The following is a 288,358-nucleotide window of genomic DNA, read 5'->3' on the forward strand; positions in this document are numbered from 1 at the left end:
GCCGCCATTATTAAATGTTACTAAGGTAGCAATAGGAGATAAAGCAAGCTACTTGGGATATAATTTTTCACAGGCAGTTCACACGGAAACCAAGTCCACTGACTTTACACAGCAGTTGTACGACCGATTAGGACTTACGATATATGGTCAATAACGGAAAAGAAATACGCAATAAGACATATGGAAAGCATACAAAGAGCAGCAAGTATTTTCATCAGTGGAGCCCTCAGAACAACGCCAAGCCAGTCACTTAAAGTAATTTTACACGTAATACCAACAGATTTGTTTTGTAAGCCAACTACTCTTAGACTGAGGAAATCCTCTCTTTTAGTCGTCAGTACTTCTATAATACTTAAAAAGTTCCCGTCTGACAAGGGATGTGCTCACAATAAGGAATTTATTTATATATTCAGATAGTATGGCGGCTTTGAGACACAATTAAATACATACCTTCTATGCGATTGTAAGGCCTTTTAAGTTGCTCAGAAAAAACTTTTCGTACTGACAAACCCATAGAGTGAGGGAACTTTAAGGTCTCCAAAGGTCTACGTGCATCGTTAGACAGCCACTCAACTTACCTAAGTTCTAAAGAACGGTTTCACTGATTGTATATATAGTGTGACATATTATGAATGCAGTCTCGATAGCCTCGAAAAATAGCTCTTGCCGACAGGGGCTACTTCGGACTGAGAAGTAAAGTCCTCTCTCGACGAACAAAGACCAAATTATACAAGTCACTCATCATCCCCGTCCTGCTATATGGTGTAAAAGCATGGAGGATGACATCTGATGAGCCGTTCTTAGGACTGTTGGAGAGAAAAGTCATTTGCTCATTGGCAACAGCGAGTACCGCAATCGATGGGACGATGAGGTGGACGAAATATACGACATTGACACAGTTCAGCTGAGAGACAATGACTATGCGTGTCATGTCGTCCGAATAAATGAAAACACTCCAGCTCTGAGAGTATGGAAGGAGTGTCCGTCGGGGGAAGCAGAGAAAGAGGAAGACCAGGTGGAGAAGGACCTGGTTACATTTGGAATCTCTTATTGGCGCGAAAGAGTGAAAAGCAAGAACTGTTGTAAACTCGGCTATAACCTACACGGTGTCTACGCCAATAAAAAAGAAGTCACGACAAAACTGTAATATTAGTTATTAAATTTGTTACGACAAGCTTTAAATACTCATATTATATGCACATTCTTTTACATAAAGCGGTATGCACTTTGCATAAGATTTTATTGGAAGACAAGAAAATAAATCCATAGGAACCATTTATAACGTTATTACGTTGCATTAATATATATACATGTACACACTTTTAATGTATAGACAAATTTTGCTACATGATCCATAATTTATACTTTGATATGACTTTTATAATATTATATTTCAATAGTACATAATAATTAATTATGTTCTAATACAGTAATCTAATAGAAAATTATTTAATAAGGAAACGGTAACTTTTAATACTTCAAGTTTCCCATGCAAATATATTTAATTTCGACGTATTCGTCAATACCATGATGACTACCTTCGCGGCCAATACCCGATTCTTTAACACCACCAAACGGTGCTTCAGCGGCAGAAATTAATCCCTCATTAACGCCAACCATACCAACTTCCAAAAGTCTAGCAACTCGAAATACTTGCTGAATATTTTCACTGAAAAAGTATCCAGCAAGACCCCGCCTGGAATTGTTTGCCGCAAGTATAACCTCTTCTTCGGTTTTAAATTTGACTATTGAGACAACGGGACCAAAAACTTCCTCCGTATACAATTTAGCATTAGATGGTACATTTGATATTATTGTCGGCGAGTAAAAAAGCTTTCCCAACTTTTCTAATTGATTACCACCAAATAATATTTCAGCACCTTTTGAACGAGCGTCTTCAACGTAACCGCTAACCTAAATTGGGAAAAGTAAATATAAGTAATTCTTTTGCAATAACTTTACCTTCCTACCTTATTAAATTGCATGTTATTTATAAGCGGTCCGATTTGAACATCTGGCTTTGAGCCATCGCCAACTTTTAGTGATTCAACCCGTTGTTTTAGTAAATCAATAAATTTATCGTGTATTTCATGTTGCAAAAAGAAGCGATTAGCTGATACGCAAGTTTGTCCACAGTTTCGAAATTTCGAAGCAATGGCAGCATCCACAGCCTTTTCTAAGTTGGCAGTGTTGAACACAATAAATGGAGCATTTCCACCTAATTCCAATGATATACGTTTAATTCCATCTGAGGAGTTTCGGAATAACCATTTCCCAACTTCTGTAGATCCAGTGAAAGATATACCCTTAACGTCGGGACTCTTACAAAACAATTCACCAATGGGCGCAGCATTATTCGTCGTTACAATGTTAATCACTCCATCAGGAAAACCAGCCTCCTCCGCCAGTTTAACAAGGGCTAGAGCTGTAAGTGGCGTGTCCTCAGCCGGTTTGATCACAATAGTACAGCCTATTTGAAAATTAAAACTTAAGTTTAATTTACATATAGGAAATAATGTGCATAAATAATACACTTTAGAATAATTTGGATTTTAAGGGAACCCTTGGATTGACTTCTTGAAAATATGTTGTTTTCTGAACCACCAATGATAGCTTCTATATCCCATAATAGTCTTAATGCTGTTCCACCTATCGTTTTACTGTTAGTGAAAGAAGCTTTAATGCAAATTTCAACTTAACTTCGTTTCTATCGCATTATCCGACAAATACTTTTCGCAAGGAGCTTCGGTTAACAGCATCAACATAAACAGCCATTACTTTTAGAATTTTTAATTTAATTTTAATTTATATCAAGTTGAAATCTTTTTTAACGATGCTGTTTTTACTTTTATTAAATAAAAAATGTACCGGAAAAAAAGTTGAAACTAACTTTAACTAATTGGAATATTGAAGTGCTCGAATAGTAAAGAGAAAGTTTATATGTTGTTGATATATTCAATGTTGTGAAAAAATTTGTTTTCTTCAAATGTATTTTTTTTTTAATTTTGCATCAATTAAAATAAAACTAAAGATGATGATGACTTGCAGTAATTCATATTCTCAACAATTTTTCTTATATTACAGATACAAAATCTAATGTTGATATCAGCAACTGAATACACCTACAGATGACAACGAACCTGAACCTTACCTCCTAAGCGGGGTTTATATAACCGTTACAACAACAAAAGCAACCCAAAGAAATCAAAAAAATTAGGCATTTATTCGGGATGAGGAACATTCATATAACTTAATATTCTGTCCACTTAAACTATAAGAATATGAAAACACTAACAAATTTGTCACCATTGTTCAACGGTGTTTTGTAACCCCTAACAGCAATCGAGATACGATATAAAAATGAGTTTTTTGGTTGTTAATTTTTTTTCTTTATTGCTTTTCAAGGCATCACCTTCTCTACGAGCTCTATCTCTCAGTACAAGAGAACAATTACGAGAGAGACTTTTGGGATTATGTAGTCGATATACTCCTGATAACCTGGCTGAGTAACCACTTCAAAATTACTAGAATATTCTGGTACTTTTAAATTTCTTTGTTGTCCGGCCACATCTGTTCGAGCTTCAATCAATCAAACTTTTACACGCTTTGAAAAAACATAAAATCGGTTATAACAGGCATGAATGTGAAAAAACGGTTTTATTCTTTAGCAGATTAATATTTTTTTATTTCGGAGTAATTTTGGTGTAGGTGTAGGGGTGTTTGGAACTCTCTCTGAAAACAACTTCAACATACTAAAATGCTTTTATATAATGTTTATGGAAGATTCATAATTTATTTTTGTTCAAATAAGGAATCATTTTCTTTTTTTTTTAATTAATAAAAGGAACATTTCCTGAAACTGGCGTATTTACTATATTCAAAGATGCGCAACTCACATACATATATTTCCTTGCTGACAGTAGAATTGAATTTAACGTTGTTTTGCACAACATAACATATATATTGTTGTTAAAGAGGTGTTAATTACTAAGCAATACTATAATTGTCCACAGTGGATTTAAACTCCAGTGTAAAGAGGAGCGAAACGCTGTACACATCTACTCAAAACAATTTTACTCAAACAGAACATACCTAGGAATAGCGTACTGTATCGAATTTTGATCGCACCATTTCTTACATCCCCACTCTTTTTTTGTATAAATAAATTTTCCCATTTACATGTACATATTATATAGATTATACATACATAGTCTTAATCTGGAAAGCCTTCTTTATCCGCCCATTCCAAGTTTAACCGGAATTCGGCGGATTCTACTCTAAATTAACCTGAAGTTTAACTACATAACAAAATCGTTGGCAGCACTAAACTGTACAGTTGCATGTTAATAATTAATAACAATATAAGACCAAGCAATGGTATGTTGATTTTTATCTTGGTTTTAGATTTTGAAAATTAGCCTTCTTTACAAGAAAGGTATGGGCATACTTAATACAAAGCAATCATAGTTGCTTATCTCCAAAAACAGTTCTGTAAAAACTACAGTTTATAATGATAGAAAGTATAAATGGGTCGTTCAACTAATTAACAACGCTTTACGAGTTTTTAAATGAGACAATTATTTTAAAAAACTCAATATTTTTATGCAAAATCATTAAAGCTTATTACCGCTTGACATTCCAAAATATTTACAGGGCCTTGTCGATGTTAATTATTTGCACGCAAATATATATTATTATTCGATAGAATCCCGTTTTTAACACCGTATTTACCTTCTTCGGGTTGATTTTATTTGCTCATAAACATTTACTTTTAGGTATTTGTTGATTTCCGTTCCTTTCATTGTTATGAAAAAATAAAGAATGTACTATTGGTATGCATTATTTCAAACCTGCTGCTAATGCCGCACCAGCTTTTCGAGTTATCATAGCCAAAGGAAAATTCCAGGGAGTAATAAGAGCTGCGACTCCCAAAGGCTGTTTCATTACAATTATTTCACGATCCTTAGCCGGACTTGGTATTATGTCCCCATATATTCGGCGCGCTTCTTCTGCAAACCATTCGATAAATGCATTGCCATAGGCAACTTCTCCACGAGCTTCATTAATTGGTTTTCCAGATTCCGCACTCATAATAGAAGATATTTCATTTACATTTTTATCAATCAAAGAAAACCATTTCTGCAATATACATAAAGTTTGAGTAATTTTATTTCTCCAAAAAAATTCAGTACCTTTAACAAACTCGAACGTTCTTTGGCTGTAAATTTAGACCACTCAGATTGTTCAAAAGCTTTCTTAGCCGCTTGTACTGCGAGAGCAGCATCATTAACATCCATATTAGGTACTGATCCGACCACACTTCCATTAGCAGGATTGATGACATCAAAGGTTTTATTACTGCTTGCATTAATCCAATTCCCATTTATAAAAGCTTTTGACTGCACCAAAGATGAAAATGTCCTGGTACCCCGTAAAACAAGTTTCTGTCGCAAATTATTACAAAACAACATTATGATTTTAAATCAAACAGGAATGGTCGCGAACAATCAATTCCGAGGTAATCAACGATGAAGCATTATCAGTTTTGTAACGATTTTTTATATAAACCCAGTAAGAAAACTATCGGTTAATTATCAATTCCAAGGTAATCAACGATGAAGCATTATCAATTTTGTAGCGATTTTTTACTTTAACCCGGTAAGAAAACGTTCGGTTATTACCCTAAAGGTTGCTATGCACGGATAACATGAGCCGAAACTACCCTTTTTTCTTATTAAGAGAGCCTACAATCTCGAGGTTTAATGCGGCAGCCTGTCTACAAGGGCAAAACAATCATAGACTGCAAAAAAAAGTTCTTGCTAAAAATATATAAAAAAATCAATTCGTGTTCATGAGTAAAACATGAGCATTCCGAAGTTGTTACTTCTCTTTCATTGGACGTGGCAGGTCGCAAACACCTCAATAGCGAGTAGTATGAAGTTTATATGTATTTCTGCAGCAAACCGAAAATTTCAGAGTGGCTTCGCTGAAGCTTCTTCAAGTCGTGACCCCACGCTTCAAAGGTGTTGGCCACTACATCTTACAAAAAGGCTACTCATGTTTCCAGAGTGCGCTGAGAGGACGCAAGATTAAGAATCTATCGCAATCAGTTACAGCCCTACGACTGTAACTGCTTAGCCAGAAGAATGACTATACTCCATTACACTCAATCATCTGATGAGTCGGCTTTAGGAATGTTAAAGAGAAAGGTTTTGCGGAACATTCATGGTCCTTTGCTAATTGAAAACGACTTTAGTCGATGGAACGATGATTCAATACTCGCCGATGGAAGCTGAGGAAGAGGAAAATCTCAACTCCGTATTGAGAGATTACCAGTTTTGACGTAGACTTTAACCACAATTTATACTCAGTAAGGACTAGATGTACCCTGAGTTTTATTAAGTGCGACCGGCCTGAGACCTCTCAACAGCAATTCAATTTCATAAATTTTTCTTCAATACACGACATTAAAATAAAAGCTTACATTCGTCTTTCAATGGGCAAACATGTTTCAGAATAAATTAATTGTGATTTTTTTTTAAATCTGGTAGAAATTTCTTATAAAAGCATATTTATGTAAATGCCTTTATGTAGACCCATAATTAAAATAAAAATCGGTTTTTTCTCCTTAATTGAATATGTATACACACAAGCCCATACATGAGTAAATTTCACTTGCACACATACCGGTTGAACGAACATGTATATCGTTTGTGACCACCTTCATATATAGATATAAAAATTGAATTATATTATTCAGATGCTATTTCGATTATTGTTATCGATTTTTTTATTATCGCTAAGTATTTATGTTTTACTTTGGAAAATGTTTAAGTGTGTGGGATAGGCGCTACGTTTGTTATCTGTTTTTAATAAATTAGTAAATCGTGTTTTCTAATAATGTTGTCATTATTACAAGAAAAACGACCTTTAAAGAGAGCTCGGTTGGGGCCTCCAGATGTATATCCTCAAGAAGCTAAGCAGAGAGAAGATGAATTAACGCCGACGAATGTGAAACACGGTTTTGCAACTACGCCTCCATTGGCAGATGAATTTGGAACTGCTCATAACTCAAATATGAATGCAAGTAAAGTGGGTTCTTTTATTAATTCTATTTTGTCAAAAAAGGAAGAGCTTATGACTTTACAAGATACTATGAGGAAAAAACAACAAATTAATTGTAAAGATAATTTTTGGCCAGTATCGCCGCGTACAAAAACGGCATTAGATGCGTGGTTCAAAGATCTTGCAGGCAACAAACCTCTATTGAGTTTAGCTAAAAAAGCACCGTCATTTAATAAAAAGGAAGAAATTTTAATAGTCCTCTGTGATAATCAAGTAAATATGCAACGAGCCGCATGGTTTATTAAATTAAGTGCAGCATACACATTGAGTTTCACCGAATCAAAAAATAAAAAACGTAGTATTTATGATCCTGCTGTAGAATGGACTGGAAACATAATAAAATTTATGAGAGAACTTTTACCAAAACTTCACGAGTATTTTCAACGTAAGAATAGGTGATAAATAAATTTTAAAAATTCTTAAAAAATATTATTTTCAGTTGGAGCTGATAAAAACATTCAGGGTTCTAGCAATTTCTCTTCGGGAATAAATTTAGGTCATATGATGTCAGCTCCCTCTGTCAGTAGTCCTGCAACTGCTCATAGTCCATTAACCGCGAACACGTTGACCTCTACAAGTTGCCCCTCATATTCAACAAATCCATCATCAAACCCATCTGGAAGTATACTGTGTTCTGGATCAGGATCTCCTATATCTGGTATTGGCAGTAACTTCGAGGATTGCCGAAATGCATTGAAATATTGGAAATATTGCACACGTCTTTGCAAGTATATGCACGAAGAATCACTCCTTGATCGACAAGAATTCCTCAATTGGATATTGGAATTAATAGAAAAAATGCGTTCTCAAATATCATTTGATATGTCTTTAAAAAAGTTAATTCTTGTATTTGCTTTGCAATACATGCCTGACTTCGTTCAATCTGAGCGCTTAAGTAGAAAATTGGCAGTGCTGGCTGCAAAAAATTTGTCTATACTTTTGGAACTTGGTTCAGGAACTGTTGCACCAGCAAAACATCATGAGGCAAACGCAGTAACCATGGAAGCTTCCAATTCAGAGGAAAAAAATGCCACACATAGTTTAGAATTACCTTTAAGTGATTGCAACCATTGCCCTCATCACCGAGATATGGTAATATATTTAAGTACAATACTTCAAACCATAACTTTAGAATGCCCCACCGCTTTAATATGGAATGGAATCAATGAAAGTCGAGCCCTATCTTCATTGTGTGGTAGCCCACTTGATTTTATTTCTGTCGTTCCTTCTCAACTACCAATGCCATTTAAGTGCGAAAACTCGAATGAAAATATTAGGCGGCAATTGCAAATCGCAGAAGCTGAAATTGCATTGAGGTCTAAACATGCTGAAAATCGTTGGTTTGCGGAGAAATGGCGTAGTTCCAAAGTAAATTGTTTTACTCACGTACTAGATATTCTTGACAGTTTGGACACCCACTGTTTTGATCGCAGAGATAAGGATAACAACATAGACTCGCTTTACTCCAAAATATTTCCTAACTATGATTTAAAATATGATGACGCTGAGCATAAACGTAAAAAATACACTTACAATTCTGATAAAGACGCTGCCACTGTAAAAATATTATGTGAATGGGCGGTTTCTAATCAAAGGTAAATTACTTACATACGTATTGCTAACATATATTAAATCAAATTTAATTTTAGATGGGGTGAACATCGTGCAATAGCTGTTGCTATATTGCTGGATAAACGACAAATTGAAGTTACTTCAGTTGTAGATATCGATCCTCAACAAAATTCAAATGCACCGGATGAGAAAGATTCTATTAATTCTGGAGTTGGATTGATTGGTGGACTTCCAGTATTTCAATCCGTTTTAATGGATTTTCTTGATCGCGATGCTCCCGTCCTGGATGAAAATGGTACAACACAAAATCGTACACAATTTATAAATCTTGTGCATCTTTTCAGTTCATTAATTCGTTACGATGTATTTTCTCATAATGCCTATATGCACACTTTGATTTCACGAGGTGATCTTTTAAGAGAAAACTGCATTCCAGAATTAGAGCACGTAAACAGAAATGAAGCTTCTTCGGTATGTGGTTTAGAGTCGGTAGATAACAAACCTTCTCCCTCCCATAATTTTGATGATGAATTCAGTTCTGCCATTGATTTTAAACATAGTGAATTTGATGATTCCAATGTTGATGATGATTTGGGGAAATTGTTACAAAACATTAAAGAGAAAGGACAGAGTGCATTAGAAACGCCAGATAGTCCGAAAATAGCTGACAACTCGCATATGACTTTGAGTGGATACCTTATTTCACGCCACTACATATATACCAAACATTTTCCCATACCTCAGGAGGAGGCATGTGTATCTTATAGCAATGAATGTAATCAGAGATATATTTTATTATTTGGCGTCGGAAAGGAACGTGATGAAAAAAAGCACGCCGTTAAGAAAATGTCTAAGGAAATTTGTAAACTCTTCTCTAAAAAGTTCAGTATTGACATCGCCGAAGGTGGCAAAGTTAAGAAGCATTCTCGAAATGAATTCAATTTCGAGGCTACCACTAGCAAATGCAAGAGCATGTCGTATTTCGAACAGCATGTGGTTACATCCCAGTGTGCAATTATTGTTTTAGAACAACTCAATGGCTTTGCAACGGGCAGTAATAACTATTTGCCAGTTCAAGAACACGTTGCGTTTTTGTTTGATCTGATGGAAATGGCTTTGAATATACATAGCTTGCTAGATTTTTGTGACCACATTTTAAAGGAATTGCCCGAAATTGAAAATCAGTTACAAGCTAAGAAGTCCATTTTGGTTCGAATGTATACAACTTCTTTAGCTCTTTATATCGTTGGCATACTACGTAGATACCATTCATGCCTTTTGTTGAGCACAGAAGAAACTTTATCAGTATTCGAAGGGTTGTGCAAAACAATTAAACACGTAAACAATCCAAAGGAATGCAGCTCAGCAGAACGTTGTATACTCGCGTATCTTTCCGATTTATATGAAATGTGTGATTTACTTAAATCTGAAGAAAATGAGACAGAGTATTTTCCGATAATTGGAACAATGAAGGCGTTTAAAGAAATCTACAATTCACCGGAACAATTAAGGTAAACCACAATAATTATATTTTTGAAGAAAATCTAATTTTAAATGTATTTTCAGTGCCGCACCGCAGTCTTATAATCCGCATTTTTTGCAAGAATTGTTTATTTCTCCAAAACGTGGCGGTAGAATAGAATATCATTGCATTCGTCAATTGCAGGAGTCCACAGCCAATGTTTATAGTTTTGTATCGAACGCTATTTTGGCTGTTTGTCAAGCAACTGATAACGATCATTTAAATGAAATCGCAATTTTATGTGCAGAGTTAACAGCTTCGTGTAACAGTCTTTCCGAAGAATGGATAGCTGCGTTGCAAAGTATTTGCAATGCTTCGAAAAAACTTCGATATCCTCATCTCTTTGAACAAGTGGACATACATGATAACAAAATTCACAACTCATTAGCTGTTTTCATTTGCATTTTGGTAGCAAGACACTGTTTCTCGTTGGCTGATTTTGTCCTTAAGTTCGCATTACCAACATTAGCATATGCATATCCCGTAGGCGGTGAATTCACCACCGATGCTGAAGCTGGCGCACGTCTTACCTGCCATTTGGTCTTGAAATTATTTAAAACAATTGAAATACCGCAACCAAGAATGTACTCTGTGAGCACTTCTCCGAATCCCGTTAACGTTATTGAAGATTCTTTCAACATAAAGTTGAGCTGCGATCGTCACCTCTTAGTCGGCGCACACAAAAACATACCAATACAAGCAGTATTAGCTGTCATAAAGGCAATATTAATTGTTGTTGATCTGAAAACACCAACTATATCAAGCAATAACTCTGTTGCTATAAGTAGTGGCAAGCGTAGTGGCGTTAACACACCTGTGCATCCGGGGAGTACTCCAAAAAATACCGACAGGCCCGCGGACTTAAGCCAAATACTTGGTACTAGTGATTTGTCAAATGTTAGTAATGGCAATGACCAAGATGTCAATAAACCGAATACTGGAAATAGTAGTGCAAAATCTTTGGAGCAGGTGTCTTTACTTGAATTTGCGAATCATGTCTTGAAGCAAATATGTTCACAAGAGCATGTATTAGAACGCTGTTTGAAACATGCTGATAATTTATGTGAAATGATTATAGACGATATGCTAACTACAAAACAAGTTCAGCGAGTATTATATATGATTTGTTATCCGGAAGCTGAGTATAATATAATATCCGAAATGGATCAGAGATCAATGATTATTCGAATTTTGGAAAATCTAGAACAGTGGACTCTTCGAATATCGTGGTTAGATTTAGAATTAATGCACCGTCAAATTATGAACAACCAAACTGAACTTAATAATTGGTTAGACACTGTTGCCAAAGCTGCAATTGCCGTTTTTCAGAAAGATGCCTTATCTGCTGAAGGAAAAGAAGTATATAGTGAAAACCAATCTACGTGGTTAATTGTTCCCTTAATTTCAAAACTCACACCAGCAGTTAAAGGGCGAATTCTACGCGTTGCGGGGCGAGCACTTGAGAGTATGAATTTTTGTGCAAAAATACCCAAATCTGATAATTGCAATAACAGTGGAGAAGAAAGAGAACGAAGCAGTACCACTATGAATTACTCTCTAAGCGGATTCAATATTTCTACTGGTTTCAAAAAGTTCTCTTTAAACTATCAACCTTTCTTAGGATTAATTCTTTCCTGTTTAAATGGTCAGGACGAATATAAAGAGAGTCTTTTGAGTTCATTATACTCTCAACTTTCTCATTGCTTGCAGTCATTTACTGAGGTAAATATGCAATATATACATATATTATATTCCATATGGTTATGTATATAATTCTTACGTTACATAAACTTATAAGATATGAATGTTTAAAACATAATTTAGTGTAATTGCCGCCTTACTTAGGGTTGCACTTGGCATGCGATTTAATAACCTGTGGTATATTTCGTGAAGATACCTCAATGAAAGAAAAAGTTTCCGATGATTCCGGTATTTCAGTTTGTATGGCAGCTATATGCTATAGTAGTCCGATATGAACAATTTTATTAGTCATGTCAAATTTAAAGAAGATACCTCGTCTAGGACTTGATTCCGATCGTTCAATTTGTAAGGCAGCTATGTGCTATGGTGTTCCCATATACACGGTTACGATGAATGAACAGGTTCTTGGGGTGAAAACGACGGGTGCAAAATTTCAAGTCGATATTTCAAAAACTGAGGGATCAGTTCATGGCTAAATATTTTCCTATATATATATACATATATACATATATACTTTATAGGGTCTCCTACATTTCCTTCTGGGTGTTACAAACTTTGTGATAAACTTAATATACCATGACCAGGATATACAAATATTCATAACTTCCTCAATTTTGCTGCAATCAACTTTAGACACAACATTCTAAAAATATTATGCATCCTTTTAAGACAAAAAATCCCCAAAAAGGCCAGCATAACAAGGTGAGTCATGTCCGTATGTCTGTCTGTGTATAGACGAACTAGCCATACGAACACAACGAACAAATATATGCCTTTCTATGGAAAACTATTTGTAAAGATATCTTGACGAAACTTTTCACGAAAAAGCGACGGTACAATATCCGAAGTTTTTTTCAGATTGCATTACTATAGCTTAGCTGCAACCGAAATTAAATATTTTTCTTGTTTAAGCTAATGTACTTTTCCATAGAATTATAGTGCGATCCATAACACATAACGATGTTTAAAACGTGTTACAAAATTTCTACATATATAATATTTTAAAGTAAATTTAAATACAAAATCATTGATTAGGCATACTGATTAAATTTAATAGCAATTTTGTTTTTTTTCATAATTTTAGTATGATTCTTCGAATGGAATTAATGATCTACTAGACCGAGAAGAAATTTTAGATGCGCTTCAATTACGTTTTTCCCTGGTAGGGGGAATGTTTGAAACAATTCAAAAAAATGGAAATTCTACAACGGAATGGGCCATATTACTGGCGCAGCTGGTCTGTCAAGGAGTAATTGATGCAAGTTCGAATCGGTGAGTAAATGGTACATAATATAAAAAGCATTTGTAACCTTTTGCCTCGGTAAAAATTTCAAACGCGAATGTTAATACTGATTTGCATAAAATCTATTAATACACTATTACGGTTTGAAACATGACTCAATTGTAATGAAGTTAAAGCAATTGAACTTGATATCAACCAAAGTTTTTGTATATCTACAACTAAGTTCAGTCGTAGTGATCATTGATCTTGCCAACCTAAAAAGTGAAGTTTTGACAAATAACAGCTATTGGATTTGGTATAAAGTAATCATTATGGTGAGATGAATTTTGCTAAGGGCAAGTAATTCAATGAACGTCGTACACTCCACTTTGGGCTAAAAAGATACGCTGTTATTGTTGTTGTAGCGGCAGAAATCTAGAAAGATATCGCAGGAGCTGGTCAATTGATCCATGCTTACTGAATAATCTGTTTATGCGCAATGTATCTCATTTCAGTTGATTGGGTTGATTTTATTATCGTATTCATAGATTGTAAACAATTTATGGGTTCGTCGAACACTGAATGTTGAATTCTTACGCACATTTTTATACTCTTGCAACATATTGCTACAAATTATAAATTTGTGTACCCCTTAAGGTTGGCTGTACGACTTAAAAAGGCGGTGTAAACGTATGGGATTGGAACCTTTTCTGGGAAGAGATCGGGGCAATTCAAGAATAATAGAAGTAATAGGTCACCGCATGCGTTAAAGCGCAATGCTAACGTAAATCTCAATTACAGAAGACGCTGTAAGACCAATTTTTTTGATCAATACCTATAAGTGCTTAAAAGTATATTTTTCTTTGAATTGATGTTTCAGTTCAAGAATTCAACGTAAATAAGCTCCATATTTTCAATTTAAACCGTGCCAACATCATATTACTTTGCCCACATATACTTGTATAACAAAGGAATTTTTGATATTTTACATTGAACAAGTAAATCGACAACTTAAAAAAAAGTATTATTCTAATACAAAATATCTATTTAAAATTATAGTCCGCAGTGCAGTGTTCTGAAACGTTTAAAGCTTTTTCTGTGTCTGTGTTTCACGGCATCCAGGCGACCACATCGGTGCGGCGTAGTTTAAGACCGGCCGACCGATTGCCTTATATGTTTCCAATAACGTTTCGTTGCCTTTTCCGCAGTTATCACGGTCGTATTAATAGCGAAGAGCACAGGCTGTCAAATTGTAGATTAAAAATTTTAAGATTATTAACAATGTTAAGGTCAATTCGTGAATATGGTCGCTGTGGATTCAGTGGGGGAGAGTGTTGGTTCCTTGCAGAAAAGACGTGGATTGTTCGATGTAGGATCACAGGAACCGGCGTGGCGAAAGCTGCGTCGCTTGTTATTTAAAATAGCTGCTTTGGCTGAGAAATTGGGGTGGAGTTCCGCGATTCTTCGAGTTTGTCGCGGGTGTCTGGGTGACCCTGGCAGAGAGGGAGTGTTGATCTATACAACCCGCAGGGGCGGTTGTCACACTGTGATCAGATTGAGAGTCATGCTGCGGGGATAGTAGAGGTCTATATTGGTAGCAGTACAACTCTCATCTTAAAGGGTTAAGAGTAGTCAGAATTTTCAATAAATAATTTTTTTTTTCGCATTTTCGTTAAGTGTAATATCTTAAAAATATTCCCTGAAAATTTCACGTTGATCCGATAATTAAGCGCTCGAGTAAAACTTTAAACGCGTTTTTCTCAAAACTATGTTTTTGAACTGGTGACAACTGTAACTCGAAAACCGTTCAGTAGATTTTAATGAAATTTATACAGCTTTTAGATTGCATAATAAACTCGGGACTGATCGAAGGGTTTTTTTTTCAAAAATTTCGATTTTTTAATTGGTCTTAAAAAACTGTTGATTTTTTCCCAAAAATTTAGAAAAAATTTTCCGGAGGCAGGATTTTTTTTTCAAAAATTTCGATTTTTTAAGACCAATTAACTGTTGATTTTTTCCCAAAAATTTAGAGAAAATTTTCCTGAGGCCACCATTTTGTTAGTTTTTGAAAAAAAAAATCCTTTGATCAGCCCCAGGATTATCTATTTATAAAACTATTTTTTTTGTCCGATTGATTTTAGATGAATCTCCAAGGACTTATGGTTGTCACTGCAAGTACTTTTTTTTGGAACTGGGTTAACACAAACAACTATATCTTTGGAAATTATTTTTTTTTTTTTTAAATTATCGTGACTTCAAGTCAACACATTCTATAAAATAACACGATTTAATAGCAAAAAAAAACTGAAAATTTTAATTTTTTCGTGCCTCTGACTACCCCTAACCCCTTAATACACTCCTATTTGTATATTTCTTGAAACTTATACTATCTCTTTCAGCTTGTATCGTTACCATATATTCTAAAAGCACTATTTTAGGGAACCAGGAAAATATAATTCTTCTTTCAACAAATTTTGTAAATGAATTAAATTAATTATAATCTTTACTATTCTTATTATTCCAAATAAAAAATTTTAAATAAAATAAAAATTTCATATCAAAATATTTCTGTTTATCATTTTAGAGAACTCTTTACTACTGTAGTGGATATGTTAGTTACACTGGTTCACTCGACATTATTAACAGAGAACCATTCTGAACGAGATGAGAATAAAAAACTGTACCTTAACCTGATGAAAAAGTTGAAAAAAGAAATTGGTGAAAAAAATAATGCTTCAATAAAAGTTATTCGTCAGTTACTGCCACTTTACAAGCAAACAACCGAGGTATGTTAATATTGTTATTTAATTACCTATTGTAAATAAGATGATATTTTTGATTTATTGAGAAAAAATAATAATACTGATTGAACACATTTAAGAGAACAAACGCATGTAAAAGCAACAACATCGAATACCGCTTTAAAATGGCCTCTTTAAAGTGGTAGAATCGCTATTTTCAATGCTACCAAGTTTTGTTTTGCATATGTCCAGTTTTACTATTGTAAATGTTGGAATAGTTGGAATACATTGAATATCTTTAAATAAAGTATATACATTTTATTTTTTTATCAAGGACAGAAAATAACAGTTATTGCATAATTTTTGACTAAAAAACATTATGAAGGAATGGTCTGATATATGTATATGTATGTATGATGTAGTAGTAGAAAATTTTTGTTTTTGGTGAGGAGTACACAAATATGTATGTGAAAAACTTTTAAATTTTGATTTTTATTTGTTTCCTCACAAAACAATCGTTTTATTTTGATTTTTTTTCGCTTAAAAAATAAGAGTTATTTCATAACTTTTGTATATTGCGACGCAGAATTATAGCTATGCGCTAAGTTTTAATAGACTCTTAATTAATAAATAAAAGTTATGATATATTCTAATTCTTGATGTACATTGCAGGTTATATCATGTGAGCCGGCCGGTATCGATATGAAAGGAAATAAAATATGTGATATGGACAAGAAACAACTTCGTATTTCAGACAAGCAACGCATAAGTGTTTGGGACATATTGGAAGGTCATAAGAATCCAGCACCCTTATCATGGGTCTGGTTTGGTGCAGTCAAATCTGAAAGAAAAAGCTTAGCATATGAAGAAACACATCGCAGTCTTAAATATCACGCGCATAGTTTAGTTAAACCCATTAGTTATTTTTATGAATCCTTACCGCTGCCTCCAGAAGACATAGAGCCTGTGCCGGAAAAGATCTGCATTGTAACGAAAGCAGAATTCTTTAGTTGTTTAGTTTTTGTTAAATTTTTCTATACATCCTAGAAAGACGAGATGAAACCAGATACTCCCTCATCAATTGATCAATCACCTAGTGCAGTTACCACTGGGAGAACACGAGGAAAAGGAACCACACGTAAGCGTAAGCCGAAAGTTTCGAAAACTTCTCCCACAAATATCCCAACGCATGCCCAGGTGACGCCGCAATCGCAGCAACCTCAAGTTCAATCACAGACACCGCAACAGATGAACCCACAAGGTCAAATTAATCACCTTCAAATGAATGCACAGGTATGATTTCTTTTTTCATGTATAAATATTTTATTATTACTTCTAGTAGAAGTCTCCTGAATTGTCAATTCAAGAAACTTTTGCCAATATTATAAGAAAGATTCTGAATGTGGAACTTACACATCATAACACTGAAGTCTTACTTTTGGAAACTTAGTAAATAGCATATAATTATTATTCTAGCGTTGGTTAGGACGTTATTTATTTATTATATATTATAAAACGTCAATTCATAGCACAATTGCGTAAACTATGGTATGTTTTTCGCATCCATCGTTTAACATTTTATACTCTAGCAAAGGTAAAATCCGGGAAAATACCTTCAGGTATAGGCCAACGTTGTTTGATTTTAGTAAAATTGAGCACACTGTGTCCAGTTCGAACCAACTCAGAAGATAGGATAGTTAAAACATTTCATAAATAATGAATACAGTGAAAGCTCTTTTAAATGAACGACCTATTAAGCGGACATATCCATTAACCGTGCACATTATTGATGTTTATTAAGTACAATCTATTAAGCGAACAACTCTACATATTAACTGGACAGAAAAGCTGGTAACCAGACATTGAGAAAGCAGCCCTAAAATTATTCGTAAATAAAATTTTCACCGCATTGAACAGTTTATTATATGAATAATAGTATAAAATGTATATCACAGCAAGGCGTGGCCGGATCCTCTAGTTGAATTATAAAAATCATAAGAAAGAAAATTATTTTCCTAGTAGTTAGAGGCGCGATTTGAAAGTTTCTATCTCTTATTAAGGGATTACATGGGTTTCTTCTTGGGGATAACATCATTTGTTCAACAATTTTTTTCTCATATTAAAAATGAATTATTTTACTATAATTTTTTTATTAGTTACAAACATACACTATTAACAAAGAAATTCTGAAATTTTTGGAAGAAAATATTTTAAACTCCTTTGCGACGCCATTATTAAAGTGAAAAAATACGTGCTCTTGTTAAAACCTTAACTTAGAACTTGGATGGAAAAAAACTGAAAACTGGATTTTTGGCAGACTACTAACTAATAAATAACTGTTTGCAATATGAAATTATGATATACATTCGTAAACTTTGCCAACTGAGCGCGACGAAGTCTCAATCAAAATAATTTATTTGTTTATAATAAATTTCGTTGTAAAATGTAAAATATGTTCCTAATAGTATTTAAAAAATGAAATTTTTCCATATGCATTTTAGGCTACTGTTCCACAATTTAATTCTAATCAACTCCTTCAACAAAATTCTGCGATGATGATGCAACAACAAATGCAAGGTAATTTACAGCAGCTTGGCAATGCTCAAAATACACAAATTGGTTTTATGGGAAACGTGCCCCAGGGAGTAACACAATTAACTGGTCAAAATCAACAACAATGGATAGGACAAAATCAATACCACCAGATGCAGCAACAACCACAATTTTATCCACATCAAGGTGTGCAAGTATTTTTTAACTTATATAGTTATTATACAGTGCCTAAATGGAACATAGGGACCAAAGATGTATACTTCTCATTAATTCTCTATTAATTCTCATTGAATAGCAAATCGTTTTGAGCGCCCACAACATAATCAATCTAAGCAGGCTTTATGCAATATGCTTCGGCAGCGTCAACCTAATTTTAATCAAAATAATTCATCATCATTTAACGCTCTTCAGCAGCATCAACAAATACGACAGACACAGGGACTACAACCGCAAGGTGCTGTTAACTCCGTCCAACAACAATTCGTTAGAGGAGGGATGCGAGGAATAACATCAAATCAGAACCAGCTAACAAGTAATATTGGTAATATGCCTCAGGGATTAAATGCAAACGGAATCCTGGCTGCGCAGCAGGGCGCCCAGAATGTAAACTCACAAGCTGGTAATCAAACAATGCCAATGACCCCAAATACAGGTATCATAAATACGTCATCAAATAATCAAAACAACTTGATGAATGTTCAATCTGCATCTGGATTGGTAGGGTCAGGAAATGTTTTACAGCAAAATGTTAACATAGGAGGTGGAAATTCGAATCAGAACATCATTAATCAACCAACGAATCCATTTCATAATTTTAATCAGTATCAACAATCTGGAATTATGAATAATGGCGGAAATAGCCAGGTTCCACCCTCCAACATGGTAGGCTCCTACAATCAAATGAACCAGAGGAGCGGTTCTGCAGATTATCTCCAACAACGCGGAACTAATCCTGTAACTAATAATCGTGGTCAGTTTGTCAATCCGACTCCCAATGTAACCATGGGAAATATTATAGGACAGAATACTATACAGCCTTATTCAAGGCAACAATGTACAGGTGGAAAACCGAGTGTAGTTTCCACACAGCAACAATTTCAACAGCAGCGATTACATCACCAAATGATGCAAATTCAAGGTAAGCAAAACTATCTATTGTTTAATTTTTTAAATAATTTTTCATTTATACATATATAAATATTCGATATTATACATCCGATACCAAAGGGCGGAGGGTGTTTTATATTATAATTTTTAGTATTGAATATTATTGCCTATGTTCTGATGTACCTCTGTATAGCGGTAGACAACCCAGAGTTAAAAATTAGAAAGCAGCATAGGTAGTTGCTAAGCGTTTGCTTAGTAAAATAATGAATGTGGTAACTTCAGAATAGTGCTTTTTTCCTCTTAGTTGTCTTTAGTAAATTTCTGTGGTACTGCAACATCAACCATAGTACGAACGGCATTTAACGTTTTTGTATTAAAATTATGCCTTCTATTTTTGATATGCACTACACGTTTATGGACTTTATGCTCGTGACAACATATTAAATTGGTGCTGACCTCTTTCATCGTCCAGAATCGGATGAAACTTACATAATTCTTATAGATAATTTTAGTCTTAGTACTTTTACGTTTCGCAAAAAGGTATTTTAATACAAATTCTTAGTAACGGTCTCAATAAAAAATTGGGGTTGTATTAGTTAGAAACATGTTAGAAGAACCGAAAAAAACCCGAGCTAAAGAAATAAACATTTATATAATGTTAGCAATTTAAAAGTGTGTGAGATAATAATTTTTCATTATATGTTTAGGCCAAGACTAGCCAGTGGATTTCAGAATTTCATAACCATTTGATGAAAACTTTCTTCTTTTAGGTGGAATGGTGCAATCTCAAAATCAAACTATAAACCAGCAACAAACTCCAAATTTAGTCGCTCAACTTCAAAGACAATTACCGAATCAACAAAATATGAATGTTCAACAATATCAACATCACCAAGCTCCATATTAAGATGATAAAAAATTAAATATCGAAATATACTGTGTAACATACATATATATTTATGTAACTTAATTTGTCGATATCATTAAACATCGTAATTTTTGCACAACTCACTTCATTGTAAGCTAAAAAAATGTGTGCTATTTTAATACACAAATACTTGTATTGAAAACGTATTACTTCAAATGGAAAACTTATTACATCAAGGTAGGTATCAGACCTCCAAGTCTTTTAATGAAATCAAAAAAGTATTTTATTTTATAAAACTAAAAAAAATTGCACCTTTAAAAAAGTTTTTGGCAGGACTTGAAAGAAACAAAAAGTAAATTATTTAAAAAGTAATTGTTAAATGTATTTATGTTAAATGTATTTATCTAGTTCCTTCGGTGACCTTCACTAATCCTCGGAGATTCATCTAAAGTCGAGCAGCCAAAAAAATTGTTTTATTATCAAGTGCCTGATCGAAGCTGTCTTTTTTTTTATAACAAAACGGGGCCTCAGGATATTTGTTCCAGATTTTCGGAAAAAAAAAACAAAAGTTAATTCAACTTCTGTTCAACCCAACTTTTTTTGATATTTCGAACTTCAACTATTTTCAGTCAAAGATTCATTGATGCTGCCAACCTAAAAATTTAACAACTGAAAATTGTTCAATTCAGTTAATGCTCATTGGACATTAGTTTCGATTTATACTGCGATGACAGAAATGTTGGACCAAAACTGATGTACTGCCCAACACCAAGAAAGCCAAAAATTTATAGTTAATGTTTGTATAAATAAGAAAGCATTCTATTTTTTACTAAAATGAGACGATAGAACATTTTCATAAACAAATCGTGGTTCCTGCTTGGAAATTAAGTGCAACTCTCCGTTTGCTCTTGATGGAATTGGGAGAATGTTAATCAATAGAGAAAATGTTGCCTGGCTAAAATGTAAAATATTATAAGAGAAAATTGAAAAAGCAGAAGTTTGTAAATGAAAGTACACCACGTCATAAAATAACATTCCTCGCTTTATAAGAGAACTCAACAAAATATTCCACTATATAAGGGAATTCATCAAACTTCACAACTCGTAGAAGGAACCAAGAAAATTTTCACCACCCTATAAGGGAGTCTGGCAACTGGAAGATGTATGTATTAAGGAAAATTGCAACATATTTTGTTAATATTTCAAAAAACAACCATAACAATCACGCCCATGCTATAAAGTCAAATGCATTCGTTCATAACTCTCCTCTGCTATTTTTTTTTTCTGTGCGCCTGGTCAACCACAATTCGTTTTTATATGAAATTCCTTCTTGCAAGGACATTTCAGCTATCCAAAAGGCGACGACCGATATTGTCAAAAGCATTCCGAAAATGACCTTAAACACTCATTTGAAATGCTAATTGACCGGGCTAAATGCTGTATCGAAGCACAAGGAAACTACTTTGAATGAAAAAATATAACTTTTGAAAAATATTAATTTTTTTGTTGTTTTTTTTTAGCAGTCCTGTTTCTTTTGCGACAGACCTTGTATATAGTAATTTCCAAAATTTCACAGATTACACCGTTTCTGTTGGTCAATATGAGATATTTTTAATGAAATGAAGTGAACAAGTTGAATATGGATGAAATTGGTCTAGACCTTCGTCTAAACTTTGTTTCCTTAAGACAATAGAATGATTTTCGACCACCCAAAATAAAAGCAAAGACAAAATATATGCTTAGAATTATTTATCTAACTTCTTTTGTTTTCATTATCAATAATTTTTCTAATTGAAATTTTATTATGCACAACATCCTTTTTATTATTTTGGTTTCACACTTTTAGAATTTTTTTCGACTTTGTCGAAAGATAAATTGTACCATATACATATGTACATATACTAGAAATTACTATTAAAAATTTAGTATTATCATATTAAGAACTGATGTTACTGATTGCCAAATACAAATTAAATTATTTTGAAGCATAACCATTAGGGTTATTACTCTGCCAACGCCAAGTATCTGCACACATTTCAATAATGCCGCGTTTAGCTTTCCAACCGAGAGAAGTTTCAGCCAGCGAAGCATTGGCGAAACAAGTCGCCACATCACCAGATCGCCGATCAGTTATTTCATAGTTAATTTTTCGATTACTAGCCTCTTCAAAGGCATGTACCATTTCCAGAACAGAATATCCAACACCAGTGCCAAGATTATATGCAAAAAATCCAGTCTCAGCTACATTTCTTAATTTTTCCAGAGCTCTCAAATGTCCTTCTGCGAGATCTACAATATGAATATAATCGCGTACTCCGGTTCCATCTTTTGTCGGAAAATCAGAACCATAAATTTTCAAAACATCCCGACGTCCGACGGCCACTTGAGCAATAAAAGGCATCAAGTTATTAGGCTCTCCGTTGGGGTCTTCGCCAATACATCCACTCGGATGTGCTCCAACTGGATTAAAGTAACGCAATGACATAACTGCCCAACGCTAAAAATTTTATAAATTAGTAAAAACAATTGAAAATAAAAGCTTCACTCACCTTATCGGATTTACATAGATCCTTTAAAATTTCTTCGGTAAAATACTTTGTTTTGCCATAGGGACTTGTACAATTGCCGGTTGGATGTTCTTCAGTTACAGGCAAGAATTTGGGTTCACCATAAACAGTGGCACTGGAGCTATACACAAATTTAAACACATTGTTATCAGCCATAGCTTCCAGGAGAACATTTGTTCCCGTCATATTATTATGATAGTATTGTAGCGGTATACGGCAAGATTCTCCAACTGCTTTAAGCGCAGCAAAATGAGCCACCATATCGATTTTGTGCTGAAAGTCAGTATACAATACGAATTAATAGCAGAAAACAAAAAAGTTAAAGTCTATCGGTTGAAATTAATAAAAAAATAAAAGTGCTTTTTAAATAAAATGGTTAATAAGTCAAATATATTAAAAAAATATGAAGCTATGCTACACTTAAGGGAGGAATAAGGTTAATTCATGCAAAAACGTGCACAATTAACATATCTTTATTAAAACTAATGGTGAAGTATAGCATTCGAAGAATATTTCGTAAATTGTTTACATTATTTTGGGATTAAAAATTTAAATTTCAGTTTAACTGTTGAATAAAAAATTAAAAGTTAACTTTTTAATGCGAAATATCTTGCTTATAAATTTGATTTTTATAAAAAATAAATTTAACTACAAATCTAATATTTTATCCAAAATGTTGAGCTTAAAAATCTAAATTCTTATTTATCAATAATATACTTTAATGAAGACACTTTTAATTCTCATACATTGTAGAGTCAAACTAATTATAAAATAATAAACAACTTACCTCTTGAAAAACAGAACGAACTTGATCTCTATCAGTAATGTCTATGCAATAGTAAATTAATGTTTTCCCAGTCAATTTTTGGACTCTATTTAATGACTCCGGTAGTTTAGACGACCCTGAGCTATACGCATTACTCAAGTTATCTATACAAATTACGTTGTAACCTGCATTCAACATCTCCAATACTGTATGGGAGCCTATATATCCCGCACCTCCGGTTACTAAAACATTTGGAGGACTCATTCTAGATCCTGTAAAGGGAAAATATACAAATGTGTTAATAAAGTGAGAAGTAAGTAAATATTCAGTTTATAAAAGTTAAACTATAATACATTTTTTAATAAAGTTAAATACCAGGAATATTGTTTTTAAACTACTGCTTGGAGGTTTATGCCTAGTGTACAGGAGCACAATCTTACTGAAAGATCCAATGCTTTTCACCTGCTGGTACACTTTTCCGCCGTTTTAACTTCTTTTTCACAGAAATGAAGAGGTGTAACACCTTTACAGGAACGCCTAATAAGAAATACAATATTTGCTAAAAATTTCTCATTTTAGCTAAAAGTGATAGCCTGTACTACCCGATTTGGACATTTAAAGTAAACCACCGGAACTGTTCTCACAGAACAAGCCCTGTAAGTGTAACGAAATAGAATTGCTCCTAACTAAACCAAAAAATTTATTATCCCAACGTTTATTCCTTTGGAAGATGTTTTTAGTGTTCATACTTGATTTAGTATTTCTGAAACGGCTGCATCGCTTTGGCTGTGGGCCACTGTTTTTTCTTTATAGCAGTTGTCTATAATCAGTTATACTACAAATGTATTTGTAATATATGAGTATGACTTTTTCCACACTGTTTACAAATCTGGGCAAGCAATCCAACTTGAACTTATTTCAAAGCACAAAATATTCCGATTTCAGCGCTTTGAAATATATCTGTTTGAATTTGGTACTATGTATAGTATATATTTATATACAACACTCTCGCATTAATAATCTGGCGAATATAATAGTTTTGTTCGGCTAACGTTTGTTTGTAATGCCTAAAACCAATCGAAATAGAGATAGAGTTATATATAACAAGTAAGGAAAGGCTAAGTTCGGTTGTAACCAAACATCTCATGCTCTTGTAACATGTAAGGATCAAAGACAGAGGAATACCCCCAGGCATGGCAAAACTTTATATTAACAAGAAAAAACGTTAACTTCGGTTGCACCGAAGCTAAATACCCTTCACAGGTGCATTTCTGTTAGTAACTATGTGTTCAGTTTGTATGGAAGCTATATGCTATAGTAATCCGTTCTAAGCAAATTTTTTAGAGATTACATTGTTGCCTTAAAAAATAACATACACCAAATTTCGTGAATATATCTTGTCAAATGTGAAAGTTGTCCATACAAGAACTTGATTCCGATCGTTCAGTTTGTATGGCAGCTATATGCTATAGTTAACCGATCTGAACAATTTCTTCGGAGATTAGATTGTTGCCTTAGAAAATAACATATATCAAATTTCGTGAATATATCTTGTCAAATGTGAAAGTTGTCCATACAAGAACTTGATTCCGATCGTTCAGTTTGTATGGCAGCTATATGCTATAGTTAACCGATCTGAACAATTTCTTCGGAGATTAGATTGTTGCCTTAGAAAATAACATATATCAAATTTCGTGAATATATCTTGTCAAATGTGAAAGTTGTCCATACAAGAACTTGATTCCGATCGTTCAGTTTGTATGGCAGCTATATGCTATAGTTAACCGATCTGAACAATTTCTTCGGAGATTAGATTGTTGCCTTAGAAAATAACATATATCAAATTTCGTGAATATATCTTGTCAAATGTGAAAGTTTTCCATATAAGAACTTGTTTCCGATCGTTCAGTTTGTATGGCAGCTATATGCTATAGTTAACCGATCTGAAAAATTTCTTCGGAGATTAGATTGTTGCCTTAGAAAATAACATATATCAAATTTCGTGAATATATCTTGTAAAATGTGAAAGTTTTCCATACAAGAACTTGTTTCCGATCGTTCAGTTTGTATGGCAGCTATATGCTATAGTTAACCGATCTGAAAAATTTCTTCGGAGATTAGATTGTTGCCTTAGAAAATAACATATATCAAATTTCGTGAATATATCTTGTCAAATGTGAAAGTTTTCCATACAAAAACTTGTTTCCGATCGTTCAGTTTGTATGGCAGCTATATGCTATAGTTAACCGATCTGAACAATTTCTTCGGAGATTACATTGTCGCCTTAGAAAATAACATATATCAAATTTCGTGAATATGTCTTGTAAAATGTGAAAGTTTTCCATACAAGAACTTGTTTCCGATCGTTCAGTTTGTATGGCAGCTATATGCTATAGTTAACCGATCTGAACAATTTCTTCGGAGATTATATTGTTGCCTTAGAAAATAACATATACCAAATTTCGTGAATATATCTTCTCAAATGTGAAAGTTTTCCATACAAGGATTTGATTCCGATCGTTCAGTTTGTATGGCAGCTATATGTTATAGTGGCCCGATATCGGCCGTTCCGACAAATGAGCACCTTCTTGAAGAGAAAATGACGTTTGCAAAATTTCAAAAAGATATCTTAAAAACTGAGAGACTAGTTCGTATATATACAGACAGACAGACGGACATGGCTAAATCGACTCAGCTCGACATACTGATCATTTATATATATAGGTACTTTATTGGGTCTCCGACGATTCCTTCTGGGTGGTACAAACTTAGTGACAAACTCAATATACCCTGTTCAGGGTATAAAAATTGTTGCGAAACCGTGAATGAATTACGATCAAATTTTATTTAGCTACATTATATGTCATATTCAATTAGTTTTATAGCTATATTTTACTTGCCGTCAGCGAAAATTATATTAAAATCATCCTCAAATGAGATATACTATATGTGACCTAAACTTAACGGAAAAGGCTAAATTTAATATATACTCAATGTGCAAAATGTCAACCAGAAGATCGAAATTGGTGATATTAGGGATATGAGATTACGACCAAGGTCTACACCAGATCCATTCATCTTCAGCCCTAAGCCAATAATATAATAACGGAAATTATTATAAGTTATTATACTACTAAAATCACATATTTTTGGCATTAAAGTATAGTATATTCAATATTATTCGTTCAGTTATTTTGCTAAGTTATCTTACATCTTATTAAAAGGTAATAAGATAGGGTATTATTAAGCCGATTTTATTATTTTTGGAATTAATGCATGTTATTATAAAGTTGGTTAATTGTATAAAGGCTACGCTTACTCAATTTAATGAAGATAATTTACATATTGATCTATATATGGGGTATAAAGTGAGACGGAAATTCGAAAATCGTTTTATTAGGTATATGTTGGCTAAGAGAAATATTCATCTGATTGAACACATTTTTGGTATACAGATATACTATTATCAGGAAAAGACTATTAATATTTTCAAAAATATATATCACAGATTGACCCTCTTGGGCAATCCATGATGTTAAACTTAATGTCTCTGGCTCATTTAGTTAATGAGCGGTGGCTCGCCCACTTTTTAAAAATATTCAAACCATATACTTATACTCCTCGTTATTGTGATTCATTATACCAAACCACAGTTTTGGTCGTGCCAGTAGTCATTCTACGCCCATCTTCCAACTCGTCCTCCTTCCAAGGAACCAAAGTATTAAGTTTCGTCAAGATATCTCAATTTTTAGTCAAGTTATCGCTTGCACAGACGGGCGGACAGGCAGTCACTCAAAATACAACTCGTTTTATCATCATTTATATCTGTATATTTAAACCTTTTCTATGTAAATTAGTTTTGGGTGATATAAACAACCGTTAGGTGAACAAAACTATTATACTCTGTAGCAACATGTTGCAAGAGTTTAAAAATTATCAGAATGGTGAGGAGATTTGAGAAAATCGCACTAGGGAAAAGCACCTGTGGTTTGAAAACTTTTAAAAAGTGGCCGTGGTCCCGCCTCTTAAGAAGTTTATATTAGAAATTTCAATAAATATCACATCCTATACATATGAGACAGAAAACCTTCCTAGGAGCCGGTGAAAGAACAATAGACGTAGCGCCATCAACATTGGATGAAAACTTATATCTGAGTAACTGCTCCACCAAATTCCTAAATTTAATGCAATGCATTAGCCTGACGTTCTTAGATTACTATGTAATAATTAGCGAAATCGGACCACAACCATACCTACTATCCATGTATAACATTTTTCAATTGTATTCGAAAGCTTTTACGCCTACAAATCGAAAGTCAACGATGTTGGAGAAAAATCATTTTGGGTAAATAGTGCTTTTATTTACCCATAGAATATTTCATCAATGAAAAGGATACCGTCCCATCTATGACTAAAGCGGAAAATATTGTTATTTGTTGGCGAAACAGATCAACGAAAATTTTCTTTTTCTTAGGTGGAAGGCTAATACTGTAATTGTATACCTATATTCTTCTTTTAGACTGTAATTCTTCCCATATTTTCAGTGAAGAGCCTGAGAATAAGGATCACATGACGTTTTTATGCGCGCAAAAGGTGCGCAGAACCCCAGGAATGACTAGAAAACTAAATTTGTATTACTAAAAAGCCTACACCCGCGGCCAAGCGTAACTTACCTCTTGATTTTTTTCACTATTTTAAATTTTTTCGTTCTTTGGGTAACTTTTTATGGATTTAATAGAATACGGGGAATGTATAGATGGCTCGAATATATTTGGTTAACTGTTGACTTTAATCTGGCCCATTTGTAAAATTAAATTGAGACAACTTTTTTTTTATTTGCACACAAGTCTTTGATTTCATTATTACTAATTCTTGTAATAACTTAACAAAATTTTTTGTTTCAATTGAAGATGGAATTACAACATATTCAAAAAGAATAACCGGAAATCTAATATGGCGTCGGTCCACCTCTAGCGGATATTACAGCTTGGATACGAGCAGGCATTGACCCAACAAGTTTCTCCAAAACACTGCTTAAAATTTCGTCCTCCCAAACACTTTCTAACATTTTTTTTAGTTCTGGTTTACTTTTACTTTTTTGACACAACTTATTTTTTTTTAATATTTTATATTTGTGTAAGACAAAGATCACTTCGTTAAAACTTAACGGAAAAATTCCATTACCGCAACAAGCACCGTTACAATGAGTGATAGAACGTGTTCGCTAGAAATTTCTTAATGGTAAGTTACGCTTGGCCGCGGGTGCATATTTATCAAAACATTAGATATGTAATTGTCTTATAAACATGAGCATATCCAAAAATGTCATCAATAAGGTCGTAATCAGAACAATTGAAAACAACAAAAAAGTGTGTTCTTATAGAGCTGTGTAATTTATTGTTTTTCAAATTCCTCCCACTGTTAGTGTGAAGATGTTGGTTTAATGACGTCAAGGTTGCCATAACCTTGTATTCTGTGAGCGTTGGGGGTATGTCATTTCATTCAAGATTTCCCACAAATGTCAAACACAAATAGTCGTTCACTAGAAAAAGGTTTCACTCAAATGAGGTGGTCAAGATGGAGACCAATACCTACGGCTCCGATTCTCCACGGTTTGATAAACCGCGTACTACTGCAAATGTAGATTATATAGAATAATAAATGTATATTTTCATTAAAAAAAACACATTGTTCATTGTTAGGTCAAGGGCTTTTCAATGTAGTACCTTTCCCCGGTATGTCCCGGCATTTGAAAAAAATATAACCAAGTGTTTACAAAACTTTATAAATTAAAATTAATTAAAACGTTATCAAAAATATTCTCACCTAATTTCATTAAGATACCTTACCCACTGACCGATATTTTCTGCATAAAGCCAACTATAAGCACTGAGGTCCTCATATTCGTAATATGAGTTTTGAAAAATTTAGATGAGAGGTGCTACACTTCAATGCAGAATTTGCGTATATTTTAATTCTGAGATCATAATAATAACAATAATACCAACGATTACCTCCCTGCCGCCCAACCGACGCGAGGGGCGCAATCAACAAGAATTAGGTTAAAGTAAGTTTATTATTTTTAAATGTTACTTTGTTAAAAGTAGATAAAAGTCCGTTAGATCAAATGTGATTGAATGAAAAAATGGAAAAATTTATTCTAGAAAATTTTAAAAGTAAAGGCCGACGGCGACGTTAAAATTAATATCACACAACTGACCCATTCATAAGTTTTACAAGAAATATTATAGAATACTTTCTGATATAATTTAACACATTAGTCTGCTAATCTGCCCACTGTAGCGTTCTTAGAACTACTCCACGCTAGACAGTAAGCGAGGGAATAGTCTGCGTCAGCATTTTCCCAACATCAACTGGCAAACTCTTCGCTACAACAACATCTGCGCGGTAACAGCGATTCACCTGTTGTCTAAACAACAAAAACAGGTGCAGTTAAACAACAACAACAGCATCAGGTGCAGTAGCAGCAGTAACGCCAAAATTGTGCCAAGTGTAGGGAAATTAGGCAGGGTTCCTAAGTTCAGTAGTAATTCAGAACAACAGCACATAGTGCTGAATAAATAATTCATACTATAAAAATTCGGAGTTTATCAACAGCACATAGTGCTGAATAAAAAAATTATATTACAAAAGTTTAACTTGGTTTTAATAATAAACAAAACTTGAACAACAGCACATAGTGCTGAAGACTAATTTATATGGAATTTCCCCAAATGTTCAATTTTAACATTGAATCGTATTCAAAAATGATGTTTTATCCTTACAGTAAGAAATAATTATTCTTCTGATGTGTGAGAGTTGTCGCACTTTTGGTAACTTTGGTAACTTCGGGTGGATAAACGTTTAATTGTTTGGGAGATATGAAAATTAAACTTAATACCCACTTTTCGAAATTTTTTTAATCACTGCTGACCCAGCTGTGATACTCTGTACCAAATTTGTAACTTGAATTGGCAAATATTTTGAACACTTTGTTTTTCAATTAACGGCATTTTGTGGACATGGCAAGGGTTCGGTTTTGTCCACCTGCAGTATCAACCTCTTAGTAATTTAATAATACTATTTTTACATATTACTATTTTGTTGATGTTTTTGAAGCTTACGTCGCCTGTTAAAAATATTTAAAAATCAAATACATATTTTCTAAAAATTATTTTAATAATTTTTCATATACACATATGGTCAAAATAATAAGCACATTGCTTTAGGCTGCAGCCATAATTGAATTTTGAATGTTTAGTGAAGTACACGAATGCAACTACGGGTTGATTTTATTAAATTCGATATGGTAGTACCTTTTATAGTGAAAAGAAAATGCTGAATCCCCTCTTTGAAGTGGGCGTGGCAATTAATTGTTGATGTTCGTTTTCTAAGTTATCAAAATAATAAGTACATTGTTAATTATTTTAAGATTTTCAGCAAATTGGACGATTTATGGTATTGGTTTGCTCTTTCGGTTGTATAGCTCCATGTTTAAAACGCATTAATAACTAAAAAATTGTATAGATGGGGTGCGGAGAAAAAGGATATCGTCTTAAACCTCAGAAAAGAGGGCCAAAGTCTTACGACTATCGCTAAAACATCAGGACGTTCATTGTATTTCGTGCAGAATGCCCAAAGGATTAAAAAGAATGTTGAAACTCGCGGTCGACCAAAAAAGACATCAACAACAACGGACAACCGTATCGTCACTCTTAGTAAAAAGGACTCATTGATATCTTCAAGGATAATATCAGCCGATATTGGTAGCATAACGAAGGCTACATAGAGCTAATTTAGTTGGCAGAATAGCCAGAATAATACCATAATTACAAAAAAAAATTGAGATAAGATTACATTTTGCGAGATATCATTCAAATTGGTCCGGCCCAAGTGATGAGAAAAGGTGGGCGCAATATCTCGTGGAAACAAAAATTAATTTGTTCGGAAATGATGCCTGACGGAACGTTTGTCGCCCGAAAGGCAAAGAATTGCATCCACAGTATACAAAAAAGACCGTTAAACGTGGCGGCAACATAATGGTCTGGGGCTGCTTTTCGTGGTATGGTGTAGGACCAATACATCGTATTTCAGGCGCCATGAATAGGTTTCAAAACACGATGCTGCCATATGCTAAGGAAAGTATGCCACTAATATGGAAATTTCATCAGGATAATGATCCTAAGCATACTTCGAGGTTGGTATAAGATAGCATCCAGGACAATGATGTGGGTTCTCTTAAATGGCCATGTCAATATCCCGACTTGAATCCAATTGAAAACCATTTGGGGGAGCTAAAGCAACGGATTAGGAAGCAATCGTTCGAAAATAAGGACCAGTAGGGAATTTTGTTGAAAAAACTTGGTATGAGATTTCAATTGATACGTGCCGCAAACTTATTTCCAGTATACCAAAACGAATCTCAAAAGGAATTTAAAATAATGGTGGATATACTAGATACAGATGAAAGAAGTAAATAAAAATCAAATAGTGGACCGAAAACTCAAACTAATACATTTTTTCATTCACAGATACCTGATGTAGTTATTATTTTGTCCAGCAATTTTTTTAGTCTTTTTATTATTTGCTAGAAATTTAAGGCCCTATTTCAACTATTATTACAAATATCTTTATTTTTGTTATTTAAGTCATATATTATATTATTATTTTTCTTTAAACATGAATAAAAGAGAATTTATTAGTCATTGAATGATACACGGGCGTATGTACTTATTATTTTGACCAGGTGTGTACACTTTTAACATTATGTACATACTGCACACATTGCTTTATAGTTAGGCAATAAAAAACAATTTTTTAAACTGCATTGACTTTCCAGCACTGAAAGAGAGTATGTGAAGCTTGCATTATTGAGAGAAAAAAACAAATGATGTCTTTTGCCTTCGTTGCAATTCAAATAAACCACTTACATTGCTGTAAATGATATCAAACAATGTAAATGCAATAGGTCACTCGTTGCTTCGGTGATATCAGGTATGTACTTACATATGTAAAGCTATACACATGTATATACAAAAATAAATAAATAATGTGATGGCATTTACCGTTAGTAAATCGAATATGTAGTTTTACAATCTACAATGCATGTCAAAAGTTGCTTGTTGAAGAAACAGTAAATTTTGTTTTGATCACATCAACGTCTGCCGAATGTAAACAAACAGTCTCCAAAAACTATAAGATTTTTCAAAAATTAAATTAAGGCTAATTGATTGGCCGTGGATTTTATGTTTCTGGACGTATATACTTACATATAATGTAAATAGAAGAAAAACTTTACTTAAGGAAGAAAACGTGGATTTAGAAAACCACTTGGTTAGGATCAACGAGAAAGACACTGCCCAATTAATTGTCCCATTTTGAAAGCTAATGCATAGAATCTTTTTAGACAAATTTATCCGAATAGAACTCCAAAATATTAAGTCAGGTCTGTTCCGATAAAAACTACGTCACCCCTTGTGAAAAGACTAAGCCAGGCAGAAAAATGCGTAAGAAAAGAGTTACGTGTATGTTATGCACTACTTCTTAAGGGTTCGACAAACTTAAGCCACTTGTGATCGGGAAAGTTTCCAAGTCATGTCACAGAAACTTCAGCCAATAAAAATGACAAAACTTTCTTCACGCAATCAGTTATTGACATCTACTGTGGTTCAATAGGGATTATTGCAAAGACACGACTTTCGTCAAGTCATTTTGCTATTATAACTTGCATAGAATGAACATTACTAAACTGAGATAATCATCACCCCTCTGTGGGTGCTTTGTCCACCAGATCTTTCTTATAAACGCATATTCGAACAGACACAAAAGTTTTTGACAAAATTTACGCCTGATTGTATTCTATCAGCGGAAGAGATTACTGCATGGAATGCTGACATAGGCACGAATGAAGACCATTACGATGTTTCCGAGGCATTCCGTACAATGAAGCGTTTTACTTAAATGATATTACTTGAATAAGTACAATACAAAGTTCTCTAACAAATATACATATTTCACAACTATTCGTACTGCGATCGGACATAGTAAAATTGTATTCGGATTAAAGCCTTCATCAGAATAAGGTTACAGATAACACTTGAATACATATTAAAAATATATACATATCTATATATTGTTTAAATACACATGCATGTTTCATATTGCTGTGATCATTTTACGATTTGTTTTTAAAAACAACTGTCCCAAAACAACAAAAACTAATAAGAATTTATAAACTCACATATTTTTCAAAATTTTCTTGACACACATGTTATAAAATTTTATCAGTTTAACAAAGATAATATTCAACGAAATTTTACCTAAATACTCATGTCCGGTTATAGGAATTGGTTTCAGTTTGTATGGAAAAATGAGCAAAAACACTGATTTTTGGTCATTTTCAAAGGGCTCCCTACAGGTTTATAGGGGCTCTAGGGGGTCGAAGGTGGGTTTATTAAAAAGTTCGATCCTTCCTCTTTCCAACAAGGGGGCGTGAGGGGGTAGCCAAAAACGAAGTTACCTATACTGTTTTAAAATTACATAAAAATATTAACACATTTTCATTTTTAGTTGTTTTAAATGCAATTTAAATATCATTTTATCTAAAACAAGCTTTGTAATTAATTATTGACTATTTTATAATAAATAGAAAAAATTTAGAAGTAGTAACAAAATTGTGGGCTTTTAATACTTTCCAAAAAACTACGAAATTCCCTCATATTTTGCCTTAATAATATTAATTTTTCGAAATATTTCTTTGAAGCAATTAATAACGGCTATTATACATACATAGTTTTCTACAACATTCAGGGTAATTCCTCCTAAGCATTATATGAGGCCAACATAAAAATGAACTATGCATCACGCTGTAAGTGACGCGTAGCCGAAACGCACAAACATTTTCGAAAATTTTATGAAAAGGAAGACACTACAACTCAACTCGAGTTGCTGCACTCTTTTCCTTAGTGTGATCGCACAGAGTGGTACCAAAAGATAATTTGCCGATAATGAGTGACAAGAGTCCTCATGTAAACGCCATCTTAGCAAGCATTGTGACGTAGGTTTTTTAAGATAAAACAGCATTGATAAAAACGAAAAAAAGAGCAAAAATAAAATTAGGCGGCGCTTAGACGGATATGCGGCCCTGTATCAATAAGTACGCCAAAAAAGTAGAGTCAACGGTGTTGAGATTATGGCTCAGTATGTGAAATATGAAAATAAAGCTTTATATGAATATGAAAATATGAAAAGAAAGCTTTACTGAGCGAAAATCAACCTTGGATTATCATTTGATAATCATTGTTGGGATCTTATAGAATATTTCCAGAAAGATGCCCTGTTAAGAAACCAAAACTATTCAATAAAAAACGAATTATTTAATAATTCTGTAAAGGTTTGAAACCATTTTGATTTCAAATTTTCAGATTTGTTTGTACTATGTAGAAAACTCTTAATTTTTCTGGAACTATAATAGTTTTTCGGTTTATTTAATATAAAATGTTTTATAAAATTTGGTTTACTTTCAATAAAAAAGGACTGCAAAATATTAATACATCATTACTGATATGCTATGGAAAAATTTTTAAAACAAAAGGCATTCCTTATTGAAAATTGAAAGATTCATTTTATTCTTGTTGTAACTCTAGATTTCAATTTATTTTATTTTTTAAAGCGCAACTCACGTTTTTAATATATGTAAATGTAAACAAACAAATATCATACAATAAAAGTTATGTTTTCTGTATTTCAATACACATACTATTACTTCACAAATGTATATTATATAAAAATGTATGTGAATTGTGTCTAATATAAAAAAAAAATCTTGTACTCGTTGTTTTTGGCAATCTATAAAATCTATGTTAATTTTACAAAATAAAAACTTTTTTCGTTCAGAATTCATTACATAAATGTTTAATATTAATTGCTCACAAAAGTATTCCGAGCTAGTAATGACATATAAATTTATTTACGAATAATAATTGCTAGCTTCAGTCACACATTTCTTTTTAACGATTATCTAAAGATAATAAAAATAACCCAATCAGGTAATACTTCGGAATAGTGTCTTCCGCTATTTCTCAGTCACAAAAGGCATTATTTCACAAAACTCATATTATTAATTCAAAAGCCATTAAGTGTAAAGAACTTGTAAGTTTTTTGGCAAAAACTTCAGAAATTCAGGAAAATTATGAAACACCTAGTGACGATTCTCTTACGAAAATTTAATTTTTTTAAGGTTGGGGCTTAAAATTAGCTAGAGGCGGTTTTCACAATTGTATTCTCCAATCAAAATTTGTGATACAATTGAAAATTATTATTATTAAATTGTTTTGCTACTGATACTGACAACTCAGCAATTCTGGAAAAATTAAAATGTTAACTTTGTTTTCCACATACTCTTTCTTACAAAAATTACGTTCAAACTTTACACTGCGGTTCAAACAAAATTCGGCTATTATATTAAAAATTGTCATTTCGATATATCCCAGTAAAAATTAAATTTAAACATGAATGAAAAAAACATGTAATTATAATTTCAATGCATTACAGGAGGATAATGCTCATTTCCTGCAGTATCATACGAGCCTTATAAAGCAAATGTTATCACTTGCGAGTTCATTATTTGTAGAGTAACGTAAGAAGCACGAAACCTCCCACTTGACTGACCAACCCTAATTGATTACATTTCTAAACATTCTCCCGGACAAATGACAGCAGCAAATCTAACACATTTGCAACTTATTACATATTATAACAGGAAAAAAACTGAAAATGAATTGTAAGCACTCTTTAATTAAATGCAATGTTATTTCAAGGTTGTATAACAAGGCAAGATATTTACAAACATAAAATAACACAAATATTTTGTAACCTGAATAAAATTTTTCACCTGATTACACAAACCACGTAATTAAAAACTCCACGTACTTTACGCTGCCACGTTCTATCCTCTACTAAATTTGTACACAAAAAACGGAACAAATTGTTATCTTGCAAAGAGTTCAATCTGCCACGTTCTGTTTAATACTAAATAAAAATTATTAAAGTATCATCAATTACTATCAACTACCGCATTTGTTATCACTTAATTCCATATATACTACGTTATCGCATTTTCTGTTGCATTACACAAATACACATATGACATTCGCAAAGTAGAGCTAATTAAATGGCGACGTTAGTCCAACCCAACTTATTTTTTAAACGTCGAAAAGAACTTGAGGAAACTATAAATTCATACTTTAGTACAAGGGCATACATTTTAACTAACGAACAAAACATGGTATAACTATGCAATTTTATTGAATTTCTAACTGCTATAAATGTTAGCTATTGTCACCATGTAATTTTTTTAAATAATTCCCAAAACATAGTTTAGCATTTTATAATCAGCTGAACACACTAGACAACAATATGGTGCAGACTTTCGAATGTTACACCCCGTTCAAAGTAGGCAATTTTGAAGAAGCCTTAAAAGTTACTAAAGCTGTCTACGATTGGCAATATGTCTGCTTTCTTGTCAAAAAAATGTGATAGCAGAGAAATGTGAAATGTTAAAGCAACAACAAAGTTATGGAATTGTATGGGGATATCCCATTAAAGTGGTTTAACTTCTATCTTCAATCCTATTTGAAAACATGGATTCAAAGGCCTTAATCCTGCATCTACAGACTGCTGAATAGTCAATTAGCAGGTGTTCTGAAGTTACAGGCCCCATTTCGCAAAACCAGAAATTGTCTGAAGCTTGCTGTACATTTGTTTAACTCCACTTCATTCATTGCTCCTTGCAAATCTGAGTCTTCTTGCAAAGTCTCATCCGCTTCACCCATAACTTTATATACTCTGAACGACTATATAAGGGATTGTGCAGCAAGCACAGCTTTAGAGAGAATGCTGTCGTGTTAAGACCAATTGAGATATAATTAAGAAGTTATAATGATTATGATATAAAAGAGAATGTAAAAAATGGCACGACGCATGGTGTTTTGCACTTATCGCTAGTCGCTATCGCTAATCCAACAAAAAGCTTAAGAATGTATAGCATTCTGGACTTTCAATTGTGAATGTTTCACGAGTAAGTAGTTGCTTTCAAGTTGCAACACATTCTCACTTTTTTCTATCACATTTTCATTTTTTAAACTAGAAATTTTTGTCGATATAAATTTTCCCAATCAAATTGTGTGCTAACTTTAAACTACAGTCAAAGCAACTGATAGGGTACTTTTGCAAACAAAAGGCATTGTTACCGTGGACTAGTATCAAAATCTAACAATATCAGTCAATTTATGTGGAAATGCAAATGCGTATTTTTTTTGATTTTTTTTAGCACTCAGAAACACAGAAATAAAGAAAAGAATAATAAATATGAATATGTATATATATGCCTTCAAGTTTTTCGCGTCAATAAATACCTTTCTTCGCCCAAGTTTTGCAATAAATTCACGTTTTTTTCCTGGCCACGGCATCTTGAAGCTGTGGCAATCAGCCTGATAATCAACCTACTTATTTGCAGCATTCATTACGGTTTTCAGTTTAATTATATTCTGATCGTGAACTGGAACGTTAAATTGTCACATATGTGCACACAACCTAAGCCGGATACAATTTATCGATGGATCGTTGTATCGATATTGTTGTCAGCTTCGATGTTTTACATAATCGATATTATAAAAATGCTTTCCATAATTGAAACTAAAATCCGCGTGTCTTACGTTATTTACAATAATTTAATGCGGTTTTTTTGAATATTGTGATTAGAAAATGAGTGTGACAAAGTTTTTAAAATTTATTAATTTATCTAGGATTAATGATTCCAAAGATTTTCTTGGTATTTCTCCTGGTGGTAGTAATGGAAGTGTAATAATTACATTGAGTAGAAATATTGTTATTGTTGTTAAGGTAAGTACTAGGAAAAATTTATCTAAGCTTAGTGTGTTAAGCTGTGATTTTAATTTTAAGAAGATATGCGTATATGAAAAAAAACATGGAAATTTTAGAATAGCATTTCCAAAATTCGAATTATAAATGGATGATATAGATTCGCCAGCTTAGGAATATACACTTAGCAGAAAAGGATTCCTCACTTGCACTTTAAGAGATCTGTAAGCAAATCAAGGATATTTAATAAGTGTGAAATTTTCTAATATTATATCTACCCTGGTTAATAACTTGTGGTATAACAGTTATTCCTAATCCCCGCTTCACATCTGCGTGGCAAGCTCTCTATTAAAATTTATCATCTTTACAAAGGAAAAAGTTCTACGTTTCCTTTACACCTACCCAAAGCTTGTCGCAAGTTGTTAATTTTCTTTTCCCAACCATTCCTTCGAAAACATTCCACTAGTTCTCGATCGTTATTAGATAAATTTACTGGCGTAGTAGGAATATGGCTACAATGTAATCCTTAGAGCTCCTGGGAATAGGTTCTTTGTTGGTCACTAGGCTTGAGTGGCGGCGCAGAGCGCGAACTAGGTACATATTACACAGCCTTATAGACTAACGACGCAGTGGTGCGTTGGTACGTAACTTGTTCTCCACTTCCTATGTGTCTTAAAACCTGAACAGGTGTTACTATGGAACAATCCTTTGCATGTATTACTCCTGGTGGAGGTGAGGTTTGGATGGAGCCTTCCAGCTAAAACGCAGCAGGAAAATTCCTCCGGTCCGGGTTGGACTCTATGACACCCCTGATGCCGAGAATTACTCTAATGGTGACAATCTTAACCTAAAACAGGATAAGGTCGCCAAAATAACTAGACTGTAAATACTCAATAAATTCAGTAAATATATATATAAGTATCTAAATTTGCTTAGAACTACTACTATGATTAACTTTAAAAAATGTTCATGATGTTTAAAATGTATTGTTTTTCTTTCTAAGATATCCACGCAACAACAGATTTGTAGCTGGTCGACGCAAGAAAAATTGTCTTCAAAAGTTATCTTTGACAATTCAAGTAACAAATATGTAGGAATCTTCGGAAACCGATATATTCGTTGTTGGGACGCCTCTGTTACTGATATAAATTCGATAAAAAAATTTAAGGTACGTACTCAAGCACACTGCATCAACGAAAAATTACAACTTCTTCCAAAAACAGTTGCAGAAATATGTTGTGGATATCATACCAAGCATAGACGAACCAATAATTCTTTATAGTGACGGCTATTGGGATCGACTTTCAAAAGCTCTTTCATTACTAAGAGAATCACATTCTATTCCTGATTCATCGGAAACCGCACATCAAAAATGTGGTAACATTAAGGACGCAAATACAAATTTTTGTATTGATGGAGAACAAGTTCTAACCTATTTTGTACCATCTGGAGACAGTAAGGAAATTGAACTTGTAATTATGCCATTAAAAAGTGGTGGAAAAAGAAAGAGTTTAAAAATTGGGCGAAAGGACATTACAGCCAGTTTATCAGGTTATGCTATAGTTGAAGGAGAGAATAATTGTGTATTGCTAACAATTTGTAAGTACCTCTCATAATTACCAAAAAATATTATTTTAAATATATATATAATCACGTTTCAGGGTCAGACCGCAGACTATTTCTACTTAACCTAGATGAATGCATGGAATCGGAACATTCTCCGGGCAATTTCGTAGCCGTTATTTCAACACTTAACGTTGATTCTCCACTATCGATTTTAGGAATAGCTAAGAATTGCGTAGCAATTTATGGTGCAAATAATAATCAAGAAGGCGCTTCGTTATTATTATATAATACACAGTTCAAAGTAGTCAAAGCACAACAGTATTTTAAAGTGTTCTTCGATTCTTCTCGCATTTGGATAATTGACGACAATATTCTGTTAGCTATGGGTCAAAATTTATCTGTTGTAACATACCGCATGCCCCAAGAACTTTTGGTTGATTTACTTGGAACTTATCATTGTGAAAACCCCATTAGAATTGAAGGTGATCTTATAAATGAGGAGGATTATCTTCAATCTATTTGCTCATATAAAGAAAATGTATCCCCTGTGAACACAAGTAACTATGAGTCCCTTACGAATATTCAAGATTATAGAAATCATCTTCCAACATCCCATGACACTTCATACAATTACTATGATTTAAGAGAAAAAAGTAAGCCGTTTATAAAAGTTGATCAAGGGAAATGCTTTCTAAATAATACAATTACTGTGCAGGAATCGAAATTGGAAACAGATCTAATCAACAGAACACTATTTGAGTTTTTTATTCATCAATTAGAAAATTATGGAACTACTAAAGAAGAAGTTTCAGAAAAACTTCTTTTTTTGTTGGAAAAATGTGGGGCCACTTCTAAAATGACGAGCTTATTAAGTCGATTGTCAAGCGCGCCTTTATCTGTATTTGCTAAGGTTTTTTTCTCTATTCTTATGAAAAGGAGTTCCAACTCTACATACGAAAGTTTTACTGCGGCCATGTTAAGAGCGTGTTGTCTTGAAACCGGCATTCAACCATTACAAGCTGCTAAAATTAATAATTTTAGAAGTGATTTGAGTTCATTTGATTTGATATTCCTACTTGATTACTTTTATAATCAACTTAGCCAACTATCAACGTCATCCTCCGAAATCTGCAATATGAAATTAGAAATGAGAATCTTTTATTGGTTTGATATTTTGCTAAATGCATATTTTCAGCAGCTGCTATTGTCAAAGGATAATAAAGTATTTGAATTACTTTTGAAGTGGGCGGATTTAATTTCTTCATACCGAAATCAAATAAAAATGCTGGAAGACTTAGAAACACGACTTTATAACCTTGTCCAAAAAGAATACTTTGTAGAAAATTCAAACTCCTTTCTGTGGTACAGCATTGAAGATTTATGTTTTTGAAATAATTACCGAGTTAGAGAAATGTTTTAAATTTCTTTAATGTATGTTAAATGTTTTAAGTTTCTTTCAATTGCGTAATAAGACCAACTCTTCAGCAAACTATATTTTACAACAAGAGTTTACTATCGTCTTTTCGATATTTATTTAAAAAAATTTTCGTGAACGATAAAAATAATAAAATATACTGAATCTTTATACTGTTAGCTTTGTATTAAGATAATTGTATAAGTCAAACTGTTTTGAAAATAAACAAATTTGTAGTAATTTTGTACTAGTAAATGTTACATTAATTAATTAACAATAAAGAAGTTGTGCGATAAATTTGGTGGCCAGATTTTAAGTTTTAAATAATAACGGTTTAATAACTTTCAGCATCTGTGAAATAGGATATCATCGTTAAGCAAATATATATATTGGATAAGAAAAAAGTGCACAATGAATTCAAGGCTTAACGAATCAATTAGAGAAGATGTCAGATTTCTACGCCACCGGAATTGACACGGCCAAGAGCGGTTATTTCGGCGATCTAACCCTGTTTGGATCGGTGAGTTTTAGATCAATGCCCCTATTGCTGTTTTCAACCCAACTGCATTTCAGTCGAAGTTTAAAAATTCAGTATTGCCAATTTCAACTCAATCCGTCAAAAAAAATTGCGGTTGAAGTATGATCGAACTTCAACTTTTTTTGGTATTGCGGTTTTCAACTATGTACAAGTGGGATTGTCTAGTATATAAATAAACTTCAACTGCTTAATAGCAGCTGAAGTTCAACTTTCGTGCAGTGAAATACAAAAAAATATTAAAGAAAGATGGAGGATAATTTATGTTAAATTAATTTTAATTAATATTTTTTATAAATTTTTAGAAAAAATAAAGTTACAACAAAAAAACAATCCGAAAAATTGGTGGAGTTAATGGAGAAGTTTCCAGAAGTAGGAAGAGGAAAGCCACAATTTGGAAACAATAAATTCAAATTGAGGTGCAGCGCTTCAAAATTGCTAAATCAAAATCTTCGCAAAGATTTTATTTTTTTTTGGTTATTTAACACACAAAGTAATATATTTTTTTATTTTATTTTTAATTATTCTGGAATGAAGTGATATTTTATATTTTTGTACCATAGTTTAAGCTTACATTAAAAAATGAAGTGATGTTGTTATTTAATGAATTTGTTTAAATAAAATTTAAATATATGCCTGAATAAATAGCACATTAGAAATAATAAATGAAATTTAGTGTTTTAATTATTTATAGGGAAGTCATATTATTATTGCGAGTTATTCGAGCCGTATCCTCTTCTTCCCTTTCTATATCCAAAACGTCATTGGTCATTGTAGTATTTGAGTAGATAGGTAGTAGATGGTATTTCTTCCGGAGATTCCACTTGAAAGTGTTGGCAAATATTGTGCAATGCGCAACAAGCATTCACAATTTGCGTAGCCTTTTCGGGAGTGTAATGTAAACCTCGTGCAGATAAAAGACATTGAAATCTACTCTTGAGTACACCAATTGTCCGCTCTATTCCGGGCCTTTGAGTGTACTGTATTGTAGCGTGCTTGGGGTGAAGAAGCTTCCGCCAAGCGATAAGGCGTCATTAAAAATTTGTGCAGAGGATAGCCAGCGTCGCCTAAGAAATTACATTACTCCAATTATTTAGCAATAAATACGATAAAGTCTTACCCAAGATCCAAGTGTTATTCTGTATGTTGATCTGTAAATGCACTTTCAATTCGCTAACATTGAAAACAAAAGAGTCATGATTTGCGCCTGCATGCCTAGCATCCACATACCGAATAGACATTTTATAATCACAAAGCTAAAAATTTTAAGAAATTATACCATTTTGTTTCTAATATAATTCAGATTTTATACATACGTTTAAACTGAAGTAGCCCTTTCTGTTAAGATAAAGATGTTGCACTTCTTTTCTTGGTGAAATTATGCGAACATGAGTCCCGTCGATGCAACCAACTACTCCCGGGAAAGCACTTTTTGAATAAAATGAAACATTTGAAGCCTTTTGCTCCTCCTCAGTCATTTGAATTTTAATCCATTGAAATCATTTCCACTGCATTTTTGATACCCACCGTCAGCAAGGAAACGCAGAGTTGCGCATAATTTTAATATAGGAGGTATGGCCGTTCCTCGCACACGTTTATGGAAATGTTCCTTCATCTCATTCAGTAAAAAACAAAATGCTTCTTTATTTAATCGAGAATAACTTATGAATCTGCAACAAATATTATAAAAAGCCACTCAATTGTGAAAAAACTATGGCTTACTTTGCATTTGGAAGCTGCAATGGATTTGAGTGATCACGAAGACTTTTTCGTATACATATCACATCAATTTTGCCCAATATTTTCGTCATTGTAATATAAATCAAAACTTATATCCATTTTTTATTTATTTTAATGTTTATTTAGTTTTTCGCGAGCGACTACTGAATTCAATTGTTTAAATATGTCGTCTAAAAAATTTTAGCTGTTGAAGTGAAGTTGAGTTGCCTTAACTTCAGTTCGACCAAGTCGGGTTGAAAACCGCAATAGGGGCATAAGTTTGTTATCACTGGAACAACTTCTAACAGTAGGGCTGGCATGAAGTCCAACTCGGACCTGGAATTTTCTTGCTGCGTTTGCGCTAGAAGGCTCCATCCACTTCGGTTTGCTACAAGTCATAGAATGGATAGAGTCGCCTTAAAACCTGTCGGGCCTTAAGACATACCGAGAGTGGGCCAGAAGTTACGTGGTCCCCTACTGCCAACGTAGTACTGCGACCTTAGCCTCTACGGCTGTGCAATTAGCACCTAATTCGCCCACTACGCCGAAACTCCACCCGAGTGGTAGAGTGGACCCCTAGGGTCCATAGGAGCTTAAACAGGTAGCATGACTCCCATTCTAATCCCAACTTTCATTCCGATCGAATCCTCGTGTTAGCCCACCTCAGAAACTCCTGCTTCCTCGCACAGTCTTTTCCGTGTATACGACCGTCATACATCGGAACGCCTTATCCGTTAAGTGCAGTTTTTGTACTGGCTGATGTTATCCCCCCTGTTACATGTTGTCCAACAATAAATCATCCGGACATAGGTGCGCTAATTCGTCGTTTGTGAGATGGAACTGGGGGAACAGATAGACGATTCGACATTCTGCACAATGAATGACGAAGTCTCACCAGAAATATGGGCACCTTTAATAGCTCGCTGGATATTAACATGGCTTGCGGTGGTCTGATAAATAGCATAACATGCTGACCTATGCTAACTATCGCATGAGACAATCTGCCCAATTTATTTCCATTGGGAAACATGCCGACTATATTTCTGTGGATAACCATACCTTTGTTAACCGTAATCAAGCAAACTCGGTCGGCTTCACAAAATTTACCGAGAGCAGCTTCACCGCACTCGCCATTCTTACGGACGTAATCGTTGGCGAAGGTCAATTCTGCAATGTGATCGCAGCTGCTACCGGTCGCTTCATCCCGGCTGGAAAAATAGTGGAACTCCGCTTCAATTTTCTAGACGCAGTAGCTGTTTTAGCACGAAGGTGGTTACACTGCAAAAACCATTTTCAACGTAAATGAAACCGGTCTTTTTTGGAAAAAAATGCCTAAAAGAATTTTTATTGCACGTGAAGAGAAAACTTTTCCAGGTTTTAGAGCCGCTAACGATCGGTTCACCGTGATGGTTTTTGCTGGAGATTGTAAATTGAAACCTCACTTAGTTTATCGTTCAGAAATCCAAGGGTCTTAAAAAATAAATCCAAAACGGGTTTGCCTGTCATTTGGAGGTCTAGTGACAACTTCTAACTTTGAAAACTGGTTTGGCTATCATTTTATTTTTAAAGTCAAACGTTACTGCCAATAAAAGAAATCCCATTTAAAGTGATGCTACCATTGCAATACATGTTTAGTGAAAATTGCACTAATTTTACTTTTCCGTCGTTTGAAATTTTTAATACAAAAGGTGGAAAGCTGTCAACCGTTATCGCCCGATCTACAATTCGGTATGTCAATTTCAAAATATTTAACTATATCTTGAAAAGGTTCGCAATCTATCTATAACGTTTCAAATTATTATCGCGATACTGTATCACAATCAATAAAATTGAACGTGTAGGTGATGCCTTACTCGGAAAATAAAGAAGTTGCGAAATTACAGAAAACATACATGTTTTGTTTTTTTTTTGTTTTATAGTGTGAAACTACCAAAAAAATGTTCGGGATATTAAATCTTGTGGCAAATAGAAAGAAATATGCCGAGAATTTTAGAATTGGTAAATTTTTTAGCCAAGAGACCGGAAAGACTATTCATGGCCATACTCCCAACAACCTCGAGAAACGTTTTTTGGTATGGAGCGGGAAATATAAGTCCATTGAAGAAGTACCATCTTTCGTTAGGTAACAATACAGATAGCTGTAAAGAGTATCTTACTTATAATGTCGAAAGTCGTTGATAAATTTATGACAAATTGAAAACAGACCTATTAATAATAGTGTTATGATATCCTTATTGTATAAGTATACATGCCTTATGATTATTTAGTAATCAGTGAGATGAACACAAAAATCATAAACCCAAAATAAAGCAAGACGTAAGGGCAAACTTTAGAAAAGCATCGCATATAGACAATAAGGCTTGGATTTACAATAGCATCCCTCGATTTCGGGGTTAAAATGGGTATGTACGGGTAGAGGAGGTCGTGTAGATCAAGAAATGGGGATGCTTTTCTAAAATTTACCCACTAAATAATAATTGAAGGCCCAAAAATTACCACGCCCCAAGCAGAAAATAAAGTGTCTTGCAGTATCATAAACGGGTAAAATTTAGAATAGCATCCCCGAAATTCGGGGATAAAATGGGTATCAGTGGAAAGGTGACGCTCTCCAGATCACGAAAATATATATATATAGTTGCCGGTGACTTATAGTTTTAAAGATATTTGCATTTAAAGTTGAAAAATTGACAACTTTTACATTGATAATTTGTATATTATGAGTAACATTTTCACTTATATTATGCACTTTTCACTTACTAACACTTCACTATAACGTTTCTGTATATTAATTTTTTTAATATTTGTTGTAAATAAAGCTTTATTTTAATTTTTTTTATTTTAGTTACAATTCTCTGCATTTGCACAATAAGAAAAGGGTTGCCATGGTTATTTTTTTTGGAGCGCGGCGCCGCCCCCAAAATCAAAATCCTCCAAATAAAAAATCGCGGCGATTTTAAACCATATTTCAATGTATTTCACACAGAAAAAGGGAATTCTATACTCAATATAATATCTAAAGATGAAGTTCACGAGATATTTTATGTTTAATGGTTTCACGAATATTTAATAGGTAAATTAAAGAAAATGCAATACATGTTATATCAATCAGTTTAACAGTCCTGTACATTTCCTGGTTCGTTGGTATATGTACCCTTTCGAACTCGGCTTATTTTCATTTTTTGGGCTCGTTTCGATGGTAAGTACACCCGGCGGTCTGGTTGGCAATCTACAATTGCTTCCCAATAATTTGGGAAGGCGCCAGTGAAGATGATGTACTCAAATCCTTTACTTTGTTGTTCGCCTGTGCCACAGATACTTGATGGGCCTTTGGATCATGATTATGGGCAGTAGGAGCGCGTTGTATTACATGATCGCCACTATTTTCTTTTGTCACAACAACACTTTTACACATTAGGGATTTTCTTTGCGCACACGACCAGCGGAACTCTTTCTTCTTTTCATTTTTGGAATGAAAATGGTAATCAAAACCATCCAAAAATATTTTATTACTTCCTTTGTTTGACACAGTAACGACGGCTTCCATTTTCTTTAAATTTAAATATTATTTAACACGATATTTAATCAAAAATGTAACTACAATTTTAATCACAATTACACGTAATGTGATAAATAATATGAAAAAATGAATATGGTAAAATAATTGTAGAAAAGGTAACGGTACTATTTGTATTTTAAGTCATACATATGTACATATCGTCACCTGAAATGAAAAAAAACGTAACAACATTTTCGGAAAATTACAGTGGCATGAATGAAACACGACATAAAATGGAACATGAGTGAAAAAAATTTGTAATATTGGTTAAAACTGGGTTATATCTGAGCGCAGAACCTGAAAATGTTGGACATATGTAATATTATGTTTGTAATTTGAAGTAGTGAATCATAATCACTAAGACACTCAATTTCGAATTTTTTGATGATACGTTATTTTGCATTTCAGGTGACGATATATGTTATATTATGCTCTGATTTTCTATATTCTTTTGTTTTCTACTCGATAACAATGCTGCTGAAAACCAAAGTTTTCTTGTCTCTTGCATATATTGTTAATTTTGCCAACCTTTGTTGCATGCAGCAATAGCTCAGTGGTTAGAGTCTGCAGCTATAATGCAAGGGTTTTGGGTTTTTTAAATACTATTTTTTTTTTAGCTTTTTAGTCGCTAAATTGATGAAATAATTATTTTTTTCCCTCTAAATCCGTCATGCGTTCTCGTCTATATCTATATATTGTCATATATGGGTACATATATATGTAACTACGAATTAAAACTCAACTAAATAGCGGTTTTACTATTTTTTAGATGACCTCTAATAATATTTAATAAAAATAAAAAAACGGGGATTTAGTGTTTGGGGATTTTGTGACACTGCCTAAAAAAAGGTGGGGATTTCGTGTTAGGGGATTTTAATTTTGGGGATTATGTGTTTGGGTTTTTTTTTTTCAACTGGGGATTTTGTGTTTGGGGATTTTGTGGCACTCCCTTTTCCGTTCTTCCTTTTTGCTATTTTGCGCCAATTAGAGATTCCAAGTCCAAGTCCTCCTCCACCTGGTCTTTCCAACGGAGTGAAAGTTGTCCTCTGCTTTCCCCGGCGGGTACTGCATCGAACACTTTCAGAGCTTGAGTGTTTTCGTCCATTCGGGCGACCTAAAAGCAAAGCCGCTGTCCCTCGTATAGCTCATCGTTACATCGAATGCTATACTCGCCTCACTTGCGTGAACTTCTACACAAGATTCCATTTTCCACCGTTTGGTTAAGATTCGAGATTAAGTAACTGTTTGCGAAACTATTAATATATGTTGCACAAGTGCACTTGAAATCACCAAAACAACGAGTGATCTATTGCTTTTAACATTGTTGATACCATTTACGGCAATGAAAGTTTTGAACTTAAATAGCATCGTCACGACATAACGACGACCTTCTTCTTCTTTATTGGCGTAGACACCGCTTCCTCTGCTTCCCCCGGCGGGTACTGCGTCGAATACTTTCAGAGCTGGAGTGTTCCATTCGGACAACATGACCTAGTCAGCGTAGCCGCTGTCTTTAAATTCGCTGAACTATGTCAATGTGGTCGTATATCTCGTACAGCTTAACGTTCCATCGAATGCGATATTCGCCGTGACCAACGCGCAAAGGCCCATAAATCTTTCGCAGAACTTTTCTCTCGAAAACTCGCAACGTCGATTCATCAGTTGTTGTCATCGTCCAGACCTCTGCACCATATAGCAGGACGGGAATTATGAGTGAATTATAGAGTTTGGTTTTTGTTCGTCGAGAGAGGACTTTGCTTCTCAATTGCCTACTCAGTCCGAAGTAGCACCTGTTGGCATAAGTTTTCCTACTTGGGATTTCTAGGCTGACATTGTTGGTGGTGTTTACGCAGGTTCCAAAATAGACGAAGTTATCTACGACTTCAAAGTTGTGACTGTCAACAGTGACGTGAGAGCCAAGTCGCGAGTGCGACGACCGTTTGTTTGATGACAGGAGATATTTCCTCTTGCCCTCGTTCACTGCCAGACCCATTTGCATTGCTTCTTTGTCCAGTCTGGAGAAAGCAGTACTAACGGTTCGGAGAGGTCCTTCCCGATCCTGACGGAGCTTTTCGTGTTGCTCAACGTCAGTTTACACAGCCGTCACCATACGCTTACATAATTATAATTTTGTGATTAATAGAAATAAATATTTTAGCTTATATTATTAAGTACTTTGTACTTCTATGAATAATAAATGATATATTTATAACGAGTTAATGTATTAGCAAAAACTTAAATATATCTTTATACAAAATGTGTAAAATAGTAGAATCATTTTGTAAAATTTTATAAAATAGCATATCCTGAACGTAAATACAAAAAGAAAGCCAATAATAATTCATTACAATAGGCACAAATATATTACAGGAATATGGAACATTTTTGTTGCACTCATTGCCATATGACTTGGTTTTCATGCATTTGCCATTATTGTCTTCTCCTGCATTATTGTTTCAAATTTTACATTAGCTGCTCGCTGTGCTTATATGAATTGATTTTTTCGTTGAAACAAAACATTGCAGTGTGTTGCTTTTACCCAGAAGAAAATGTCGGAGACCCCATAAATTACGATCAATTTACAAATGATCAGCGTGACGAGCTGAGTTGGTTTAGCCATATCTGTCCGACAGTCTGTATATACGCGAACTAGTCCCTCAGCTTTTCAGATATCGATCTGAAATTTTAACCGTGGCAATTTCTGCCCAAGAAGCTGCTCATTTGTCGCTTCTTGTGAACTAAACTTTTTTATTTGACAAGATACCCTCGTGAAATCTGTCATGGATTATTTTCTAAGTTATCGGCACAACCTTCGAATAAATTTTTCGGATCGTACCACTATATTTGCCATGTTGACAGGTCGTCGATAAGCTTTTAACTTTCGCCCGAAATCAGAAACGCCAAGTACAGGGTTACCCACTCGAAGTGTTACCTATTCAAACGACTACATATAATTTTTTAGTTTGATAATATTTTTATTGATTTCAATGACAAAAATGTATGAAAATAATCAAAAATTTAGAATCCATTCACTTTAGCTCGATATGGCCACCTTTTGCCTTGACTATGACCCTCAAACGGTCAAAAAACGAGTTGCATGCTGCACGAATGTGAGCTTGTGGTATTTTGGCCCATTCACGTACAATCGCTTTCTTGAGCGCATCCATACTGGTGTATTTTTTAGTCCGCACCTTGCTCTCTAAAATGGACCAGATGGAAAAGTCCATCGGATTTGCGTCTGGTGAATTCGAAAGCCAAAGGACCATAAATCTTTCGCAGAATTTTTCTCTCGAAAACTCGTAACTTCGACTCATCGGTTGCTGTCATCGCCCAAGCCTCTGCACCATATAGCAGGACGGGAATTATGAGTGACTTATAGAGTTTGGTTTTTGTTTGTCGAGAGAGGACTTTGCTTCTCAATTGCCTACTCAGTCCGAAGTAGCACCTGTTGGCAAGAGTTACCCTGCGTTGGATTTCTAGGCTGACATTGTTGGTGGTGTTTACGCAGGTTCCAAAATAGACGAAGTTATCTACGACTTCAAAGTTATGACTGTCAACAGTGACGTGAGAGCCAAGTCGCGAGTGCGACGACTGTTTGTTTGATGACAGGATATATTTCGTTTTGCCCTCGTTCACTGCCAGACCCATTTTCTGTGCTTCCTTGTCCAGCCTGGAGAAAACAGAACTAACGGATATCAATATCATCGGCATACGCCAGCAGCTGTACACTCTTATAGAAGATGGTACATTCTCTATTTAGTTCTGCAGCTCGAACTATTTTCTCCAGAAGCAGGTTGAAAAAGTCGCACGATAGGGAGTCGCCTTGTCTGAAACCTCGTTTGGTATCGAACGGTTCGGAGAGGTCCTTCCCGATCCTGACGGAGCTTTTGGTGTTACTCAACGTCATTTTAAACAGCCGTATTAGTTTTGCGGGGATACCAATTTCAGACATCGCGGCACAAAGGCAGCTCCTTTTCGTGCTGTCGAAAGCAGCTTTGAAAACGACAAAGAGGTGGTGTGTGTCGATTCTTCTTTCACGGGTCTTTTCCATGATTTGGCGCATGGTGAATATCTGGTCGGTTGTTGATTTTCCAGGTCTGAAGCCACACTGATAAGGTCCAATCAGTTTGTTGACGGTGGGCTTTAATCTTTCACACAATACGCTCGATAGAACCTTATATGCGATGTTGAGGAGGCTAATCCCACGGTAGTTGGCGCAGATTGTGGGGTCTCCTTTTTTATGGATTGGGCATAGCACACTTAAATTCCAATCGTTGGGAATGCTTTCGTCCGACCATATTTTACAAAGAAGCTGATGCATGCTCCTTATCAGTTCTTCGCCGCCGTGTTTGAATAGCTCGGCCGGCAAGCCGTCGGCCCCTGCCGCTTTGGTGTTCTTGAGGCGGGCGATTGCTATTCGAACTTCTTCACGGTCGGGCAATGGAACGTCTGCTCCATCGTCATCGATTGGGGAATCGGGTTCGCCTTCTCCTGGCGTTATGCGTTTACTGCCGTTCAGCAGGCTGTAGAAGTGTTCCCTCCATAATTTAAGTATGCTCTGGGCATCGGTCACTAGATCACCTTTGGGGGTTCTACAAGAGTATGCTCCGGTCTTGAAATCTTCTGTAAGCCGCCGCATTTTTTCGTAGAATTTTCGAGCATTACCCCTGTCGGCCAGCTTATCAAACTCTTCGTACTCACGCATTTCAGCCTCTTTCTTTTTCTGTCTACAAACGCGTCTCGCTTCTCTCTTCAACTCTCGGTATCTATCCCATCCCGCACGTGTTGTGGTCGATCGTAACCTTGCGAGGTAGGTAGTCTGTTTTCTCTCCGCTGCGACACGGCACTCCTCGTCGTACCAGCTGTTCTTTTGCACTTTTCGAAAACCAATGGTTTCGGTTACAGCTGAACGTAAGGAATTTGAAATGCCATCCCACAGTTCCCTTATACCGAGTTGTTGATGAGTGCTCTCAGAGAGCAGGAGTGCAAGCCGAGTAGAAAATCGTTCGGCTGTCTGTTGTGATGGCAGCTTTTCGACGTCGAACCTTCTTTGTGTTTGTTGGCGTGTGTTTTTTGCTGCACAGAGGCGGGTGCGAATCTTGGCTGCAACAAGATAGTGATCCGAGTCGATGTTAGGACCTCGGAGCGCACGCACATCTAAAACACTGGAGACGTGTCTTCCGCCTATCACAACATGATCGATCTGGTTGGCAGTTTTTGATCTGGAGACAGCCAGGTAGCTTGATGAATTTTTTTATGCTGGAATCTAGTACTACAGATTTGGGGATGTTTCGTCGTGGAGGCTGAATTTACCGACCGTAGTGCCAAAGATACCTTCTTTACCCACCCTGGCGTTAAAGTCGCCAAGCACGATTTTGACATCGTGGCGGGGGCAGCTCTCATAAGTGCGCTCCAAGCACTCATAAAAGACATCTTTGGTCACATCGTCCTTCTCTTCCGTCGGGGCGTGGGCGCAAATCAGCGATATGTTGAAGAACCTCGCTTTGATGCGGATTGTGGCTAGACGTTCATTCACCGGAGTGAATGATAGTACTCGGCGACAGAGTCTCTCTCCCACCACGAATCCAACACCAAACTTGCGATCCTTTATATGGCCACTGTAGTAAATGTCACAAGGACCTACTCGTATCTGTCCTTGTCCCGTCCATCGCATTTCATGGACGGCGGTGATGTCAGCCTTTATTTTTGCGAGAACATCAACCAGCTGGGCAGCGGCACCTTCCCAATTAAGGGTCCGGACATTCCAGGTGCATGCCCTCAAATCGTAGTCCTTATTTCGTTTGCCATGGTCGTCATCAAAAGGGGGGTCGTCCTCCGAGGCTGTGGTTTCTTTGTCATTGGTACTGATTTTTACGTGGCGGGTCCCAAACCCAGCGCACAACCCTATGTAGGGGATGTTTCGCCTTCTCACATTAGCTCGCCCTCGAACGGATGTTCTTAGGCTACCCAGAGGATACTTGGTCAAAGACCGGAAGTAGTGAACTGCTTGAGCCATGTGTAAAAGAATCGTTTCTAGCCACTCCCAAGTGAATGGCAATCAGATAACTTTCCTCACTTGCGTGAACTTCTATACATGACTCCATGCTCCAATCATTGGCTCCTAATGTATATGTTATACAGAGAAGGCATCAGATGAAATTCAAAATAGCGTTATATTGGAAGAAGGCGTGGTTGTGAACCGATTGCACCCATATTTCGTACATGTCATCAGGGTGTTAAGAAAATATTATATACCGAATTTCATTGCCATTGGTCAAGTAGTTCCTGAGATATGGTTTTTGGTCCTATTTCCAATTTAAAAAAAAACCTGGGTGCAGCTTCCTTCTGCCTTTTCTTCTGTAAAATTTAGTGTTTCTGACGTTTTTTTTAGTCGGTTAACGCACTTTTAGTGATTTTCAACATAACCTTTGTATGGGAGGTGGGCGTGGTTATTATCCGATTTCTTCCATTTTTGAACTGTATATGGAAATGCCTGAAGGAGGTTGACATAGCTATAGTAGTTTCCGAGATATGTACAAAAAACTTAGTAGGGGGCGGGGCCACACCCACTTTTCCAAAAAAATTACGTCCAAATATGCCCCTTCTTAATGCGATCCTTTGTGCCAAATTTCACTTTAATATCTTTATTTATGGCTTAGTTATGACACTTTATAGGTTTTCGGTTTTCGCCATTTTGTGGGCGTGGTAGTGGGCCGATTTTGCCCATCTTCTGAACTTAACTTTCTTATGGAGCCAAGAAATACGTATATCAAGTTTCATCATGATATCTCAAATTTTTCCTCAAGTTACAGCTTGCACGGACGGACGGAGAGACAGACATGCGGATTTCAACTCTACTCGTCACCCTGATTACTTTGGTATATATAACCCTATATCTGACTCTTTTAGGTTTAGGACTTACAAACAACCGTTATGTGAACAAAACTATAATACTCTCCTTAGCAACTTCGTTGCGAGAGTATAAAAACCCTGAAATGTGGGAAATAACACCATTTTAGTATTAGAGTTTAGTTATACTATTAATGTATAATGCATGTAAATAATTTTTTATATATTTGCGATATTAATGAATTAATGAATTTTCATAGTTTATATTTTAATACATACTTTAAATTTTATTTGTAGTAATGATGTAATGGAGCGTTCCCGTAATAAGGTCCGAATTCGGGTGGCAAATATCATGATGGCGCTTACGGTATTGGGTTGCTGCCTTATGGTTTACAGTGGTAAACAAGCTGCAAAAAGTGGCGATTCTGTAGTCAAACAAAATCTCGATTGGCACACAAAATATAATGAAGAATCAAAAAAAGCTTAGGTTTTCAGTAATCATGTTTGGTTTTATGTAATGAAATATAATAAATAATCAATTGTAAATGTTTTAAAATACATATTTACATAAAGTAGTTAATTATTCTCTATACATTTTATGTTGTTTCTTTTTTATGTACTTTGTACGAAGTGTTTGCTTTACTGGTATCTTATTAAAACTTTATCATTATTTCTGCATAAATTGAACTTACGCCTGCTAATTGGTTGGTAAAATCTTAAAAACATGAGATATTAATTTATGTTTTTATTATTATTATTTTTTTTTTTTGAAAGTTCAATTTTTATCATGCTTTCGGTTGTAGACATTAATATCATTGACTGACGGTAGCGTTAAACCGGATTAACTGCGTTATTGGGAATTTGAAAAACAGCTATCAGTGTTGCTTGATTTTCTTTCACAATAGATTAGAATTTTCCATTTTAACAATGTTGCCAACGAAAATACGGTTAATTCTCTAAAATTTCGAGGATTAAATGGGAGTTAGCAACAGAGTTATCTTCACTAACTCCCGAATTAATTCGAAGTAATGCAGTCAATGCTATATTGATGCAGTTTTAAAAATAACGTGTTGATATGTTTTTGTAATAAAAAAATTGTTTCCTCCGCGTACAACCGCAACGTTATCTAGCTATCCATTTTCATTGAAAATATTATCAAAATGGTAATCAGCTGTTTACGAGAATTTTAAACTCAGCTGCTGTCTGTCACCTACAAATTTGGATCTGATTAAGTGCGCAGTTAATCCGGATTACGCTGCCGTCTGTCAAGGCTAGACAAAACTAGTTGTGAGATCGCATACCTTAACGTCACTATTTGTGCAAGGTCTCCTATCGAGATCTTAATTGGTGCTTGCTTTACATACTGTAAAATGAAAGATTCAGAGGAAAATCAAAATTGAAAAACGAGGTAATGTTATACACCAAGTTTGGTTGAAATTGGTCAAGAAGTACCTAAGATGCAGGATTTCACTAGAAATTGTGCTTTTTAAACTATTGCATTCTCAAAAGTTGCTAATTTCCAAAACGAAATGGGAAAATCTGCAGTACAACTTTTCACTAAAGGGTCAATAAATGTATAGCTTACTTTTTATTAGTTAGTACGAGTATTCTTCTTATAAGAATTGGAATTATTGTTGTCTACGCAAACATTAAAAGGGCTTTTATTGTGATGCAGTAAATAGTGGTTACGCTGTACAGTTTGCACTGCTGATTGTATGCTCACTGACGAGTTTGATAGCAAAATTATTGATTTCTATTAGAAATCTTTAAAAAAAGAATGCTAGGTGTAAAAATAAGAAATTTATTAATTGCGAACAACTTTAAAGTCGAACGGATTATTCTAAAAGTAATCTATTCTTCGTCTATGTTATAAAATTAATAAAATCCCAAAATGTAATAAAACAAAAATATTAAATTTATATTTAAATACAATATACTTATATTTAATTATAATGACATGTTCTGACCGACACTTAACCACGTGATGTAGACTGTTGAGTAGATTCTTCATTTCACATACAATGGAAAAGTCAAAGATATTCTCCGTTGGATTTCGAGGCTGACATTTTTGTTGTTGTTATTACTGGTTCCATGATAAATGAAATAATTTACTACTTCGAAAATATGACTGTCAACAGTGACGTGGGAGCCAAGTCGAGACTGCGACTACTCTTTGTTTGAAGACAGGAGATATTTCGTCCTGTTCGTTCTTTCGTTCACTACCAGACCCATTTGCTTTGCTTCCGTACCCATTCTGGAGAAAGCAGAATTAACCGCACGGTTGTTCAGGCCAATGATAGCAATATCATCGGCGTACGCCAGCAGCTGTGCACTCTTACAGAAGATGGTAACTTCTCTATTGAGTTCTGCAGCTCGAATTATTTTATTTTCTCTAAGAATAAATTGAAGAAGACGCACCAAATCGAGTCACCTTGTCTGAAACTTCGTATCGTACGACTCATAGAGTTCCTTTCCGATCCAGCCGCTTCGAACGCTTCTTTAACTCAAAAACAGAAAATTGCGGGTGCAACTGAGGCATCATTATAAATTCTTGGAAACGATGCTGTCTTAGTGTCAACTGCGCATTGTAATTGTTTTCTTTGCATTGATGCCTTCAGATAAAAGTGCCAATGCGAAATAGACAATTGAAAAAAATAATATTGAAACGGATTTCTCTATAAATCGTCTTATGGCTAATTAGTTCTTAATACGGAAGCACTCTAACTAGCAGTGTGTTTGCTGTACAATCCGAGCCTAGATCATATATACTAGATCATTAACAAAACTTTGCCATTAGAACATTCTGGCAATTACCAATTTCGTTGCCTAGTTAATACTATCAATTTATCATCAATTCTATTAAATTCTCGGTGGTCGTCACAATATATTAAAAAATATAAAACAGAAAACTACAAAAGGGCAGCAAACAGCTGTATGTGATGTTGGCGGAAAACCAAAATTGGAAACAGTGCTAAATTTAGATCAGCTTTTTTATATGGTTGTGGTTATAACACCTATAACTGAATTTTTACTGGCGTATGTGAACATAGTATAAAAAGAGAAGTAGATATTTATTGGCTGTGGAGACGCGGAATAATATCTCTGATAATAGCTCAGGACTCTTAAAAAGTGGCGCCAATATAACTAATTCCCGTAAATTTATTAATAATAAAATGGATATATCCGGTATGTCTTATTTGTGTTTTTATTTGTATGTCGTTTATATGTTGCTGTTTCTATCATGTAGTTGGTTCATCAACAACTCAAAATGGTGCAAGCGGAGGTGGCGCTGCGGCTGAAGTAATAAAGAAAGTATTTAAATAAATAAATTCAACGATTATTTGTTTATATATGTTTTAGGGTATAGCTCCTGTTTTTATTAAACAAATCTTATATTCGCCTGAGGGGAATTTTAGCCTGTATGGGATAACTTTTGGAATGGTATCATGTGTATGCATCGTTCGTTCTATTGATGTGTCTTCTACAAAAATTACATATTCCTTGGAGGACCATTCAGGTCAGATAGAAGCACATTACTGGCTAGAAGAAGGTGACTCAACCAAAGCTCCTGACATTATGCTCAATCATTATGTCAAGCTGTTTGGTAGTGTAAGGACACAAGGCTCACAGAAAATGTTAATGATTTTTAAAATGATTGCAATAATGAATTCTAACGAAGTTTGTACTCATGTATTGGAAGTGCTGAATGCTAGGTATAAGTCTGAAGAATTCGCTAGTAAAGCAAGTGATACGTACGCTACAAATGTTGATTCGATGAACTTTAACTCCAAGACTAGTGGAGATGATTCTCTTGGTTTGGAAGGAAAACAGCTGGCAGTTTTACAAGCCGTTAAGAACAATATAAGTACGGAAGGTATCAGCCGCAAAGAATTGCAACAAAAATTTAATCATATCAGTGGAAATGAACTAAAGTAAGTTTTCGATCAATAGTATATGTAATGATATTAATTATACATTTTTCAGCTCCCTTATCGAGTTTTTGATATCAGAAGGTCATATATATTCCAGTTTCGATGCAGACCATTTTGTTAGTTCGGAGTAATTTTGTAAATACTTACAATTTAATAAATTTAAAAATATTTAATTTAAAATACCATTTAGTAGTGTGATGTGAGATAATACTATTACGATGAACCAAAGAAATTGGTTAGGGTGCCTGAAAAGGGACACCCAAAGCCGAGCCAAACACTGATTTAAAAACAGCGCTGTTTATTCTTAGGTGGATGAGAAATTCCACGCTGAATTTCGCTCGTATTTACTAATATACTGTTTCGTTCTGTTTCTTGATCGTAACAGTTTCTTTTAACTTCAATGGATTTAGTTCGAATATAAGTTCTGATGGATTAGGGAATTCCAGTCATAAGTTTTCCTTTAAAAATATTAAAACCGGGTATTCTAAATATTGTTCTACCAATTCCTTGTAAGAAAAATATGAAACTTGGCTTTTCTTTGGTCATTATGGAAATTATTTAGGAAAAATATTAATAGGAAATGTAAAAAAGGACTATCAAATTATTTTAATATGTTATATAAGTAAGGTGCACAAAATTATTAAGGTCGTTTACAATTTGGGAGTATTAAAATAATCTACTATTCTACAGCTCTTGAGAAATATCATCTCAAGTTTAAAACATGTCAAATTCAGATCATAACTGCTCTAGCTCTCAGTTACCGAAAAAGGGGACTTTTTACCGGAAATAACAGCCAATCTCAGATATATTATTGCAATTCGGCGAAAGTCAATAACAATAAACACACATATACGTGACATAATTACATTTAACAAGGACATATCTAAATTATTTTAAGAACTTTGCTTATTGATTACGAAATAAAACCAGTTTTACTAAATTTGTTGATGGCTTACGAAATAAAACGGGTTTTTGTATAAAAAATAAACACTTTAATAATGTAAACATTTGCATTATTTAATATTTATTATAGTATTCTTTATGAAGTTTGATGTGTAGCTTAAATGCTAACTAGCAAGCAGGCAATAAATAGACACTCAACAGGGAACACGGTTAATATCATCTGCCTGGTTTAATAGGAATAAAAGGAAACGAAAAGGCTACCCTAGACCATTCAGTACCTTCAAGAGTTGTTTGTAGAAGAGGAACATCTCATGTCTTGGAACTCTAGCCACACCGAGCTTGCCACTAAGTAACTTTGGGGTAGTGTTGATGGTAGATAGACCAAAAAGCGTCTACTTTTAAGCAAAAGGGAACTTAGTAATACTGTAGGGCGATAATGTCGACCGAATAGTGATTGCAGCGCGATACGTCGCGTGAACTGAACCATTATTTGTCGAATAACCGTCCATAGTAATCAGTTGTTATGGATTTTTTCTTAACCATTGTTACCAATTAAAGTTACAGTAAAGTAGCAAATTTGAAAACACCCAACTTTTCAGTGTTAACCTAGTAATAGTACTAACTCAAGAAATCTTTGCAAAGACTGATGTCTGAACATAATATGTCTTTCGCCAAATTCCCTAAATGATGCTTTCTTTCGTACTATATGCAGTACAACGCGCTGATTTTATTTGATTTGAGTCTCAAACTGCATTGTGATTTGAACTTGAAAACACTTGTTTACTCTTTTTCATACCAGAATATACCGAAATCTTATATTCCTCTTCAGTTGAATTCACTTCCCGCAGTGCTCATTAAAATAACTACCACAATATTTCATTTATATAAGCTTTATTTTTATGAAAATATAAACTTAATTTTCAATCATTTTGTTTATTATTATTTTGGATGTACAGGGTAATTACTTTGTATTTTCAAATACAATCATTCGTAAAAACAAAATGACAAAATATACATTTAACTACTTCGTTTTCAGGGAAGAGTTGTTGTAGTAATGATAAGTCTTCCAGTACGTAATACTGACATCGAGGGCAGTAACGAGATGATATGATAGGCAGCTGGAAAAAAAGGATTTTTAAATGATTTTTTACTTAACAATATCATAGTACCATAGGTACATATGTTCGAATTAAACTAGGTTAGGTTTAAAGTGTAATTTTTTAATGCAATCAAATTAATTTGGAGTGCACTCACTTGAAGTCAGGGCAAAGAAAAATACTTTCCAAAAAGTTATTTAAGAATTTTGGAATAAATATAATTTTTGCTATGCTGTAATAAACTAAATATTTATTTTGAATCAGGAGTGCTCACACCGTGGCTCACTTTGGCTCCCAACAAACATTACTTACAACCAGGGTTCAATTTTAAAATCAGAATCAGAATTTGAAATTTTGTTTTTATATTAAATGTGTAAATTTATTTTTTTATTTTAATTGTAAAAATCCCGTATTGGGATTAGAAATTATTTTTATTTAAGATTTTAGGGGTTACAAAATAAAAAAAAAATTAATATAAATGTTAATTCAATTATTTTAACACGGTGACTCACTTAAAACTATTGGGGTAAAAATCTGTTTTCATTCATTCATTGCCAGATGACATTGTCTCGCATTTAAATTTAAATTTTTTGGTCACTCGTCTTTTAAAATAAGACTTATATTTAAATAAAATTATTAATGGTTCTGAAATGGTTTCCAAAAAATTAGTTGACACAGTTGTAATTTTGAAGAAATAATATATTTTCATATAAACTGTGAACAATAAGTTAATGCCAATCAGATAGCAGATTTTTTCATATTTTAATTAACTAAAGAAGGGATTATGTCTGACCACGACTAGGACCAACATGTTTTAAACGTTCTGTGGACAGAATCAGCAACATTTTTAAGGTAAATTAAATTGAACCGAAATATTATTTTAGCAAAGAAATATAGCCAAACCAAGTTAGAAATTAATTAAAACTAATATTTAAGTGCTCATTAAATCACTACGAATAAAATAGTTTGTCAATTTACCTGTCTGTATGATATATAACACCGTTTTACTTTATGAGTTTGGTCACACATCATAGTTTCGGGGTTATTTATGTTCTTGCAATATAAACACTTTTCTTTCCACTCAATATGCGTTTTACAGTTCTTAGTATTCACATCAAATTCTTTAGTTAAAAAATTCAAAAATCGTTCTTTTGTTTGCTCTACAAAATTTTGGTGCAATAACAGCTTTTTGAATTTTCTAATTAAAACAATATATATCTTTAAAAAAACATGAATGGATTCTTTTTGAAATTCACTCAAAGCTGAAGATTTTAATGAAAATAAGTACTTAAGCCGACATATTACGTGAGTTATTTGAATACTAAGTGACAGAAATTTTAGTGAAAATGCAGTGGAGTCCTGGTTTTTTTTCGCCATGAACCTAAAAAAGAGGAAATTAATAAAGTTTTGACATTTTTTAATTAAATGTCGTTAATATAATAATCTTCAGAATACAAACCAAGCACGGCTTTGATAAAGCAAGTATATATTTTACAGAGAAAAAATAAGATAATAACAATTTTTAAACACTCAGAAACAAGCAATGTTTTTACTTATTATTCGAAAAACATTGTACAGCATTTGAATTGATTAATAGTATTGTCGCTAGCACAATAAATAGTACGTACAGCGAAAATTGTTGAAATTTAAGGGGTCAGTAGGGTAATCTGGCCTGTTTTTTTTTTTTACTTTTTTTTCATAGAAATTTTTATTCTACAATAGAACTTTTTTCACATATCAACAGGTATGTACAGTACTTGTCCAATAAATTACGAACGAAAACAAAAATTTAATATTTTTAATATAATTTAATAATATTGAATATGATTCAATACAAAAATATGATAATTTAAGTTTAATGTATATAGCATATAAAAAATAATTTTTTTTTTAAATACGCCAAATATTTATGTTTTTATTAATGATTAAAGTTAGAACTCCGGATAATTTTTTTGTTCGTTCGTAATTTATTGGACAGGTACTGTATATCGTGGAGTGTATAAACAATTTTTTTCGGAATTTTTTGATGACATCTGTCTGAGAAATGGCTGGGCGAATGAGATGCGCATTTCACTGGCGGATATGATTTCTCATGTTTGGATCATCTGAAACACAAAAACCCAATTTATTCTTAAAAAGTACGTGAATGGTTATCGTCCCTACTAGAAACACGAAAAAATGTTGATAATTAAAAAAGTAATTAACATTTTTCTTTTTTAATGTTTCCCCATATTTTTTTACATAAATTTTTTTGTAAAATTGTCAATAAATTATAAAAAATATAGGGACGATAGCCAGGGTTTTGTGAACACTCCGAGCGCTCCGAACGTCGAGCGGTATTATTATTTTTGGGCCTTTTTCAAAACCTTCCAATGGTAAAGTAGGTTTCTACATTAATTCTAAGGGTATAAGGGAACAGAAAATGCAAGCAAAAAAAATTTTTTTTTTAAAGATTACCCTACTGACCCCTCTATAATACTTTTGGTTTTTTTTTTTAATTATTTTTTTTTATATAATAATATATGTAGTATGTATGTATGTATGTATATCTATATTACGCAGCTCTGTTGGTATAGAGTGCGTATTTCGAATGTTTGTAGGTGACTCAAGCAGGAACTCTGCGAAAAGAAGGGTGAATTTACAGACTTCTAGGAGATTAATTGTTTAGGACACTTGTAGTGACAACAACTTTTTTTTACCTGTAAAATTCGTATGTAAGAGAATAGTGATAGTGTACAAAGAAAATTATGATTTACAATAAGGAAGTTGTGCATAATTGTAATGTTAGTGATATTTAATTAACAAATCTGACGGAACATAAAGGATTTGGGGAAAACATAATGTTGACATTTAAACACTTAACTAAGTATTCAAATATAATTTTGAATAATAAATAATAATAATCAACAAATAAGGAAAGGCTAAGAAAACTTGCAAAAAAGGTAGCCAGGGAAATACTTATTTATGTTGCGAAAGCATTCAACTTTTATTATTCGACGAAATCTTGAAAGGATTATAATCAAATTTGGCATCTTATTACCTTACATTGGGGGTCATTGACTCACTTAGTTTAATTATGTTACTTCGCGTCAGCAAAAATTATATGAAAATCTTCTTCAAATGACATTTATGCGATATAAATTTAACAGAAGAGGTTAAATATTATAATTGAGTTGATGTGGAAAATGTCAGCCAAAGTATCGGTATTCACTATATTAGGAAGATGAGGCTTAGACTAGGGCCTAAAACTAATTACATTCATATTAAGCGTTACATCAAATAATTTTTAAGAAATCATGTCATCTAACTACTAAGCTTAGAAGTAAATATTCATGTTGATTTTAATTATGCAAAATGTTAATAATGAAACAAGTAAGGAAAGGCTAAGTTCGGGTGTCACCGAACATTTCATACTCTCGCATGATAAAGTGATAATCGAGATTTCATTATCCGTCATTTAAATATTTTTCAAATACCGTATTTGTGTAAAGTTTTATTCCGCTATCATCATTGGTTCTTAATGCATAAATTATACAGAGAAGGCATCAGATGGAATTCAAAATCGCGTTATATTGGAAGAAGGCGTGGTTGTGAACCGATTTCACCCATATTTCGTACATGCCATCAGGGTGTTAAGAAAATATTATGTACCGAATTTCATTGAAATCGGTCTAGTAGTTCCTGAGATATGGTTTTGGGTCCATAAGTGGGCGACGCCACGCCCATTTTCAATTTTTAAAAAAGCCTGGGTGCAGCTTCCTTCTGCCATTTCTTCTGTAAAATGTAGTGTTTCTGACGTTTTTTGTTAGTCCGTTAACGCACTTTTAGTGATTTTCAACATAACCTTTGTATGGGAGGTGGGCGTGGTTATTATCCGATTTCTTTCTTTTTTGAACTGTATGTGGAAATGCCTGAAGTAAACGACTCTTTCGAGTTTGGTTGACATAGCTATAGTAGTTTCCGAGATATGTACAAAAAACTTAGTAGGGGGCGGGGCCACGCCCACTTTTCCAAAAAAATTACGTACACATATGAATCTCCCTAATGCGATCCTTTGTGCCAAATTTCACTTTAATATCTTTATTTATGGCTTAGTTATGACACTTTATAGGTTTTCGGTTTCCGCCATTTTGTGGGCGTGGCAGTTGGCCGATTTTGCCCATCTTCGAACTTAACCTTCTTATGGAGCCAAGAAATACGTGTACCAAGTTTCATCATGATATCTCAATTTTTACTCAAGTTACAGCTTGCACGGACGGACGGACAGACAGACATCCGGATTTCAACTCTACTCGTCACCCTGATCACTTTGGTATATATAATCCTATATCTGACTCTTTTAGTTTTAGGACTTACAAATAACCGTTATGTGAACAAAACTATAATACTCTCCTTAGCAACTTTGTTGCGAGAGTATAAAAAATATTTTCAGTTGAAATACTCTTGGAGTCTAATATATGTACATATGTACTGAAAGTGGAAATCTAATACATAATATCTTTGACAAAAATTACTAATAATTGCCATAACCAAACTTTTAAGCTTTTTCAAGGGTAAAATAACACAAACATATGGCAGCCAATCATTTTGAACTAAGTTCGGCATCAAATATATGATCGTAAGCTTTATTCTATCAACCTTGAGTTGGTACGACACAGAATACATAAAATAACAATTTTTTATTTAGTACTGAGTACAAAAGAAAAATACTAAATTATATTTAAGCGAACTCATCTAAACTTCACTTTACTGATATATCTTACCTTTGATAACTTAGGAAATTCGAAACAAACACAAATTTTGTTTGAAGTTGAAGTAAAAAGGAGTCATTCAAAACGGCAGGTAACTGAGTATTTATGATATCCGAAAGAGGGCAGTAATTGTCATATTCCATATTATTAAATATATCCATTCCCAAGATAGTTGCATTATCGTTACATGGATTAATTACATGTTTGCTAGGCATTGCTAATAGCTTTCGGTCGCCGAGTCTTTGCAATTTTACAATATTTATAAATATACTATTATGCATATATTTACATTGTTGTGTATATTCTCCGTTACGAAATAATATAAAGGTCAATATATTTGTATTTAGTGATGGAATTGTACCCAGAATTCCTACGTTCGAGGTCTTCAAATTGGTCTCAATACTATGTTCAATTATTTCAAATTCCCTTTGATCCACAAAGTTTATTTGAAAATAACTCACATCATTCGTGATGGTAGTGACGATAAAATCAGAGGAAGATATGAATTGGATTCCTATTCAACGGAAGATAAAAAAATTATTTTGCTACATACATATTAGAAATTTGTTTACCTGTTACTTTTATCCCACCAATATACAGCTCTTTACAGTGCATAACTTCACCTTTAGTATTGAACGAATACAGGATTATATTAGGACCTTTATTAAAAACGACCAGATATATACTGGCAGAAAACTTATTTACAAGTACTTTGCTGCAAACTATATTATCTTTTTTACTCCATAAATCTTCCAATGGAGTTATAATAGGCATATCATTAATTAGATTTACTGAAAATAATTTCAAAATACCATCTCTAGTACTAATAAGCAAAAAATGATCAAATAGATGTATATCATATATTTTTTTAAGTGTTGTTCTTGTTATACAAATATCTTTTACATTAGCACTTTTTGTATCTTGGAAAAAAATAATTGCTATATATCCATTCTCGAAAGATACTAATAATATCGGTTCCTTTTTATGCCAAGCAGCTGCAGTTATGTAGCAGTCAATAGCATGACTTTCTGTGAAGCCCTTGATTTTTGAGGCTAATTTTTCATCAAAAAATAAATCATTAACATTGCATATTTCATTCCAATGACGACTAGGAGCAGCCATCTTTATTAATATTCGACACAGTCCACTATTAGTTACAATAACGGCAAGTGAATCTCCGATCGCTGTATTCCGTGGTGCTCGTTTAAATTGCAAAGCATTTACTTTTGGAGGTTCACAAGAAAAATGTGCCATATATGTCGGCTCTAATACTCGTCGATGCTGTTCCAATAAAGTCGAGTCATTATAAGCTTGTTTCAAATCGTTTTTCTTTAATGATTCCAAGTTATAAGTTTGTGGAATTTTAACGTAATATAAATTATATGGCAAATCAGTTAACTCTGTTGATAAATCTAAAAGATCCAATATTATAAGCTGATTACTGGAACATTGTAATGCTATCAGGTTTTCACCGGATATTAAGTCAAAGTCCACAATTATGTCTTGTTTCACCTCCGACAAATGTAATTGGGTAAGTATCAAGGACGTCATGGCCTTTTCATATATCTAAAAAAATACAAAGATCGTGATTATGAGAAATATTCACAAATTCAAAATTTATAGCACAACTCTGAAAAGTTAAATAAATATGATCCAATATTAGGTAATATTACGATTGTCCTGTAAAAAATATAGTATATAGCCACCGACCTTTTTAATATCTATCGACATTATCAAATTTGTAAAAATTAGACACAACTGTTTTATTGCTAAGAGTTTGTGCTAGTACACTTTCAATTGATAATCTTGCCATTCCTGTCAGCGGAGATAAAGAAATGCCCAACACATCACTCGTTGGGAGTGATAGAACAATTGCTAAACGTCATAACCACTGAATTCTGTGAACAGTCAAAGTTCAGGAGGTTTTGACTTTTAGCAATTGTAAACGAGGGATATTCAGATAGCAATATTACCAAATAAATATGTAATTGGACTGATCTGTTTGTACAGTACCACTAACAAAAAATATAAAACGATGAAAATTAAAGAAAAATGTGAAATTTAAATGTATTTGATGAAACGCTTTGTAATGTCATGCATCATAGTATTTCAATGGAAAACAAGAAAAAACGTTAACTTCAGTTGCACCGAAGCTAAACACCCTTCACAGGTGCATTTCTGTTAGTAACTATGTGTTCAGTTAGTATGGAAGCTATATGCTATAGTCAACCGATCTGATCAATTTCTTCGGAGATTACATTGTTGCTTTAGGAAATAATATATACCAAATTTCGTGAATATATTTGGTCAAATGTGAAAGTTGTCCATACAAGAACTTGATTCCGATCGTTCAGTTTGTATGGCAGCTATATGCTATAGTTAACCGATCTGATCAATTTCTTTGGAGATTACATTTTTGCCTTAGAAAATAATATATACCAAATTTGGTGAAGATACGTTGTCAAATGTGAAAGTTTTTCATATAAGAACTTGATTCCGATCGTTCAGTTTGTATGGCAGCTATATGTTATAGTGGTCCGATATCGGCCGTTCCGACAAATGAGAAGCTTCTTGAAGAGAAAATGACGTTTGCAAAATTTCAAAACGATATCTTAAAAACTGAGGGACTGGTTCGTATTATACAGACAGACAGACGGACATGGCTAAATCGACTCAGCTCGACATACTGATCATTTATATATATATAGGGTCTCCGACGATTCCTTCTGGGTGTTACAAACTTCGTAACAAACTTAATATATCCTGTTCAGGGCATAATTATTAAAAACGGGATACACTTAAAATACCGAAGTTCAAAATGCCCACACATCAAAATGCCGACAAATAAAAAGTCCGACAAAATTTTAGCTTGGCGGCTTTTTTCTACCAAAGCACTGAAAGAGTATTCTACTAAGGGTTATGATCCTGAGCGTGTTCGTGGCCAGAGTCCGCAAGGCCTCAAACGAACAACTCCACCTTTTCTTGATTATTAAAAACGGGATACACTTAAAATACCGAAGTTCAAAATGCCCACACATCAGAATGCCGACGAATAAAAACTCCGACAAATATTTTATCTTGGCGGCTTTTTTCTACCAAAGCACTGAAAGAGTATTCTATTGCCCCACGCCAATATAGGTTATAGTAATTCCCTCTGGTGCCTGTTTGAGTTTCGAGATAGAGATGTTAAACAACAGCTTTGAACTTTTTCACTCAGATGGTTCTCTTCAGTCCTGGAGGGAGCGTAGTTTTCTCAATGTCCTGCAGTAGCGTTTTGTGACTGACTGCCACGAACTATCTGGGCGTTTATGATGCAAAGTGCTGTGGTGGTACCGTGCCCTTTTCGGAATCCATGCTGGTGGTTTGCTAGGCTGAGGTCGTGAGTGAAGGTTGGGAGTAGCAAGGCCTCAAGTGTCTTCACTACTGGGGAGAGGAGATTTATCGGACGATAGGACTCCTCTTTTTGGCGGGTTTCCTAGGTTTCAGTAGTGGGACCACCATTCTGACTTTCCACACATCGGGCATTTGTAGAGTGGTCAGCGACAGGTTGAGGATCAAGATGCTTTAGAATAAGCATGTTGCTTCCATCAGGGCCAATGGATTTGGATGGTTTTTCCTTGTTGATGACCTTCTGAACCTCCTCATCACTGAAAGTACGCGGTGAAATTTCTTTTGGCATTTTGTGCAGCCGTCGGGTAACACATCGTTTGGTTTTGTTTACCGAAGAGTGTACTATAAAATGCCGACTAAAATAAATTGAATTGAATTTCAACTCGGTCATCATGTCTCTGCAGACAACCGCTAGAAATGGCAATATCGGGCGAGCTATTACAGGTGCCCTTAATCCTGGAGGGGGCTTCGTCATTCATTGTGCAGAATGTCTATCTGTTTCGCCAGCTCCATCCTTATACGATCATTTGACAGGCAGCAATACCAAAGATCATGGTGCGCCTTAAAGTAGCCTCGTCCCAAGCGGTTTTCACCACGAAGTAGTTCACCTATATTCATCAGATGTCTTGTAGGACAACATGTAACTGGGGGGATGTATATATTAAATATTTAGAGCTCGTCATTGCTTGACAGTATAGCTATACCCTTACATTCTAGGGTAGAATCCCTGCGATCGAGTTCGTCGTCGATAAGATAATATTACACGGTGTTGTGCAGTATGAAGGCTTGGCCTCCACCATTATCTCGCTCGCGATCATTACGTAAAACGCTGAAACCTGCACAACTCAGAAGATCTGAACGGCTGTTTAGCTTAGTTTCTTGTACCGCAGCTATCGATACGTATTCCCGGTTAATGAGTGCAACTATCTCCTAGATCTTGATCTGGAATCCGTTACAGTTAAATTGTAAAATCCGAGTTTGTCGCGGGTGTCCGTAGGTGATCAGGGAGTGAGGGTGGTTGTTGTAGCTGTAGAACTCTCAGGTGCGGTTATCGCACTGTGGTGTTAGTTGGCGACGCTACTCTTGGGTGTTGCGAGGGCAGGCTGCAGCATGGGGCAATATACGACACACTCCACTCACGTGTGGGGCGCAGGCATAAACACGTCGGGAAGTGACACTAACCAGTACAAAAATTTCACTTGACTGATGTAACATTCCGACGTATGACGGTCTGACACACGGAGAAGACTGTGCGAGGAACCAGGAGCTGAATGAAGGTCGCGTAATACTCCTTTCCACGTTGGCTGCATTTAGAGCACGGCCGAATCTAAATGAATAACCACGGTCGATCCAACACCAGGATTTATAAGATAATAAAAATTTTGAAAGATCATCACACGATAATGAATTTTGTATTGATGGTACAATCTTTCTTTTTCACTTATTTTTATACTATTAGAAAATATGTTACCAATATTTTTTTGCTTGCTTGCAACCATTTTCTTATTGTTTGAATAAATGGATTTTATCGAAAGTTAAATATGAAATTATAGTTATTTTTTCACTATTTAATGCAAAACAAATGTTGAGAACCGAATTACAGAAGTGTTAGTGGATATAATTGTAAAATTCACTATAAACCGGAGAAACACGCATTTCAAATACTTCATTCTCGAACTTTAAATGCAAATATCTCAAAACAATAAGTCAGCGGCAACTATATCTAAAGGACCTTCTTTATCCGTACATACCCAAATAAAACTTCAAAAAACTTTGACTATCATAAAGTAAAATGCATTACAAATTTATGATAAATATAGTAAATGTAAATACACCAAAAACAAGTTTACAGCAACCAAATTATAATAAACTTACTTCGTGCTGGCAAGCCTTATATTTCACAATATAACATAAAATAAATTTAATACATGATCTAGCTCCTTGTTACAACTTAAATTTCTGTATAAAAATTCACTTTTTTATATTTTGTATTTGTTTACGGTAGGATAAGTTTCTAACACAAATTCTCAAGTGTTTAATTGTTATACCGACATGCAATAAACGTTCTTGTGACAACACTATTCTTATTGCTAACACTATTGCTAACACTATTGCATATGTGCGTAACACATATTGCTAATGTTAGGCAATTGTTAGCTAACAATTTTTAGAATAACAGTTGTTGGCGATAAATTAATCCCCCTTGCTGTTGCAAGAGTGTACGATGACACAAAATACAAAAATCCTAAACCGAAATATGCAAAGGACACGAGAGCACCCATTGCAGAATCTAGGGATATATGAACAGCGGATTCGGTCAATTTATTGTAAATGACTATTGTGCATGGCTATTGTGAATTGGCGCACCTTTTGCATTCATTCTTAATATAAAACTGTAAGACGTCTATATAATTTAAATATAAATTATATAAAATCCATTTAAATCTTCGGCAATTTCACGGCGAAATATGTTTTTATGTAAAATGCTAAAACAGGGTATAATTATAGTTTTGCGTCTCACTGCACGAAGATAAACATGGGTTTTGGTTTGATATTCTTTAATGACATTGTAAATAATTTTCTGTGTGTGTTTGTTGTTGTGCCGTTGCACCAAGTAGAAAATTCTGCAATTCGTGCACCGTTCAAGGGATTTGCAAGAGTAAGAGAATACCCCTAATATACGTGGTGTTTTGACAGCTTTATTAGATTTAAATAAGAAATTTAGAGCGGCAACCACGTCATCAAAGACAAAGTGCCAGCGGATAGTTATTTCCCTCGACAGCCGGTTCCACGTTACCGAAATTGACCCTGTTTTTATCCGTTCGGCGATTTATTCCCGTTTCCTGCTTTTCCGGAAGAAAAATTGTGAAAAATATTTTGTTTCCTTTTTATTAATTAATTTTTTAAGTCACTTTGACAGAATATTTCGAAGAGCTTTTGTGTAAAAGCTTTTAGCAAAGTTTGTTACCTTTTTTTTAACTGTGTTTATACAAATACCACAATGAAACATCATAGCATTGTTACCAGCAAAATACTATGTACATTGATCATATGGCGAAGTCCAAAACAGCAACCTCCTCGAGCAGAATTAACTGCACGGAGGCGGGCGGCTTCAAGAAGTCGAAAGGGTGAGGAAGCGGAGAGGGAAAATGCCCACCACACAAGCTGGAGGCCCTGGCGGCCATTAGCGGTGTTATCTGAGGCACCTTCGCATAGAAGTTACCCAGGTGAACCTACAACACGCGAGGGTATCCTCGGCTGTCATCGCGAGGCTTTGTCTAGAGGCGAGCCGGTGAAAGCATTATCCATGAAAAGACATGATGGGTCCCATACGACCAGCGCAGAGGACAGGGCAACGGCACTCTTGCTTGCCCACTTCCCGGTTCGGGATGAAGAAATTCCACCAAGGGGCGCACATAGGCCAGGTCGCTCTGATTAGACAGCTGCAAAGAAATTATTCACTGTAGACTGAATCAAATGGGCACTGATCTCCTTCTCGAACTATAACTTACCAAGGGCGAATGGCATTTCCCAGCACTTTTGCAACAACACATCACACACCTCGTTGGGCTGATGACGGATAGCCTAACGAAGGCTTCTATCTCAGAACAGTAGAGAATAGCGAAGGAGATCTTCATCCCCAAGGTAGAAATTATGTAAGTACTACTCGCTGGCCAAATAGTGTAGACAACTACAAAGGTTCGAAGACGCTGAAAATCGCATCCCTACACGCTAGTCAGCAGCATACAGAGTAGGTAGGTCCACTAACACTGTTGTTTACCAACTTACAGCTAAACACCAAAATTCGCTGGGAAATGGCTAGGTTGCGATATCTGCTTTTCTTCACATCAAAGCTCCTTTTGACAATGCGTCCCACGCAAGCACGAATGTCACGGCTCCAGTATGCAGATGAATAGAGGTTGTGGGGAAGAGAAAGGTTTTTCTTGGCACCACGAAAGGCTGTCCATGGGGTGGATTTTTATCTCTCCACTATGGAGCCTAGTAATAGATGAGCTCCTTGAGTTGTTCACAAACAATTTGAATCGGTGCCAGGGGTACGACGTAAATTTGAAAACACCCTCTGCGACATATTCCACAAGGGGCTTAAATTTAGCAAAGGGATAGTGTAATACAGTAAGGTTAAACATCTACGCATCAAAAACAACCGTCGTCCCTTTCACAAAGCGAATATCTCTTCCGAACTTTAGGCCCTTAACACTTGGTGGCAGAGAGTTGGAGGTGTCTAAAGAGGTCAAATTCCTAGACCTCGGATTAGACTCACCCTCACGATGCAATAGCCTTGTGAAACTAACTTTGTCCAGAGCCACTAAGGTACTCCTGATATGCAGTCGCCTAACCGAATGAGACGTTTTCCAAGCAGGAAGCTGGAAGCTGTCTAAAGGGGTCAAATTCCTAGACCTCGGATTAGACTCAACCTCACGATGCAATAGCCTTGTGAAACTAACTTTGTCCAGAGCCACTAAGGTACTCCTGATATGCAGTCGCCTAACCGAATGAGACGTTTTCCAAGCAGAAGTCTTTGCTATAGGTCAGTGTGGAGTTTCTAATTTCCGTCGTAATCATCGTACCTCCCTTCACCTATGAAATCAAATCGCCTATCAGTTCGCAACCGTGTACGACTGATCTGGTTGATGGGGCATTAAAGAGTAGCTGGCAATGAGGTGACCAATGAACTACGGTTGTTTCTAGAATGATTGGACCAAAACTATGCATTGCGATGGAACATAAAGGGGTTGTTCCTCAAGCAAAGGCAAGAGCCACTTGCGCCACGCCAAGTTACTATTGGGATGTTACAACCTAGCAGTTTAGAGATATGATCAATCTCCACAAGAGACCAATTCCGTCTCCTTGTCGCACACTTGTTCAACACAGGCATAGTCTATTGCGTAAACTGCAACTGGTTTTGTGACATGTAACTGGAAACTCCAGAACTAATTAATAAACTCAAGGCCCTTGATTCCATTCACGTAGACATAGATCACATCACCCCCGTTGCATTCAGCAAGCTCTTGGATTTGACCAGACCTTTGTGACCAGAAGACACAATAGAAGAAAGGTCGCAGTGTAAAATCTAAATCCCAGCCGAAGATAAAATAATAAACTTTTAACGTAATATGTACCAAAAAATTAAATTTTTATTCACTGGTTTACAATTGAATTAAAAAAAATTAAATTGCCTTAAATTCAACGCTGTTCATTTTTTCAATAATAGTTGCGCATTCAACTACAACAATTTGTTGAACAACTTCTTTAACTTTATCAATAACCAATTTACATTCTGCCGTTATCTCTTTTTTTAAAAAGTTTATATGATCAGCATTAAGAGTAGTAGGCAATCCGTCAATTAAGCACAAGTTAGTACGACACGGTCCATTTAAATCTTTAGGATAACGCCGTATATCCTGAGAAGTAATTGTGCTTTCGTTAGTAAAATCCAAATACACAACAGTATAACGTGAGTTTCCCATTATTTTCACGACTCTGGCTCTATACCACTCATTCTCGAACTTAGCCAAGCAATATTCATGAAGTTTTGGACTATAAAATTGTCCATTATCTTCGTAATTGTTCAAATACTCCTGTACAGTAACTAAATATTTCAAGTCCGTTTCTGCTATACAACCTATATACCCGTAACTCAAAGCTGAAGTATCCAGAACTACCACTTTGAAATTTGACAAATTAGTTTGAAATATATATATGTCAAATGGTGGTGATAAGATTGGTTTTTCCTTCTGACAAGGTTCATCGAGACAGAGATCAAGCAAAAGGTCCTCGTTATTATTTAAATTTTTAATTTCGATGTCTTCAGAATTTTGAACGTTTTCATACACCTTTCCAAAGTTAGTGTCGAAACATAATTTATTTATTTCTTCATTTAGGTTTACGTTTCCACATGTTAGAGAAACTTTTTCTCCGATTTTGTTACTGCTCGTCTCAATACATCGACGCAATTCGCACTGCATCCCTTCAAATTTTTCGAGCAAAGACATTACTTTTGAATCAGAACATTCCCCCACATTATGCAGTATTACAAGTGCCGACAATCGGGGAAATTTCAGGACATCATCTACCGCCATTCTGAGATCAACTTTAGCAACAGTTGCTATCCATCCGTAATCGCAATATAATAATGTAATGCGTTTGTCGTCCTGGATTGATAACACTTCAACTCGAGTATATGTACCCTTATATAATAAAAGAGCAACAGATCCCACAGAAGGGCACACAATTAATTCCGGAGCATTTTTTCCAAAAGCATTTATTTCCTTCTGAATATCTGTGAAGTTATCTGGCGGTTTATGCGCACGCACCAAACATTTATTTGATGAAAGGAATTTTACCAAAATAACATTTTCAGTAAAATTACGTGTTTTGTTGCTCAGTTTAGTATTCTTTTCAGTGTCATCATTTTTCAATAACTCTTCAACTGACGTGGAGCTGACTTGATTACCATTGGATTCCGAAATCAATTTCTTACGTAATAATATATCCTCTGCGTGACTAAGAGGCACCAAATGTGGCATCGGCAAACAAATATAACGGTGCCGTGGCCAATCCATGCGCTGGCATTCCATGGAACAATATAAATCAACGCAACGTTCACAAGACCACTCTGCCTTTTTATGACACAAAACGCATAATCCCCATGTAGGTGAAAGCTTGGGTAAATCAGATGCGAACATTTTTACCGAGTACTTAATGCCCAATTCGAACGACGCAATCAAACGTTTGATGAAAAATAATCCGTTACGAAGTGGAAATGACCCAATTTTATCGAAAAAATTATCGCAACTGGCTTACGGGGTATCCCGACAGGCAAATGTTTATGGTATACTAACTGCATTGCTAAACGTATTGCCTGTGGAGACTCCATATTGCTTCATTTGCATGTACATATACTGACTGCAGTTTCATTCCGTTTATTTTAAATTTAGTAACGCGATTCCTGAATCTACATTATAGGTGTACATAAATATATGAATTTTGAGAGTTTAGTTTCAATTTCCTACATTCCTTAAACCTTTTGCATTCTGCATAATATTTAAACTACCAATAGGAGAGTGCAGCAGCAAAACAAATGTATCTTTTTCGATCGACCTTTACAGGGCACCTACATCGTATGACGTTATTGGTTTTACAGTGTAAAACGACCTGGCTTTGGTGTAAGTGAACTGAGTCGCTAATATCTTAGTCCTCAGCATTCAGTTTCTGATACTTAGGTCCGTTAGCTTTTCCAGCGTGTTCAACAAAAACAAGGACCCAAATTGTTGTTAAAAACACTTAAACCTAAGAGCAATCTTGTAATTTCTCTTAAAGATCTTCCAGTGTACCCTAATAGGTTTGAAAGAAATCAGCGTTAATCCCGATTAACTGCGCACTTAACCAGATCCAAATTTGTAGGTGACAGACGGCAGCTATGCGAGTTTGAAGCTCTCGTAAACAGCTGATTGCCATTTCAAAAAAAATGGATACAAGATAAACATTGCGGTTGTTGGCCAATTTTTGCAATACCATTTCTTATTACAGAAACATATGAGCACTTTATTTTTAAAACTTCATTATAACATTACACCATTGAGGTATTCTCTTGCTCCTGCAAAACCCTTGCACGATGCACGAATTGCAGAATTTTCCACTTGTTGCAACGGCACAAACACACGCAGAAAATTATTCGCAATGGCTTTAAAATATGTCAAACCAAAGCCCATGTTTATTCTCGTCCAATGAAACCTAAAAATATAACTGCAACCCTGTTTTAGCTGTCATTTTATCACTATTGCGCTGATAATTGTTGCGTAAGGTAAGTTTTCAACAGATTTTATAATTTCTATTTAAATTAAAAATATTTGTTACAGTTTTTTTTTAAGAATGAATACAGAAGGTGCGCCAATTTACAAAAGTCATGCACAATAGTCTTTCACAATAAATTTACCGAATCAGCTGTTCTTATATCACTAGATTCTACAATGCATATTTAGGTATAGGATTTTTGCCTTTTGGGTCATCGCGTAATCTTGAAAGAGCAAGAGAATCCCCTCCTAAGATAAAACTTATTGTTTTATTATTGAAAATTTGCAAAACAACAACAGTGTTTCTTGTTTTTCATTCACAATAGATTAAAATTGGCCATTTTTAACAATGTTGCCAACGAAAGTGCAGCTAACTCTCTAAAATTTTGAGGATTAAATGGAAATTAACAACGGAGCTATCTTCACTAACCCCAGACTTAATCCAGATTAACGCTGCCGTCTGTCAATGCTATACCTCCTAAATGTGGGTGAGCTCCTCTTATTACAAATGACAAGAGTCGCTAGCAGTTATATTTATAGCCTTGAGTTTCCCCGAGCTTAGAATATTTGGGCAACTTTCTTATGCATTCACAAAGCATTTGAGATCTGAGACACAATGAAGCATACTGATACGTCAAAATTCCAGATTAAACATCAGAGATACACAAGGAAAAATTGGCATCTCGCAAAATAGTGATGTGAGATAAACGCTCTACGTAATTTTTACCATAGATATGCCATTCCGTTTTTCCATTTGGTCTATGTACTTTTCGATAAGCGTATCTATATTTTTATTCAGGTGAATTCAGATGGATTGCTTTCATTTGTTTGTTTAATTTTTTTTTTGATTTTTGTAGTGTTTAAATCAGCTGTGATATTTTGATAAGCTGCTCTACACATGCACAGGGAGATTTCGAGTAAATTAGCTTCAAATATTCTCGGTGACGAGATTAACAAGTGTCATTTTTGTATGGCAAAATCTACTACGCAGCATGTTGCAAAATACTTTATATTGTACATGTTGTAGTATACTTTTAAACCATATGTGTGTCATCAGTATTTTTAATTTTTTTCTAAACCAAATCAGTTTTGAACTGCAATAGTGGTCTAGAAACCATTAAAATTATGTGGTGTTGCGTAATGTTCTATGATAGATTGCACTGTACACACCAAAAGCTTTAAGCTGTTCTGCCGCAATCTTACGTTTTCTGTAATTTTGACCGCATTAAAAAAATATAAAGAAAAATGAAAAAGAAAATTAGGAAAAAAAAAACAAAAACAAAAAATGCATTGGAAATACAATTAACAAAAAAATTATTTATGTGTGGGTGCGGTTGAAGAAACATTTGAGAGGTATACATAAAGCCATATTTATGCAGAAATGCGTACGCAACTGTTTGTTATGGATTCGAAGGTAGCCACTATTGATTAAAAAATAAATGTCTTCATTCCTTTTCTCAACAGCGAGAGTTTTAAAATCATTATATATGCACTGAAAAGATTCGACCGATTGAGTTCAAAATTTTAGGTACAAGATCTTTAGAATAAACTAAACTTTTGAGATAAGTGAAACCCTGCGAAGAAATAGTGGCTGAAATCTAAAAAGATTAGGTTACTAGAGTCGAATGATTTGCTGAAGAAATTAAAGGTAAAATCGAAAAAAATATTTGGCCTGTGATAACTCATAAATTTTAGGCATTGCTGATATTTTTGCATTTCCACTATAGTTTTCAAAGGATTGCCCACTTTTTAAGGAGGGAGAGATAAATTAAATACCTTTGTCCAAGACAAATTCTTCTACATATATTCATTGAAGAATTCTGTAAACATGTTGGATATAATGTAGTTCTCACATGACATGTTATATTTATATTTACAGTAGCTTTTCTATAACACTTTCGAGAACTTGGGTTAAATGTGCGCTCCATGCAATATTGCACTAAGTCAGCTATTCTTCAATTATCCGAGATCGTTTTTTCTATAAATATTCTATTAACTCACTTTGAAAAAATTAATTAATTTAATTTTATGTTTAAATGTAGTTTCGTTTTTTATTTTACAGCGAAGAAGTCAAAACGCGAGTAAAGAGTAAACAGCTGATTTTTATTTGCGACAAAATGTTATGAATGCCGCTGAAAATAATCTTGCATTGTTGCAATTTTGTCGCAAAATCTATTGCATATAAACATGCGACATTGCCATTTTGAGAAGTTTGCAATAAAAGCCACAAGTTTGGGAAACACAGCAATAAAAAAGGGGCAAAATTGAATATAAACAGAGAAAATAAACAAATAAAAACAATGTGTGCTCGCACTAACAAATTGGAAAGTTTATAACAGTAGCAATAATATGAAATATGTCAGAGCGCTTTGCACAGAAATTAGAATAATTAATAAACATTTTAGAATAAAGCACTTGCCATTGCTCAATTTGCATATATATTTTTGCACACCTCAAGCTTTTCAATTATAATTTTTCATAACTTAAAACATCAAAACTAAAATTCAATTGTTCAAAATTGCCTAACTATTTATAATTGACTGTAATTTCAGTTAGTTTAAGAATATTTCAAATAAATTCAAATTTATTTTTTAATTAGTACAAAATATCTAGACTGGCAACCTTGCTTTTTAGAGAGCAATCTCAATACGAAAGCTAACTCGTTTCAACGGAAAAAATAACTCAATTTGCTCAAATATCCACGTAAGGACAGTAGAAGCGGTGGTGAGTTTTCATTTGCATTGAAACAATTCAACAATTACTCAAATGAATACTATAACAACAACGTTATCACTGCAGAAGTGCGGCACGTCGGTGACTAAATGAAGCATAAGTTACAAATTTACGTAATCAATGCAAACTTTTCAGGGCCACAAATTTATGAACTGTACAGCTTGAAGTCTTACTAGGCCAAATTAAATAAGTTATTATTAAAATCATATTTAATTAAATAAGTGAATAGTTATACTAAAAATTAGTGACTTTTATTTAACCATCCAGCGACTCCAAAAGTTTTAGTATTAGTACTACAGAGATTCCACAAATTTCGTTTGACCTCCTTTGGCTACAATGGCTCCGTCACTTTTCTGCATTAAAACGCATTCAATAAAAGCTAGTTTTTTGCCCGCTCTTATTGTATTTGCAGAAACTAGTATTGTGTCTCCTTCTTTAGCAGCTTTTAAGTAAGTGACATGTAAATCAACTGATACACCGGGATTACAAGGCTTTGACATTAAAGCGTACGTGGTCACCATATCCACGATTGTAGCTGTGAAGCCGCCATGTAAAGTTCCACCACGATTGAGATGTTCAGGAGCTACCTTGAATTCCGCAGTGCATTTACCGTCAGCTCCGTCGATTATTTGAACCTTGAAAAGAAAAGGGACTAATTTTAGACATTAGGAGAGATAAAAGGGGTTAGTACTTGAATATCCAAATGTGCGTTTGTAAATGGAATTCTTTTAATAGATATTAGGGGTAATAGCGCTGAAGATTGCACCCCTACATGCCGGACAACACGGGCACAGGGCAGGTAGATCTACAAATACCGCTCTGTACCAACTCGCGTCTGAGCTGCAGGATTCGCTGGATAATGGCGAGGTTGCGATCTGCGCCTTCCTTGATATCGAGGGGGCCTTTGATAACGCGTCTCACACTAGCGTCATCAAGGCACTCGAGAGAAGGAACGCAAATCCCTCGATACGCAGATGGACGGAAGCCCTTCTGCGCACTAGGGTTGCAGAAACAACAGTTGGAGGAAGTAAAATTCGTCTTGGCACCACGAGGGGCTGCCCACAGGGTGGAGTACTGTCCCCTCTGCTTTGGAGCCTGATAGTAGACGAACTACTCGAGTTGCTCACCAGCAATGGAATCCGCTGTCAAGGGTACGCGGACGACATTGTCATAATGGCGAGGGGAAGATTTGAGAACACTCTCTGTGACATTGTTCAAAGGGGCTTAAAATTGGCGAAGGAATGGTGTAACACGGTAGGGTTAAACATCAACCCAGCAAAAACCACCGTGATCCCATTCACTAGGCGGAGATCTCTTCCGGGCCTGAGGACCCTAACAATTGGAGGCGCAGAGGTGGAAATGTCTAGGGAGGTCAAATTCCTTGGCGTCACCCTAGACTCAACACTAAAATGGAGCAGGCATTTGGACTTAACGCTGTCCAAAGCAACAAGAGCACTTATGATTTGCAGACGCCTAGCCGGCAGATCATGGGGATGCAAGCCAAACATCATGAGATGGCTGTATACCATGATAGTAAGGCCCATTGTCACCTATGGAGCGGTTGCCTGGGCCACCAAAGCAGCACAGTCCTCTGTGATTCAGAGATTGTCAAAGCTGCAAAGACTTGCATGTGTCTGTGCTTCGGGGGCAATGCGCACATGCCCCACAGTGGCACTGGAGGTCTTATTAGAGCTCACACCGCTGCATAAGGTGATCAAGCTAGCAGCAAAGCACACCATGCTGCTAATGTCAGCAGAAGGCTGCGGGAGAGGGAAGATAATGTCCTCCAGGCAGATGGACGCTCAAGCGGAGACCACACCGCTGGCCCTCCTCCCAAGAGACGGCACAACAAGGAAAGTAAACTTCAACAAGCATTTCAAAGTAACTCTAGGCAGTAAGAAGGAGTGGAACGATTCCACGCTGGAAAGACTGCTGGAAGACAGTACCATTCAGTGGTACACAGATGGCTCGAAAACACCGGAAGGCATTGGGGCAGGTATTGCGGGTCCGCGAACCAAGCTATCCATACCTATGGGCTGCTTCCCAAGCATTTTCCAGGCTGAAGTTCTTGCCATCAGTCAATGCGCTGAAATCAACCTCAGCCGCAACTATCGCAACCAGCGCATAGCTATTCTCAGCGATAGTCAAGCGGCACTAAAAGCGATCTCATCGTACGAGACCAAATCGCTTTTAGTAGAAGAATGCATAGGAAGGCTAAACCGCCTGTCCCTGTGCAACATTCGTTAGTTGACTGTCGACGCGGATAGACGTGCGTGCGCATCGTTGCGATATTTAAAGTGTTTTCTCGGTGATTTTTTTTGCGATTTTTTGCGATTCTCTTTTGTGCGGGTATTTGTTTACGCGTTTTGGTTGGCACCGTTATTGCCTGGCGCGTGTGCATAGCGGTTCGGTTGAATTGTTGGTGTGATCGCGAGTAGCGAGGGTCGGTGACCGCGAGTAGTTTTGTGTGGTTACACATTTTTGCACAATTTTGTGCATTTTTGTGTGGAGTAGCGGTAAGTAATTTTATAATTACTGTATATACGGACAACGTGGTCATCCACGTTGTTGTTAGTGGCGGAAGCTTCGCACGGTTTCAGTGTAGCTCCGTGTTGTTGGCATTCTTGCTGACTGGACTGCCGGCCAGTAGTTCTGTGCTGAGCATCTGGCGGTTAGTTGGCTCAGTGTCAGGAAGATCTGGACAGGATTGCCCAAAGGGTGTGAGCGTCTGTCCAGTGTTGGAGACAGCGACTACCGTTTAGCCCACCGTGCGATTCGGCTCAGCGCCACATCGGTCGACTCCGGACCGTTACGGGGACTTTGTCCGGCCGGCGGCCAATTGAGTGGCCTTAACCCGACCACTGGTTGGGGTTGTGGGCTGTGCCACCGCGAGCACGCTATGATCGGCCGCTTGTGTGGTCGCTGTTACTGAGCGGGCCCTTGCGTGAGTCGCACTTTTCGGCGCGTTCAGACGCGCGCACCTGGAGAGCATCTGCTCCAGAATCCTTTCTGTCCGTGAGCCTTCAACGCTAGTGGTACGCCAGCGAATCAGTTCAATTGAGCGGTAAGTTTGGGGAGCGAGATGCCTCGAGGACGGAAGAGGAGGACGAAGGTCCTCGCTGAAAGCGGAGAATCTGCCGCTTCCACAGTCGTGGATGACTCTACGTCGGGCGGCGACGCGGAAGTGGCGGGAACGACGGTAAGGTCGCCACCGCGGAGTAAAGCGCGTCATGATGGCGGAAGCGAGGGAGGGAGCGGGAGTTGTGGCGGGAGTGCCAACGGAGCCTCCGCTGAGAAGGCGGTTACGCGTGCTGGGTCGCCGCGTAACGTAGGGGGTATTGCGGGAGGGAGCGGGAGTTGTGGCGGGAGTGCCAACGTGGCCTCCGCTGAGAAGGCGGTTACGCGTGCTGGGTCGCCGCGTAACGTAGGGGGTGTCGTGGGAGGGAGCGGGTGTTGTGGTGGGAGTGCCACCACCGAGAAAGCGGTTACGCGCACAGGGTCGCCGCGTCATGTAGGGGAAATCGAGGGAGGGAGCGGGAGTTGTGGCGGGAGTGCCAACGTGGCCTCCACAGGTAGAACAGTTGCTCAACCGTCAAGGACGGTTGGCAAAGAAACGGGTGCCGAGCGTGCCAAAGAGGCCTCAAAAAAGCGGGAGTATTCGCGGGGGGCAGTTGTTGTTGGGGGTGGGGCAGTCAGCCATGTGGCGGCTGCAAAGCGTATCACCGGGGAGCTCAATGAGCTGGTATTTGAGGCCAAGGGCTTTGAGAGGGAGACCGCGAAGGGGCTGTTGGAGCTTGCCTCAAAGTATGAGGCGCTCCTGATGACGGTAATTACCGAAAATGCCCATCTTCGCGGTCAGGTAGATGCCCTTAGGGGAAGTTGTGGGGGCCACCCCTCGACGCCGAGCAGGTCAATGCCGGCTCCGTCGGCACCGATGCCTGCGCCTCCAGCACCTGTGCTGGATGCGATCACACCGGTGATGCCGAAGCCGGTGGAGACCTGGTCGGTCGTGGTGAGGAGTAAAGTTCCCACAACTTCCTCTAAGGAAGTCATTAAGAAGGTGGTCAAGGAGGTGGGTCCCTCACTTGGTGTGAGGGTCCATGACCTTAGACCGATTAAGGGTGGTGGGGCGGTTATTCGCACTCCCTCTATTCTTGAGAGGGAGAAAGTTGCGAATAACAAGAAATTCGGGGAGGTGGGGTTGGACGTCTCTGTCAACCGAAGGTTGGGTCGCCGGGTGGTGGTCCAGGGGGTCCATACGGAGATCTCCCATGAGGAATTCATGGAAGATCTACTCCGGCTGAACCTCAAGGACTTCAGCCCGGCGTCCCAGAGGACTGACGTGAGGATGGTCAGTCGTCCCTGGAAGGTGGCCGCTGACGGTAGCACCAACGTTGTCCTGGAGGGTACGGACAAGTTAATGTCCGCCCTCTTGGAGAAGGGTCGGTGCTACATAAAGTGGTTCTACTTCCGGGTGCGACCGGATAGCCCCGTCGCTGGCTGCTTCCGGTGTATGGGATTCGATCATCGGGTGGCTGAGTGTAGGGCCAAAGCAGATGTCTGTCGGAGGTGCGGTCAAGAAGGCCACAAAGCTGCCAGTTGCGTCAATGCACCCCATTGTCGCAACTGTGAGTTTAAGGGTAGACCAGCTGGGCATCTTATGATGTCAGCTGTCTGCCCTATATATTGTGGCCTTGTGGAGCGCGCCATCGCCAGACACTGATGGGAGGGATTATCCAGCTCAACTGTCAGGGCTCTTATGCCGTAATGTGTGAGTTGGGGGATAGCATGGTTGAGGGCGGGTGCAGTATTGCTCTACTCCAGGAGCCCTACGCCACCAGTGGTGTGGTTCGGGGTCTTCCTGGGGGTTTTAAGGTCTTCACTGACCTTAGAGCTAACGCTGCAATAGTTGTGAATAATCCACACTACGATTGCGTAGTTGTGGATTCTTCACAACTGGGTATATGTGTAGCTTTAGAAGGGGAGTTCGGTAGGATGATTGTAGCTAGTATTTATTGTAAATATAGCGAGCCCCTAGAGCCCTACCTGGGCTACATGGATAAGCTGCTACTACTTGCGAGTAGCAGTCCATTTATCCTAGGGCTGGATGCGACTGCCTCGTCCTCGATGTGGTTTAGTAAGGTATCCCGGCATTCGTCTGGATACCAAAGCCACAGTCGAGGCGAGGCATTAAGCGAATGGGTGGTGGCTAAAGGCCTCCACATTTTGAATGAGCCAAGTGAATGGTATACGTTTTATGGGCCTGGGGGCGTAAGTGACAATGACGTGACGCTTATGAATGAGGCAGCAAGTAGGGCTTTTAGCTTTAGATGGGAGGTTAGGGGGGGGTGGGGATTGAGTGATCATAATTTGATTCAAATTATGGTTACTCCTCGATCCCCTCCTTTGCCTTATGTGAGTCCATGGCGGCGATGGCGTACCTCTGGTACTGACTGGAACCAATATGGCCTCTCGGTTAGGGAAGCGGTATTTTGTATACCGCTTAGTGAGTTTGAGGAGTTGGGGGTGGACGCAAATTACTCGTCTCTATGAGGTAGTTTGGGGGGTGAATGATAGGGTTTTTCGTAGGTATGACTGTTCTAAGGTTAGTAAAATCAAGTGGTGGACGCGTGAGCTGACCTTGAAGAGGAGGACTGTCAGGCGATTGAGGCGAAAGTTTCAACGCGCCCGACGGTCCAATTCTGATAGGCTGTCCCAGCTTAGGTATGAATTTAGTTGTGCGGATAGGGAATACAAGGAGATGCTGGTGAAAAGCAAAGAGGAAGAGTGGAGGAGCTTTGTGGGAGAGAATAGGAACGACCCCTGGGGTCAGGTCTATAGGATCTGCCGGGGTCGTAGGAGGGAAGATATCACCTCTCTTCGCGTCGGTGACACTCTGTTGTCGTCGTGGAGAGAGTGTGCGGGGGTTCTGTTAGGTGCGTTCTTTCTCTTAGGTCGGAGGTGCAGGTACCTCAAGCACAAGAGGTGCCTGTCCCTCCATTAGATGATGGGGAGTTGGGGTACGCCTTTGGCCTGGTTAGGTCTAAACGGTCCCCAGGTTTTGATGGTTTGAACGGTGAGATGTGTAAAAGCTTATGGAAGTTCATTCCGGAATACCTGGAGGCCATTTATGATAAGTGCGTCTGGAAGGGATACTTTCCACGCGAGTGGAAAAGTGCTAGGGTTGTTCCTCTCCTGAAGTCCCCTGATAAAGTCAGGAGCGATCCTCGATCTTATCGGGGCATCAGTCTCCTCCCAGTACTTGGAAAAGTGCTGGAAAGAGTCATGGTGGAACGGCTTCAGGAGCTAACGCGGGGCTTGTGTCCGGATAGGCAGTTTGGGTTCAGGAAAGGACGCAGTATAGAGGATGCGTGATTCTATGTTCAGAATGTAGTTAGGGAGAATGTCAACAAGTATGTCCTTGGCATATTTGTTGACTTCAAGGGGGCGTTTGATTACCTAAGCTGGGATAGAGTGGTGCAACGGCTGGAGGAGCTTGGCTGTCCGGAAATTACTCTTTGGCGGAGTTATTTTTCGGACAGAAAAGCCTCTCTTGTCGGCATGAATGGGAGTGTGGAGATCGGAGTTGTTCGTGGCTGCCCGCAGGGTTCCATCTGTGGTCCATATGTATGGAACCTTATGATGGACACTCTGCTTGGGCAGCTCTAGCCACTCTGTAAGTGTTGTGCGTATGCGGACGACCTTCTTCTTATGGTTGAAGGTCGCTCGAGGTCTGAATTAGAGCGGGCGGGAGGAGATCTCTTAGAGATTGTTAATTCTTGGGGTTTAGGTGTGGGGGTAGACATATCGAGGGACAAAACGGTGACAATGCTGCTGAAAGGTAGATTGTCATCGGGTCGTCCACCGATTGTCCGTGTGAATGGGGTCAGCATCAGATACGTGACGCAAGTCAAATATCTGGGACTGACCATGAGTGAAAGGATGTGTTTTACTCCACATTTAGCGAATGTAAAGGAGCAACTGCAGGCAACTGTAGGCAAAATACGACGGATTTTGAGGAGCGATTGGGGTCTCGGACGTCGTGCTGTCCGCACCATATATCGTGGCTTGTTTGTGGCCACTTGTGTGTGCCACTTATGGAGCCCCTGTATGGTGGGAGACAGCCACGACTGTCTGGGGTTCTCAAAAACTCCTCTCAATCCAGCGTTGCATGATGCTTGCTTGTTTGCCTGTATGTCGCACTGTCTCAACGGATGCGATGCAGGTCTTGTTAGGTGCACCCCCTCTTGACCTGATTGTCATACAGCGTGCTGTTGCATTCAGGTTAAGAAGGGGCTTGAGTGTGTCATTGCTGCGGAATGACTGGATTTCTGACGATGATGTGCAGAGGGAGGGATATCTAGGGAGCAAGAGGCTCCTAGATGATAGGGTTAGGTGTAGGTGGCAAGAACGTTGGGACAATAGTCCTAACGGCCGAGTGACGTACGAGTACATTCGGGACGTGGGGTTCGTTGTGGATAACCCAGACTTCAGATTTTGTCTGAGTCTGGGTTTCCTGCTTACGGGGCATGGGCCTCTGAATGCATTTTTGCATCAGAGGCACCTTTCGGATACGTCGGGGTGTTTTTGTGGGGCGGGGTTAGAAAATTGGTCGCATTTGATTGCGGAGTGCCCGATGTACTCGGACATTAGGGATCTGGGTGGTATGGGGATTAGCTGGACTGATGGACGATTAGATGTTAGTGGTGTGATCTCCACTAGTCGGAATACCGAACAGCTAGGGTCGTATGCGCGTGAATTATTTAAGCGGCGAAGGCGGTTAGCTGGAAATTAGGGTTTTAGTTTCTGTATGATTGGTGTGTGTAAGGGATGTGTGTATGGGGTCCAACCCCTGGCCACCAGTCCAGAGCCGTATGGAAGCTCAACTGGTAGTAGTTTCGGCTACGAGGTCTGACCGGAGACTTAATTCTGGTACCACGGGGAGCAGGAGCCCTTGGAGTTCGCTCCAACCTGCTCGTGCGGACTGGCCCCTCGGGGAGTATCGTGGTGGTTGTGGTTAAAACCCAAATCGCGGGAAGAACTGACTTTGTCAGTTGAATGTGGAGTTGCATTGCAACCGGGTGCCGGACCCAAAGCACGGCAGAGGTTTTAGATGGGCCTCGAACCCTACCAAGGTGGTTAGTGTGTCCATTCCACACTGCCAATTGGTACTGAAAATGCTTAGCATTCTCAGGGCGCTGATCAACGCATTGATTTGATCCGCTGTGCTTTTGAGCGCCGTGGAGTAAGGCTGTCGTCAGCAGGTGCCCACGTAAAACACACCGGACGTTGTCCCTGTGCAACCGGGTGCACCTAATTTGGGTACCAGGGCATAAGGGAGTAGAAGGAAACGAGGAGGCAGACGAGCTGGCCCGCACGGCGGCAGCGTCCAAGATGTGGGGACCAGAGCCGTTCGTAGCAGTAGGACCCCACACTCTTAAGGAGCTGCTCCGCACGGAGGAGAGAGAGGATAGGGAGCGGCACTGGCGGCAGGCAGCAAGTATGCGCCACGCCAAGCTGCTCCTAGGAGGATATAACCTCTCCAGGTTTAAGGAATTAATTAACCTCCCCCGTGAGAAATTCCGAATCCTCGTCGCAGTCTACACAGGGCACTGCAAGCTCAGGAAGCACCTGTCCAACATGGGCATGGTCTCCTGTGCTAATTGCCGGTTCTGCGACCTGGAACAGGAAACACCAGCACACCTTATCCTAGATTGCACAGCAATCTGTGGAAAAAGGCTTAAGGCCCTGGATTCCATCTTTATTAGCAGGGATCACATCACCTCACTAGCGCCCGGCAAACTACTGGAATTTTTCAGACTGCTGGGGCTTTAGGAGGTCATGTGATACAGGAGAGGGCACAATAGACCCTAGGTCGCGGTGCAGAACCTCAATAATCCTATCTATCTATCTATCTATCTATTTGTAACAGCGCGTATAGCTGCGTTTAACAACAGAATACCAAATTGTTCTTTACGACACAGTATCGCCCAGCACAGAGAGTTGAGTTGTCTATCGCCCTGTTGAGGGTATTTTCTAACAGAATCAAACCTAATTATAGTAAGTAGAAATGTCTGAAGGAGGATGGAGTCATGTGTAGAAGTTCACACAAGTGAGAAAGGTTCTTTGATCGCCACTCATTTGGGAGTGCCCAGAAACGATTCTTTTACATATGGCTCAAGAAGCTCACGACTTCCGGTCTTTGACCAAGTATCCTCTGGGTAGCCTAAGAACATACGTTTGAAGGCGAGCTAAGGTGAAAAGACGAAACATTCTCTCCACAGGGTTGTGCGCTGGGTTCGTTATCCGCTACGTAAAAAACAGTACCAATGAAAACTAATCGACAGCCTCGGATAAGAGCCCCCCCTTTTGATGACGACCATGGCAAACGAAATAAGGTCTACGATATAAGGGCATGCACCTGAAATGTCCGGTCCCTTAATTGGGAAGGTGCCGCTGCCCAGCTGATTGATGTCCTCGCAAAAATAAAGGCTGACATCACCGCCGTTTAATAAATGCGGGGAACGGGACAAGGACAGAGACGAGTAGGTCCTTGTGGCATTTACTACAGTGGCCGTATAAAGGAGCGCAAGTTTGGTTTTGGATTCGTGATGGGAGAGAGACTCCGTCGCCGAGTAGAATCATTCACTCCGGTGAATGAACGTCTAGCCACAATCCGCATCAAAGCGAGGTTCTTCAACATATCGCTGATTTGCGCCAACGCCCCGACGGAAGAGAAGGACGATATGACCAAAGATGCCTTCTATGAGCGCTTGGAGTGCACTTGGAGCCACGATGTCAAAATCATGCTTGGCGACTTTAACGAAACGTAACGTAAATTCTGCCTCCACGACGAAACATCCTCAATTGGGTTGAGGCTAATCGACTTCGCCGGGGCCCGAAATATGGTTAGTACTAGATTCCAGCATAAAAAGATTCATCAAGCTACCAGGCTGTCTCCGGAAAACCACCAACCAGATCGATCATGTTGTGATAGACGGAAGATACGTCTCCAGTGTTTTAGATGTGCGTGCGCTCAGAGGTCCTAACATCGACTCGGACCACTATCTTGTTAAAGCTAAGATTTGCACCCGCCTCTGTGCAGCAAAAAACTCACGCCAACAAACACAAGGAAGGTTCGACGTCAAGAAGCTGCAATCACAACAGACAGCCGAACGATTTTCTACTCGGCTTGCACTCCTGCTCTCTGAGGGCACTCGTCAACAACTCTGTATAAGGGAACTGTGGGACGGCATTTCAAACTCCTTACGTACAGCTGCAACCGAAACCATTGGTTTTCGGAAAGTGCAAAAGAACAGTTGGCGTATGCCGATGATATTGATATCATTGGCCTCAACACCGCGCCGTTAGTTCGGCTTTCTCCAGACTGGACAAGGATGCAAAGCAAATGGGTCTGGCAGTGAACGAGGGCAAGACGAAATATCTCCTGTCATCAAACAAACAGTTGTCGCACTCGCGACTTGGCTCTCACGTGACTGTTGACAGTCTTAACTTTCTTAATAGTCTGAATTTCGAATATCTTAGAACCAGTATAAACTCCACCAACAACGTCAGCCTGGAAATCAGGCGCAGAATAACTCTTGCCAACAGGTGCTACTTCGAACTGAGTAGGGAGTTGAGAAGTAAAGTCTTCTCTGGACGAACAAAAACCAAACTCTATAAGTCACTGATTATCTCCGTCCTGCTATATGGTGCAGAGGCATAGACGGTGACAACAACTGATGAGTCGACGTTCCGAGTTTTCGAGAGAAAGGTTCTGCAAAAGATATATGGTCCTTTCCACTTTGATCGCGGCGAAACTGTTACTGAGTGAGGTCTGATCGTATTCTGCGAACAGAGAGAAATTAAGCAGGAACCGTTAGATACTTTTAGAATAATGAAGGAGTGCGCAATAATTAGGCGCTGTGTCCTCGCAGAATCAGTTCGAAAAGTGACATCGATAGGAGCAGAACTTGCTGTGCTATATTAATATAAATATAAATAGAAGTTATTGGAAGTTCTTGTGCTAAAGTAGGATAATAGATAAATAAACAACATAATGGAATCATCTGTGAACAACCGATATCAGAAGTGGGATCGGCTAATCCTACAAGTGAAGGTTCGTGCCAGATCCTCGCAGCCCTTGATTCGCAGAATCGGAATCTAATGGACATAATCAAGTCCATGTACCAAGACCGGTAGCAAACAACGGTGGACTTAATTTTCGATGGAATACCCTCGAAGGCGGCTCACTTGTTATAGCCTTAAGTAAGGCGCTAGACGGCAGCTTATCACAATGGTTATCGCAAATAAGTTTCGCAGGCATAACCTGGACACAATTTAAGGACTTGTTCATTCAACGCTTTGTGGGAATGGAGACAACAACATTTAATTGAACGTTTTAAATGGGCGTCCTAAGTATGGAGAAGGGTTTGCAGAATATGGTAGCCGAATTGTTACATCATTCATGTCCAAGTGGAAAAATAAAGACTTGGAGGAAATCACAGTGTAGGTAGCGTTGGCACACATGGCTTAAATCGACAACAGTTTGTTGGATGACAACGAGCCGCAACGAGCTACAACAACAACTGTAGGCCCACGCTTTTAAGAAGCGTAATACGGAAGACGATGTACTAAAAATGGGAAAGAACGCAAAACATACAATCAGAACAGGACCAGTAATTATTGAGCGAAAGATCGGTCCAATATGCGATGTTTGAAGTGCAACGAAATGGGAAATGTCCTAAATTCCGGACCAGCGGAACGAACGAACGAGAAAAACTATGAGAAGCGTGTAGATATTTGCACTTTAGTTTCGCCAAAGGTTGTGGTAAATTCAATTTTGCTATGAGTCTGCAGCTGGTTGTTCATTAGTAAAAGAGAGTTTTGTTAGTGTTTGCAATGTACTGAATGCGTACTGGTGTTTGTGAAAATTATGGTTGGTTAGTAATTTCGAAATTGATTTGCCTGAATCCGAACGTTGATTCGAATTGGAATCCTAACCCATTATAGTGTTAGGGATTTAAACGCAGTGCAGGGTAGGTGCGAGATCGTAACAAATAAAAATTAAGTGTATGAAAAATGAGAAGCGAACAAAATTACTACACCATCGAAAGAAGTGCGCTTAGGTCGCAAATATATAGTGAAGGGAAGTGGAACAGTAACAGTAGTGCAACAAGGGCGCTTCCTAATTCTTACATGAGTGTAAAACCATTATATAGTGTGCGTGTGTATGTGAGCTAGAGTGAGTTTACTTATTAGCTCGCTTTCGCATAGACTGCGGTGGACGGCAGTTGATCACGTGTAGATTAAAGAATGTAGAAGTGTGAAAAAAAGTTGAAAAATGGGTCGAATTGACTGAGGTGAATGATAATTGGCTAGTATCTGAATAACGTGATCCTGAGGTAGTCAAGTTATCAGCTAAGCTAATGAATTGCCAGAAAATTCACATAAAACCGATAAATTGAGAAAATGTGTTTTATATAGAAAAATACAAAGAAACGATAAAAAGAAATGTTTTTCCGTAATCCCTAGAGCATTTAGATTGGAAAGAACGTTGTCTAACTAGGTTCGTAGATTTGTCGAGAACTATATCACCTGTAAATTAGCTAAGCCACCAGTTGGAAAATTGCCGTGCATATAGACATAAAGGTGAAGATAAGTAAAAAAAAAATACTTCAATGAGTACGCAATTGTTTTGAGAGATGCGTTCACAAAATTTTTTCATTACCCCTTACATATTAGCACTGAAACTTCTATCAAAACCGTTAAAGTGTCGTTGTGCCTCCTCGAATAATAGCCTTTGTCTGATGTGCCTACTCGAATAATAGCATGAATTTTGTCCTTCTCAAAATAAAAAAAAAAAATTAGCTATACTTAATTGCTGCAAGTGCGAGCAGTACAAACGGTAGAACATATAATGAGCACGCCGTCAAAACCAGTCAGAGATCGTGGATCTTGCCTTAACCGTTGGTAATGAATTGTATGGCCTATCGAGTCACAAAAGTCAGCCCATTAGAAATGCTAATCGGTAGAGAAGTTAAATGCCCTGGAGACGATCAAATAATTGCGTCAAACAGTGCATATGTGTTAGTCAAATATCAGTTTAGTTTTGAGGTCGTAGCGAACGGTCATCATGTCAGCGTCGGGTGATTATCTGTTATTGGCATGTGTTTTTATTATTTTATTTATTTATTTTATTTTATTTATTTGATTTTATATTTTATTTGATTTTATTTCATTTATTAATTTGATTTTATTATACATTATTTTATTTGATTTTACTTTATTTTATTTATTTTAAAATTTCAGACTTATTTCAATTCACTTCATTTTTCTGTGTCAATTCAATTTCAATTCGCTTCATTTTTCTGTGTCCTCTCAGCTTGAAATCTTGGATTGCTTGTCAAACATGAGTGGAGGCGATCAAATTATCGTCCGTCAAATAGAAATATCAAAAATTTTTGATTTTCATCAAACAGAGCCGACAACAGGTCGGTGTAGCGTATGTGTAGCCGACGAGAGCCGACGACACCAACACACTTAAAGTGTTTGACGCAATTATTTCATCGTCTCCAGGGCAGACCTTTATGCTTATTGCTAATAGGTGAAGAAGAGGATAATTTAATTGATAGGGAATCTTTAAGATAACAAGCAAAGAAAAATATGGAAATTAATGCTCGTTATGACAAACTTAGGTTTGATAAGAATAAGGCAAAAATAATAAAATATAACGTAGGAGATCATGTGTTGCTAAAGAGAAAAGAATCGGTCACCGAAAAAAAACAGAAAACATTTAAATACAGAGATAGAAGTTTTTTAAAATTATTATCATAAGCAAAATCAATTTAAATATCCAGATGAATTTTTGAGGGCATTGCCAAACAGACAAATACGAAATAAAGTTGATTTGGACGACTCAAGAGGAGATAAGTCCGATCCCCAAGTGGGGAATGAATATATAGATGACACGGTAGGTGATTTGAAATCCCAAGAGGGGATATAATGACAGCACTATAACAGATGGACTTGTTACCGCTGATAAAGATAATTAATTTAGCATAAATTGTAAAGTATGGTTAATAATAAAATGTAATCAAAAGAATTTATGAAATGTTACCAGCGTTAAAGCTACGCTACTTCCGTAGTATTTCATTTTGCTATTGCTACCGTTTTCCCTTTGACGGGAGCCGTAGCATAGCCATAGCATAACATTGTAAAAGTATGTGCTCTGCTCTGCTCGCAGTTTTGTTGGTTGAAAAAATATAGCTGTAGCAATTGTCAAAATTAAGTGGTGTGCTCTGCGTAGTTATAGCGGTAGCGAAAAATTGAGAGCGGTATGAGAGCAGAGCTAATTAAAATTTTCATGTCCCGATAACTATCCTCTCCCCAGCTGTGAAGACACTTTTGGCTTTGCTACTCCCTCAGTCACTCACCAACTCAGTCTAGCACAACATTAAGATGACTTCAGAAGAGTGCACGGCACCTCCAAAAGCCTTAGCATTTGCCTTGCACTTGTCAAAAGCCACACTTGATGGACACAGTCAATAATACAAAGCTACTAGAAGACGTCGAACAATCCACGATCCCTCAGGGCTGAAAGAGTGGACCATGAACTACGTAGCGGTCGGCAATCATTCGTGCTGTTTCAAGAACAAAATAGAAAAAGACTTCGAGTTGCCAAAAATCTATTTTATTTCACGTGTTTAGAAAGTTTTTTAGAGCCGACAACAGCGCGCCAGTCGTTTCTTCTTTTCGCAAAGTGGCGTCAATTGGAAATTCCAAGCGAAGCCAGGTCCTTCACCACTTGGTTTTCCAACAGAGTGGATGTCTTCTCCTACTTCCCCCGACGGGTACTGCGTCGAATACTTGCAGAGCTCGAGTGTTTTCTTCCATACGTACGACATGACTTAGCCAGCGCAATCGCTGTTTCTTAATTCGCTGAACTATGTCAATGTCGTCGTAGTTAAATCTCATACAGCTCATCGTTCCATCGAATGCGATGTTCGCCGTGACCATAAATCTTTCGCAGAATCTTTCTGTCGAAAACTCGAAACGTCAACTCATCATGTTGTTGTTATTGTAACGGCAGAGTTCTGCCGAGTTGATAGTCCTTGGCCGGATAAAAATTCCGTTCCGTACAGCAGGACGGGAATAATGAGTGACTTATAGAGGTTTTTGTTCGTCACACCGGACGTTGGCAACAGTGACGTGGAAGACTAGTCGCGAGTGCGACGACTGTTTGTTTGATGACAGGAGATATTTCGTCTTGCCCTCGTTCACTAACAGACCAATTTGCTTTGCCTCCTTAGTCTGGTCTGGAGAAAGCAGAACGCCATCAGCTGTACACTCTTATAGAAGATTGTACCTGCTCGATTATTTTCTCCAGCAGCAGATTGAAGAACTCGACCGATAGGGAGTCGCCTTTTAAGTGAAAATTTTCATTCCCTTATATTAATTGCTTCTTGATTTTGAATAAAACTGTGTTTATAGGAAGTAGACGTGGTTATAATCCGATTTCGCCCATTTTCGCGCTGTGACATAGGAATATGAGAAGAATGTCATGTACTAAATGTATTCGAAATCGGTCGATCGGGATCCGAGATATGTGATTTCGCCAAAAAGTAGGCGGTGCCATGCCCATCGTCCAATTTGTACTCCGGCTGATTTATCGCGCTCTTAGTAGTTTTAACAGTAGGGTTATATGGAGAGTAGGAGAGTTATGGGTAAAGTTGCTTGTTGTAGCTTTAGTGGTTTAGGAAATATACTAGCATACCTACTTTAAAAAAAAAATGTTCTAACAGGTGGCCCTTCCTACTGCGATCCCCTGTGCGAAATTACAGTTCCATATCTTATCATGCTTAGTTATGGCACTTTATAGATTTTCGGATAATGGCGTTTTGTGAACGTGGTAGTGGTCCGATAACGCCCATCTCGTAAATATTTTTTGTAGTAAGGAATCGGCATACCAAGGTTCATCTAGATACAGCTTTCATGGACGAGGGGACGGTCAGACAGACAGTCACCCGGATTTCAACTTTTTTCGTCATCCTGATCATTTATATACATACGTACATATATATAACTCTATATTTAGCTCGCTTAGTTTAAGTTGATACGTACAACTATTAGGTGAACAAAACTTTTATACTCTGTTGCAACAGGTTGCAAGAGTATAAAAATTATCACGAAATCCTATACGTTATTTCTGTTTTATTTTTTGTTATACTACAAGTATTTACTTTTATTAAACAATTTAAATTTCAATTTGGGGATCAAAAATTAGAGCTCCAAAAGTCTACGCTCATAAATTAAAAGTATGGCTTCTTCATATTACTTTCCAATAACGTCCAATTGGATTCATACTGGTGATTGTGCTGGTGTTGGCAGTAGTTTAGGTGCGTTATAAAGTAGCCATAACCTGACAATATCGGCCGTAAGTTTGGTGTCGTTGTAATGTTGAAAGTAATATTTTTATTTGTCTAGATTAATACAGACTCAATGGAGATTTAATTTAATGAAAAATCTTGGTTAAAAAAAGAAGTATGAAGCTAAGGGTCGTTTTTTCAATGTCTGGGTAATAGCCATCTGTCAGTTAATTACCGGTTAAATAAGGTTCTTTACCGAAAGAAGGCTTAGTCGAGTTAATCAGAATTTAACTGATAGATAGTTGCTAAGCAATTTTTCTTAACTTTTTCTTTCACTAAAATTTTGCTGATGCCGATTTTGTAAGTTTTGCGCTCAACAAATGTAAAAAACATTAATTGCTTGAATGCTCTTGCCGCAGTGATTGATATTCGAACATCCCCACAATTACAAAGCAGTATACATATGTATGTATGTATGTATGTACATACTGACGCTACGTTACGATTAACGATGAATGAGAAATAATTATTTTTGTTTGTTTTAAATTCCAAAATATTAAAAAATACATAGCTGGAAAGCAATTCTTCTTCTTAATTGGCGTAGACACCGCTTACGCGATTATAGCCGAGTTAACAACAGCGCGCCAGTCGTTTCTTCTTTTCGCTGCGTGGCGCCAATTGGATATTCCAAGCGAAGCCAGGTGTTAAAACAGCCTGGAAAGCAATTACTATCGCAATATAATGCTATTTTCGCGTTCAACACACGTGTACCATAAATTTCTTATAAAATAACCAACATATACGGTACAAAGTGAAAATGTTGACATCGAGGTCCATATCCTAGTGGCTTGAAAATTTATGGCTCGATTTCGACCAATTTTGGGTAATACATAGATGGCTGATGGTTATATTAGGGGAAAGTTTGGTTAAGATGTCTTGATTGGTTCTTAATTTATATTGGAATATTATAATTAGTATGTATGTATGTACATATATGCACTTTAACCGAATTCAGTTGATATTCCTTAGTTTTGCATCTTAAGTTGCGGCTTAGTTATAGCACTTTCTACTTCCTCAGCCTACCAAGGAAAAAGTTTCAATCTTATCTTAATATTTACTATCTACTATTACAAACTATCGCTTGCATGAACTGAAGGTTTTCAAATCGGTCATGTTATCTCGCTTAGTATTGTATTGTAAATAGGGACTCGAGAAAGTATGACACTAAACAAATAAATGAAAAATAAAATATTGCAAATACTCATTTTAAACTGAGCTTTGTTTTAAAAATGAACTTTCTTCATTGGCGGCCTACAGCCGCGTTTTGTAAAAATAACAGACTACAAATTATATCGAGTGAGAGATTCCTTACAAACTTTGATCGGTCAGTTTGTATGGTAGCTATATGCTATAATTCTTGGAGATTGCACCAAGAAATAAACCATGTCAAATTTTGTGAATATATTTCGTTAAATAAAAATGTTTTGCATATATATTATTATATTTATATTTTAGTCAGATTGGGAACACTTTTGAAAACCGTCCCACGATTTCGGGAATAAAATGGAAATGGTCGGATAGAGGAGATTCTCTATATCAAGTTATATCCGGAGGAAACTTATAGTTTTCGAGATATTTGCTTTTAAAGCTAAAAATTACCACTATTTAAGTAACGAATTTTTACGATTTGAAATTAATTTTACACCTATATTTTGCATTTTTATATCCACTAACACTTCACTAATTCATTTGACCTTATATAAAGCGAAAATAGCTTTAATTCAATACTTAACTAATTGTTCAATTCTATTTATTTAACAATAACGAAAGAGTTATAAAGTGTCAAATAATTAGTGCTACCTTATCGACTTCTTTTGTAAATGAACCAAAAAAAGAAAAAAGATTATACCGAAAAAAGAGATTTTTCAATTGTCTATCGCAAAAACTCGTTTTATTACCCGCCACTGGGGTGTGCCAAGTTTTCTTAACCTTTATCGGTCAAACACCGTGTATCAAATTTTTCTTGTATAGAACTTCTTTTGGCGTGAGCGGGCTTGGGCCGCGCTTCAAAAAAAAATAACCCTGGTCAGTCCAACCGGGGTGTATCAATTTTCTTTTTTTGAGTAGAACTCCTTTTTGTACTTAAAAAAAAAATAAACCCTAATCGGTCCATTTCCTGGTGTACACATTTTTTTACCACGTAGAACTAAATTTGGGTAAAATTTAGAATAGCATCCCCGGATTTCGGGAATAAAATGGGTATCACTGGAAAGTTGACGTTCTCCAGATTCCGAAAATATGTATATACATATAGTTGCCGCTGACTTATAGCTTTAATTTGTTAATCAACGATTATGATTCCTGTAATTGGGGTATAATCTGTCTTTCTATTTTATTTTTGTAAGTTTGTAAAATATATTATTCTGGTAACACTGATTATTTCTAAGTGTGTAACTCATTTGTTATTCTTAAATAAATAGAATTGAACAAGTAAAAACTCGAATTAAAAGAATTTTTGCATTATATAATATAAAATAAATGTGTATAAACGAATAAATGTGTTAGCGGATGTAAAAGTGTAAAAATAATTTTATATCGAAAAAATACGATACAAATAGTTGGGTAAAATTTAGAATAGCATCCCAGGATTTCGGGGATAAAATGGGTATCAGTGGAAAGGTATGACGTTCTCCAGATCACGAATATATATATATATAGTTGCCGCTGACTTATAGTTTTAAAGATATTTGCATTTAAAGTTGAAAAATTTATAACTTTTACAATTGAGTAATTTGTATATTGTGAATAACTTTTTCACTTATATTGTGCACTTTTCACTTACTAACACTTCACTATAACGTTTCGGTATATTCATTTTTTTAATATTTGTTGTAAATAAAGCTTTATTTTCCGCGCCTTTCCAGTGATACCCATTTTATTCCCGAAATCCGGGGATGCTATTCTAAATCCCAGCCCAAATAGTTGTCATATTCAACTTTAAACGGAAATATCTCGAAAACTACAAGTTTTCTGCAGAATCTTCTCCATCCGACCATACCCATTTTATTCCCGAAATCCTGGTACGGCATTCTAAACCAACTCGTCAGATTCTCATCTCGTCGATCAGTAATAAAAACAGCACATGAATTTACATAAACAAAAAACTTGTCAACCTCGGGGATGCCAAGCTATTTTCATCCATTTAGAAAAATCTCTTCACCTTTTTCAAAGTGCTTTCGAACCCGGTTGATTTAGATATTATGCTCGATATAGCTTTAATAAAATCGACACCTTTTTTGGGTGTCCCCATTTCTACAATATTTGTATTTATTTACTTGAACTTTACTGGACTCCTTCTCGGTTATCGACAGGCAATGAATGTTATCATGATACTTTTATGGCCAATCCAAACTGCATATCCATCCGGCATTCATAGTTACATAAAACCGTGTTCGAACGCAGAAATAGTAAATTGATTTAATTTTTAAAAAGGATTGATTATTATATATATTTGTGATAACAAAACGATTTTTTGGGAAAACCTTAGTATACCGTCACAGAAAATCGGGAATAAATTGGATATGGTCGGATAAAGGAGATTCTCCATATCAAGAATATATACATTTATAGCCACGGGACTCTTATAGTTTTAGAGATATTTGCGTTTGAAGTTGAAAATTACCAGTATTTGCGGTACAATTTATTTTGATATAAAATTTATTTTAGACTTATATTTATTATTTCCTACATTATATACTGCAAAAATTGTTTTGTATCAATATTAAGTTATTGTTCAATTCTATTTATTTTAAAACAACTAAAGGTAGCAATGTGTCAAATACTCAGTTACCTTATAGACATATTTTGTAAATTTACTAAAAAAATAGATAATACCCAAAACAGGATCTTTGGAGTTGCCTTTCGCAAAAAATTTTTTTGCTACCCCCACTGGGGTGTACCAAGATTTTTCGCATAAAATACTTTTACTTTTTGCGTTAGCGGCCTTACGTCGCGCTACAAAAAAAATTACCCTGGTCGGTCCATCACCGCGGTGTGTCAAGTTTTTTTTGCGTAAAACCACTTTTTGTTATTCTTTCTTTCTATATTATTTTTTTTGTTTGCAAAATATATTAGTATTGTAACACTGTGTATGTGTAGAAGTTGACGCAAGTGAGGATAGTTCTCTGATCGCCATTCACTTGGGAGTGGCAAGAAGCGATTCTTTTACATATGACTCAAGCAGCCACGACTTCCGGTCTTTGACCAAGTATCCTCTGAGTAGCCTAAGAACATCCGTTTGAAGGCGAGCTAAAGTGAGAAGGCGAAACATCCCCTCCACAAGGTTGTGCGCTGAGAAATAAGGACTACGATTTAAGGGCATGCACCTGGAATGTCCGGTCCCTTAATTGGGAAGGTGCCGCTGCCCAGCTGGTTGATGTCCTCGTGAAAATAAAGGCTGACATCACCGCCGTTCAAGAAATGCGGTGAACGGGACAAAGACTGAGACGAGTAGGTCCTTGTGGCATTTACTACGTGGTCATATAAAGGAGCGTAAATTTGGGGTGGCATTCGTGATGGGAGAGAGACTCCGTCGCCGAATACTGCCATTCACCTTGGCGCATGAACGTCTAGCTCCAATCCTCATCAAAGCGAAGTTCTTCAAGATATTGCTGCTTGGCGACTTTAACGCCAGGATGGGCAAAGAAGGTATCTTTGGCACTACAGTCGGTAAATTCAGCCTCCACGACGAAACATCCTCAAATCGGTCGAGGCTGTTCGACATCGCCGGAGCTCGAAATATGGTTATCAGTAGTACTAGATTCTAGCATAAGAAAATTCATCAAGCCACCTGGCTATCTCCGGATCGAAAAACCACCAATCAACAGACAGTCAAGCGATTTTCTACTAGTCTTTCGCACCTGATGTTTGCGAGCACTATTCAACAACGCGATGTAAGGGAACTGTGGGAAAACAATTCAGCATCCTTACGTACAGCTGCAACCGAAACCATTGATTTTTGGAAAATGCAAAAGAACATCTGCTTCTCGTACCGTGTCGCAGCGAAGAGAAAACAGACTGCCTACCTCGCAGCGTTACGATTGACCACAACACGTGCGGGATAGGATAGATAACGGGAGTGGAAGAGTGAAGCGAGACACATCTGTAGACAGAAAAAGAGAGAGGCCGAAATGGGCAAGTATGAAAAGCTTGACAAGCTGGCAGACAGGGGTAATGCTCGAAAATTCTACGTAAAAATGCGCGAATATTCGGTTTAAAGACCGGAGCGTACTCTTGTAGAACCCACAGAGATGTTCTAGTTACCGATGCACAGATAATACTAAAAATATGGAGGGAACACCTTTCCAGCCTGCTAATGGCAATAAAAGTAAAGGCGAGGCGAGGCGAGGATTCCCCAATAGTTCGAATAGCATTTACTCGGCTGAAGAATAACAACCGAGCTATTCAAATACGGTGGTGAAGAACTGATAAGTGCCATACATCAGCTTCTTTATAGAATATTGTCGGATGTTAAGTGTGGTCTGCCCAGTTTTTAAAAAGGGGGACCAAACAATCTGTGCCAACTACTGTGAAATAAGCCTTCTCAACATCGCATACTAGGTTTTATCGAGCGAACTGTGTGAAAGATTAAAGCCCACCGTCAACAAACTGATTGGGCCTTATCAGTGTAGCTTTAGACCTGGCAAATCAACAACTGACCAAATAATCACCATGCACCAATTCTTGGAAAAGACCGGTGAAAAGAGAATCCACACACACCACCCCTTCGTCGATTTCAAAGCTGCTTTTGGCCCTGGTCGAGCAAATATCCGAGGTGTCCGAAGTACTTTTGCGTAGTACTCCTTTTTGCGTTGGCAGCCTTCGACCGCGCTTTAAAAAAGTAACCCTGGTCGAGCGATTACCTGGGGTGACCGAAGTACTTTCGCATAGTACTCCTTTCTGCGTTGGCGGCTTTCGGCCTCGCTTTAAAAAAATAACGATGGTCGAGTAAATACCCGGGGTGACCGAAGCACTTTCGCGTAGCACTCCTTTTTGAGTTGGCGGCCTTTGGCCGCGCTCTAACAGACTAACCCTGGTCGAGAGAATACCCGGGGTGACAGAAGTACTTTCGCGTGGTACTCCTTTAAAAAAATAATCCTGATTGAGCCAATAGCCGGGGTAACCTAAGTATTTTATTAGTTTGTTATGTAATACTGTTATATAATATAACCTAGTTGTTTATTAAATTTAAATAAGAAAAAATCAATATGCATGCAAATTTTGTTTTAGTATTAAAACTAAGATTGCTAAATAAAGAAAGAGGAATTATATCGAAATAGAGAAATTCATCGAATTGCTCATATTTGCTTATTATCATATGGCAGCGCTCCATTTCCTCGAAATTGTTAGCACATAAATGATGCTCACTACGAGTGTAAAAAGTAATATTTAAAATAAAGATTTCTTAGGTAAAAAAACTGCATAAAGGAAAAAATGTGGATGTATTTAAATGTTTATAGATTAATTTAATTTATTTGAAGTAAAAAATGTGCGAAAAATGTGTATAATGTGGTGTTTAATGTTCGAATTTTGGGAATTTTTGAACTATGAAGTCGAATATCTCGTTTGCAGTACCTATAACCCTATATATTTTTTAATAATGAGGACTTCCTCTTTCCAACAGTACCTTCAGATCGCGGCGCCAAAGAAATCGGAATTGTGCCGCTGTATGAGATATACAACGACATTGGCTATGTCATGTCGTACGTATGGCCGAAAACACTCCAGCTCTGAAAGTATTCGACGCAGTTCTCGCCGGGGAAGAAGAGGAATCGGAGAAGGACTTCGCTGCACTTGGTATCTTCAATTAACGCCACATTGCGAAAAGAAGAAACGACAGGCACGCTGTCTTTAACTCGGATGTAACCGCGTAAGCAGTGTCTACGTCAGTAAAGAAGAAGAAGATGATCTCAAACTTTATACAATTGAATTATGCTGTTAAACTTACATACACATTGTTAGATATACATATACATATATGTTTGTGACAGTTTAAGAAAAGTGAAATAAATTTATAATTGATTTTTTTAAAAAGTAATTTTTTTTAAACTAATGGATTCTTTAGAGAAATTCCTGGTTATAAAAATATTACTTAACCGATACCTGTAACGCAGGGTAGAATTTCTGATTAGTTGGAATAAAGAAACACAATGTTGGTACTGCAGATCTGTTGGAACAGATTGCCGTTGTCGAGTTTTCTGACACATTACTGAGTAATCGATAACGATCGATGTAGGAAGAATTGCTCTTTTGTTTAATTTTATTTTTATACATAAAGCTGTATAATGCTTCAGTTAGTTCCCAACGTGCGCCCTTCCGTCATGGATAATATGATACGAGACTCTTTGATTCGAGAGAGAGCTGTCAAAACTCGCATTTTTTATAACATTTGTCAATGATGCCACTGCTGAAAAATATTATTTTGGGTATTTAATAAATTATAGAAAACACAAAATTAAACACTTTGAAAATGCATACATATATAAATGCTAAAATGCAAAATCATGAATTAATTTATATAAACATTTATTTTGCCAAAATATGTTCGCACAGTTCAATGAAATTTCATTTCACACAAATTTCGACAAGTAATTATAGCGGGTTACTTCCAGCATCCCGCCTTTTCTGAAATCAGCTGATCGAAATTCCCTGATCTCCTTCACTGTCAAATAATCAGGGAACGTGTTTGAGAGAAAAATGAGAGCCAATGCGAAAGTCTCGTATCATATTATCCATGCTTCCGTACTGGCAACATACTTTTTTCTCTTGCTCACAATTGAGCAATATTACCATTGCCATATTTGTATAAACGATTTGCAAACTTACATCCAATTATTATATTATATATTATAGTATTCAACTTTAAGTTTGAGCCAGTTTAAGTACATTTTAAATAAGATCAAGTATATGTTTTGGTTACAAAAAAGTTTCGAGACTGGCAAGTCTGCGTTTAAGAAGGCAATTTCGTTTAGAGAGCTAACTCGATTTTATGGAAAAAATCCAATTTGTGTCAACATTAACGTTACGGACGGTAGAACAGCTACATTGCGTAAATGAGAACGATAACAATTACGTTGTCCCTACGGAATTTCGGCACGTCGGTGACTAAATGAGGCATGAGACAATCAATAGGCATTTAAAAAATTTTCTGTGTTGGTTTTTATATCTGGTGTGAAATATTTATTAAAATTACCTGTTATGAATAAAGAAGTTCATTACGAAGGTTGGTTGATAAAATCGCCACCCTCTAAGAGAATATGGAGATCGGTATGTTAAGAAAGAATGATATATCATTTGCATAAAATCAATGCATGTAAATCTTTGTTAGTTTCTAATGATGTGGTAGATTACATGTAAATATACCGTCTTTTATCCTCATATTGTGGTACAATGATTCGTTTGAAGACTGAGAACAGAATTGGATAGTAAATTCGTAGTTTCGAAGTGGTCTTAGCAATTAATAAATCTTCATTAATTTTAATCATTTAGTTGTATTTTAAATAGTTAATCTTTAAAAAAGGTGTTTTCTTATTCTTCCGTTATGTGGTATATATGTACATATGTATATAATGATGTCCGTTTATAAATGAATAAGCTATGTCAAATAAGAAGTTACACACATGCATATGTATGCATACATTTGTATTGTCAATTAATCAGTGTTGATGAATTGCTGAAACTATAACATAGAGAGAAATAAGTAAAAAGTAAAAAAAAACGAAAAATTAAAAGAAATTGGTATGAAAAAAATGTTTACAATTATCACATCATGTCAACACTTGAAAATAATGCGCATAAGAAAAAGGCTTCTAATTTCTAAACATCTCCAAATTGGGGATTCTTTCGGCGTCGCGATCTGAAGGTACCGTTGGAAAGAGGAATTCCTCAAGATTAAAATGTATATATAGGTACCGCAGACGCTTATTTTACCAGGGGTGTTGTGGAATCCAGGACATAATTGCTTAGCTGACAGGATTGCAAAACAATTCTGATTTTAAATGGTGTCACAGAATCTGATTGGATTTTTGTCTTTTCGAACATACGCAAAACCAATATTCAAACCAGCTGAAACTCAAACAATGAGTTGAAACCCGTTACATCAAAAAAAAATTTGAAGTTTCACTCAAAATTTAAAGTTTTACTCGAACTTTTTCTAAAACATGCAGCCAAATTTTAAAACTTCAACTGCAATGCAGTTGGGTTGAAGAATTATAAAAAAAGAGTGTATAACGTAATGCCGTCAATTAAAATCTCGAAATTAAGAAAGATTGCTTTGATAACACATGAAACCTCTTCGTCGGTGGAAGTAAGTTGTTGTTGTTGTTGTAGCGGTAGAAATCTGCCGAGTAGACAGTCCTCGGCCGTATAAGAATCCGGGTTTGTTCCGGTTACGTAGACCCGATTGTCGTGGAATTTGTTTCTCGGAAGATTGATTACATTTTTTAAATCTACTGAGGTTGTACCATCCATTAACCGTGCATGGTTGAACAGATGCTCTATGCTATGTTTTGCTACCCTTATTGCAGAAGTGGTGGAAAAATGCTATCAGCCCGGCGGAGACTTATAATTCACGAAAGAAGCCACAGCACACTTGATACGGGTCCACAGCAAAAAGCTGTCTTTGGACTATCCAATCCGAGCAAAATGGTTTGTGTTGGACCATAGGTTTACATTGATTTTCCTGAATTGTCTCCGGAAAATGCGCAAGCATCTTATGATTCTGTGCTCTGATATGGTGCGCTCTAATGACACGCTCCAGTCAGTGGGTTCGTTACCCAAAGAGATGCCTAGCTCCTCCCTTCTATTTCTTGTGAAGTCACCCAAATTTTCAATACTTAAATTACTACAATAGTTGAAATCGTTCATTTTGCTATCTAATTCGAGTGTAAGAGTATTAATGAGATATATTTTTATTTCGCATATTTTTATGAAAATGCAAATTTTTAAATGCGCGTCTTTGGCATGCTCCTCAAACAATGCACGCTCCTTTGACGGTATGACATTCAGGAAGATAAACTTACATTTGGTTCCTGACCCTTCCTTACCTGCCCAGGTGTTGCTGTTGCCCTTCCTCATTTGCTGTTGTTGTTTTATAGACCATCTTGTTCTTATGACCCTTGGCTCAATGCGGTGAACCGTCGGGTTAACGTTTAAGAAGAGAAACGCAAAGGCCAGCTGCGCCTCAGCGCCATCACGCCGCAAGGTCACCGTTGCTTCCAAATGGGGCAATGTTGAATAAGGTTTTTCATATCATAAATCTCCGTGATTTTTTGCGCTTTTTTCAGTGTTACTTTAACAAAAGCAGTTTCATTGGTTGAAGTCCTGTTACCCACTCGCTTCTTTCAAAAAGCCCACGGATTCTCTATTGGGTTTAACTCAGGACTTTGGTAAGGTGTATCAATAACTTTGTCTTTTGGACCGGTGTATAGCTTGTAGTTCAGTTTATTCGAGTTTTAGGAGCCATGAAATCCAAATTTCTCTACGCTCCTCGATATTTAATTTTTTAGAAAGTTCAGATATACCTCTTTTGTCATCACATCAGTGAAAATCCGCAGCTCTCCAACCCCTTTCGTTTGAAATACCAGGTGTACCCATTAAGAAATTACTGTTTTTTATGAAAAAGAAATACTTATTAATTTTAATTGAGAAGTAAAAAAAATATTCAAAGTATTGACCACGCCTTTTTACAAATTTTCACTACCTTTCTGGGAATATAATATCATATTTTGGAGCAAATTTTGTCTTGACACCCAATATTCGACTCCTGCTAAGAAATTGAATTGCTATAGCTTTCAAACTCTGTAAAATTATTTGTTGTGCAACATGACAGCCATTTGCCTTTGTCCATTTGCTTCTGTCCAATATTGCTTGCAGTTCGGCGTCTTCAAACGTTTTTGGTGGTCTTCTATTTTCTTTATTTCTCAAACCAAAATCGTTATCTCTTAACCGTTGAAACCATATCTTGCATGTTGCTTCTGATAGAGCGTGCTCACCACATGTCTCGACAAACATTCGATGCGACTCTGCAGCACTCAATTCCCACAACTTTGTCGTCACTTGAGTAACGCCTTGCAGTAGGGTTGCTCCGTGTCCTCCTGACTCGTGCTGGCATTACGTCCAAAAGGCTCCATTCAAACTCCACCTCGGTCAGGTGTAATACATTCAATGGATGGAGTCGTCTTAAGACCTGTCAGTGGTCCCACTACTGAAATCTGGGAAACCCGCCAACAAAGGGGAGTCCTATCGTTCGATAACTCTCCTCTCCCCAGCAGTGAAGACACTTGAGGCCTTGCAGTCACACAATGCTATTGTAGGACATAGAACAAACTACGCTCCCTCCAGGATTGAAGAGGTGGACCAAAAACCACCTGAGCGGTCGTCAATTATCCGTACTGTTGCGAGGAGAAAATTTTAAACAGAAGAATTAAACAAGGGGTTCCGCAGGGCGGTGTCCTCTTCCCGCTAACATCTATGTCTCGAAACTCCTACAACCACCAGAGAAAGTTTCCATAACCTCGTACGCTGATGATTCCACGATATTAATTTTGGATAATGTAATTGATGGCATGTGTTCAGAGGTAAACGGCTATCCCTCCGACCTTTCTCGCTTCTTCTCTCACGGAACTGAACACTCTCCCCCACCAAATCTACAGCTACCATATTTACAAAGTCGACGAAGGAGTACAGACATAACCCTAATATTGCAGTCGATGGCGTCAAAATTCTCCGCGTGACACTGGCAACCTCTTTGCATGCCCCATCAACCCCACTCATCTAACACCCCTCTCCCTTTGGTCCGACCCCGCCGAAACAGCGCGTTTCATGCGCCTTCTGTTGGATGACATCGACGACAACTTGGCTAACCCTTACCATCCCGACGGGGACTAGGTATCCGTTAGAGCAACAACTCTGCAGCACTTTTCTCCAAATGCAAACAAAAAACTCATGCTTTCAGCAAATCTTCATTTTTCGGGACAATATTTGACTAAAATTTTTGAATATGTTTGACAGATATCATGCCAACCAAATAGAAAGAAATTAAGGCTTTCATAACACATTTGTATCTTAACGCTCACTTAATACCGGTATATCCCCACACCATTACGGAGAGCTTGGTAAATTTTACTGTTAGTATGATGTTCTTTTGTTAGACAGTTGTGTTTTTGTTGTGTTTTTGTTGTGTTTGGCTTTCTCCAAACTTTGTAGGGTCCATCATAGTATTATATCATTATCTTCGTCTCGTCACAAAAACGTCATTCCAGTACTCAGCGAGCCTGTTAACATTGCCAATAGCAAAGACAAGTCGCTTTTCAATATTAACTGCAGAAAGCAACAGGCATTTGGCTTACTGATGGCAATAATTTTTAAGAACAGATGCCAACTGCTTTAAGCTTCTTCTTCTTTACTGGAGTAGACACCTCTTACGCGGTCATAGCTGAGTTAAAAATAGCGCCCAGTCGTTTTTCGGTTTTTAGCGCCAATTCAAGATACCAAGCGCAACTAGGTCTTTCTCCACCTGATCTCTCCAACGGAACGAGATCTTCCTCTGCTTCCACCGTCGGGTACTGAATCGGAAACCTGTAAAGCTGGAGTGTTCTTCCATCCAGAAAATATGACTAAGCCAGCGCAGCCGCTGTCTCTTGATTCGCTGAAATATGCCAATGTCGCCGTATATCTCGTATAGCTCATCGTTCCATCGACTGCGGTATTTCCCGTTGCCAATGCGCAAAGAACTATAAATCTTCCACAAAACCTTTCTCTCGAACACTCCTAAATGATACATTTTGTTGTGCTGGAATCTAGGTAACATAACCATATTTCGATTATGAACATGAAGGTTGAATTTTCCAACTGTTATACCAAAGAAGCCTTCTTTGCCAACCTGGCGTTAAAATCGCCGAGAAAAAATGTTAACATCGTGGCGGGAGCAGTTGTCATAAGCGCGCTCCTGCCGCTCATAAAAGGCATCTTTGGTCATATCAGGCGTGGGCGCAAATCAGTGTTATGTTGAAAAATTTTGCTCTAATGCGGATTGTGGCTAGATGCTTACCCAACGGAATAAATGCCGGGTATAGTTCTACGACTGTAACTGCTTACCCAGAAGCATGACTATTCCCCATTAAACCTCAGGTTTGCTTGCGGATTATTGTTGGTTTTCTAACTCGAATAGTTCTAGGTGATACAAACAACCGTTAGGTGAACAAAACTATTATACTCTGTAGCAACATATAGCAAAAGCTTAAAAAGGTTTCATAGTTTACGAAATATGAATTGATAAATGTATTTTTTCTTTTTGCAAACAATTAATTGGCAAATCGTACATATATACAATACAATAACTTTTATTAAGATCCTAACAATGTTAGTCAAGAAAAGTAAAAAAACAAAACTATATTATTGCTTTTATCTTCTGTCTTGCAGTGTTGGCGCCGTCGCTGGTTTACACTTAAGCAAGGAGAAATACCTGAACAGTTTTGCCTTGAATACTACACTGATCGTAATTGTCGAAAACTGAAAGGTATTATTGATTTAGATCAATGTGAGCAGGTTGATTGTGGTCTCCGGTTGGAAAACAGGAAACAAAAATTTCAGTATATGTTTGATATTAAAACGCCGAAACGGACCTATTATTTAGCTGCTGATTCTGCAGAAGACATGCGTGATTGGGTTAATTGTATTTGCCAAGTATGCCACTTACACGATACCAACCATTCATTGGAATATAATGGTAATTTTTCTTTATTTATTTTATGGGAACTTAATCAAATCAAACGCCTTTATTACATTTTTTAATTTCTACTTTGGTAATTTATCATAAAAAAAGAAATACGACAATAATAGAATATATCGACCAAGGGTAATTCGTCCAACATTACAGCTTTCTATTGGCTAACAACTTCTTCAGTTGAATTGATACGAAAGTGTCAAACCAATTGCTAAAAGTCTCATGGGTTTAAATAAAATAGATGATGAACATTTCCACAAACATGTCTGAAAATCGAATGTAACTCAATTCGACCTTCCCATTTTTGTTAAAAATGCTAAATCTAGGGCGAATTCTTCCCAATACTAGATAGTTTTGTGTCCAATTCCGGGAATTTTCTCAATGAGCTCAAATAGTTTTTACACTCTTGCAACATGTTGCTACAGAGTATAATATTTTTGTGAACTTAACGGTTGTATGTATTACCTAAAAATAATAAAAATAGGTATATATATAAATTGTATATGTATAAATGATCAGAATGATAGGACGAGATCAAATACGGGTGACTGTCTGACTTTCCGTCCGCCCATGCAAGCTGTAACTTGAGTAAAAATTAAGATATGTTGATGAAATAAAAGGGTGTCTTGACAAAAAAGACGATTATTACGAAATTTATTGGATAAATACTTTTTTATCTTCATTTCAGTTAAATGGCGTTCCACAAACAATAAAAATGCAATTCCTGTGGAAGTGCCGATTAATACATTATCAAGGAAAGATAATCAAAACAGAGAAATAAATCAAGAGAAACCAGGTGTTTTAATGCCGTCACCGATATATTATAACAACGTTTCTAAAAGTAGGGAGTCCACTTATGCTAACTCGGAACATAGCAGCAGCGTTTTGCAAAATAATCTAAGTTCGGCTTCAAATAACGATCGAGAAACCACGAATACAATCAGTCAAACTACTGCCGTTTCGAACAATGAAAGTAATATTTATCTTAACACATCTACAACATCTAATCAAAATCATGAAAGAAATGGTGCAACTCGAAAAGTTCCAGAAAATTTAAAACTGCAGAACTCACCTTTATTAGAAACATTGTCATTTAGTGTACAATCATCCCCTTCATTAAGCACCTGCTCTGGCCCATACATTCCAATTAGCGAATGCTTCTCTGGCACACCAAAACATGTGAGTAATTATTATTAATATTTAATATAATATTAAAAAAAGTAAAGAAGTCTAAGTCCGGGTGTAACGGAAGGTATTATACTCTCACATTTTGTAAAGATCAAAGCCTGGGAATTACCTTTAGGTGTTAGCAAAACTTTATTTATATTAAAAATCTTGCGAAAGAATTCAACATTCATTATTCGATGAAGTAGTAAATGTATTACAATCAAAATTGTTATCTTATTAACGTATAGAGAAGGTCACAGAGTTACTTCGTTTTAATACTAGACGTTACTTCGCGTCAGCGAAAATTTTAGCAAAATCATCCTCAATTGATATACTTATGAAAGATATGAACTCAACCGAAGATGCTAAATTTAATTTATTGAGTATGAACCAAACTTGGTTGAAATTAGTCGAGTAAGTCTGGAGTCTCGAGCAGTGCTATCCCCGTCGTCCAGTTTTGATACCGGCTTCTATAAAACTATCTTGTACAATCCCGTGTGTGAAATTTAATGTTTCTCACGTATTTAGTTATTTTTATGGGTTTATCACACTTTAAGTTTTTATAACAACAATTTTCATCTATTTTCACACTGTCGCAAGCGATAACATAAACTTTTTTTGTGAGCAAATTTCGTTGATTTGGCTAATTTGGGAGATATGTACATTACACCTATTAGAGGTAGAGGGTAGGCACAGACAACGTTTTTCAAACAGTAGACTACGTCGTTTAAAAAGAGCGAACGTGGCCGCCCCTTAACTAATTCGCCCATAGTGGCCGTAGTTCCCATGCAAAGTGGTTTAGAAACAACACCATTCTGGGACCGCGAGTATTTGTTACTATAAACTACCGCAAGCAGTAACGTTGTCATCATTCACAAGTGCTTCAGAGTGATCTCTATGCCACTGAGAAACTGCTCCCGGAGTGTCACACGTATTAATGTTTGTGTTGTTTACACAGTTATCAAGTTAAGTCAACTGTTATTTCCCAAGCTCTTTCCTCATACTTGTTGACGTTATACCCTTTAAGTATGTAAAATAATTGTATTGATTATATTAGTTTGTATTTGCGGATTCAGCTAATAACTAATATTTGAATTAACTTTTTATAATTTTGCAATATGTTGCTACAGAGTATAATAGTTTTGTTCGCCTAACAGTTGTACGTATCACCTACAAGTAATCGAGATAGATATAGGGTTATGTATATATAAATGATCAGGATGACGAGAACAGTCAGCGACTGTTGTCTGTCCGTCCGTTCGTCCGTGCAAGCCGTAACTTGAGTAAAAATTGAGATATCTTGATACAACTTGTTGTGCAGGTTTCTTGGTACAAAAACTCGAGTTCGTACTGCCACACCCACAAATCGCCATTAACCGAAAACATATAAAGTGCCATAACTAAGTACTAAATTAAGATATAAAATTGTAATTTGGCACAGGCAATCGCAGTAGCAAGGGGCACCTATGTATGTGTAAAAAAGTTTGGAAAAGTGGGCTTGACCATGCCCTCTAATATGTTTAATGTACATATCTCCTAAACCACTAAAGCTGCAACAACCAAATGTGCTAAGCTCGTATATTACCTACAGTGTGAAAATGGACGAAATCGGAAAATAACCCCGCTCACTAACCATAGAACGGTACTGTTCAAAACTACTAAAAACGCAAAAAATCCATAACTAATTACGCCAGAGACATTAAATTTTACCTCCTAGATGGTATGAGAAGGCTTTATGAGAGCTGATGTGAAAATTGGACAATGGTCGTGGTACCGCCAACTTTTTGGTGAAATCCCATATCATAAATTAGTACGTATAATTTTTCTAACATTAAAATCGGACTACAACCACGCCTACTTCTCATATAACATAATTTAAAATTCCATTTGATTCTTTCACTTTCCAGTACACAAATTAAGAAGTAATTAGGGGGGTATTCTGGTCTAGAAGCATGAATTTCAGGTAATTTTTAAAGTGTCGTAAAAAAAGGCAATTCATATTTTTACTATCCCTTTTTTTATTAGTTATTTTTTAAGTTTAGAAGAGTACAGAAAAAAATTAAAAACTAAAAAACTTCAAAAATTATGAGCTGACGAAGTGGGGGGTCTCTAAAAATTTTCACGTGACCATACCCATGATTTCAACGCTACTAGTTATCTGAAACCAAAAAAAAGATTATTAATCTAGGAAAAGTGGGAAAAATTTTTTTTCACAAAATGGCGACTGCCTGAAAGAAAAAGTTTTTTTGGATCACTTTTTCTGACTATTTCGATTTTTTTTAAAATAATAAAAATAAAAATTTGGGGATGGGGCTAGTTCCAACCATAGACAAGCCTATAAAGAAGACTATGAAAATTTCAAGTAAATCGGTCCAGTAGAACCTGAGAAATCGTGGGTATTGTTCCGAAAAAGCCAGTTTTGAGAAAAAACGCGTTTAAAGTTTCGCGTAAAGTCTTTTGTTCGATTAGTTCCGGCCGAACCAGTTTGGATGCCGGGTTAGAAAAATGCCTATATCTCCGAAAATAATTTGAATTTTGAAAAATACTCTTGTACACATATTCTTGAATAGTTAAACTTTGAAAATAAAAAAAATAAAATCGATTTTTTTAAATTTCTAGACCAGAATATCCCCTTAAGTAACGGAATAAAATTTTGCAGTAATAATTCCCTTGCTTTTTTCTGTTTTTGCTATTTTCTGTCATAATAAAATGAATTGAAACAAAAAATTTAATAATGTTATTATTCAGAAACAAAAATTATGACAGAAAATAGCAAAAAAAAAACACAAAAGAAAAACAAACACATGCGAAAGCCGGAGCAAATATCGCTCTAAATTTTTTCTGCTACCGCTACGGCTACGCAGAGCACAGAACTTCACTTTTTACTTGACAAAACTCCGAGCAGATCAGAGCATATACATATGTATGTACTTTTTCGTTGTTCTGCTATGACTCTGCTACGGCTCCCGTCAAAGTGAAAGCGGTGGCGATAGCATAGCAATAATTCTATAAATTTCGCTGCTACGGAGTAGTATATTAAAACCATGATATAAAATGTTCGGTTGCACACGAACTTATTCCTTCATTACATGTTTATTTTGTTATTGTAGCATACAATAAATATACATTGATTATTTTTTTCAGCTTGAAAATCCAATTACTCCATTAAATAATCTTGATCCAAAATTTTATGACACTCCACGCAGTCACAACAATATAGGCTTGAATCTCACCAATGACCAATCGTATTCACCAAAAATTACGAACTATAATGCAGTAAGTGAAAATTTTTAATTATTAACATTATTTTCCAAAAAACGCTTTCAAAACCAATATAATATTCTGCTAATTAATTTCATTCAAATATATAAGACTCGAACAATAACATTTAATATTTTTTTAATTCACTTTTTTGTAGTGGTGTAAATATATTTTGGCACTCACTTCGACCTTAAAATTAATTCTAGTATAATGCTAATTTGTTAATCTGGTGGATATTATTTTTTAAATTGGCATCTAATAAAAAGGAAAAAAAAACTATCACATCAAGAATTAAAGATACATTTTTACAGGTATTACCTAAGTTATACTTATAACAGACTTGTGGTAACAATAATGCCCTATTTCTTTCTAGTATTTATTTAAAAAATCTATTCGTACACAAAATCTCTGTCAAAATGACAAAATTAATTAATAAAGTGGAAAATAAAATATTTTTCAGAATCACTTGGATCACGTACCACCGTATTTTATGACTAGTTTCTAAGGCACACTTTACACACTTAATTTTTTTTATGGAGAAGTTAATTTTCGCATATATGCAATAATAATATTTTCTTTCTCATTGCACATACACATAGTTCACCTTATTGCTTACAATTGTGCTTTTACTAAAGTTTTTACAAATAATTTTTCCATATGGGCAAAAAATACTTATACATATGCTAAAATATCGTAACTACTTCGGTAACTCTTTCACAATTTGTTTGTTTCTAATTTTTCTAATTAAAAAGATTGGTAAGGACTTTCTTCCTTAAGGAAATCTTCACAGTTCAGACTCTCGAAACTTTTCTTTATGGCAAACTCTAAGAAAATAATAATAATAATTTGATAATTTTTTTAGTCGTACATTATTGAAAAATTATTTAATCATGATCAGTGCTAAATTGTTATGATGATGTTAGTTTTAAGTAAACAATTGTAAGGATATACGTACATATAAACATCTTTTCATTAATTAGAAGCACGTACCGGCTCCCACGAATTGCGCAACAGTTAACCGTTCGGATTCGGATTCCGAAAGCGTTTTTACGGATGATGATGATTGGACATACCCTATGCCTTTGCGTGAAAATGTTGGTAGGTATTATAATTACTAATTACTTTCTGTATAATTTAAATAATTAAAAATCCTTCTTTAGACCGAAATACAAGGCCTTCCGACAGCTCTGTTGAAAATGAATCCTTTGTTTTAACGTACTCGCAACGTTTTTCTAAATTACCTGATGATGTTAATGATAAATCCAATGTTTTCAAATATGATGTGGACGCTGAAAAAAAGAATCAACCGATCGAAATGATCAAAAAGTATAAAAATAAACAAAATTTATCCCTAGATATTAAAAAGAATGAAAGGTATTTAAATAAAACTATATAGTAATACAATTTACGTAAAAGATTTTAATATTGGTTACAGAACTTTAAAAGAAATATTACAATTATCCGATACGGAAAATACTTCGCCAGCTATGGGGCCACTGGATGCCAATTCAATAGTAGACGAAAGTTATGATATACCACGATCTCATCAGTTGCCATATCATAATATAGATCAAATATTTAACGAAAAGATATGGACCCCGGAAACTGAAGAGTCTTCAAATTATGCATTGGCTACAACAGAACATCCGAAATCAAATACTCAAAAGAAATTACAAGAACATTTCTATACAAACGCGGCGCCTAACAAACTTGAAGGAAATGTTTTTCGTTATGATTTTATACAACACGTAAGTTATATTTTTGAAATAATATTACATTGTCCGTTGTTTTATAGTTTAATTATTTCCTTCTAAAAAAACAGTTATCCAATACCATATGTATGTACATATGTATGTACATATATATAGAAAATTTAAACAACTTTGTCTCCTAAGTTTAATAATTCGCTTGTTTTTGTGGGCAACACTATTACAATAAGAAAAAAACTTTAATTTAACAATTTCTGTGGAGATTGCACTGCTGATTTAGACAATATTTAAGACATAATTTTTATCGTTCAGTTGATATGATAGCTATATGTAATGGTGGTCCAATATCGATTCTTGGAGACAAAAGGATCTATGTTAAATTTCAGATCGATATCTGAAAATGATCTGGATGCTGATATACCTATTTTAGGCTATCCGACGTCCCCTTCTGCTTGTTACAAACTGGTTGTCAAATAAAACATACACTGTTTAGGTTATAAAGAAAGGAAGCGCTTTGTTTTGGTTGTGGTCCGTTTGAAAGGTTTGTAAAACTGCTGCACTCTAGAAAAGCAAAAATAAACTTCTTACCCTACCTTTACACACAAACAAACGACACAATTTAGTTTGTCTGAACTTATGGACGGGATAATATGTATGTTTAAAGAGAAAGTTAGTTTAATTAATACATTCGTAATGTAAAAATATCCTACATATTTAATTAACCAACAAATTTTTTCATAATATTGTTTAATATATATATTTAAAGACCGAATTGCCGCCGGTAAACCGCAAACTGAAACCAAAACTTAGTATTAACAATAAACTACCTGAGGGCGACTCCGAAAATCAATGTGTGCCAGAGAAACCTGTAAAGAAGGGATTTATTGAATCTTCAACTCCACCTTCAGTGGATAGAAATCTAAAACCGAATGTATATAAGGTAAATCATTATGATGTTTTGGAAAACGTATATATGTATGCATACCAAGTTGATTTGCAGGCAGTCAATTCATCATTATTGGAACATGGAATGCGACGTTCCGTGGATATATCTTCTTCAATAGAAGTAATGCCAGAAATAGATGAATGTATATTAGAAACTCGAACATTACCAAGGAAAATTAGTTCACTTTTGGATAGAAGTAATAATGGCGGGACTGCAGATATTTCAGTTTTACATCAGCGGTCAAAATCTGCAGCAAATTCAATGTATCAAGAGTCTGTTGAATGTAATCCCCTACAAAAAAACACAAAAAATGAACATCGACTACAGTATTTTGATTTAGATGTAACGAATCCACCAACTATAAATCGTCAGAGTATAAGCACAAGCAATTTAACCAAGGAGGAATCCAGCAATGTCGATTTATTACCGAAAAGCTCTTTGAAAAGCGGTGTAGTTTATAATTCAGTAGATTTTGTAAAAACTGAAGCATTTAAGCGTATCCGCGAGGAACGTAAAAAAGAAAGTGAAGGTGTAAGTTCTAAATAATTTGTTCTCTACTATTTGCATGTAGAATATAATGATATAGTTTTGTACAGTCAGCAAAATAATTGATTTGTATGTGTTAACGCGTGTGTTTAAAAAATATACATTTATTTATTATTATTTTGCATTTTTAAATCCCAGACATTTCTGCGAAATTTTTCAATTAATTTTTTGTTAAACTGCTAGAAAATATAGTCTTTGCTAAATATGGTATATCATACTTTGTGCAATTAGTCATAGTACCCAAATGTTTATATAATAAATGAACGCATATACTATACTTTTTTATTTAATTATTATCGATTTTTTTTTTTTGTAGAAGACAAGCAGAAAAGAGAAAAAAGGACTTAATAAAAATAAATTTTGCTGGTTTTGATTTTGATTAGTAGGTTTGTTTATATGGCTTTTTGACCAATATTTAGCGTACTGGCAGCGAGTGGACTGTCGCTACGTAATAGCAATGGATTTCTGAAGGAGTAGGGCGGCCTCAGTTTCAATTTATTCCTGAACCCATTGCGAGTTTTTTCTTTCGGATCCATTTTAATCAAATGGTTATCGCAGTAATATATTATTGCAAAATTATATCGATTCTCCGAAGTAGTCTTGTTTCCTTCTTGACTTCCAATAGTAAAAAAATTGTAGTGTAATTGTAAGTAGGCAAACTAAATATCGGATGGCCACGACTTCAATAAATTTACTCGAGTGGCCGGTATGTTCTCAACATATCAATGCAATAGAAAACATCTGGGGGTGCTTGTGTTCTTGTCTCCAATTTAATAATGCGGAAGAATTCCGTCATAGTCCATTAGTGGGATCAATTGGACACTAATTCGCTACAAAACTTAGTTTTAACCATGCATAAGAGAATATTTGAATTGATAAAAGGTAAAGGAATTCAGGCAAATTGTTAAACTGGAATAATAAAATAACATTTATTATATAATACTTAAATCAAATGGAATAATCATAAAATTTAATGGTTTTAGTTTTCATTTTCTTTCCCAATTTTTAAAGTTGTACAGTTGTGTTATTACACAGTTCTATCCACATCTCCTCAAATCAAAATCACTATTGAGAAGTTTTGGAATTTTGTGAGGTCTTCCTTATGCTGAGGTGAATTCAAAAACTTTAATGCTCACAATTTCCTCTTAAATTTGTGATATCTGAAAGCAAACCTCACGATGCAAAATCGGTTGCGTTTGTTTTGTTAATTCAATATTTTTAAAGATATTTGCAATTATTTTTTTCAAATAGAATGGAGGAACTATTCTTCCAAAGGCGTTATCTATTATAAATGTAAGTATTCGTCTATTACAATAAAAATGTAACTTACGGTTTTTGTACATTTTACTTCTTTCTAGGTATGAATAAAAAGACTTATACATATGTATGTTTAAATAATTCAGTTATTTTATTAAATAAACTTTTTAATAATATAAGATCTGATAAATACTTCATATAAAAATATGTAATCCTAATTATTATAAGAACACACAGATGAGGCAAAATGAAATGGTTCTCCCTGGGTGATATGCGTCAATGCATTGTGATCTGCAAAATATAGGAATTAATATACATATGTATTAGTATTCAATTTTTCAATAGTATAATATTAGCTTACCAGTGGTTTAATTTTTCTGTAAGGTTATTGAGCACTGTTGTCATAGCTGTTAGTGCTTGCGTCATTTGGCTCAATACCCCCGTCAATTGTAGGTTTTGCTCCGAGGTCTTTTGCAGCTCCTCTCGTCTCTCCCGTGTCATCTGCATTAAGACACCCATCAACTGTTCGTTTTGCTCTAAAATTTTTTGTTGTTGGGAAATGGCCCGCTCTTCCCGTCTCTCATGCGCCTTCAATTTTTTTAGTACCTTTCCAAGCATTTTCACTGCTGTTGGTTTGGGGGCTTCAGAAATGACTGAAGCAGAAGTTGATGGTGTAGGAGAAGGTGGGATGGGAGGAGATAACCTAGAATGGGATACATCAGGAGAATATTCGATAAGAGGTGGTGAAGTGGGAGGTGAAGGTGACGAAGGTAAAGTGCGGAGATATATAGCAGGAAAAGCTGGAGCAGAAACTGGCGATGGAGATGGAGCAGGAACGGTGTCCGTTGTTGTGTCCAACGGCGACAATACCTGTAAGTATAAAACGGACCGATGAGTGAGTGGCTCTTATAATAATAAGGGTATAAATATGCTATGTGCGTTTAAGTAAAAAAAATACCTGGTGATCCGAACTCGGCACTCCATCAACCGTTGCTGTCTCAAAGGTTGAACTTTCCTGCACCTCACATTCTGATACTCCAACTGCCGGAGGGTCTCCACCAGTAATTTGCGGGTGGGCTTTATCTTTTCGCGCTCGGCTACGCAACTGATGTTTCCAGTGCGTTAACGTCTGTGTTAAAAAAAAAAAAAACATATTATTGTTTCGTGAAACACATAAACACTTTTAAACTTACCTCTTTCCATTTGGTTGCTGTGCGTGTTGGCCCTTTTAAGGCATTTAATGTTTCTGCTAATTCCGACCACAACATTTGCAGCTTATGAGGGCTGGTCTGCTTCTTTCGTTGCAACTCAGGATGCTGCTTGCAGAACATTATATAAAGCTGTAGTTGCTCCTGAGTTGTTCTTTTAAATTTTGAAATCCTAAAAATAAATGAAATTATTTATGCACCACATTTAATAGATTTTCAAAAATACTCACTTTTCTTTGCTGCCCATTTCTTTATTTTGTTTTGTTTATTTAAAAAAAAACACAGTTAAACACCAAAATGCTTTTAACCTCGTGTGGTGAATTTTGTGTTTTTGTTTTGTGAGGTTTGAATAAAAATAACCTCACAATAAACCTCATCAATTTTTCCTCACAAACCAGTTGTGAGGTTTTCTCAGAATATTGCTCAAAATTGTTTCCACCGTATTAGAGTTGCCAACACACATGTTTTATAGAACACGCTTTCTTCAAAATACTTACCCAGCAATTCGACGGGCAAAAGTTTATGGTAGACTAACTGTCAAATCTATCGCCACTGCCGTTGCCAAATCTGTATATAGGCATTTGTTATCATAACATAATCATTTGCGAAATGGATTCGAGCAGGCAAGTACGACCTATAGAAGCGTTTAAAAATTTGAAAAGCTTTTTTTAGTTGAAATTTATAAAAGGATAGACAGGATTTTAACAATTTTTGCAGAATGTCGGTTTACCAATTTGGTGATGCAATCCTCTTGTAAGAGGAACTCTTATAATTATGAAAGCATTCGAATTGATTGAATATGCTTATTAAATTTAAAACTTCGCTCATTCGCCAATCCATTTGTTATAAATTTTCTGCAAATTAACAATATTAAACTGAATGTTAATTTTTTGGAAAAATACATTAAATTATTTTGAAAATTATTCTTCTTATTTCGTACCTTATTTTTATAATTTAACACAACCACCGTTATACTCGCGCTAATAAATTTAAAATAATCGAAATGAAGCTGCCGCCAGTACATATATGTTGCCTCTTCGAAATTTTCATAGAAATGAAAACTGAGTTGTCACACTGCTGAAGTGACAATCATTGCGTGCAATAATTAGCAGACAAATTTTTATATTATATATTATATTCCATAAGCAATAAAGTTAGTATACCACCAACTTTGCCTGGCGAAATGCCTCGTTGTAATTTTGTACCAGAGTGTAGAGCCCTGGAAGACGGATATCTGTTAGCAAACATGTAAGAGACTTGTTATTGTTCACTTTTGGAAACGTTAAACTCTTTATTATTTTGTGTAGAGTGGGAAAATGTAACACATTGCCATTTGATCTTCAATAATTTCCTCGCTCTAGCCAATGGCAAGTATTGTATGCTGTCTTTTTCTAACAGAATGACTAACGTTTGTTATCAAATTTCTATACAATCTGTTAAGAGTAACAAATACTTTTGTTAGCGCATAGCTTACCTATGTATAATGCATAACAAAAACGCGTTTGTTACCCAAATTTCTGTTAGTGTTACTATTTTGGTTTGCAGTTTGTTACCTTTAACATATAAAATTGTTAGCAGTAACAATCATATATGTTACCTCTATATGTTATTATATTTGTTACCCATTTGTTCTTCTTCTTCTTCTTAATTGGCGTAGACACCGCTTACGCGATTATAGCCGAGTTAACAACACCGCGCCAGTCGTTTCTTCTTTTCGCTACGTGGCGCCAATTGGATATTCCAAGCGAAGCCAGGTCCTTCTCCACTAGGTCCTTCCAACGGAGTGGAGGTCTTCCTCTTCCTCTGCTTCCCCCGGCGGGTACTGCGTCAAATACTTTCAGAGCTGGAGTGTTTTCATCCATCCGGACAACATGACCTAGCCAGCGTAGCCGTTGTCTTTTAATTCGCTGAACTATGTCGATGTCGTCATATATCTCGTACAGCTCATCGTTCCATCGAATCCGGTATTCGCCGTGGCCGACGCGCAAAGGACTATAAATCTTTCGCAGAACTTTTCTCTCGAAAACTCGCAACGTCGACTCATCCATTGTTGCCATCGTCCAAGACTCTGCACCATATAGCAGGACGGGAATTATGAGTGACTTATAGAGTTTGGTTTTTGTTTGTCGAGAGAGGACTTTGCTTCTCAATTGCCTATCAGTCCGAAGTAGCACTTGTTGGCAAGAGTTATCCTGCGTTGGATTTCTAGGCTGACATTGTTGGTGGTGTTTACGCTGGTTCCAAGAAAGACGAAATTATCTACAACTTCAAAGTTATGACTGTCAACAGTGACGTGAGTGCCAAGTCGCGAGCGCGACGACTCTTTGTTTGATGACAGGAGATATTTCGTCTTGCCCTCGTTCACTGCCAGACCCATTTGTTTTGCTTCCTTGTCCAGTCTGGAGAAAGCAGAACTAACGGCGCGGGTGTTAAGGCCGATGATATCAATATCATCGGCATACGCCAGCAGCTGTACACTCTTATAGAAAATGGTACCTTCTCTATTTAGTTCAGCGGCTCGACCTATTTTCTCCAGAAGCAGGTTGAAAGAGTCGCACGATAGGGAGAGGTCCTTCCCGATTCTGACGGAGCTTTTGGGGTTGCTCAACGTCAGCTTACACAGCCGTATTAGTTTTGCGGGGATACCAATTTCAGACATCGCGGCATAAAGGCAGCTCCTTTTCGTGCTGTCGAAAGCAGCCTTGAAATCTGGTCGGTTGTTGATTTTCCAGGTCTGAAGCCAGACTGATAAGGTCCCATCAGTTTGTAGAAGGTGGGCTTTAATCTTTCACACAATACGCTCGATAGAACCTTATATGCGATGTTGAGGAGGCTAATCCCACGGTAGTTGGCGCAGATTGTGGGGTCTCCTTTTTTATGGATTGGGCATAGCACACTTAAATTCGAATCGTTGGGCATGCTTTCGTCCGACCATATTTTACAAAGAAGCTGATGCATGCTCTCTATCAGTTCTTCGCCGCCGTGTTTGAATAGCTCGGCCGGCAATCCGTCGGCCCCTGCCGCTTTGTTGTTCTTCAGGCGGGCAATTGCTATTCGAACTTCTTCATGGTCGGGTAATGGAACGTCTGCTCCATCGTCATCGATTGGGGAATCGGGGTCGCCTTCTCCTGGTGTTGTGCGTTCACTGCCATTCAGCAGGCTGGAGAAGTGTTCCCTCCATAATTTAACTATGCTCTGGGCATCATTGACTAGATCACCTTTGGGGGTTCTACAAGAGTCTCCGGTCTTAAAACCTTCTGTTAGCCGCCTCATTTTTTCGTAGAATTTTCGAGTATTACCCTTGTCGGCCAGTATCTTCATACTCACGCATTTCGGCCTCTTTCTTCTTCTGTCTGCAAATGCGTCTCGCTTCCCTCTTCAACTCTCGGTATCTCTCCCACCACGAATCCCACACCAAACTTGCGCTACTTTATATGGCCACGGTAGTAGTAGTACCAACCAGATCGATCCTGTTGTGATAGACGAAAGGCACGTCTCCAGTGTTTTAGATGTGCGTGCGCTCCGAGGTCCTAACATCGACTCGGACCACTATCTTGTTGCAGCTAAGATTCGCACCCGCCTCTGTGCAGCAAAAAACGCACGCCAACAAACACAAGGAAGGTTCGACGTCGAGAAGCTGCAATCACAACAGATAGCCGAACGATTTTCTACTCGACTTGCACTCCTGCTCTCTGACTGCATTTGTCAACAACCCGGTATAAGGGAACTGTGGGACGGCATTTCAAACTCCTTACGTACAGCTGCAACCGAAACCATTGGTTTTCGGAAAGTGCAAAAGAACAGCTGGTACGGCGAGGAGTGCCGTGTCGCAGCGGAGAGAAAACAGACTGCCTACCTCGCAACATTACGATCGACCACAACACGTGCGGGATGGGATAGATACCGAGAGTTGAAGAGGGAAGCGAGACGCATTTGCAGACAGAAGAAGAAAGAGGCCGAAATGCGTGAGTATGAAGATACTGGCCGACAAGGGTAATACTCGAAAATTCTACGAAAAAATGAGGCGGCTAACAGAAGGTTTTAAGACCGGAGACTCTTGTAGAACCCCCAAAGGTGATCTAGTGACCGATGCCCAGAGCATACTAAAATTATGGAGGAAACATTTCTCCGGCCTGCCAATGGCAATAAAAGTATAATGCCAGGAGAAGGCGAACTCGATTCCGCAATAGAGGACGATGGAGCAGACGTTCGACTGCCCTACCATGAAGCAGTTCGAATAGCATTTACTCGTCTGAAGGACAACAAAGTGGAGAGAGCCGATGGATTGATAGCCGAGCTATTCAAATACGGTGGCGAAGAACTGATAAGGAGCATGCTATAGATTCTTTGTAAAATATGGTCGGACGAAAGCATGCCCAACGATCGGAATTTAAGTGTGCGCTGCCCAATCCACATAAAGGGAGATCCCACAATCTGCGCCAACCACCGTGGGATAAGTATCCTAAACATTGCATATAAGGTTCTATCGAACGCATTGTGTTATGGATTTAAGCCCACCGTCAACAAGTCGATTGGACCTTATCAGTGTGGCTTTAGATCTGGAAAATCAACAACCGACCAGATATTCACCATGCGCCAAATCTTGGAAAATATCCGTGAAAGGAGAATCGACACACACCACCTCTTCGTCGATTTCAAAGCTGCTTTCCACAGCACGAAAAGGAGCTGCCTTTATGCCGCGATGTCTGAATTTGGGATCCCCGCCAAACTAATACGGCTGTGTATCGGGAATCGGGAAGGACCTCTCCGCGCCGTTCGATACCAAACGAGGTTTCAGACAAGGCGATTCCCTATCTTGCGACTTTTTTAACCTGGAGAAAATAGTTCAACACCCACGCCGTTAGTTCTGCTTTCTCCAGGCTGGGCAAGGAAGCAAGAGAAATAGGTCTGGCAGTGAACGAGGGCAAGACGAAATATCTCCTGTCATCAAACAAACAGTCGTACTCGCACTCGCGACTTGGCACTCACGTCACTGTTGACAGTCATAACTTTCAGTTGTAGATAATTTCGTCTATCTTGGAACCAGCGTAAACACCACCAACAATGTCAGCCTAGAAATCCAACGCAGAATAACTCTTGCCAACAGGCGCTACTTCGGACTGAGTAGGCAATTGAGAAGCAAAGTCCTCTCTCGACAAACAAAAACCAAACTCTATAAGTCACCCATAACTCCCGTCCTGCTATATGGTGCAGAGGCTTGGACGATGGCAACAACGGGTGAATCGACGTTGCGAGTTTTCGAGAGAAAAGTTCTGCGAAAGATTTATGGGTTGTTGCGCGTTGGCCACGGCGAATATCGTATTCGATGGAACGATGAGCTGTACGAGATATACGACGACATTGACATAGTTCAGCGAATTAAAAGACAACGGCTACGCTGGCTAGGAGTACCCGCCGGGGGAAGCAGAGGAAGAGGAAGACCTCCACTCCGTTGGAAGGACCAAGTGGAGAAGGACCTGGCTTCGCTTGGAATATCCAATTGGCGCCACGTAGCGAAAAGAAGAAACGACTGACGCGCGGTTTAACTCGGCTATAATCGCGTAAGCGGTGTCTACGCCAATTAAGAAGAGAATAACTCACCGCTAATTTATCCTCACACGCAAGATATGCTTGTACAATTCCAGTCATATATCGATATTTGCCGTTTGTATGGTGGTAAACACTGACTCATTGATGCCTTGTGCTTCAACGTTTATTAAATGCGGTTGGAATTGCTCCTCAAAACTTTTATCACATAACCATCAGGTAACTGTGATAAAAAAAAAATATTATATTAGTAAAATTCGTTAGTTGAAAGCTATTGGTGACAACCACAGTTGTTTTCAACGCTACTCACTGTTCCATCCCGATGTCATAGGTGATATTGCAAAGTTTCTCTTTGATCATGCAGTTTCAAAGGCAGAGGTGTGATTAAACTTATAACCAACTGTAAAAAAGTAGTTTGATAATTATATTAAGCTTCTTTTGTCTAACTTTATTATTACATTAATATGTGTACTAAGTGCCTCCAACCTTAAACAGATATCGTGTGACATTACGGCCAGCAATGTCCAGTAGTTTTTGTAAACTTACTTCAATAATTTTTTCTCGGCTTCGTAATTAAAATATTTAGCAAATAAGAACTTACTGGTTGAAACCCAAAAATGAACCAAACTATTGCGCATTTCCCAGCTTCTTCTTGAAAAATTGTGTTACGCTTTTTGTCTTTTAACATATTAATATTTCGTTAAGCTTGAAAGTCGAAAGTTTTTCTCTTTCTTACTTATACCATGTTCAGACCGTAAATTTGAAAGGATTAGATTACATTTAAGCCCTTCACTAATCAGCCCGTTCTCGCTGCCGTTGAAAAGATGAAAAAACAGCTGTTTTTGCCATTCAAGAATTCACATCGCTCAATATTTATCAAAAGAAAATTGTCATATAGTATTTTGTAATAAAAGCCGTATTCTTTTAAATATTTTCCATAAAATGGAAATAATGGACTCATGTTTTCATTTGAGAAGCCGATGTTCAGATGAAATTAGATTCATTGCTTTGTTTGTTTAAATTTTTTTCCTTTTGTAGTGTCTAAATCAGCTGTGATAATGTAATAGATTTCCATGCAAAATCAGAGTCGCACAGAGAGATTTAGCGTGGATCAGTTTCAAATCACTCCGATGAAGTGATTTCGAACTGTCATTTTTGTGTGGCGAAATCTTGATAAATTTATAAGATTAGTGGGATAAACCACTCAACAGCCGAAATCGTGTGATTAAGTGTCGGTCTGAACATAATATTACGATTTCTCCCATTCAATCGAAAATTGCACAAAATGTAACAGTGTTGGTGAATAGCTGGAAATGTTCAAGTTGTCTGTGCAATCTATTACCTCCATCTTGGAAGGAGGAAACCACAAAAAGTAGAAAGGATTAATGGGTGCTCACGCTAGAAACCGGTTATGCCTAAGGACGCTAAGTAAGAATCACATTAATACCCTGGTTTGCATCTTGTCTAAGTTTAGTTTAATAGCTTTCTCTTTTCTCGACGAAAATGTCGCCTCATTATATGGCAACATAATAAAAATGTTCTATCAGAGAACGTAAATTATAGAGAAGGTCCAACTACGGACAAGCGTGTGATTTGTCAAAAGATAATAAAATGCGATGGGTGATACGTGAGCAGACCTAAGCATTCAATAAAAAGTATGCTCAGAAATATACATTGCTATTACAGACGTATGTTGGCCTTTTGCTTTTATTTTTATACGTTTACATGCAATCATATTCATTGATGTGAATATCATTTTGCGAATTTTTATGAATGCATGCAAAACTAATAACATTATAAATATATTATGTAATTATCAAAACAATATTTGTAATTAAAGTGCAATTGATCTACTTTTTAAATATTTATTATGTTTAATAATATAACATACTTTCGTATACATATATATGCATATATGGTATAAGTATGGCATATTATCATAATGTCCTAAAAAATTTAATAAATTACAATAATAATATAATATGTAAGTCACACCTTTCTCCATTTAAAACTTGTATACACATCTATCCTTCACATATGTTAGTACAATTTAAATTCAAATCGAAATATTATCATTTATGAGGAATAAAATGTGAGCGCTCTGCTCCATGCCATGCTTGTGAGATTATCTGATACCAAGTGCCAAGTGTGCTTATGATTATGATCCTTAAAACTCCTGGCACTGGGCTTTTTATGTCTTGCAGCGTTATTTTACAATTTTCCATTCTTGAAAATGTTGTTTATTTCTCTTTAAATTTACCATCCTTACCTGGAGACAGACGCTGCCCAGTGAGATTCTTAATTTGAATCAGACGATTCCAGAATTTTTGTTGTTTAGACAGTTATGGACGGTGACAATTTACTCCATCACAGGCTTCCTCGAGCATCTCTGCTACTTTGGTCGGGGATTGTTCGTATAAATATTTGCAGCTAATCTACTTATTTGCAGGCCGTTCACCTACTAATCCCTAAAGTAACTTAAGCTGGCCTGTCCTTCCACTGATTTGTACGGCAAATTCATATTTTTAGTGCATACTCGTATAAGCCATTGCAGTTCATAGTTGAGCCTTGTCATCGATCAGCCAGTAATGGACAGCCTGCATAAGTGATAGTGGATTATTGAATGTTTTAGTAAGCTATACTAAAAGAATTATAGAAAGTTGTAATGCTAAACGTCATTATCAGGCAGGGAAAGACTACGTATGTAGTTAGTGCCTGATGCCCTCTTCCGCCAGTTAACAAATTCACTCTATTTTAAACCTGAACAATCACCTATTTATTTGGTGGATCAGGGTTGTGAATTTGTGAATAAAAACCTTTGAATATCGAATTAAATTTCAGAAAATTGAAAATATGAATTCGAAATTTAATTTTTAATACCAAAATCAGAATAGCTAAGTATTTTCAAACTAAAAGGTAAAGTAAAATGGGAGGCGGGGCTAAAATGGGGAAAAGAAAGATTATTATTATTTCTAACTGAAAAACTATAAATAATGGTATTTAAATATAAAAGTGCTAAATTATGTTGAGATTGTATCAAAATAAATTCTTCTTTTGAATCATTTAACCTTTCAATTTGATTAACCCTTTTTTTATTTTTCAATGTATACCACAAATCAAAAGTTTAATAAACACGAGTTCGTAGATGGGCGTAATCGGACCACTGCCACGCTCACAAAACGCCATTAACCACAACTAAGCTTTATATGAAGATATAAAACTCTTATTTGGTACATAAATATTGTACATAAAGGGGATCACAGTAGGAAGAGGCACCTGTGGCCAAAAAAAAAGTGGGTGTGGCCCGCCCTTTAGCAAATATATACATTAATATATCTGCTAATCCAATAAAGCAAAGAAAATGGATGAAATCGGAAGATAACACCGCTCCCTCTCCATATAACGGTACTGTTGAAAACTACTAATAGCGCAATAATACAATAACTAATTGCAGCATACATATTAAATTTTAATTCCGATATGGTATAACAGAGCTTTGTGGGAGCCGGTGTGAAAATTTGACCATGAACCTGGTATCACCCTCTTTTCAGTGAAACCTGAAATCTCGGTACACGACCGGCCGATTCCAAAAAAATTTGGTACGTGGCATTGTTCTTATATTCCTATATCACGCTATGAAAATTGAAGCAATCGGACGATAACCACGCCTACTTCCCATATAACACAATTTTAAATTCCACTTGATTCTTTCACTTTTCAGTATACAAATAAAGAAGCAAATAGTTAACGGGATAAAACTTAGCACGAATAATGCCTTTACTGTATGCTATCTTATGACCAGAAATTGTTCAAATCCAACAAAAACTATTCAAGCCCAAGTTACCGAATATTTTCAGTATATCTTTGTGTCTAAAATAGATAAATTTGAGGGGAAACTAGATTAATATTAGGATTTTTGCACATCCTGCTGACTCTTTATGATTGGATTTTGGTTAGATACTGCTGAAATTTCACATTCGATATTCGTACGAAATTCATCAATCGTCGCTGGCTTGTTGGCATAGACTTGACGAAGCCCCACAGGAAATAGTCTAACGACGTCAAATCGCATGACCGAGGCGGGCTTTCGCCGGACTAATCGGATGTTATCCTTACTATAGCTAAATTAATCAATATTAACCAAGTTACAAGTTAGTATGTATGTACATACTTAGGTCCACTAAGTAGCCGAGCAGCTGAAAATGATATTGCAATATGAAATTTTCAAGTTAATTTTACAATGCTCAGTCTATGTTTTTGACAGTGGCATTATCGGAAAATATTACCATACATCATAATACATATAACAACACCACAAATTATCAATAGTTTTTTGCTCGAGTTTTTGTTCAGAACTTCATTGGCTTGAAAGAAACATTTAGGACACGCTTGATACATACGTACATATATGGATTCATATCGTCCTACAATTTGTACTGTATGCCTGTCTAGAATATAGAGAGTTTTTATTTTTAGATGGTGTTAGTAGCCACCTGTACGCAGGAGGTATTTTTACACAAGATTCCCTTACCACGTTGGAAATAATGTACTTTTCTAACAATAGTTAGTAAAAAATTCAAGACTCTTCAAAGATTTTCACCATTAAATAAAAACAAATACGTCATAATTGTTTAAACACACATTTACTTTGTCGTTTCGAATACTTAAATATTTTCATTTCTTGCTACACACATATGGTGCATCCGTCGACATCGATTTTGTATTATGAAGGGAACCGATTTTCTCAACAGAGAAGGAACATTCAATTGCAAATTTTATACAAATTTACTCACAAACTATACAATCGTTTTCCATTTGTTTATATAATACTATATATTGCTATATAAATATTAGCATTTCAATTTTTATATCTGAAAGAGTGATTTGTACTATTAATAGAAACAACGCACGAATAATGAGTGTTAAACAGATTCACCCTGACTTTAATACCACAATGAACAGATCTTCTTAATTAGAATCACTTCTAATTGTAGTCGTATATATATGTTTCAAGTATAAATCAAAATATGTTGTATAGTTCATATGAGTCATAATGCGATGCTTTCTTAAGGGAAGTCTTGGAGATAATGACAACATACTGGCCCATTGCCCTTCGCAAAGGTCATCGTATCTAAGTAAACCTACTTCGTGTCCACCAAGACTGCCAGGTCCACGACATACCGCCACTTGACCATCCCACAATTTTCCAGAAAACTCTCGTATCCAACGGGCTAAATACAAAACTTTGCAATCACAGTGCCAAGGATTCTTATCCAGTTTTACTGCGACTAACTTTTTTAAACTGCTGAATGCCCCGTTTTGTAAATATTGCAACTTATTCGAGTCAATTCGCCTGCAAAAAAAGAAATAAGATCTCTTTTGAAAATAATTGAAGTAAGGACTGCATGGAAAAAAATCCAGGAATACGTTGTGTGCTATTTTTTATATTTTCGCATTATATTACACAGAGTATTATGGCTATGTTCGTAAATGCATCATGACGCGCATCAACGTTCAGAAATGCCAATATTGCAGCACTGCAATAATCAAGCGTTCAAAAAGACAACACTTCTATCAGCTGTCACTCATAATTTCTATCAAAAAATTGTTTACTGCATTTAACTACGATGTCTGACGAAAAGTAAGTGCAAAACTGTTTTATTTTAATTTTTGTATTGAAATGTAGTTAAATTATGTTAATAATAATTGTATAAATTATTACTTTTAAACTTTTAGTGAAAATCTCAGAAATGCGGAGACACAGTTATTGCTAAGAGTACGGTTGAATATGGAGGACGAGTTTAAATCGGGTAGAAGGAAAAAAATGTATTGTGGAAGAAAGTTGTGACCGAAGTTAAAAATGTAAATGAACACAATAAAAATTAAAATGAAGTTCATCAGAAAAAGTAATAAAAAAAATTATTCAAATAAAGGAAGGTGAGGTAAAGTAAATTTTTTATGATGAAAACAGAGTGGTAAAATAGTTTCTTCTATCGATTCCGTTGATATCATCTGAACCAACACGGCGAATGGAGGCATCTTGAATTCCTTCGATTTCATTGTTGGTTTCCATATCGGCATGAGTTATTGTATCGTTAATATGTTCAAAATAACCTCTCTTATTTATGATAAAATTGTGTAAGATAGCGCAAGCGAGTATTACATTAAATGTGGCTTTAATGCTCGAAGCTTCAATATAATTTAAAATTTTAAACTGTTTCTTAAAAATCCCGAAAGTTTGTTCTATAAATACTTTGTCTTTTAAAAGACAAACATTTGTACCTACAAATTTTTCTTTTTGACTTCAATACCCTTCTTTTTCTTAAATTTAAAGAAAATCTATCATTTCTTTGCTCACAAATTTCGTCTAGTGTTAGATTCAGCAAAATTTCCATTTTAGTATTAAACGCGTTCAAAAATGCAAACAAATGTATCTGCAAATTGTCAAAAATTGTATAAGAAGTATCACACGTCAAACTTGCAGTGTTGCTACTGTTGCTTATGCTGCAAGTCATGATGCATTTACGAACATAGCCTATAATACATAGAATAGTTGTTATATAAATGCTGAATTGAGTAAAGTTACATATGAAAAGTGGCATACCTTGGCGGAATAGAATAAGTTCTCTTTGACAATCAGGGAACCGCCAGACACCAAATTTCAGGATCTCATTACTATTAGTCAAATAAAGTAAATCGTATTAATAATTCCGTTGTTTTCCATATGCTGATATAATACTTTTTAAAGTTCTCGAATTTTGTATCATATAAATCGGTCCTTAAGTATCTTAGAACGACTTATTGAACTTACAATCTTAGATACATATATAGTAGAATATCTTGGTGTCAAAATAAGATCCATAAATTACCAAAACTTTCAACAAAAAGTGGTGAGAAAAACTAGTGAAACTGAAGATTTCGGAATTTTCAAGAGTAGATCAAAAAACTGCCAATCTGATCAAGCGCCCCTGTCCCGTCCTGTTTAATAAGCTTTTTTTATACAACTTTTAATCGTTCATGCTACCCGAACGAGTGTATTACCCTATGTTCACGCGACTTCGAATGCACAGTACTTATATACAAGTATATGTATACTAAATTACTTTTTAGTTATTAATTTGTATGTTGAGTAATCTTTTTGGAAGACAACATAATTAACGTTTTCGAAAATACTTACAGTTTTTCCAAGTTTCCCAAGGGCGTGAAAACGTCGTCTTCCATATTTTTTAGTATGTTGTTGTTTAGCATAAGTTTTTCTAAATTAATTAACCCTTGGAAATCATTTGACTCAATTGTGGTAAAATTATTGGAAAACAAATTAAGACTTATTAAAGAATTCACATTGTTAAACAAACCATCGGGTATGTCTGAAAGATTGTTTTGTCCTAACAACAATTCCCGCAATTTTTTTAGGTCGGAGAATGCATTTGCATCAATCTAGAGGAAAAAGGCTGTGATAAAAATTAATATTGTGTAATTGAAATTACCTTCGAAATTCGATTCGTACTGAGATCCAAAGAAATTAAGCTTTTCAAATTTTTTAATAATTCTTTGGACACCGACGAAATTCGATTGTTATGGAGAATCAAGCTACGCAGGTTCTTCAGGTCAGAAAAGAAGTCATCCGAAATGCTTGCTGTAAAAGCATAATTTACAATCACATGTTTAGTATAGATTTTTTTATATTTTTGTTCAGTATATGTACATGTCATTGTTACGACTAAAATAGTTTTGTTCACTTAACGGTTCTTTGTATTTATAGTCAAACGGTTCTTTGTATTTATAGTCAAATAAACAAAATTTGCTAAGCTTTAAAATCAGCTGACTCTTCCACTTTACAATATCTAATATATAAAAATAAGTTGGATTTTTGTCTGTTCGCTATAGCTGACTAAACCGTTGCTTGAAATGAAAATTGGCTAGAACCACTTTGAAGGTAATCCAATGAGGATGGTTTGTAAAAAGAAAATTCAGAAAATATTAATTCTTAACCGACTTACATACGCGCGTAAATTAAAAAAAAAAATCATTACTTGCTTATAACAGAGAATGTTATTTAACATTTAGCTAAGCTGCAACGCACTGATAAGGGCAGAAGTTAAAGCGTGAATAATAACAAAAAAAAAACATTGTTTTTGGATTCGCAAGAGCACTGGCAAGATGTTTCTTGCAAATTTAATACTTGCTAAAATAAGACAATGGGGAATCGTCAGGAATTGCTGCAACTCTTCTAAACGATGGAAAAACTGATCATTCATCTTTTAAACTTTCGTTATCCTAAATCTTGAACATCCCTGACATCGAGAATTTGCACGAAAAGGAATTTCATTGGTTATGTTCTAGGGCAATAGTGTCACCCAGGAATGATAGTGTTAACGAAATAAACGATCTAATTCTTCAAAAAGTTCCCGAAGAAATAAAAAAAAATACAAATCGATAGACACCGTGACTAATATCGATGACGCAGTCTATTATCCCAAGAAGTTTTTAAATTCATTAAACCCTTCTGTACTGTCCTACAAGCATGTACAACGCTCATTAAGGAATTGGATGACAATTTAATTGTAGCAACCATTATCATCGACCCAGCAGCTGGTCAACTAGCTCATATAGCGAGGATTCTGATGATTCCAAGTGATCTGCCAATCCCATTTATATTTCCGGCGAACAAATCTTTCGCTCTAATTATAAACAAGGCCCAAGGGCAGACTTTAGTAGGGCTTGACCTACGAGAAGAATGTTTCACTCATTGTCAACTGTATTTTGGTCTATCGCAGGCCGGAGATCCTGAAAATTAATATATATTGCTGCCATAAAATAAATTAACATCAAATATCGTTTACAGGGAAGCCCTGATTCAATAAATTATTTTGCAGGAGCGGAGAAAGTAAAAAAAATAGTAAAAGCCATTTCAAAACAATAATAATAATACAAAAAATATACTTTCATGCTCGAATTTCTTTCAATTAACTAATTTTTAATGACCCCATGCAAAAACGAGAAAGTCTGTGTGGGAGAGTGTGTACAAAATTATAACTTTTGAAATGATTGTTTAATACCCGTGTGAAGCCGGGGCGGGCTGCGGCAAAAAAATACCAATAGTTATATCGGAACAAATATTGATTATACTGTGAGGTATATTATTGATATATCCCCGCAAAACTAATACGGCTGTGTAAACGGCCGTTGAGCAATACCAAAGGCTCCGTTAGGATCAAAAAGAACCTCTTCGAGCTGCAGAGCTTAATCGAGCAGATAAAATCTTCTATAAGAGTGTGCAATTGTCGGCGTAGGCCGATGATATTGCTATTATCATTAGTTCTGTTTTCACCAGACTATATAAGAAAGCGGAGAAAATCTCTGGTCTGGTAGTGAACGAGGGCAAGACGAAATATCTCCTGTCAACAAACAAACAGTCGTCGCACTTGCGACAGCTTTAACACCAACAACAACGCCAACATCGAAATCCAACACAGAATAACTCTTGCTAACAGGTGCTACTTCGGACTGAGTAGGCAATTGAGAATTAAAGTCTTCTCTCGACGAACAAAGAACAAAATCTATAAGTCTTGCATTATTCACGAGCTGCTATATGATGCAGAGGCATCGACGGTGACAACATCTGATGAGTCGACGATTACGAGTTTTTGACAGAAAAATTTTGCGGAAGATATATGGTCCTTTGCGCATTGGCAACGGCGAATATCGCATTCGATGATTAAGAGACAGCGGCTACGCTGGCTAGGTCATGTCGTCCGAAGCAGACGAAGAGAAAGATCTCCACTCCGCTGGAAAGACCAGGTGGAGAAGGACCTGGCTATACTTGGAATTTTCAATTGGCGCCAAACAGCTAAAAGTGAAAACGATTGGCGTCCTGTAGTAAACTCGGCTCTAACCGCGTAAGCGGTGCCTACGCCAATAAAGGAGAATTAATTACTGAAATTCGTAGACTATATTCTCCTTCCTCCATATATCTAATATAATGTTTTTCGAACTTCCGGTTGATGTTATCTTTGTGAAATCGAGCATCTAATTCTGGCAAAGATGTGTCGTAGTATAGAAAATGCATAAAATTGTGTTAATAATACAAGTATCTCTTTCCCCTTCGTTATAAGAAAGAAAATCATTATTTTTAGTACGTATGATATTATATGCTCACTTAATTTTACTAAGATATCTTACAAACTGGCAGATATAAATGGTACAAAGGCACCTGAAGTATATGGGGGCCAGGGAAATTATTGATTCGATTTTATAATTTTTGGCACAAGATGACAGACTTGAGTTGGCTTAAAGACACTATTTATGCAAAATTTAATCCCGATATTTTCCCTGGATTTGTATTCTGAAAAGTGAACGAATTATATAGAATTTAAAAGAGTGTTATATTGGATGAAAAGGTGGTTGAGCCTCTATTTCGCCAATTTGCACACCGTTCACAGGAATGTAGGAATGATATTTTTCTCGACCGATTTCTGTTTAAATTGTGTTTCATCATCATATATTAATTTTTCTCAAGTTATCGCTTGATCGAACGGGCGGTCACGCGAGATTCAATTCCACTCGTCATCTTGATCATTTCTGTAATCAAACAACAATTAAGCATGGAAAATTATAACACCTAATCGCAGTGGTAAGCACATATTTAGGGTACGAACGATACTCGGTTGCGAATCCTAAACAAATATCTTTTATTCCGCATAGTTGAGCGAATATTTGAAGGTTCTGCACATTAATAAGAAACGTGAAAGTATTTTGAAGACAGAAGACTTTATCTTCCAACGGCATCACTCTTTCCAGAGGCAATGCTGAACTCTGAACGTTGTTATCGATATGAAAAATATTAAAATCAATGAGCTTTCTTAGTGCGTTGCACACTTATTGTATTACCTTTCAGGACATGGTTGATATTTGGGTTCATGATATATTGACGTAAATAACTAAATAATAGCATATATGTATGTACATACTTACAAATAAAATTAAAAGAAAAATCGATCATTTTTAGAGTTTTCAAATTTTTTAGGCATCCTGATTTGAGTTCTAAAATTTCATTCCGAGAGAGGTCTAAGTCTTCGAGCACTAATTGATCGCGAAGTAATTCCTGTGAAAAATTTAGTATTTTATTTTGGCTTAAGTTAATGACAATTAATCGTTGGCTATAACCGAATAAGTTCGTTGGCAAATCGGATAACAGGTTTTTGCTAACGTCTATTAAATTTAAGTTACGAAGCTTCCAAAATGTTACTGAATCCAAGTTCTCCAAATGGTTGTTTTGAAGCCGCCTTAATATACATGCAAATCATAAAATAACGTTAATAAAATTATTTAGCTTGGTAAATACCAATGAACTTACAATTGTAAGAGACTATCCAGATCTTGAAAGAGATTCGCTGGAATAAAGTTCAGAATGTTATTGGAAAGGTCCAGTTCTTTCAGTAAAGTCAGACCACGAAAAGTGTCTTTATGGAAAGTTGAAAAATGATTCCTTGAAAGGTCGCTACAAAGATATGAAAACTTTAAATAGGAAAATCGAAGAAATTTGTTTGTATAAAGAGACTAAAAATTTACCCCCGAGTGTTGGATACGATAATATTAACGCTTTATTTACTGGCACAAAAGAGTGTTATAGTTACTTCTAACAGTACCACCTTTGCCGCTCTAACTTGGTTTGTTATACTACCGTTTGCATACATGTTTCTATATGGTATTATAATTAGGTTTACCTAACGGCTAACTTTTTATACCTTAAGATACTTCCTTGGCTTTGACTCAACCCCAAATTGGAAATGTTAACGTCACTGCTGGATTAGAGGTATTTTTCATGTATACATATGAAAGTGCCATATCGCTAAAATACGTGCTAAACAAGTGCAAGGTTAAAGAAGTCACACGAAAGAGAGTCGCCTTGTCTGAAACCTCGTTTGGTATCGAACGGCACGGAGAGGTCCTTCCCGATGCTGACGGAGCTTTTGGTGTTGCCCAACGTCAGCTTACACAGCCGTATTAGTTTGGCGGGGATACCAAATTCAGACATCGCGGCACAAAGGCAGCTCCTATTCGTGCTGTCAAAGGCAGCTTTGAAATCGACGAAGAGTTTGTGAGTGTCGATTCTTTTTCCACGGGTCTTTTCCAAGATTTGGCGATTGGTGAATATCTGGTTAGTTGTTGATTTACAGGATCTAAAGCAACTCGGATAAGGTCCAATCAGTTGGTTGACGGTGGCCTTTAATCATTCACACAATACGCTCGATAGAACCTCATACGCGATGCTTGAGGAGGCTTATCCCACGGCAGTTGGCGCAGATTGTGGGGACCCCTTTTTGTGAAGTCGAACTAATCACCTATCAATTTTTAATTATTCGGTTAATTTTTTTGAAAATACGGGCCCGAACCCGACCCCTTCTCTGTTTCTGAATTATACTCTGTTAATATCCACTGCATAAAATTTAACCATTTAAAACTAGCATCTCCCATCTTGTCGTTCTTACGTAACCCTTAAGTATATACATACATACATACTTTACTAATATTGGGTGCCACAAATTTATTTCATTAGCCTTTTATAAGAACCTACTTATACTTACATTGATTCCATATTCATTGGTATTACTTGTGAAACAGGCAAAGATACAAAATTTGCGTTCCAGCATGTAAAACTTTTCGTTTCGGGAGAACAGCGACATATTCCTGAAGAGCATCGGTTCCACTCATTTTGACTTGTTGACACGAGTCGCCAGACTGGCTGTTCTATTGATCTTAACCTGTTTTCAATCTGGCGTACTCGATTTACCATTGCAACATTTATAGGTGAAATCAATGCATCCGCGGAACTAACTTTTGACCATCTTTCAAAATCACTATCAATGAATGATTTTACCGTTAATAATTGTTTAGATAAATAATTCAAAACTTCACACGCGTTTAATTTGCAAGAGTTATTCTGCTGACTTTTTGCATACTTGTTGTCATCAGACTCGTATCTCTCACGACTCGTCTGGTCTGTTAAACCATAAGAAAATAGAAACAGTAACAAGTTTAAAACTAATATCCTTCTAACCCCCATATTCAATATCGTTTGTCAAAAGAATAATATTTATACCCCCTTATATGCAATTTTTGAAAAAAAGTAGGGAAGGGCTATGTCCGGTTGCAACAGCACATAAGAATTAACCGAACCGATTTTATATAAATATATAATATCTTATATGTGGGTAATGTGTTTTCGAAATTTCATAAATATACATATATTGCATGATCTGACATTTATCTAGTTATTTTAGGGTCAAGGTGAGTATGAAGCTAATAAATTTATTAGCGAAACATTTTCAGGAAATCTCATTGAGATGAGAGAACATGGAAGCTACGTTTTTCAAATGCCCATTTTTACTCCAATTATAGCTCTGAGGTGGACAAACCAACGAAAGCCTCCAACTTAATTAGTTACGTCAATCTAATCTTTTCAGTAAAATAGTTATTCTACTTTTTGCTGCAGGGTGCTCGATTATAAACATATACTTGTATGAACACATTTATATTACAAGATTCTTAGTAGCAGTTGTCTAACTCAATTATGTCAATTAAAGCAAGTAAAGTGAAAAAATCTTCTAAACGTGTGTGGACACACAATGCTGAATACTTATATGAGAGGCTACGTAGAGATTTAAATATAAACATGTAAGGAAAGGCTTAGTTCGAGAGTAACCAAAACATTTCTTGCTCAGGCATTTTGCTAGGATGAAAGGTGGAGAAATATTTCCTTTCATGGGCAAATGCATTTTTCCGAAAAGTAAGAAGTCGCACGGTGCCATATCAGATGAATACGGGGAGTGGTTAATGGTTAAAATGTGATTTTTCGTCAAAGAATCGTCCTTCGAATGTTGGATTCTGAGCCATTTTTGGTCGTCAATCAATTTGTGCAGAATAAACCGTGCACGACCACTTTAAAAACGTTGAAATCATCGCAATCATCGTCATAAACTTGTTTCATCAATTGAAAGGTTTTGGTAAAAGTTTTACCAATTTTGAAACAAAATTTAATGTTGGCTCTTTGTTCGAAGCTAATTTTCGCATCAATAACACATACATACTGACACCTAAAACGCAATAACTTCACTTCCAATCAATGAAATGGCATGAAATTCTCACTGGACAATCGATAAAGATAGCAGATTCTTAAGCACCAGTCGAAATATAGTTGGCGCCACCAAGGGGCGTTGGATTCAAAAAGTCCTGTTTACTTTGGAAAACGTCTTGAAATACGACACCTATCAAATCGCTGAAACTGTGTTGCGACAAACCTAATTTTAGCGTTAAGTATACCGGCGTCCGAGCAGGAATCAGCGCGAAAACGTAGTGAAAATGGCCTGAAAACCAAAAAGTAAAGCTACGCGACTGTGGAGTCTGCAGTACCAACAGGTGTAGGAAAAAGGACAACACCCGGAATGAGGAAGAAAATCCTATGGGAAGCTGGAAAATACTATTTCGATTGCCAAAATGCACGGATGTCAACAACCACCATTTACCAACCCTAGAGAAAATGGGACCAGGAATAGTCTTTTTAAACAAATTTAATGCCGATATTTTTATTAACAACGACTCTGCAACAGTAAACGAACATTTATTATTAAGTACACTAACGCAAAGCAATTTATTATTACAAAGAAACGATATCAAGCAAACCATTACAGACAACGTACAACCTTCATCTACACCAATCAATATAGAAGAATTCCTCTCGCTAAAGATGCTGAAGTAGCTACCAATACAAAAGAAGTAAGCTTGTTAGAAATAGCAAATAGAGCGAAACATACACTCAGCATCACCTTAATTATTATGCTAATTGTGATCATCAGAAATTACCTTATAAAAACCACAGAAAATTTATCAATTAAACTATCATCATACCATTCAAAGTAATATAATACGACACCAAACAAATAGCTGAAACTGCGTTATGCGCAGAACAAAACTGTGGAAAGTGCAAGGTCAGCGAATTCCATCGTTGCAGCGGCAAACGTAGCTTTAACTTTAAGTATAATTAATTGCAGCTTTTAGTTCTAATTCGGAATTCCTTCGGATCTGCGTGGTCAGTTTAGCCATGGCCGTGCGTCTGTTTGTATATACGCAAACTAATCCCTCAGCTTATTTTTCACAAGTTCTTTTCTTCTCAAGATGTTGCTCATTTTCCGGAACCGCCGATATTTTGAGATCGGACCATTTAGCGCCTAGCTGCCACATAAAACGACCAACCGATCAAAATAAAATTTTTGTGTGGAATTTGTGAAGGACATTATAGCTTTTCTTCCTTTTACTAGCGACTGAAATAATCTCAATATTCTCGTTTACTTTCATTGAGACATTTTGTATTGAGATAAAATATTATAGGGCTAAACCAACGACTAGATATATTACATGCTATATATCAATATATACGGTGAAGTTAAAAAATGGAAATCACTACATTGGAAATATCGGAGTTAGGAGAAGACATTTGGCACTAAACCAAAATACACTCGAGAATGCGTTTCCACGCAAGGTATAATTAAGTCCACTTTAATAATACAAATTATTAAATGTGCTTTATTAGGGCTATGGTAATTCATGGAACAATTTCCCTTATTTTCGCCACCATGTATCTTGATGAAACTTGTTATACATACTTGAAAAGGCTGATATTGCAAAAGGGTGGAATCGGATCATTACCACGCTCACAAAACGTCATTAATCGAAAACCTACAAAGATCCGCAATAAGATACAAAAAAAAAAACTTAAAACGTTAAAACTTTTGAGAACTTTTAAGAAAGTAAGCGAGGTTTAATCCATTAATAAGTTTAATGTCCATATCTTCGAAACCTCTAAAGCTCTATAAACCAAATTTCGCTTAAGACAAATCTTTTCGGCACCTCCTAGGACAGAAGAAAAATAAATTATAATCCTGCCAGTAAGTTGTGCCTTGTTGCTAGGTCAACACAACCAATCTGCAGTCTTTTTGAAAAATGTAAGTAAAAAGAATGAGTGTTTTTCGTCGAAGACCTTGCATATGATCTTGGAGATCCTGCATGTCCATAAGACATCTTTCATCTGTCAGTCCTTTCGGATATTTCATTATGTATCCTTTTTAGCGACTTACGCATTTCAAGGTTCGGTAGCCAGGCGGATGGCAGTTTTGACAATCTCATCGGCTATTTCGTTTCCTGGAATGCCTCTGTGGTCCAGAACCCCATATATTTTGAAAAGTCCTTCGACTTATATAGAGGATATTGCATTATGGCGGAAGCTTGGAGTGTCGCCTGAGATCTAGTAATGTCAATTGGTTGTAGGTTAATTTACCTTTCTAGTGCAGCTGTTAGAGTGAGCCATCCCATTTTGCAGAGAACACCAAAGCAAGGCCCGAAAATAATAATACCGCATACGTTCGGAGCGCTCGGAGTGCACACCTGGCACTTTAAACGCGTTTTTTTTTTCAAAAGACACTTTTTTAAACTGGCGGACATGATTCCGGTCGAACTACTCAACCGATTTGCTTAATTTTTTTTTAAATGTTCACATAACGCCTGTCGGGACGATATGCTAGTTTCATAATTTTTTATAATTTATTGACAATGTTATGACAAAATTTATGTAAAAAAACCGGGGGAAAAATTTAAAAAAAGCGCCAATTACTTTTTTATTTATCAATATTCTTTCATGATTCAGATGATCCAAACATGAGACATCGTGTCCGCCAGTGAAAAAACGTATCTCATTTAACCAGCCATTTCTCCGTCAGACGTTATCAAAAAATTCCGAAAAAAATTGTTTATACACTCCATATCGTGGAGTACCTCATCATAAGTGACAAAAGCTCTATGGTAGAATAAAAATTTCTATGAAAAAAAAAATCCGAAGGCTCAGGAACGCGTGGACGGAATCTTTTAGTATCTATTAAATTTAAAGATTAAATATATTACGACATATGTACATATGTAATTCTCAAGTTATGCACTACTAAATTTTTTTCATTTTTTTGTCATTTATTTTCAACAAAAACTTATTAAAATACAAGATATAACTTATCATAAAATCAAATTGATACCAAATATATTTGTGGTCTCTACAATAACTAACAATATTGAGCGCTTTATTGTTCAATCAACTTCCAGCTTTCGGAAACTTCCTATAACTCCAGTATCAATGTCGCTAATAATCTTTACTGACGGGCTGTTACAGTCTTTAGTTATTTCAATGCACATTTCATCGAGAGCTAATATAGAATCTCGTTTTTGGATGAGTTTCAATTTAAAGTCCTTTATAATATCAGCCATGGGAATGCTACCCCCATATTCTTTTGGAAGAATTTCAGGTTTAACTCTCTCTTTCAATGCATCCACCGATTTGTGTATCTTTCAAGAAATATAATTAGTTCGAGTTACATAGTAATAGAATTAGAACTTACAGTTATACGGTTTTTTAGTTTTTCGCTAAGCAATGATACTCCTAATTCGATAATACGATTTGCAAAGTGTGGGATATTAACAAAATGTGTTGCTTTATGACGCATTGGAGTAGAATTCTAAAAAGAAAACTCAAATAAATTTCACAATCGGCCAACAAAAACAATTACTTACTTGTATACATTTTACCATATTTCTTAAATCTGACAGAGACCAAAGACTCGCAAATCCCATATTTATCCCACTTTCATCGTTAATATATACATAGCCAGCCACTTGTGACGGCTCATCATCTAATAAACCTTCACATATCAGTGAGTGCACACGCGCCATCTGAACAGAACTGTATTTATAAGGATCAAAATTTTTTGCCACCGATAATATTATTTGTCTGCCGTCATCATCCCTTTGTGGCAAGGGTACTAGGTACCCGTTATCGAAAATTTCGCTGATAGTTGGGTCTAAAATATCAAGGTTTGAAAACCATTGTGGGAATAATTGACGTATAGTTAAATAGCGTTCAAGCATTTCACATGCATCCGGAACGGAGAACTTTTTTGTTCTTAAAAATCGTAGTAGGAAAAGAGTATCTGTGCGACACTTTTTGATGCGCGGGTGTTTCGATATCCATTCACGAAACTGATGTAGTGCTTGGTGGCGTATGTTATCATCTTCGTGTAATTCTTCTTTTGCTATCAATTTCAGCGCTGGACTTAAGGAACAGGTATAAGGATCAAAAGATTCAGTAGATTCGCATTCGGTAGTTTCGGGTTTGTGCTTTGTTTCGGCTTCCAACACTGGAAAATCATATAAAAATATTTAGATACTTCAGTTACACCGGTATGGTACATATAAGAACATATTTCAGTAAACATCGAGCATTTTATGCTGTTGCAATTCGCGAAACTCAAACTCAGTAAAATATTTCATGGTGCTGGTAACAAATTATATTAAGCCAGCAAGGTAGGACAAAGTTCGGATGTAATTTTATACTTTTAAGTAACACATATGATATACATATGTACGAGTACTATACGCAGTTTACCTCAAGGGTCCAGACCAATTTCATTCATATTTAGCGCTAAACCACATTTTGTGTAAGAAAACATGTCCACTTAATTTCATTAAAATACTACACATTTTGACCGTTTGAGGTCAGGATAAAGTCGGAAATTACTACATAGGCTATATTGGGTTGAGAGGAAGCTTTGAATTGATGGCGATAATTTTTCATCTTACTCTACTACATTCAAGAACATGTTATTACCTAATTAAATAACTCACAAAATGACTGACATATACAGCATAAGGTTTGCTGAAATAACGAAAATTAATATTACGTATGTATATAATATGAGAGATGGAGTAATTCGTAGACTAAATTTACAAATTTGTTTATTATTAGATGCACAACTAAGTTCTCGCTGATTGTTAATGGATGGCTCCAACAGTTAGTGGTGATCGATTTTTATATATACAAAACAACATAAACTTAATCTAGACATTTGAAAAAGAAACTGCATTTCGACATTAGCGACTTTTTTATGAGTCATATACTTTTGGTTGTACGAATATGACCGACTTTTTGCCAAATAATCGTCATTTGCGGGAAGTGTTGATTTTCTTTTTTAAGTCAAAGAAATCGGCGGCTGAAGCGCATCGGAAACTCAAAAATGTTTACGGAGGTGCTGTCACAAAGCGTGATGTAGTCGATTTTATCGCTTCAAAGACGGTGATTTCGATATTAATGACCGTCGGCATGAAAGAAGGCCAAAAACCTTCGAAGACGGTGAATTGGAGATGTTGCTCAATGCGAATCTGTGTTAAATGCAAGAAGAGTTTGCTTCAGCATTGAGAGTCACCCGCCAAGTTATTTAAAGGCGATAACATGCGCTGAAACTTGGGTTCCTTATGATCTCATTACCAGAGGAGGCACGAAACAGTTCTGCTTCATGACAACGCTCGGCCTCACGTTGTCAAACCCGTACAAACCTGCCTGGAAACGCTTAAATGGGAAGTCATACTCTACCCGCTATATTCTCCAGATATTTTACTATCCGATTATTTTTTGTTCCGATCGATGGCACTTGGTCAGAAGCAGTTCCACTCCCAAGACCACATGGAAAATTTTTGTTTTGGATAGCATCACAAAATGAACAGTTTTGCTAGAAAAATGGTAAAAATACTACTTCGAATAATTTTATTGTAACCATTTCTTTACGATAAAATTATTTTTTCTAAAAAAAAAAAACAGTGAGAACTTCTTTGTGCACCAATTATTAACAAAAATCCAACCGGAAGCTTGTGGGGACATATTTTTTTCCATTTTCAGCACAGCGATATATTATTTCCAGAAAAAGATTCGATCTGACAATTATTAAGATATGTATGCCGATGAAAAGATATACTTGTATGGCGTATAAATCAAGTATACATACATATGTATGTCAGCTGGGGTTTTATTGGCCCGATTTTGAACCGCTTTTGGCTTCACGACACACCATTTTCGAAGGAATATGTTCTCTAAGTTTGATTTAGATAACTTCTGTATTGTCCAATATATATAGGTATATGGTATAAAGTCAACCAAAAGCTTGAACATCTTTATTTTAAATATATGAGGGCTAGGAGAAGTATTAACTTTTTTCTCTTAAAAATTAAAAAAAAAATCGTTCATAAAATACAATTTGTGTTGCGGAATGCCCATTGTATACCTAAAATTGTAATGTTGACATTGGGCACAGCTGCTTTAAGATATCGACTACACAGCGTATATATTTTTTTATGGTATAGAAGTTATTACGCTTTACAAAACCCGTTTTTAATATATGAAGGTCGATGGCTATATCTTACACACTTGTAGTTGGTTTTGATAGTAATTGATATGGGTAAATATGATCGCTGCCCTTGGCTTAAGAGAAAAATGTCTGGTGTATATTAGTAGGCAAGACAATAAAAATTGTTCGATTTTATATCTAAATGTACGAGAACTCCATTATTTAGTAATTTTCTGTGTTGACTTATTGAAAAGTTCTTCAGTAATTTTTTCTTTAGCAAGTTACTACGCTTATTGTAGTTTTGAAATTAAACTTTGTATGAGAGATGAGAGTTTTCATCATACTAAATTTTTTTTTTTCCATTTTGAAGTGACAGTTTGAGAATTATTGACTTCATACCTGACACTGTTTTGAAATTTTTAGGATATCTATAACAATATCACAATCAATAAGTCGAAAAAAATGTAAAAGGAATAGTTTATTAGACATATACTTTTTTGTCCGTCAAGTTCACTGTGAATCAAAGATATGGTTGTAAGAAAATAAGTAAAATAAATAACTTCTTAACGAGAAATTTTCCTTGAAAAGGTAATTTATTTTTATGGTAGTGGCGGTAATTTTAGATATATACCAGTAATTCTAAACATAATTTTTAAATTGTATCATCACATTTCAAATTTATTCACATAACACCAAGCAGTGCTTAGTTTTTTTTTAATTGTAGGTTTTGTAAGAGTTGGCATTGAATGCATTCACTTTCACTTAACGCCAAAAAGTGTGTCATGCAATACTTCACTTGTTTACACTATATTTATTTACGAACGCAATGTTTTTGTATATCAAATAATTATACTAAATCCTTACATATATGTATATACATAAATGGTAATATAAATTTAAAGTTTGGTAGCATGCACTTGTTTGTAAATAAAAAATAATTTAAATGTTATAAAATTGTATGTTTCAAGTAAGATGTAAGCTATATAGTAAATTGAGTTCAATAATTTTTACTTCTGTTACACATTTCAAAAATTGATTAAATACCTATCTATCATATAATACATACATATAATACGTATATAAGATTATAATCAATATTTCTTCGAAAATAGGTCACTAATGGGTTTAATTCGGTAAACTCACTTATTATGTAATAATTTGTTAGATTTATAACCAACGTTTATTTTTGGTTTTAAGAGGACAACACTGTTGTTTAAATAGCAATCCAAATGAAACTAAAGTCTCTTTTTGACTTTAAATTTGTTTGAACATTATATGTATATACATACATATATACTCATAGTGTTACTTCATACACATAAACTTTTAAGTCGGGTATATACCATATATTACCAAATTTACATGTTTTATATACTGAAGATCCACATTTGTGCGCATGTATGCATGCCATATTAATTGTTGTATCTCTGCAACTATGTAAAATCCGTCAGTAATATCATGTTTGTATTTCGTATACGTGAACTTACATATGTTTGAACACACACTAATACAATAATTTGATTAAGTTTGCTTGGTAATAACAGGTACGCAGGCAAACAAAGAAGTAATCTTCACTTATGCATAACACAAAACGTCACTTTAATTTTTTTATAGATAAATACCAAAAATATTTTTGTTTTACATCAAGTTAGAAAAGTATTCAGTCATCTCATCTTCAACGAGTACGGCGGCGATTCGGACTGCAAGTCTTATAGGCACTATTCTTTTTATACTCTGAACAGTGTTTATTAAGTTTGCCACGGAGTTTGTCTCTCACCCCAGAAGGAAATATCGGGGACCCTACAAATTATATACATATATGTATATGATCAGCGAGACGAGCTGTCTGTCTGTTCATACGCGAACTAGTACCTCAATTTTGGCAAACGTCTTTTTCTCCCAAATAAGCTGCTCGTTTATCGAAATCTTCGATATCGAAATACTATAGCGTATAGCTATTATACAAACTGAACGTGAGAATTAAGTCTTTGTTTGTAAAATTTTTGTTTGACGAGATATTTTCACGAAACTAAGCGTAGATTATTTTCGATCAATTTCTATCCGAAGAAATTGAAAATGGACTACTACAGCCTATAACTGCTATACAAACTGAATGATCACAATCATATTCTTGTGTGGAGACTTATCCAGTAATGCATATGCAGAAGGTAATTTCAAACTAAATGAGTGCAACTCAGTGATTCAAGCTAAAATTCTCGAACTAACAGAAGTGATAATTCAGGCTCTCCGTAGCTCCAACAGGCAGGCAATAACTAGACTTTCAGGTTGTAATTCGCTTAATATCATCTGAGTACCCCGTTTTATAAGGATAAAAGAAAACGTAGAGTTGGACGAGTTGATTGGGAACACAATTTCTCTAATCTGCCCCAGACCACTCATTCAATATAGCCACCTCAAATGAGATATATGCAATATCTATAGCTTCAACCAAAGAGGCTGAATTTAATGTATTAGGTATATGAGGACAATATTAACTAATGATACGAAAACCATGTTAGTGGGGATAAAAGGGTATGGTCTAGACCAATATTCATATTCAACGTGAAACTACATTATGTTTATGTACACATACTCTCTTCATTTCATTGAAATATCACATACATTGGCCAACATAAACGGCTTAAAGTCAGTTGAAATTCATTATATCGGATGGATTTGGGCTGGAAAAAGGTCTGAACTGATTGTGTTAACTTGTGATATTGCTCAAGTATATTCATAAACATGTTTCCACACGCAATTTTATGCAGATAACATACACTCTGACCGATATATAATATTTGACACAAAGTCCGCTAAAATAATTAAAATCAATATATGTACATACGTATGAGGTATCCGGTAGCTGGGTTAATTCATTGATCAATTTTACCCATTTTCTTCATTAAACTATATATGTTTATCTAATATTATACGTTTACTTAATTTTGCCAAGATATCTCACATATTGGCCGGTATATAGATATAGTGTATAGATCGGGTGTTGAGCCGATTTGATCTATTTTTGACACAACGTTACAGTATTATTATTGAAATATTCCCTCTGAATTTCAATAATAGATCTTCCACATTGTTCGATATTCTCGATAAGCAAAACGGTATCTTGGAGCTTACAGAGTTATGGTCAGATGTTGACATTTTTTACCTACCGAACTTCTCTAACTTTTCGGGTAATACATTTATTTCGGGAGATCGTGTATATCCGAGATTTTCCAGATGGCGAGCTTTGATTCGCGTTCGAGCCAATTATGATGTAGGTTCTCCTTTAACAGTGTCCTCATCAGGTCTCTGGAGGTGGCTTTACCTTATCGTCGTGTGTTATATAGGGCGAGGCTAGTTAGAACACTCTGCATCGTCTTCCACCTTAAAAGATCTTAGTTACCGAAATTAGGTAATATTTAGTTCTAATAACAAAGTTCTCCGGACGAAGCAAGAGATTGGCTGCTTTTGCGTGCTGAAGGACCTCCATCGTGTATATTTGCCTCCAGAAGTGCGAATTCCATACCAGCAAAGTACCCTTCTCGATCCTCTTCCAAAAATTGCTCGAAACTCTAGAGGGATTCGAATATTCGCCGTGATGCCGATAGACTCCTTATTTAAGTGTATCAGCGCTTACCGTATGGTTCATCGGTTTTCTCGAGCCTGATCACCCTCCAGTCGTAAAAGGGGAATGATGGGTTGCGGTAAGCTATATAAGCTATATATCTCTTTTTATCCAAGGCTGGAAGCCAATGATCCACCTTCACTATATCCTCTAAATTAGTCTCGTTCCAAACTTCTCCAACTCTAGATAATGCATCCTTCCTCCTCTGCCTCTTTACTGAAGGTTGAACTTACGCGAGCCCGTAGATTGGTGTCCTCACCTCACTCAAGTATGCTTGTATACTGAATCAATTCCTGAAAGGTTGCCATATGACGATCCGACTACAGTTTACGTGCTGCCGTCGACTGTTTGCTTCTCCCGACAGTGGCCCAACCGGAGACTGTCCGATGCCCAGGATGCTCTCAAAAGTATTAGGATGCTGATACTTCCAAAATACGGTTCTGTTGATGCCATGTATTCTGATTTACTGACCTCAAAAGGTCAAAAGCTATTATGTACGAGGGGCTCATGGTTCTTTTTTTAGGTCTAGACACCTCTTAATTGACAACTAGGCTGAGGAGACGCATAATGAATAATTTTAGGCTTCAGATATTAAGAAAATACATGGAGTTTTTCTGACTTTCAGAACTTTCAACGGGAGAACTCTATTTTGTGTAAACTATCAGTGAAGTGGGGGAAATAGTCTTAGCGTCGGCCTACTTCCCCAGGGAGTTGGTTGAGGTGCCACTTGAAGTAGTAAAAAGACTGGTCGACAAGTTGTAAAAATAGCAATCGGAGGATTTAAGGCAGATTAGGACCAGGTAATGTCGCTATGGATGTCTATCACTGCTCCTAAACCAATAAATAGGATTCTTTGATGATCGAACAAACTCTCGGCACTAAGAAAATCAAGACGCAGGCTTTTCAACGTAGCCAGAGTAGTACGACTACAGAACTCGCATACACAGCCAGTGGAGTAGATGGAATATTCCAGCTTTACTCCAGAAGGAAGAAGAGTACATCCTAATATACTCAGTAAAACTAAAGTCAGACAGTTTAGCGCTGGTTTATATGTCTAGTAGAAAAATGCAATACTTATCAGAAATCGATCATATTTCTCTAAAAGGAGAAACTACAATACACCTATCTGGATATATGTACGTATATACTAAACAACGCCTGGGTTCTGAGACGAGTATTACTGAAATAAATAAGCGATGGGGTTGACATTATTATTTATGCAAGTTGACATTGTTATTCACACATTTGCAAAAACATAGTGCATCAAACAGGTGCTTTTAATTTGCAAAACTAAAGCTGTGATCATTCTTTTTACGAGAAAGAGATCATTCTAGTTATAAGCACTTTAACACTCAATGGGGATGAATCATGGAATCTCATGGAGAGAAATTCTATCTGCGAATCACAATAAAATGGATCGATTCCTGAAGCAGTTTGTTATTGGTGATGAAAAGTCAATTATGTAAATTTTAAGTGAAAATGGCGGTGCGGTAAGCCAGGGTTAGCGGTAAGGAATATTTTGCTATGCGCTTGGTGGGCTCTGCTGGGAATCATTTATTATTATATGCTCCTCTACAGCTAATCTCTTAATAATTGGGCCGTTTGAAAAATACAATCGCCCATAATAAGAATTTTAGACCACACATGGGATCTTCTTATGCATCCACGTTATAGCCCGGACCTGGCACCAAATCATTTTTACACTTTCCTGACTATAGCGAGTGCTTTTGTTGCTGAAAAATTCGCCTCAAAAGAATCAAGATTCCTTTTTTACTAGACCATGCATATATGTGAGAGATATCCTTAGATTTTTTTAAGTTTAATAATTATTATATTAAGATATCATATAGTAAATAAAAACTCTTGATATATGCATTTAATATGACTATTACATATCCATTCTTTTACAAGTTCTTATCAATATCATAAGGTGCGGTTGTTAAAAATTACAGAAGGATGAAAAAGATCTGTCAACTATTGGGTATTTTGAGCAACACACATTTGTCTAAAGTTAATATACCTAATCATAATTGTATAAATAAACGAAACGTTACTACATAATTTTTAAACATTGCATTTATTTATTCTTGAAATTGTTACGTCTTTGCAAACAAACATTAGTTTTCGAGATTTTGTACTCTTTTTTTATATTCTTCGAACTCATTTTGTAGTTTGTTAATGGTTTCCTCCAAACTATTTATACGCGATTGCCGAGTTTCTTTAAAATCCCATGATTGCTTAAATGTATTTTTAATAGAATATGTTGACCTCTTATTTAGAGCATGATAGTCTAAAATTTCTGATTCTTCCAGAAGAGGAGGTAAACTTTTGCATGATCCACAATCTTGCCAAAAGTTTAAGCTTATTTCTGGCATATCAGCACATTTTTTAAAACCACCCTGTACTTTTGGTAACAGAAAAACATTCGATGTAATTTCATTCATTTTATCACCATTATCACAAAGTATACGTCCTAAGTTTGCTTGTTTTATTTGGTTTAGTTGTTGTGGAAGAAAAACTCCACTATTTTCGTAGTAAAACCTATCTCCGTCACGAAGCCTACGAAATTGTTCCACGAGCAAGCATTGGAATAAAGGTCCAACTTTTCCATCCTCAATTTGGTCTTCTAAAATACCACCAACCCAGACATCAATGTTATCCGGATGTCCATAAATTTCCTTAAGTTTTCTACGCACATCAGCGCTTTTAATATAATTTTCCATGTCATCGAAAGTTACTGCTGTTGAAAGGTTGCAAAATTTCCTGTAAACATTGTAACCTGGAAGTCCGTGATCTCTGCTACGCTGAATATTAATAGCTGCTAAATCTAATGCAACTGCATGTGAACTCTGAAATAGTTTCTCAGTTAGTTCACTATTTAGATTTTCTTCGGGAGTTTTTAGTTTAGCTGGGATTGAGAACATGCCCCGGATGAGTGGATCAACACCACCTTCATAAGCAAGTCGCCAAGGTGCAAAAAATGCTTTGTGCAATGGTAAATGGCCTTGGGGAATGGGTTGGAAGGTAGAGTTAAGACGATGGAGTACTGGGTTTATTATGGTATGGCCGAAACGTAATGCGGCTGTGGCAAAAACATTAGATATTGATGGATCTATATTAGGGTCGTATCCTTTATATTCGCCCAACAATTTCATACCACTTTCACCGACAATTAAGGGTAGCCAATGTTTATAAGTAATATGTTGCATTTGGGCACCCACAATTTTACGCGCCTCTTGATATATAGTATCACCATCCCAATGTGGATTTAAGTCACGCAATTTTATAGCAATTCGATTATGCTCTCGCATCCAGATGGTATGCATCGCCAGTAAGCCAATTTGTTCATTAACTCTTATATCGCCAGCAACAAAGCAGTTCATTGTATTTTCGTTCAGATTTCTCCGACAATCCATACCATCCTGAGGTGCAGCGAAGGGTAACATATCTTTTTGTCCAGGAAATTGTACTCCTGTTCTTAGAAGTCCGTCATCAGTTGTAAGATTTCGAAGTTCGACTGAGAATTCATAGCTATAGCCATAAACTTGAGATGCATCAATATAAGAAGTGAGTTGGTTTATTTGTTCTCTATGCTGCACCCCTTCAAAAAAAACTGACGTCATACCGGAACCACAAACAGAGCTTGTTCGAATTACATCGATGCACCGGCGATTTTTTATGCGAGGATCTCCTGGAGGGACTTCAATAGGAAAGCAAGGAGGTGCATAGTCACACGTCTTTTTACAATCTATTCCATCCCAACTTTCCGAACTTACAGATGGCAAAGCATGATCCAAATCATGATCTAAAAATTGTCCCCACTGCATTACCATATGAGTAATTCGGTTATCTGGAGTTATTCGCTTGGTTGTAATAACTGAAGTTGAAATCAAACGTGAGCTGGGTTTTAAAAATCCTCCGTATAATTTCTTTTTTGTCCAACCAACAGGTGTGCTGAAACCATTCTCATAAATTGGTTTAACATTCCGTTTAAATGCAGTAAGAGATGCTCCCCACCAAGGATTTTTCATATTATTGCAAGTACCATCTATACTACGATATCTCGAGTGGTAGCACATGTCTGTACAATTAGGCATCTCTCGATGTTCTACACAACCTGAAAGCTCCGCCAATAAATGCAAGTGTTCGCGTGAAAGAAGATCTTTAAACTCATAACTTTCACTTGACGTACTAAGGGCGTCCCCTTTAGCAATATGTTTTCTAATGTTTACAAGAGTTCGTTCATAAATCTCCGCGGCTCTAGCAAGTTGACGGGCTTCCCCTTTAGGAAACCGGAACACTCGTAATAAATCGGCATAATTGGGGGTTCCATTTGAATTTCGATTGCGTTTCGTAAAAAGAGCGTCTATGGTGTTATTGATAGCCAAATCAATTTCCATTAAAGCCTCGTTGAAAGCTATTCGTACGTAATTGTCACCTGGTGCTTTACTCACACTGCCCCTGTAATAAAAAAGGAATTTTGTTTAGATAAAAGTTTCAAAATGTTTTTTGTTTGACTTATTGGTAGTGAACTTTATGGTTGTAATTTGGATATAACAGTAATTGTATTGTTAATTTTTATATCGCGTAGTAGTTAGTATAAATATTACATAGTATGTATGTATATATTGATAATTCTAATTTAATTCGTCTCTTATACTCAAAGACAGGAGCCCTTTATAATTGTTAAACGGTAATAATAAAAAGTCAAACGAAATTATTTAAACCAAAAACTCTGCGTTATAAGATGTAATACATACTATTTGTGCAAAATTGGTGTTGGATTTACAAACGCCAAAGTGGAAGAGGGAAACGAGACGCCTTTTCAGACAGAAAAGGAGAGAGGGCGAATAGCTTGACAAGCTTGCCGACAGGGGTAATGCTCGAAAATTCCACAAAAAATGCGGCGACTAATAAAAGGTTTCAAGACCGGAGCATACTCCTGTGGAACCCAAGGAGGTGATCTAGTAACCGATGTCCAGAGCATACTAAAATTATGGAGGGAACACTTTTACTGCTTGCTGAATGGCAGTAAAAGCATAACGCCAGGAGAAGGCGAATCCGATTGCCCAATCGATGACGATAGAGCAGAAGTTCCATTGCCCGACCATAAAGAAGTTCGAATAGCAATTACCCACCTGAAGAACAACAAAGTGGAGGGGCCGATGGATTGTCGGCCGAGCTATTCAAATACGTGCGGCGAGGAACTGATAAGGCGCATCATTAGCTTCTTTGTAAAATATGGTCGGACGAAAGCATGCCCAACGATTGGAATTTATAGTAAGTGTGCTATGCCCAATCCATAAAAACGGAGACCCCACAATCTGCGCCAACTACCGCGGGATTAGCCTCCTCAGCATCGCATATAAGGTTCTATCAAGCGTATTGTGTGAAAGATTAAAGCCCACCGTCAACAAACTGATTGGACCTTATCAGTGTGGCTTTAGACATGGAAAATCAACAACCGATCTGATATTCACCATGCGCCAAATCTCGGAAAAGACCCGTGAAAAAAGAATCGACACACACCACCTTTTTGTCGATCTGCTGCTGTAGCAAAATAATCCGAACTGCAGAACTGAATCGAGCAGGTACAATCTTCTAGTGAACAGTGCTGGCGACTGCCGATGATATTGATATCATTGAACACTCGCTCCGTTAGTTTTGCTTTCTCCAGACTGGATAAGGAGGCAAAGCAAATGGGTCTGGTGGTGAACGAAGGCAAGACGAAATATCTCCTGTTATCAAACAAACAGTCACCACACTAGCGACTTGGCTCTCACGTCACTGTTGACAGTCGTAATATATACATACATACATATATACATAGTCGCAGATAAATTTGTATATCTTGGAACCAGCGTAAACACCAACAACAATGTCAGCCTGGAAATTCAGCGCAGGATAACTCTTGCCAACTTCGGACTGAGTAGGCAATTGAGAAGCAAAGTCCTCTCTCGGCGAACAAAAACCAAACTCTATAAGTCACTCATAATTCCCATCCTGTTATATGGTTCACAGGCCTGGACGATGACTGATGAGTCGATGTTGCGAGTTTTCGAGAGAAAAGTTCTGCGAAAGATTTATGGCCCTTTGCGCGTTGGCCACGGCGAATATCGCATGCGATGGAACGATGAGCTTTATAAGATATACGACGACATTGACATAGTTCAGCGAATTAAAAGACAGCGGCTACGCTGGCGAGATCATGTTGTCCGAATGGACGAAAACACTCCAGCTCTGAAAGTATTCGACGCAGTACCTGACGGGGGAGGTAGAGGAAGAGGAAGACCTCCACTCCGTTGGAAAGACCAGGTGAAGAAGGACCTGGCTTCGCTTGGAATCTCAAATTGGCGAAAAGGAGCAACGAATGGAGCGCTGTTGGTAACTCGGCCAAAATCGTGTATGTGGTGTCTATGCCAGTAAAGAAGATGAAAGTAGAAGAATCAGATAGAATTTTCAATATTATTTTATGGGAAGCAGGCATGGTTGTAATTCGATTTCGCTCATTTTCACAGGGTATGAGAGGAATGTCTGGGTAACTTAATACACAAAATGTTTAAGTCTGCTCTTATGAAGCATTCAGTGAGTTATCACACTTTCAGTAGTTTGCAAAATCCCCGTCATATAGGAAGTGGGCGTGGTTATCATTTGATTTTAGCCATTTACATAGTGTGAGAAAAGGTGCTTGAATGACTTCTGCTTCACAAGTTTGGTTGATTTAATTTAAGCGGTTTGGAAGATAGTTATGAACACTAAACCATTTAGGGATCGCAGCTAAACCCACTTTTTAACGTGGTTAAATTTGTGTACTCTCGCAAAATATTGCAAAGGTTGCTTGTAACACCTAAAATTTATTGAGATATAAGTACATACTTGTCTCTACATCTGTTTGACATGTATCAGGTAACTTGGCTACAAATTAATGTATCTTGATAAAACTGTAAATATGTACAAGTTCCCTAGAATTCTGAGGAAATTGGTATTATCGACTAAAGGCAAATCTGCAACCCTACCAGAGATTGGGACTATGGTCACTTTTTCAAAAATTTTCAAACAACAGAGGCACCTTCTTATTGCGATTCCTTGTACTGTACTGGCTTTCGACAAAAAGCGAATACAATATCCAAGACAGTCAGTTCTAGGAGATACTAATAGTAGTTGGAAGAAAACTATATATCCTGAAGCAACATGTTGAGGGAATATATTAATTAATAAACCTGAAGCGAGATTTAGTTTCGATTTGATAATTTCTTCGACTCAAGCAAACTTAAATAGCACATGTCCCAGGATAATGACCCAAACACACCAACTTTTATTGCGCAAAAATTTATTTAAAAAAGCTTATATACTCGCAACATGTTGCTACAGTTTCGTTCAGCGTTTTAAATATAGAGCTATATATTTACATGTATATAAATGATTAGGCTTGACTAAGGCACAAAGTAAGATAAGAAATTGGAAATTAGTATAGGGCATCGGAGTACAATATGAATGGGCATCTGTGGTTTTTTAAAATTAAAAGCTGATAGGTTTAATGTGTATATCTCACAAACTACTAAAACTATTTTAACCAAACTGGCTCAATTTAAAGGTTATATTCAAAACTACTGAAAGTGCGATGACTCATTAAGTTGGATATTTTCAAAACTGTGTATCTGATATGTATATGATATCAAGTCGATTTCTTAAAAATAATGCGGTTTAGTGTTGAATATGAATCGAATGTGTCTGGAATTTGAAATATTTGACAATATTTTAAAGAGTAAAAATTGTAAACTGCACCATTATCAAACATATTTGTATTCCTATACAAAACACTTCTCTGGAAATTAAAATATGTTAAAATTTTTTCAATGCAGCAACCATAACTTACTTTACTTTTACAAGAGCTGAAGCGGTAACACGTCCATATTGATTTTTTAACGTACACTCATAACGACCTCCATCCGCAGTTGTGACATTTTTGACAAGAAGACTTCCCGATCCACTAACTTGATATTTATCGTTTGAAAATATATTTTCGGTGATAACTTTTCCATCATGTCTCCATATCACCTGTAAAAACGAATAATACAAATAGATATGAACATGACGTTTATATTACTGTATAAATCGGCACGGATTGAATATTTTTTGTATGTAGTTATATATGTAATTGTTTTGTATGTTTTTTAGTGACTTACTAGAGAGTGCCAAAAAAATAAATAAGTACAACTACTACACTCGACAAGTTTTAAACTGACTACCGTAGTCCTGCCTTTGTCTGGCGAATTGCGTCCACTTATCAAAAAGGCTTATTAAAATTAGATTCACGAGAATGAATTGGCGTCCACAACAGCAAAATTAGAGGTATATTCACGTAGAAGAATCGGATAGCATAGTAGGCTCATCAACCCGTACACCTATTTTATGCAGAAAAAATTGTTGAGGAGTAGAGTAGTTACTTAGCTCAAAAGATAGCCGTCTATTTATTAGAAAACTGTTATGTGTATGGAGCAAGATGGATAGAGATCCTAGATAAAGTTTCATTCCATCCTTGTGCTTGACTTGTTGCCGCCCCTTGCTTCCCAGGGAAAATAATTCTATATTGCAATCCTTAGTGTTCAGAGGCGTTGTAAAGGAAAAAAATCATTCTTATGGTTCATTGTCTGATTGAAACTTCTTCAAATTAACCACCTTAATTAAAAGCTTCGCTAACTTTTTGCTTCCCCTGGAAAAATACAAAAGACCAAGGACCAAAAATTTCTGTAACTCGTTTGAGGACGAGAAAAAGTAAACTGCATGGCTTTCCATAATACATATTAAAGTAAAAGTGTTTTTTATATTTTTTAATCAATTTCAGCAAAAAAATTGTTTGACTAATCTAATTCTAACTCGAGGCAGTTCATATTAGATTGCTCAATATTTGAATGTTGTCAACTGTTTCCGAATAGCTATTACACTGTCCTCTCTGCCGAAAAATACTTTTAAGTGACAGTATCTGGGTGGAAATGTTCTACGGATCATTCTGAACAACTTTGCTTAAGAGACAATGGGTTCCAGCCAACGATTTTTTAAAAATCTAAAATAATCGGTTGTTTGGGAGATAAGTGATATAGTTATCCGATTTGACCGATTCCGACAAATGATCAATAGAACATAACAATGCACGTCTATGATGACATCAATAAATCAATCGAGTTAAAGTGTTAACACCCGTTAAACTTTATTATAATTATATATTAACATACCTGAACACCGCTATGATCCTCTGCCTTACAAGGTATTTCAAAAATTGTTCCCAGTATAACCTCTAAGTCATAGGGTTCTATAATTAGTCGCGGCTTTTGCTCACTATCATATACTGTCACATTCGCTTGTATTGACACGTTGCCATTGTAGTTTTGAGCAATACATGTATAAATACCTGTAAACATATTTTATGAAATTAAAAAGAACTTATGAAATGAATATTAAGAATTTGTGTGTTTTAAATAACCATCATAAGATTATAGCTAAAACTTTGACGAAAAAACGAATTTAGCTTATTTCATATTTTCGCTTAAGTATAAATTGTGTTGCAATATGTGCAAGAACTGTCAACTGATCGAAGATAAGATATAAAGTTCCAACATCTTTGTCGCGATTGTTGTTTTTATTGAATAATGTTATTAAAAATAAATTTTCGAATCATTAAGCTTGTTTGCAACTATATTGTATACTTTTTTATTTTTGTATGGTTGATGAAATTAGCAAATTGATCGGAGAGAGAGTAGTGTACATGATAAAGGTTGAGAATTAGTTCAGAAGAGAAATTAAGTACTTTCTAAAATAATCTATAAAAAAATTGTTTTATTAATACAAAATAAAATGTTTCTAGAAAAATGCAATCTGCTAAGTATTTTGTGGATCGTGGTTTCTACGTCTGATATTGTCCATGTCCATCTGCTGACGATAATTATAAGATAAGTAAGTGATAATATTGAAATTGCTGAGAAATTTCTAGAATTTTTACTAAATAAAGCACGGAGCATTATAATTATTTTACCACATCAACAAATCGTTGGGAGATCTTAGTTTAGCGTACCAAGTTTAAGCCCGTTTAAGTATTTCTCAAACCCAATGGCCTGGAATAATTACTCATAATGCTCTGAAATTTATTGCTCAAAATCGTGATGAAAAACAAACTACAAGACCTGAAGCTACGGGATTGGTAGGATGAATACTAAATGTTAATGGATACGCTCTGCGAATGGCAGGCTCCTTGTTGTGGTGCAGATGCTTAAGCTGCAGGGCGTACACGGCATCTCCCAACCGACATGAGCGGTGCTGTATGACACTACTTCTGTGGATTGTTATGTGACTCCCGTGCCCAGTGGATCCTTTGCAGCCAGGAGGTTAATTTCGCAGTATTCGAACGGAGTCTTTGTGGAGTAACTTAGACGTAGACCCGACAGCTCATTGCATTTAGACAAGAGTCGTAAGAAAAAGATGACAGAACATAAAAAACTAAACCTAAACAACGTCGCAACCCTGCAGGTAAAGGGTGTCAGGATTAGAGGTTAGGAGGATTAGTGGTTAGGAGGCTGTATATCATGATTGTGCTACCGATAATCACGTATGGAGCTTGAGCCTCAAAAACTTCCCAGTCTTCGGTAGGGCATCTCCATGTGCAATGCCCACTTGTCCGACAGCAGCACTTGAGCTCACACCACTTCAAGTAGTAATCGGTCAGGTACCCGAACACACACTGCTACAAATGACAGCAGAAGGGTGTGACAGAGGTAAGGTAATCTCATCCCAGTGGATGGAAGAGTTAAGTGGTGAAATACCATTGTCTCTTCTCCCAAGGGATAGCATTACCAAAACGGTAAACTTCACCAAGACGTTCTAGGTTAGGTCGGAGAGAATTGGTGCAGGAGTCGTAGGACCACGCACCAAACTCACTCCAAGCAGGGGTCTTTCCTAGAGATGAACCTCCAACGCAACTATCGCAGCGACCCTATAACCATACTTAACGATATCTCTGCCAATGAAATCAAATCGCTACTGGAGAGTGTAGGGAACGGCTGAATAGCCTAGCGGAATGTAACCAAGTGCACCTCATCTGGGTGCTCGGATATAAAGGTATAGCCAGCATTGAACTGTTTGATGAGCTCGCCCGCTCCACAGCATCCACTAACATGGTAGGACTTGAACCCTTCATTGCGGTGGGTCCTCATACCATAAAGAAATTGCTCCGCAAATAACAAAGAGTAGACAGAGAGAGGCATTGGCAATAACTATATGGTATGCGCATGTTTACAAATGTAATAAACCTCTCTAGGGACAAATTCAGACTACTTGTCGCATTCACCACAGGCCAGTGATTGCAACTGTCAACGCATTCAAAAACACACAGTTGCGTAAGATTAGACTATATACATTTTGTTTTATAAGTTTGATAACAAAATCATTATTAAGATATACTCGTATGAATTTCTGGGTGTTATTTAATTTTATTTATGCCCTATTATAGAAACATAAAGTTATTATGCCATACATACCTGTGTCATTTTTTATTACATTATTTATGTTTAATTCGGTGTTTTCGTTATCTAGTATTTTACGTTCATCAGTTTTTAATGGTTTTCCGTTAAAATACCATTTTATGACTGGTTCAGGTTCACCATCAGCGTCGCATTCCAGAGTGAGCGATTTTCCAGCAACTACTAATTGATTTTCTGGAGCCAATATAATTTCTGGAATATCTGAAAGTAAGAAAGACCAAATACATTTGTATGAGTACAAAAATACATATAAAGAAATATTAAAAATTAATTAAAAGGCACAACAAATTTCATACTCAAGAACATGTTTCCACCCATTCTAGGAAGGTAACTTACACATTGACCTGATTATAGTCTGCTAGAAAACGAAAATTAAGGTACATTCATATGTGGTATAAGGAAGTTGTGGTATTTTACCGGACCGATTTTACACATTTCGGCACAAGATATCTCTCAAATTGGCCCTTATATATGGTAGTTTGACAATTATTAGGTATATAGGGGCTAGGGGAAGGAGACACAGACTGAATTTACAATAATTGGTATAGAGTCAGCAGCGTGCACATAGTTTATATGAGAGCATTAAAATATATTGTGCGATTGTGTCGAATAATATAATTAAATTATAAGATTAGTCGTGTTTGAAAAAAAGGGGAATTTTTCGAATACAAGGGTAAATATCAAGGGTGATTGTAACTTATTATTAAAATTTTATAAGTCTAGATATTCTACTATAAAACTAAAGCTGTGCGAAATAGAAAATATGATAAAATTGTATCAATCTTAATTGCTCAAAGATGTGCGAGATGACTATCAAGAACAAGTTCAGCTCGCGGTAAGATATAATTATAATATTATTTCTACTTACTGCATTCGAAGTCCTGTGGTTCAAGGTTTGCGAACTTTTTATTCGTTGCTGAAGATGATCCGCACGATAGTATAATTTGATTAATAGTTTTTTCAGGTCCGTTAAAATAATTGTTCCATAATGCATGCACCGCACAATCGCATGTTAAGGGATTGTTATCAATTTGTAAATACTGCAACCTTGGTAAGTATGTAAATTCGTCGGATGGAATATTTACAAGTTCGTTATTATTCAAAGATCTGAAAAATAAATTACATAGTTGCGGTTAACTGTTGCCACATTATTTATTCTCAATCGGAGAAAAAAAAATAGGAAAACCGTTACACAAATTAAAAAGTTGCCATACAAGAACCTGATTCGCAGTTCGTACTTTAGCTATGGCTATAGTCGTTTGATCTGAAAAGTTGTTTCGGAGAAGTGCTCCTTTGGACAATGATTTATGCGTAATTTCGAGAAGATATCTTCACTAATAAAAAATTTTCTATAGAAGAATTTGATTTTGATGGTACAGTTTGTAGCTGGCGATTCTGCCAACTGAGCAGGTTATTGTGGAGAAAATGACTTGTGCATAATTTCAATCGATGTACGTATCACCTAAAACTAAGTGAGATAGATATAGGGTTATATAATACATATATAATGATCAGGATGTCGAGAAACGTTGAAATCCGGTTGTCTGTCCGTCCGTCCGTTTGTGCAAGCTGTAACTTGAGAAACTTGAGATATCTTGATGAAACTTGGTACGAAGGTTCCTTAGTACAAAAAATTTGAGTTCGTAGATGGGCGTAATCGGACTACTGCCACGCCCACAAATCGAAACATATAAAGTGCCATATCTAAGCACTAAATTAGGATATAAAACGGTAATTTGGTACAGGGGATCGCAGTAGCAAGGGGCACTTGTGGGCAAAAATTTTGGCGTGGCCCCACCCACTAACAAGTTTAATCTTCTAAACCACTAAAGCTAAAACAACCACATTTGATGAGTACAAATCACATAACCCGGCTCAGTCCCCATATAACGATACTGTTAAAAACCTACTAAAAGCGCGATAAATCAATAACTAAATAAGCCAGAAACATTAAATTTTATCACCGAGATGGTATTAGAGAGCTTTATAGGAGCCGTTGTGAAAATTGGACGATGGGCGTGGCTCCGCCTCTTTTTTTATAAGTATTAATAAATTAGAAACAGCTTTAAAATGAAATATTAATCGAAAGAGAAGACTGAAATCCTTAATGTGCAGTAAGGTAATTTTTAATCATTTTTATACCGAAGAAATAAATAATATGTTTACTGTGATTAGGAAGTTTTCTAAACTATTTTGTATTGGAAAATACATTTGAACATCGAAATATAAGCATGATATAAAAACAAATAAAACTTTACAATTCTTGTTAAAAAGAAGAATTATCATTTATCGAAATGATTTTATTGTAATTGAAGTTGATAATTAAGAAAATATCAAAGATTTGAAAGATAATTTCTGTTTTTTGAGAAAAACTATGAAAAAGCAATTTGCTAAGGAACTTTCAGCGAAATGTGGTTTGACTCTTAATTCTCTTTTATTTGAGAGTTATTTTAAAAGTAGAAACCAATATAGAATACAATGGCTAATTTCGAAATACTGTTAATTAAAAGTTCGGTAAAAATGTAGTTGTGTAGATAACGATACTGTCTTAGTATATTTTTCACACTTATCGAAATATAGTACGTTTTTTTAGAAATTGTATGCACTATACATGAATGAATACGCCTACAAGCTATGGAGTTCCGATATACTCAAAATGAAAGTATTTTTATCGATACCATCGATGGATCTAATTTACTCCAAAGGTATATTTTCGTTTTAAATTGAACTTTGTTATTAATTAGCATTTAATTGTAACCCAAAGCAAAATTATTTGCAGATTATATTATTTTCGATATAAAATAACCATGCTTGGTAACGAAACTATTTTTTACATTTTACAATTTTATACAAAAATGAAATATTACTTACAAATAGCTAAGATCCAATAGATGTGAGAATGTTCCTTTGTGAATTTTTGCAATCATGTTATTGTCCAAGTATCTGCAGACATAAGAAACATAAATTATTAAAAAAGTATTTTTATAATTGAATAGATATTCAAAATAAATTTACAATACAAAAATTTGTCATTCCCTCAATTTTCTGGACGTACTCTATCAAAATAAATTGCATCTTTTGCTGATATTCATGTGTATGTGGTGTTGAAAATTAATAAATAATGATTTCCGCTCCTCCAATTACCTGATACTAACACTCGATTTGTAAGGGAAAGTAATTATTCGGAGCAACTCTGATAGAATAGCATTATCTGACGGAAACCTAGTTTCGATTTAACCTTCTTCAACATATGTACTTACTAAAAATAACTATATGTACTTAAAATAATATTAGTCCAGCCATTAAACCTTAAATGAGGTAAGCATCTCGGAATTCGATATACCCATTTATATGTCTATAAATACTTGTATATTGACACCCTAAAGTTGTCTCAAAACCTACATATGGTAGGTATACCCTATCGAATTCCGAGGTGAACTTACTATAAGGACTGGACTATATACCTACATATTTACTAAAAATGGAGTGCTGCGCAATGCAACTATAAATAGTTAACACTAACTGTTTGTGAAAGTAATTTAACAGTTTTATTTTTTTTATATATCCATATATATGTATATTCCAATTTAAATGTTTTATTTTACGATTTATGTTACACAGTTGTGCAACGCTGTCAGATATTTTAAGCAGTAAACTGGCTTGAGCAGCTTACCGCAAAGCAAAATGAAAGTATGCTGGTAACTATAATCCAGTACTACACAACTGGGGTGTAAAATTATTTCATATTTACAATGCAAAATGGAAATATAATTTTAAAACTAAAACGATCGAAACTTATATTATTTTTTGGAAGGAATATTCTTGGGACCATTGTTTGATACAAATTTTGCCTCAGATTTTGAGAAGCAATAGACATAAAGTGTGGTCACGTCTTTCGTTGACTTAAATAATATCCAAAAATTACTACTTTATTCACAGCTCTCAAACTACCTCTGTTTCGCAATCCTAAGTTGATTTGCTTATTAATTGCGCATTATTTTTTTTGTAGCCAACAATGGCGTTTTCCAAAAGATTTCATTCGTATCACGATAACCTAGTTTTTGTATAGTGCCAATTTTTAAATACAACAAACATTCAATAGGCAAGCACAAAGAATTTTTTTCGTCCGTTTGTCGGCACTCTCTGAGCGCTCTCCGGACGGATGATAAGAAAAGCAGAGAATTACCACTATGAATCTCATAGAAATAAATTGCGTAACCGTGGACTGATTTGTGAAATTTTTGGAGGATTTTACTTGTGTTTCTAACCAGTATTTCAAGAGATTTAATATCTGGTTTCTTTAAGAAAGAGCTGGTTTTTATGTAGAATATTGTTTTGCACAGCAATATCGAATGTCAACAAACATATGCATATAGTGTACATATGTACATATTTAGGCTAGAATTTCCGGCAAATATCATTTCAACTTTGATTTGTTTATTAAATATTAAATATATAATATAACACAGCCCGAATAAACATTTTCAGACTGTATTTGTGATGCTTAACTGGGGTATATTGCTTATATGACGAAGGACCTATAACCAAATTTTAAATAAAAATTTCTTCACAAACACTTTCATGTTCCTTTTGAGGTAACCTGTCAAACTTTTGTTTGAGAATGTTTAGTAAATTGCTTTGATATCCTCTGCAATAAATTAAAGCTCTATGACGTGTTCTTGCAGCCCATAAAATGTGGTTTTCTTTCTGATCAAATCAATAACTTCGATATAAAGAGGAGCAAATACATACTTTTGTAATATTTTACTGGTGTCATCACGTCATCAACTTTCAAAGTGTTTTACTCTATTCAAATACACAATTGAGCTTCAAATCGCCCTGTTCTCTACTTTAGGGTTTTCGAATAAACTTTTTCAAAATAATTTTCAGCAATAACAAATAAATTGATTGGATAAGTAGAACACCTAGGTTAACCTTAGTACTTTTACTTACATGACTTTAACATTTTTGAGTGGCTGAAGCAAATCGACTGAAATGTCCTTAAGTTTATTATTTCCCAAATATAATTGCTTTAAATTACTCAAATCCACAAAGGCGTTCTTGTCTATTGTTGTTATGCCATTGTAGTTGAGGAAAAGTGTTGTCACAAAAGGTAATCCACGAAAGGCAGCAGCTGGTATGTCATGCAAATTATTATCACGCAAATCTCTAAACAAATAGAAAATATATAAAAAATTAATTTACGGATTTTTTTGTGTTTATTTATTTACTTATAGTTTTTATTTTTCTATTGTGCAACCAATCTTATAATTATTTAAATAAATTCATTTCATTTTAAAATTTGATATTATTATTATGCAAAACGTTAAATTCGACTTTACCGAAGCTATATTACTTCAAGTGCATTTCTTATAACATAAAAGAGTATAAAAAGTAAGTATCTTGATTTTGAACGGTCAGGTAGATGCTATATTTAGTAATTATATTAATTTATATATACTTACAAATCTAGAAATTACTTAGTTTCATTATCATGATTTCACACATTTTCGGCATTAAACTATATGTAGTATATTCAATATATTACGTTCACTTAATTTTGGTAAGGCATCTTACATATTTACCACTGTTTACCTAAACTTAACCGAGATATCGAAGTAGCCCGAGATAGTACACCGACCGTTTCGAACGAAGAGGATCGAGGAGCATGTGATTGGTTAAACCTTAAGCTCCGGGCCCAGATAGAATTCCTAATATAGCGCTAAAAACAACGGTTATTAAGAACGTATACCCCTTCTGAATAATGTAATAAACATGCATTAAGGAAGGTTGCTTCCCTAAGCTATGGAAAAACGGCATCTTATATTACTGCCTTGGATCGACCCTCCAATTTTCGGCTATTCTGCATGATAGACTCCGCTGAAAAAATCTTTGAGCGGATTATATACCAACGTGGCGGTTTAACCCCCAATTAATTTGGATTCCGAAAGTCAAGATCTACAATCGAAGCGGTCAACCTTGTAAAGAGACTGGCCGAAAAGGCTATTAGTGGGAAACGATGGAAGGGCGGAACAATACAATACTGTTTGGTTGTATCCATCGATGTCAAAAATGCATTCAACTCAGCATCCTGTCATTTTATGGTTACTACTCTAAAAAACTTTCAAGTGTCTCCATACCTGTACAAAATAATAATAGTGGGCTATTTTAAGCACAGAATTATGACCTACAACTCAAAGAAACGCTACGAAGAATATAAATACATCGGCGGTACCACAGGGATCTGAATCGATGGAGTAATGCCTCTTGAAGTAACCAAAAATGTCTATACCGTTGGGTTGTGGTGATAGCTAAGCACTTTGAAGATATGGCTTCGATAACCAGTAGAACAATATCATAAATTAGTGATTGACTTGAAACTAAAGAGCTTATCCTAGCAGAGAAGAAAACGGAAGCCGTGCTAATAAGTGGTAGGAAAACCGGTGAGACTGCTACATTCAGTTTAAAAATAAGTTAATATCACTACACAATCAACCCTTAAACACCTAGGAATTGTCCTTGATGCAAGAGTTGTTCTTTAAAGAACACTTCCCCTACACCCTTGAAAAGGCTTCAAAAATATGCAGAGAATTAACCCGAATGATGCTTAATGCCCGTGGACTAAAGCAAAATAAGAGAAGACTATTGGCTGGAGTTCTGAAGTCCGAAGCGTTATATGGCACCAAAGTGTGGGAGAAGCTCTCGAAACAAAATCATACCGTCATGTTTTTTTTTTTTTTAATTTATACCACTTGTGCACTCAGAGTATGCTCCGCATTTCGTACAATGTTGGAAGACGTTGCCCTTGTAGTCGCGGACTAAAAAGTCGGTAGGAAGGCAGTCGAAATGGGCATTGGACGTTCCGATTCCCAACATGACACATGGCTAAAAAGACGACATGGCGAGGTAGATTTTATATAGCTCAAATTCTCACAGCACAAGGTTGTTTCAAATCATATTTCAAACACGAAAATTATGGCATGTACCATAATTGCTCTTTATAATAAACTATCTTTGCCCTGAGGCAAAGTCAGTGGTTTATTAGAAAAAATAAATTATATAATATATTAACAGTAAAAATAATGTATTTTTACATTTTCGGAAGCAAAATCAGAAGAGTTGGTTATCCTTATGTAATTGTTTTTTGTTTCAAGTCGTAGAGAACTAGATATCATTTTCTACAGCACATACCGGTAAAAAACATTGCAGGACTTATTGAATTCTGTGTAAAAAAAACGATTTCTTGCTCTCGACACACGCGAGTAACCCACGTACAGTTGCCGGAAATGGTGCGCAGGTGAATTCCGGCTACTTTTAGAGATAGCCCTTGAGTTTTATATATTGTTATAAAGAAAGCCACTTTTAAAGGAAAATGTAAAAGTTTGAACTGGAAGGGGAAGTTTGTAGGTATTATAGGGATTATGGGTATCAATACCGTCTCTCCTTTGGCCCCTCCAGAAAGAATGGTGGCTCTGTTATACGTAACCTAGTGCCGTTGCACAGTCTGAGCGCGTCCAGGCTACGCATCAGTACGACAGGCTCACTAACTTTGCGTTTCAACTTGTGGTAGAGTACCTCTGACAGGTCGAGGGAATTTAAGAACAGTTGTCATCACCCCCAGCTCACGTGGAATCTGCTCTAATAATCTGTTATTAATTTTCTCAATCAATTCGTTTATGGGCGTCATGAAAGCGATTAGCCAGGTTTTCTTGTAAGCTCGGAAATACCTCATTAATAAGGTTATCTTCCGAGCTAACAGCATTGCTAAATAGGCTGTGAAAGGTTATTTGATTCGACATTCGATCTTCGCTGACCTCGAGAAGCGTTTGTGCGAAGCGTCTAAACTATTGATCATTGAAGAGCTGGAACTTCATGTTAGGTATGCGTTTAGACTACTACTCCACCCATCAAGACTCGATTGCTCCGAAGGCAACCACTTTGTCTTTACACAACTGAGCCAGCAGCAAGTTCAGCAAGAAAAGTTTGTCATTGCCCCCTGGCGCGTCCAAGAAAAAAATACGCGTGGTTTGTTAATAAATTGAAAATTTCCTTTTGCTCCGATAGTAACAGGAACTCTGGTTGGTGGACTTGAATTCCCAAAGGTAGACAACTTTTCCTTTTTTTGTGAGACAGACATACTGAAATCGGGCAGTAATTCTTCAACCATCGCAAAACTTTTATCTTCAATAAGGTTGACAAAGCGTTTTTATACTGTCCCACAAATGCCTGGGGTTGGAGAGTCCGTAGGTGCTTATCATAATCACAAAGAGCTCTCTCAATGTAATCGCTGACCGGCACAACATGGCGTCGTTCCCAGTTCCCAACCCCATTATCTCACACGCCTCTCTGAAAGTGGGCTTTTCCCACCATCTACGATTTTGAGTGCTTGAAAACTGGAGGTGCCATGGATTCTGGTCACCAGCAGCCGTACACAAAAACACTCAAAGTGTGTTATGTACACGGTTAAAATTCTAACCAGGGTATCTAAGGCCTTTACATCAGGACAACCGTCGACAGTTCATCACAGGAAGAAAAATGAGGTGAGAGTAGTAAAAGGCGGTGTTGCAAATCGGTCTCGCAGGTTTGCCTCTGTAAAATACACGCCCTTGCTGGTTGGGAGGTACACAGCAAGATGGCTTACTGTTGGGTGCTTTTCATGTAACGGAAAACCGAGTATTTTACATTCCTCTTCGTTACTACTAAAGTATCGGCTCGAGCGAAACATCTGCATCTCATCTTTTGGGTCGATCGTAGCGTTACTCTCCTGGCTCACGGTGAAAATGTGCGGACACGCTCTCAGATATACATGAGCAATATGTCCCCGTTCTTGAGGCGCCTTACGCCTATACAACGGGTACCCATTTGCTTATTTTTTAAGAACGCACGTAGATTTTTTGCACATTTTCTATCCTTCATGCAAGGGGCCGTACGGTTGTGGATCATTACTTTAGTGACGGTGTCATATAACTCTTTATCTTTGCGAATTGCAAATTGCAGGGACTATTTACGAACGACGACAGGAGAATGCCATGGGACCCAAGTCATTTGGACAGACATTGCCGTCGTTTTCAATTACTTCTAGAAGGTGTGTGTAGCTTCAGAGCTATACAGCGCAGACATTAAGGTAGTGATGTCCTTCAGCATAGCAACAAATTAAAATTACTTTGAGGGACCATTATGTAAAATAAGTAAAAGTCCATGCATGTTACTTTTTTATTTGCGTTGGTTTGAGGGATATTAAAGTGATATGTATTCCGCTTGTCCTTTCCAGTAAATCAATGGCACTGTAGGACATCGTAATATCGGTTGATGTTGGCAATCCTGATAGCAGAATCAGCGAACCCCGTAAAACCCCAGCACGAATCAGCTGATACGACCTAAATATCTTATGAGAGCTCAATGTAAATGATCAGCCAACACCGCTTCTATCGCCCGCTTTACCGTAGGATGCCATATAATTTCCCACGATTTGTATTTTTCCCATAGAAACGTGTCAGCCGATTGCTCTCTCACAACACAGGGTTACCTCAGGGGCAGTGTAAAATAACGAAGATTAATCTAGTGGAAGCCCTCTTCTCGAGCATGGACATCGAATCAAGCACACCCAAGCCATCATTTGATGGAGCAGGACTGTTACTGGAGTTTCGATTCTGAAGTGCAACGATGAGGGAATGCTTCCGAACCTACGGGAAGATAAGAAACTGGAAGTGGTGAACAGAAGCAATATTCCGTACGTACCCAAGGTACAGCTGATTCCGAAACAGTCGTGGTGGGTCTGGATTATTCCAGAGTCCAGATGTCTAGCGACTAGAAGGTGTTAAGCGTGGCGAAATCATATCACGATCATACGACTTGGGGCTGCTGATCGGATGCGAAGACACAAACAGAGGTCTTAATAGGCAGATACTAACTAAAGGCAAGAGACTTAGACCCTGTGTGTATAACTCGTTATACAGCTTTTTATTACGCTTACCCTACGCTGCGACTCAAGCACACTTGACGCGCAGGACAAAACGACAAACGCCTGCTCGAGTTACAGAATAGACCCCCAAATTTAGATACTCTTCGAATCTGTATGACGCTCAAGTGTGCAAAAGATTTGAAGATATTGATAAAATTGAAAATTTATAAGAAATCGGTATTCTTTATTAGGTGAAATTGGACACTGTTTGCTAAAGCAATTATATTTGGCATTAAATTAAATGAATTTCTTTATTAAATCTTATTTAATATGCAACTTATTCACGTTAGAGTAAACGGACTTTCTGAAATCAGTGTACTCAGTAGAGTAGGGCTTCAATAATATATGCACAAATATGCGAGTTTTACTGGTGCTTTTTAAACTTGTGATTTTTAAAATTCGCTTTTTTGGCGCTAGTCAGTAGGCAATTATTGCTTTTAAGGGGGTATTCTACTCTAGAATTTTGAAAAATTTTTTTCATATATTTAAAGTTTAGACCCTTAAGAACATATCCTCCAAAGGATTTTTAAAAATTAAAATTATTTTAAGAGCTACAGTTACTTTAGTGACGCAGTACCTAGCCCGGTTCGGCTTGACGCACTTTTGTAAACGCGTTTTTCTCGAAACTCTTTTTTCCATACGGTACCGGCATTATCTCAAGTTCTATACAACCGATTTACTTGAAATTTTGTGTGAACCTTCTCTATATAATCCTTTATCGTTCCTACCAGCATCGTGTCAAAATTTTTGTTTTTAATATTTAAAAAAATTCAGGAATTTCAAAAAAAAGCGTAGAAAATGATTTTTATTTTCAGGCAGTCGCCATTTTTCAAAAAAAAATTTTTTCGTGTTCCCTGAGGTAGGGACTATTCTATAATAGAATACTTACTGATTAAGAATTTCTTTTGATTTTTTTTTCAGACCACCAGGAGAGTCAGGATCAATGTCACCCGGATGCGCCATTTTTTTACACATGTCTCTCCCCCCTCTAATTATTTTAATTTTTAATATTTTTTTGTAAATTTTTTTTCTGTATTCTTAAGATATCAATAAAAACACCATAAAAAAAATGGATGGTAAAAATATTTTTGGCTTTTTTTTTAAATAAAATTCAAAAAACTGCCCAAAATTTGATTTCTAGACTAGAATACCCCCTTAAATTATATTTGGGCAAGCATATTTAACATATTTTTTTTTTATGTATCCGATATAAAAACAATATATGTAAATAATATGTCGCTAAAGTATACTCAAATATCATAGTTATATATATATAAATTAATATATCGCTTTTTAATACGGTGTATCTTTTTAATCATATATTAAATACTATATGTGTTGTTATTATTAGAGGCTTGTGTGCACTTTGATTATTTAATATTTGATTTATGGGGTTATGGATAGTAAAATGCATTTTTTATGCATTTATAATATGTCAAAAATACTCTCTGAAAATGTAAACTTTTATTAATGTTCTCTGAAAATGTGAAGTAATTTTCGAGTTATTCGGTAACCCTTTGCTCATCGGGCGCTCTAGAACGTTCGGGCAAAACTTTAAATGTGTTTTGTCTCTAAACTATGTTCTCTGTCCTGGTGATCACTGTAACTCAAAAATCGGTCAGTAGATTTCAATGAAACTTATACAACTTTCTGAAAACATGAAAAATTAGTGCCCAATCGATTTTTGTTTTTAATTTCGATTTTTTATAAACCATTATCGGTTGGTTTTTTCCCCCAAAATCTGGAAAAAAGATTTTCTGAGGCCGCCATTTTGTTAATTTAAAAAGGTTATGATCTGGTCCTAGATTATATTTATTAATAAAACTTTTTTGTCCCATTTTCTTCAGTTGAAACTGAATCACCACAGTCATTACTTTTAAAATAAATATCTTTATGTTTTTTTAAATTTTTGTAAAGTCAAGTCGGAACCTTATTTAATGATGCTATGTTTTCACTTTTATTTTTTATAAATTTTTTTTTTCCAAAACTTCATTGAATGCTGTCTGTTAAACAATCAAAAACTTAATTCACTTACATCATCTGGACATCATTGCTGATATTCTCGGGAATAGAATCCAAGCCTGCTTGCTCGCAGCGCATAGTTCGGACATGGCAAGTACATCCTATTGGACATTTGTTATTGCCTACCTTACCGGCGGTGTTTTCATATATGCAAAACAACGTAAATATAATTAAAAAAGCCTTCTGCATTCTAAATTTCGAAGAGTACACTAAATAAAAACTAAGCTTTCCAACAAAAACTTTTACATTAATGGTTTGACACTAAGTTAATTATTACAGGAAACGACCCAAACGGCTCTTAAGACGCTTTAGAATAAACTGTTAATTAAAACAATGTTCACTTATAATTTTTATAACGAACTTCCTATATACATGTAGAAATTAATGTGTGTGAAATCACGAGACACATTTACAAATATACATATGTTTTGATAAATTTATAGTGAACGATATATACATACGCACATACATTTTTAATATATGATAACATATACATATGTATATGTATATGTGTATACACCGCTTAGGATAAAAATTTTCTAATTCTTATCCGCGCACATTAGGCTGGTGTCCAAATTTTTACAACCTCGCGACATGGCTCATACCGTATAATTTTCTTCACGTAAGGAGTTACGAAAAGGAGTTTCATATATCAAAACGATAATATGACCTGAAGAATTGAACACCAACTGCTTGCTTGTAAAAAGTATAAAGATTGGACAGTAACCTTTCCAGCCCTCAAATAACGAATAAAAAATCTCAGTGATTCTGAAATTATACCGAAAACATCGGTCAATCTGTGAGATATCGAAATAAAATGAAGTGGAAATCGGTTCATACACTTCACCTAACTGTCAAATACCTTATATAATCATTTTGCAACTTACGGTTAACTTTATAGTTAAAATTAGTATTATCGATTTATGCTGTATTTTAAATATTTCCTCGCCCTGCTGTTTCATAGTAACTTCTTCTTTACTGGCGTAGCCAAATTAACAACAGCGCGCCAGTCGTTTCTTCATTTCGCAACGTGGCGCCAATTGGAAATACAAAAGCAAAACCAGGTCCTTCTCCACCTGATCTTTCCAACTGAGTGGAGGTCTTCCTCTTCCTCTGCTTCCCCGGCAGTTGCTGCGTCGAATATTTTCAGAGTTGGAGTGTTTTCGTCCATACGCACGACATGGCATAGCCAGCGCAGCCGCTGATCTTGATTTTTCGATCTCTTAACATATTGGAATATATGTTTTTGTATTTTTGCATTTGTATCACAATGCACTAAGTTTATACCGATTACGTTAAAATGCATATTTCGCATATTAATCATTATTAATCGAGACGAAATCCAAAGCCCCCTACTTAACATTTAGTTATGCGAATTTTTTATGTCTACCTATACATATGTACATGCTGTATGTATGTTGTTCAAAACTTCCCTGCAGAGAATCATAAAGTTCTTATTGAAGATGTATACGAAGGAGGTATATCGAAAAGAGAATGTAGAGCTAGTGCAATTCTCTGCTAGGTCTTTTCACATTCAGATCACGTGAATTTCATATACCACGAAATGTTTCAGTGATAATGGATTTGAGAACTGTATTTTGTGCTGGTTCAACTGAATACATCTGATAATTCCGCCGGTTTTTGCACAAAACAAATTGACTGTTTAGTTTATTATGAGTACTTCTCCATGTTACGTGGAAGTATTTTAACTTCTTCCACGGATTTTCTTCCTCTTTTTCCACAACTCCTCTTTTCGCAACTGTTGTGCGGTGACCAGCCTACAGCATCACTGGATCATTTGAAATCAAAAAATCAAAATACTTTCTTTAGTTTATCTTTCAATTGACGTCGAGTTTTTTTTTAATTTTTAGATTTTTCAATTTTTGGTACCATTTTCAAGCCAAAATGACGATTTTAGACGAAAAAATCGACCTATTTGTTATAGTAAAATTCTTAGAAATTATAATTATGTAGAATATTTGTACAAAATTTCAAAACGATCGATGCGGTAGTTTTTTCTGTAGGCTGGTCACCGACTTTAAAAATGACATATTTGGGAAAATCGATTCAAAGTTTTGTACACTCACTCACTCGCAGGTAGTTAGAGGTACCGTTATTCAACCTGTTGTTACTTCGTTAGTTTTTCTCCGAATGACCTAAAACTTTAACACAATGTTCTTGAGATGTTGATGGTTCAGAAAAAAAAAATTTAAAAAAATGGAAAAAAAAGATGTCAAACTGTGAGATATGTTATTGAAACTCCTATGGGATTTTTTCCCAATCATAATGTGCCCTTATACGGAAGAAGGGAAAAATGTGATCTATACTACCCTTCCCTAACATAAGATTATCAATGAAATAAACTGTATATTTTTTCAAAGTAAGATGTGATTAAGCACTGAATATGTATGAAATTTATCCAAACCCTGTTTTAAACCTTATATCCCTAATATAACAACTTTCGCCCCTCTATTTGCTTTTTTCTCAAATACCCAATATACTTCTGGAATCTGAACCAAAAATACCACGTCTAATTAACTCTGAAGACTTAATGACTTAATAACAGACACACTCATCATAAAATAATTCAGAGTTATGAAAAATTTGTTACTACAATAAAGCAGACATACTCTTTTTTGTCATGACGTGAAAGGTTATTTGAAGAAATCCCAATTGCCATACAACTGAATGGCGTGTGTTTATTGGTAGCTCAACAAAAAGTCTAAAAATGAATTTAATGGAAATCAATTGCCGATTTCAAAACTATATTAATGTCACCAACGCATATTAAAATGGGTCTTAAATCTTTGTAAACCGTTCCTCTCCAAACCTTTCAGAGATGAAAATAAAAGCTGGAATATTTGTAGAAATGCCTCAACTAAAAAAAACTTGTGATATATTTTCCGAAGTTACTTATGTAGTTATTTACGCTATTTTACTGTTCACGGTTTGTTCACACAAAATATACTACTTTTATACTTTTTTATTTCTTCTTCTTTTCGCTACGTGGCGCCAATTGGAGCGAAGCCAGGTCCTTCTCCACCTGGTCTTTGCAACGGAGTGGAGGTCTTCCTCTGCTTCCCCCGGCGGGTACTGCGTCGAATACTTTCAGAGCTGGAGTGTTTTCGTCCATTCGAACAACATGACCTAGCCAGCGTAGCCGCTGTCTTTTAATTCGCTGAACTATGTCAATGTCATCATATATCTCATACAGCTCATCGTTCCATCGAATGCGATATTCGACGTGGCCAACGCGGAAAGTACCGTAAATCGCAGAACTTTTCTCTCGAAAACTCTCAACGTTAACTCATCAGTTGTTTCCAGGCTGACATTGTTGGTGGTGTTTACACTAGTTCCCAAATATACGAAACTATCTACAACTTCAAAGTTAAGACTGTCAAGAGTAACGTGAGTGCCAAGTCGCGAGTGCGACGACTATTTGTTTGATGACAGCAGATATTTCGTCTTGCCCTCGTTCACTGCCAGACCCATTTGCTTTTCTTCCTTGTCCAGTCTGGAGAAATCAGAACTAACGGCGGGGGTATTGAGGCCAATTTTTGGCGCATGGTGAATATCTGGTCGGTTGTTGATTTTCCAGGTCTAAGGCCACACTGATATGTTCCAATCAGTTTGTTGACGGTGGGCTGTAATCTTTCACACAATACGCTCGATAGAACCCTATACGCGATGATAAGGAGACTCATCCCACGGTAGTTGGCGCAGATTGTGGGGTCTCCGTTTGTGTGGATTGGGCAGAGCACACTTAAATTCCAATCGTTGGGCATGCTTTCATCCATATTTTACAAAGAAGCTGATGCATGCTCCTTATCAGTTCTTCGCCGCCGTGTTTGAATAGCTCGGCCGGTAATCCATCGGCCCCCGCTGCTTTGTTGTTCTTCTGACGGGTAATTGCTATTCGAATTTCTTCATGGTCGGGCAATGGAACGTCTGCACCATCGTCATCGATTGGGGAATCGGGGTCGCCTTCTCCTGGCGTTGTGCGGTCACTGCCATTCAGCAGGCTGGAGAAGTGTTCCCTCCATAATTTAAGTATGCTCTGGGCATCGGTTACAGCATCACCTTTGGGGGTTTTACAAGAGTATGCTCCGGTCTTGAAACTTTCAGTTAGCCGCCGCATCTTTTCGTAGAATTTTCGAGCATTACCCCTGTCGGCCAGCTTATCAAGCTCTTCATACTCACGCATTTCGGCCTCTTTTTTTTCTGTCTGCAAATGCGTCTCGCTTCTCTCTTCAACTCTCCGTATCTGTCCCATCCCGCACGTGTTGTGGTCGATCGTAACGTTGCGAGATAGGCAGTCGGTTTTCTCTCCGCTGCAACATGGCACTCCTCGTCGTACCAGCTGTTCTTTTGCATTTTTCGAAAACCAATGGTTTCGGTTGCAGCTGTACCTAACTTATGTGCAAGAAATCTTGAACATTTTCGAAAGCTGTTATATGTTCTCTTTTTGTTTTAGTCCCTATGATGATGTCATACATACAGCAATAACAAAAATAAATACCGTCTGGTGATATATTGACCATAGCATTAGCGAACTTAAGCACATAATAACCAAAGCAGTTGCCTCAGCAACACCAAGCAAAAATAATAAGCTGTCTAATCTCTTAAAAATTACAAATGCTGAAAAAGAAAAGCTTCACGCAACTAAGAATGCGGATGGATACAACCTTGAAAACTATATAAAAAACAAGCAAAACTACCTTTGGAAAGTCTAAAAACATTTAAGCTTGGAATAAATTCAAACTACACTCAAAAAGTACTACAGCCCATCTGACAACCCTCTTATATGAGAAAGCCATCGACGTTAATTTTTCTCCAAAAGAAAACGCGGTCAAAAAGCTGAACTTTGTTTACAAACAGAATGAAGGTAAACCATGGGCACTTATCATCAAAAAAGTTACAAATGCATTGAATAGCCTAACAAATACCACGTTGGTGAGGGTGGAAGAAGAGAGAAGTAACTTCGTTCTGATTTTATCACACTATACAGGGCTCTTGACAGAGACGTTCCACCAGTATGGGATTAAAAGCAGTCAGAAAAACAAAAATAAGTTAAGGGCAGTATTTTTGTACATAGGTAGAAGGCTGCAAAGAATCAGCCAGACTAATTAAGATATTGTCTAAAGGACATAACAATATATCCCATTTAAAGACGACGTTGTGCTTGGACATTGTTTGCAGGAGTGTCGCTAGAGGAACTTATGAAAACGTATTTCCCTGGTTGCTGGCAAACAGTAGCGAAGGTACAACTGTAACTACCTGCAAACACAAAAGATCAATCAGGACTACATAAGCTACAAACAGCCAGTTAAAGCGCCCGCATGAATGGGATCACTCTCATAATGATGTAAAAGCTAAAAGAACAAACAGGCTTGAAAAGATACAGGATGATATGATTTCGAAGTGGTTTTTCGTACATTTTTAATGTCATGATCTGTAATTTATGTTCATTGTATTCAGTAATACTTACTATTTCATCATGGAAAGATATACATACATTCGCAAGAACAACGTTTACGTATTATTCAGTTTTCGTGCGCTTGTGTATTTTATGATAGTAATAATCGTCCACCGAAAACTGTTTGATAACAGGAAGCAAGGTCCAACATGGGCATAGTCTCTTGCGCAAACTGCCGGCTCTGCGACATGGAACAAGAAACACCAGCACAACTGATTTTGGATTGTCCAGCAATTTGCAGAAGCAAGCTTAAGGCCCTGGGTTCTATCTACATGGACAGGGATCACATCACCTCAGTAGCGCCCAGCAGGCCCCTGGATCTATTCAGGTTGCTGCACCTTGGTAACCATATGTGATATAGGAGATTGTATCTTCTCTATTTAGTTCTGCAACGCGAATAGGAGCTTTAAAAAACATGAGCTCCTTTCGAAAGTAGCAGTAAGTTGGGCCTTCAGGATAAAAGAATTGGAAAATTGGTAAGCGAACTGATATGGACGTAGCGACATCCTGAACCTGCTTAATCTAGGTAAATTAGACAATATCATCCCGAGTTAGATTTCAATGGTCACTTTAGGGTAAGGATACCCTCTAGACGTGAATAGAGAAGAGGGTTTGTAGGAGAGGAGTAGGGGCAGGATCCAATGATCTTGAGATCTCGCTTTATATCCGTCTACCAAACTTACCCAGAATTTTCGAAGCGGAAGTGCCTGGTATAGAGAAGGCCTGTAGAATTATATTGAATAACCATAGGAGAACACGGAAAAAAACCATATGTATGGATAAACAGACTGCAAATAGCTCAGAGCAGATGGAAATCAATCATATCATGCAAGATAATATACAGATATGACTCAAGTATGACAAGAATAACAACAAGAACTTATTAAATAGATAAAGAAATAGTACATACAGACTTACAACCACTATAACGGGACGCTGGCTCTTTGGAGAGTATGCACTAAAAATGAGCCTGCCATATGACAATATTTTCCACAGCTGCAGCTAGAAGGGAATAAGGAAACGTATTTTTAATTTTCCTCTGAATGCCCAGATCTATTACGAACGTGATACAAAATACTAGGAACCCATCAGGCACCAAACCTTGAACAAAAAGCATAACATACGTAAGTAGTTTCATCGACAGTACCAAATCGCTTGAGCGCAACGTTGAAACGAGATAGCAAAAGTACAAAGACCTACAATATTGCATCAATATGGCGCATTCAGTTCTAATTGAGCCCATGGGAAGCACTAGTACTTTCCTATATGAGGCTAAAAGATGTATTTACCAGATTCAACCCATTTGCAACACTCCGGCATAGTAGATCAGTAAAGATTATCTGCAAATTTCAATTATATACATATCTCACATACGGACCCATACTTTCGATAAAATGTCAACTACAAGAACTTGGGTCCACATATTCGGTATAAAGTGAACAGTTTAAGTAATTTTTGGTCATAATTATTCAACACTTTTAACCCACATGTACCCCTTGCTACTGCGGTGCCTATATTATATCTTTATTTAGTGCTTAATTATGACATTTTATGGGTTTTCGGTCAACAGTGTTTTGTGGGCGTGTCAGTGGTCCGATTACGCCCATCTGCATCTTACGTTTTTTGCAAAGGAACGTCAAGAGTATAAGGATTGAAATCCATGGAAAGGTCGAATATCATCATGGTAGATAAGCCGAGAAAGATTTAGCACAATCTAACCCTGCTTACATAAAGAGTACTCCGCAACAATTTAACATTTGTTATATACGGTCTTAATAGGAAATAACTTTACCATACTTTCCATTTGGTTAAAAAATCAACATGATCCTGGACCACTTTCATATCCCATTGTGTCGCCGTGTTCACCAAGAAGCTAATTCTGTAGACTTATAAACTCAAGAATATAGAATAGAAGAATGTACAGAGAAAATAATATCCTAGTAAAGCAGGATTTTTGGAGGATGGAGTCATGTGTCGACTTTTATGCAAGTGAGGAAAGTTCTCTGATTGCCATTCACTTGGGAGTGGCCAGAAACGAAACAACTCACGACTTCCGGTCCTAGACCAAGTATCCTCTGGGTAGCAAAAGAACATCCGTTTGAAGGCGAGCTAAAGTGAGAAGGCGAAACATCCCCTCCACAAGGTTCTGCGCTGGGTTTGGGACCCAGCGCTTGGAACGCACCTATGAAAACTGCTCCCGCCACGATATAAAAATCGTGTATGGCGACTTTAACGCCAGGATGGACAAAGAAGGTATCTTTGGCACTATGGTCGGTAAATTCAACCTCCACGATGAAACATCCTCAAATGGATGGGGGCTGATCGACTTCGCCAGGGCCCGAAATATGGTTATCTCTAGTACTAAATTCCAGCACAAGAAATTACATCAAACTACCTGGCTGTCTCCGAATCGAAAAACTGCCAACCAGATCGATCATGATAGACGGCAGACACGTCTCTAGTGTTCTAGACGTGTGTACGCTCCAAGGTCCTAACATCGACTCGGACCACTATCTTCTTGCAGCCAAGATTCACAATCGCCTCTGCGCAGCAAAAAACGCACGTCAATAAACACAAGGAAGCTTCGACGTCGATAAGCTGCAATCACAACAGATAGCCGAACGATTTTCTACTCGACTTGCACTTCTGCTCTCTGAGAGCACTCGTCAACAACTCGGTATAAAGGAACTGTGGAACGGCATTTTAAGCTCCTTACGTACAGCTACAGCCGAAACCATTGGTTTTTGGAAACGATGAGTAGTGCCGTATCGCAGTGGAGAGAAAGCAGACTACCTACCTCGCTTCGTTACAATCAACCACAGCAAGTGCGGGATGGAATAAATACCGAGAGTTGAAGAGGGAATCGAGATGCAGTTGCAGACAGAAAAAGAGGTGAGCTTCTACACATGATTCCATCCTTCACAAATTTCATATTTTTAATGGTTTTAAGCAGGGCTTCCAAAGCCCTTTGAATCTGAAAATAGGGCAGCTGAACCCTACCCCCAAAGTGGGGCTTACGACCCCACATATATTAAACCTTGTGGAGCTTGTTTGCTGAGAATTATAGGAGCAATGAAAACTACTTCAACAAAGGATTTGAAGATTATCCTTAACATCCAACCAATACACATTCAAGTGAGGTTTGAGACAATGCTTACTGCCAACCGGCTTGTGATTTTAGGTCACTGGAGCCAAGCTAGGCATCGCTATGGGCATGTTATTATGCTCGATTTATTAATGAACTCGAGTTAAGCTGGCAATGCGAACGAGTAAACACTCGTTTTCATTCCTCCGTAAAAAAAAAAAAAGATTGGACCAATGGTTCCGTGACCGACAGTTCCAACCGCAAAATTTACATATTCACTGACGGATCAAAGGGTGAAGCAGCAACAGTTACGTGCTTTTTCTGTAGTAATCCATTCACGAGATTCGGCAAGGTAATTAAGACCATCCGTGTATCCAATAAAAGTCGCATTGCGTAAGGTTATGTAAGAGGACAATCAATAGACTTTTAGCCGGTAACTAACTTAATATGCTATGCGAATGCCCAGCCTTCAGCCGGTTGAAAAGGGACATGTGTCACGACTACCTGTACTCTAACTTAAGAGACATTGGACAAACGCTCAAATAGTTCGTGGCCTTAATCAGAAACCACCCTGTGAGGGGACAATCCTTGTAGCGTTGGACTTGTCAAAAGCCTTTGACACAGTCAGTCACACAACGCTACTGCAGACATTGAAAAAACTACGCTCATTTCAGGACCGAAGAGGTGGACCATGAACTATCTGAGCGGCCGTCAATCATCCGTACTGTTTCAAGGAAGAAATTCAAAACTGAGAAATATTAAAAACTAGGGTTCCTTAGGGTGGTGTCCTCTTCCCGCTATTGATAAACTTCTACATTTCGAAACTCCCACAGCCACCAGAGGGAGTTTCAAAGGCAAACAGTTATCTCTCTGACCTTTCTCGCTTTTTCATGGATAATATGATGCGAGACTCTTTGATTCGAGAGAGAGCTGTCAAAACTCGCATTTTTTATAACATTTGCCAATGATGCCACTGCTGAGAAATATTAGATTGGGTATGTAATAAATTATACAAAACACTACATTAAACACTTTGAAAATGCATACATATATAAATGCTAAAATGCAAAATCATTAATTAATTTATATAAACATTTATTTTGCCAAAATATGTTCGCATAGTTCAATGAAATTTCATTTCACACTAATTTCGACAAGTAATTATAGCGGGTTACTTCTGGCATCCCGCCTTTTCTGAAAACAGCTGATCGAAATTCCCTGATCTCCTTCGCTGTCAAATAATCAGGGAACGCGTTTGAGAGAAAAATGAGAGCCAATGCGAAAGTCTCGTATCATATTATCCATGTCTTTTTCTCTGCACGGAAATCAATACTCTCCTCCATCAAATCCACAGCGACCATATTTACAAACTAGAAGAAGGAGTACAGACTTGACCTTAATATTGCAGTCGATGGCAAGATTCCGACTGTCAATAATTCTAAGATGTTAGGTGTAACTTTTGATAGTCTATGCTCCTTCACTCCCCATACGACTGCGATTATCGCCGTGGGAAAAGGACGAAGAAACGTTGTTGGCAACTTACAAGGAAATTGGCCAGCCGGTTTTCAATTACGCAGCATCAATATGGTCGCCTGGATGCAGTGGAACGCAGATGATACGCAAAGGATGCCTCCTGATGTATTGATGTATCCTATTGACACCTACCTAGTGTAGCCCGTGTGCTCCCAGTTAAGGACAATAATGAACTCTTCTCCTGCTGGTGTGTTTTCGCAGAAATCTCCCCTTGGACTCGACCGGACTTCGAACGCAACAATCTTCACAGTGGAGCCATCAACACTTTCAACGACTCCCTTTCAGTGAATGGCGTGCTCGGAGCCAAACCACCACCCATCGAAGACGAAGAGCTCGAATTGCCGCCAGAAATGAGAGTGACCCTTGTGCAGCTTCGTTCTGTAGCAGGTTAAACTCCTACTTATTCCGAATAGACAACGACATATCCAATATATATTCTGCGTGCACTGAGAATCCGCAAGGCACTGGCCACCTCTTTGCATGCCCCACCAACCACGCTCATCTAACACCCTTCTCCCTTTGATCCGATCTCGTCGAAACAGCAATTTTCCTGGGTTTTCCGTTAGATGACGTCGACGACAACTTGGCTAATCCTTATCATCCTAACGGGGGCTAGGTACCCTCTAGAACAACAACAAACACAACATTTAAAGGAACAGTGTTGCTTATACTAATAAGTTTTTGTATGCCATATATTGTATTCCTTAAGTAATTTGGAGTCTCCACTGCCAATACATACAGCATTACAGTTAGTATACCATAACTGTTGCTTGCCGATACGCCGAGTTAGCGAATATATATCGATTATATTGTCGACATTTTACCAGAGGTAATTTCTACATTGTTTGCTAAATCTGACATTAGATTTAGTTGTTGTTGATATTATTAATTGTGTACCACGTCTACATAATAATGGCGTCTGTTTTGTTAAGTAAACTGGATGTTGGATATCTGGAGAAGTGCAGTGGCGACAGTGGTCTTAATTATGGCATTATCATAGGCCAGGTAAGTTCAACTTTATTTATGTTCATCTATTGAGCTGGCATTGGCTATTTGCTATTTAGTGAATAGTCGAAGTCGGTGACCCGGTGGCCTCTCGCGTTGGATATGTTAGTTTCGTATGACCTCTGATAGATGTTCTGCTGTATACTGTTCAATTGTTATTAATGCAGTGAGGCTAGATATTTTTCAGGACGCAATTTGTCAAAGCTGCACGGCGGATGGAGTCATGTGTAGAAGCTCACGCAAGTGAGAAAAAGTCCTCTGATCGCCATTCACTTGGGAGTGGTAGAAACGATTCTTTTACATATGGCTGAAGCAGCTCACGACTTCCAGCTTAAGAACATCCGTTTGAAGGCGAGCTAAAATGAGGAGGCGAAAAATGCCTCCACAGGGTTGTACGCTGGGTTTGTGACCTGCCACGTAAAAAACGCCCCCAATGAAAAGGAACGGAAGAAAAACCCCCCTTATTTTGACGACCATGGCAAACGAAATAAGGATTCCGATTTGAGGACATGCACCTGGAATGTCCTGTTCCGCTGCCCAGCTGGTTGATGTCCTCGTGAAAATAAAGGCTGACTTCACCGTTCTAATCGTTGAGCATACTTTCGTCTGATCTTATTTTACAAAGAAGCTGATCCATGCTCCTGATCAGTTCTTCGCCGTGTTTTTAATGGCTCGACCGGCAATCCGGCCCCCGTCGCTTTGTTGTTCTTCAGTTGAGTAATTGCTATTCGAACTTCTTCATGGTCATCGATTGTGGAATCGGTTTCGACATCTGGTGTTATGCCTTCACTGCCGTTCAGCAGGCTGGAGAAGTGTTCCCTCCATAATTTTAGTATGCTATGGGAATTGGTTACTAGATCACCTCTGGGGGTTCTGCAAGAGTATGCTTCGGTCTTGAAACCTTCTGTTAGTCGACGTAGAATTTTCGAGCATTCCTCCTGTCGGCGAGATTGTCAAGTTCTTCATAATCGCCCATTTCAGCCTCTCTTTTTCTGGCTGAAAATGCGTCTCACATCCCTCTTCAACTCTCGGTATCTATCCAATTCCGTCGATCGTACCGTTGCGAGGTAGGCAGGCGGGTGCGAATCTTGACTGCAAGTGGTCCGAATCGATATTAGGACCTCGGAGCGTACGCGCGTCTGAAACACTGGATACGTGTCATGCGTCTATCACAAAATGATCGATCTGGTTGGTGGTTTTTCGATCCGGACACAGCCAGGTAGCTTGATGAATTTTTCTATGCAGGAATCTAGTACTACAGATAACCATATTTTGGGCGTCACAAAATAGTGGCAAATCGACCTTTATTTTATAGTAGTATTTTATAAAAAAAATTCGATCCAGAATCCATCATTATTTTATTTTGCAGGTGACCACAAGGGTAGAAATCATGGCGTCGAAGACAAAGCCTTTTTTCCCCCTCTACTTCGAACATTAACATTTTTTAATTACTTTTGTGTACTCTTTAAAAAAATAAATGATAAAAAAAAAATTATAGTAAAAATGTCGAATGTGTACTATTTTTTTATCAATTGCTAAAACACCACTCGACATTCGACCCTCTGAACAAGAATATGCTCTTAAGGGGTTACAATTATTTTCTCATATAAAATATTTTATTATAATTTTTTATTGTTACAAACATACACTATTAACAAAGAAATTCTGAAATTAAAAAAAAAAAATATATATATATTTTAAAGGAGAGGTTAGGGTTTTTAGACGGGTTTTTCCTATATATAATTTTTCAGTCTGTGTTCACTGTCATTTCAAAACTACTGACCGATTAATTTCAAACTTTGTACACACTTTTAACATATAAAATACCGCCCCAAAGTTTAGTATTTTTTATCAAAGGTGTGAAAACCACAGAATGGCGGAATTTTTGGTGGAAAATAACATTTTACACTTTAAATGAAAACACAATTATCAGAGAAAAAAATTATTCAGCCTAGTAATGAACACGGCAAATTGTTTCTTTTTCTGCATGAAAAAATTACCCTATATTGTCAATAGTGTGCTCAATAATGTACAAAAGGCCCGAAAAAAATTGCTCAAACCATATTGACGAACTAAATTCGCCAAAAAATTCGGCCTTTACGACGCCATTTCCAGTGACCGCTCGGAAAAAAGATATGCCCGAGTTGGTAGGATGACTCTTTACCTGATCGTCTAAGGTGAAAAAAATACGTGTTTTAGTTAAAACATTTACTTCGAACTTGGTCAAAGGAAAAAAAAAATAAAAAAATTATATTTTTAACAAAAAAATTAAAATTTCAGTGAAAATTTTGTGACATTCTTGAATTCTTCTTCCAAGGTTTTAAAAATTGTATCTCAAAGACTTGTGTAAAATTTCATAAAGATCGGTTGAGTAGTTCTCGAGAAATCTTGCCAACCGATTTAAAAGCACAGTTGCGAGAAAAACGCGTTTTAAGACGGCGCACTTAGCCAAGCTAGCCTCGAGCGCTTAAGTTCTCAAAGTCCATGTAATCTAATTCTAGCAGGTATTGTGCCGAAAATGTCGGTAAATGTGTGAGTTATTTTTATAAAATTGGTTGCAAGATTGTTTCTCGAATTATTTCGACGGGTTTGTATCATTAGGAAAAGGAGTGTTAAGTGAGTTGCTTTGCAAATCACCTAGAAAATTTATTCCAACCCAATTGTCCAAAGAAAAACTTTAAGTTGGCAACCTTGCCCAATACCGCTAACGAGTCGCTTGTGTCTATTAGGCCTTCTACTTCTGAAGTTACTAGAATCATAAAAGAGCAAAATCCGAAAAGGGCATCAGGACACGATAATATTACTCCAAAAATGATAATTGAGTTACCAAATATTGCTATAAAATTGCTCTCCTTGCTCTTTAATGCAATTCTTGGTTTCAGATACTATCCAATTTCGTGGAAAAAGTCGCAGATCATCATGATAGATAAACCTGGTAAAGACCTAACACAGCCATCTTCTTACAGACCAATAAGTCTCTTACCCTGTATTTCTAAAATATTTGAAAAAGTGTTACTATCACCAATTCGGTTTTCGTGCTACTGTAGAGCAAGTAAATAGAATTACGAACCAAATCAGGAAAGCATTCGAGCACAGAGAGTACTGTTCAGCTATTTTTCTAGATGTAGCTCAGGCGTTCGTGAAGGCCTTTTATGGAAAATCAAAAAAGGTTACCTTACGAATTACATAAAACTTTGGAGTCATATTTAAGAAACAGGAAATTTAGAGTTTAAGTAGCAGACTTCATATCAGAAAAACGAGTAATAAGTGCTGGTGTACCTCATGGTAGCGTGTTGGGCCCAATTCTGTACATAATATATACAGCAGACATTCCAACCTCTACTAACGTATTGACATCCTCTTTCGCGGATGACACAGCTCTAGTAAGCCGTTACAAATGCCCCATCAGAGCATCAAGAGTATTAGAGCAGCACTTAACTTTTGTCGAAGAATGGCTACCCAATTGGCGTATAAATATTAATGAGCAAAAATGCAGGCATTTTACACACTCGCTAAGAACAGAAACGTGTCTGACAGTTAAAATAAACAATGTTCTAGTACCCCAAGCGAATGAAGTAACTTATCTTGGGATTCACCTGGATCGAAGGCTCACGTGGCGAAAACATGTAGCAAGTAAAATAACTTACATGAAGTTAAGAGCAGCAAATTTGAATTGGCTTTTAAACAAAAATTCTAAACCTAGCCTTGACAATAAAGTCCCGTTATACAATGCAATCATAAAACCGATTTGGATGTATGGCATTCAGCTGTGCGGTACGACCTGTGCAACTAATATTGATATAATACAAAGGTTCCAATCTAAAATTCTTAGAACAATCACGGTTGCACCATGGTACATACGTAATGAAAATATTTATAAAGATCTCGATATTCCTAGGGTAAAAATCTAGATAGAGGACAGCAGAATGAGATATATTTATAAACTTTGCGAACATCCAAAACTATTGGCTAATTCCTTGGCTAATTGACCGAAGCGTCAACTCTGCATATTTCTGCCGCTACAATAACAACCTGGTGCAAGAAGTTGCGTTCCGTACTGCTTCAGCTGGGAAATTTGATAGTAGTTCACAAATTCTACCAGCGGGAATGAATCGAGTGGTGGCAGAATTCTGCCGATACAACAATAACAAGAGAGCGGTGTCAACAGCGATCACCTTTCGGAATTGACGTTCACCAGTGAATATCCGTAATGATGGGTGTTGCGCTGAAGGTGCTCTCAGTGAATTCTGTGAAGCCGACCTAGTTAGCTTTGTTAAACTTAACGTGGGTGCGGTTTCTCGAACGAGATTATTATGGGCAAGTGGTCTGATGCTAGAGTTAGCGTATGCCGCCAGGTTATGCGTTTTATCAGACCACCACCAGAGATTGTTATTTAAGGCGGGCTGCTACAGCTCCCCATAATTCTTCCGGGGCTTCCGAAAACAGGCTCTTCATCACACCCCGCACTTAGTTTTTTTTGCCACTTCAGCCACCGATGTCCAATATTTTTTGCTATTGTGGAGTAATCAGAAATTTTCATCTTTTAGAACATCTACTGCTTGCAGTTTTTTCTCCTTTTGTATGTCTCGCTTTTTATTCATTTTCTATAAAAGGACATGAACTGTTGAATAAACATTGATTAGGCAGACTCAGTAATTAATAAATATTTTTTTAAATACGATCTTTCTTTACCCTTAAGATAATTCCCACACGCATTAACGTTTATGTAGGAGTGACTAAAAACGATGACTGTAATAAATGTAAGCCTATAGTCCAAAAATTAAAAAAATTGTTAGAAAATTAAAAATATTAGTAATTCGATAGCCAGGTATTGGTCTTAAATAGGCTCCAACTATTCCAGGCGTAACCTTTGGCGTTAATGCAGCAGGATCAGGAGGATACCGAGCAACCCTGTTACCTATCCAGGCAGGGTTAGATCCTCGAAATAACTTCCTCCATCCCCAATTTATCTATAATCTATAAGTTAATAAGATACCAAATTTGATACTAATGCTATTGAAGACTAAATTCTAATCATATCCAGCGAGCTCCTTGAAAATCCGAATTTGGTTGCTATTCTGACAACTAAACAAATCTGCATTGATTTTCTCAACAATCCTTAATATTCATATGTTTTCTGTAATTTTATATTTATAGAATGTTAAATCGGAAAGTTTCTTAGTAGTTCATCTTGCAAAAAACTGTGAAGAGGACATGGAAATCTTGCTAAAAGCCAACGAGAATGAATTAGTACAAGGACCAACCTCCATAGCCGAAATCAGCACCCAAGCTTTAGCTACGCAGTGGACTGCTGCCAGCAAAATGTGTCCTGGCTCATTTAATGTACAAGGTACGTAAGTAAAGGAGATGCTTTTAACACTAGACTCTTAGTTGGGCTCTTTATTACACGCAAATAAACGGAAAGTCGATAGTGTAATTACCCGTAGGTTAGTGTGGTGCCTTCATAAAGCTTCATTTATGGAGAGATAATCTATGACATCCTTTTCTATTCACGAGGCATTATGTTTTTTCGAAGTGAGGTGTTTTTCGCAGGCATAATGATTATTTTTTTGCGTTATTAAAGCCCAATAAACCTGCAGGTGGGATGATGGTACGTGATTCTTTCAGACAGGATTGAGCGAGCGGTGCCAGCAGCGATCTCCTTGTAAAATTTTCATTCGAAAATGATTACGTCCGTAGGAATGGATAGTGTGGTGAAGATGTTCTCGGTAAATTCTGTGAAGTTAACAAATGTACAGTTGTCCTCAGAAATAAAAACAGAGCGTTTCCCGGTTCAAAGATTACGAACCACACCTAGCGATGGTAGTACCATGCGTGTATCTGTCCCGGAAAGATATGCCCTGATATTCTAGGGTAGTATCCTGTGGTCGATCTCGCCGTCGATAAGTTAAGTTATTTGTGCAGTATGAAGAGTAGGCCTCCATCATTATCTCGCTTGATCCGACTGGGAGTCATGTTGCCTAGTTGAGCTCCTTTGTTGATTACTCCATATATCGTTGACTGAAAGAAGAAAATCAACATATTCGCATAACCAAAAATGTATGACACATAAACAAAGTCACTAATGTGGAAACGCAGCTTCTCTTTCAAATGTCTATGATGGGTATATCACGTTTGGATATATCAAAATTATTCACCAGTAAGTAACTGCTGGAGCAATCGATTGTCAAATAGCGGGAAATTAGTTGCGCGCCTTATGGTGCACTTTAAGTAAACAAATTTAAAAGTTCTGTGTACTCCTATCCCTTAATATTTATTTGTATGCTTAAGAAGGACTGTATAGTCTATAATTATAAACAAAAAATAGTATCTATCATCACAAACTATGTTCATGACAGTAATACGTATATTTGTATCATACTTTTTGACAAAACAATGTTTTAAATGATTTATTTCTTGTGTTCTTATTTTAAAGGCGTTTTTGTTACCAGTGAGAAGCAGAACTTTGATGATGAAAATACAAATATTGCTGCAAAGAAAATGTTGCACGAGTTGCACAAGTATGAAAGCCTTCTATCGTAAAGATATGAACAAATTAAATATTTTTATTACAGTATACTTTTTCAGGGTAATGTTTTCTGTGCCTCAGTTGATGAAGAGAATCCAGCTTTGATATTTCTGGCATATTCAGCAGCAAGCAAAAAAGCAATTTGTCAAGCTTATACGAATGATATGACGTAAGTATAATAAGGTTTATTTTTTTTTAAATTTTTTACACTCTCGCAACATATTCCTGTAGAATAATATTTGTTCACCTAACGGTTGTCGATATTTGGTACTGGGATTCCTTGTAGTAAAAGGCACATTTGGGCTGAAAATGTATAAAAAGTGGGCGTAGCCCCGGCCTCTAGCTGGTTTAAACTACATACATATGTATCTCAACACCTTTGTGGTTATATCAACCAAATCTTTTCGGTACATCGACAGTGGGGAAGTGACAGGGGTGTATCGTTTGTTTTTTCTGGTTTTTAAATTATATAACTCTTGAGTATCACGGATTTGTACATTTACTTAAACCTATGCATGTACGTGCAAAAGCAAATTTAAAAAAATATAAATAATCGGTTGTATAGGAGATATACATATGTTATAGTTGTACGATCTGATCATTTGTCGGAAGATCAACTGAATATCAAAATGCACCTACGTATTAAATTTTATTCGGCTGTCTCAAAAACTGACGAGAAAATTGTTATAACCGTTAACAAACCTTGCCTCAAAAATCGCTTACTCGAAACCGGTTTTAAATAGATAGATAGAAAAATAAATGAGGTTTGCACCGACACCAAAGGTCTATTGTGCCCTCTCCTAAGTCACAACGACTCACTTACACCAGCATATTGATGAATTCCAACAGACTGCTAGGTGCTATTGATCTCTATTTGAAAGCATGTATTCAAGGACCTTTATACTACGTCTATAGACTGTAGTGCAGTGTTTTAACAGGTGTTCTGGAGTTTCAGGCTCCCTGTCGCAGAACCGGCAATTTGCGCAAAAAGCTAGGTCCATGTTGTATAAGTGCTTCTTCAGTTTACAGTGGTCAGTGTAGAATGTGACAAGTAGCCTCAATTTGTCTCTAGGAAAATTGGTTGGCTCCTTTATGGTATAATTACCCACCGCGATTAAGGGTTCCGACCCTACTGGCTCATAAGCCAGTTCATCCTCGGCTATACCTTTTTGACCGCGCACCCAGATGAGATGCACTTTGTTACAGTCCGCTAGGCCGCTTAGCCGTTCTCTACACTCCTGCGCCAGTAGCGATCTCATAGGCAAATGTTGCCTTGTCGCTAAGTATAGTTATACGTTCCTTGCGATTGGATTGGCGTTTTAGGTTTATATCCATGCAGCAACTTATGCCAAAGGCCTCTGCTTGGAAAATGCTCGGAAAACTTCGCAAAGGCATAGTTCTCACTGACTGCAAGTGTAAAGTAACCAGCGGTAAAACATAAAAAAAAAGATATAAACCCATATTTTTATGCTTACTTACTTTATTGATGTTCTTGGCGTATTTTTACTTGGCAATTAATTATTATTGTTTCTCTATTTTGCAGGGGCGGCTCGTTTGCATCCATGAATTGTCAGTTCATAGATAAATCTATAGACTGGCATACTTTTGAATGTTGCTATGAATTGGATGAAATATTTCCAATATTTGATGATTCCCAGAGGATTAATATAGAGAATCAATTTCAACGTGCTTTGTTAGCAATGAAACGAAGTTTATCCGAAAGTGAAATGTTTATAGAAAACATTTGGGTGGATGAATCCTTATCTCTGGATGGATTCGCAGCAAACAATCGAAAGAAAGTCGGGAATGAAAACTACAAAGCAACTATATTTTTACCAGTAAAATGTCATCAATATAATGAGCACTCGGTTAAAGTACGAAAATTCAATGGAACAATTAGACTTTCTGGCATTATTTTTTCCAGAATTTGGTGCAGCAATAAAAACACGTTGGGTGATGTTAAGCGATATGTACAGAATGATATATTACGTTCATTAGCGGCCAGAATTCAAGTTTATTGTGACGGATTAACCGATCCTCATGTTAGTAATGACTCCGTATTTATAAGTGAACCTCCGCGACGTGTTTTCTTTAATTTATTCGCTGATGGAACAATCAATCCAATACAATTCTCAGAATATATATTTCGTGGAGAAGCGCCAACAGTAGCTGTGGCCCAAGCTAAACAAGTTCTCGATTTAGATATTAGTTTAGAAAATATTGTTGCAGACTTAGAGGGCTTGCCCGATGATGAAATATTTAGTGATATCTCGTTAAGTAATGTACAAAAGAATTCTACGCAACCGATGGTTAACACAGAAAAATATTTAACACGTTCCATGTACATATTAGGTATAACCATCTCTCTGTTAGTGCTCTTATGTTCTATTTGGTTGCATTATTTCTTTCCTTAATTAGACTTCTACCTGTTGATAATTTTCTAAATAACAAAAGTTTTATATATAAAGCGCATTGTTTGTTTGTTTAATATTCAGTTTTATTTATTTAAAAAACTTGTACATTATATCATGTCTAAACAAAAGAAGGTTTGTAATTTAATCAATTTGAAAAATGGTTAATAAAAAAACATATTTTCTCGTATATCTATTGTCTAATACCTTCTTTGTTATACATACATAAGTATATCAATTTCAATAAGTTTAGTATTTATGAGTTGCGTTATTAGCAAACAATTCACATTTTAGAAAACTCTTCCTTTGAAGAGCTTAAAAGCACTCAAACATGTTTGTAAGAGATTTGAATGGTAACTCGATCCGATGTGAAGAGAAAAAGACAAATTTAAATTTGAATTTTATTTTCTGTTTTTGTAAATATGCAAATATATGTATGTTATATAATAGAAATATTTTAGAAAATTCGGTAATAAAAAACCAGTACAAAAAGAATGCAGAAAATTGTCCGAATCAAGTTGTCGGGCTTGTGTCACATGTGTGAACGCAATGAGCGATACTAAAAGAGGACTTACATACAACTTTCCTCGCTAGGTGTGACAGTTCATACTGAAACAACGAAGCGAGGAAAACAAGCCTCTGTATGAGATATATGACGACATTGGCATAGTTCAGCGAATTAAAAAACAGCGACTTTTCTAGCTAGGTCTTGTTGTCCGAATGAACGAAAACACTCCAGCTCTGAAAGTATTCGACGCAGTACCCGCCGGGGGAAGCAGAGGAAGACCTTCACTCCTTTGGAAGGACCAGGTGGAGAAGGACCTGGCTTTTGGAATATCCACTTGGCGCCACGTACGGAAAAGAAGAAACGACAGGCGCGCTGTTGTTAACTCGGCTATAATCGCCTAAGCGGTGTCTACGCCTATAAAAAAGAAGAATGCACATATGTACATATTAAATGGCAATGTACAAAATTTTATTCGAAATGAGCACCTTTTGTATTGCTCGCGCTTAAACACTCCAAACCTCTTACGGTTAACGCTGGGCTAAAAAAAAATATCGCAGCCGCACAAATTCTAGTTGTTGGCAAACGTTTGCTGAGCTCACTGGAGGTCCATAGATCCAGAGCTAGAACACAATAGGTTATTGAAAAACCAACTAGCTTCCAATCTGAGATTGGGATAAAGGTGTCCTTCCTAGTAGATTCATCAGCTTTACAGTTTTCGACGATTCCGCTGTGACCGGGCACCTTCATCTTCAATCCATCAGTGAAAAACTACATTGCACCTCTTTTCCAGGGGCTTCGACCCGCTCACAAATCCCTCGCAGGTGTGTGAGCAGAGAAGGAACCGCCAGATGAAAGTTCCGCGATGCAGTTATTCAGATTGTAATGAATGAATCGAAGTAGTATAGAATTTCCGGCACCTCATATACCCAACATCCCTAAGTCTGATATCAGCATTCGCCGAAAGCACCTACAAGCTATATCTTCAGATCCCATAGCATTGACTGCCATTGTTGATGTTCTTAGTGCACTAAGATGTCGATAAAAGTCGTTCTTTGAGCACGCTCAAACTGTTTAGCTGGTGCGGTTTTTCCGATCTCTCTCCACCGGACACTGACCCCATAAAACATTATCCGCCTAGCTACGGTCTTATAGAACTAGAACACCACATTTGTTTTTCCCATCTTTTTTTCAATTGCTCGATAGCCATATCTAATCCATTTCTATCTGCCCATTTTACCACATTTAGATATTCTTGGGAGATATCGTAAATGGTGTTTAGGAACTTTCCTTTTACTAGATGACCGCCTCTTTCTCAAGTTTCTCAAAAGGTAGTTCACCACTAGTATCCATTATTCCCACACTTCCATGATCCCATCGGAAAGGAGGCTATTCTGATATGTTGGGGATTAACTTCGACCTAAAAGTTATCAAGAGCTCTAATAATCGCCACAGACCGTACATTTTTAAAGGCTAAACGGGTTGGTCTTCTCGACCCCAGCCGCGAGCTTTTAAATGTGGTCCCCGAACCTACCATTAAACTAGCATAGGTTCCTCAATCTTACCTACGCTCCTGCCGGCAGAGTTCTGCTGACTACCTTACCATCCCTACCGCGCAGTAACTGCGCTTTCAAATGTAATTATTTTCGCTGGCTTTCGTGAAGGGCGATTCCGTTAGCCCAGACAGTGGCCCATGCTGTCCGATTTCAGTGTCGGTTCTGATCTGTTTCCATTTATATCCGAAAGTACTCCGAGGCCTGTCAGGGTTTCAATAGGACGGAGGCAGTCTCGACTTTAATATGTCAATCATATTTGTAAGATGTCACTTGCACATACCCAGGTGACGGAATACTTTGACCACTAGCGCAGGGTTCAATCAAGTCTAACAAAGCTTCAGCCCTGATATTATAGTCCGACTCAAATCCGAGGCCAAGAAGACTGTTAGGATTTCTCACAGACCATGAAGGCCGCAGTTCATTTAGCGATACCCACGGAAGTGACATACCTGGCATCTCCAACCTTACATAACCTATCTCAATTCAAACATAGAAAAGAAATATCTGTAGATAACAATACCTATTTATGTAAATATGCAGTGGCGTAGCTACAACATCGGGCGCCCGGGGCCAAGGCTATTCTGCCGCCCCCCTTTATCTACCTACCTAAATATCTTCGATATTAAGTATATAAAATTTAGGAAGGCCACGCAAATTCTGTAGTTCCAAAATTCTCACAATACGGTTTTTGAGGAAATTGATAGTAAATTTACAAGACATCTTATTAAAAGCTATAAAAAAAAAAACATTTTCGCCCTATATCTTGTACACTTTTGACACAATTTTCAGGAATTTTTGCCCGAATTGGAGTTTTAAAAAACAGCGAAGATCGTTTTTCCGTCCCCAAGACGTTGCGCTCGGGCCTCGACTTGCAACCAGTGTGTTTATAGCAGCTGTTTATGTCAGTGGACCTCAGTACTGTTAGTCGAATTTTAAAATTTAAATCAACGTATTTGTGTTAAATTTTGAAGACATCAAAACAAATTTTACGCGAGAACTGAAGTCCATCCCGGAAAATGCCCATAAAAAATGTTTTGACGAAATAAATGTTACTTTGAAGGCGATAAAATAAATTTCGATGATTGAAAGAATTTCGTTTTAATTATAAATTTCCGATACTTTCTTGACAGGGGTATATATGACGCCATTTTTTTTCAGCTCTTTAGACATTTCTCTTCAGTAAGGTTTACCATTTCATCATGGAAAGATATACCATCCAACAAAGAGACGAAATTATTACAATTTACTACCGAGATTCGGAGTCAGTGACCTTAACTTTAATAGCGCTTCGCCCAATTTATGGTCCCCATAATCGCCTTGCCAGATCAACAATTGATCATGTAGTGGAAAAATTAGAATCCACAGGCACATTTTATACTACCGAGCCAGTGAGACAAAGAAGTGCCTGTAGTGTCGAGAATATTGCTGCCGTTATCGCATCAATTGAGGAAGACCCAAATCAGTCTCTCACATGTCGTTCTCAAGCGTTGGGCATCTCTGTGATGTCGTTGTGGCGAATTTTGCGAAAAGATCTTGGCCTACATCCTTATAAGATCAAATTGATGCAAGAGTTGAAGCCGCTTGACTTCGGCTGAGCAACAACTTGAAAATGATCCGGATTTTCATCGAAAAATCATCTTCAGCGATGAGGCTTTTTTGGCTGAATGGCTTTGTCAATAAGCAAAATATAAGTTGTTGGTCAGGCAGCAATCCACACGTACTCCATGAGTCTCCATTGCATCTCGAAAAAAATTACGGTTTGGTGCGGCTTATGACCCGGCGGCGTCATTGGTCGTACTTCTTGCATGATGATCAAGACCGGCACGTTACTGTGAATGAGAATCGCTTCCGCTCAATGATAACATAACACTTTTGGGCCGAATTGATGATATGAACTTGGACAATATGTGGTTAAAACAGGACGGCGCCATAAGCCACATAGCGAATGTCACAATCGATTTATTGAAAACCAAGGTCTATGCCAACAAGCCAGCGACGATTGATGAAGTTCGTAAGAATATAGAACGTGATTCGGCAGATTTATGCTTGAAAACTGTCGAAAATTGCGTTCAGCGTCTGGACTTCTACAAGCGTGCCCGTGGTGGTCATGCAAAAGAAATCGAGTTTCATATATAATGACATCGAATGTACTTTCATAGGAATAAAGAAACAATAGAGGACACATCGATTTTGCCGCTTTTGCTCGCGATTTAAATATAATTCATTGCTTAGAAATCATTGTTTCAATAAAATGATAATATTCCCAACCCTATGATTCTTCTTAGATATTTACTCTTTCGCTATCGTCGCTGACCGTATTGTGGAGGTTAAAAGACGACATAGTGATTTTGCAATGCTGGTTAGAATTTCAGGCAAGCCTTCGAAAAATACTTTTACAATGAATGCTAGCAAAATTGAGGCTACTAAATTAAGTTAATTACTTATCAAGCATCGGAGCTTTGAAAAAAATGTGCTATATGTCCAAAAGCGTAACTTATTACAATATCGATCTGCCTAATGTCACCATTTTTCAATCCAACATCGCATACTGTTAATGAAGTTTGGAGCCATTTTTTTATGAGGTAGGCATTTCTTTGACTTTGCGCAACAAATTAGTTTTTGTTAAAATCGCGAAGAAATAACTTTGCCACAGTTTTTTATTCAAAAGTATAGGCATGGAGATATGTACAAAACTAATACAAAAAAACTCTTAAAAATTAGCATCAGTTAAATTTGCAATTCGAGAAATCCATTTCAGGGTGCTGCATTTTAAACCTAAAAATAAATAAATTTAAATTAGTTAAAGAAAACGATTATTTCCTGTAATATTTACTTCTCCATTATTTCCATTTTTCTTTTGTCTTCGCTGGTTGGCAATCCCATTTCTTTTTGACGTTGATCGTACATCATTTTCTCAACCAAACTTCGTGTTTCGCCATCCAAATCAGAAAGCTTTGAAGGTTCTGGATTAATTTTACGTGTTGATATAGGTTGATCTGTGGCAACTAAACGGTCCCACCAATTCATTTTATTAATCTAAAAAGATGAAAAGTTTATGATTTTCACACTGAAGATTATTGGTATCATAGGATGTGATTACGACGATTTCTCTAAATAATTGACTAACTCGTAAATATTTGCAGATATTAAATATTCTATTGTAATTCGGCATTTCTTTTCATTTTGAAATTTCTTCCAAGTAAATATTTACAATGCATTAAAATGTTATCAACTGTTTTTAGGTTTTTAATATGAAAACATATCAGCAAATATGCATAAAATAACAGAGATATTTGAGACAATGCCGAAAAATGCTAAGAGTTTGGTAATAAAAAATATTTTGGTGTACCGCGGAAATGAAGCGTACAAGATTTTGAGAAAATGAAAGGAAGGAAAATAGCAGAAAGTATTTCGACTCGCGGGCACGATTACGATTCTTGCGGCGCCGCGATTTGATGGTACCGATGGATAGAGGAGGTCCTCAGGATTAAAAAAATATAAACACATATACCGTCCTCAGACGCATAGTTTTCGAGACATTTCACTTCAAAGTTCCACAATTTTACATGCAATTCACTCTTATTTTGTTTTGTTTTTCTTTACATGTCATGACAAATACCGCCGCAAGAATCGTAATATTGCCGACTCGCGTTAAACGTGTGAATCGAATGGGCAACACCATAAGCGAATTGCTAATAAACAGCACGAGTAACTCGTATGTTGTAGCAAAATGTAAACATAATTATTCCAAGCAAGTTTATTGGTCCTAATATTAATGTGTGTGTGCATTTGTACCTTTTCTAGCGTAATGAGAACAGTGTTGCTATCCTGCAGCACCCAAACCGAATCGTCTTGTTTCACTTCTGCACAAAGTTTGCCGTTAATTACAGGTTCCTGGTTTTTCAAACCAACTTTGATCGAGGTCTTTCCTATTGTAACATCAATATCTCTAGCTCTCAAATTTGACGAAGTCTTCAGAGGAATTTTAACCTGTAACATAAAAATCGCATTTTATTCACATTAGTATTTTATAATGAAAAGAAGTAATGATCAAGTTTCTCCCAGACAGATTTTTAATAGGTATTACAACCGGCTACTGAGTACAGTCTTTAGTTGTACATATACAGTCATGGTCACGCAAATAGCACACTTAGTCATAAGAAGCAATAAACGCTAATATAATTGACATAGATCTTTAAAAGAGTAAAAAGGGCTAAAAATATAATTACTTGTTTATTAATTTATCCATTCACGATTCACGAATTATTAGTATTAATTGAAAAACTTCAACTCGTTCTAAAATGCCTTGGTCACCCAAATAGCACAACTTTGGGCATTTGAATATAATTAATATGGGGTTGAATACAATTAATTTAACTACGAATACACAGCCTTAAAATAGCATCTAAGGTAGGCCCCGAATCGTGGGCAAATTGTGATGCCCAGAAAGAAAATGAATTCCAACGAATCGGTTTACAGCACATTTCTTTATTATATTATTTTTTCCAATAATCATATCGACTTCGACATCTCAATTAGTGCAAATATCTCAAATGATGCCTTATCTTTAAGCTTTTTTTTAAATAATCATAATGATGCGGTTATGGTACCTGACTGCAGATTTAATAATAACGGTGGTGGGCCACCTTTAGGTTTTTTTTTTATAATAAAAGTCTTTTGTGGTACGAGACTCCCAATCTACCAATATCTTCTGTTGTCAAGAATTTCTTAATTTTCACTGCACGCTTGCACGAACAGAGAGACATGCTGAAACCAATCAAATTGTTTTTAAATTTTTTTTTCTGAAAATTTAGCATGTGCTAGTTATCAAATTATTATACCCTGAACAGGGTATATTAAGTTTGTCACGAGGTTTGTAACACCCAGAAGGAATCGTTGGAGACCCTATAAAGTATATACATACATAAATGATCAGTATGTCGAGCTGAGTCGATTTAGCCATGTCCGTCTGTCTGTCTGTCTGTATATATACGAACTAGTCCCTCAGTTTTTAAGATATCGTTTTGAAATTTTGCAAACGTCATTTTCTCTACAAGAAGCTACTCATTTGTCGGAACGGCCGATATCGGACCATTATAACATATAGCTGCCATACAAACTGAACGATCGGAATCAAGTTCTTGTATGGCCAACTTTCACATTTGACAAGATATATTCACGAAATTTGGTATGTATTCTTTTCTAAAGCAACAATGTAATCTCCGAAGAAATTGATCAGATCGGTTAACTATAGCATATAGCTGCCATACAAACTGAACGATCGGCATCAAGTTCTTGTATGGACAACTTTCACATTTGACAATGTATCTTCACCAAATTTGGTATAGATTATTTTCTAAGGCAACAATGTAATCTCCGAAGAAATTGATCAGGTCGGTTGACTGTAGCATATAGCTTCCATACAAACTGAACACATAGTTACTAACAGAAATACACCTGTGAAGGGTATTTAGCTTCGGTGCAACCGAAGTTAACGTTTTTCTTGTTTTTATTTAGCAATGGTGTACAGCGTAATATGAGAATTATTAACCTTTAAATTTGTTTAACAGCACTAGTAACCAGATCAATCGATTTGAAATAAAAACATACCTCGACTTCTTGCAGAGTTTGCGTCCATGAATAGTTATCCAAAGTGCAGCCATTTCCCGAATTTGGTTTGAGTTTGCCAATTTCGTCTTTCTCAGAGTCATCTTCTACATCATTTATTGGTTTTGAAACCTCTTCTTTAGGAACGATTTCCTCAATTCTAAAATAGATATAAAATGAAAATGTTGTGGTGAATAACGATAAATGTTGTGCAACATTTGTGCACATTTTAGTTGTTAAATCTCGGCAAGGAGTCATGTGACGAAAAAATGATTAAAAGAGCATGACGGGCGAATAAAAGGTGACATCTGACCAACAAATCGGAGCAACTAAAATTGCTTCAGAACTTTAAGGCTCTAAACTACCAGTTGTTAACCCTCAAACTAAAATAAATTCTAAAATCTAAGGGATATACCGGGAGCGTTTTACGAAAGCATTTTAAATGTGCTAAATCGATTAAAGTATGCGAAAAACTACGTTGATGATTTATGTCGGATGGGAGACGTTTTGTATAGAGATCAAACACATTGGAGGCAGTCAGTTGGTTTAACTATGTATGAAACCTTGCATATGAAACCAGTACTTTAATATTTATCACTTTTTAAAAGCTAATTTAAAGCCATGGGATTGGTGTCGGCTAAAATTTCAGGGTGGTATAAGACAATGATCCCAACCATAATTCTGAACTTATACGAACTTTTTTAGTATTAATTAGCAAACTTCAGCAACCACGGGATTTGAATCCAATTTTTGGGATATTTAGGCAATAATATTAGAAGACATACAAACAGAAATCAATTGAAGTGGGAGTAGTATTTAACATTTCGACTGGAGCAAAATTTCCGAAGGCGAATTACTGCTGTCATTGCCGCAGTTTTAAATTTTCACCCATGAAAACTTAACAAAATATTTTTCAAATGTGATACTATATTAATATGGGTTTTAAAAAAATAGACTTTAACTGGTGCAAGACAAAAAATCATAAAAGATGTGCCTTATTTTACACGATTTAACCCCCTCGTTTTACGTTGTTCGTTTGTGCGTGTTTCTGGCATAGCTGAATAAAAGCGTTGAGCGGGGCTTTAACGCCGACGCGGCAAGTCTACATCAAATTGTAAAATTAAAGAATTAAAATGATATCGAATAAATTTATTAAAATTAACTACTTTTATGCATTAAACATCACGAGTCAAGAAATTAAAAAAATACAAGAATTACTTCTTAACGCGCAATCAGAATGGAATTTTTCAACTCTCAGCGTTGCCGCCGCGTTTATTTAGGTATGTGCCATACAATATCTAGACATTAATAATTTTAGGCAGTAATTCCTAGCTGCCAATTTTATTTAGAGATGGCAGTAAGCGGCAATACATGTGTGGTTGTTTTTGTAGCGGCAGAATTTTGGCGAGTTGACAGTCCTTGGCCGGATAAAAATCCGAGTTCGTTGCGGCTACGTAGACATGTGTATATGTTTACGCTCTTTTAACATATGTACGTAAAGTTTTACCTACTCCTGCTTATATATGTACATATACAGTGTCGAACGGAAAAAAATAAGAACACCTAACCCGGTAATATTCGGTTAGAAATTATTTTTCCCCCGTGATTATTTTTTGTTAAACTTTTTTTGAGGATAAGGTGGCATATTATGCGTAAAAAAATGGTTCTCATCTCCGCAGCAAAATCGTTTTTTTCGGGGAATTTTCCGCGATCTGCCGGTATTGACGTATGGAGGATGTTTTCCAGATTAGGAGTATTTATATAAAGCTGCAAGAGGAGTTAAGTATGTAATTTATGGATATAAATTGAGTTATTGCCCACAAATAGTTTTACAAGGTTATTTTAAATCCTGCATCGAAACTTAAGTATACCATCCCACGATTTCAGAGTATGTATTTTCAAAGCTGATACCCCAGATTTAGAATATATATAATTATTATTTACATAATAAAACAGTTGCAACTGACAGAAAAAACTAAAAGTATCTTCTATATCCAATCATACCCATTTTAATCCTGAGAAATCGTGGGATGGTATACTAAAATCGACCCGAATTTGGAATATGAAACTGTTCTCACTAGAATTCAACTATTTCTGTTATATTAAAATTTGTTTCTAATTTACTTAATGTCGTACCGATAGATTCTAAATAAACAAGTTAATAAGTTGAGTTACTTAAGACTGACTACAAAATCAACTCCGGAATTCGCAAGGCCAGGCTTAAAATCTTCAAAGGCGACAAAGCGGCTGACGAAGACGACACGGAAGAGGTCGACGACGCCAGCCAGCTGCTACAGAATGTGGATATCCAAGAAACCCGAGATGCCCAATCACCTAAGATGCGTACAGACTAACCTGCAGCACTCGAAGTGTGCAACAGAGAATCTGACAACCCTCATAAACGAGAGGGGGATCGACATCAGCCTATTACAGGAGCCTTGGGTTAATGAAGACACTATCAAACAGCAGTAACAATAACATTTTTTACACACGAAACAAAGGTAAACCTAGGGCATGCATTCTTATCAATAGAAGTAATATATAATTACAGCGCAGCAGATATCACAATGGTAAAGGTGGAACAGAAGGAAAATCATTTCTTCTTGGTCTCGGCCTACAAGGCCCATGACGAGAACATATCAGCGGCACCACTTGCAAGACTAGTAGAGGACAACAGGAAGGAAGATGTCCTAATAGGGTGTGATGCAAACGCAAGGCACACTATATGGGGTAGCTCCAGTATAAACACCAGAGGTGAGTCACTCTTACAGTATATTCTGAATAGCAATCTAAGTATACGCAACAAGGGTGATAAGCCAACCTTTTTTTCCCAAACTCTAATAGGTTTCGGGGTGGGAGGAAGTGCTGGACCTCACGCTATCAACAGACATAGACAGTATCGTTGTGAATAACTGGAGAGTAGCCGATGAGCGTTCCATGTCGGATCACTCCTGGATACTCTTCAGCATCCGCGAGAAATACCATACTCGTCTCAAATATCGGAACCCTAGAAGAACAGTATGGGGAAAAATTTACCAGTATACCAACAAAATCCTTGAAAAGGGAGACAATAAGAGTATTAGTAATCCTCAGGAATTAGATTCAGAAGCAGACAAGTTAGAAAAAATCTTAACTACAACTTTCAATAAATCCACACCGTTAACAGTTCTGAAAAAGTCTCTTCCTTGGTGGAACAGCGAGCTCAAGAATGTGAGAACACAACTAATGAAAATTCTCAATGAGTGTTTTAGAACCAAAATCCGGCAGCCATACAAAGATATTATGAAAAGATGCAAAAAATCAGTCAGGGAAGCTAAAAACGACTCATGACGATCTTTCTGCACATCGATAGAAAGTTGCAGAGAACCCGCAAGCTGAGTAAATGCTATCCAAAGATCATACTAATACAGCCTCCATTAAGGCGGAAGGAAATGATTGGACCTCCTCTGCAAAGAAATCTCTGGAGGTACTTATTGAAACGCACTTCCCCGGGAGTTAGCAAACGCCTTTAACTAGGGTTCAACCAGAAACACCGGTAAACACAGCTGATTACCGAGGCCAGATAGTAGACAAAAGCAAAATCAAATATGCCATAAATAGTTTCTCACCTTTTAAAGCGGCAAATCCAGACGGGATTATGCCCATTATGCTGCAAAAGCTGGTAAAATAAATGGTTCTAAGGCTTGAAGGTATATACAAAGCTAGAATTCAACTATCTTACATCCCAAGGAGTTGGAAAATAATTAAAGTAGTGTTCCAAAACCAGGCAGAAGATTACGCGATAATGCCAAGAATTTTAGATCTATAAGCCTTTATGATGAAGGTACTAGAAAGGCTAATAGACTATATTTAAGAACAATCATGGAGTATAAGTTATCCAAGCCCCAACATGCATACATAAAGAGCCGATCAACCGAAACTGCCCTTCACGAGGTGATAAGTGTAATTGAAAAGTCACTACACCATGGTAGCATTTCTAGACATAGAGGGCGCCTTCAATAAAATAGAAATAAGTGCTATAATGAATTCTCTGACACATGATGGCATAGATGACACTGTGCGCAGATGGATACTATCGATGCTTGAGGATAGGAAGATTATAGCTTCAAACGGCGCTGCAACACAAACAAGTTATGTGAGTAGAGGGACGCCTCAAGGAGGGGTCCTCTCCCCGCTTCTATGGGTTGTAGCGCTGAACGAAATACTCCTCCAATTAAACTGTGGAGGAGTGAAAGCAGTAGCATATGCAGACGATATAGTGTTGTTGGTATCAGGCATGTTTCATTCAACAGTCAGCGAGATTATGGAAAGAGCACTACGAAGGTTAAACCTATGGGCTAAGAACAATGGACTAGGTGTTAACCCTAGCAAAACAGAATTGATGCTAGAACCAAAATTGATGCTAGAACAAGCAGAACCAAAATCTCTCTGTTTCAACTTCCGGTACTAAACGGTACAACGCTCTCTCTACCCCGCAGCTAAATACTTGGTGGTGGAGATTGACACCAAACTATCCTGGAAAATAAATATATAAATATAGAAAAAATGGCCTACTATACTTGCAAGATAATCGTCAGCAAGAATTGGAGCTTCAAACCTAGTATAATCATGCGAATGTATACGGCTGTCATAACACAATACAACATTAGAAAATTAAATGGAATACAAAGAGCAGCATGTGCAGGTGCTACTGGTGCTATCAAGTCATGTCCGACTGACGCGCTCAATTTGGTCCTGCATCAACTACCTATAGACATCTTTATTTACAAAACTGCAGCATTCTCAGCTATAAGAATAAAAGAATTGGGTGGTTGGAATCAGCATATCTATGGACATAGTGGAATCCTAAACAAGCTCAACATTAAAAAATCAGACAACATTCTACCAAAGAGTGCTTCAATAGAAACTTCCAGGTGAGGATACCCTCTAGACGAGAATGGACAAAAGGCTCAATAGGAGAGGAAGATACCATCTCAGTTTATACCGACGGGTCCAAAATGGGCTGCGGATTAGGCACGGGGGTATTTTCCGTTGATCTAGACATTTCTCTCTCTATCCGTCTACCGAACTCGACTAGAATCTTCCAAGCGGAAGTAGAAAAGCGTTGCGAATTTCTATTGGAAAACCACGAGACTATACGACAGCATAGTCCACAATTGCAAGCTCAATAAAAGACAGGCTTCAACTAGACTTGATCTGGCTTTCCGGCCACAGGAACATTTTCGGCTACGAAAAAGCAGACGACTTGGCAAAGGCAGGAGCTTTCCTTAACGAATCCGAGGCGGAGCTAACACCAAGCCCGCTAGGATCGACCAAAGGAAAAATCAATAGACAATTTCACCAAGTTGCAAATAACTGATGGGGAAACATAACAAAATGCAAACCTAAACAATTATGGGCAACATATGACAAGAAAGAACTTATTAAATAGGTCTAGGAAAAGAGTAAAAGCTACCATAATAGGGCACTGGCCATTTGGAGAACATGCGTCTAAAAGGGGTATGCCCTACAACAACATCTGCCGAGGCTGGGCAATAGCATAGAACAAGGACACAATTTCCCACTTTCCTTGTGAATGCCCAGCCCTACTATAGATCCGACACAGAGCACTTGGAATCCATTTAGCACCAAACCTTTAATGGATTTCTACTAAAAGCATATCAGACTTAAGTAGCTTCATCGAAACCTCAAAATAGTATGAAAGAGAAGATGAAACAGTGATAACAGATACAGAAGGTCTACGAATAGTGCATCAAAATGGCACAGCAAGTGCTAATTGAGCCCGAAAGAAAGAAAGTCTTAGTAAACGTTTATTATATATATATATGTATATGTATGTGAATACCTGGTTTCCTGTTTAGCAATATTTTGCGTCTTCTTATTATCCTGTTTCGCCACAGATTGGTTTACGTTCTCCGAGTTTTGAGTAATTGCCTTTTCATATTGCTTATTGAAAACACCTGATAGCAATGCTTCCCATTTTTCTTTAGAAGTACCCGTAAAGAAATCAGTTTTCCTTCGCAAGAAGCTCGCAATTGTATCTAAAAACTGCAAAAACACATTTATAGTTTATATAAAAAATCGATTATATGTCAAACCTGAGGAATTCCATCCGTGTGCTTTTCGGCTATTGCTAAAAGCAATCCATCAAATTTTTCATCCTCTATATTCATTTTTAATTACCTTCGGCAAACTTTTTTAAAATAATATGGGGCCAATCTAGATATCGACTTCTAACTATCGAGAGCGATATCTTTGAATTTAAAAAGACTGTGTTCACACCATGGTACAAGGTTTACGAAGGTTCACACAGTTAAAACACGATAACGTTTATTTTTTTTGCAGCGTGGCACTAATTGGAGATTCCAAGTGAAGCAAAATCCTTCTCCACTTGAATCTTTCGGCACAATTTCGATTTCTTTGGCGCCGCGAACTGGAGGTACCTTTGGAAAGAAGGTTAGTTTACGAGATATTCGATTATAAAGTTCAAAAATTCTATAATTTCCAACATTTCAACAACTATTTCACTATATTTAACACACTTTATGCACATTTTTCACTTCAAATTCATTTAATTAAACTGTAAACATTTAAACAAATTCGCAATTTACACTTTTTGTGGGTTTTATAAGTAAGAAAACCACATTTTAAAAACTTCTTTCACACTAGCAGTGAGCATCATTAATGTGTTAACAATTATGAGGAGATGGAGCGCTGCCATATGATAATAAGCAAATATGAGCAATTCCCTGAAATTTCTGTTTTTCGCAATAATTCCTCTTTCTTTATTTAGGAATCTTAATTCTAATAAAAACAAGTGTATATAAATTATATTTGAAATTAAGATAAGTATAAACAACCTTTCCACGCATATGGATATTTTCTTCTACACATAACCATATTACGGGCCCCTGCGAAGTCGGTCAGCCTCAACCCATTGGGGAATGTTTCGTCGTGGAGGCTGAATTTACCGATCGTAGTGCCAAAGATACCCTGGCGTTAAAGTCGCCAAGCACGATTTTGACATCGTGGCGGGGGCAGCTCTCATAAGCGCGCTCCAAGCGCTAATAGAAGGCATCTTTGGTCACATCGTCCTTCTCTTCCGTCGGGGCGTGGGCGCAAATCAGCGATATATTGAAGAACCTCGCTTTGATGCGGATTGTGGCTAGACGTTCATTCACCGCAGTGAATGACAGTACTCGGCGACGGAGTCTCCTCCCACCACCAATCCCACACCAAACTTACGCTCCTTTATATGGCCACTGTAGTAAATGCCACAAGGACCTACTCGTCTCTGTCCTTGTCCCGTTCACCGCATTTCTTGGACGGCGGTGATGTCAGCCTTCACTCTAACGAGGACATCAACCAGCTGGGCAGCGGCACCTTCCCAATTAAGGGACCGGACTTTCCAGGTGCATGCCCTCAATTCGTAGTCCTTATTTGGTTTGCCATGGTCGTCATCAAAAGCTGGGTATACAAAGTGAAAAATGTTAAAACATTTAGTGAAACATTGAGAAATGGCATGTGTTATTAATACAAATTTTTGAATTTTTAATCGGAAATATTTTAAAAGATATAAGTGTTAGCAAGATTATTTATGCCGAAATTAGTTTTTTTCTCCACCGCCAAAGTAATCGAAATCGTGCCGGTCTTTCCAACGGAGTGGAGGTTTTCGTTTTCCCTCTGCGTCGAATACTTTCAGAGTTGGAGTGTTCTCGTTCATACGCACGACATGATCTAGCCAGCGCAACTCATGTTTCTTAATTCGCTGAACTATGCCATAATAATTTAAATCTTTCGCAGAACCTTTCTATCGAAAACTCATCAGATATTGTCAACGTTCATGCCTCTGCACCATATAGCAGGACGGGAATAATGAGTGACTTATACAGTTTGTGTTCTTTGAGAAACGAATGGCCTACTGAGTCCAAAGTAGCACCTGTTGGCAAGAGTTATTCTGCGTAGGATTTTGAAGCTGAAATTGTTGTGCTGTTAATGCTGGTTCCAAGATAGACGAAATTATCTACAACGTCGAAGTTGTGACTGTCAACAGTGACATGGAAGCCTAGTTGCGAGTGCGACGACTGTTCGTTTGATGACAGAAGATATTTCGTCTTGCCCTCGTTCACTGCCAGACCCTTATCCAGTCTGGAGAAAGCAGAACAAACGGCTCGTCTGTTGAGGCCAATGATATCAATATCATCGGCATACGCCAGAGTGTACAGCTTTCTTATAAAATATTGTACCTGTTCGATTAAGTTCTGCAGCTCCAATTATTTTCTCCAGCAGCAGATTGAAGAAGTTGCGCAATAGGGTGTCGCCGTGTCTGAAACCTCGTTTGGTATCGAACGGCTCGAAGAGGTCCTTCCCCATCCTGACGGAGCTTTTGGTGTTGCACAATGTCAGTTTACACAGCCGTATTAGTTTTGAGAGAATATAAAAATCAGACATCGCGGCATAAAGGCAGCTCCTTTTCGTGCGGTCAAAAGCAGCTTTGAAATCGACAACCCTTTTCATGGGTTCTTTCCAAGATTTGTCAAGATTAAACCACACTTATAAGGTCCAATCAGTTTATTGGCGGTAGGCTATAATCTTTCACAGAATATGCTCGATAGAACCTTATATGTGATATCTCGGACACTTATCCCGCGGTAGTAGGAGCAGTTTGTTGGGTCTCCATTTTTGTGAAATGGGCAGAGCACACTTTAATTCCAAAAAAACTGATACATTATCCTTATCAGTTCTTTTTCGTCGTGTTTGAATAGCTGGGCCGGCAGTCCGTCGGCTCCCGCAGCTTTTTGTTCATCAGACGGGTAATTGCTGTTCGAACTTCTTCATGGCCGGGCAATGAAACGTCTGCTCCATAGTTTTAGTATGCTCTGGGTATCACCCTTGGGTGTTCTACAAGAGTATGCTCCGGTCTTGAAACCTTCTGTTTGTCGCCACATCTTTTTGTAGAATTTTCGAGCATTTCCCCTGTCGGCCAACTTATCTATCTCTATGCATTCACGCATTTCGGCCTCTGTTTTTTGTCCGCAAATGCGTCCCTCTTCAACTCTTGGTATTTATCTCACCCCGCACATGTTGTGGTCGATTGTAACGTTGCGAGATAGGTAGTCTGTTTTCTCCCAACTGTGACACAGACCTCCTGATCGTATCATCTGTTCTTTTGCATTTTGCAAAAACCAATGATTTCGTTTGCAGCTGTATGTAAGGAGCTTAAAATGTCGTCCACAGTTTCCTTTTACCGAGTTTTTGACGAATGCTTTCGGAGAGCAGGAGTGCAAGTCGGGAAAATCATTCGGTTATATGGTGTGATTGCAGCTTCTCGACATTGAACCTTCCCAGTGTTTGTTGGCGTGCGTTTTTTACTGCACAGAGGTGGGTGCGTATCGTGGATGCAACAAGATAGTGGTCCGAGTCGATGTTAGGGCATCGGAGCATACGCACGTCTAAAACAGTGGAATCTTTCCCCATTGAGTTTGAAGTTTATTTGTTTTTTCTTTACAAAAGTAGGCAACCTCGAAATGGATCACCCATTAGTATTCCGAAACATTCAACTTCACTTGGAGTCATTTGGAGGAGTGGTGTTCCGGGTTTCAATAATGTTTCTCCGGTTTTTCTGAATTCTTTGTTGTTTATAGTTATAGATTCGTTTGAATAGTGACAATAGTATGTTTATTTTACATGATGGGTTAAACTGCTTTGTATTAGACTGAATTTGTTAAGTAGGGTTAAGCCGTTGTCTCTTCACTTTTCGGAATGTGGTCTGCATTACTGAAGTCATGTAAGAAGCTTCTTGTAGTTTGCTGAGGTTTACTCCTCGTTTCCAGGGTTCATTACAATAAATTTGTAAACTGTGGGACTCTCTATGAATCGTAATTGATTTAATTTTTTGTAATAACTTTACTTATATTTACAACAGCGTTGTAGTGTCGTCACCGGAGGATAGTGCTGTGAAAGAGAAACGGTTTAACGTGGCTCTTTAGTGCAGTAACGTTTTTAGCTCTGCCGCGCTCTGGGGTGCTAAGCGAAGTTTTGCTCCTCTCTGGATATATACTGCGGCTGCAATGTGCGACGACCCTTCAAGCGTTGACGCTCGTGTTTCTGCCGGCGCCCGTGTAAGCTTCGACAACGGTATTCTGCTGCGTAGTTTGGCGCTCGTGTAAGCTTCGATGACGATGTCCTGCTAAGTGCGTTGGCGCTCGTGTGTTACGACGACGACACTCGACTGTTTCTGCCGGCGCTCGTGTAGGTTTCGATGACGATGTACCGACGATGTTATGGTCAGTTTTGTGCAGAACTTCCTCAGATGCTTTGTTTGTAAAGCATCTCAGAATTCATAAACTCGGAACTTTTGTGGTAATAGTTGCAGAATTAGAAGACTTCTCGTTATCTACAATACTGTGGGACGACATTTTAAGCTCCTTATGTACAGCTGCAAACGAAAATATTGGTTTTCGGCCTACCTCGCAACGTTACGATCGACCACAACATGTGCGGGATGGGATAGATACCGAGAGTTGAAGAGGAAAGCGAGACGCATTTGTAGACAAAAAAGAGAGAGGCCGAAATTCGTGAGTAAGAAGGGCTTGACAAGCTGGTCGACAAAGGTTAATGCTCGAAAATTCTACGAAAATATGCGGCGGCTAACAGATGGTTTCATTACCGGAGCATACTAAAATGTGTGAATGTGTGAAAGAATTCTCCAACCTGCTGAATGGCAGTGAAACCTTAAAACCACGAGCTGGTGAACACGACTCCCCAATCTATGACGGTGGAGGGAACGTTCCATTGCCCGACCATGAATAAGTTCGAATAGCAGTTACCTATCTGAAGAACAATAAAGCTCCGGGAGCCGATGGATTACCGACCGGGCTATTCAAATAAAGGGGAAGAACTAATAAGGAGCCTGCATCAACTTCCTAATAGAATATGATCGGACGAAAGCATGCCCGACGATTGAAATTTAAGTGCGCCAAACTCTGTGGGATGAGCCTCCTCAAGATTGCATATTAGGGTTTATCGAGCGAACTGTTTGAAGGACCGAAGCCCACTGTCAAAAAATTTATTGATCAGTGTGGCTTTAGACCAGCAAAATCTACAATCGACTAGATATTCACCACTTCATCGATTTTAAGCCGCCTTTGACAACACGAAGAGGAACTGCCTTGAAGCCGCTATGTATGTACTTCGTATCCCCGCAAAGCTAACGTTGATGTTGAGCTACATCGAAAGCTCTGTCAGGTTCGGGAAGGACCTCTCCGTGCCGTTCGATACCAAACGAGGTTCCAGACAAGGCGTGTGATTTCTTCAATTTATTACTGGAGAAAAAAATACAAGCTGCAAAGCTAAACACAGAAGACATAATCTTCTATAAGAGTAAACAGCTGCTGGCGTACGCCGATGATATTAATATCGTAGCCTCAACAACCGCGCCGTTAGTTCTGCTTCCTTCAGACTGGAGAAACTATTCGATGCAGTACGCGATGGGGGAAGCAGAGGAAAAGAAAGACATCCAATCCGTTAAAGAGATCAGGTGTAAAAAGACCTGTCTGCACTTGGTATCTTGAATTGGCGCCAAATTACGAAAAGAAGAAACGGCTGGCGCGCGGTTGATAAATCGGCTATAACGGCGTAAGTGGTATCTACGCTAGTAAAGAAGAAGGAGAAGAAGAATGCCTTAACAAATTTTCAGTCGAAGATTATTAGATGTTATTTTGTATATATCTACATAATTTACGTTTTCATTTACACCAACAACTGTAACGATTGATTTAAAATACCTATGTACATCTGATAGACTGACAACAATTATTGTATTTGGAAATTAATTTCGTTAACATCTACATTTTTGGAGGTTAATGTAGTATTTAGTTGCAGTTTTATTCTAAAATTCCCAATATCTAGCAATTATATTATTTATGAGGGAGAACGATTGCTTAAACATACTGTGTTTTCGGCAATCAACAAACAGTGGTAAAACAATACTTCCTAATAGAATATGATCGGAAACTTCGTCATTGACACTTAAATATTGCATCGTTTTGCACAATGATTCGAGAATTGTGAGCCATTATCAAATTATAATTGAACACTGTAGCAGTCCCGTCATTTTTTATGTTAGATGTTGCGTTTGTTTGTTATGAATACCCGTGCATCGTTCGCCCATAATCTAGCAAAGTAGTCGAAATACCTTTACGATGTAACTGTCTAAAAACAACGGCTTTGTCCAGTAGCAACAATCAGTATAGTCCGTGTATATGAAAATTACTGTAGTGTTGCTTTTGATTTGAAATATTATTTATATATACACATATATATGAATTGAAGTTTAATATAAAGTGATATGTCCGTCCCCTGGTTCTAAGCTACTTCCCCACCAAACCGGTTCAGCCGTTCTTGAGCTATAAATAGTGTAACCAACATGACTTTCTTTTATAGATTGACTTTGAATAGAGTATTCTTGTTGTTTTCTTAATATTTGATTTAGATCATCATCAGAATATGTTAGTCAAAAAACGCTATGTCAATTAAATGAAGGGAATGGAATTGAAAACTTAACATATACTCAGGAGGATATTCTTTGTAAATAGAAATTTGGTTTTTAAAGCAGTTTCCATCTTTTTATCGCTTTCAGCCTTTCCAATTACAAACATATGTGAGCGGTTCTTGATCTTTATATGTACATTTTTATACTCTCGCAACAATGTTGCTAAGGAGAGTATTATAGTTTTGTTCACATAACGGTTGTTTGTAAGTCCTAAAACTAAAAGAGTCAGATATAGGGTTATATATACCAAAGTGATCAGGGTGAGGAGTAGAGTCGAAATCCGGATGTCTGTCTGTCCGTCCGTCCGTCTTTCCGTCCGTCCGTCCGTGCAAGCTGTAACTTGAGTAAAAATTGAGATATCATGATTGGTACACGTATTCCTTGGCTCCATAAGAAGGTTAAGTTCGAAGATGGGCAAAATCGGCCCACTGCCATGCCCACAAAATGGCGGAAACCGAAAACCTATAAAGTGTCATAACTAAGCCATAAATAAAGATATTAAAGTGAAATTTGCCACAAAAAATCGCATTAGGGAGGGGCATATTTAGACGTAATTTTTTGGAAAAGTGGGCAAGGCCCCGCCCCCTACTAAGTTTTTGTACGTATCTCGGAAACTACTATAGCTATGTTAACCAAACTCTACAGAGTCGTTTTCTTCAGGCATTTCCATATACAGTTCAAAAATGGAAGAAATCGGATAATAACCATAAATTCGATATATGTATATTATTTTCTTAACACCCTGATGACATGTACGAAATATAGGTGAAATCGGTTCACAACCACGCATTCTTCCAATATAACGCTATTTTGAATTCCATCTGATGCCTTCTCTTTATAATATATAGTACATTAGGAACCAATGATGATAGCGGAATAAAACTTTACAAAAATACGGTATTTGAAAAATATGTAAATGACGTATAATGAAATCTCGATTATCACTTTATCATGCGAGAGTATAAAATGTTCGGAGACACCCGAACTTAGCCCTTCCTTACTTGTTTACTTTACAATCACCATAAAGGAAAATAATGTATTAAAAGTCTTTACAGTCCAACATATGGCTAACATTTATTTTTTCGAGGTTTCGTAGCCTCTTCAGTTTTTGATAGAGTTCTCGATATAAAGGGAATTAGTCAGTCAGCTGAAGAGAGTACTGCTCCTATTGCATGGCGACAGGCAGCTCCAGTTAATATAAATCCTTGATTGAAGTCAGGGTTTTGTAGAATTACCAAGTATTAACACATTTTTTAGCTGTTTAAGTACCATTTTGTCGTCATTATCTGGATGTATTCTTTTTCTAGCCGATGCTCCCTTTGGCATTCGTCCGTCTTCCCTCCTAAGTAATTCAGTGATTTGCCTTGAAAATGTAACCCATTATAAATCTTATATTTTAACCTGACGGCCAAAGGAAAGATCGCAGCTCGTTAAGGGTTTTGGGTATGGCTTACATCTTTGCCGGGTTTTTTTATTTTCCTTATCTAAGATAACAAATCCTAAAAATTCTTCTTTATTTCTAAAGAACTCGCATTTGTATAGTTGATATTTAATATTACCTGCATTTAAAGACAATAATGTCGTCAATGTAAATATAACAAATATTAGCTATGTACATATTGGATCCCTAAGACCCTAATCGATTTGGTTACGATTTGGTTTATATTAGAAAAGAATGACCTTTGTTGCGGCTGTCAAGAAAGTTGTTTGATAGTCTGGTATTAATAATTGGGTTTTTGCAGTGTGCTAATTCTAGGTGAAAGGAATGCTCCAGCCTGATTATGTAGATTATTGGCGGTAGGAAACTGGCGTGGTACTGATATTGGTCTATTCGGTTGATTTCTGATTGTATTGTTGTTCTCTATTTGACGTATGATTGGTACAGTATGCTGTATAATTTCAAGCATAAATGAAATGCAGTTGGTAAATCTTTAGGTTCCTTCCTGCAGATAAGACGTTAAATATTTCCACGTAAATAAATGTATTGAAGACTTTACCTCTGTACAACTAATGATGTTCCAATTCCCTGCTTTATTCCACTCAGCATATTGCATTACGAATTAAAGAAAGTGCTTACAAACAGCCTGATAGAATGCTTCTATATGCTGGTTAAGATCTCGTGCTATGGTAGTCATTGGGTAGTGGGGTAATGTACCTAAGTCCCTTTGTCTCCGTAGTGTAGCGTATGGCATCTCCAGGGTGGCATTTCAATATTGATATCATCGGCCTCAACACCCGCGCCGTTAGTTCTGCTTTCTCCAGGCTGGACAAGGAAGCACAGAAAATGGGTCTGGAAGTGAACGAGGGCAAGACGAAATACCTCCTGTCATCAAACAAACAGTCGTCGCACTCGCGACTTGGCTCTCACGTCACTGTTGACAGTCATAACTTTGAAGTTGAAGATAATTTCGTCTATCTTGGAACCAGCATTAACACCACCAACAATGTCAGCCTGGAAATCCAACGCAGGACTGCTCTTGCCTACAGGTGCTACTTCGGACTGAGTAGGCAATTGAAAAGTAAAGTCCTCTCTCGACAAACAAAAGCTAAACTCTATAAGTCGCTCATAATTCCCGTCCTGCTGTATGGTGTAGAGGCTTGGGCGATGACAACAACCGATGAGTCGACGTTACGAGTTTTCGAGAGAAAAATTCTGCGAAAGATTTATGGTCCTTTGCGCATTGGCCACGACGAATATCGCATTCGATGGAACGATGAGCTGTACGAGATATACGACCTCATCGACATAGTTCAGCGAATTAAAAGACAGCGGCTACGCTGGCTAGGTCATGTTGTCCGGATGGATGAAAACACTCCAGCTCTGAAAGTATTCGACGCAGTACCCGCCGGGGGAAGCAGAGGAAGAGGAAGACCTCCACTCCGTTGGAAGGACCATGTGGAGAAGGACCTGACTTCGCTTGGAATATCCAATTGGCGCCACGTAGCGAAAAGAAGAAACGACTGGCGCGCTGTTGTTAACTCGGCTATAATCGCGTAAGCGGTGTCTACGCCAGTTAAGAAGAAGAAGAAGAAACAAATGCAATGAGTGCATAAATGATCTATGGCATTGGTTCACTTTTGTGAGTCTGGAACTGGTGGAGCAAAAAACTGAAGTTTTACTCATAAGCACCAGGAAGGTAGAAGATCAAATAGAGCTCATTATATATATACTTCACAGCCGCAGCTGAAGTATCGGGAGTAATATTTTATAATAAATTAAAATATAAGAAACACCCGGGGTATTCTTCCAGTAAAGCAACCAAAATTTATAATGTTCTATCAAGAATGATGACCAATACAGGCTGTGTGCGTTCCAGCCTGCGATTCTTAATAGCGAAAGCAATGAGTTCCGTAATACTGTACGCAGCACCAGTATGGATACAGGCAATGAATATAAAAGCGTATGCTAAACAAAAAATTGCAGTGCGTAGGCTTTCTGCAATTCGAGTAATTAGTTCTTTCCGGACTATATCAACCGACGCTGTCGAAGTATTATCCAGTATGCGACCCATTGACATCCAGAGAGGTTAGACCAAGCGATTATATCAGCTATCATCGCCTAAAACAGTATCGGCAACGACAGAAGAGAAACAAGAGCACTAAAATGTGGCAGGAACGGTGGAATTCCTCATCCTAATGGCGCTAGACCCATCGACTTATACCAGACATCCACACGTAGATAGACAGACAACATGGGGACCCAGACTTTCATCTCACCCAAAAATTTAGTGGACATGGGTGCTTTAGAAGCTACCTTATCAGATTCCACAATGACATTAGTCCGTACTCTCCGATGTGTACAGAGTATATAGAAGACTCTGAAAATGCACTTTTTTTTTGCTCTCGATTCTCAAATACAAGGGAAAAACTAAAAACCACACTCGGTGGTAATTTTACGGTCGATAATTTAACGACAAATGGAGGATGGAGTCGTATCTTCGGCACTACGGTGGAGGTTATCTTCGGCACTACGGTCGGTAAATTCAGCCTCCACGATGAAACATCCCCAAATGGGTTGAGGCTGATCGACTTCGCCGGGGCCCGAAATATGCTTATCTGTAGTACTAGATTCCAGCGTAGAAAAATTCACCAAGCCACCTGGCTGTCTCCAAGCCGAGATTCGCACCCGCCTCTGTGCAGCAAAAAACACATGCCAACAAGCACAAGGAAGGTTCGACGATGAGAAGCTGCAATCACAACAGATAGCCGAACGATTTCTACTCTATTTGCACTCCTGCTCTCTGAGAGCACTCGTCAACAACTCGGCATAAGGGAACTGTGGGACGGCATTTCAAGCTCCTTACGTACAGCTGCAAACAAAACCATTGGTTTTCGGAAAATGCAAAAGAACAACTGGTACGACGAGGAGTGCCGTGTTGCAGCGGAGAGAAAACCGACTGCCTACTTCGCAACGTTACGATCGACCACAACACGTCCCGGATGGAATAGACACCGAGAGTTGAAGAGAGGAGCGAGACGCATTTGCAGACAGAAAAAGAAAGAGGCCGAAATGCGTGAGCATGAAGAGCTTGATAATCTGGCCGACAGGGGTAATGGTCGAAAATTCTACGAAAAAATGCGGCGGCTAACAGAAGGTTTCAAGACCGGAGCATACTCTTGTATAACCCCCATGGCAGTGAACGTACAATACCAGGAGAAGGCGAACCCGATTCCCCAATCGATGACAATGAAGCAGACGTTCCATTGCCTGACCATGAAGAAGTTCGAATAGCAGTTATCCGTCTGATGAACCCAAAAGCAGCTGGAGCCGGTAGATTGCCGCCCGAGCTATTCACACACGGCGGCGAAGAACTGATAAGGAGCATGCATCAGCTACTTTGTAAAATATGGTCGGACGAAAGCATGCCCAACGATTGGAGTTTAGGTGTTCTCTGCTCAATCCACAAAATGGAAGACCACACAATCTGCGCCAACTACCGGGGGAAAAGCCTCCTCAACATCGCGTATAAGGATCTATCGAGCGTACTGTGAGAAAAATTAAAGCCCACCATCAACAAACTGATTGGACGTTATCAGTGTGGCTTTAGACCTGGAAAATCAACAACCGACCAGATATTCACCAAGCGCCAAATCTTGGAAAAGACCTGTGAAGGGATAATCGACACACACCACCTCTTTGTTGATTTCAAAGCTGCTTTCGACAGCATGAACTGGAGCTGCCTTTATGCCGCGATGTTTGAATTTGGTATCCCCGCAAAACTAATACGGCTGTGATAACTGCCGTTGAGTCAGTTCGAAAAGCTCCGTCAGGATCCTGAAGGACCTCTTCGAACCGTTCGATACCAAAAGAGGTTTCAGACAAGGCGACTCCCTATCGTGCGACTTCTTCAACCTGCTTCTGGAGAAAATAGTTCGAGGTGCAGAGAAGGTACCATCTTCTATAAGAGTGTACAGCTGCTGGCGTATGCCGATGATATTGATATCATTAATTCAATTAAAAAGAAAAAAAACGTTAATTACGTTTTTATTTATCAAAATTTTTTCATGATTATAGTAGGGACGATAACCATTCACGTACTTTTTAAGAATAAATTGGGTTTTTGTGTTTCAGATGATCCAAACATGAGAAATCGTGTCCGCCAGTGAAAAACGCATCTCGTTCACCCAGCCATTTCTCCGACAGACGTCATCAAAAAAATCCAAAAAATTTTGTTTATACACTCCACGACATACCTCATGATATGTATGTGAAAAAAGTTCTATTGCAGAATAAAAATTTCTATGGAAAAAATGTCAGAAACACAGGTCAGATTACCCTACTGACTCCTTAATGTAAACCGAGTAGCGTATAATAGTGTGCAGTCAATTAGCAGGTGTTTTGGATTATCAGGCTCCTTCTCGTAGAACCGGCAATTTGGACAAGAAGCTAGGCCCAGGTGGATAAGTGCTTCTTGAACTTACAGTGGTCATTGTAAAATGCGAAAAGTTGCCAGAGTTTGTCCCAAAGGAGGTTGAATACATATTTATACCTGCTGAGGTTGTAACCTCCTATTAGCAACTTGGCATGGCGCATGTCTTTGAGTAGTTGCCAATACCTTTCCCTATAATAGCGTTCTTTGCGGAGCAGCTTCTTTATGGTATGAGGACCCAAAGCGATGAAGAGTTCAGGTCTTACCATGTAAGCCAATTTCAGCTATACCTTTGCTACCGGGCACCCAGATAAGGTGCACTTGCTTACGTTCTCAGCCGTTCTCTACACTCCTGCACCAGTAGTGATTTGATCCCTTAGGCAGAGATTGCTTTAAGCGGCGCCCTCTCCATAAGTATGTTCGTTGCGATAGTTGAGTTGGAGGTTTTAGTTGGAGGTTTGGAGGCACCGACTTATGGCTTAAAATATGCTCCGTAAACTTCGCATAGGTATGGAGAGTTTGATGCGTGGTTCTGCGACTCCTGCACCAATTTTTTCCGACGTTTTGGAGCCGCCTGTGTACCACTTGATTGTACTATCCCTAAGCAGTAGCTGGAGAGTGGAATCATTCCATTCGGTTTTACGGCCAAGGGCAACCTTGGGCTTTGATGAAGTTTACCCTTTTTGTAATGCTGTCCCTTGGGGAAAGACCTAATGGTACTACACCTTAAGTCCTTCATCCGCTGGGACGAGATTATATTACCTCTGCGTGACCCTTCTGCTGGCTTAAATCCCTTTGGACTAAATCGTAGAGTGCCCGGAATTTGCTTGTAGCTATAATAAAAATGTCATTCGCATATCCTTGACAGCGGATCCCATTGTTAGTTAGCAGAACTAGTAGGTCGTTCACTAGAGGCTCTTTAAGCGGGGGAGCAGTTTACCCTGTGATCAGCCTCTTGTAGTGCCGATTTGAATTCTGGTATCCCCTACTACTGTTTCAGCTATTCTGTTGCGCAGTACTGCCTCTCTTCATCTGCGATGTCTAGGAAGGCGCATAACATTACTTTCCCTCCTTCCAGCTAACTCTGTATCTCCGAAGTTAACTGATGCAGAGAAGTAAAAAGTTTGTCCGGAATGTAATAGGACTGATTTTCTTCCGCCGCGACTGTACTTCGAAGCGTGCGCGCGTAGTGGGCGTACTTAGCTAACGATCGAGCGGCTGGTCAGTTGCCTCCGAGGGCCTGGACTCAGGACAAACATTTTTGCGCGGCGTGTTTCTGAGAGTGGTGCAAGACGAAAATGCAGCGTTCGTTTAAGATTAAATTCTGTGTGAAACTCAGTAAATCTGCGACAGAGACGTTTGATATGATCAAGCAGGCTTTCCCAGATCTTGCTTAAGCAAGGAGCGATGAGCTTCGGTGCCATTAGGTCTTTTTGGGGAGCCGGGAAAAGATTGCTGATGAAGACCGGAAGTATGAGCAAATCCAAAGTGAAAACGATGCTCTTTGTTTTTTTTGACATCAAAGGCATCGTCCACCATGTTTTTGTTCCTCCTGGACAAACCATTAACAATCACACAAGAGTCAGGGGAAGCTTGTGGCATCTAAAGTACCTAACCAATCTGTCCACAGCCTCTGGGGGTGATGTGAATATCTATCCTGGGAAAAAGGCTGTTGCTAGAACGAAGTCGGCTCCTTTGATGTCCTTGGCATAGCAACTATGTCCTGTGTCATGAACTCTGAAATACAAATTCATTATTGTTCCTGACTATTATACAAGTTCTAGATTTCCTACCATTCTTATGACCGCTGTACCTCTAGTTCAGGCGGAAGCATTCTCTTCGGATGAATTTGTACGACTTTTCGTCTATACAAAGGTTTAGCCACCGTCCTGAGTCCTCAACCGTACTGCTGAACACACGCTATGCCGAAGTGCTCAGGCCCAAGAGTGAACTCATATGGGTTGGCTGCACATCTAGAGAGAAATACCGTCATGTTGTGCATGATCTGAATGGGTTGATGGGGTCTTCCCAGGCAATCAGCTTGGGAGCGATCTCTCTTAGCCAGATATCGGACCTCTCCCCCTCGCAGTCCACTTGCAGGATGCCTCCTCTAAAATGAACCCCATGGAAGGACGCTGCGTATCCAGACCCTCAGAATATCACTTCCATGGGTTCTTCTGACCACAAAACTTCTGCCGGGTAGTTGAGAGGCAGCACAGGCTTTTGGATGCCTTTGAGAACATCCGCATATCTGCGCCGTCGTATGCGTTGCCAACCCTTTAGAGCTGGGAGGCTCCTGTAGCGATATTTTTCGTATCGCGGTTTGGGTAGTGAAAAACGCTGCCTTTTCGAGGGTCCAAGCCCTGCTATTTCGTTTGGCAACGGACGCGCTCTTTCGGAGCAGGGGAGACACCATTGCCTCTAACCCTGGGAGAAGCATTGGTAGTGCATATTGTCATCCTTGAAGTGCTCCTTAAACAGCGCCCGTTCTTCTAGCGAGAAGGCATTCAGGAAGCTAATTTTCCGTTTATCCCTGTGCCCTCCTTATCTGCAGCGATGCTGACGTTGTTGTAATTAGCCGTTACACGTAGCTGTTGCTTTGATGTTGTTGGTTTGGCTTTGTTGTTGTCGTTTGGTTCAGTCATCTTTTTCTTACGACCCTTGGGTCAACAAGGTAAGCTGATTTAGGGGAACGAGAAGGTCTGCCGCGCCAGAGCCCTGTGACGCGGAAAAGTCACCGTTTCTTCTTAATTCGTTCCGGTGTTGGTAAAGCTCCATTAGAATACAACTGAATTTACCTCCTGGCGGCAAATCATCCAATGAGCACGGGAGTCGCAAACACCCTGGATAGGAGATGCTAGTTCTTGGTCGCCTCACACATGCAGCTTCTAACAACCCGCAGGAATGATACGATACAGCACCGTTCATGACAGTTGGGAGAAGTCGAGTATGCCTTACGGCTAAACTCCTGCACCACGACAAGGCCTGGCAAACGCAGAGGTTTATCTTATGTTACTTATGCAAGATAAGGAATGGTTACAGAAATAAGCGTGACCTGAAAAGCACCTTACCTGTCAATAGTTATAAAAGGCCTGAACATTTAAAAAATAAGCTTTGATTCTATCTGTAGAAGACAAATCTGAACGATCTCCTCCATTCTCCTCTCCAGGAGTGCGAGTACTACTCTAACATCCTTTCTAACTCGATCCTCTTCAAAAACTCGCTCTATGACCTCCTATCTTCCCTTCCGTTACTTTTTAGGATGCGATCGTCAGGCCTGGCTTCCGACGGGAGCATCCTTCAACCCGCAATGGTTTTAACGGGTCAGAGCCATCTTCAGCATTAGCCCTCCAGTTATTTTTGTTGGATGTTGTAGGATGTCCCTACTTACTCAGGAGAGGGAATACCTCGCTCACCAACCCAGGGATCAAAAAACATATCTGAAAGTCCAATGCAGGTGTTTGAAAGCCGTGTCTATACGGAATTGAGGTCATCACGTACGTAATGATGCACCAACTCGGGGCTCTGTAGCTCAGTTGTTCAGACACCTAAGTAAAAACAAATACACATTCACATATGTTTAAAGAAAAGTTAAAATATTCAGACATAACTAAAGAGCTGGGTAGAGCGTGGCCACCAATGAATTGTTGGATATAAAGGAGTAGTTTGGAGCTTTTGTCTGCCTGTTTTCACAGAATACAGGAAAACGGTCTGAAAGTTATGCGATATTAACCTAAAACAAGAATGTGGAGTATCAATAGAACTGCACCTCGAACATATTCAGATATTAATGACGAAAACTGCAACACAAGCCGAGAGCTGTTGTTAGTTGATATCGCTTATTGTACTTTAATGTGATATTATAATACATATTTTCATAGAAACCCGCATCTATGTGTATGTCAGATGAGCTTTCGATAACCATACATTAAGTTAACACAACCACCGAAATTATCAGCTGAGGTGAGCTTCGGCAGACCAGACAAAGAATTACCGGTGTCATAACTGGCTTGAATTCCAACTGTAAGTTTAACGTCCGCATAAGCTAGAACAAAAATTAGAGAGGTGGGTAAGTTTTTTATGTGCAATTTGAAGAGCATCTTCAGTTTTGTAACAGCTAGCAGGGTGAGGATCTTTGCGCTTGCTTATACTCTATTTATATAATAAATACACCAATCATACATATATTTTTCGTAGGTAGTAATGATTTGATTAAACTATACCAAAATAAATTGGCTTGTTCTCTGAATCATGCCCAATTGTATTAAGCGTCTTTTTAAGGTGAACGTGTTTCGTCAAAACGTGTTTGAGTAACTCTTTCGTGTCGTGTTTAAAATGGGTTTCTACTGATAGAGTTTTTAAAATTAATACCATAGGTATTATTGTAGTTCTTGACAATACCCAGAAGGCGTAGAAAGTATCACATACTCTCGAAATCTCTGGTAGCCCTGTGACTTAACCGATAGCTTGGTTGCAGGGTAAAGAAAATAAAACAAAACTTGATAGCCTTATACCGCTTTAATTAGATATACCCATAGTCTCTGGTATGGACTTTGAGATAACGAGCAGATATATAGCGAATCGGCTATACTACCATACCATACAGGGTTTGTCTGGAAAGTAGGAGAACTGACTGTACTTCGGTGCGTTCCCGCATCGTTTGGATTCGGTAGAGGGTGTTCCTAGCTAACGAACGAGCGGCTGGCCAGTTGTCTCCGAACACCTGAAAAGTCAAGACAAACATTTTCGCGCGACGAATTTCTGTAAGTGATTTTGAACTTAGACCGTCGACTAGGTATTCCTTTAATTGACCAGATGTTATTTTAAAATTTATTAAAATCTGTTGTTCATGACATTGTGACGGAGCACTTGAATATGCGCAATTTGTGCACGAAGATGGTGGGGATGTTCAAGCAAGCAAATAACAGCAGCGACAAATTGCGACAGTGTTGCTTTTCTGCAGATACTCAGCTGATACTTATTATGCAACATTATTGCGTCGAATATGATGCCTTGTGATACTGGCGCAGTGATTGAGACTCGAACATCCCCGGTCCCAAAAGTGCTCACGGACGACCAGCAATTGCGATCTTTCTTGTGAATACCTATCTAACCAAGGCCGGCATCCCAACGCAGCGCAGTACAGCCCAGATGTGGAACCAACAAAATTCAAGAATGATAAAACCTAGAGAACTGTCAAATTGCCTGTAAATTGTAACTAGTTTTTCTATGTTGCTTTTTCATTCTTGACCATAATTGTCAGCCTGAAACTAAAATAGCCCTTGTAATTATTTGGCGTAGTCCCTCTCTGTATCATTCTTTGGCAAGTATCAACGACGATTGAACTACCCGATTCGACTTGCGACATCCAGACGCTTGGTTTCTGAGAACAATGAAATTAGAAATGGATATTAATATAACATTATTTTCAATCTGTGTACTTAATCATAATCTGTACCTAGACAGCGACATAAAATATTGATATCGACTTTAAGAGTATCCGGTTTTCTTATACGATTACATAGCGATGGGAATTAACTAAATTTGCTAATTGGTTGTTTTTCATATTCTTCATTCGTTAGTGGAAAATCAGCAGTTTTAGTCGTGTGAAGTATGTACATTACTATTAAAAATAGTTATTCAAATATTTGTCAGTGACATATTTTAGTTATATACAATTAAAACGTGATACACGCAGAATAATTTTTTTTTAGTTCATGATATATGCGCTTGCAAATATTGTTGAATTTTTAATTAAATGTATTAAGTTTCATTCCAATTAGGTTTTCAAGGAATATATATGATAACGAATAAACTATTAAAATTGCATACACAAGACATGAAAATCACTTGCGAACATAATATTTCGACCATTCAAGAAACTAATAATAAAAATGGAAATTTGTTGAAAGAATCATCAAACCCAGAAACAAATATATGGGAAGCTCCTTTAGCTCAAGGATTGTACGACCCTCAGAACGAACATGAGGCATGTGGTGTTGGTTTTATCGTTTCTATTGATGGAACTCAGTCGCATAAGGTAACTCCTGACATAATTTTAAAAAATATATTATATACTCACCGGAAGAAATGTCTATATATATACATATACATGTGCATGCATACATAATTGTGCATATACATACAAACATTTCTATATACATATATATTAATTTAAGGTATTGTTGATATTTTCTTCGTCGTTTTGTTTATGGTGAAATTATAAATTCTGCTTAAACAACAAATTTATTCTATTTACAATGTGCCGTATATAATCCATCAAAAGTCATATATAAATATTAAAACTAAATATTAGCCGTTTATATACATATCTTCTAAATTGAATAGTTTTTCTTATATTTATATATTCAAAATGCAAAATTACTGTGCTTTGCTATATCGTTTAAGATAAATGCCTAAGAGATCAATCTCTAAATTACATCTCAAAGATGAGTTTTGAATGTCATTTCAAGGTCAAACTCAAACTCGGGAGTATTATGTACATTAGGTAATCTCTCGTCCTGTAAAATATTGCAAGGATAATACTATTTTCATTTCTTTAAGATGTATAAATTGGTTGATACCTGGTAAAACTTGTTGTAAAAAGCAAAGTTTAATAATTGAGATTTAGTAATATTCCATTTATTAGAGATATGCGATGCTTTCAGTACAATTATGGCGAATCAAGAATTGCCAATTGATATGAATAATTAAATAGTTGTAATAAATAAATCCCCATAATTTTAACCATAATCAACTATTAGGAAAAGTTTTAGAATAGGATCCTCCGAATACGGTAGCAAGACTAGAGTTTGTATAATATTTGTTCATAAAGACGTGTTCGAAATAATAAGGACAACCAAAGCGAACATGGAAGTCCGTGAATAAAATGTTTACAAAAGTATAAGCATTTTTCGAGAAACATTTTTGCGTGGTTAGAGTTAAAAAATAAAAATTTTGTTATAATATGCACGTTAAAATTTTTTATGGGCTTTTTTTTTGTTGTTTTGAGGTTGTTATTCGAAATGATAAAAACAAGTGTGGAATTTGAATTATTACTAATCCTTTGACACGGCGAGGTTCCTCTACCGGGTAGAGGGAAGTACTAAAAAATTGCTTTCAGAAAGGAACATGCTTCTGTATAAGGTAGCATTTGTGAGTTACTTTCATAATGATATTAAACTGCAAAAATTGGTTGGTAGAAAATGAAAAGAGAGGCAGACAGACAAATAATTAATTGCAAATGCCAATGTCAACTTCAAAGATAAGAAAAAGTTGAGCGCTTCTAACTTAAAAGCATGTAGTCCAAGATAAGTACCTTTACTGAAGAGGGTGCAAATAAAACGGCTATTTGCATTTGCTCCGAAAGATGGTAAACGAACATCTGTCAGTTTAGCACTAGATTCTATGCACTGAAGAGAAAAATATTGTTTAGCCGACTTTTGTAAGTAAAAAAAATATGTCATATGAAGGGGATTCATATGTCACCTCAAAATATACAAAACAAGCATAAGGCATGGAAACCTCAAGCTGGTGTTATGGAGTTGGTTTAGGAACTATGGACGTCATTTATTACACTAATAACAATCTGTAGGACCTAGTTCTTACTTACGTCAAAGAACATTTATCATTGCGATGGGTTTACAAACAATAAAGAGTAATTAAAAACTTAATACCAGGGACAGAAAATAACAGTTGTTGCATAATTTTTTAATAAAAAATCAATATGAGGGAAGGGTCGGATATATGTACATATGTATATGATGCAGTAGTAGTAGAAAATTTTTGTTTATAGAAGAGTACACAAATATGTCAAAAATTTAAAATTTGATTTTTATTTTTTTTCCCTACAAAATAATTCTTATATGTATTTGATTTTTACTTTTCGCTTACAAAATAAGAGTTTTTTTATAACTTTTATCTATTGCTTACAAAATAATGGTTGTGTTGAGTTTTAAATAACTCTTAGGCAATACGAGATGAAAAGTAACCTGATACAATCAACCGTTAGGTGAGCAAAAATATATTCTGCAGCAATATGTTGTGAGAGTAAAACAAACAAATATGCATATATGTATGTAGGGATTCGCACCTTCGTATTTAAATTTGAACTGATTTGTTTTATGTTAAACAATACTTAAAGTCATTGCTTTTAAATTTAGGGTTTTATTTATGAATTGTATTAAAAATATTGTACATACATATGTCTAGGCTGCATAAACTGCTACTATGAGTGCATTTATTGGATGTACATATCGTCACCTGAAATGCAAAATAACGTAACAACATTTTAAGAAATTTACAGTGGCATGAATGAAACACGAAATAAAATGGGACATGAGTGAAACAAAATTTTAATATTGGTTAAAACTGGTTTATATCTGACCACAGAACCTGAAAATCATATGTAATATTATGTATGTAATTTGAAGTAGTGAAGCGTAATCAATAATACACTCAATTTCGAATTTTTTGATGTTACGTTATTTTGCATTTCAGGTGACGATATATAATTTCTATCGAACATTTTTATTTTATATCGAATAAAAAAAAGCTGGGAACAAAGTAGTGAATGCAATATATTTACATATGTATAAATAACTAAATATAAGGTTTGTTTCTTTTACTGGAAAAGCGGTTTTGGAACCTAAAAAACTAAAAGAAGAGAACACAAGTTGAGAGTGTAAGAAGCTAAGAGAGCTGGTAGTTACTGTTATTGGAATTTCTGCATGCAAAAAACAGCTACTCCCATTGAAGAAACAGCTGTTGAAACAAAAAATAAAAATTCTAACTGTTAATTTTGAAGTGTTTATATGAAGTGATTGCGAAAAACCGCATTTAGATATTTTCTTTGCTAGATTTCCGTTTCAGTAACTTTTAATCTTGATATTTATGTCTGCTAGCAGATACTAACAGTAAAGATTCAAACCCATTTTCTTGAATGTTTGTTTATTTTTGATTAAGTGCATAATTTAATATAATAATAATCAACTCGAAATGAGTCTGTTAAGCTTAAAAATTAAATAGTGTTACGACGACGTACAAAGTAAAAAAAAAAGTTAATGGAATTTATTTGAAAACATGATTTCATTGATTGTATTGGCTTAATTAATGTTCGAATTAAAATTTTGGCTACACAAAACTCATTTTCTGGGATTTGCTGTTAGAAAAATACTAAAAAAAGATCACTAATCGATTTTGCTTACAGTTATTAATGGGGTTGGGTGCGCCAGCAAAGATATAATTTAATTCAAGTGAATTTTACATGTTACGATGTTACTTTTGACACCATGGTTCTAATCAATGTAATAACTTCTCCCAGTTAATAAGTTCATTTCGACAAATGGCAAATTCGGTGCTATGATATTTCAATCCAAATACAACTTTATTTAATCGATATTTCACTATGCATACATGCAAGTCTAAAATTTACATACTATAGAAATTGTTGATAGTAATCGACAATATACACAGAACGGCGACGGCAAATACAATTGTCGGTGGTAGCTATCCACACTTAGTGTAAATATTTTCCTGTAATAGATATGTAATAGAGTTGTAAATTATGTAACCTAAAATATGTATATCTATCAGTAGTGAACACCAAATACTTTACATTTACATTATTTAATTTAATCCTATAGATTTTACGAGATGCGCAGACTTTGTCCGAACGGATGAATCATCGTGGCGCTTGCGCTTGTGATAATGACACTGGTGATGGAGCAGGAGTGAAGACGTCAATACCGCATAATTTATATGCCAAAGAACTGTAAGTATTCTCAAATTTAATCTTTGATAGATATGAGTATTCATTTTCAATCATTTATTTAATCTACTTATATAAATATTAAAATGTATACTTACGTATAAGGGTAAAAATGCCTTATGGTTTTATAAATTTGATATTTATTTATTAGGTAACTCAATATTTCTAATGTGTCACTGATATAACGTGTCGACCGTTAATCAAATATGGACTTATTTGATATACGGTATTCTTTTTGATTATAATCGCAAAGATTATAGAACACAGAGATAATTCTACCAAACTGTGATTATTGTTGTTATTGTTATAGCGAGTGAATAAGCCCTGATTAGGGAAAGCAAAGTCATCGAAATCACTCGAACCAAAGTGAGAGGGGTGTTAAGGGGGGGGAGGGATGGTAAGGTTTTCATGATAAAAAATTACTTTCAGCGAATTTATTTTTGAAATATGGATTTAGTAAATTTATTCGTACCTTTGGACATTTTGACAATATAGGGTAATATCACTAGTCTATTACACGATCTTGGTGGACAATCGACTAGCCAAAAAAGTGAAATTATCTGTTCACCGAAGTGTTCTCTCAATAAATCCATTGGTTGATGCGATGTGTTGATTGATGGGAATTGACGCCGTCTTGTTGAAACCAAATGTCGCCGAGATCACGAGTTTCAATTTCAGGCATCAAATAGTCGGTATAACTATCACCATTGGCGGTTACGTTCTTATCGGCATCATTTTTGAAGAAATATGGACCGATGATTCCACCGGCCCACAAACCACACCGAACCGTTGTTCTTTCTGAATGAAGTTACAGCTCTTGAATCTCTTCAGGTTGCCCTTCATTTCAAATGGGGTAATTTTGCTTGTTTAGGTTGCCCATTAAGCGATAAATCGGTATCATCGCTGAACAAAAGAAGAGATGTCGCAGGGACAACCACGCCTACTTCCCAGATAGCACAATTTTAAATTCCGCTTGATTCTTTCACTTTCCGGTCCACAAATCAAGAAGCAATTAATATAACGGGATAAAATTTTGAACGAATAATGCCTTTAGTGTATGCCACCTTATGAACAAAAATTGTTCAAATCGAACCTAAACCGTTCAAGTTCCTAGGTACCGAATATTTGGACCCCAGGACCTATAGTGACTTTTGATCGAAAATATCGGTTTATGTGTGAGGAGATGTAAGATAATACTTCCCTTGGGGGCTACAGGAATATACCATATTCTTAATATAAAGATTTTCGAACTTCAGGGCCAATACGTGAGTTATCTCAAAGAAAATGGGAGGGTGTTTTACTCAAAACAGTGCATCTTTGTGCCAAAAATAGATAAATTTGAACGTAAACTTGGCTTAACGTGTATATAATTAATATCAGGATTTTCGAACATCCGGCTGATTTTACTCTATATTATTGGTTTTTTAATATTTGGCATTTTAATAGTATGTGTTATTGGGAAAAATAGATAAAATCGGGTAGATAATACCCCAACTCCCATATACTACAATACCGATTTTCATGAAGTTATATGTACTATATGTTTGACATTTTACATATTAAGTTGTTGCCTGGCTTTTCTTCTTGCAAGTTGCAAGAGTATAAAATGTTCGGTTGCACCCGAACTTATGCCTTCCTTACTTGATTTATATAAAGTTTTGTCAATATCTGCCAATAGCTGTCTTCGATTCGCCAAGCGTTACTCCCCACGTATCGCGCAAACTCTACCAGATGCTAACAGCCTATTTCACATGCTTAGGTGAATTTAAAAGCTTGAATGCTCACAATTTCCTCACAAATTTGTGACTCACAATGCAAAATCGGTTGTGTTTATTTTGTTAATTTCAATATTTTTCAAGAAATTTGCAATTACTATATTGAAATAGAATGGAGGACCTATTCTTCCAATGGCGTTATCTATTATAAATATAAGTAATTGGCTATTATAATAAATATGTAATTTACGGTCTTTGTACATTTTACGTCCTTGTAAGTATGAATAAAAATACACATACATATGTACATATTTATGTTTAAATGACCAAGTTAGTCATATGTTTCTATACTTTGAAAGCTTAATTTAAAACATTAATATTATGCTGTAATGCTGCAGCTGCTTCACATTTTGTAATGTAATAGTTTTGAGCAAGAATAACCTCACCATTTTTTCCTCACAAATTAGTTATGAGGTTTTCTCAGAATAGGGTTGTAAAAACATCGGGCAGTACTTCCGATGCAACACTGCGCTAGCAAGTCTTCTGGCTCATGCGCATTAGTGTTATGGTTCTTTCTTAGTGAATAAATTCTTTTTTTTTATGAATTACAAATAATTAGTTTTAAGGCTTATGTTTTAAAAATACAAGAAAAAAAACAAATTTATATTTTCACTTGTAATTTGAACTATTCACAATAGTAAAACTGATCTAAAATATAAAAATGAGTTATCCGTATACTCTCTTGTTCGAATTTAACTCGATAATGTTGTGGTTGTTTTTACATATAATTTTTTTAAACAAATTTGTAATTTTTTTTTTATATAATCTTAGATTTTATTCACTGAAAAATTAGACGTTACTAAAGGTTGTTAAATTTTTTAAATGCCTAAATTATTTTCCCGACTTTCCTAAGCTTTCCAAACGATCATGAGACCACCAGTTCTTCTTTTCAGAAGAGTATTTTCCCTCCGAACATTATTCTTATAAATATATCTTTCTTCATCTTCCCTCAAAAAGAAAGCTTTTTTTGTCTAAAGAGCACAGTTGCTCTAAAGTTTTACCCTGTTAGGTATTAAGCGTCAGAACATAAGGTTACTTCCCATTAAAAGTTTAATTGTAATACCACCTAAAGAAATGGTGTTTATTTCTAGATACGCCAAGGATAACTCGGTTGACGACATTAAGTTTTACATTTCGAGGCATTTAAAAATTGACGATATTGAAATCCGTAAGTTTCACTTTTGTTATGATAAAAACATATCGAAAAATTTCAAGTGCAGTTATACGCGAATTTGTATCCAAACGTAAAAATCGTACTAAAATAGATGTCGCTGTAAAACGTAAAAATTGCGGAAATAAAAAATTGAGTGATGGAAATTTTCTTAAAACAAAATGAATTGAATTGTATTTATGTATTATAGAACTAATTGTGAAACAGGGTTAACCCCTCATACTTTTAAATCAATTTCGTATATCCAGATTCGAACGACTGAACAGAATCGGAGGAATATTCTTATATTTCACCTGAAGAAGCCCTCGTTGCTAACACGTATTCATTTCATTTTAAATGCGTCAGAGGATTAACTTTTTATTTATTTATTCTCTTGTAAATCTCCCCTATCGGATTTATTACTATATAGAGCGGCATGCTCATTTTTTATATTATTGCAACATGTTGCTATAGAGTATAATAGTTTTGTTCGCCTTACCGTTGTGCATATGACCTAAAACTATTCGAGATAGATATGGAGTAATCCGTCCGTCTGTCCGTGTTCCTTTGGCAAAGAAAGTAAGGCCAAGTTCATAGATGGGCGTAATCGAATCACCGCTATCGCAAATATGTACCACAAATCGGACCAAAACTGTTGAAGCTCCTAGATGTCGAATATGTTGTTATTACGAACTTCCTATCGAAAATATCGGTCGGTCAATTTGTAAGATTTATTATAGAAATCCGGAGAAATCATATTCTGGTAATATTATACCAGTATTTAAAAATTGGGTTGAGTCGGATCAATAATTACCTTATCACCTATATACGTAATAGAAACATTTTGGAAATTTCGGTTGACTTTATACCGCATATATTGACAAATATATGAGCTACCGTAATAATATTGAGAGAGCATGATTTTCAATGACGGTGCATCTTTGTACCTAGAATGGATACCATCAGGTGCAAACTGGCCGTATACCCCATCTAACTACGATTTCGTCAAACAAAGAACGTTGAACTCTTTCGTACCAGTTTTAAAATAAAGTTTTGCCAACACCTGAAGGTGGTCTTTCTTAGTTCTTGATATCCTGGCAAATTGCAAGAGAATGAAATGCTCGGTTACACCCGAACTTATGCCTTCCTTACTTGTTTTATAAATAGTGTTATCTCAAAGGCAAATACTTCTGATTCCATAATTGTTATGAAATATTTCAATTTGCCGTGTCGTAAGAATTTATTATATCTATCTATAATCTTAGCTGTTGGAATTTTTGCTTCTATAGCTGAGCAACTTTAGATTTCGAAACTCTTGAAAACTCTCTTGTTTTTCATGACTTGATTTCTATCTGCACTGAGCTATTTGTCTAAAGTGACTATAAAGCTTTCATTTAAAGAGGCTCCCAGTTTGGCCAACTCGTCTACTTTTTCGTTACCAAAATTATTCCTATGGCCGGAGTCCAAATTAAGGACAAGTGAAGTTGACTGGCCAGTGAGTTTAAAGCTTTTCTTCAATTTATAATGTGATGCCGACAAGGAGTGCTCCCTAGTTATGCATGTGTAGAGTTGCTTTCAGTATCCTCCCGTAGCTATTCAATAAAGCACCACAGGCCCGCTCTATACTAGTACTTCCGCTTGGAAGATGCTGGCTAAATTTGTTAGTCGGATAGAGAGAGAGAGAGATTTTAAGATTATCGGTGTATACGTCGACGCCGGAGTCCATTTTGGACCTGTCGTTATATATAGAGGCTCCCACCGCTCCCACCAACCCTCTTCTCTTCATTTCCTCCATTAACATCTAGAGTATATCCTCAGCCAGTAGTGGCTATTGAAATATAACCTTGGGGGAATATAGTCTGATTTACTTATGTTTAGCGGTTTCAGGAAGGTGCTATTTTCATAATTTTTTATATATCAACCTCTTAATTCCTATATTCTTATAGCAGAACATGCTGTTACTTTTCGATTAAAGACGTCTATGAGCAGCTGATGCATGAGTCTTTTGAGCGCATCAGTCGGACATTTTTCCTGCAGAGGCTGTTCTCTGTACTCCAGTTACTTTCCTGATATTATAGTATTTCTTGAAAGCTGGCTACCAAATCAGAAATGATCTAATGACGGCCGTATACAACGTCAGTCCTAGTTGTGGAAAATACCATGAACACCAACAGTCGTCGCAATAATCTTTCACTCCATGGATCGATTTGGCACATCTGCAAATTAGTCGGCTCCCAATCGTTATCAAGTGCTTATACTCTTTCTGCTACTCAATTCCCCAATGAGTTCAGTTGGTTGCCTCCGTCACTAAAAAGAGGGGTGCTGAGGAACAAGTGATTCTGTATAGGATCGTTGGCACATTCAGGCATTATAGACCGTAGCGGTACAGCATTATTAAGAGGAGCTAGGCAAAGAACGACTTTGTTGGTCGTTTTGAAGTTATGAACATTATGAACACTCTGTACATAGTTTATCAGGTAACGCTGACTATTAAGATAATTAGTAATTGTTTCGCTAACGTTGAGTTTTTCTTTCAATGTGTTCTAAAAAAGTTAACATTTGAAATTTCGAATGAACCATAACTTTTTTTATTTCGATAACCACCGTGATTGGTTTTCTGTCCAGGTGCCCCGAAAACGGCTAGTACCAGATTCTACTATTTCGAACAGATCATCGATTGAAGAAGTGAACTTGACCGCAGCCCCCTAAAAATTCTGTGTTCACATCTCCCAAACTACTAAATCAACCAAATTTGCTTAGGACATGTAAGAATGGGGTTAATTCGTGCAAAATACACTTGCATTTCTGAAGTTTTCTGACGACCAGGGTTGCAAATAATGACTTAAAGAGAAAATTTGATTGACATTTGTATTATATTTTTTATTTTGTAATCCCGAAAATTAAATTTATTTTTAAAATTAAAAATAATTGTTAAATTTTGGATCTTAATTAATTGAAAAAAAAAATGAAATAATTTCTAAGACCAGATTGAAAAAAATTTCTGGGGATTAGCAATAATTACAAGTAAAAAAGGAATTGTGTTAGAATTTATTTTTTTTTCGCGTTTGCATTTTCGTGTTCTACTATTTTGAATAGGAACTCGTACCGAACCATTTTCTTCAATACTCTAAAATACTTACGCTCTTATATTTTATCAATTGTGAATTCTGATTTTGGAATTAAAAAATTAAAAAGTTTAGTTTTTTTAGTTAGTTACTTTTTTTAAGTAATATTTTTTAAATTAATAGTAAAAATGTAAAATTTAATTTTTAATCCAAAATTAAAAATCTAATATTTGTTCTAAAAATAAATGGAAAAAATCGCAACCCTGGTTGACTACACAGTTTAAATCTCTTTATTGAAATTAATGGTACATTAAAATATAATATTAGAAAAATAGTGTGTAAATTTTTCACAAATGTTTAAAAATACGGCAATAACAGCATTTATTCGATGATCTCTCGGGAAAAAGTACTTTCGCGCCTCTTATAACTTTATCCAAAATCAAGGTTCGTTCGTTGGATAAAAGTTTCCCAAGGGTAACGCCGAGAGGGTTTATCGTAATTTTAAAATTTCAGATTCTGAAGGTAAAAATCCGACTTCTAGCGGAAAATTATATTAATTTGAAAGTTATTAATGAAAACAAAGTTACAAAACAAACAAACATAATTCTTACGCATTATTATGAATATGAGTATTTTCTCTAAGACATTTTTATTCAATTATTGTACAAGTCACATACAAATGTATGCTATTAAATTTATTATTTAACTTATTTCAGGTCCGCCGTCGGTGTAACTTTACCTGCATTCGGCAATTATGCAACAGGCATTATTTACTGCGACGAAAAAACCAACTCTGAGGTAGAAGCTGATTTTGCTAAATTAGCAGAAGAACTGAACCTTAAAGTTTTGGCGTGGCGCAATGTCCCTACAAACAAAGATGCTATTGGAGTCGTCGCACGGAAGTCGGAACCACTTTCGCGACAAGTATTTGTCGGCTGCTCTTCAGATTTAAGTCAAGAGGCTTTCGATCGTCAAATTTATGTGCTTCGTAAACGTTCTAGTCATGAATTAATTAAAGGAGGCCGCCGTTTCTATATTTGCTCATTATGTTCCAAAACTGTGGTCTATAAAGGGTTGTTCACTTCTGATCAATTGTGGGAATATTATACCGATCTCCAAGATCCAAATTTTGAAACCTATTTGGCCTTGGTTCATACCCGATTTTCCACGAATACATTTCCGTCCTGGGAACGTGCTCATCCTTTACGTGTTATAGCGCACAACGGAGAAATAAATACCTTGCGAGGAAATGTAAATTTAATGAAGGCTCGTGAGGGTGTCATGCAAAGTGAGCTTTTTGGGGAAGATCTCAAAAAACTGTATCCGGTGGTTGAACCAAATCTATCGGATTCAGGCTCATTTGATTGCGTTCTTGAATTTCTTACGATGGCCAGCAGACGTTCTTTACCAGAGGCTGTAATGACAATGGTCCCTGAAGCCTGGCAAAATGATAAGACCATGCCGCAGGAAAAGCGAGACTTTTACCAATGGTCATCCTGTGTAATGGAGCCGTGGGATGGTCCTGCTTTAATTTCCTTTACCGATGGTCGGTATATTGGAGCTGTACTCGATCGAAATGGATTGCGTCCATCACGTTTTTATGTGACAAATGAAAATGTACTTGTAATGGCATCAGAAGTGGGCGTTTATGATGTCGATGCATCAAAGGTAGTTTTGAAAAGTCGTTTGAAACCAGGTCGAATGCTGTTAGTTGACACCAAAGAAAAAAAGCTTATACAGGATGTGGAATTAAAACAGCACATCGCTAGATCTCGACCGCATTCAGAGTGGCTCCAGCAAAAGGTAATTAATTTCGCATTTCTGCTATGACTGCTATGACTGAAGCGATAATAAAAATTGGCAATTACATTTTTTAATATATTAAGTACAGAGATTATTATGTAACATCCTGCTGAAAGTAAGCAATTATGAAAGCAGATCCTTTTTTGTACAGTATTAGTTTTCACGCTTGTATCGAATAGTGAGTTTATAAATTTAATTTTTAAATTAATGAATTTAATGCCCACACCTTCAGCGCACAAGTGAAGCGACATTCTCTGCTTTCACATGTACACAATAAATCCTTCATCTGCCATTGATTATTTTATATTCAAATTATAAAAAAAAATGAATACAAATTTTTATTATCGCCTTCAAAATGCTTAATCTATTTCTATACACTTGTTAAAAGCCTCGGCTGGGATGGTTTCAGTGTCTTCAGCGAATGTTAGTTTTTTCGGTTTCGACTCATTTTTGGAGCGCCATTCATTAGATAATAGGTCAGTTACAAATTTATATTCATAAACCTACGTCTCTTTACCAGTAATTATGCATTTGGTGAATCTAGAATGTGTTTAGCGGCTTCTACTCGAACTAGTTTCTGCAAAAGATTCAAGTTTTTTGGTACGAGTCTAACATTGACAGGCTTCCTATCCAAACCATTATCCAAAATGTGTTCAGTCATCTGCTCTTTTTTGTTGGGACCACGACGATTTTCAAGTCTTATTTCTTTAACTGTTTCGATGTTATCGTTATTAACAGAGGTGGGTGGGAAGAATGATAAATTATTTGTGCCACTTTTATATATAATATTTATGTTTGTGATAGGGTAGACGCCCAGAACAGCACTATCGTATCATTCACTCGAAACCTATAATAATAAGATATGCCAACAAATTTAAATCAACTTAAATCAACGTATTATAATAGATATAGTTCGTACCGAAAATGGGCGGAATCTGTCTATGAATTACTTCAGCTCCCATATACTTCATAAATTTGTTTTCGATATGTTGGTTGACTTCAAATCAGTTCGGCTCCAAAATAGCGATTTTCGACTTTCTGGTGGCTATATCGTTCCAAATGAATCTTAGAGACGTTCGAGTAGAGTGTGCGCACTTAAGGATTTAAACTCGTATCAAAAGTAAACATAAAGGAATAAGGACAAAGTAACCCATGCATATGATAAAGTATTTACTGAACTAATAGTTATGTTAAGTAATAATAAATGGAGCAACAAAGAAATTTTTACTGAAAAGAAATTCAAAATATGCCATGGACCATAAAGTTCAAGTGTGTGCATTGTTTTTAATATGTAGTTATAAACTTTTTAATTACGAATTATCTTGAAGATAAGACAGTTAGGCTTTACCTATGTACTTAATGCACTTATGTACCTGCGCACTTTTTCCCCCGACCGAGATTTTTGATAGATGCGAATATAACTTTACTTTTATTAAACATGACCGCAAAGCATGTAGAGAATAGTAGCTAAAATAAATCACTAACATTATGGGGTCCCGGTGGTCTAGAGCCCTCAAATGAAGGGTGTTTTCTGGATTTTTTTTTAAGGTTTAAAAAAAGAGCAATCAATTTAAAATTTTTAAAGTTTATTTATACACTTATGAAAAGTACAAAAATAGTTTTTTGTTAAATAAAAAATTTTTTTAACAATATTAAAAATGGCGTCCAAAAAAAGCTATCTTAAAAAATTACTCCCGGTGCCGTTGTTGGTTTTGACTCTTCTGAACATGTGAAACATAAAAACCAAAAAATTATTAATCAGTAAGAGTGCAGCTATCGCTGGGATTACAACAAAAAAAAATTTTGAAAATTTCGCGCTTTTGAAATTCAGATTCTGAAAACAGCTATTTTTGGACCAGTTTTAGATCGAAAAAAATCGAAGTTCTTAAAATTAAAATTTGATCGTAGTCCCAGCGATAGATATTGATCTTATAAACACCATATTAAAATTTCAAGTGATTCAGATGGATAGTTTTTATTTTTTCATCAACGGTACGCCGAAAAAAGTAGTTTTGAGATAAATGACGTACAAAGCATCCATTCATTGAGCCCCGCGCGCTACCTGCTAAAACGGCTGTAGAAACTAAAATAATGTGAATATCCTTCCAAATTTTACAGTATATTCTTAAAGGACTATACTTTCGAACTAACAAACAAAAAAATCGATTTTTTGAAAATTCTAGACCACCGGGACCCCTTAAAAAGAAATTACCTTGGTAACTATATGTGCACTTCGATGTTACAATTTTTATCAAGGTGATAAATGTTATAGTTGAAATGCCGAATTTTATTTACACCAGGGTTGGTCAAAGGTCAAAGTCCAGCCTTAAAACGTAAATGATAATTTGTATTATTTTTTTATTTTTATTTTTTTCACAAAATAATCATAAATTATCTTTTTTTTTATGACTTGTTGATTTTATTCGTTAATTAATTTTTTTTTATTCAGCGCGATCGAAAAAGTGATAAAAAAAACATTTTTCAATAGCATAGTAAAAAGTCTTAGAAAAATTAAAATTTTTTTTATTATTTATTTTATTTTTATTTATATTATCACTAATTTTATGTCTTTTATTACTATTTTTTTGTAATATCACAAGTCTACAGTGATTTTAGCGCCAACTTAAGGTTACATCAAGCTTATCCAACTTTGTTGATTATATATATTATCAATTAATATTAAGAACTTTAGATTCCCTACCGGAATAAGTTTTTACTATTACTACACAATAATTTCTGCAAAAATGCATTAAATACCCAAAAAAATGACCAATATCTTCATTGCACCTAAGGAAAATTTGTTTTTTGGCCCACCCTAGTGCGCACGCTTAGCAACTCCGCGCTCTTAACCCTAATGACTGTATTTATTAATAATATTTAGTCATTTTTTTCGCTTACCTTGCTGATGCTGTTATTATTCATATCTTATCTTCTTAATACTTAATAACGATATAATTATATATTTTCTCTATTGCAATCTGTATGTATTGGAACTAAAGTTGGTAAGTTTAAATTTTGTAAATAAGTAAGTTGGAAAACAAGTATTCAATACTTGACATTTAGTTGTAAATTTGACTATTAATTGTAAACAAATATATTTGTAAGTCAGTCGGTAGTGAATTAATGATGGTTATCCTGTTATTTTCGAGTGAGAGGCCAAAAGCTGCTTGTCGGACCCGCCGATATCGGACCACTAGCATACTAAACTCATGGATTAAAATCAAATTTTTGTATGGACACGTTTTTTTAATTGTGAAGGGTTATTATAGCTAATTTTTTTTCTTGTATTTAATAATAGTAACAACAATAAACTTTAAGAAAGTGGAATATTTATTAATTATTTCCATATATAATTATGTATATAACAGGGAAACTTTTATTAAATAAAACAATCGAAGGTTTTGACGGCGTTTGAACATTGCTTTAGTTTTTCATCTGATAGAGATTAAAAGTCAGTTTGATCCTGATTAGCCAGTATAATAATTTGAATATTATTATGCACATATAAATAAAATTAGATTTCTCTTCCAAGCAGTTTTTATCACCAATTTCGATAATTTTATTACACTCACCACAGTCGCTAATATATTTTTTATTCTTCATAATATATTATTTTCTAGATAACTATTGATGAAATACGCAATGCGAACATATTACAAGATGATTCAGTCGACAATAAATCTGTTATAAACCCACTGAAAAACTACCCGTTGGACCCTAGGCTTCTTCTTTTTGGATACACAACCGAAACTGTTAATATGCTTCTTGTACCTATGTTCAGTACTAGGTATGTATAACATTATAATTTCATTTCAATTCACATATATTTCATAGTATTACTATTTTATTCAATTTTACGGTACTTTGTAACACCTTAAACAAATCAAGATACCGGTAGGGATATACATATATCGTATATTAAGCTGCGTCGATTCACGATGACGAGACGATTTGATTTTCGGATTATGCTTAATTAAATAAGGGGGTCTATTTTTCAGTTGAGCACTTTTTCAAGTCAACCTAAAATAAGTATTGCGACTGAATTCTCACGAATTTTCACTGATAAGATTTTTTAGACAGTTTTGTGCTTGCTTGATTCAGTATTGTGCAGCTTCATGCAGAGAGGTGCGCATTAAACCAGGCAGCAGAGCTGGACTTTAGCTCGCTGAAAGTGCGCTCAAGGACAGTCAAGGAGTGTCTGACCAAATTACCAAAAGAATCAAGGAAAATCCAAACGAAAAATGTTTCTGTCCTCTCGAATATATTAGTAATTGATTACGAAACGACAACGTCGCCAAGGAGGACATTTAATTTTACGGCAAAGATGATACATAGAGAATGTATGGAAACCGTTTAAAAATTGGGCTTTTGTATGAAAACCGATATCTCAACAGTTGCTCTACGAATATGCCTATTACCCAAATAAAACAATTTTAAATTTCATCTGATTCTTACACCTTACATTACATAGAGTATACATTTTTAAAATATCACAAAAGTTATTGAAACTCTTTTTTTTTATTAAAAATTAAATAATATTTTTTCTCATGTGAAATATATAAAAATGCAGAAAATGCATAAAAAAGTTTAATAATAAGTTGACCAAAATACCTTTAATATCCTTCTAATCGAATACTCTGAATTAATATTTTGACATTCGACTTGGAGCAACCTTTAAAGTTGATTTTTTGACGTAATATGGTTGTTTCCTTAAATGTTTTTGCAAATGACCCCATAAATGCTCGATGGGGTTGATATCTGGGTTCTGTGATAACAAGCTTTTGTTATAATATATAATATTAGTGTATATAATTTTATTGTCTATAATCATCGCGTTTACTTATATTACAGAAAAGAAGCTCTTGGCTCGATGGGAAACGACGCCCCACTAGCATGTTTATCTGCTTTCCAACCGTTGCCATACGAGTACTTCAAACAATTGTTTGCACAAGTAACCAATCCACCCATCGATCCATTTCGTGAGAAGGTTGTAATGTCCATGCAATGCCCTATAGGACCCGAAGCAAATTTACTTCAACCATCCAACCAACAAGTCCATCGAATTTGGTTGCCGAATCCAATTCTAAGTATTCCTGACATCAATTTGTTGAAGCGAAACTCTCATAGAGGATGGAAAACAAAGGTCTTGGATATTACGTTTAGATTTGAAGATGGAATTAAAGGCTATATTGACTGCATTGACGATATTTGTCGGCAGGGTTACCGCGCTGCATCTTCTGGTTACCAATTGCTCGTTATTTCTGATCGGAATGCTGGGCATGGTAAAGTACCTGTATCAGCTTTACTTGCTTTGGGTGCATTGCATCATTATCTAATTGAAACATTGCAACGTATGAAAGTTGGTATTATAGTAGAGACAGCTGAGGCACGAGAAGTGCACCATATTTGTGTATTACTTGGCTATGGTGCGGATGCTATATGTCCCTATTTGGCTTTTGAGTTGGCACAGGCACTACGTGATGATTGCGTCATTAGTCCTGATGTAAGTGACAAACAAATTTATGGTGCCTATGCGCAGGCTATAGAGACGGGAGTAGCAAAAGTAATGGCCAAAATGGGCATTAGTACATTACAATCGTACAAGAGTGCTCAAATATTTGAAGCTGTAGGAATAGGTGCAGAGCTCATAAATAAATGCTTCCGAGGAACTGCGAGTAGGATCGGAGGTATTGGTTTGGAAATGGTAGCAAAGGAAGCTTTGGAGCGATATAATATGGCATATGGCAGTACGTTGTGTGACACTCGTATCCTGCGAAATCCTGGCAATTATCATTGGCGTAATGGAGGCGAGGCTCATATAAATGAACCTGCCTCCATTGCAAGCCTTCAGGAAGCGACAATAAATAAAAATTGGGACTCTTTTGAGGCATTTAAAGCAACAACCTTAGACAGTGTAAAGAAATGCACACTTAGAGGTCAACTTGAGTTTGTTACCGATCGAAAGGCAATAGATATATCCGAAGTGGAGGAAGCATCAGAAATTGTGAAAAGGTTCGTTACTGGCGCTATGAGTTTTGGCAGCATTTCTCTTGAAGCACATCAAACTTTAGCTATTACAATGAACCGTATTGGGGGAAAAAGTAATACCGGCGAAGGTGGCGAAAATGCAGATCGGTACTTAGGTGAGTAAACATATATCATAATTGCTAAAATAAATTATTGAATTAATTTACTTTCAAATTGCATATTTACACGGTTGGAAAACTAATCGAGATGTACAAATTTATATATGTATATAAATTATCAGGATGACGAAAGCAGTTGAATTCCGGGTGACTGTTTGTGTGTCCGTCTGTCCGTATAAGCGATAACTTGAGCAAAAATTCAGATATCATGATGAAACTTACTACACTCAAGAGAGGTTGGTATTGCCACGACCACAGAATGCCAATTAAACGAAAACGTATAAAGTGCTATAACTAAGCATATATGGAAGAATGTAATTTAATACAGGAGATTGTAGTTATATATCTCAGGTACTACTTGTGTATTTTAACAAAATTCGGTACATAATATTATATTGGCATGACTATCTTACAGTCGAAATCGGGCTATAACTTACAAAGCCGCCAGATACCGAATATGTTTACCTGACTGCTTATGGCTGTGTTTTTACCGAAAATAGCTTAATATCTAAAATAAGCAATGAAACTTAGAGAACGTCATTTCCTGGTACTGCTAGTGCGTAGTGCTGAAATGGATAAAATTGGGCCATATGGGCTCCTATATGTATTCAACAGAAAGTTTTTTAAAGTTCCATTTGACATTATATTATATATTTTGGTCAATGTGTGAGTTATATTAATGAAACTCAGGGATTATGTTTTTTTTGGCAACCATATGTCTTTATGTCAAAAATGGGTTACATCTAACTCCCATAATATCAAAAGTTTCGACTCTTTCGGTTGACTTCATACCAGACTTCATTGCAATCCATTTGCTTTTTCAAATAATGTGTATTGAATTCTTAGTCAACCTTTTTATATCAACGATCGAAATCACGTGCTTGTATTGAAAATTTTTTCATTTGACAATATCTCTTCACGAAATTCGGCATGGGTTATTGCCTAAGGCAATTATGCAATCTCCGAAAAATTGTCCAGATCTTATCACTATGGCATATATGTAGCTGCCATACAAACAGAATGATCAGTATTCAGAGTTTGCATGGAAAACATTTTAATTTGAGGAGATAATCACGAAATTTTGCACGGATTGTTGTCCAAGTAACGGTGCAATCTGCAAAGAAATTATTCAGAACGAGTCACTAAAGCATATAGCTGCCATGCCAACTAACTAATCAAAGTTTTTTTTAGATGTGAAGGGTATTTTAGCTTCGGTACAGTCGAAGTTTACTTTTTTTCTTGTTTTTATCCTTTCAAATTAAGAACATATAAATGTTCCGTTACACTTGAACTTAGCGCTTCCGTTCTCTTTTAAATAATTTTCCTTTTATTTATTTACTATGCTATGACTAGTGTTTAGATAAATTGATAGTGTTTAATAAAGTCTAAAGTGTTTTTATTGCTTTACAGAAAAAGATCCACAAAATAGTAGGAGATCGGCCATAAAGCAAATTGCATCAGGTCGTTTTGGGGTAACGGCAGCATATCTGGCAAATGCGGACGACCTGCAAATTAAAATGGCCCAGGGTGCAAAACCTGGAGAAGGTGGAGAACTTCCTGGATATAAAGTTACGAAGGAAATTGCAGAAACTCGGCATTCCGTGCCTGGTGTGGGCCTTATTTCACCACCACCACATCATGACATTTATTCAATTGAAGATTTAGCAGAGCTTATATATGACTTAAAATGCTCAAATCCGAATGCAAGAATAAGCGTTAAGTTGGTTTCTGAAGTCGGAGTTGGAGTAGTAGCATCCGGCGTTGCTAAGGTTATTATCCAAATAAAAATATACATTAAAAAGAATATGTAAATGAAACAATTCTTTTCTAAAAAAAACTTTATATATTTGCAGGGTAAAGCAGAACATATTGTTATATCAGGACATGACGGCGGTACAGGTGCAAGCTCTTGGACTGGTATTAAGCATGCTGGACTACCATGGGAATTGGGTGTGGCCGAAACGCATCAAGTTCTTGTTTTAAACAATCTGCGTTCAAGGTAATTGATATAATTTTTTTTTTATAAAAAAAGTAAGGATCCTCGAAAGTTGTACACACAAATTATTTGTCTGTCAATTAATAATTGAAGTTAGAAAATTATATTGTGAATTTGTATAAATGCACAAAAAGTTTACTTCAGAATAAGCGCACAAGGGTTGTCTACGAATTGAAGGCACAAGTAAGCTAGACGCTAATACAATACATAGAAGTGATAGATTGTTTATAAGAACGGGGAAAGTAAGAAATATGTATAAATTAAATAAGGGATCGTCTCAGTGTGACCTTCCAAAAAATCACTGATTTTTGTTTTTTTTTTTATAAATAAATACATTCCTGACGAGTACAAAATTATTTTTTGATGTTTATTTATTGGGGGAATAATAGTTAAATAAATTTTTGAAATGACACGTAAAAACAAGGTCGTCTAGGATGTTCAAGATTAAAAATTTTATTAATCTGTAGGAAAGTCGCTTTGCGCTATAGTAGTTTTTTTTTATTTTTTTCATTTTTTATTTTTTTTTTATTTTTATTTTTTTTTTTTTAAATTACAAAATGGGGGCGGTTTGAACAAAAAGTATTGAATTTGGCACCTTTTTTCGACAGTTTTTCGTAGAAAAAATAGGAAGATTTCAAAAAAAAAGTAAAAGCTTTCGTAGCGCGATAGCGAATGACGTTAAAAATGCTCTCTCCAAATTGGAACTAGATATCTTCAAAACTCTTCCTTCTTTGAGAGTGGAAACCGTTTTAAAAATCACCATTCTGAGAAAAACGCGTTTAAAGATTGGAGTCGCTATGTTCCCTACTCTGTTCCCTTTCTACAAGAAACGCTGTAGCGACCATAATAATTTGAATTTCGATTTCAAAATTTGAGAGAATGTTTATTATAGTGTATAGGATCCGATAATGCAATAAAAAATCGATTTCTCGAAAATTTGGCACTGAGACGATCCCTTAAATATTTCGAGATGTTTTCTGAACTGATTAATCCCATTAACCTCAGTTCTAGCTAATATGCCTACTTAATATCGTTGAGATATCTTCCTTAATATTGGAAAAGTCTGTCTCAAAATGAAACGATCTACTGAAGAAATAAGACATAATTTAAAATAGTCTTGAAATTATATTTTGAAAAATATTAAGGTCAGGTCCCCTAGAAGGACAGTTTAAATTTGAATTGTCTGAATTTATTCTATAATACAAAGAGTGTAATATTTTCACCAACTTTGTTGGGCAGAAGGTCCTTCGCGTCACTAACAAACATCGTTGTAATATTATACTAACCATATTTAGAATACTGTCAAAGTTTAATTATATTCCATCCAATTTTGCTACAGTTATTGGTCTAAAAGTGATGTGAGTGATCCCGCCATTTATGGTTACAAAAGAAATAAATGAAATTCATGTGTGGATTTCTGATGAGAAAACATCGATATAATAAAAAATTTGAATGAATAATATGTGTTAGATAGATTCATGTTTTTTTAAATATTAAAACATTTGTCTTAAAATGTTTCAAAATTAGGAGAAGCCGAAATCGCTATTTGACAACGTTTTATCGGCTTTTGGATTTTTTTTCAGTACACCTTATTGGTGGGTGCGGCATTTAGTCCATAAAGCTAATATTTCAAACAAATCGACATCTAGCATAAGAACAGTACTTCAATTATTATTTTTTGGTGCATAATTTATGTTACTGACTGAAAACTCTTTTTTTTCCTTTATTACAGGGTTATACTTCAAGCTGATGGTCAGTTGCGTACCGGCTTTGACGTTGTGGTGGCGGCGTTACTTGGTGCTGATGAATTCGGTTTCAGTACGGCTCCTTTAATTGTTATGGGTAAGTACCAACAATTTCAGCTATATATTATAGATATATTTAATATCTACATATGTATACGAATATTTCTTAGTCAAAGCTTTTAATCTTACTCTGTCCTGTAATATTTACATTATGAAGCTTGTTAAAATTTTCTTTTAGCTTCGGGTTATTTAGTTTTTACTATAAAAAAGAGTAATCATTATAAAGGTTTCTGTATGTATTTCTTTTTTTCCTCTCGTGGATATGAAAAAGAAAGCAATTTGCATTTCAATATTTAATTTTCTAAAATTAAGTACCACGCTTTCGGTCTGCATTGCTTCAAATATTTTCAAAAATCTTGTCGTTACTCATATTCATAGTATAAGAAAGTATAAATACCAATAGATAAATTTGTCAAATCAAGAATTTTAATGTAATATGTAGTTGGAGCTAAAACTTGATATCATTAAGTTTTAGCTTCAACTTGACTCGTAGAAGTATCTGTAAATCGAAAGACATACATTTTTTCACATAGATCTTCTATTATAAATGTATTTTCAATATATTTCATTTCAGGATGCACTATGATGAGAAAATGTCATTTAAATACATGCCCAGTAGGCATCGCAACACAAGATCCAGTACTCCGCCAAAAGTTTACCGGAAAGCCCGAACATGTGATTAATTTCTTCTTTATGCTAGCAGAAGATGTAAGTATGATTGAATGTAATAACATATTAACAATAATACCAAAAATGTTTCCTATAAAGTATTTTTGAATGGTATCTTAAATTTGGATGGTATGGCCATAACAAACCATGTCTTACATACCCTAATGGTTGATTTACTAATAAAACCAGGAATATTGCATTATGTGCTGGAGCTGAAAGATTCAATGCTCTCCATCAACGAGAGTATTGCTTGACTGCTATATCACACCTTCTAAATTTTCCTATTGAGAGACTCGCCTCAGTTTTAACCCCTTCATCACAGAAGTGAAGAACTCTTAACGCCTTTACAAGATTCTCCCCACCAAACCATTCAGCAGCTGGAGGGTCACCATGTTGAACCCTTTGAATAATTTGTGTTGTGCATGCATGTGCGTGTTTGGAAATTTTTGCATAGATTTTTTCGTTTTCTATGGGATTTCTGCTAATGCGTACGTGAACAGTTTTTATGGCTGAATTGATTTGAACCACTCGAGGACGGCCACTTCATTTTCTTTTATCAACAGTTTTTTTAAGGATCTCATAAATTTTACTTATGTAAAATAATCACCGCGATACCATATTAGCTTTCGAAGTTATAGACATAAAACGCGAATTCGAAAATCGCCCAATTTTGTTTTTGAATATCGAAATTGTGCATAATTTTTGAAAACATTCTTATGTTTTTCCAATATCCGACTTTAGCCCCTTTATAGAATTATCACAAATTCTGACTGAAAAATTAAAGAAAAGGTGGAAAACAATAATACGCAATAGCTAAATTTCGAAATTCGTAGGCAATAATTTTGATTTTGGAGTTTATCTTAAAAAACGGAGAGTTACTTTTTTAATTATGGCTTAAGCTGTCTATTAATTTTTTACCATAAAAACACAAATTTCTCATTTTAGATTCGTAAGATCATGGCTAATTTGGGAATTCGTCGATTCCAAGACTTAATTGGACGTACTGATTTACTTCAAGTAATCAAAAAAGGAAATAATAAACCTGATTACCTAGATCTATCCCTACTATTGAAAAACGCTTTAGAACTACGGCCCGGAGTAAACATATTAGGAGGTTCTGTAAGCCAAAATTTCCAGTTGGAAAAAAGGGCTGACAATAAGCTTATTGAAATGGCACAAAACGTTATGAACGGCTCAGAAGATAACATTAATATCAAAATGCGTATAAACAACGAGGAGCGAGCTTTCGGTTCTACGCTTAGTTATCACATAGCCTGGTGAGCTTATCTCTTTAAGAACTTGGTCATCTCTCCTGTATTATATTTTTTTACAATAAATCTATTAATTGCAGCAAATATGGAGAGGACGGTCTGCCACTTGGCAAAAGCATCGACATATCGTTGGAAGGATCTGCTGGACAAAGCTTTTGCGCATTTCTATCGACCGGCGTAAATGTCACATTAAAAGGTGATGCTAATGATTATGTTGGCAAAGGTCTATGTGGTGGCAGTGTCGTAATAGTTCCTCCTGACAATTCAGTATTTGAATCGCATTTAAACGTAATAGTTGGCAACGTTTGCTTGTATGGTGCCACTAAAGGCACTGCTTATTTCCGAGGTATAGCGGCTGAACGCTTTTGTGTTAGGAACTCTGGGGTTACAGCTGTTGTCGAGGTATTTTTAGTGATTTGAACTCTTAACATATTGACTTCATATTTAATCAATTTCAGGGCGTTGGAGACCATGGATGTGAATATATGACCGGGGGTGTGGTACTTATTCTAGGTTTGACGGGTCGAAATTTCGCCGCGGGAATGTCTGGTGGAATAGCTTATGTTTATGACGTTGATGGCTCTTTTAAAAGCAAAGTAAATCCAGAGTCTGTTGAGATGCTTCCATTAGAACTTGAGACAGATATAACTCTTATTAAGAGTCTGCTGGAAGATTTTATAAACAAAACAAATTCAAAAGTGGCAAAAGAACTATTCGTCAATTGGACTGAAAGTCAGAGCAAATTTGTGAAAGTATTCCCATACGAATATCAAAAAGCTTTACGAGAACTGGAAAACACTCCAATTTCTAATACAAATGAAATCAAGCCTGCTAAATCACCCGCAACTGTTGAACCGGTCATTAAAGATATAGAAGAAACACTACTAATAAAAGATGGCACGCAAGATATACCTTTAAAGCAGCCATTGGATAAGATCCGAGGTTTCATTAAATACAAACGAGAGGCAAATATGTACCGCAACGCTAATGCGCGGCAAGAAGATTGGGATGAAGTTTACAATTTCCAAAATATTCGCAAAAATTTGAAATCGCAGGCTGCACGGTGTATGGAATGTGGTGTTCCTTTTTGTCAATCGAATGCTCATGGCTGTCCTTTGGGAAATATTATTCCGAAGTGGAATGATCTTGTTTTTAAAGACAACTGGCAAGAAGCTTTACAACAGCTTTTGCAAACGAATAATTTCCCTGAGTTCACTGGTCGAGTCTGTCCAGCACCTTGTGAAGGGGCTTGTGTCTTAGGGATATCGGAGCCAGCAGTGACTATCAAAAATATTGAATGTGCCATTATTGATCATGCATTTGAGCAAGGTTGGATGAAACCTGACATTCCTAGTATACGTACGGGAAAACGTGTAGCAATTGTAGGATCTGGACCTTCTGGTTTAGCCGCCGCATGTCAATTGAATCGAGCTGGTCATTTCGTTACTGTTTTTGAGAGAAATGATAGGCCTGGCGGTTTGTTGCAGTACGGTATTCCGACTATGAAATTATCTAAAGCAGTAGTGAAACGCCGTATTGATCTGATGGCTGATGAAGGAATAGAGTTCCGAACGAAATCATACATTGGCAAAGATATAAAAGCAACAACGTTACTAGAAGAGTGAGTATATTGAAAGCAGATTAAAGAAAAAAATTACATGTAAAATAATTTATTTTAGGTATGATGCATTACTACTTACAACTGGTTCCACTTCTCCGCGAGACTTAAATCTAGTAAACAGGGATTTAAACGGAATACATTTTGCTATGGAATTTCTTGAAGCCCAACAAAAGAAACAGCTCGGTGGTCAAAATGACATAATATCAGCTAAAGATAAACATGTAATAATAATCGGTGGTGGCGACACTGGCTGCGATTGTATGGCCACGGCTTTACGACAAGGTGCCAAAAGTATTACCACTTTTGAAATATTGCCTGAACCACCCAAAAATCGCGCTAACGACAACCCTTGGCCACAATGGCCTAAAGTATTCAGGTATTTAACAATCGTATTTTTTCTAATATGTACAATTTTATTTATTAATTTTTTTAAATTGGTAGAGTTGATTATGGGCATGAGGAAGTGCGTGTGAAATTCGGCCGCGACCCACGCCAGTACTGCACGACAACAAAAGAATTGATAGCAGAAAATGGCGGCATAAAAGCTATAAATACTATTGAGGTTGAATGGACGAAAAATGCCAAAGAACAATGGTCAATGTCTGAAGTACCTGGTAGCGAGAAGTATTACCCTGCAGATCTAGTTTTACTGGCGATGGGTTTCTTAGGCCCTGAAAAAACAGTACCGGAAGAACTTGGGCTTGACCTTGATGGTCGTGGAAACATTAAAGCTAGCAATGGCCAATTCGGGACCTCTAACTCTAAAGTTTTTGCCGCTGGTGGTAAGTTTACGATTTTTCTGTATGTATGTATGTAGTAGTACTTATATGTTATGCGTCTGCTCCATGTAATATGTTTATGGCATGAGCTTATTTACCACTCGTATTTCTGATAGGTAAAATTAATTCTTAAACTAACAAATGTCGCTTAATTCTAGATTGCCGAAGAGGCCAATCTTTGGTTGTCTGGGCCATTACTGAGGGACGACAAGCTGCACGGCAAATTGATACTTATCTTATGGGTTCTCCCAGCAACCTACCCGGTCCTGGAGGTGTTATAGACATAACTCGCAAGATCTAAAAAAATGTGTTAAACATAATTGTGTCGTTTATTTTTAAGTTCCAAGAAGTCAGTGTATTCAGCAGTATATATATAATTTTCACAAGGAAAATATTATATATATATATACATATATATATATTTACCGGGCGGAGCCTTGCGTTTAAATGTAAGATAAAAATATAATTATGAATCATTATCTGTAATTACAGAGTAAAACATAATTTGATAATAAACCAAAATGTTACAGCTTTAACAAGCATTGCGTTGAAAACTTTGTATAGTAGTTTATTATGTATTTTACGCTTCCAGGAAACTTCATACGGAATTGAGCGTACTAGAACCGTGGCTCTCCGAATCATCATCATACTAAAAAGTTCATACAATTTATATATACCATCAGGAACGAAATACATATGTATGTTCAAAAGCAGCCTTATATGATTAGTTGCCACCAACAACCACAAGCACTAAATATCTGTGGCTTAAAATTCACAAGAGGCGCACATGGAGAGACAACGTAAAAATGAAAAGAACCCAGCTCAGGTTAATGTTTTCGGAGCTGTACTGGCTCCTAAAGTCAAGAACCAGCCTCAATCTACAGAATCCAATACACAGACTGACGTGGTCGAAGGGAGCCGCTTAGCTGATTAAGATTTTGAAATTATTCTAGCCAAAAAAGTTCTTCACAGTATAGTGGGTGTACCTTTTTATGTTAGAAACGTCGTCCTCCATCTGTAAAAGAAACCGCAGAAGAATGTAGTAGTCATTACCTATCTCGATTGGAGATCTACGATAAAGTATTTGCGAACCAACTGCTATATAATATTAAATTTGGTAATATGAACTTCAAATGTTTTCAGTCGAAGTTTCATTTGTGTCGTCAACCTAGAAATAGAGATTGGGAATATATTAAACACCTGAAATCTTTAAAAGAAAAAAAACGCAAAAAAAATCCACTCAATTCTTAATCGCGACAAAGCGAATATGTTAACTATTAAAATTCATTCATTAGTAATTGCTTTATAAAGGGTGATCTAATTCAAGGATCCATACTTTTTTTAAAGAAAAAACGCAAAACATCAAATTGGTGGTTAATCGGCCGGTCCGAAAGGTGAAATATTATCTCAATAAATCCATTGATTGGTGCGATGTGTGGGAAGTGGCGCCGGTCTTGTTGAAACCAAATGTCGCTAAAGTCCCGAGCAACAATTTCAGGTATCAAATAGTTGGTTATCATAGCGCGATAATGGTCGCCATTGAGGGTTACATTCATACCGTTATCATTTGATGAAATATGGACTGATGATTCCACCGGCCCACAAAGCACACCAAACCGTTGTTTTTTCTGGTTGAAATGGCAGCCCTTGCATCTCTTCAGGCTGACCTTCGTCCCAAATGCGGCAATGTTACTTATTTACATACCCATTGAGCCAGAAATGAGCCTCATCCCTGAACAAAACTTGTCTCGAAAACGTCAAATCTTGGAACTTTTCAAGACCCCATAGAGCCAAGCCATGTCGAGCGGCAAATTGACTCTCTACGGTTTTTGTGTACATTTTCAGCTACGGCTGCTATATATATTGAATGCTGGGCCTTAAGATGGGGGATTGTGTTGCAAGTAGTAGGCCGATTATGTTGACCATAAATTGAGTGAAGCTGGCGAAACAAATTATTTACAGAACGTAAATTTTCGTAAGAAAGTTGAACGATTTGTAAACGTTGCTAAACAATACTCAACAAAAATAACATGACACATTGACACGACTCAGGCGTGAACTGTCAAAAAAGGCTTATTGAAAAAAGTACCTTTACTTGGATCACCCGTTATTACGATGTTAGGGCTAAAACTAATGAACTGCGCAAGCGAAAAACCCTTTTTGATCATTCTATTTGAGCTTCCTAACAACAAGTAAATGGCTTTTAAATATTTTTTTTTTGCAGTTTCATAAGTTATTTTCATTTAACTGAGGAATTGTTTGGTTTTTTTTTACTAAATGATGAATGAACATTACCACAAATTCTTTTTTCAACCTTCGATATCAATGGTTGCTACAAAACCTCGAATTAAATATGACCAACACAATATTTGTGCGCCATGGATAAAAATGACTGAAGGGAAGCGCAACGTTTAAAAAATAGTACTCAAAAAAAGATGCAAAAAGATGCCTAGGATTAAGTTCGAAACATTTCCCCACGGTTCCTTAATCTTTACTATTTCCAAATTGTAGACTTTCTCATACCATTTGGGGATTTTACTCCTCGCCCACTCCACATATAACGGTTGTGTTGAAAACTTATGTTGGAAAAAAGTGCGATAACTCATTAAATAAATACGTCAGAGGCAATAAAATTAACCTTCTAAGCGATACAGAAAGGACGGCTTATAAAAGAAGGCATCATAACTGGACAATGAGTGTGGCACCGCACATAATTAGATATACCTCAGGAACAGTACGAGCAATTTCATCGATATTTGGCGAACTACACGTTGACAATGGGCGAATTTGAACTACAACCATGGCTATTACCCAAATATCTAAATATTAAATGATTTTTTCAGTTTATAGATGTAAATCAAGTATTCATGAAGCTATAAATATTAGTGCCTCTAAGCTACGTCATCGGTTCATCGGACTGTCAACTGGACTTCAGTGTTTTTTAACCGAAAGTATTGATTAATTTGTGAGATATATTGCTCAAATACATGCACTTATGTTGAAAATAGGTAAAAATGAGTCAATACCTCCTCAAGCCCCATATACCTCATATAAAGATTTTCCAACATCCGATTGGCTTAAAGGAATTTAGAGAGCATCTAATAAAGTTTGATTTAATCTAAAAAGTTGATATTTCGAAAACCAATTTTAAAGAAAATAAACTTTGAATGTAAATCCAAGGTTATTTACGAGGAGTATGATTTTGCAAAACTGTAGTAACACGAAAAGTGTATTTTAGCGCTAATCCCATAAATTGATGCTTCCAGCAAATGCTGGAATCATTTCCAAATTTTCATTATAAAAGTCAAAAGAAAATGGATTTTGAAATTAAATTTAAGGTTAAATTCTATTTTCGAAAATTTACTAGGTGTCTGGTTTTGCAAAACTGTATTCACTCGAAAAGTGTATTTAAGGCAAATCCCTTAATTTTATGTTTTCCAGAAAATGCGCTATTTTTTGCTAATTTTCGGTATAAAATTCACAAGGAAAATAATGTTGAACCTAAATATTAATTTATGCTATATTTTCGAAGTTTGCTAGGTGTCTGGTTTTGCAAAACTGTATTCACTAGAAAAGTGTATTTAGCGCAAATCCCTCAAATTTATGTTTTCCAGAAAATCCCTAAATTTCACTAGAAAATTCATAAGGAAATGGACTTTGAAACTAATTGTGAAGTTATGCTATAGGAGGAGTATGATGCGTGAGATCACTAGTGTGATCTTTGTTCGTCGATAGAGGACTTTGCTTTTAATTGGCTACTCAATCCAAAGTAGGATCTGTTGGCAAAAGTTATTCTGCGTTGGTTTTCGAGGCTGATGGTGTTGTTGGTGTTAATACTGCTTCCTAGATAGACGAAATTATCTATGACTTCGCAGTTATAACTGTCAAAAGTGCCGTTCCCCCTGCGAATGTCTGTCGTAAGAGGCGACTAAAATCCATATGCGTTACTTGTATGGCTTTCTTTCTGGGCTTGCCGTGATATGTCAGCAGAGTCTATGTCAGAGCTAGTACTATAATACTCAGCTTGAATATTGATATTATAGACTTTATATTAATTCCTAATATAAAGATATTTGTTGTTCAATCGACAAATGTCACCAGTCATTGAGTTTTGTGGGCTCAAGTGGTAGTAGCAAAAGCTACAAGGTCTTACCAGAGACTTTAACCTGGAGTTTACTCCAATCTGCTAATTGGGCTTGGCCCTTTGTGGAGATTCGTGGTGGTTGTGGTTGAAACCTAAAGGTAGGGTTGAAAAATTCAATCAAATCTAGAGTCGCATTGTGGCCGGGTGCCGGACCCAAAGTACAGCAGAGGTTTTAGATCGGCTTCGTACCCGACCAAGGTGGCAAAGGTGTTCCTATCCACCTAAACCAATGTATACGCTTCAAAGAAAGCACCTTGAGGTAAGGCAGTCGTTGGCAGGCCCTCCAAAAAGGCTTGGTGGCACCGAAATACACGACTTCTAGAAACCACTCACGCGAAAATGTTTGTTCTGACTCTCCAGGTGCTCGGAGACAACTGACTAGCCAGTATATAGCCAGGTCAAATTAATAGAATTTTAGCTAAGAGCGCCCTCTACCGAATCCAGTCGGTGCGCCAAAGCTCCGAAGTACAGTCGCGGCGGAATAAAATCAGTCTTATAACTTTCCGAATAAATAGGCTGGTTATTGTTGCATATTGAGGCAATGGCAGACAGAGATGGGTATCTGCGCTAAGAAAGTCAGTTGGAAATGCGAGAAGTGCATTTTGTATTGCTGTAATGTGGTATTATTCAAGAGTTGGATTAATAGAGTGCGTACATTGAGGAGAGAGTTGGGACTATTTTTATTGTATGGTATTGAGTGATTTGAAAATAATTTTCTGTTTGATTATTTGGCTTTGCTGTATAATGGATTCGTTATTCGCCGGAGGGAAACCTTTGCTAAGCCAGTATCATTGTTTGTGTTGACGCGGCGTAAAAAATAAGGAAATTTATAAGAAGAGGAGTGTTAACAAGCTTGTCGTCAATTGTTTTAGTTGCTTTTTTCTATTAATGTTGCTCCCCGTTGGCGCAGACTATCTACTACTTTACTTTCAGTTAGACTGGCATATGATTCTCCTTTGACGGTGTTTAGTGTTGGGTGTAAATTGTAAAGTAATGCCAGTTTAATTTGACATAACATATTCGTCATACCGGATATGAAACCTTCCTGCGAACTTTAAGGGCGACTTGATATCTAATTTGATATTTCATCTAGTCGCTCGAACTACAATGTTCCTTGATATCTAAGACGAGTTCAACATATATCGTCATTACTAATGGCATCTGAATATCGAGGTATGTATATATTGGCAACGAAGACTTCTTCGATACTGCAGTATTCCGGAAGTTTTAAGGATCTTATATATCTATGTACAGAGTACCATATCCGTCTTATCAGCATTTACTCACAGGTTATCCGATATCGGTCATCAATGTATGAATTAATCTGAGCAATGTGATTTGTTCCCATTCCGAAATAATTTTCCTGTAGCTCAGTAGAGCACTCGTTCATGTTATTATGTCGAGCTCTATCCGGGCTGCTTCCAGACTGTTAACGATTGAGCCATTGGAGACATTATTGAATGCTCCTTTTATGTCAAGGAAGACGTCAGTTTCTGTGGATCTATCTTTCGTATAGGCGTGCTGTGTTTTAGATATGTTAGCCAAAAGAAGCTTATCTTCAATGAGGGCGTCCAGATTTTTTACACTGTCGCAACGTGGTATTACAGATCATAATAGTTTTGATCACCTAAACGTTGTTTTCATAACCTAAAACTAATCGAGATAGCTATTGATTTATATATGTACATATATAGATAATCAGGAAAACGAGACGAATTGAACTCGGAATGAGTGTTTGTTTGTCCATCTATCCGCCTGTGCAAGCGATAACTTGAGTAAAAATGAAGATATCTTGATGAAACTTATCTACCAAGTTTTTTTCATGTTTATACTCTTGCAAGCTGTTGCTACAGAGTATAATATGTAGTTTTATTCACCTAACGGTTTTACGGATCAATTAAAGCTAAGCGAGATAGATATAGGGTTATATCTTGCATATATAAATGATCAGGATGACGAGGAAAGTTTAAATCTGGTTGACTGTCTGTCTGTACCGTCCGTCTGTCCATCCAAATTTAGTCATCTAGTCAAAATTTAGATATCTTGATCTCGCCATTAAGCTAAAACCTATAAAGTGCCATAACTAAGCACTAAAATAAGAGATAAAAAAAGAGGTAAAAGGGTGTGGCCCCGCCTTTAATGTATATATCTTCTAAACCACTAAAGCTACAACAACCAAATTTGTTCAGCGAAAATAATATGTGAATTCCTACCGACAGTGTAAATGGATGAAATCGGAAGATAACCACGCTACATAGAGTGCTACTGTTCAGAACTACTAAAACGCAATAATTCAATAACTAATTACGCCAGAGACATTAAATTTTACCTCCGAGATTGCATGAGAGCGCTTTATTGGAACCGGTGTGAAAATTGGACCCGATCCGACTCACCGATTTCGACGAAATTTGGTACATAACATTTTTTCATATTCCTATGTCACAGTGTGAAAATATTCGAAATTGAACTACAGTTACGCCTACTTCCCATATAACACAATTCTAAATTCCACTTGATTCTTTCACTTTCCAGTACACAAATCAAGAAGTAATTAATATAAAAGTATAAAACTTTGAACGAATAATGCCTTTAGTGTATGCCACCTTATGAACAAAAATTGTTCAAATCCGAGTAAAGCTGTACAAGCCACTAGGTACCGTACATGTGAACCCCAGTATCTGTAGTTGACTTTTGACCGAAAATATCGGTAAATGTATGGGATATACAAAATAAATTCAGAGAGATTCATTTCCCAACAATAGTAACTTTGTGTCTCTAAAATGGGTTGAATTTGGTCAATACTTCCCTGAACTCCCATATAGCTAATCTGTCGAACTTGCAGGTGACTTTATGTCGTATAATCGCCCATTATTTTATTTATCTCAATGAACATTGCGGAGCATGTTTTACTCATAAGTCCATCTTTGTGTCTAAAATAGATAAAATTAGGCGAAAACTTGACTTAGCCCCCAAATAACTAATATCAGGATTATCGAACATCCGGCTAACTTTACTCCATATGATTAGTGATTGTATGTGAAGTACCTTAATGAAACCCAGGAACATTTTTTTTAATATGTGGCATGATAATAGTTAATAGATAAAAGAGGCTCGATACTACCCTAACTGCAATTTACTACGTATAATGATTTTTGTTTTTCTAACAATTCTTATGCCGAGTTTGTTGATCTGTGTATTAGTTATAACTTTATATATAACAAGTAAGGAAGGGCTAAGTTCGGGTGTCACCGAACATTTTATACTCTCGCATGATAAAGTGATAATCGAGATTTCATTATCCGTCATTTACATATTTTTCAAATACCGTACTTTTGTAAAGTTTTATTCCGCTATCATCATTGGTTCCTAATGTATATACTCGTATTATACAGAAAAGGCATCAGATGGAATTCAAAATAGCGTTATATTGGAAGAAGGCGTGGTTATGAACCGATTTCACCCATAATTCGTACATGTCATCAGGGTGTTGAGAAAATATTATATACCGAATTTCATTGAAATCGGTCTAGTAGTTCCTGAGATATGGTTTTTGGTCCATAAGTGGGCGAGGCCACGCACATTTTCAATTTTTAAAAAAAGCCTGGGTGCAGCTTCCTTCTGTTACTTCTTCCGTAAAATTTAGTGTTTCTGACGTTTTTTGTTAGTCGGTTAACGCATTTTTAGTGATTTTCAACATAACCTTGGTTATTATCCGATTTCTTCCATGTTTGAACTGTATGTGGGAATGCCTGAAGAAAACGACTCTGTAGAGTTTGGTTTGACATAGCTATAGTAGTTTCCGAGATACGTGCAAAAAACTTAGTAGGGGGCGGGGCCACGCCCACTTTTCCAAAAAAATTGCGTCCAAATTTGCCCCTCCCTAATGCGATTCTTTGTGCCAAATTTCACTTTAATATCTTTATTTATGGCTTAGTTATGACACTTTATAGGTTTTCGGTTTCCGCCATTTTGTGGGCGTGGCAGTGGGCCGATTTTGCCCATCTTCGAACTTAACCTTCTTATGGAGCCAAGGAATACGTGTACCCACATGTAAGTTTCATCATGATATCTCAATTTTTACTCAAGTTACAGCTTGCACGGACGGACGGACAGACGGACGGACGGACGGACAGACAGACATCCGGATTTCGACTCTACTCGTCGCCCTGATCACTTTGGTATACATAACCCTATATCTGACTCTTTTAGTTTTAGGACTTACAAACAACCGTTATGTGAACAAAACTATAATACTCTCCTTAGCAACATTGTTGCGAGAGTATAAAAATAACGTGTCACGTTGTTTGTCCGCGATGGACTCCTAAACTACTAAACCGATTTTAGTAAAATTTAGCACAATGTGTCCAGTTCGAACCAACTTAGAAGATAGGATAGTAAAAACAATTCATAAATAACAAATACAGCGAGAACTCTATTAAGTGGACGCTCTATCAAGCAGACATCTCTTTTAAGTATGCACATTGTTCATGTGTTTTACAATCTATTAAAAGGACAACTTTATTAACTGGACAGAATGGCTGGTAACCAGACATTGAGAAAAAAGCCTTAAATATTTGTATGAACATATTTAAAATTAAACCTCGAGTACAATACCTTGGATTCTTATACCGACAAAAACGTGTTCCCCTTTATTCGTAAATAAAATTTTCACTGTATTGAATAGTTTATTATATGAATACCACAGCAAAGCGTGGCCGGATCCACTAGTATAGTATATGTTTTTATAAAATTGCTTAGATTCCAATACTCTGGTAGGTGTTTTACATCTTAAGAAGTTTCTCTTTGATTTTTGAAAGTTGCACAAGTATAAAATGTTCAGTTGCACCCGAATTAAGGTCTTTCTTACTTCTTTTGGTTCTGTTTTTATACTGCGCCTGTTTTGTTTTTGATGGTTGTAATTGTTCTTCCCTTTTTGGTTTTGCCACACCTCTTTGTTTTATTTAACTGAACACCTGTTTGTTTTTTGTTTTAGTTCCCGTCACAACACAAAAGTTTTTTTATTTTTTATTCTTTAAATGTTAAAATTTCATCTTGTTATGGCATTCAGATTTTATTTATTTTTAATTGTATTTTTAACGTATTTTAAAATCAACTTTAATCGTGAAACGGAGCAATGGGATCACCAGTTGCGTATGTTGCCATATCGAGAGTCATGGTAGAAGGAGGGCAGTCTCCCTCATATGTTTGTAAGTATTGGTGTAGGTGTTCAAGAGTACAGTGTTGTTCCTGTGTTGAAATGGTGTGTTGATATGATAGTGGTGTGCCTTGGAGAAAAAGCTTAGCTTATCTAGACAAACGTGCAACAAATTAAACGAATATTTTTCGAGTTACAGCCTTCTAAAGTGTAGCTGTCAATAGTCATTTTAGTCAATAATTTTTTTAAAGGCGATTTATCAAAACTATATTTTTTTCCAATTTGCTGCAGCAGTAACTCGAAGACAAATCATCCAATCGCTTTGTAATAGCAACATGTTAACGAGTATAATAATTTTGTTGACCCAGTGGTTGTTTGTTGGGAGATGTCAAAGCAATGGGCACGGCTCACCGCTAGGTAAAATTGTTTTTCTCAGGAACTAATTGATCAATATAATCTAACTTACTATATACAAGTATAATATAAACTCAACCAAAAAGGCTAAATTTAATATATTTCGTATGTAAGGAAAGAGTCAACCAAATAAGCGGATGTCATTATACATATGAGGGATAGAGAAGGTTTAATTTCATTAAAATATGGAAAGGGTTATTGGGACTAGGAAAAGTGTGGACTGATTGCTGTAAGCTCTGCCTTGATTCAGTTATACTCGCGAACATATTTCTATATTTTGTGAAAATAACTCATATACTGACGATATATTTGACATATGTAAGTCTGATAAAATCGGTTTTCAACTAGAATATGGATGCGATGATATTGATAGGAAAAGATGTTCTCTGAATTCAAAGATGTTTGAAATTCAGATACCTTGCAGATTGGCCGATATTAATGGTCATAGTCAAAAGAGTATATGATTGATAGAATATGATTGCCTTGAAATATATCGACTCCATTTTATACATTTTTAGCACAAGAACACACCGTAATTGGAAAGAGGCGACAAGGGCATAATTATTATCCATGAATTTAAATCATGCATTTATCTTACATATAGACCGATATTTTCGATAAAAAGACCGGCATACGCTGAGGTACATAATTCGATATCTGAGGCCATGAAAAGTTATGAACCGATTTTAAAAATCTGTGGACTTTACTATGTCTTAAAAGCATTATTTCTGGGAAGTTTTAAGCAATAAGTTTAAAGAACTAAAATAGGCTAAGTAGTTTCCGAGGTATGGAATTGTGGTCGGAGCCAAGATCACTTTTGAAAGTCTTTCATGGGGTATGCCCGCTGTAGAGGAAAACACTTATCGTTTTTGAATTTCAAGCTGATGAAATTTTTTTTTTTTCGATTAATTTTGTTGACTACAATAAACTCATCATCCCCGTCCTGCTATTTTGAAGAAAATTATTTTGTATGCAAGTAATGGCCACAGTTGTCTCAAATTCACGATAGGTCCCATGACGATCTTGCAATATAAGTTTACGCACAGCATCAATAGTTAAAACCCTTATGTATCTTCATGGCCAATAGCTTTGCTTTTTAACGGACCATATTTCCAGATACTGACCTCATTTGGTTAAACCAAATGGTTACAGCCCGTTCAATTTCTATTGATTTGCTGCACCGGTTGCGTTTTTCATTTAAATTTACTGAAGTGATCTTAGTTGACAAACTTTCCTTTATGCGAAGTATTCCATTTATAGTGTTAAACGTTTTATGACAAAAATTGTTGGCTTTATTAACCATGGAATGTTTATAAGCAAAATCTTTAAATCGAAAAAACGTGTACATGCTTTAAATGACGAATAAACGAGACGAAAAATCTTAGTTTCTATAACCAGGGAATACTGTATATTTAATTATCATCGATCTCTTGGTACAAAGGCATTATAGGAATTGAACTTGCCGAATTTTTATCGAACTGCTTTATATTTTCTACAGCCGCTTGAACGATGAAAAGGCCAAAATGCTAATACTTTTAAATGCAAATGTTAAAAACATGTTTTAGTTATATAAGTTTAGTCGTTATAAGAAGCATTTAGAAATTGCACCTGCTTAAGGAAATTTTATACTCTTGCAACCTGTTGCTACATAGTATAATCCTTTAGGTATTTCCCTGTAAGAGTATTAAATGTTTGGTTGCACGCGAACTTAGCCCTTCCTTACTTGTTACAAGTATATTGATAACAGACACTATTTACGAAAAGTTGTATTTTGAAAACTTCTTTGGTGCTTGATTTTTATATAGTAAAAAGAAAGAATAGAGGATGGAGTCATGTGTAGAAGTTCTCGCAAGCGAGGAAACTTCCCTGACCGCCATTAACTTGGGAGTGGCCAGAAACGATTCTTTTACATATGGTCCAAGCTGCTCACGACTTTCGGTCCTAGCCCAAGTATCCTCTGTTTAGCCAAAAAACATTCCGTTGTGCGCTGGGTTTGGGACACGCCATGTAAAAACACCCCTAATGAAAAGAAACAAAAAGCCTCGGAAGAGAGCCCCCCCTTTTGATGACGACCATGGCAAACGAAATAAGGACTACGATTTAAGGGCATGCTCCTGGAATGTCCGGTCCCTTAATTGGGAAGGTGCCGCTGCCCAGCTGGTTGATGTCCTCGTTAGTGTGAAGGCTGACTTCGCCGCCGTAAAAGAAATGCGATGGACAGGACACGGACTTAGGCGAATCCTTGTGGCAACCACAAGCAAGCTCTTCAACATATCGCTGATTTCCGCAACAAAGCGAAGCTCTTTAACATATCGCTGATTTGCGGCCACGCTCCGACGGAAGAGAAGGATGATGTGACCAAAGATGCCTTCTATGAGCCCTTAGACGGCACTTATGAGAGCTGCCCCCGCCACGATGTCAAAATCGTGCTTGGCGACTTTAACGCCAGGGTGGGCAAAGAAGGTATCTTTGGCACTGCAAGAATATGTATGTATTTAATAGAAACAATATACTATTTGCATTTTTATACCCTTGCAGCAAGTTGCTAAAGAGTATAATAATACTGTTCATAAACAAGTCATGGAGTTATATATACATAAGTATATAATGACCAGAATGACGAGACGAGTTGCGTTCCGAGTGACTGTCCATCCGTCCGTCCAACCGTGCAAGCGTAACTTGAGTAAAAATTGAAATATCTTGATGAAACCTTCTACATGTGTTGCTTTTTACCTAAGAGGGGTTGGTATTGCAGATTGAATGCCATAATAATAGAATGAAGCGTGGCCCCGCAATCTAATAGGCCTGATGTACTTGTCTTCTAAACCGCTAGAGCTATAATAATTTAATTTTTTCAGAACAAATCTTTTCAGCACCTCTGCCGACAGCACGAAGATAGTTGAATTCGTGTTATAATCCCTCCCATTCTCTATAAAATGATTCTGTTAGAAAAAACTCTACAATTCAAGAACCAATCAATCTATCTGTGTAAAATTTTGCACGAATAGTAACATAATGATAGTCACATAATGATGAAAAATTGTCTAAATCGCTTTACAACTATTCAATCCCCCAGATACAAGATGTGTGGATCCCAATTCATATTCGTGAGAAATATTATGGAAATTCGTTGAGAATGCTTTTCTGTCAACAATATAGCCGCCATATAATAAATAAAAATAGTTTCAAAAGATTTTTTTTAACTGCCCAAGACCCCATAAAACTAATATACGTATCCAGTTAACTTTATTATTCTTTACAGGCGTTGAAACCGCTTACGCGGTTATAGCCGAGCTAACAACGGCTCGCCAGTTGTTTCTCTATTTTGCTATGTGACGCCAATTGGATATTCCAACGGAGCCAGGTAATTCTCCACCTGGTCCTTCCAAAGGAGTGGAGGTCTTCCTCTTCCTCTGCTGCCCACGGCGGGTACTGTGTCGAATACTTTCAGAGCTGGAGTGTTTTCGTCATTCATTCATTCGGACAACATGACCTGTCTCTTAATTCGCTGAATGTCAATGTCGTCAACATCTCCTACAGCTCGAATGCGATATTCACCGTGTCCAACGCACAAAGGACCATAAATCTTCCGCAGAACCTTTCACTCGAAAATTCGTAACGTCGTCCATGCCTCTGCACCATATAGCAGGACGGGAATAATTAGTGACTTATAGAGTTTGGTTTTTGCTCGTCAAGAGAGGACTTTACTTCTCAATTGCCTACTCAGCCAGCCAGTTAACTTTACTCCTTATGGTAGTGCCAAAAATAGATAGGATCGGGTCAATACTAACCCTATCTCCAATTTACCTATTATAATATAAGATTTTAAAATTTCTGGCTGGCTTTATACCATAGATATTTTTCGATACATAACAAATCTTGGCAAAATTAACGGAACATATACAATTTTTATATATTTATAAAACTGCTCGAAAATATATTATCAAGTATAATTGAGTAATGTCCAAAATTTGTCTATCAGCCAGGACGTTTCTGACCCCAATATACCCTATATAGTTATCTCCGACTTCCCACCTACTTTTAAATAATTTGCGTTGGTCAAAACTGGTGATATTTTAGTGAAGTTAAGTGGAGAAGGTTTTTTAAAAATTATGAAGGTATTTCCCTGACTTTGATTCTGGCAAGTTGCAAGAGTATGAGGTGTTCGGCTACACTCGAACTTAACTCTTCTTCGCTTGTTTATTTTAATTAAATTATACTCTTCTAACCAGTTGCTACAGAGTATTATAGTTTTCTTCACATAACCATTATACGTATCACCAAAAACTAAGCGGCATACATAGATATAGGGTTATATGTATAAATAATCATGATGACGAGAAAAGTTGAAATCCGGTTGACTGTCTGTCTGACCATCCGTAGGTCCGTGCAAGCTGTAACTTGGTAAAAATTGAAATATCCCGATGAAAGTTGGTATGTGGGTTCCTTAGTACAAAAAAAAATTACGAGTTCGTAGAAGCATGATTCAGGATCACTGCCACGCCACAAAACGCTATTACCTGAGAACATATAAAGTGCCATAACTAAGCACTAAATTAAACTACAAAGCTGTAATTTGGTACAGAGGATCGCAGTAGCAAGGGAAACCTGTGTGCAACATTTTTTGAAAAAATGGGCGTAACCCCGCTCTCTAACAAGGATAATGTACATACTTCCTAAACTACTCAAGCTATAACAACTAGATTTGCTTAGTAAAAATCTTATAAGAAATTCTACCGGTAGTGTATAAATGGATGAAAGCGGAGAATAACCCCGCCCACTCCCCATATAACGGTACTGTTAAATACTACTAAAAGCGCGATAAATCAAATACACCAAAGACATTAAATTATATAACCGAGTTGGTATGAGGGAGTTTTATGAGACCCGGTGTGAAATTAGAACGATGGGCGTGGCACCGCCCACTTTTTGGTAAAATTTCATATCTTGGGACCCGACCAACCGATTTCAACAAAATTTAGCACGTGACATTTTTCTTGCATTCTTATGTCACGTTGTCAAAATGGACGAAATCGGACAACAACCACGCTTACTTCCCATATAACACAACAGTAAATTCCACTTGATTCGTTGAGTTTCCAGTACACAAGTCAAGAAGCACTTAAAATACAACTTTGCACAAATAATGTGTTTAGTGTCTGACACTTTATGACCAAAAACTGTTTAAATCAAATAAAAACTGTTCAAGCCCCTAGGTATCGAATATTTAGACCCCGGTACCTATCGTTGACTTTTGATAGAAAATGTCGGTCAATGTGTGATATATATAATTGAAATTAAGGGATAATCCTTCCCTTATGGTATGGCTCTATGGCAAAAATGGGTTGAATCGGACCAATAACCTTATATAGCCCCTATATACTTAATATAAAGATTTTCGAACTTCCGGGTGGCTTTGATTCTTGCTAGTTGCAAGAGTATAAAGTGTTCGGTAGCATCCGAACTTAGGCCTTCCTTACTTATTTATATGTATATGTCATTAAAACCAAATATCAAAGCTTATGTGAGGAATTTAAAATACATACATATATAGTACATACATATGTAAATATAGAGTACAAATGTTTTCTCCTTTAAGTTGTTTTACTTTCGATCGCAATAGCAATTTGAAATCACAGATATTGAAAAATCCCAATACTGTTCATCACCAGCTGTAATACATTAAGGGAGGCGCTACGATGGTATGAAAGCGCTTGTAGAAATCGCTGGTTATGTCAAATGCCCAGAAATTCATACAAAGCTGCTTATGGGAGAATTCAATACAAACCGGTCCGGGTTACTCTTAGCCTGCAGTACTTGCAGAAATTAGCACACTGTCTTACACATCTATTTCGTCGAGCTTACCACAGAGAAACCAGAACTCATATACCTTAACTGCCCAGCAATCACAAGTATATATGAGTTAAACTATTGGGCAAATAAATCCGATGAAAGAGCATATCCATCCATTAACCCTGGAGTTTGCCAAGCCGCCTCGATACTACTGCGCTAAGTGAAGTGAGGTGATAATAGAGAGGGTGCAAGAGACCATAAGTGGCAATGCATTTCTCAACTTTATTTAATACAATATTGCGTTTTAATGACCGCATTTGACATTAAATGCGGATTTTTGGATAACTCCTGTTTTCCACATCAGACTTAAACATTTCAAAAAGCTTTCAAACCATAGACTTTAAGTAATGAAAGCAAAGTCTTGATAATGTACATACATATATGTATTGTGAACATTAGCTGACCTCGATTAGCCGTTCACCGTGCTCGCTAATAATCTAGATAATTTGTTTTATCACGTTATAAATCGAATTAAATATATATATATTGAATTCGGTATTTGATTACTTTAGCAAAACTAAAAAAAAACTAATTTTTTATATGCGAGCATGCATGCGTACATATGTACTATACACTCAGTCCTTTTTTTACGCGACCTCTTTTTACGCTATTTCACTTTAACGCGGTTATTTTTCCGGCGCAAATTCTTTTTTACGCGAATTTCTCACTTTAACGCGATTGCTTTTTTTCGTTTTTTGCTTGATCTTAAACTTGCAGCAGAATTGGAAAATTATTTTGTAGCAAATGATACTGATGCCGAACGTGCACGAATTTTTCAAAAAGGAATTGAGTCTCTGCATGTTAAGATATAAAGAACTACATCGGAATTTATTGGGTCCAAAAAGAAGCATTCAAACAAAATTAACTAAATTTATGGTGCAAACTCAGTCGGTGACGCTAAGTCAATCAGAACATCAATCCATAGTTCTTACTATTGATTCTGATACAAATTCTAATGATATCAGTGCGGCCATCAAAATAAGCGGCTAAGAATAATTTAAACTACGGATAATGACAGTGATTAAACAGCATTCAACTTGATTTTTTCAATAAATCTACCTATTTTATCTTTTCTTCTCTTTTATATATGGTTTTTGTTTTGTATTTTTTATTTTGTTATGAATGAATAAATCATAAGTCTGAAATTTGAAACTTATTGTATTGCTTTTGAATATTTTTTTGCGCGTATATTTTGTTATACGCGATATTTTTTATATTCGGATCCAATTCGTCTGTTAATATTGGAAAACTAACCATTTTTACGCAATTTTTTTTTACGCGATTAGTGGCAGAACCAAAAATCGCGTACAAAAAGGACTGAGTGTATACTACTATGAGCAAAATATAGTAAGACTTTTAATAATTTTAAAAATCGTCATTTATTCTTCAAAATCTATATCGTCCGCCTCAAAGTGGGGGATTACTGGTCCCGATATACTAATGCCAACGATTTTCCCAATCCTTGAAATAATTGTTAAAGAATTAAAATTGTAAAAATCAAACACTTGGTCGCGACAAACAATTATCACCGAAGGCCTCTTCCAACATTCTAAACGTTTCGGCACCAGAAATTTGATTCCACACACGAAATTTAGCTTCTTTGTTGAATAACTTCACTCAAGACAAGCTTATTACTATTACTTTAATTAAATATTATGAGCCTATTGTAAGTCATAGTAAATAATTTTATTATATTAAAAATGTTAATTGAATTATGTTTGTTTTAGAAGATTCGAGATTCTGCGAAAGTCATGCTGTTTATTCATCCAGCCGTTAATAAAGCAGTCAAGCTTTATTTACGATTTTATCAAATAATATATACCTAGAAGGAAAACACGTTGTTTATATATATTTGAATGATACTGATAAGTACTAAACATACCATTATTATCGCACTGTCTATAAATAAATTACTCAAGGCTAATTTAGAACACTCCTAATGAAGAAAACCAACACTCAGCAGTAAAGTATTCAGATATGTAGATACATACATACATACATTAAGTTTGTGTCGTGTAGTAAAGGTAGTTAGCGCTTGTTTTAATGCCCTCTTAAATCTAATGTGACCGTAAATATCTTTGCATGCGAGTATTTGCGTAAAGTCAGCGCGCACACAAGTGCTAATGCACACACTCACATACATGTGTGTCATCACATATGTGTATATTGAATGAGGATTTAAACACTATTTCATAGTGGTTTTCATAGCCAAGCTTAACACTTTTTCGGTGGCTTTATGCTGCTTTATTATGCTTTCACTTTTTGTTGCATTGAATTTTTAGCGGCTTTGCTAGTCGAAGAGTTCGCATTTAAGAACATTTTTTGTTCGAAATGTCATTGCACTGGCCATGCGGGATTTTTTCGGCTATTAATTTTTATACAAAACGGAGAAAGCAATCGACAAAAAACAAATATATTAAAGAATTACCAGTTGAAAACATAAAATAAAACTCTTTATTTGAATAGCTAACTGGATGGACAAATATAATAAAAATGTTGCCATTTTCAGCTGCAGTATATTTGTCAAAGTATATTCTATATAAATATCTGAGTAAAATTGTATTAGGTTAATTATTTTCAGTGAAATTTTAGCACTAGTACTTATTTGTGCGGGTTGATAATAATGACAAATTTTATTTGAAGTAAAACCGCTTAGTTGAGCACCCAAAGGTAAATCGAAAGCAGTAGGCATTTATTTACGGAGTTTGATATATGCCTTGCAGAATTTACAACGTTTTAAGTATTCGTAATATTTATACCCTGAACAGGGTATATTAAGTTTGCCACGAAGTTTTTAACACTCAGAAGGAAGCGTTGAAGACACTAAAAAGTATATATAGTATATAGTATTAATGATCAGTTTATTGAGCTGAGTCGATTTAGACATGTCTGTCTGTCTGTCCGTCTGTCTGTATATATGTATGCGAACTAGTCCCTCAGTTTTTAAGATATCGTTTTGTAATTTTGCAAACGTTATTTTCTCTTCAAGAAGCTGCTCATTTGTCGGAACTGCCGGTATCGAATCACTATGACATATAGCCGCCATACAAACTGAACGGTCGGAATCAAGTTCTTGTATGGAAAACTTTCACATTTGACAATGTATCTTCACAAAAGTTGGCACAGGTTATTTTCTAAGATAATAATGTAATATCCGAAGAAATTGTTCAGATCGGCTTACTATAGCATATAGCTGCTATACAAACTGAACGATCGGAATCAAATGCTTGCATGGGAAACTTCCTCATTTGACGATATCTTCTTCTTAATTGGCGTAGACACCGCTTACGCGATTATAGCCGAGTTAACAACAGCGCGCCAGTCGTTTCTTCTTTTCGCTACGTGGCGCCAATTGATATTCCAAGCGAAGCCAGGTCCTTCTCCACTTGGTCCTTCCAACGGAGGGAGGTCTTCCTCTTCCTCTGCTTCCCCGGCGGGTACTGCGTCGAATACTTTCAGAGCTGGAGTGTTTTCATCCATCCGGACAACATGACCTCAGCCAGCGTAGCCGCTGTCTTTAATTCGCTGAACTATGTCAATGTCGTCGTATATCTCGTACAGCTCATCGTTCCATCGAATGCGATATTCTGCCGTGGCCAATGCGCAAAGGACCATAAATCTTTCGCAGAATTTTTCTCTCGAAAACTCGTAACGTCGACTCATCGGTTGCTGTCATCGCCCAAGCCTCTGCACCATATAGCAGGACGGGAATTATGAGGGACTTATAGAGTTTAGTTTTTGTTCGTCGAGAGAGGACTTTACTTTTCAATTGCCTACTCAGTCCGAAGTAGCACCTGTTGGCAAGAGCAATCCTGCGTTGGATTTCCAGGCTGACATTGTTCGTGGTGTTAATACTGGTTCCTAAGTAGACGAAATTATCTACAACTTCAAAGTTATGACTGTCAACAGTGACGTGAGAGCCAAGTCGCGAGTGCGACGACTGTTTGTTTGATGACAGGAGATATTTCGTTTTTTGCCCTCGTTCACTGCCAGACCCATTTTCTGTGCTTCCTTGTCCAGCCTTGGAGAAAGCAGAACTAACGGCGCGGGTGTTGAGGCCGATGATATCAATATCGTCGGCATACGCCAGCAGCTGTACACTCTTATAGAAGATGGTACCTTCTCTGTTTAGTTCTGCAGCTCGAACTATTTTCTCCAGAAGCAGGTTGAAGAAGTCACACGATAGGAAGTCGCCTTGTCTGAAACCTCGTTTGGTATCGAACGGCTCGGAGAGGTCCTTCCCGATCCTGACGGAGCTTTTCGTGTTGCTCAGCGTCAACTTACACAGCCGTATTAGTTTTGCGGATACCAAATTCAGACATCGCGGCATAAAGGCAGCTCCTTTTCGTGCTGTCGAAAGCAGCTTTGAAATCGACGAAGAGGTGGTGTGTGTCGATTCTCCTTTCACGGGTCTTTTCCAAGATTTGGCGCATGGTGAATATCTGGTCGGTTGTTGATTTTCCAGGTCTGAAGCCACACTGATAAGGTCCAATCAGTTTGTTGACGGGGTGCTTTAAGCTTCACACAATACGCTCGATAGGACCTTATACGCGATGTTGAGGAAGCTTTTCCCACGGTAGTTGGCGCAGATTGTGGGGTCTCCTTTTTTATGGATTGGGCATAGCACACTTAAATTCCAATCGTTGGACATGCTTTCGTCCGACCATATTTTACAAAGAAGCTGATGCATGCACCCTATTAGTTCTTCGCCGCCGTGTTTGAATAGCTCGGCCGGTAGTCCGTCGGCCCCTGCCGCTTTGTTGTTTTTGAGGCGGGCAATTGCTATTCGAACTTCTTCATGGTCGGGTAATGGAACGTCTGCTCCATCGTCATCGATTGGGGAATCGGGTTCTTCTTCTCCTGGTGTTGTGCGTTCACTGCCAATATCATCGGCATATGCCAGCAGCTGTACACTCTTATAAAAGATTGTACCTGGTCGATTAAGTTCTGCAGCTCGAATTATTTTCACCAGCAGCGATGGATGGGTGCGAATCTTGGCTGCAACAACATAGTGGTCTGAGTCGATGTTAGGACCTCGGAGCGTACGCACGTCTAGAACCTTGGAGTCGTGTCTTCCGTCTATCACAACATGATCGATCGTTGGTGGCTTTTCGATCCGGAGACAGCCAGTACTACAGATAACCATATTTCCTGCCCCGGCGAAGTCGATCTGCCTCAACCCATTTGGGGAGGCTGAATTTACCGACCGTAGTGCCAAAGGTCATCATCAAAAGGGGGGTCACTCATCCGAGGCTTCTTGTTCCTTTTCATTGGTATGATTTTTTACGTGGCGGATCCCAAATCCAGCGCACAACCCTGCGGAGTGGATGTTTTGCCTTCTCACTTTAGCTCGCCTTCAAACGGATGTTCGTAGGCTACCCAGAGGATACTTGGTCAAAGACCGGAAGTCGTGAGCTGCTTGAGTCATATGTAAAAGAATCGTTTCTGGCCACCCCAAGTGAATGGCGATCAGAGAACTTTCCTCACTTACGTGAACTTCTACACTTAACTCCATCCTCCCTTGGAAATACCCTAAAAAAATTCACTGAATATTTGAGCCCTTAATATTAACATTAAGAACTGGACCAAGGCATGTAAAAATTTTCCATTGAAAGCACTCGACAATCGTGATTTTTTATCTTTAAATTTCTAGCTCAGTGGCATTTTATGGCATCGCTTTGACCTTGGACACATATTCCTCAGAATTGAACAGTCTACAAAAGTGACAAAGTCGAAACTCACAGCGACGAGGTAGTAAGGGGCTCTAAACCTGATTTTTCCACGAAATTCGCATTTTTTTGTATATACTTGTATTTCGTAAATGACAAGAGCTAGAGCTTTATTGAATTTTCATAGATGGTATGTAATAAAAAATCTATGAAAATTCCTTACAGCCTTACTTAAAAAGCCGATCTCGGAACGGAAGGCATGATTGCAGTTTTTTTTAATTTCTTCGCGTGCCTGTTTTTTTAATTCTTTCGTTTTAATTTTTTAACTTCGCCAACTGCATTAATAAATCTGTGGATTATCCATAACGTGAAATGCAAAAATAATGGGTGTTAAGTTTTTGTGAAGAAGGGGTAAGGTGAAGCAATACTTTTTATAGATTTGGTCTTCTTTACATATGTTACTTGGTTTATACTCAATTCGGTTTGCAATTTCATAATAAACAGACTTCTAATCGTTCGACTTAATCACCCTGCAGAGTCGGTAATTCGAGCAACCATAGATCGCACAGATTCGCATCCCGTTTACTCTAGTGGAAATTGCGCACCGAAGACTTTACTTCTGCTGTGGAGGATAGAATCGAAGCAGACCCGAATGGGTTTATTTGTTAACGCACGCAACAATTGGAGCTATGTCCATCCACATGAACATCGAGCACGTCGCATGTTCGATGAATGAGCATAAAAAGAATTTCACACACGTTCACGACCGTTACATTCTCCGAGAGTGTTTGGTGTGGTTTATGGACAGACAGAACCATTGATCCATATTTCTTCAAAAATGAACCGACCATGACGCCAATGGGGTACGCTATGGAGCCATCATTAATGACTTTCTCATAGCTAAATTGAAAGTTGTTGATATTTTGACCTTTGGTTATAAAAGGACTTCGTTATACGTGGTACCATTCAGTCAACGAAACACTTAATTTATTGAAGTAATCTTTTGGTGTGCGCATTATCTCAAGCGTGTGACTGGAACTTCAAGATCGTGCAATTTAAAACTGATGGACTATTTTGTGGATTTATGTGAAGTTGCTTGTCTATGCATGTATGCGATTGATACCTTGGAAGAGAATTTTCGGCGCTTCACTACTGACATATTTATTTCAGCTAGCCACGGCGGTCACTTGCGCGAAATCATTTTGAAAACATAAAGGCAAGCATTTATCATTATAATAAAACTTAACTCTTGGCCGTGACATTAAGTTACTTTATAAGCGTTTTGTTTCTTTTTGAAATTATGCAAAGGTCAGAATAATAAAAGCAATAACATTAACTTTGAAACCGGAGTAGTCTTCACAAAGTTTCCATAGAAGATCTTGGTTTTGATTTTGATCGTTCAGTTTGTATGGCAGCTATAGCTATAATAGTTCGATCTAAAAAATTTATTCGAAACTTATAGCATTGTCTTGGACAATGCTTGTGCCAAATGTCGTGACGATATCGCGTCAAATAAAAAAAATTATACAAACACATGATTTCAATCGACAATAAAACGACAGACTTACGATCATACGGATTCCAGTTCCCTTTTAAACTGACGCATTCGACTACGTATCACGTAAGTGCATACATACATACTATGTATGAAGTGGAGCAGTGATGGGTTTATTTACTCTTTGTACTGATGATACTTACTACGACTACAGGATATTTGTCGCGCAAGGGGCGCATCGATTTGTATGTGTACAAATGTATACCAGTACTATAAGGATGTTTGTTGTTGTTGATGACTTCAAATTGAGAGTGCAGCAGTACGATAACGAGTCGATGGTGAACTTTTTCAAGCACTTTGATTTTTGGGCTATACGAGTATATGCACGAGCATAGTTACGAATTATATATGTATGTACATATGTTCGTAATGCTTCCTCGTTTTGTTACGGTTGAGATGCAGTTTTAAATACGGCGAATAAATAAAAGTGCAACTGTGTGCACTTGTAACCGTAAATGGAATACAAAAGATTCGATTTTTTGAAGATACCTCCCAACAACTCTGACGAGGTTTTACTCACATTTATATTTCTGTTCAATACATCTTCGCTATTACTATGAACTCACCGCTTGTGGCCGCATTTAAAATGCAGTAAATGCAAGGCAAATAATATACTCGTATCAAAGTAATTAGAAAACCCCAAATAAATAACCAAGTAATCCGGGATAGTAAACGTAAAACTTAACTGCCTCTTCGACGTTATAGCTCAACTTTATATTATTATGAAAAGTTTCTGTACCTATTTTTGACAGTGAATAAAAGATGGTACGTCATTACATATCTGAGACCAACCGCCAGACCGTCGAACGGTTGTTGTTCGAAGCGCTCGACATATGTATATCAGGCGGTCAGTTAGGTTTTAGCCAATGTTTTCCGGGATTGCATTGGCATTATTTTTATGGACTACCTCGAACATGATAAAAAATGTTTGAACAATATTTCTAAGCGTTATTAGATCTATTGAACGTGGAAATCAAATTTTGATGGTATATAACCGTACATTGTGTTATTTTATAGTTGAAGATTAATATTATTTGTTGATAAATTTTTAACAAATTTTATACATTTCAACATATTTAATTCTACTTTTATATTTTTAATTTTTATAATTCGCTAGTACTAATTTTACCTAGGCAGAATATTTTATTTAAATTTTTTTTTTCGATCAATAAGGTAAGGAATGGTCTAAATAATTTTTGTGCAGTTTTGTTTGGCAATTCATCATGGAATTGCCTGTAGAACTTTTACAAATCGTTCAACTTTATTACGAAAATTCACGATCTGTAAAGAATGGTCAACATAATCGGCCTACTGAGCGCACTACATATTCGCAACACCATCACCCGTCTTGAGACCCAGCATTATTGGATAATATTCGACCGACTAGACCACGTCCAGCACGCAGTGAAGAAAATAAAGCAGCCATAGCTGAGAGTGTACACGAAGAGAGTCGATTCGGCGCCGTTCACAGTAACTCGGGCTGTGATATGGAACGACTTAGCGCATCTTATCTCGATATCTTTAATTGAAAGTGTACAAAATGCAGCTTGTGCAAGAACTGAAGCCGCTTGATCTTCCCAAGCGACATTGCTTCGGTCAATGGGGACCTGAAAAGTTCCAAGAAGATCCGAGGTTTTCTATTCAAATTTTGCAATGGGGTAGCGATGAGGCCCCTTTCTGGCTCAATGGGTATGTAAACAAGCAATATTACCGAATTTCGGACGAAAAGTAACCTGAAAAGATTCAAGGAGGGGTCCTATCTCCGCTTCTATGGGTTGTAGCGCTGAACGAAATACTACTCCAACTAAACGGTGGAGGAGTGAAAGCAGTAGCATATGCAGACGATATAGTGTTGTTGGTATCAGGCATGTTTCCATCAACAGTCAGCGAGATTATGGAAAGAGCACTTCGAAGATTAAACCTATGGGCTAAGAACAATGGACTAGATGTTAACCCTAGCAAAACAGAATTGATGCTATTCACAAGCAGAACCAAAATTCCTCAGTTTCAACTTCCGGTACTAAACGGTACAACACTCACTCCATCCCCCACAGCTAAATACTTGGGGGTAGAGATTGACACCAAACTGTCCTGGAAAATAAATATAGAAAAAAGAATAAGTAAAGCATACATGGCCTAGTAGCGCTAAACAAACAATACAACATTAGAAAATTAAATGGAATACAAAGAGCAGAGTGTGCGGGTGTTACTGGTGCAACCCCGTCATGTCCGAATGATGCGCTCAATGTGGTCCTGCATCAACTACCCATCAACTACCCATTCATCTCCTTCGGCGTCATCATCATCCTCCTCATTTTCGTTATTTATGTGCGAAACTTCTTCCAATATGTCGTTATCTGTCAACATACTTGATACAGAAACTTCATTATCAACGGCTACGTATTCCTCAAAAGTACCGGAATTGGGAGAGTTTTTAGAAATAATTGCCCAAAGATAATCTACGTTCAATGGACTATCCTCCAATAAATCATCATTTAATATTTCTCTGAAGCCGCAACCACGGAAGCAGTTTTGAATACACAATATACTGTTAACAAAATTAATAACAATTTCTTTGCCGTATAATGATTTAAAATCTTTTATAATACTCATGTCAAGGGGCTGCAGCTAGGATGTGGTGTTGGGTGACAAAAACTCTAAGATGAAGGTAACTATTATGCACCCTACAATTGTCACTGAATAATAATATCATGCAATTATTAGCTGCCATAGAATCATGTAGTATTTGCAGCCGTTCGTTAAATATAGTTGTTATCATTCACACTTTCTTATTATGATGAAAATGCCCCGGAAAGCTACAAATGTTTTTAAAGAAACTTGGTTTTGCTGATTTTCCGATTAGCAGGGGCTTAAGTTTTTCGGTACCATCTATCCAATAGGATCACACTTTCCTAAGTTCGATCTGGCAAACACTTGTAGAATAACGCAGCTTCGTCTGCGTTGAAAATATTCTTTGATTCGTAATCCTTTATCGGATCACTCAGCTGTTCATTCCATTCAGAATATACACATTCATTAACGGAAGAACTCTCGCCGCACATTTTTTAAATGTGATATTTTGCAAGTGTTTAAAATGATCTAGCCAACCACTGTTTGCCTTAAAATCAGTTATGTTCACAGCTTGAGCAAAAAATTAAGATTTTTCTTTTAACTACTCCCCGCAAAAATAGGAGCCTTTCTAAATCCGGAAATTCAGGATGTTTACGTCGCTTTAGTTTACCAGAAGAGGATGCTTGCAGTATACAATCTTTTTTTGTAGAATTGATGATGTGGATGATGGATCGATATTGAATTGTTTTGTTGAAATTTTTTGCGCCATTTTCACGGAATGATGTTACGCTTGAAAAAAGCGCCGAAAACTACGCGAATACAGTGTGATAAACACAAAACTCAACAGGCACAGCGACATCTTGGCGCCATGGCAGTCTGCAAAACCTGACGGTGATTTAACGACAATAAATTTCAACTTGAATTACGAATTATAAGAGGTTATGAAACAAAATTTCGATTTATAAGACGTTCAACATTGTGCATTGAAAAAAGTACGAATCAACGAGAGAACTAAAATGTATGCAACGAATTACAAATTACCAATTTTTTTTCAAAGCGACAGCTGTTTTTACGAATTATAGAGGTTTTCGATTTAACAGGGGACGAACTATCGGCATTCGACTGTACTTGGGTTCTTATAGAAATAGTGCGACCCGGACGTTACACGATCTAGATATTTCTTTTAACTTACAAAAAATTCACATTTTTTTACTACTACACACTCACTTTTCAAACATGAATGCGATCAGGAAATCTATTTTTACAGTAAATTCGTTTGTCAACTTGATAATTAAGTCGAAACAGGTCATTACTCAGCCATGCATTGATGCAGTATGAAATAATAATTTTGATATCAAAATAAAAACATGGCAATAAAAATTTCAGCAGATACATTGTATAGTGCCAAGAAGCCAAGTGGAAAAAAATGTTTTAATTATATTTTAATTATATTCTAATATATCTTCTATATATGGCTTTTTCCATCCACCTTTTCATAAAATTATTAATTTCATGCAAAACTTTAAAGAATTTGAGGCTGCTTCCTTGCGGACGGCATCTTGAAAATACTCGTATTATTGATGATCATGTTGTTTGTAAGCTAAGTCACAGCTGTCAATTTAGATGACTTTTGACAATTCGCTAATTTGATCAATTTGAAAATAAGTTATTGATCGTGTAACTCCGGGATTAAGCATAATATCAAGACTTTGGATTACAAAGCAGTTCTAATCTTCTTGAACTCGTTGCCTTACGACTTTTGTTTTAAATTAAAATTAATATCAAATTTTACTATTTAATATAACTTGTGATGCAATTTTCATTGCCATTCTGTGAGGATTTATTCAAGTTATTTTAAAAAAATTCTCCTCACACAAATATTCAGAACCTCGCATCTATTTTTTAATAACTCCGAACTTTTTACATCAGAATACTAATTAATCAGCAAAAATATTTCCCGAGATTTAAAAAAAATATTATTTCTTTCTGCCTTTAATAATAATTTTTCTTTAAAATTTATGTCAATTATAAAGTTGTTATAATAGGCGTGTTTTATTTGACTGTCATAAAAGCTGATTTTTTGACAAATTTAGCGTTGTGTTGGCAATGGGCAAGGGCAGTCAGTTGATATTTAATGTTTGGGATGGAGAAAAGGTTGGTTTGAATTTTTAAATTCGTTAACGGAATATATATATTTATTTTGTTTATGTGAGGTCAAGTATACAAAAAACTGAAAACCAAAGTGTAAACTTGTCTTAACTGTAACTTACTATCCATCTCCATGAATTTGTAATTTTGGTCTGTTTACATTTTCATTTGTCAGGTTTACCTTTAACTACTTATTTTTTGTATAAACTTAACTACTCTGCACGAGAAGAAACGAAGAAGGAGCCAAAGTGAATGTGAGACTCCAAATAAAAGTTGCTTATAGAAAACGCAAGGCTCGAAAGTAGTGGTTTTTAAAAAAGTCCTTTGTTTCTCCATTATTACTTTGATTGTGTTTTTGCAAATGCTCCTTGATGTTAAAGTTTTTGTCCTAAAAAGAAGGAACCAACGTAAAGAGGTCTTTATTTTCAAATTCAATCGTGCCCAAATAATTTTTCCCATTAAAATAATATGGAATTTTTTGATATTTTGTATTAAGCAACTAAATCTATGACTTTGAAAAAGTGTAGAATTTCACAAAAATGTTTCAAAACTTTCCGGTCTACATAAAAAATCTCGGATTACATTTTCATTAAAGCTTTTTAAAAGTTATATGCAGTTAAAGTTATACATCACTTTGGTCATTGAGCTTTCATACATACAAGTGATTTGCGCATTCTGCATTGCTCATACGGCATGGTGTACCACATGACACATTTGATGTGTTAAATTGAAATTTTTATAATGCGTATAACCTTTAAAGCAATGTTTGTATGTAATCATAAAATTTTTTTGTAGAGCGGAAATTTTTTATTCAAATAACAGTTTTTTAAGGAGTTAGAAGTAGATTTATTTGCTTTGATGATAAAAACTTTATTGTGCCAATATATGTGGAAAAAGTTAAGTGATTTATGCACGGTTTTAAATGAAATAAAGGGCTTATTTACATTGGATCCTTATTTTTGGGCAAAAACTGAAGCATGAGCACTCTAGTAAGCATACATATACCATGTATACAATAAATAAGTAAATGTGTTTGTTTACGAATTTATTTTAGGACTTCATGATAGACAATGTAATCTCCAGCAAGCAAATAAACAAATAAATATGTGTACATTTATTGTCCACTCAATATTTGATAATTAGCATTTATGGATTAGAATTTAATGAAGCAAACGCATAATATCCGTATATTGTTGCACACATACAAACAAGTGTAAATATGGTATATGTGCACAAAGAGCTTGTAATGCAGCAAATGGCATCGTTAAATATAATGGCATGTTTAACATTATACTATATCAATATTTTACCACCATCATGAACTGTGTCTGGCAATAACCGCCTTGAACACTCAGATTATATTGCGTAATAAAGTGATAGTCAGATAAACGATTAGCTCAAGAGTTGGAAGAATAAACATTGCATCTTAAGGAGAAAACGCATCTTGAGAATTGATTAGTATCATTAATTATACACTTGTTAATCATACACATGCAAGTTTATGTATTATATGTCCCGTTATTTTAATATTTTTGACGCGCGGCTTGGTATATGACTTTATTTTGCTGCAGGAAAAATACTAAAATATAGAATGACAAGGCTTGAAAAATTGCTTAGAGCAGCGAGAAAGCACCTCAAAAACAAGGGCGTGGGTCGAGTGATTTTGAATTTGAGACAACGCGTAGCAAGCATGGTTGGTATGACTGGTTTCTAACTACTTATATGGATATGAGGATTTTGTATGATTTGATTGTGAAGCGTTCTGACGAATGGAAGAAGCCTCGGCGTAAGTGCATAATAACGAATGGGGACTATTTATGTAGAGATATTTTTCAAAAAACGAAGATTCCCGTTATTTCTTGAAAACACCTCGAATAGTAATTATGCAGTTATTGTAGTTTTTATAAAATTATTTGCTTTTTTAAAATTGGTTTAGTATTTGTACTGCTATTTTTTAACAGAAAGTGATTTTCGGTATCCAAGTCACAAAAACTCAAGGTACAAAATCTCTCTCTTTTTTAGATATATGTACATACCTGTAACAGTGTTAACTGCAAGGAAAATTTACTTGAGATTAATACAAGAAAATACCGGATTTTCCAATAGTGTCGGTTCGGCCATTTTTATACTCTTCCAACCTGTTGCTTCAGAGTTAATAGGTTTGTTCATCAAACAGTTGATAAAGGGTTATATACATATACATACATATACGGTCAATTCTGAGTGGTACACCACCATTTGTTTGCCTGAAGTCTTCGGAGAAATTCGAAAAATGAACAAGAGAATACGAATCATTGTGCACCATGACAATGCGAGCTCTCACACATCGGCTCAAACCAGCGCCTTTTTGACCGGGCAAAACGTTGAATTGATGGGTCATCCGCCGTACAGCCCTGACTTGGCACCCAATGACTTCTTTTTATTCCCACACATCAAGAAAATAATGCGTGGTCAACGATTTTCGTCGCCAGAAGATGCTGTTGAAGCATTCAAAAACCATGTTTTGGACGTGTCTCAATCGGAATGGAAAAATTGGTTTGAGCGCATGCAAAAGTGTATAAATCTTGATGGAGAATATTTTGAAAAACAATGTAACCATTTTCGTTGATAAATATTCCTATTTTTATTATTAGGTCAGAAATATATATAGCAACCCTCGTAAATGATCTGGATGACAAGAAAAGTTGAATTCCGAGTGACTGTTTGTCTATCCGATCGTTCGTGCAAGCTGTGACTTGAGTAAAAATTAAGATATCTTGAGGAAACTTGGTACACATGTTGTAGATGGGCGTACTCGGACCACTGCCACGCCCACAAAACACCATTAAATGAAAACCTCTAAAGCGCCATAACTAAGCACTAAAATAAAATATAAATCTGTAATTTGCCAACAAGCATTTCAGTAGCAAGGAACACCTGTGGGCAAAATGTACATATCTTCTAGACCACCGCAGTTTCAATAGTTAAATTCGCTATGACAATTACCATAAGAACTATTCGCAACAATATGAAAGTGGATGAAATCGATCAAATATTGATATTTAATTGAAATTCAGGTTAAACATTTACTGACAGCGGTATGTTTCCGTGTCAAAAATGGGTTGCATCGTTTCAATGCTTCCCGTAGATCCCATATACCTGACACAACGATTTTCGAACTTTCAGGTGATTTTATACCACATAATACATATATATCGGCCAATATATGAGTTATATCTATGAAAATGAGGGAGCGTGTTTTACTGATAACAGTGTATATTTTTTGGTCTAAAATGTATAAAAACTTGAAATGAACTATAAACTTGACCTAGCCTCCACACAAGAAATTAGTTTATGGCATTTACACATTATTCAATTTAATTAAAATCGTTCTCCAATATCTAACAATTTAACAAAATAATGTTCTCCGACGAAGCTCACTTCCATCTGAGTGGTGCCGTAAATAAACAAAACTGTCGATTCTGGTGCGTAGAAAATCCACAAATTATTCAATAACAACCATTGACTAAATTGACAGTTTGATGATGTTTTTTGTCTGGAGGAATCACCGTTCCGTACTTCTTTCGAAATGAAGCTAAGTGTTATTATAACAATTAGTATTACTCTTATAGGAAAACCCCTTAGAAATAACAAATACAAGGTGCATTCGAAAGTAAACAGGACTTAAAAAAACAACAGAACAAATGGTTTTTTCGGCAAAATCAATTTATTTTATTCAAAACAGTCTCCTTCTGCTTCAGTACAGCTTTTTGCTCTGTCCAAAAGCATGCCGAATAAGTGTTTTAGCTCGTTGGCCGGTATGGCTGACAGTATGCCGGTGCTAGCCTTTTGAATGGCCTCTACGTCTGCGTAACGCTTTTCTTTCATGGGCAAATGCATTTTTCCGAAAAGGAAGAAGTCGCACGGTGCCATATCAGGTGAATACGGGGAGTGGCTAATGGTTAAAATGTGATTTTTGGTCAAATAATCGGTCACAAGCGTCGATCGATGAGTGCAATTTTTGAGCAATTTTTGGTCGTCAGTCAATTTGTGCGGAGCAAACCGTGCAGACATCTTTCGTGAGCTCAAATGTTCGGTCAAAATGCGATAAATCGATATTTTGGAGATGTTCAATTCCATTTCCATGAATTTTAATGATGATTTCGGCTGATTTTTGATGAATTTACTCACAGTTTCGATGGAATTTCCAGTGATCACTGATTTTTTTATTGGCCCACATGTTGATCGTCATTTATGTCCTAACGAACATTTTGAAAACGTTGAAACCACTCGTGCACTCTGCTATAGGCAATCTTTTGGGGATAGGCATAATTTTGTTTCATCAATTGAAACGTTTCGGTAAAAGTTTTACCAATTTTAAAACAAAATTTAATGTCGGCTCTTTGTTCGAAGCTCATTTTCGCATCGATAACACAAACATACTGACACCTAAAACGCAATAACTTCACTTCCAATCAATGAAATGTCATGAAATTCTCACTTCTCATACTCACACAATCGATAAAGATAGCAGAGTGTAACGCATCAGTCGATAAATAGGCGCCACCAGCGGGCACTAGATTTAAAAAGTCCTGTTTACTTTGGAAAGCACCTTGTAGAAATTATTCCTTTAAAACCAGTCAATTACATTGCAAAAAAAAAAATAAATTCTCTAAAAAACAAAAAAAGCATGGATTGTGAAAGCTATTTATGTAAAAATTTGAATAATACGAAACATAAAAGCCATAATAGACTATTTCAGGTTAGGTTAAATGGAGTATTTGCTGTCATCAGATCTAAGCTTTAAGTTTTATCAAGTTGCCCTGTTACCAATTATATCAAAATTGCTGCATGTGGAGAAAACACACATTCTTTAAAGCATGCGTATTATGGTTGCCTTATGTTGCAGGTCACACTGCAGAGGACTCCATAATATTTTTTAGATATTATTGCCGTTCAGCTTCACATACACATACATAGATTAAAAATGGTATTGTATTTCCGCAAAGCGTTCTCAGATTTTTTTAAACTCTCGCAACATGTTGCTACACAGTATAAGAGGTTTGTTCACCTAACGGTTGTTTGTATAACTGATACCTAATCGAGAAAGATATGTAGTTATATGCAGTGAATTTCCCCAATACGGACAGTCCTTATAACCGCACAGTTCCCATAACTGGACGAATTTCATGAATTGCATCGCATCACTCCAGGCTGACTTTGGCTCGCATTTATTAGTTGAGGAGATATATAGATCTGAGTTGAAGCTTCTGATTTTGAGAGTACAATTTAAATACATGTTTTTGGCACGACTCCTTAGTCGGACAAACACACTGTGACGGATTATGAAAAATTTCACTGGATCCATATAAATGATCAGGTTGACGAGGCCAGTTGACAGTCTGGCAGTTCGTGCATGCAGTAACTTTCATAAAAATTGAGATATCTTGAAGAAACTTGGTATATTGGCAATTTAGTGCAGAGGAGCGCATTAGGCAAGTGGCCGAATTGGCTAATCTAGCTTAAGAAAAGTAATTTTACAAAATGTAACGAATTTTCACCAAGTTGGAAATTTTTATGAAATACCAAACCAAAAAAAAAAAAAGTGCAATAGTTTTCAATGCTTTTTTTATACTTTTTTATTTTTTTTTTGTGTTTTTTAAATATGTTATCTAAAAACATAAACCAAATTTAAATTGTTCAAGTCGAATTTGAATTTTCTTGTTCTTCACTGAAGTTCAAAAGTAGATTTTGGCTTCAATGCCAAAACAAACTGCTTTGCTCAAGATATTGGCCGAATTTTTGTATAAACTTGTTATTAATAGTTCTGACGATACTAACAATAAATGCTAAATATCCTCCATTATGTTAGACCGCGAATTTTCGCGAGTATGGTTCAAGCGAAAATTTCTTCAATCTTTGTATCAGGCTTCTAAAGCTTCTTATGATATAATTCCGATTGGAAGTGGCACATTTTCCATGATATCCACTCCGAAAACCAATATCTTCTGCACTGAGGAAGACATGTAAAACCACGATTATTATGTTACAAAAATCCGTGCAGTTTCGAAAGCATATTCGCGAAATCTATGAATGTTTATAGTATATCCAGAAGCATACAGCTAAGAATCAATGCAAACCTTTTTTTTGAATTTCTGGTTAACTCCGGTTATCTGTGCAGATAATATATAATTTTCAAAAAACCGTCGAGTCGTATTCAAATTATTAGTATTGTCAAAACATTGCATTGGAATAATTAGCAATAATGCCATTTCAACAATAAAGCTATCTTGAATGGCTGCCTGCCGTTGATTGACTCTATTTTTTTCTGAGACCCGTACTTGTCACGTTTTAATGGCTAGCCGACAACCAATGTGTAACACACATTCAAAGTAACGAATCCAACTATGTAAAGTAAATTTAAGTAAGGCATTGTATCTTGTCAAATTGCCAATGGCATCTAGGTCATTCATTATTTTAGGCGTAACCTTACAATTGCCGAATATTTGTGAAGATGAATTAGCAATTACGCAAAACACTTTTCCATCAATCATCAGCAGCTTTAACTTGTGGCCAACTTGAAAGCTGCTCACACGCATGGGCACTTTGAAAAATCTGCGCCTGTATATTCTCTATCTCGGCTCTTACCAAATGATTAGACTCTTTTGCAAACATTATTTTAAGTGGTCAACAATAACGAGTTAATGATGGGCGAGAGTTTCGCCAAATAATGTCGTTACCCATTTTCACTTGAAAAGGCACAATGCATATAAAACACACATGTTCATCAGTCATTTTAAGTTGTGGATCGATGACACTTTAGCGATAGTTTGCATATTTAGAACTTCCATTGCAACCCCATTTAGATAAAAGTGTAAACTTTTTATAATTGTCATCATCCAATGAGATTTGGTTAAGCGCATCTGGATGGGCTTCAAGAATTCAAGTTATTGTATTGTATAACATAGAGGTGTGTTCAAAAAGTATCGCGAATTTTGAAGTTTCGCGGGTTACGTACATATGTATATTCGAATTTCGAATTTTTTGTGGCGTTATGTTGGTACTCATGTCTCTCAAGCCGACAAGCTTGGCCATTTTGAATGTTCATTTAATTGTTGACAGCTGCTTTGCTTGCACGTGTTTTGGATCGTCTTCGATTTTTACCTATTCAAAAAAATGGATCAAAGCACCGGTATCAAATTTTGTGTGAAAAACGAAATTAAGTTCGTGGATGCATTCCGAATGTTGACTGTGGCATACGGAGAAGCTACCTTGGACCGAAGCAACGTTTATCGGTGGTACATAATGTTCTCAGAAGGCCGAGAAGATGTGAACGACGAAGAGCGTGCCGGACGCCCGAGCACTTCAACAACAGACTAAAAAATTAATGAAGTGGAGAAAATGGTATTGGCCAATCGTCGAATCACCGTTAGAGAAGTTGCTGAGGACCTAAAAATATCGATTGGCAAGTTATGCGCGATTTGCGCGAAGCAATCCGCCAGAAACGCCCGGATTTGTGGAAGAACAAAAATTGGCTTTTGCACCACGATAACGCCCCTGCTCACACATCGTTGCTTGTGCGCGACTTTTTGGCCAAAAACAACACACTAATGATGCCGCAGCCACCATATTCCCCAGATCTGGCCCCCTGTGACTTTTTCTTGTTCCCTAAACTGAAGAGGCCCATGAAAGGACGACGTTACGCTTCTCTTGACGAGATAAAGACGGCATCGAAGGAGGAGCTGAAGAAGATAAAAAAAAATGATTTTTTGAAGTGCTTCGAAGATTGGAAAAACCGTTGGCACAAGTGTATAATATCTCATGGGGATTACTTTGAAGGGGACAAAATAGATATTCATAAATAAATAAATAATTTTTGAAAAAACACAAAATTCGCCATACTTTTTGAACACACCTCGTACATATTTTGCAATGGAGCTTCTGCACAACATTCGTTCGTGCTAGTTAAGTCCGGATAACACATCTTTTTTGCAGATAACAAAACATCATAACATATTATGTTGGGAAGACATTAGCATTTCCTGCTATGGCATCAGCTTGCAAATGTTTGTATGACTTTTTTGGTGTCATCAATGCACAGGGCCAAAGCTTCCTCTCCTCAGCAGTATATTTTATTGGAATCTGTTTAGGAACATCCAGACTTCTTTTTATTTGCTTAGATGCATTTTGGTCTGTGGCCACCATTGAAACAATATTATATGTACTGTGTTTTCCAGGACGCAACTATGAATTTTTTGCCGGCCAAGACCGGCCTCATAAAGTTTTACTCTACGGAAGCTGAAATTTGTTTAGAAGTACTAGTTATTCCAGAATAATTATGTGTCCTACATAGTGATTTCCGAAAGTAAGAATTACTGCCTACAAAATAAAAAGTGTGATATTTTAATAAAATTAAGTGAACAAGTTTAGAAGTTACGTGGTTTTGTGTTGAATATGAATCATAATTGGTCTAAGCCTCATATCCCCAATTCGCATCAGCGCAATACAGGTATGTATTAAGTTTATAACCTTCGGTGGATTGTTGATCACATGTATTTCATTCGGTGATAATTTTAAACTAATTATCGGCAACATGAAGTAAACAAGAGTAATGAAGCTAAGTGTGCCTGTGAAAATATCCAACCTATTCAGTTTCTTCGAAAAGTAGTGCGACTTGAACTCTTACGGAACATTTTTATACTATAGCAATCAGTTGCTACAAACTATTATACTCGTAGTTTAGTTCACATAACGGTTGTACATATCACTTAAAACTAAACGAGATAGATATAGGGTTACATATACATATATATGTATATAAATGATAAGGATGACGAGAAAAGTTGAAATCCGGTTGACTGTCTGCCTGCCCGTCCGTGCAAGCTGTAACTTGAATAAAAATTGAGATATCTCAATGAAACTTTGTATGCGGGTTCCTTAGTACAAAAAAAATCGAGTTCGTAGATGGACGAAAGGGGCATCTGTGGGCAATTTTTTGAAAAAGCGGGCGTGGCCAAGAGGACGTGCCTAAGTTTAATGTACATATAATATACCGGGATAAAACTTTGCAATAATAATGTCTTTAGTGTGTGCCACCTTATAATCACAAATTGTATTAAATCCAATAAAAAGTGTTCAAGCCCCTAGGTACCGAATATTTAGAAACCAGTACCTATGGTTGACTTTTGATCGAAAAAGTCGGTCAATGTATGACAAAATTTAACTTAAATTAAGAGATAATCTTTCTCTTTTAATGGTATGTCTGTATGGCAAAAATCGTTGAATCGGACCAATACTTCTCTTAGCCCCCATTCACTCAATATAATGATTTTCGAAATGCCGGGTGACTGTACCGCATAAATCGGCCAATATGTGAATTATCCCAATGGAAATTACAGAGCGTGTTTTATGCATAACAGTGTCTCTTTGTGCTTAAAATAGATAAATTAGAGCGAAAACTTGAACTGGCCCCTATATAACTAATATCAGTATTTTCGAACATCCGGCTGACTTTACTCTATATGATTGGTTTTACACCTTAAAGTATTTCCCTGGCTAGGATTCTTGCAAGTTGCAAGAGTATAAAGTGTTCGGTTGCACCCGAACTTAGCCCTTCCTTACTTGTTTTAAAGTGTATTTATTCCATATATCCTCTATACACGAGTATTACTACTTTCTGTAAACTCTACAATAAATATATAGACAAGGATATATGAGTATATGAACATATACATATGTATGTATGTATTTATGTAGTAAAGGCCTTAGAAATTTTCAATAGCTTTTATAAGGCATAAATCAATTGAGAGGATAAATTTACGGTCTGCGAAAATACCGCAGGCGATAACTGCTTACTTAGCATATGCCGCCGCCAAGGATAAATATTGAATCTATGCCAAATACAATTTGTAAGTTTATCGTTTATTTCTATAAAAAATGTAGATATGTACATATGTATAAGAAAATGACTATGTAAATATATTTCATATATTATGGAAGATCTTATGAATCTGACAACTTTGCAGCGATTTGTGCGACAATTTTCCGAATGTTAAATGCAATAAGAACTTTATGAAATTGAAGTTATCATATTTAAAATTTTGTAAATGTGTTTTTTGGCAGAATGGAAGATTGGTATTGCATGGGGCGTTAAATTAACAATTTTATAACCTTTTATGCTAAGCCACAAATTAAGCTACAGGGGCGTCTGTTGTGTGCCTCGTGGCTCCGCCCTATAAAAAGTGCGATAACTCACTAAATAAATAGCCCAGAAGCATAAAAATTCATACTCCAGATGGAATGAGAAAGCTACTATGCTTAACTCATTGCAGAACTTGGACAAAATACGTAGCATTAATAACATTCATTTTTTATCATAACGAATTTACATATTATTACATACCCCAAGTGAAGACAGATTTTAGACTTTCTTCTGAATAGAGTATTTGAGATTCAATTTGACTTGTTTATCCACACTTTTGATCAAGAATGTATGTAGAAATGGAGAATGCGAAAATTCCAAACCATTACTTTTTGTAGTGCATTTAACAAGAAAATACATTACGAAGAAGAGAAGAGGAAGACTCTGTTTACAATTTCTATGAAAGATTGATAGCTTTATTTATGATGTGGCGAATCGTCACATACATATACATATATGTAAATACAAGTTTATCTATATTACGCGTATAATTGTATACAACCGTTGCATTTCTTTCCGCTTTTACATGATTTGTATACCCTGAAAAGGGTATATTAAGTTTGTCACGAAGTTTGTGACACCCAGAAGGAAGCGTCGGAAACCCTATAAGTATATATATATATAATGATCAGTATGTTGAGCTGAGTCGATTTAGCCATGCCGATGC

General features: G+C 36.5%; 18 protein-coding genes and 2 long non-coding RNA genes across 32 annotated transcripts; 8 read left to right on the forward strand and 12 right to left on the reverse strand.

The window, feature by feature from the left end:
- Positions 1–1,190: 1,190 nt before the first annotated feature.
- LOC120777436 (succinate-semialdehyde dehydrogenase [NADP(+)] GabD) lies at positions 1,191–5,585 on the reverse strand. Its single transcript, XM_040108743.1, has 4 exons — positions 5,193–5,585; positions 4,851–5,139; positions 1,971–2,470; positions 1,191–1,914 (listed from the first exon to the last, which is right to left on the reverse strand). Exons 1-4 carry the CDS (start codon positions 5,469–5,471, stop codon positions 1,471–1,473), a joined length of 1,512 nt encoding a protein of 503 aa, XP_039964677.1. The 5' UTR covers positions 5,472–5,585; the 3' UTR covers positions 1,191–1,470.
- A 1,244-nt stretch (positions 5,586–6,829) lies between these two features.
- Positions 6,830–20,598, forward strand: LOC120776611 (mediator of RNA polymerase II transcription subunit 12). Of its 2 annotated transcripts, XM_040107401.1 has the most exons (12): positions 6,830–7,510; positions 7,565–8,720; positions 8,775–10,208; positions 10,264–11,941; positions 13,005–13,192; positions 15,727–15,928; positions 16,556–16,870; positions 16,931–17,176; positions 18,385–18,622; positions 18,732–19,088; positions 19,158–19,574; positions 20,314–20,598. In XM_040107401.1, the coding sequence occupies exons 1-12, from the start codon at positions 6,901–6,903 to the stop codon at positions 20,448–20,450; spliced, it is 6,978 nt and encodes a 2,325-aa protein (XP_039963335.1). In that variant the 5' UTR covers positions 6,830–6,900; the 3' UTR covers positions 20,451–20,598. The 2 variants fall into 2 exon arrangements, with proteins under 2 accessions (XP_039963335.1, XP_039963334.1); XM_040107400.1 differs by having other exon boundaries at positions 18,732–19,574.
- Positions 20,599–22,296: 1,698 nt separating this feature from the next.
- LOC120778823 (UDP-glucose 4-epimerase) lies at positions 22,297–36,994 on the reverse strand. 3 transcript variants are annotated; one of them, XM_040110832.1, is made up of 4 exons: positions 36,675–36,994; positions 23,766–24,016; positions 22,961–23,251; positions 22,297–22,908 (listed from the first exon to the last, which is right to left on the reverse strand). In XM_040110832.1, exons 2-4 carry the CDS (start codon positions 24,006–24,008, stop codon positions 22,387–22,389), a joined length of 1,056 nt encoding a protein of 351 aa, XP_039966766.1. In that variant the 5' UTR covers positions 24,009–24,016; positions 36,675–36,994; the 3' UTR covers positions 22,297–22,386. The 3 variants fall into 3 exon arrangements, with proteins under 3 accessions (XP_039966766.1, XP_039966764.1, XP_039966765.1); XM_040110830.1 differs by having other exon boundaries at positions 36,637–36,994; XM_040110831.1 differs by having other exon boundaries at positions 36,619–36,994.
- Positions 36,995–38,426: 1,432 nt separating this feature from the next.
- On the forward strand, positions 38,427–41,901 carry LOC120778822. Its single transcript, XM_040110829.1, has 4 exons — positions 38,427–38,645; positions 39,628–39,792; positions 39,848–40,223; positions 40,286–41,901. Exons 1-4 carry the CDS (start codon positions 38,508–38,510, stop codon positions 41,578–41,580), a joined length of 1,974 nt encoding a protein of 657 aa, XP_039966763.1. The 5' UTR covers positions 38,427–38,507; the 3' UTR covers positions 41,581–41,901.
- Positions 41,902–42,838: 937 nt separating this feature from the next.
- Positions 42,839–43,630, reverse strand: LOC120778825 (putative nuclease HARBI1). The gene is made up of 3 exons (XM_040110834.1): positions 43,456–43,630; positions 43,260–43,395; positions 42,839–43,206 (listed from the first exon to the last, which is right to left on the reverse strand). The coding sequence occupies exons 1-3, from the start codon at positions 43,615–43,617 to the stop codon at positions 43,070–43,072; spliced, it is 435 nt and encodes a 144-aa protein (XP_039966768.1). The 5' UTR covers positions 43,618–43,630; the 3' UTR covers positions 42,839–43,069.
- Positions 43,631–45,705: 2,075 nt separating this feature from the next.
- LOC120778826 (UPF0389 protein CG9231) lies at positions 45,706–54,843 on the forward strand. The gene is made up of 2 exons (XM_040110835.1): positions 45,706–45,980; positions 54,561–54,843. Exons 1-2 carry the CDS (start codon positions 45,796–45,798, stop codon positions 54,748–54,750), a joined length of 375 nt encoding a protein of 124 aa, XP_039966769.1. The 5' UTR covers positions 45,706–45,795; the 3' UTR covers positions 54,751–54,843.
- Positions 54,844–57,339: 2,496 nt separating this feature from the next.
- LOC120778824 (replication protein A 32 kDa subunit) lies at positions 57,340–58,484 on the forward strand. Its single transcript, XM_040110833.1, has 4 exons — positions 57,340–57,449; positions 57,511–57,563; positions 57,624–58,195; positions 58,248–58,484. The coding sequence occupies exons 1-4, from the start codon at positions 57,437–57,439 to the stop codon at positions 58,324–58,326; spliced, it is 717 nt and encodes a 238-aa protein (XP_039966767.1). The 5' UTR covers positions 57,340–57,436; the 3' UTR covers positions 58,327–58,484.
- Positions 58,485–60,011: 1,527 nt separating this feature from the next.
- Positions 60,012–70,394, reverse strand: LOC120777863. Of its 3 annotated transcripts, XM_040109413.1 has the most exons (6): positions 70,212–70,394; positions 66,419–66,512; positions 65,519–66,358; positions 64,959–65,460; positions 61,174–61,576; positions 60,012–60,216 (listed from the first exon to the last, which is right to left on the reverse strand). In XM_040109413.1, the coding sequence occupies exons 2-6, from the start codon at positions 66,495–66,497 to the stop codon at positions 60,073–60,075; spliced, it is 1,968 nt and encodes a 655-aa protein (XP_039965347.1). In that variant the 5' UTR covers positions 66,498–66,512; positions 70,212–70,394; the 3' UTR covers positions 60,012–60,072. The 3 variants fall into 3 exon arrangements, with proteins under 3 accessions (XP_039965347.1, XP_039965346.1, XP_039965348.1); XM_040109412.1 differs by having other exon boundaries at positions 65,519–66,512; XM_040109414.1 differs by lacking the exon at positions 61,174–61,576 and having other exon boundaries at positions 65,519–66,512.
- Positions 70,395–73,515: 3,121 nt separating this feature from the next.
- On the reverse strand, positions 73,516–75,098 carry LOC120778715. Its single transcript, XM_040110678.1, has one exon. It carries the CDS (start codon positions 75,041–75,043, stop codon positions 73,526–73,528), a length of 1,518 nt encoding a protein of 505 aa, XP_039966612.1. The 5' UTR covers positions 75,044–75,098; the 3' UTR covers positions 73,516–73,525.
- A 3,998-nt stretch (positions 75,099–79,096) lies between these two features.
- LOC120778253 (acyl-coenzyme A thioesterase 13-like) lies at positions 79,097–98,613 on the reverse strand. The gene is made up of 2 exons (XM_040110021.1): positions 98,471–98,613; positions 79,097–79,518 (listed from the first exon to the last, which is right to left on the reverse strand). The coding sequence occupies exons 1-2, from the start codon at positions 98,558–98,560 to the stop codon at positions 79,177–79,179; spliced, it is 432 nt and encodes a 143-aa protein (XP_039965955.1). The 5' UTR covers positions 98,561–98,613; the 3' UTR covers positions 79,097–79,176.
- A 4,738-nt stretch (positions 98,614–103,351) lies between these two features.
- On the forward strand, positions 103,352–116,808 carry LOC120778276 (protein daughter of sevenless). Of its 2 annotated transcripts, XM_040110060.1 has the most exons (9): positions 103,352–103,575; positions 108,730–109,036; positions 109,722–110,212; positions 113,345–113,476; positions 114,442–114,559; positions 114,622–114,835; positions 114,897–115,209; positions 115,937–116,110; positions 116,171–116,808. In XM_040110060.1, the coding sequence occupies exons 1-9, from the start codon at positions 103,507–103,509 to the stop codon at positions 116,660–116,662; spliced, it is 2,310 nt and encodes a 769-aa protein (XP_039965994.1). In that variant the 5' UTR covers positions 103,352–103,506; the 3' UTR covers positions 116,663–116,808. The 2 variants fall into 2 exon arrangements, with proteins under 2 accessions (XP_039965994.1, XP_039965995.1); XM_040110061.1 differs by lacking the exon at positions 108,730–109,036.
- A 1,272-nt stretch (positions 116,809–118,080) lies between these two features.
- On the reverse strand, positions 118,081–119,935 carry LOC120778280 (afadin-like). Its single transcript, XM_040110068.1, has 6 exons — positions 119,858–119,935; positions 119,358–119,761; positions 119,113–119,299; positions 118,878–119,048; positions 118,281–118,789; positions 118,081–118,210 (listed from the first exon to the last, which is right to left on the reverse strand). Coding segments are annotated over exons 2-6 (885 nt in total). The 5' UTR covers positions 119,375–119,761; positions 119,858–119,935; the 3' UTR covers positions 118,081–118,209.
- A 133-nt stretch (positions 119,936–120,068) lies between these two features.
- LOC120778281 lies at positions 120,069–125,419 on the reverse strand. 2 transcript variants are annotated; one of them, XR_005705562.1, is made up of 4 exons: positions 125,133–125,419; positions 124,985–125,074; positions 124,729–124,897; positions 120,069–120,346 (listed from the first exon to the last, which is right to left on the reverse strand). It is a non-coding gene; the product is annotated as an uncharacterized LOC120778281 (long non-coding RNA). The 2 variants fall into 2 exon arrangements; XR_005705561.1 differs by having other exon boundaries at positions 120,069–120,361.
- Positions 125,420–129,298: 3,879 nt separating this feature from the next.
- Positions 129,299–137,741, reverse strand: LOC120778277 (leucine-rich repeat transmembrane neuronal protein 2). Of its 2 annotated transcripts, XM_040110062.1 has the most exons (6): positions 137,262–137,741; positions 136,031–136,174; positions 135,649–135,959; positions 132,162–132,310; positions 131,852–132,111; positions 129,299–130,027 (listed from the first exon to the last, which is right to left on the reverse strand). In XM_040110062.1, exons 1-6 carry the CDS (start codon positions 137,738–137,740, stop codon positions 129,643–129,645), a joined length of 1,728 nt encoding a protein of 575 aa, XP_039965996.1. In that variant the 5' UTR covers position 137,741; the 3' UTR covers positions 129,299–129,642. The 2 variants fall into 2 exon arrangements, with proteins under 2 accessions (XP_039965996.1, XP_039965997.1); XM_040110063.1 differs by lacking the exons at positions 136,031–136,174; positions 137,262–137,741 and having other exon boundaries at positions 135,649–135,778; positions 135,841–135,932.
- A 1,049-nt stretch (positions 137,742–138,790) lies between these two features.
- LOC120778282 lies at positions 138,791–140,654 on the forward strand. The gene is made up of 2 exons (XR_005705563.1): positions 138,791–140,212; positions 140,264–140,654. It is a non-coding gene; the product is annotated as an uncharacterized LOC120778282 (long non-coding RNA).
- Positions 140,655–141,678: 1,024 nt separating this feature from the next.
- LOC120778278 (clavesin-1) lies at positions 141,679–146,439 on the reverse strand. Of its 4 annotated transcripts, XM_040110065.1 has the most exons (5): positions 146,375–146,439; positions 146,250–146,320; positions 142,285–142,907; positions 142,113–142,229; positions 141,679–142,059 (listed from the first exon to the last, which is right to left on the reverse strand). In XM_040110065.1, the coding sequence occupies exons 2-5, from the start codon at positions 146,296–146,298 to the stop codon at positions 141,805–141,807; spliced, it is 1,044 nt and encodes a 347-aa protein (XP_039965999.1). In that variant the 5' UTR covers positions 146,299–146,320; positions 146,375–146,439; the 3' UTR covers positions 141,679–141,804. The 4 variants fall into 4 exon arrangements, with proteins under 4 accessions (XP_039965999.1, XP_039965998.1, XP_039966001.1 ...); XM_040110064.1 differs by lacking the exon at positions 146,375–146,439 and having other exon boundaries at positions 146,241–146,323; XM_040110067.1 differs by lacking the exons at positions 146,250–146,320; positions 146,375–146,439 and adding an exon at positions 146,031–146,196.
- Positions 146,440–150,567: 4,128 nt separating this feature from the next.
- LOC120777715 (peroxidasin) lies at positions 150,568–172,325 on the reverse strand. The gene is made up of 8 exons (XM_040109198.1): positions 172,037–172,325; positions 164,994–165,209; positions 162,912–162,983; positions 160,909–161,147; positions 160,038–160,241; positions 157,743–157,918; positions 156,386–156,567; positions 150,568–152,970 (listed from the first exon to the last, which is right to left on the reverse strand). The coding sequence occupies exons 1-8, from the start codon at positions 172,210–172,212 to the stop codon at positions 150,627–150,629; spliced, it is 3,609 nt and encodes a 1,202-aa protein (XP_039965132.1). The 5' UTR covers positions 172,213–172,325; the 3' UTR covers positions 150,568–150,626.
- Positions 172,326–182,942: 10,617 nt separating this feature from the next.
- Positions 182,943–192,252, forward strand: LOC120778112 (protein odr-4 homolog). Its single transcript, XM_040109815.1, has 5 exons — positions 182,943–183,122; positions 188,280–188,472; positions 189,559–189,643; positions 189,698–189,820; positions 191,195–192,252. The coding sequence occupies exons 1-5, from the start codon at positions 183,030–183,032 to the stop codon at positions 192,063–192,065; spliced, it is 1,365 nt and encodes a 454-aa protein (XP_039965749.1). The 5' UTR covers positions 182,943–183,029; the 3' UTR covers positions 192,066–192,252.
- A 4,441-nt stretch (positions 192,253–196,693) lies between these two features.
- LOC120778271 (nuclear migration protein nudC) lies at positions 196,694–205,960 on the reverse strand. The gene is made up of 6 exons (XM_040110050.1): positions 205,829–205,960; positions 205,576–205,778; positions 199,734–199,890; positions 197,919–198,113; positions 196,957–197,159; positions 196,694–196,898 (listed from the first exon to the last, which is right to left on the reverse strand). Exons 1-6 carry the CDS (start codon positions 205,901–205,903, stop codon positions 196,847–196,849), a joined length of 885 nt encoding a protein of 294 aa, XP_039965984.1. The 5' UTR covers positions 205,904–205,960; the 3' UTR covers positions 196,694–196,846.
- A 17,714-nt stretch (positions 205,961–223,674) lies between these two features.
- On the forward strand, positions 223,675–250,541 carry LOC120778965 (putative glutamate synthase [NADPH]). Of its 2 annotated transcripts, XM_040111041.1 has the most exons (17): positions 223,675–223,764; positions 223,937–224,193; positions 227,798–227,925; positions 234,629–235,715; positions 238,715–238,717; positions 239,336–239,502; positions 240,567–241,858; positions 243,272–243,630; positions 243,715–243,860; positions 245,590–245,699; positions 246,237–246,370; positions 247,277–247,608; positions 247,683–248,004; positions 248,061–249,223; positions 249,282–249,599; positions 249,665–250,005; positions 250,161–250,541. In XM_040111041.1, the coding sequence occupies exons 2-17, from the start codon at positions 223,954–223,956 to the stop codon at positions 250,301–250,303; spliced, it is 6,285 nt and encodes a 2,094-aa protein (XP_039966975.1). In that variant the 5' UTR covers positions 223,675–223,764; positions 223,937–223,953; the 3' UTR covers positions 250,304–250,541. The 2 variants fall into 2 exon arrangements, with proteins under 2 accessions (XP_039966975.1, XP_039966974.1); XM_040111040.1 differs by lacking the exons at positions 223,675–223,764; positions 238,715–238,717.
- Positions 250,542–288,358: the final 37,817 nt, after the last annotated feature.

Source organism: Bactrocera tryoni, chromosome 5 (genome assembly GCF_016617805.1).
Source record: "Bactrocera tryoni isolate S06 chromosome 5, CSIRO_BtryS06_freeze2, whole genome shotgun sequence".
In the NCBI taxonomy this organism is placed as follows: domain Eukaryota; kingdom Metazoa; phylum Arthropoda; class Insecta; order Diptera; family Tephritidae; genus Bactrocera; species Bactrocera tryoni.

Bases quoted from the DNA above. Each gene is read 5' to 3' on its own strand.
- LOC120778825 (XM_040110834.1), bottom strand. From the start codon at position 43,617: ATGACTGAGGAGGAGCAAAAGGCTTCAAATGTTTCATTTTATTCAAAA. The intron at 43,396-43,455 runs GTATGTATAAAA...TAAAATTTTTAG, and splicing joins AGGGCTACTTCAGTTTAAAC to CTTTGTGATTATAAAATGTC. The intron at 43,207-43,259 runs GTAAGACTTTAT...GTAATTTCTTAG, and splicing joins GAATAACACTTGGATCTTGG to GCGACGCTGGCTATCCTCTG.
- LOC120778823 (XM_040110832.1), bottom strand. From the start codon at position 24,008: ATGAGTCCTCCAAATGTTTTAGTAACCGGAGGTGCGGGATATATAGGC. The intron at 23,252-23,765 runs GTAAGTTGTTTA...ACTGACTTTCAG, and splicing joins TTCGTTCTGTTTTTCAAGAG to CACAAAATCGATATGGTGGC. The intron at 22,909-22,960 runs GTGAGTGAAGCT...TAAAATTTTTAG, and splicing joins ATCTATGTAAATCCGATAAG to CGTTGGGCAGTTATGTCATT.
- LOC120778276 (XM_040110060.1), top strand. From the start codon at position 103,507: ATGAATAAAGAAGTTCATTACGAAGGTTGGTTGATAAAATCGCCACCC. The intron at 109,037-109,721 runs GTAATTTTTCTT...TCTTCATTTCAG, and splicing joins CCATTCATTGGAATATAATG to TTAAATGGCGTTCCACAAAC. The intron at 115,210-115,936 runs GTAAGTTATATT...ATATATTTAAAG, and splicing joins GTTATGATTTTATACAACAC to ACCGAATTGCCGCCGGTAAA.
- LOC120778826 (XM_040110835.1), top strand. From the start codon at position 45,796: ATGTTCGGGATATTAAATCTTGTGGCAAATAGAAAGAAATATGCCGAG. The intron at 45,981-54,560 runs GTAACAATACAG...TTTTATTTGTAG, and splicing joins GAAGTACCATCTTTCGTTAG to TAATGATGTAATGGAGCGTT.
- LOC120778280 (XM_040110068.1), bottom strand. The intron at 119,049-119,112 runs GTAAGTTTAAAA...TTTTTAACACAG, and splicing joins CAGCAACCAAATGGAAAGAG to ACGTTAACGCACTGGAAACA. The intron at 118,790-118,877 runs GTATTTTTTTTA...TTATACTTACAG, and splicing joins TGCCGAGTTCGGATCACCAG to GTATTGTCGCCGTTGGACAC.
- LOC120778278 (XM_040110064.1), bottom strand. From the start codon at position 146,298: ATGGCATGCATACATGCGCACAAATGTGGATCTTCAGTATATAAAACA. The intron at 142,908-146,240 runs GTAATATATGGT...ATGATTTTCCAG, and splicing joins ATATAAAACATGTAAATTTG to TGTTGGAAGCCGAAACAAAG. The intron at 142,230-142,284 runs GTAAGTAATTGT...TTTTCTTTTTAG, and splicing joins ATATGGTAAAATGTATACAA to AATTCTACTCCAATGCGTCA.
- LOC120778824 (XM_040110833.1), top strand. The intron at 57,564-57,623 runs GTAATAAAGAAA...TATATGTTTTAG, and splicing joins GAGGTGGCGCTGCGGCTGAA to GGTATAGCTCCTGTTTTTAT. The intron at 58,196-58,247 runs GTAAGTTTTCGA...TACATTTTTCAG, and splicing joins ATCAGTGGAAATGAACTAAA to CTCCCTTATCGAGTTTTTGA.
- LOC120777715 (XM_040109198.1), bottom strand. From the start codon at position 172,212: ATGCAGAAGGCTTTTTTAATTATATTTACGTTGTTTTGCATATATGAA. The intron at 157,919-160,037 runs GTATGTATGGCA...ATATGTTTACAG, and splicing joins TGTAATAAAAAATGACACAG to GTATTTATACATGTATTGCT. The intron at 152,971-156,385 runs GTAAGTTATGGT...TTTTTATTACAG, and splicing joins TCAGCTCTTGTAAAAGTAAA to GGGCAGTGTGAGTAAAGCAC.
- LOC120777863 (XM_040109412.1), bottom strand. From the start codon at position 66,497: ATGACGTCCTTGATACTTACCCAATTACATTTGTCGGAGGTGAAACAA. The intron at 65,461-65,518 runs GTAAACAAATTT...TCCGTTGAATAG, and splicing joins TGGTGGGATAAAAGTAACAG to GAATCCAATTCATATCTTCC. The intron at 61,577-64,958 runs GTAAGATATATC...CCTCTTTTTTAG, and splicing joins AATTTCCTAAGTTATCAAAG to GTTCATGGCGAAAAAAAACC.
- LOC120776611 (XM_040107400.1), top strand. From the start codon at position 6,901: ATGTTGTCATTATTACAAGAAAAACGACCTTTAAAGAGAGCTCGGTTG. The intron at 15,929-16,555 runs GTATGTTAATAT...TGTACATTGCAG, and splicing joins TTTACAAGCAAACAACCGAG to GTTATATCATGTGAGCCGGC. The intron at 16,871-16,930 runs GTAACGAAAGCA...TATACATCCTAG, and splicing joins TGCCGGAAAAGATCTGCATT to AAAGACGAGATGAAACCAGA.
- LOC120778253 (XM_040110021.1), bottom strand. From the start codon at position 98,560: ATGGGGACACCCAAAAAAGGTGTCGATTTTATTAAAGCTATATCGAGC. The intron at 79,519-98,470 runs GTGAAGAGATTT...TTTCTTTTCAAG, and splicing joins TCGAAAGCACTTTGAAAAAG to GTTCAAATAATCGACGGAGC.
- LOC120778715 (XM_040110678.1), bottom strand. From the start codon at position 75,043: ATGTTCGCATCTGATTTACCCAAGCTTTCACCTACATGGGGATTATGC.
- LOC120778277 (XM_040110062.1), bottom strand. From the start codon at position 137,740: ATGGGGGTTAGAAGGATATTAGTTTTAAACTTGTTACTGTTTCTATTT. The intron at 135,960-136,030 runs GTAAGTTCATTG...ATGTATATTAAG, and splicing joins CTGGATAGTCTCTTACAATT to GCGGCTTCAAAACAACCATT. The intron at 130,028-131,851 runs GTAAGTATTTTC...CTTTTTTTGCAG, and splicing joins TTGGGAAACTTGGAAAAACT to GCGAATTGACTCGAATAAGT.
- LOC120777436 (XM_040108743.1), bottom strand. From the start codon at position 5,471: ATGTTGTTTTGTAATAATTTGCGACAGAAACTTGTTTTACGGGGTACC. The intron at 5,140-5,192 runs GTACTGAATTTT...TGTATATTGCAG, and splicing joins AACGTTCGAGTTTGTTAAAG to AAATGGTTTTCTTTGATTGA. The intron at 1,915-1,970 runs GTAGGAAGGTAA...TTCCCAATTTAG, and splicing joins ATAACATGCAATTTAATAAG to GTTAGCGGTTACGTTGAAGA.
- LOC120778271 (XM_040110050.1), bottom strand. From the start codon at position 205,903: ATGAATATAGAGGATGAAAAATTTGATGGATTGCTTTTAGCAATAGCC. The intron at 199,891-205,575 runs GTATTCACATAC...TATCTATTTTAG, and splicing joins ATTGCTAAACAGGAAACCAG to AATTGAGGAAATCGTTCCTA. The intron at 198,114-199,733 runs GTATGTTTTTAT...TTTATGTTACAG, and splicing joins AAACTCTGCAAGAAGTCGAG to GTTAAAATTCCTCTGAAGAC.
- LOC120778112 (XM_040109815.1), top strand. From the start codon at position 183,030: ATGGCGTCTGTTTTGTTAAGTAAACTGGATGTTGGATATCTGGAGAAG. The intron at 188,473-189,558 runs GTACGTAAGTAA...CTTATTTTAAAG, and splicing joins TGGCTCATTTAATGTACAAG to GCGTTTTTGTTACCAGTGAG. The intron at 189,821-191,194 runs GTAAGTATAATA...TCTATTTTGCAG, and splicing joins GCTTATACGAATGATATGAC to GGGCGGCTCGTTTGCATCCA.
- LOC120778965 (XM_040111041.1), top strand. From the start codon at position 223,954: ATGATAACGAATAAACTATTAAAATTGCATACACAAGACATGAAAATC. The intron at 248,005-248,060 runs GTATTTTTAGTG...AATCAATTTCAG, and splicing joins GGGTTACAGCTGTTGTCGAG to GGCGTTGGAGACCATGGATG. The intron at 249,600-249,664 runs GTATTTAACAAT...TTAAATTGGTAG, and splicing joins CAATGGCCTAAAGTATTCAG to AGTTGATTATGGGCATGAGG.
- LOC120778822 (XM_040110829.1), top strand. From the start codon at position 38,508: ATGAGTGTGACAAAGTTTTTAAAATTTATTAATTTATCTAGGATTAAT. The intron at 38,646-39,627 runs GTAAGTACTAGG...TTTCTTTCTAAG, and splicing joins ATATTGTTATTGTTGTTAAG to ATATCCACGCAACAACAGAT. The intron at 40,224-40,285 runs GTAAGTACCTCT...ATCACGTTTCAG, and splicing joins TTGTGTATTGCTAACAATTT to GGTCAGACCGCAGACTATTT.